General features: G+C 39.2%; 2 protein-coding genes across 10 annotated transcripts; both read right to left on the bottom strand.

The window, feature by feature from the left end:
• Positions 1 to 25,299: 25,299 nt before the first annotated feature.
• On the bottom strand, positions 25,300 to 94,431 carry SLC17A6 (solute carrier family 17 member 6). The gene is made up of 12 exons (XM_081938634.1): positions 93,708 to 94,431; positions 90,373 to 90,625; positions 88,008 to 88,126; positions 44,510 to 44,624; positions 41,938 to 42,025; positions 40,664 to 40,750; positions 38,730 to 38,872; positions 36,510 to 36,659; positions 31,762 to 31,894; positions 30,339 to 30,449; positions 28,176 to 28,303; positions 25,300 to 27,692 (listed from the first exon to the last, which is right to left on the bottom strand). The coding sequence occupies exons 1-12, from the start codon at positions 93,791 to 93,793 to the stop codon at positions 27,357 to 27,359; spliced, it is 1,749 nt and encodes a 582-aa protein (XP_081794760.1). The 5' UTR covers positions 93,794 to 94,431; the 3' UTR covers positions 25,300 to 27,356.
• Positions 94,432 to 107,126: 12,695 nt separating this feature from the next.
• Positions 107,127 to 183,494, bottom strand: ANO5 (anoctamin 5). Of its 9 annotated transcripts, none has more exons than XM_081938550.1 (22): positions 183,172 to 183,494; positions 159,545 to 159,615; positions 154,575 to 154,622; positions 150,927 to 150,971; positions 147,525 to 147,638; positions 138,433 to 138,501; positions 135,618 to 135,902; positions 134,207 to 134,320; positions 132,236 to 132,351; positions 131,197 to 131,331; positions 130,711 to 130,816; positions 130,562 to 130,622; positions 128,851 to 129,002; positions 127,402 to 127,479; positions 125,938 to 126,160; positions 124,936 to 125,105; positions 121,942 to 122,039; positions 121,388 to 121,518; positions 117,040 to 117,245; positions 115,362 to 115,543; positions 113,239 to 113,344; positions 107,127 to 110,482 (listed from the first exon to the last, which is right to left on the bottom strand). In XM_081938550.1, exons 1-22 carry the CDS (start codon positions 183,230 to 183,232, stop codon positions 110,258 to 110,260), a joined length of 2,796 nt encoding a protein of 931 aa, XP_081794676.1. In that variant the 5' UTR covers positions 183,233 to 183,494; the 3' UTR covers positions 107,127 to 110,257. The 9 variants fall into 9 exon arrangements, with proteins under 9 accessions (XP_081794676.1, XP_081794677.1, XP_081794678.1 ...); XM_081938551.1 differs by lacking the exon at positions 127,402 to 127,479 and adding an exon at positions 126,882 to 126,956 and having other exon boundaries at positions 183,172 to 183,490; XM_081938552.1 differs by lacking the exon at positions 183,172 to 183,494 and adding an exon at positions 173,448 to 173,697.
• Positions 183,495 to 268,872: the final 85,378 nt, after the last annotated feature.

Genomic DNA, 268,872 nt, shown 5'->3' with positions numbered 1-268,872 from the left:
CCGGATGGCGCCTTTGCGGCCTCTCCGGCGGCAACGATCCACCCTAGCCCCTTGGTTTACCGAGGAGCTGAGGGTGATGAAATGCCGCAAGAGACGTCTAGAGAGTCGTTGGAGATCCTCTCGCTCCGAATTTGATCGAACACAGGTACGAGCCCATTTAAGGACGTACCTTGTGGCATTGAGAGCGGCCAAACGTCAATATTGTGCCACTCTCATTGCGTCCGCGGAGAACCGCCCTGCCGCCCTGTTTCGGGTGTCCCGCTCCCTCTTGTTTCAGAGGCCGCGGGAGGCCCCTTTACAGGGCAGGGCAGAGGAATTTGGTAAATATCTGCAGGATAAAATCGCTCAAATCCGGAGAGACTGGGTTCCAGTCAGTGGTCCAGTGGAGACGCCCATGGCGAGTCTTGAGGTTTCGATCTGGGAGGAGTTTGACTTGGTTGCCATCGAGGATTTGGACAGATTGCGTGGACGACTGCGACCCACCACATGTTTATTGGACCCGTGTCCCTCCTGGCTTGTACTGGCATCCTGGGAGGTTACACGAGACTGGCTCCTGGGCCTAGTGAATGCTTCGTTGGGCGAGGGGTCTCTCCCGGCCGCCTTGAAAGAGGCGGTGGTGAGACCCTTGCTCAAGAAGCCTTCCCTGGACCCTTTGGAGCTGGCCAATTATCGTCCTGTCTCCAACCTTCCCTTTTTGGCGAAGGTTGTAGAGAGTGTGGTGGCCCACCAGTTCCCACGACATCTGGAGGAAAATGATTATCTAGACCCGCGCCAGTCCGGCTTCCGCCCCGGTCACAGCACGGAGACGGCCTTGGTCGCGTTGGTGGATGATCTCTGGAGGGCCAGAGATAGAGGTTGTTCCTCTATCCTGGTCCTATTAGACCTCTCGGCGGCTTTTGATACCATCGACCATGGTATCCTGCTGCGCCGGCTGGAGGGGTTGGGGGTCCGGGGCACCGTCCTGCGGTGGTTCGGCTCCTTCCTTTCTGACCGGACGCAGCGTGTGTTGACAGGAGAAGAGAGGTCGACCCTACGCCCCCTTACTTGTGGGGTGCCACAGGGGTCGGTCCTCTCGCCACTCCTGTTCAACACATATATGAAGCCGCTGGGTGAGATCATCCGTGGTTTCGGGGTGGGATACCATCTGTACGCTGATGATACTCAGCTGTACTTTTCCACCCCGAACCACCCCAACGAGGCCATCGAAGTGATGTCCCGGTGTGTGGAAGCCGTACGGATCTGGATGGATGACAACCGACTCAAGCTCAACCCTTCCAAGACGGAGTGGCTGTGGGTACCAGCCCCCCGGTTCAGCCAATTAATTCCATCATTGGCCATTGGGGGCATTCATCTTGCCCCCGTGGAGCGGGCGCGCAATTTGGGCGTCCTCCTGGATGCCCGGCTGTCCATGGATGACCATGTGACAGCCGTGGCAAGGGGGGCGTTCCACCAGGTTCGCCTGGTGCGCCAATTGCGCCCCCTACTGGACCGGGATGCCTTGCGCACAGTCACTCATGCGCTGGTGACGTCTCGCTTGGACTACTGTAACGCTCTCTACATGGGGCTTCCCTTGAAATGCACCCGGAGGCTGCAGTTGGTCCAGAACGCAGCCGCGCGGGTAATTATGGGGAGTACTAGGTACTCCCATGTGACACCGTTCCTGCGCGAGCTGCACTGGCTTCCTGTGGTCTATCGGGTGCGTTTCAAGGTTTTGATAACTATCTTTAAAGCGCTCCATGGCTTAGGACCTAGTTACTTGCGGGATCGTATTCTGCCCCATACATCCCTGCGACCAATTCGCTCGCACAGAGAGGGGCTCCTCCAGGTGCCGTCCGCTAGACAATGTCGTGGGGCGGCGCCTAGGAGTAGAGCCTTCTCTGTGGCGGGCCCAGCCCTGTGGAATGACCTCCCTCCGGATATTAGGAATACCTCTGACCTCCGCTCCTTCCGTATTAAGCTTAAGACCCACCTATTCCAAGCAGCTGGCCTGGCTCAACTTTGATCTAACCATATCGCTCCTGACGGGTTTTTAACTGGGTATTTTAATTATATTTAATTTCTAGGGGTTTTATATACTGTATTTTAATTGTTTTTATCAATCGACCTCCTCCTTGTGTATGTTTCAGTGTATGTCTTTGCTATATGTTTGTTTTGTTTACATATTTATTTCGTATGTTTCGTTGTACGCCGCCCCGAGTCCTTCGGGAGAGGGTGCGGCTAAGAAATAAATATATTATTATTATTATTATTATTATTCATTAGAACTTTTTTCCAGATAATATTCACATAATAGTTCTGAGGTAGACTCAATTCCAGCATGGCCATTTCTGCCTTGAGTGAGAAATCTGGGTTGGTTTCTTTAGTAATTTATGAGATTGTTTTCATGGCTGTCTAAGGCAAGTGATGTCGAACTTTTTTGGCACCGAGTGGCCAAACCGTAATGTGTGTGCATGTGATTGCATTTGTGTGCGCATGTGCTGTAGTGCGAGAAACCTGAAAATGACCCAAAAAACTGTTATTTTACTTTTTTCCTGGGCCATATTCCTTCAGCCTTTTGGCCTGAAAAATGACCCAAAAATGGCCTTTTTTCGGCCTGTTTTCAGGCACACCAGCACCCGTGAAGAGTAGCTGGGTGGAACATATGTGTGCACCAGAAATCAGAAAAGCAGCTGGCAACAGCATGCGTGCCCACAGAGAGGACTCTGCATGCCACCTCTGGTTCACCACCACAGGTATAAGGTATTCTCAGGAATCCCCTCCATCAAAGTTCAAAGAACGTAATCTTCTTTTTATCCTGCTTTTTTAAAGTTCAACTTTCATTTCCATAGAGTATCACAGGGAATAGCATGGTGTACACTACCCTCACCTTTGTAGGAAAAGATACGTCATCTGGTTTGAATACCTTTTCCAAGGCCTTCATTGCTGCTGTAGCTGGAAGTAAACCCACTGCCCCTGACTGAGGACTGCAAATACTGATCACCTGACAGTCCAGATCATTTCATGTAAATACATGAGATATGGACTACAAAAAGAGTTCTGCATAAATTATGCGAGAGAATTAAAACAAAACCATGGAAACATCCTTTGGACTAATTCTGTAGGGTATCTCACACATTTTTAACAATGGCATTAAATTGATCCTGGTCATTTCTTTCTCTGAATCTTTCCTTTAGTTTTGTTGTTGTTACATGTAATAAATGCCACATTGTACAATATTTGGGTTGTATCCATATGATTAACTATTACATCAATAGAATATTTACAGCAAGCCATGTTTCATATATAGACAAGGTTGTCATTAATTAATTAATGAGGCCTACCCAGAAAACCCAGTTTAGCAAATTCTGGGCCTTTGAGAAATTGGAGACCACAAGGTCATTGCCCATTCTTTAATTTCATGTGAAGTCTGACACCTTAGAAAAGTGTCTAGCCTGAAAAGTATGAGCTTATTTTTAAAATAATTTTTAACTGGGGAAAAAATTAAAGTAATTGAACCATTTTCTAAAATGCCCTTTCTGCACTGGAGACTTTGAACACCGATATGCACTTCTTTCCTCATTCTTATCATTTTTTCACAAAACTCAGGAAAACATTGAAAACTCTTTCAGGGGTATTCAGAAGAAGCTTGCGATGGTTTAAAGTATTTATCATCTCTAATATTTTTATCCCTTTTAGCCAAAGAATGCAGCACTATTATTCCATTTTCCCAATATAGCCCATAAATTACTTTCCCCCCCCCCCCTCTTGAACATTGAAGTGTCTGGAATCAATCTGATTTGCTTTCAGATAGCAAACACAAACATATCAAGTAATTTTCAATCAGGTAATTTTCAAATCTGAATCTCCAGTATCCAATCAGAATTGATTCTAATCTGCCAACAAGTCAATACCTGTCAGGATTCCAAATAACATCCAAAATTAAATCAGAGTCCAAGGCAGAGTATTGCTCAAAGTTTCAATTTATTAAGAGAGTCATGTTGGCACATCTGGGAAAACCCGAATCTGAGCTTCCTGGGTTTTCCCCACCCAGTTGAAAGTTCATGATCTTGCCCCCACACCTACAAGTCCATCACATGGCCCAATCTTCCACTGCTATGCTGGCAGTTCCACCCATCCAGTTCTGGTCAGGTGCAGAGGTGCAGAGACAAAGATGACCTTGGATTCTAGAAAGGAATTTTATTTTGACATCACATTCTTCTCCTTACTATTCCCCCTCCCAATTTCCCCACTAATGAAACAACATAGTAGAATAGAATATTAGTGTGGCAGCCAAAGATCCCAAAAGGAACTGGCTGCAATACCATTCTTTCAAGAACCTACTGTCCTAAGCTACTCATTGGTTCTCATCACTAATCCTGCCTAGAGGGAATAAATGTTTCCATAATAATTCTACAAATCATGAACAGCTGTGTGGTCAGAAAAAATATTCCTTGCTTTACTTGACCCTGAAAACATTAAACTAAAGCTATTAGTTTTATTGATCAGTAACTCCAGATTCCTTGGTCTGTTTTCTCACTCAAAAAACCAATGTAGCAGCAAGTTCAAGATGATAGGAGTTGTAGTCAAACATAGATAAAGAAAATTTAGGATAGTTGCATTAGATTGCAAAGTATTTGTGATGTGAAAACTGTTCATAGGATCAACATTCCTGTTAAAACAGGAATTTGCAAAGATAAATAGAGGTCTCAGGTTTTTATTTGCTATTGGACTTCATAGACAATTAAGGTTAGGTTAAATAAGAACAATGTTTATTACACAGTTTTTAAAAAAAGCTATGCCAGACTCCTATACAACTGGTTATAATAAAAAAGATAACATAAGGAAAGACAGATAAAATGCGAACACAACTTAATATCAGTTGACAATAATAGACAAAACTTATCTGGAAATGAATTCCAAATTTAACTTGGAATTTGTTCATTCCAAGTTAAACATTAAAATAACTTGGAAAAGATATACATACATACATACATACATACATACATACATACATACATACACACAGTGTATATGTGGAGAGAGAGAGAGAGAGAGAGAGAGAGAGAGAGAGAGAGACAGACAGACAGACAGACAGACAGACAGACAGACAGATTATGTTAAGTAACAAGAAATGAACCTGGAGAAAGTATTGTGTAGATTATAATGTTGTCTCTGAAGTAGAACTTTTCCAGTTGCCACTTAAAGCGATATAGGAAAGATGTGGAGACTATAGAAAGAGTGCAGAGAAGAGCAACAAAGATGATTAGGGGACTGGAGACTAAAACATATGAAGAACGGTTGCAGGAACTGGGTATGTCTAGTTTAATAGAAAGAAGGACTAGGGGAGACATGATAGCAGTGTTCCAATATCTCAGGGGTTGCCACAAAGAAGAAGGAGTTGAGCTATTCTCCAAGGCACCTGAGGGTAGAACAAGAAGCAATGGGTGGAAACTAATCAAGGAGAGAAGCAACTTAGAACTGAGGAGAAACTTCCTGACAGTGAGAACAATTAATCAGTGGAACAGCTTGCCTCCAGAAGTTGTGAATGCCCCAACACTGGAAGTCTTTAAGAAGATGTTGGATAGCCATTTGTCTGAAACGGTATAGGGTTTCCTGCATAGGCAGGGGGTTTGACTAGAAGACCTCCAATGTCCTTTCCAACTCTGCTATTGTATTGTATTGTAAAGCAATTCAGACAATAGTACAAACAGAAAAAAATTCAATAGACAAATTGAGACAACTAATTGATCTATGAAGAGCATGATTTAAATGTAGAATGAAAATAATATCATACCTTGAACGAGCCTAGAAATGAACGAAAAAGAACCAAAGGTATGCATCACAATTCTCCTTACTCACAAATCAAAAATGCATTTTTAAGATTTTACCTATTTACTTATAAAAGTCTCCAAAATATTTGTTTGCTCACCATCAAAAATAAAATAATTTGCTGCATAAGATGGTTACCTTAAGAAGGTTGTCCAGAAATATTGTTTTGTGGATTCCAAAGTTATGCAAGCATTAGTAGAAAATTGTGTGCAGTATTATCATAGCAATGCATAATTTCTGAATATTGATACAGAATTTCTTTAAAAGTTGCTTTAAAAAACACGTGAGAGTAATTCTGAATCCAAACTGGATTCATTAGATGCAGTATTAATCTGAACCAACACAGTCATATTTGCAATTGGGGGAAAATATGAGTAATTTGTGTAGACATCTTGTGAACATACCACTGCCACGCTTACCAAATGTCTAAATTCCATTTGAAGGATAAAGAAATCAAGCAGTACAGCTGATAATTATTTTAGTTCCTTGGGGAATGTGTATGTTGTAATTAAAGTTATTTCTATTTTTAATGGATATCCTTGGATAAGTGATATCATTAATAGGGTTACAAACCCTACAAACAGGGCTGCATATTCAACACACTCTAATGCAATCTGTTCATCTGAAACATGACAAATTTTCTGTTAATGATATTTTAAATTCTAATTTAAAACCCATGTTAAAAATAATGTATGAACAAAATACATGAAGGAAATTTATAATGTTTTTAGGTATATATATATATATATATATATATATATATATATATATATATATATATATATATATATATATATATATATATATATATATATATATATATATATATATATATATATATATATATATATATATATATATATATTTGTTTTCGTAGATTTTCACGGGTGTAGGTATGCTGGTTTTGTTGTATTCGGGTCTTTTCCCGTGTAAGGTTGAGATTGTCTTTGCAATGTTTCGGCAGGATCACACCTGCCATCTTCAAGCTGTGGGCTTAAAATCATTTTAAGCCCACAGCTTGAAGATGGCAGGTGTGATCCTGCCGAAACGTTGCAAAGACAATCTCCACCTTACACGGGAAAAGACCCGAATACAACAAAACCAGCATATATATATATATATATATATATATATATATATATGTATGTATGTATGTATGTATGTATGTATGTATGTATGTATGTATGTATATATATATATATATATATGGAAAAAACAGGTCACAATATGAATGTCAACTGATAAGTATTTTTCTGTGAAACCATCATGTTCTTAGAATTAATACCCATTAATGTCATGTATAAAAACAGCATGTGCAAATATTGTACACCTACTTTGAAAAATGAAATAATCACTTGTAGTCATGATTACTCCTAAAAAAAAAATGTTGACTGGAATGTACTTTTAGATATGCATGTGGGAACTTGCAGGTCAAGGTAGAAGGGGTTGTATGTAAAAAAGAAAATAATCCAGTGATTAATTATATCCAAAAATTATCTCCTGGAGTTTGCTCTCCGTAACCCAAATGACTTGTGGATGCACTGAATGATTTAAAAGTCAGAAAGATATTTTTATAGATGGGCTAATGGTAGGTGAAGTTTAAGTTACCCAGATGATGATAATGATGAGATGTCAACCACTGCTCTTGGTGACCACTGTAGGCAATCATTTACTCCCTTTAAGGAATCTGTAGTTCTTTAAGTATTGAACTGTGATTCCCATTGCATTAGTTACATGTTGTTATATTTGTAATATACCCCTCCCAAAGCTATTTAATGGTGTATAGAAGACAGTTCTTCAATAGTATCTTCATACTATACTGTGAGGTTGACTGGGTTGAAAGACAGGAACTGTTCAAAGTCATCCAGTGAGGTTGATAACTAAGTGGAGATTTGAACCTTGATCACAGCTTTAATCAAAGAATCTAGTCACTGTAGTTCATTAGTTTTATTCATCACCACTGAATCTATTAGTTATACCTTAGATCAGGGGTGTCAAACTCACATCATCACGTCAATGCCATGTGATGTATCAGGACTTTTCCCTCCTTTGCTTAACCACAGGCCAGGAGTTTGACACCACTCCCTTAGATAATTTAAATTCAGCAGCATTTAAAGGACCACTTGTGTTATTGTTAAGTAATAGCAATGTGGCCACTGCATACTATCAACAAAGAGATGCAAAGTCAGTCTCCATCACTGCATGGAGGAAGTACAAGACTTTGCATATTTTGGACAAGATACTTCATAGTCCAAGATATCAAGGCTGCTATCTAGGAAATTCTGGGAATTGAAGTCCATGTGTCTTATAGATGCTGAGCAAGTAAATAAATAATAATGCAACATGCATTTGGAAAGAGTGATATTTTTAATTAAATATAATGGAGAACTCTTAAGATTGTGGCAAAGCTCCTTTTTTTAAAAAAAAAAAAAACCCACCATTTAATCACTCAAATTGATAGTCTTGTATAGGAAACATATTGCATTGAGAAAACAGGCATAGCTGTTTTTCAAATTATAGTTAGCATTGGATATGCAAAATGTTATCACCACAGTAGTTGTCAACAGTTGAGGGAAAAATGAAAATTCATTGTGTTGATTCTAATGCATGGAAAATATACATAAAGCTAGTGAATTCTCAGAAGATAACCAAATGTCATTAGTTGTGTTACAAGGGGAAAATATTCAAAAGTTGGATGATCCTAATCATTGAGTAAATGATTTCCAGGCAAAGAGTCTGATTGTCACTCCCTTCACTCCCTTTCCTGATTTATCAAAAATTGGATTTAAAAAAAATCTTATTCCAATTAAATTAAATTATTTATTAAATTTATATGTATTGCTTGCGGTCCCTTAAAACATGGTTTTTCCAGCTGATCTGGGGATCCTGTTATAGAGTAGAGCTTACTAGTTGCTTATATCATGATTACTAATAGTCCTCAACTTACAACCATAGTGGACTGCCCATTATGGTCCTAAGTCATAAAGCAGGACATCAAGTGCTTGATCGAATGTTGCTGTCCTTTTGGCGGTGGTTGCTAAGCAAACATTGCTGTTGTTGAACAAACCCATCATTTGTTATGGGGTTGGAAACTGGAAAGTAAACTGCTAAGAAAACTGCAGGTAAACGGTAGTTTTCAGCAAAAATGTCATAAATCACAGTCACAGCACCTGAGGGTAGAACAAGAAGCAATGGGTGGAAACTAATCAAGGAGAGAAGCAAATTAGAACTGAGGAGAAACTTCCTGACAGTTAAAAAATTAATCAGTGGAACAGCTTGCCTCCAGAAGTTGTGAATGCCCCAACACTGGAAGTCTTTAAGAAGATGTTGGATAGCCATTCGTCTGAAACAGTATAGGGTTTCCTGCCTAGGCAGGGGGTTGGACTAGAAGACCTCCAAGGTCCCTTCCAACTCTGCTATTGTATTGTATTGTACTGTACTGTACTGTACTGTATTGTATTGTATTGTATTGTATTGTATGTAACTATGGGACTTTGCAAATGGCCATATAGGTGGGCATAAATGCGAGTGCCCAATATATGCTCAAATGCTCAAAATGTGGTCACATGACTGCAGGGGAGCAGTGGCAGCTGAAACTTTGAATGGTGACAGAGCGAAGTATCATAATTATAGAACTATCTGTAATTGGAATGTACTCTGTATTTTTTTCTCACCATCTTGGGTTTTTAAATTTTATTCTGGTTGCATTTGTAATGGCCTTAATGTATTTGGGTCATTTTATTATGTGCACCATCCAGAGTTACTATATGTTATGGGTAAATGCGATATATAAATATCACATTTGTGATATTTATGTGATATTATAAATATAAGCACAAATGTGATATATAAATATAGCCATATGGGTGACTATATCAATAAAATATGTCACCCAACCTTCTGGCTTAAAAATTGTTAAAAACATTCAAAAGCAAAGAACCATACAAAAAGACAAAAACAGTGCAGAACTAAAGAACAAAGATTGCTGCTTAATCTCTGTAATTCAAACTTTTCCAACCATTGTTTCCATGTGTCTTAAGGGACCATAAGAAATCATGAATACATTTGTTCTTCATAATTAGCATTGTTTACACTGCTGAAATGCATGTTATAATTAGGTACGTGCAGCAGAGTAAAAATCATTACAGAATGTTTTCTGTCACAGGTCAGACAGAATATGGTTATTATTCTGCTAGCTATACTGCAAATAACATTGAATGCACACACTGCTACGTATTGTCCATATGAAATTAGCCAATACTGAATTCACCCAGGTGACAGTGCCCAGTCGAGATTATTTGATGAAGAATTCAGAGATGATTGATCTTCAGAAACCAAAATGGAGAACTCGAGAAAAATTCATTTCAACATGAAACATCATCCTTCTTGGCATTAGATATTATCGCAAAGTAAGACATGCTGATGTCTGCCCTCTTGAATGCTTGCGATGGTGCCTTGAGTAAAAAGCAATATGTTTACTTGGCTGAAACAAAGCCCAAGGCCAAATGAGTCCCGTAATGTTCAGGCTGACCTGAACATGTTAGGACTCACCAAGGCTGCATCTGTCACATAATCATGAAGAATATAGTTAATTATTTATATGCCAGACAGGAAGATCAATATCTTGTCTATCTCTTAATTTTTAGAACTCTTCCTTGAATTATTATTTGGGGTCTGCTTTTCAGATGTTTTTTTTGAAATATATATAAAATGTCTCTTTTTTGTAGAACTTTTATGAAGTTTTCTTTTCAGTGGCAGTATTCAGTTCCAATTTTAATTATGGTAGCATTGGGATTAGAAAATGGTTTAAATTAACTATTCCATTGTTTTATTGTTAGTATTGATTTATATAATATTGTGAACTGGATTGTTTCTTTGCATTACAAAACAAGTAAAATACCTCTGTTAATACTGCTGCTTACATACATGTATTATAATTAAGCCAAATTTACACATAATCATCCACAATCATCCACAATGTACATTCATTATAGAAAGAGACATGTTTGAAATATTGTACAGTTGCTGGACCCTTAAAGCAGGGCATAAATAGATTAAATGAAGAGATGAGCACTGACTGTGTTTCTTGGGCAGTAGACCAAGGTTTAGTCCATAACCTACTACTAACAAGGAGCTGGAATGACCTAGCTTTAGATGGATGGATGGATGGATGGATGGATGGATGGATGGATGGATGGATGGATGGATAATTGGTGGGTGACTGAGTGGATGGCCAGAATGATGAATAATAGGTAGATAATCAACTTACCTGAGTCAATATCAGACTAAGACTTCTGACAGTGAATACCTGTATTATCAATTGACAAAGCCATAAGGCTATCTTGTTATCTTCATAAATATACTCTGGTAGAAATATAATAATAATTTATTATAAGACTATATATAATAGTCTTTAAATATATGAAGGGCAGGTATCTAGAAGAGTGAGTAGATTTATTCTCTATTGGGCCAGTAGTCTGAATAAGAATGGATGGGTTAAAACTATAAGACAGGAAATTCAGCCCAAGTATAATGAAGAATTTCTTGTTGGTATGACTTGTTATCTAATAAAACAGAGGGCCATGTGAAGTCGAGTGATGTGGTGGTTCAGTGGTTAAGATTCTGGGCTTGTTGGCTGGAAAGCTGTCAGCTTAGGTTCGAGACCCAAACACTACATGACGGGGTGAGCTCCCTTCCTTGCTCCAGCTCCTGCCAATCTAGCAGTTCAAAAGCATGCAAATGCAAGTAGAAAAATGGGTATCACTTCAGTGGGAAGGTAACAGTGCTTTGTGATGTCTTGGTGACCATATGATTGCAGAAATGTTTTCAGACAGCGCTGGCTCAATGGCCTTGAAATGGAAATGAGCATTGGGGCTGGATGATCTTTCGCATTGAGATGGGTTTTAGCCCAGATGACTGCTAAAATCTCTTCTAACTATATGGTTCCATGCTTCACTGATTAGTGACAATATTAACTTAGTGGAACATCAGTAATGCCTGTATGAATTTATTAATGAACTAATTCTATTAGTAAGGGTGCGCCCCTACTATGCATTTGGTGTCATGCAAATATTTATTCTGTAACATTACTCTTTCTTGCCTGGTACAAATCAATGAACTGAAAATGGAAACAAATATGCAAACATATACATATTTTCTTCTCTAGTACATTCGAAATAATAGCTAAATATATGAACATTTCAAACACTGAGTTAGGACCATAACTGACAATAAAGAATTCTGTGTAATTATTTGTCTTTTGCTGTATAATATATAATACTAATTGTGTTGGAAGGTCTATATGTTGATCACATCTATGTGTTGCCATGGAACCTCTGAGAACAGGAAAAAGAAGTTAATAAAGAACCAGTAAAATGTAGATAAACAGGGTGCAATAGAAAGAGGAGAATCTGCAAAGATATAACCCTTTTGAAATAGCCTAATATATTAACTTTTACCTTAAAAATGTATCTATATTTGAGAAGGAAAAGTTTTTCTCATTTCCAGCAGAGGGTGTATATACATTCATTGCCTATATGCCTATGCATACCTGTTAAGATTGTGAATATGAAATTGTTTTGTGATTTTCATCACAGCTTTCAAATGCTCAAAGTCTATTTTCTCAGTGTGTAAGAGTGAATGTACCTGGCCAATCTCATAATATTCCATTTTTTTCTCCCTCTTCCTCCTAAAATGAGTGTGTGTGCCTATTTGTTCCCATGCTTTCATTTTAGGTGCACTATCATAGTTGTTGATTATCCCTTGGACTCTTATCTGAAGACTTTAGTTTTACATGTAAACCAAAATAAAAAGATTATATTAGCCAGAGAATGACAATTCTATTTTTTTTCATCATGCTGGTCCTCAAAGATCTCTAAACCTTGTTGAGGTTCTTCTTTAGCACAGAAATATGAGATGAGGGAGATTTTGGTGCTATTTTTCCCTTTCCAATTACTTTTTAAAATAGAAATCATTACTTCTCTGTAGGACAGGTATACATTATCTCTCCTTCCCAGAAACAATTGTAGGAGAACAGTTAATCAAATCAAACGATCTAACCTCTTGGAGGGGGAAAAATAACATACGTATGGATAAAGAATCGGTGTTGTCTTTGATTTTTTATCATGCTCTTTTGTTCTCTGACATATCTTAACATTTCTATTCTCAATAAAGCTTAAAAATGCATAGCATTTTTAAAGAAAATATAAGCATTCAATTAATATTATAGTGTATTGATTGCCTATTGATTTTTTAAAAATCTTAAAACTGGTAGAATGTGACAGAATGAGAGAGTATTATGAGAGAATATTTGTAGAGGAGGCATGGGTAGCGAGATGTCTTGTTGCATGAGTTAATTTTAAAGGTCGCTGTTTGAAACTAATTTTCTCTCAAGCAACAAGATGAACAAAAAGGCACAGTCAACCTTCCTATAGGAGTAACTAACAATAGCAGAGATTTCAGCAGCCCACTGAGTATTGCAGCTATGCTTCTCTACTCCAGGGACCGTCATATCAACAGCTCAAGGGTGTGTGTGTGTGTATGTGCGTGCATGTACATGTGAGTGGATGTACTCTAATTACAATCAGCCTATTGAATTAAAAGAGTTGTAAGCTTTATGCTGTACATCCCCACAAGATGTTTCATCTCCATTATGCCGCATATGATGGCTTTTTCTGGAAAGATTATTTCCATTTCCTCCTCTCCTTTTTCTTTTTCACTGCTTGGTCTACCGTTCAGTGTCAGGAAACGGAGCTAGGGGCAGGGGAGAAATTAGAGATCTTGTAAACTCGTTTACAAATGCATTAATATATAAGCTATGCTGCTTTTTACAACCCCCCAAAAAACCTGGCAGATGCAAGAAAATATGAATGAGATTGTTCTTAATGAAACCTTTTCTGTGAAGTGATAATCACTGTGGATCGTGTAGCCTGACGGCAACAGAAACAACAGATCCTTGGGCTATGTTCCAAGCTCATGTTATTGCCTGGGAGTGGCTGTTGCTTTTCTTTTCTTTTTTAAGGGGAAGAAGACACAGGGTTGTGGTTGTTGTTTTAAAGATGAGCTGCAAATGTATTCCAATCAGTGTCCCAAGTGTAAATCAATAATTCATCCATCTGCATCTTCGCGCACTTTGCAGGCAATCCCTGCTAAATTAATGGTTGCACATGACAGAATGACTTCACCACATCTCTCCCAGGAGACTGGCTACATTGCTCTACAAATGACACATGGTCTCAGGGCTGCTGGTGGCAGAGAAGCATTGCAAACTAATATTCAGCAGTCAGTACTGCCAAGAGAATGGAATTTTAATATCTTCCAGATAAGAAGCTTCCTTCAGCTCTACTATGCCAACAGCTCAATGACATCCACCCTGATGGGCAGAAGTTGTCCTGGGCAACATTTCCAGCCTTATCTACAGATCCTTCAGCTACCTAAGAGGATTTCAGCTAAAATCAAGACTTGGGCTCTCCATTTTACCAGAATTCTAGAGTAGAGCTAGAAAGTGGCAACCTACCAACAGTACCTTCCCTCTGGAATGAGCTGCCCCTGGAGCTTCGCATAATCCCCGACCTCCGGTCCCTCCGACGCGTCCTAAAAAGTTGGCTTTTCCAGCAAGCCGGCATGGCCTGTTAATTTTATCCAATTTTTAAAATGTTAGTGTTATATTAATTTGGTTTGTTTCTTGGATTGTTTCTAATTTTCTTTTAAGCTTTGTAATATGTGTTTTTTAATGCTGAGTCCTTTGGGAGAAGGGCGGCATATAAATCCAATAAAACAAACAAACAAACAAACCTTTATGTTACCCAGTGCAAATTGAGTTCTGCCATTGTTCATTCCAACAATAAAGAGTGGTGTGTGTGTGTATCTGAAATTGGTGGCCTTACATATTTTGTTGACAACACAACTGTGCCTCCTGTGGCATTCTCTCTAAGTGAAAAATGGCTACCTATTTTTAAAGCAGGTAATCCTTGACTTACAACCATTCATTTAGTGACCATTTGAAGTTACAATGGCATTGAAAAAAGTGACTTATGACCAGTTTTCATACTTACAAAACATTGGGGCAACCCCATGGTCACGTGATCAAAATTCAGATGCTGGACAACTGATATTTTTAACAGTTGCATTGTCCCAGAGTCATCTGATCATCATTTGTCACCTTCCCATCTGGGGAAGGTGAACCCATCTGGCTTCTTACAAGCAAAATCATTGGACGTTCGCCAGATTTGCTTAACAACTGCATCATTTGCTTCACAATTGCAGCAATTCACTTAACAACGGCAAGTGAATAAATTGCCATTTATTGTGGCAATAAAAGGCCATAAAATGGAGTGCAACTCCTCTAACAATTGTCTTGCATAAGAATTGTTAAGTAATTAAGCTCCCCATTAGAAGAGCGAGTATGCAGAGAAGCATAATGAGACTGAGATGGAACAGCACGCACAAACCAGCATACAGAGACACTGAATTGTAAAAAAATATGGTAGTTTACTATGTAGAAATATAGAGGTATTCAGAGTCTCGTTATCAGTCCAGGTCATACGCTGTTCAGCAATTCAGTTATCAATATTCTCAGTTTAACACACAAACTATAGCTAAACAGTAGCAAACCACAATACCTCAAAAATACACTGACCAGCATCTAACAAAACAGAGAGCTAACAGCCATTCTGGCTCCCTCTTATGGCTGCTTGAGGTAACAAACCAATTACATCTCTTAAGCATTTAAAGTAACAGTAAAGTAATCATAGCTTATATACATTGCCAAGCCAAGCATAGGGTTACATCCCTAACATTAATGAAAAATTTGGGCTCCACTGTGGTTGTAAATCAAGGACTACCCAGAAGTGGGTTCCTCATGGTTTGGACTGGTTAAGCTGAGTAGGTAGTAACCCGGCTGGGCATGTGTCCGAACCGGTTCTATTGGTGGCACCTATGGTGGCGCCAACTTGTTCTTTGCTTCTGCACATGTGCAGAAGCAATTTTTTACTTCTGTTCATGCGTGCATAATGCGCATCAAGCACATGTGCAAAGCACATTCCCTGGCTGTAACAGAAGCTGGAACCCACCCCTGGGACTACCGGTACAGAAAAGGAATTATGAGTTTATTACATCGACCCCATTGAAATGCATACAGGAAAGCTTATGACTTTTAATAACATTTACTAGTTTAAAAACACCAGATTCCTGATTTTTAGGGGGAACCTGTGTTTCAGCATCTATAGTATTAGGCATATTCTCTTTTTTATTCAGTTCTGTCCTTGGTTTCTTTTTAAACAGCTGACATCTACAACAGCTTTACCTACTTTCTCTTCAACACTATTTGAAGAAAAAGCTTATTCATGTGAGGTTCAATAACCAGCATAATGAAATGAAGTGGAAGACACAAAATCCAACTAGAGAAGAAGCAAACTATTTTAACATTTATACAGATGAATTCATTGCTTAAATGTACAGGTTTTTAACCCATTTCTTTGCCTTCATCTTTAAAAAAAATCAGAAAACATATCAGTGAAAGAGAGAAAAGAGTTGCATTGTTACAAGTATTGATTGAAAAGAAACACCTCTTTATACATTTTAATTTTTAACTCTGTGGGTTATAATCAATCTCTGAAAATAATTACTGAATGTGACACCTAAAGTTATTGATTTAATAAAAAGGTTAGATTTACAGCTTATTAGTGTGTTTTGAAGTTATAAACAGGAAGAGTCTCCATTTTTTAAAAAGAAATCAGCTAAATTTTAAGGCCACCTTTATTTTCGTTTGAAAGAGAGGCAAAGTAAAAAAAAAAAGCCAACTGTTCCCCAATAGCCACAGTATTATCAATCACTTACCTGTCTCAAATATTAGCCTGGTTACTATTAACAATGTGAATTTTAGTTTAGTTGTGTCTATCTATAGTTAGATTTAATAATATATAATTTATGTAACTGCAGGTTTTTTGGAAAATGACTAGTCCACCATTGAACTACAACTTCTGAAATTTCAATATGATTCAAATTCTCCTGATTATAAAAGGAAAAAAAGTTGACTGAAGCTAACACCTCTCCAAAAAGAGGGGGGGTGAAACAGTGTAAGAAAAAGAATGAAAGAAATGAAAGAATTCAAAATAAACCAAATAAAATTAAAAGCAAACACAGTAGCAAGGTATCCAAGATATAATTAATATTTTACTACTTTTTTTTCAATACTGAAATCTTAAATATATGTGATGAATGTAGTGAGAAGGTCAGTTCTGAGAAAGGTTTATGCATTGTGGAGAAGTAAGAAAGCAACTCATCCCAGATATTAAGTGTGAGAGAAAGCGGGTGAAGACAGATCCTCCCCTATAGTTCACAGAATATATTGTTGAAGCAGATAGTAGAGTGTTCAGTCTGTCAACGTTTTGTCTGTAGGTGTAAAATAATAAAGAACTCAGTTTGGAAGAACTGCCATGTTTCATTCTTGGTTTTGGACCTGATAATATGCATTTATATGAATATATGTTTATACAACTCATTACAATTCAAATTGTAATTCTAAATTAAATTAGAGTTTGCAGAATCATCTTGCCTAATTTTACCTTTCCACACGAACAGAGTTAATTCAAGATAATTCTGACATTTGACAGATTAAACTGAATCAACAGTTTCCAATCTTTGGCATGACTTCATTGTAGATATAAATTTAGTCTACCAGGTGAACGTGTATGAAAAGGGGAAAAAAAGAGGAGTGAACAGAAGGCTGCAAATGTTTTTTTCACTCTTACCTGCTGATCTCAGAGTGGTTTAATTATAGGGGTGACTCAGTGGATAAGTCACTGGGCTTGTTGACTGGAAAGTTGGCAGCCCAGGTTCAAGACCTGAGCACATGACAGGTTCAGTTCCTGTCCTTTCATCAGCTCTGTCAACCCATCAGTTCAAAATCATGTAAATGCAAGTAGATAAATAGGTATCACTTTGGTGGGAAGGTAGCAGCACTTTACTTTAAATAATATTTCCTCTGAAAATAGCTTTCATATTTTCAATAATTTATGAATTATTAAATCTTTATAAAATGATAAAGGGTGGAGCTAAGTTTTTACATTCCACACATTTTTAAACGTACAGCATAACAGTCTGCTGAGGTTTTAGTACAATGAAAACAGCCTTAGTTGACCCCATGAACTTTGGTGTCCTTCTTTCAGAAGCTTAAGACAGTTGATCCCTGCAGGCTTACTTAAATAACCACACAGAATATATATGCATAAATAGACAGATCTAATGAGGTAACAATGGAACAAGCAGAAATGAAGATACTGTGATTAAGCTGAAAATTCCTTCCATACAAATAATGCAAGATTACCTAGGAAATGTGTATGCCAGCTTTTTTTATAATAATCAATAGTTGTGGCTGAGAGGGAAAATGAAACTCCAATTATCTATCATAAATGACATTAAAATTCTGTTTTAATCAGATTTTTAGTCTGAAATATTTTGGAGTGAATTAGCTACTTAGCTTCTAATGAAACACACAGTAATGCAATTTTGTTACGGAGTTTTAACATTTTGTTATATCTTGATATGAAATGTAATGAAGCTGCTATTAGGGTGTTAATTTGGTACTTGGATTGGAATGTGTGCTTGATTTTCACATTGCTTCAGAGCGAACACCCCCCCCTTCTCTAAAAAGAAAAAAAAAGGAACAAAACATTTTTTTTTATCTCTCTATGACAGGGCCTGAAATGATGATTTGATCTTTCAAATATAGAAGCTTTCCTCTATGGCATTTCTTCGGCTTCCAGTGTTTGTTTTCACTCCATGGGTAGTTTTCATTCCTTAGATCCCAGAAGAGAATTTCATTTTGATGTATAGATACTCTTCTGTCAGTGTTATTCAGCTGAATAGAGGTTGGGTTTTCTATTTTTTTAGTTTACCCATTGACATTTATTGTATTTTCACAATTCATGAGCCAGAAGGATAGATATTTATTTATTTATTTTTGAAATGGAAAAATCCACGCTGAAGGTACATTTGTATGCTGAAAGATACAATTTTGCATTGAAGATGAACAATGCCATGTGAAAAGAATATTGCCAGATTATTCATTGTATGAAATGCTTTTTAGATAGCACTGATGCTTCAAAACTATAAACAAATAGGCAGCACTTTGAATTCTGGTGCACACACACACACACACACACACACACACAAAACACACGCACACACACAAAACTTAGTCAATTAAGACCTTCCATTTGATCTAATTTGAAAAAAATAAGACTAATATAGGCCTATATATAAAAAAAGAAAATGGTGTGATACAGGGGGTGTCAAACTCGCATCATCACGGTGTTGTCATGTGACATATCACAACTTTTCCCCCCTTTGCTAAACCAGGAGTGGCCAGCACATCCAGCCCGCGGGCTGCAAGTTTGACAATCCTGGTGTGGTATATTCCATTCTTCCCCATCTGTGGCCAACAGACTAGTTCTAAGGCCCAGCAGTTCATGAGCCCAGAGGGCTGGGTCTATCCTGGGATATGCATTTTTAGTTTTCCCCGCCATAACAAAATAAATGAAACAAAACAAAATAAAATCACTTCGTGTTTTTTTTTTGGGGGGGGGAGATTAAATGATTTTAAATCTAGAGATGAAAATACATAAGGAAATATATGATGTCAGAATCAACGTTAGCACCTCCATGGGTAGACATGATCAGCCAGGACAAGCCACTCACCAGATAGTCTTCTGCTTCTTTCCCATCTCCTGGGTCATCATACCAACTTTCCAGTATGCAATTCACACAATATGAAGCAAGGGCAAGGGGATTAGTTTACCAGGAAAAGTCAGTTTCTTTCTAGTTAACTCTGGATTTGCCTGGGGCATAATCTCACTTACTCTGAGTTATGTAAATGCATCGTTTGGAGCAGTGTTTCTCAAAGTTGGTAATTTTCAGATATATAGATCAGAGGTGGGTGGCTGCCGGTTTTACTACTAGTTTTCAACCCCCACATGGGCGCATACACTCTTCAATATAAATTGTTCTGCGCACGTGCGCAAAACAATTTACAGTTCACTGTGCATGTGCAGTCACTGAAATCCAACATGGTGGTGATCCAGTGGTGGTGAGGAAACCGATTTGGGGGCGTGGCAGGCCTGGGTCGCTGCCGATTCTGCGACCCAGGCCTGACTTCCACTATCGGTTCGGCTGAACCAAGCCAAACTGGCAACAACCCACTTCTTGTGTGGACTTCGATTCCCAGAATTCCCCAGCCACACATCTTAAAGTTGCCAAGTTTGAGAAACACTGATTTAAATGTTTTTCCACATAAGTGGGTAATGGGAATAATCAGTTTGGATTAGGGTGGGATAATCAGCAAACAAGGTAGGCCAATATATCTAATTCTGCTGCCATCCAGTTTGGAATTGTCAAGGAAACACATACCTGGGAGCATTTGGCCTGGTAGATTATAATATGATGAACTGACTTAAGAACCAATGATGGAAGAAACGTTGGGAGCAATGTTCCCTCTAATTTTTTTTCAGTGTGGGCGGAAAAGTATAGTGTTTGAGCGGCACATTTTCATGCCTGAGCACCTGAATTTTTTTTCACAGATGTCACCCAAGACAACAACAAAATCAGTGGCTCTTAAGACTGGTGGACTTCAACTCCCAGAATTCTGAGAGTTGAAGTCCACCAAGGGCATCAATCATATTAGCCCAGGGATCTGCAAAATTGGCTCTTAAGACTGGTGGACTTCAACTCCCAGAATTCTGAGAATTGAAGTCCACCAGTCTTAAAACAGCCAACTTTGCAGACCCCTGTGTTAGCCCAAAGCCTGGCGCTGGGCCTTGCTCCCCCATTGGTGGAGCCCCAAGAAGCGAGGAGGGAGAAAAAGAGACGGAGGCCAAGGAGCTTCTTCCCCCCCCCACAAAAATCTTATCAGGGAGCCGGCGGGCTGTAGCAAATTAGCTGATCACGCGGCACGCGCGGAAAGCAAGGTTTGACCGGGTGGGGCAGTGAAACTCCAGGGTTCTCTGACCTAATTCCCCATGAGAACTGTTGCCTCTGAAGCGATATTTTGCTCCAATATTTTGAACCTTTAAGCGCCCCTTTCCCTTTTTTCTTTTCAACCCACAATGATTAGGGAGGATCCTGAAGTCGGGCGGGGCTGAGAAGCGAAGAGGCAGAAAAAGAGACGGAGGCCAAGGAGCTTCCCCCCCGTCCCCTCCCAGCAAAAATCTAACTGGGGAGCCGGGCGGGCAGTAGCAAATTAGCCGATCACGCCGCGTGATCGGTTAATTTGCTACTGCCCACGCGGCGTGATTGGCTAATTTGCTACTGCCCGCCCGGCTCCCCGGTTAGATTTTTGCTGGGAGGGGGCAGGGGGGAAGCTCCTTGGCCTCCGTCTCTTTTTCTGCCTTCTCGCTTCTCAGCCCCGCCCGACTTCAGGATCCTCCCTAATCATTGTGGGTCAAAAAGAAAAAAGGGAAAGGGACGCTTGTTTTGAAGTGCCCCTTTCCCTTTTTTATTTTTGACCTACACTGATTAAGGAGAATCCTGAAGTCACAAGTCAGGTGGCAATGTACTGCATTTAGCTGGAGCTGGCTGGAGAGTGTTTCAATTGTGATGTGATTCCCTATCCGCTCTGCTCTAGTCCGTGTGTCCACAGCAAATACGCGATGCCGCGCGGCAGTTAGAAATTACTGCACGGCGTATTCTAGGCACGTGCCCGGCCGCGCAGGTGCGCACCTTAGAGGGAACAGTGGTTGGGAGGTTTCATTTACAGAGTTCAACACCTTAATATTCCACTGGAACTTGACATACAATGAATAGTTTGTTAGTGCACAGAACCACTTGAGAGACACAAGTGTCTATTTTCCTTCCTAAAAATAAAACTTGAAAGAAATGGTCCTGTGGTATTACCCACCTTAATGACGGGTTTGTTAACCCCGAGAGGTGGAGGAAGCGGAGACTTAGGGGTTTTTTAGTTAAATGTTTTTTAAATTCTTTTAGGGGTTCAGGGGTTGGGGGGTGGGTGGGTCAGATCAGGAGCGATGACAGAGCCAGGTCACCAGGTGGGGTCTTGAGCAGAAGGAGCAGAGAGGAGGAGGGGGGAGAGGATATCATTCCTATACAGGGCTCCTTGATTCCAACAGTCATAGGGAGGGGCAGATACGAGGACAGATTAACAACTCGCAGTCGGTTGGGAGACCGTGGGTGCTGGTTACACCCGGTCGCTTGTACCAACCCCCGCGTTCTAGGTGGTCAGGATCTGCAGGCCCAGGGCCTGAGGCTGCTGTTATGCAATGCGAGGTCCGTTGTCAATAAGGCCCCCCTCATTCATGATCTAATTTTGGAGGGGGAGCCGGACCTCGTGGGAATAACGGAAACCTGGTTGGGCCACGAGGGAGGGTTACCCCTCGTGGAAATGTGCCCACCAGGTTACCAAGCATTTCACCAGCCCCGGGCCCGGGGAAGGGGCGGTGGGGTAGCAGTGATTATCCGGGAGGACTTAGAGCCGAGGGAGTCCACTGTGCCACAGACATCCGGATGTGAATCCCTTGTTGTGAAATGGGGCCCTGGGAGGCAGTTGGGCCTGCTGATAGTATACCTGGCTCCCCGCCATACATCAGCGACCCTCCCTGAGCTCCTCGAGCTGATCTCATCGGTGGCGGTTGAGACCCCCAAACTTTTAGTGATGGGTGATTTTAACCTGCCATCGGTGGGAGAAGCATCAGAGGGGGTTCGGGAGTTCATGGCTTCCATGATAGCCATGGACCTCACTCAAATGATTCAGGGCCCGACACACGAGGGAGGTCACACCTTGGACCTTGTTTTTGTCTCTCGCCAGTGGTTGAGTGATCTGGGAGGAGTGAATTTAACCATCACTCCTCTGTCATGGTCAGATCACTCACTCCTCCGACTTGACTTCCCTGGTGCTACCCCTTGCTGCGGGGAGGCGGAACCAGAAAACACTAGATGGTTCCGCCCCAGGCGCTTGATGGAACCAGTCAGGTTCCAGACGGAGCTTGGGCCACCTCCTGCAGCCCTGACCCGCCCTCGGGTAGAGGACCTGGTGGCCGCGTGGAATAATGCGACTAACGGGGCCTTGAACCGGGTGGCGCCTTTGCGGCCTCTCCAGCGGCAACGATCCACCCTGGCTCCTTGGTTCACCGAGGAGCTAAGGGTGATGAAGCGCCGCAAGAGATGCCTAGAGAGTCGTTGGAGATCCTCCCGATCCGAATTTGACCGAGCACAGGTACGAGCCCATTTAAGGACGTACCTAGTGGCATTGAGAACGGCCAAACGTCAATATTGTGCCGCTCTCATTGCATCCGCAGAGAACCGCCCTGCCGCCCTGTTTCGGGTGTCCCGCTCCCTTCTGTTTCAGAGGCCGCGGGAGGCCCCTCTACAGGGTAGGGCAGAGGAGTTTGGGAAATATCTGCAGGATAAAGTCGCTCAAATCCGGAAGGATTGGGTCCCCTTCAGTGGCCCAGTCGAGACACCAGTGGCGAGTCTTGAGAAACCTTTTTGGGAGGAGTTTGACTTGGTTGTCATCGAGGATTTGGACAGATTGCGTGGACGATTGCGACCTACCACATGTTTGCTGGACCCGTGTCCCTCCTGGCTTGTACTGGCTTCCTGGGAGGTTACACGCGACTGGCTCCTGGGCCTAGTGAACGCTTCGTTGGGTGAGGGGTCTCTCCCGGCCACCTTGAAAGAGGCGGTGGTGAGACCCTTGCTCAAGAAGCCTTCCCTGGACCCTACGGAGCTGGCCAATTATCGTCCTGTCTCCAACCTTCCCTTTTTGGCGAAGGTTGTAGAGAGTGTGGTGGCTTCTCAGTTTCCACGACATCTGGAGGAGAATGATTATCTAGACACACGCCAGTCCGGCTTTCGCCCTGGGCACAGCACAGAGACGGCCTTGGTCGCGTTGGTAGATGATCTCTGGAGGGCCAGAGATAGGGGTTGTTCCTCTATCCTGGTCCTATTAGACCTCTCGGCGGCTTTTGATACCATCGACCATGGTATCCTGTTGCACCGACTGGAGGGGTTGGGGGTCCGGGGCACCGTTTTGCGGTGGTTCGGCTCCTACCTCTCCGGCCGGACGCAACGTGTGTTGGCAGGGGAGCAGAGGTCGACCCTAAGCCCCCTTACTTGTGGGGTGCCACAGGGGTCGGTCCTCTCGCCACTCCTGTTCAACACATACATGAAGCCGCTGGGTGAGATCATCCGTGGTTTCGAGTTTGATATCATCTGTATGCTGATGATACTCAGCTGTACATCTCCATCCCAAACCACCCCAACGAGGCCGTCGAAGTGATGTCCCGTTGTGTGGAAGCCGTACGGGTCTGGATGGATGACAACCGACTCAGGCTCAACCCTTCCAAGACGGAGTGGCTGTGGGTTCCGGCTCCCCGGTTCAACCACATAATTCCATCTCTGGCCATTGGGGGCATTCAACTCGCCCCCGTGGAGCGGGCGCGCAATTTGGGCGTCCTCCTGGATGCCAGGCTGTCCATGGATGAACATGTGACAGCCGTGGCCAGGGGGGCGTTCCACCAGGTTCGCCTGGTGCGCCAATTGCGCCCCCTATTGGACCGGGACGCCTTACGCACAGTCATCCATGCGCTGGTGACGTCTCGCCTGGACTACTGTAACGCTCTCTACATGGGACTTCCCTTGAAATGCACTCGGAGACTGCAGTTGGTCCAGAATGCGGCCGCGCGGGTGATTATGGGGAGTACTAAGTACTCCCATGTGACACCTCTCCTGCGCGAGCTGCACTGGCTTCCTGTGGTCTATCGAGTGCATTTCAAGGTCTTGATTACGATCTTTAAAGCGCTCCATGGCTCAGGACCTAGTTACCTGCGGGATCGTATTCTGCCCCATACATCCCTACGACCCATCCGCTCGCACAGAGAGGGACTTCTCCAGGTGCCGTCCACCAGACAGTGCCATGGGGCGGCGCCTAGGAGCAGAGCCTTCTCTGTGGCGGGCCCAGCCCTGTGGAATGACCTCCCCCCGGATATTAGGACCACTACTGACCTCCGCTCCTTCCGTGTCAAGCTCAAGACCCACCTTTTCCAAATAGCTGGCCTGGCTCAACCATAACTTCGTAACGCTCCTGATGGGTTTTTTAATTTAGTAATTTTATTTAAGGGGATTTTAAATTGTATTTTTAATTGTCTTTCACTTATAAGTCAACTCTCCTCCATGCACATATGTATATGTCTCTGTTCTTTTTGTATATATGTTTGTCTTATGTGTATTTTTATCCGTTTTGATTGTACGCCGCCCCGAGTCCTTCGGGAGAGGGTTGCGGCTAATCAAATAAAATTATTATTATTATTATTATTATTATTATTATTATTATTATTATTATTATTATTATTATTATTATTATCCTGGATTGTTCATGTGTGACAATTCAGTTTTGCAAAATAGTGAAGAACCAAATCATAGAAATCATGCTGGGGGGAAAAACACACACAAATACTTTTTCTTTATATATAAAAGGATAAATAGAGCATTTATTAACACTTTTTTAGCAGCAACAAAAGTGACACAGTCCACATCTTTTCACAGCAAAAGCTATGGCCACATTTTACATCACTTTGAGGCACAAAGCAAAATATATAATTGACTTTTTTTTCCCTCCAGATAAAAGTAGGGGTAAGTTTAGTACAGAAGAAAAGGAGGGGAGAGGGTGGGAAGGAGGACAAAGGAGGAGGAGGAGATCCTTGAGTTGTATATTGCAGTAGCAGGGCCTTAAAATACTAGCACAATACAAGGAGCAGATCAAAAAACCTGAAATGGCTTTTTAACATACAACACTAATCATTTCATTGGAGCTGGGAAATGGATACCTTTTTAGAGCATTTAAGTGGTCTAGTAGCAGAATGAAATTTTATTGTTGATTAGTCTTGTCTGTTTTGCTTTTGTAAAATGTATTAACCCAAACTGTCTCAAGGATCTACTACAAGCTCAGTAACAAAGATTAAAAGATCATGCACTTAACAGTACATGGCACTTATTGCTTGGTACACTAACATTACAATTCTGATTGAAGAACTTTCTAAGAATTACAAGGCCTTGATTGGGAGCTCCACATCCATGGAGCTCATTTTCTCGGGCTTCCCTAGTAGCTTCAATGGGAATGGCAGGTCCACACGCACATAACAGATGCACATATTCTGACTTGCTCCTCAACTGTAGCAAATGCAAGCCTGCACATGCAAAAGCTTGGTGGGCCTCCTAGAGATCTTCCATGGTCTCTGGTTTCTGGACAAGACACAAAACTGCAATCCATACCCCACTGAAGCCAGTGCCCAACCTCCCGTGGATTTTGAGAAATTAGAATTGCACTGTAAAAGTTACCCTCTTCTTCAACCGAAGCCCCCGTGGTTTGCCACTTTGGGCTCACTATGGAAATGGCTGCTCCTACTCTGTGGTCCATTATAGTTCTATTGATTTGCAAGACAAATACATTTTATTTTAAAATTCAGAAATCTTTAAAATAGCACTATTTTCTATAATTATACAGCATCTTCAATAAACTATGACTTTATTTATAGAATTGTGGCACAGCCTCTGAAAATATGAAAAACTATCCAGAATTAAACAAATAATTATTTTCTTTTCCCTTTCTTGCATTTACTTTAAGAGGCTTTCAAAGAAATACTTGTTTGTTCTAGGGCTATATGTCTGCAGTATATTTTTCTTTGGATTTCTCTGGGTGAACATAAGACTTACGGCCAGTAATTTATACAAACAATAACTATAATAAATACTCTTTCATCTTGCTTATTTATTCTACATGGAAGGTCAGACTAAATATAATATATATTTTTTTAAACTGGGTGATAGCTATCAGGAAGAACCTGACACAAACATCTGATGTATTGGCCTGCAAATAACAAAAATGAAAAGTTTGTGCCTAAATGCTCAATAAAAGCAACCAATTAACAAAAATAAAATAGCCTGACGGTATATAATCATAATAAACAAATATTATATTTTAGACTGCTCTGTAAAGTCCCAATTTAACTCTCTTTAAGGGACTTGAACTGGGGCTAAAATAGAAGTCTTACTCAATAAGAAATCCTTGATTTTGACCAACCATACATTTCTTACATTGTACCAAGTAAACCTCCACACAATCAATGTTTTATTCTCTTTCAATACAATATGTAAGTGCATATTTAAAATGATCAAGAAGTTTTGGCTTTCTAAACTGAACATTTGATGTCCCAACTTGGATGGTAGTTGTGCTTTTCCTTAGCTTTGAGTTTTCCACTCATTTTGTACTGCGAATAACTAGTTTCCTGTGCTGTTTTGACCAGATAACCCTTAAAACTCTATAGAATGGAGACACCCAAATGGAAGTGATGAAATGTCACAAACTCATACAGATTGCACTTGAATGGTAGTATTTCTTGGTTTTTATAGTAAGACCTTCTTGTCTGATATGTGTTTACATGTTTATGTCACATTTGTGTCCGTGGGTGTGGTGCACGCGCGCGTAAACAATCACAATGAATAAATCACAAACACTACAAAATATACCCAACATAGGCCTGTTATGAATAATCCTCTCCTTCCTTGTAACGATATGAGTCTCGTGCTTCTTCTTGTACAAATTCTTCTCTCTTCTCCCAGCCATCTGGCCAGCCACCATTAATCTGGGTTGTAGCACCATAAGATTTAGTGGTACCATAATTTACATAATTCTGAGTAATGTCCCCTGTTTCTTCATCAAGTTCATCTTCGTGAATGAAGCCACATTTTTCTTCACTGGTCTGTTCAGGGTCTGCCCATGGTTGCTTTTCTCCCGAAGCAAATATTCCATAGAATATGACTCCACCATAATGGACCAAAGCAGCAATAAGAAAGACATACTGCCATTCTTCGCGTGTCTAGGACAAAAAAGATGGGGCCTTCAGAATAGTATAGAAAGTTCAGGTCACACTATCAAAATAGTTGTGAAGAATTATTTTGGCTTACAATGATTTTTATAGGAAGTATGGAACTACATTTAACTATTGTACAAAGGAAGAAGAAAATGTACTGTAAGGGGTAACAGGAAAAGCTAGCTTGAAAAACTTGAAAAGTCTTAAGAGAAAATAAGGTTAAAATTGTAGCTATATTTTAAAATAGAATGCCCAAGGGATGTTATCCTTATTTCTCATCTTATTTACCAGCATGGATTTTAATTAACATCATAAGGTGAAAAAGCTAGTAAGAATTCACTTTTATTGTGGAATATAACATGTGAACTTACACCATTTATTCTTGTTACATGTGATAATGAATTTGATCAGATTGCATATGAATACTATTTTTTCAAGGCTAATAATAACCAAAAGTAATTTTGGAAACTCTAATATAGCAAAACTTACTTTGTTTTTTGTCATTGCTCCAACAATTATAGGACATACCATCCCAGACAATGTTCCAACTCCATTTGAAATCCCCATCAAGATACTGGCATATCTCGGAGCAATATCTAAATGATTGACATTGAATCCTGTAATATAAAATCGTTCTTATTAACAGAGTGATAGAAAATATAATACATCACTAAATATTTGTTTTACTTATTATGGTTAGAACCAGCATGTAAAGTATTCATAGTAAACCTTGAGATAATATTAAATTCATTTAGATCCATATTCTTATGTTATATTCTTTCCAACTCAGTGAAATGTTGGAAATAAATTATATACATGAACTCAGGGTCTATCTATCTATCCATAAGATAACACTGCAAAAATTAAAAGAACGGGACCAAAGCTGGCATAGTGTGAGAAGCTGGAAAAAGAAAGATAGGGAATGCAGAAAACATCTCAGAGACTTTTAAATGAGAGATGTAGTCACATAGTGGCTAGAAATGCCATTATGTAAGATCCATTATAAAGCCATTTCTCCATAAGATCCTAGGTGGAATATACACGGCTCACTCTATGCTTCTTGATACGAAATATATCCAGATGCAACATGAGGGTAAAACAGAAATGCACACAACACAATGAGTTATTCATGAAGAAATGAAATAAAGAAATAAGACTACTTCCATGGTTACTATCCATAGTGTTCCATGAGTTTACCTTAATTTGCTCTTTCTTTCTTTCTTTTTTTCCAAACCTAACAGAATTCTAGAAAGTAATATGCAAAGGGATTCAGGATGTGTCAGCACAATTACTCTCTGCAGTTGAACTAATGGTTTCATATGATGGAAGAAGTTGGCCAATTGTCTGATAGATAGTCCAGAGCCTTCAGAGAGCCTGCAGCTTGAGAATTTGGTGACTGCTCTATTCTAAGCCCACCTTATTCCTTCCTGTCAGCCACATGAACTAATATGTGCAGCCCAGCACATGCCTTCCTGCAGATATAGGCAGAAAGAGACACAGTGATGCATACTCACACCCAGTTACAACATATTGCCTCATACAATTAGAACATGTTTTCCTAATGCAGAGGAAAAATACAGGTATCTTCTATGGCAGTGATGGCGAACCTATGGCACGTGTGCCACAAGTGGCACGTGGAGCCATTTGTCAGGGCACGCGAGGCGCTGCCCTGTCAGCTGGCCAGAGCGCATGCGTGTGCTGGCCAGCTAAGTTCACCTTTTTAAAAGCTATTTTTCGCCTTCCCCAGGCTCCAGAGGCTTTATAGGAGCCTGGGGAGGGCGAAAAGAGCCTCCCCCCCCCCCCCGAGGCTTCAGGGACCATCCGGAGGCCTCCCTGAAGCCTTCGGAGCACTTAAAACGACCCTCCGAGCAAACCGGAAGTGACTTCCGGGTTGCTCGGAGGGTCGTTTTAAGCGTTCTGAAGGCTTCAGGGACCGTCTGGAGGCCTCTCTGAAGCCTTTGGAGCACTTAAAACCACCCTCCGAGCAACCAGGAAGTCACTTCCGGTTTGCTCGGAGGATAGTTTTAAGCGTTCCGAAGGCTTCAGGGACTGTCCGGAGGCTTCCCTGACGGTCCCTGAAGCCTCCGGGGGCCTCCCTGAAGCCTTCGGAGCACTTAAAACGACCCTCCGCGCAAACCGGAAGTGACTTCTGGGTTGCTCGGAGGGTCGTTTTAAGCATTCCGAAGGCTTCAGGGACCGTCTGGGGGCCTCTCTGAAGCCTTCGGAGCGCTTAAAACCACCCTCCGAGCAACCAGGAAGTCACTTCCGGTTTGCTCGGAGGGTAGTTTTAAACGTTCTGAAGGCTTCAGGGACCGTCCGGAGGCTTCCCTGATGGTCCCTGAAGCCTCCGGAGGGTCCCTGAAGCCTCTGGAGGGCCTCCAGAGGGGGTGGGGGAGGCTCTTTTTGCCCTCCCCAGGCTCCTATAAAGCCTCTGGAGCCTGGGGAGGGCAAAAAAAGCATGTAAAAGTGGGGGGGGGTCGCGCGTTGTGCACGCATGCGCACTGGGGGGGGTCGCACGTTGCATCATGGGTGTGGCACACGACCCCCCTGCGCTCCCCCCCCTTGTGGCACACAAGCCAAAAAAGGTTCGCCATGTATATATTATCTTGTTCATTGTAATGGACTATATTACAGATAAAGAAATTAACTTACCAGATATAGCAAATCCACTGAATCCCACAGCAAGAACAAGGAAGGAAATGGCCACACCTTTACTATGGGAATATCCAACTACTAAGAGAAGGGTGGCTTCCATTCCAAAGCCTTAAGGGGAAAAATTGATAGTATTTATTGTTTTTTCAGAACATTTACTACAGCTAGGAAGCAGCACCTAGACAGACTTAGCTTATTTCAGAAAGTTAACAGAGTAAATTTGCTTAGCACTTAGAGGAGACACTTCAGTAAATAATAGAGTTGTAGAATAGATTGGAAAGTCAAAAGGTGTTGGAAGAAGATGGTGGTAAACTACTTCTATATTGTTCCCAGGAAAAGTATATATACAATATATACAACCACTAAAATGAACTTAAAAGATTAAAATAGGACAGAATAGAATAGAATTCTTTATTGGCCAAGTGTAATTGGACACATAAGGAATTTGTCTTTGGTGCATATGCTCTCAGTGTACATAAAGAAAAATAAAATAGAATACATTAATCAAGAATCATAAGATACTTAAAAAAATAAAATAAAATGCATAGCAGCCAAAATATCATAAAAACCCTACATTCTCATCAAAACTGCCAGGGCAAGCTATTGTATATAAATAGGCAGTAAACCCCACATTTGTTCACACTGATGATGTTATCTAGCTGGGTAATAAAATATCTGCAAGCAATCAGCCAAGCTTAGAAAACCCCAACGATTCCTACAGTTCAACCCTGAGCTATATATATATATTCTCTTCTGTTAATTGGTCAGATACATCCATCCATTAGATACCTTACTAAATACTACACTGAGCTGGGTTAGATTACATTATCTTTATGATGTCTTCTACTTCTATGATTCTGTGTCCATGAATTCACCACAAGTGGAATGTTATTTGCCTTACTCTAACCCTAACCCTAACTCTTTCTCCGGGATATTAATGAATAACAGTGATGACTGACTTCCATGGTCCAAGTATCAATCAAAGATTTTTGAAACTGTTTTTCTTGTTGAGTCGCTTGGTCATATTCATCTCTTTCCAACTCCATGGACCACAACATGCCAACTCCCCCCCCCCATCCTCCACTGTCTCTCAGAGTTTACCCAAATTCATATTCAGGGTTTGGTTGTTTTGGTTATGCTGGTACTTCTATTTTGCAACAGTTAGAAGCAAATCAATTTTGTGCTCTATCAGCTTATAGCATGGGTGTCAAACTCTACGCATCACATTGCCGTCATGTGTTGTATCACAATGTTTTTCCCCTTCACGGAGATGGAGTGGGTGTGGCCTGTGTGTGATGCATCTGGCCCGCGAGCTGTCAGTTGACACCCCTGGCTTATATGAACCTGTGGTGCATTTGATATTTTATACAGTGCAGTACTTATAGGACATTGCAACAAACCCTTTAATAACAAGTAAACTTACCTCCACAGTTCATCATCTTCCTGACAGTTGTGGTTGAAAGAATTTGCTTGCTTCGTAGAAAGTCTGCAATTTGTCCCCCAATAGGCACAATAATGGTCATCACTAAATGTGGCAGTGCAGACAGCATTCCCACCTAAAACCAGAAATTTTAATAAATGAGTTCTAATAGAATAAACTGATTGTTGGGGGTGGGGGATGAGCAGATGAATAAGTTCACAGCAGTTCATTTAGTGACCGTTCAAAGTTACAACAGCCCAGACAAATGTGACTTACGATTATTTTACACACATGTGACTGTGGCATTATGCCCATGGTCATGTGCTCAAAATTCAACTGCTTGGCAACTGACTCATATTTATGACAGTTGCAATGTCCTTGAGTCATGCAACCAACTTTTACAACCTTATGACAAACAAAATCAATGCAAAAGCCAGATTCATTTAACCACCGTGTTACCTACTTAACAACTGCAGTGATTCACTTAACAACTGTGTCAAGAAAGGTTGTAAAATGGGTCAAAAACTCACTTAACAGTTGTCTCACTTAGCAACAAAAATTATGGACTCGGTTGCGGTCGTAAGTTGAGGACTACCTATACTGCTAATGTTCAAATGCCTTGAACTATATCGATCATAATTGTATGGACCCTGGCACCAGTTTGAGGAAGGCTGGCTTTGTAAACTCAAGGAAACTTTTAAAGGTACATTATCTTGATCATTTCTAATAAAATAAATGCCACCAGTGTGGATATAAATTAGACTTTTTTGCTTCTAGTGAGTGTATCTTTGACAGTACAAAATAATATTTATAGCAACATTCCCAGCTGCACACATTTTCTTAATAAATAAGCAGCACATAATAGTGTCCTGGACCAAATATAAATTAGAACCCTTTCAGAATATCTGAACTTGGCATTTCAATGTTGATAAGATTGCAAATTGTTATTTAGGCCTTGTCTCCCTGAAGATCAATTTAGCAAAATATTTAATATCTACCTCTACCATTGCTATTCCCAGTATGTCCAAAAGATGAATTTGGTGTTGATGGAACTAAAAAAGGATTCACGATAGTAGGCAAGAAACTGAAGAAAAATATTTATGCTGAGGAATTGGAGAAACCTCTGTTCTGCCCCATAGCAGTCTTTAAGGCTGCAATTGCAGCATTCTAAGTAGTATTAGGCATCTGGATCTAGAGAGTTGACAGTTGAGAAATAATGAGGGAAATTAAATATTCTGCAGAGGTTGAAAATGGAGGTAGGAGGAACTTCCAATTGGAATCTTGCAACTGACAAAGGTGATTATTTAAGAATAGGGTTAAAAGAGCTAAGGTTCAGGAGGATAGCAATAGTACTTAAACTTATATACTCATCATAGTGCTTTACACTACCTCTATAAGTAGTTCACAGAGTCAGCATATTGCCCCCCAACAATCCGGGTCCTTATTTTACCGACCTCAGAAAGATGGAAAGTGGAGTCAACCTTGAGCTGGTCAGAATCAAACTGCTGGCAGTCAGAAGAATTAGCCTGCAATGCTGCATTCTACCAGGAAGCACTGCACCACCATGGCTCGGGGGATCAATTAGCGGTATCAGTAGAATCCAGTAACTTCATCAAAACAATTAAAACACCATAGGGCCATTCTTTATTGCAAGCTCTATCCTTTTCACAAGGTATAGAATAACAGAATAACTGTTGTGATCTGCCGGTGGCCTGTGGAGCTTGCACAGCGTAGGATAGTAAGGAGGTTGGGGAGGAATACGGGCCAGTCCTAAAGTCTTGGAAAGGCTTGGATGAGGGCTCTGCATTGGAAGCAGAGAGGGGGCCAAGGCCATCCAGTAGTAATGTGCTGTCTCCGGAGTCTGACATCAGTGAGGCAGAAGAACAGTGTGAGCCTGTTCCCAGTGTGTGCATGTGCAGAGCTGCCAGAAGCCAAGAACAGTTAAGACAAAAGGGGCGACTCAGGTGTAAGGCTTGGAGATGATTGGCCCCTTGCATAAAACATAAAAGAGGAGCAAACAGACCTCAGCCTTTGCAGGAAGCAATTAGTTCATTCTGGTTGGTTCAAACTCTGAGAAGCTCCATTTGACTCTGTGCTCTGTTTGGCCTTGCAAAACTAATTGGCAATTAGGTCTCTGACAGCGTTTCAAGGGAGATAAAGGTGGGTGCTTATCAGCATTACCCTGAAAGACTATGGCAGACATCTGCTGCACTCTTCACAGACTGTTTGTGAATCATTACAGGCTGATAATGGCCATAATTCACAGCCGTTAAAATAAAAGAGGGTTTCAGGAGACTAAGCGTGTGATTTATGCTTTATCAGGAAGCCTAGGTCAGAACAATAACAGAGTTGGAATGGACCTTGGAATCTTCTAGTCCCAGCCCTGCTCAAGCAGGAAACCCTTTACCATTTCAAACAGATGGTTGTCCAATCTCTTTAAAACCTGCAGTATTAGAGTATCCACAAGTTCTAAACCACCCAACCTCTATAGATTAAATGACATGTGATGAGAGATGGAGCTTGAGACAACATGACTTTTATTATCCAACATACCAAGATATGTTTTCCTGAGTGGGCCATAAATTAAAAGGGCAAAATACATAGCTTCGTATTGATGGGTGAATACATTGCAAGCTAATGCAAAAGATGGTGCAATGTGGTTTAATACTTGAAATGTATTCTAGACTGGAAACAGTCTTAGGTAAATTTCACCAGGTATAAGTATTATTTAAACATCTGCTGTAAATTGATCTAATCTTACACACTATTTCTGACCTAGTAGTGTATGTAAGAAATACCACTCTGCTTTCTACAGTATAAAGTGAGACCTGTCAGAGTAAGCTAGGCTAGAAGGCAGAATATGGATACCCTGCAATTAATAGGCTACAATTATGAACCAGCTCAGTCTAATACAATAGAAAAGCAGGAACTGGATTTTCTACATAATTCCCAAGGACTGTAACTTTAAACTTTTGAACATGACTATATACAACATTATAAAGAGTGTCACCTGGACAAAAGTTATGTCACCACTAATCCTTTGAACCATGAGTACCATCATTGCAAAAAACAAAACAAAACAACAACAAAAAAGGGGATGGAAATCCAATGCCCTTCATCTAGTTTAAAAGTAGTTTTTCAAGGATTAATCCCAAAGCTGTTACCTATGAACACAACATAACAGAAATCTAGTGTTCTATTTATCAATTAAATGCACATTTTTCCTTCCTTACAGATGATATTCTTCTACTTGAAGAATAATGCTTCCAAACATTATAGAATCATAAAAAGAGGACATATGGTCCATGAAATTTCTAATCAGCATGTAGTATCTCTCTCTCTCTCTCTCTCTCTCTCTCTCTCTCTCTCTCTCTCTCTCTCTCTCTCTCTGTCTCTCTCTCTCTCTCTCTGTCTCTCTCTCTCTCTGTCTCTCTATCTATCTATCTATCTATCTATCTATCTATCTATCTATCTATCTATCTATCTATCTACCTATCTATCATCGTATGTATGTATGTATGTATGTATGTATGTATGTATGTATGTATGTATGTATTTGTGTTACAACTGGTTTGCCTAAATATGGGAGGAAGGTCACTACTCCCTCTTTCTGTCCTTTGGCTCATCACAGAAGACAATGCAGGCAGAAAACCATATTTTTTATTTTTAATGTTGCCTTTTTATATTTGTGTTGTATTTGTACTGATAAATAAATAAAGGGAGACTAATATAGATCTATTTTGGGCTAATTAGCTCTCATCAGCTAGCCATACCCTTACTGGGATTTGAACCTGGGCTGTATTATAACTTAGGCAGGAGTCTTAGCCACTAAGCCACAGGCTCACCTCCTTATCAGTTGAGCCAGGGAAATAGGTATGTATTTGTGTTACAACCCCTGGTATGCCTAAATATGGGAGGAAGGTAACTACTCCCTCTTTCTGTCCTTCGGCTCATCACAGCTTAGTGGCTAAGATTTGTGGCTGGGATTTGAACCTGGGCTGTATTATATCTTAGGCAGGAGTCTTAGCCACTAAGCCACAGGCTCGCCTCCTTATCAGTTGAGCCAGGGAAATAGGTATGTATTTGTGTTACAACCCCTGGTATGCCCAAATATGGGACGGAGCTCACTACTCCCTCTTTCTGTCCTTCAGCTCATTACAGAAAACCATCCAGGCAGAAAATCATATTTTTATTTTTAATCTTGCCTTTTTATATTTGTGTTGTATTTGTGCTGATAAATAAATAAAGGGAGACTATATATAAATATAGTATGTGTATGTATATATATACACAGTCTCCCTTTATTTATTTATCAGTACAAATACAATATATATCATCAGCCACCTTGGTACATTCATCTCCATGAAGTTGCAAAGTTCTGAATTTCTATTTTTATCACTATGGTTGGATAATGCATGCTCATACTCACTCATTATGCTACTCTCTTTGAGGAAAGCAAAACACATACACAGCTCACTACACTACACTATATTATAGTTACCCACTTTTTTTTCTAGGATTTTCTCTGGTTTCTATGAGAATCAGAAACACTGTTAAAAATACAGATTATCTTTAAGGATAATACTTTGCTTCACAGAAAACTGGCTTCCTGCTTATTTATTTTTACTTATAAGCATCTTTTTTTAATGGTGGGATAGGAAACCTGATGAAGGTCCATATATTTTATGTTGAGACTCCAAAAACCTTTACAATAATCCAGTTCACGTTTCTTTTAAAACAACATAAATTACCTTACTTATTTCAAATCCAAACACCTCTTCAAAGTAAGCAGGTTGACTAATAAGAAGCAGATAAAAAGTCCAACTTCTACAGAAGTTTGCAACAATGATTGCATAGACAGGCATAGAAGTAAAAAATTTTCTCCATGGAGTCTTGAATTTCTGTAAATAAAAACAGCAGCTGATTATTTCTTGCCCATATTAGAGACTTCAAATAAGACGCTGTGCTTATTCTGCATTCTTATTCTGCACACTTCCGCATTTCTGCTTTCTCACTGGCATGTGTGAAAAACAAACAGAAACTGAAAATTTTGAGAGCCAAGGGATTACAGCACCATGAACTACAAGCAATATAATACATCTTGAAAAATTATGTTCCAATTACTTCCCATTCTTTACAACTAGATTTCATGGTTTATTGGCTATATTTTTTGTCATTGTTATTCTTCAGTGCAATCACATATGTATGTACACACCACAAACACTCTGTCGTGTTATTGTTAATATAATTTTTTTTTCATTTATGTATTAAATATATGAAGGGAAACACAATGAAAAACAAAAGAAAATCAGGGAAAGAAATAGAATACATATTCTACTGACTTATTTTGCTGGCCTTTGACCATAATAAAGATTATTAGTGGCAATTACATCAGCCTAATATGCAATAGAGCCCTGGTTAGATTCCCAGTAAGGGTATGGCTAGCTGATGAAAGCTAAATAGCTTGAAATAGATCTATACTAGTCTCCCTTTATTTATTTATCAGCACAAATACAACACAAATATAAAAAGGCAAGATTAAAAATAAAAATTCTGCCTGGATGGTCCTCTGTAATGAGCTGAAGGACAGAAAGGGGGAATAGTTAGCTCCTTTCCATATTTGGGCATACCAGGGGTTGTAACACAAATACATACCTATTTCCCTGGCCTAGCTGATAAGGAAGAGAGCCTGTGGCTTAGTGGCAATTACATCGGCCTAATATGCAATACAGCCCTGGTTCGATTCCCAGTAAGGGTATGGCTAGCTGATGAGAGCTAAATAGCTTGAAATAGATCTATACTAGTTTCCCTTTATTTATTTATCAGCACAAATGCAACATATATCTATGTATGTATGTATGTATATGTATATGTATATGTGTGTGTGTGTGTGTTGTGTTTGTGCTGATGAATAAATAATGATAAATTAATGATAAATTATATATATATATATGTATGTGTGTGTGTGTGTGTGTGTGTTGTAATTGTACTGATAAATAAATAAAGGGAGACTAGGATAGATCTATTTTGAGCTAATTAGCTCTCATCAGCTAGCCATACCCTTACTGGGATTAGAACCCGGGCTGTGTATATCTTAGGCAGGAGTCTTAACCACTAAGCCACGGGTTCTATATATATGCTGGTCTTGTTGTATTCGGGTCTTTTCCTGTGTAAGATTGAGAGGTCTCACTCGCCATCTTCAGGCTTTGTAGGTATGTATATGTGTGCATATGTATGTATGTATATGTGTATGTGTGTATGTATGTATGTATATTTGTGTGTGTGTGTATTTATTTGTGTTACAACCCCTGGTATGCCCAAATATGGGAGGGAGCTCACTACTCCCTCTTTCTGTCATTCGGCTCATCACAGAAAACCAACCAGACAGAAACCCATATTTTTATTTTTAATGTTGCCTTTTTTATATTTGTGTTGTAGCCTGTGGCTTAGTGGCAATTACATTGGCCTAATATGCAATACAGCCCTGGTTCGAATCCCAGTAAGGGTATGGCTAGCTGATGAGAGCTAAATAGCTTGAAATGGATCCATACTAGTCTCCCTTTATTTATTTATCAGCACAAATGCAACATACACACACACACACACACACACATATATATATATATATATACACACACAGATACATACGTACATACATACATACACACACACATATATACATATATAATTACATACATAGCAACATAATTCCTAACTTGTCTATGTTATTATTTAACTTTTAACATTATTCTTGGTGTTACATGATCTTTACCCTGAATTGAGGACTTGAGTGAGAATCCAAAAGATGAGATTTAATATAGCAATTGAATTTTTAAAAACCTATAACAAGATTAAGTGCTACATAGCTCAGAGGAAACCTTCTTCATTTTTAGTATAGTCCCTGATTTAGCTGGCAGCTTATTGTTTTTCTTGAGATCTGCACAAAACACCCACAGTAGTAAAATCCTTACTTCCATTGCTCCTAGAAGATTAGCACTCTCTCCAATACTTTCTTCTATGTATCTGCGCTCCTCATCTGTAATTGTAGGATGCGTTGCAGGGCTCTCATATGACACCAAAAACCAAAACATATACCAGACAATGCCAAAACTTCCTGTGGGACATAATAAGATGACAAATTGAAATGGGATTGAAATGGAAACCATCTACACAAGAAGCAAATATTGGGGTTTTAAAAAAAATCACCTGCTTGAAGTTACCTTTTTTATCTAAACAGACACTCTCCAAATTATATCTCTAAGTTTACAAATATGGTTTAATTCTTTTTCAAATGTATTTAAACCCCAAGGGACTAAGAAAGTATGCAATCCCCAGTGATCCTACTACTCTGCTAGAATCATGTATGGGGTATAGTTGCCAAATCTGATGTAACCCTATAAAAGCAGGGATGTAAATTCTTCCTGATCACAGCTTCACCCACCCCAAAAAAACCACCCTCTTCTGTTAAGTTAAGCAAATGAGTCATATGTTCATTTCTTCACCATCACTTCCCAACATAAGCTGAATAGTTTTAGGCCTTTTTAGAAGATTCCATGAAATGCAATTGGTTCAAGCCATAGCAGCCCAGCTGAACAATACCGCCTTAAAAAGCTGAATAAAAATTCCTATCCAGTTTGATGGATTCCTTGCACAAAATGAAAGAGAATGCATAAACTAAAGGACAATGGGATGAGCGCTATCTTTCAGGTCTTATCTCTTTTGGCCTGACACTTGAATCTTAGAGTGGAAATGGAGAAGAATGATAACTGTGGCAAAACCATGGGAGAAAAAGAAAAGAGCAGTTAAAAATCAATCTGATCCTTGGCATATCATCTACATATGGAGGGAATTAGTTGTGGAGAATTTTTTCATCTCTAGTTTCCGTCTTCAAATCCACATGTTTCATATAATTGCCCCTCTTAAAACAATGTTAATTTTAAAATGGTCAAAACTTTGCAAAATGCTAACATCTCTGAAAACACTTGGAAAATTACTGGAAATGTCTCTCAAGAGAACTTAGGAAATATTGCATGAATGAAATTTGAGACATTTGGGAGGGAATGTTCAGTTATCATATAACATTTTATGCCTTCCAAAGATGGATTATTCTTCATCCGGAGTTAACTCGAATTTGTTATAGTTACTGACTATAGAAGAAATGTCCTACCTACCTTTTTTTTTTCTATAAATGCAATTACTATCACAATTTTTCAGTTAAAAACCCACTTGACAGAAAACAGAAAAAGGACATTACGGAAAGGTCTTTTCTGCTCCCCTACAGTTTGTTACTGAGAATTTTCTATGCCTTTTACAATGATTAATTTCATTTCCATAAAAATTATTCTAACCGAAGATCAGGTTCGTGGATGGCAATTCAACCTGCCCTGCTTCACATTGAATTAAGCACAACATGATTGAGTCACTGTCCTCATTTAGGCCAAATTTGACATTCTGAATAATTCCACTGTTTGGGGAATTGTATTTCTAGGCAATCTAATTTGTTCATTTTGAATGTTCTTTCTGTCTAAATTCCCCCAGAGCTTTTCTCCTCTTGATTCTACTATATTTATATATAGTATTAGAACACAGCCATATTCTGAGTCATAATCTGGGATCCCAAAACTGGCTTTGAGCTGTCAAGCCCATGACCTCCACCCACACTCCCCAGTTTGTTCCAGGAAAAAATCAGAGCAGCATTGAGGATGATGGGACCCATAAGCAAGGGGTTACCAAAATCACCTTTCCATGTTTCCCTGAATTTCAGAACATTATTGGGTAGAGTGACATGGTTGGATACAATCCTGAATGGATGCTTTATCCTTCCTCTAAGACTGCTAGCTTATATTTGTGGTTCTAACTTTCCCCCATTTCTTTTCTAAAGCAAGATAAGAAGAGAAGATCATACCATACACGTAGAACACAGAAGACCATCCTGTATATTGCACTAAAATCCCAGCCAATGGCATTGCAATAACTGCACCTGCATAGGATCCTAGACAACAACAACAACAACAACAATAATAATAATAATAATAATAATAACAACAACAACAACAACCACCACAAGTAAATTATAAACATCTGTTGAAATGGCATCAAGTCTGAAATTTAATTCCCATTTGCATCTTGGGCATCTGTAAGGGGTAGTGGCATTTCATATTTTATGATATCATTATGCAAAGCCATGAATTATATGATGGGAACTTCTTTGTGACACCTATTGGGTGCCTTTGGAAGACATTTTTCTAATTTCTAAGAAAACTGTTCACTAATATCTTCTGATTAAAATTACCATATGAATTATTTAAGTCATTCTTTCCTAATCAGTTTTCTTTAAGAAGTTGTACAGGAAGTTGAAAATAGATGAAATAACCTCTACAAATAATCTCACAACCTTATTTTAATTTTACCAGATGATTAGATCATATAACCATCCTATAAATCCAGAAAAAAAACTGTACCCAATAAACAGTAGCCTGGCATACTTAACAATTTTTTTTGATCCACTTGTCTTTATTTATCGAGCTGGAAAGCTGATGTAGTATTTTAATTATTATTGTTGTTATCAGCCTGAATCCCATCCATTGCTGAATGAAGGTCTCTTGACTGAAGCTTATAGATCATAAACTAACATGGTTTCCCATGGTAAATTGATAAGTAAATATTTTTTTCCATTTCCCAATCTAGGGCTGGGAGCAATGACCTCAAAACACTCAGTTGTCTCTATGACTAAAGGAAGAATATAACCTGCATCTTTCTGCATCGTAGCGACATTCCACACTATCTTCAATGTATTAATATTGTGATTTATATGTTATGCTTAGATCCTTTAATTTAATCTCACAGCTACAATGGCTTAACTTAATGTCATCTCCAGACCTGTAAGTTAATACACAAAAATGGAGTAAACACCTTATTCTTGCACAATTCTTAATTCAGACTGATGAATCCAAATGTGCTTGCCTGAATAAGATGTCTAACATTCAAGAATAAATTTTCAAGTTCTTAACTTTTGTTCACACAAACAGAATGAGTCTACTCTAAATTGCTCTCTGTGAAAACAAAACGTACTCCAATTAGTGTGTCTGAATCTTGATGATGAGCTGCAGAAAGTTTATTTCAGTGTATGTTAGAAAAAGGAGAATACAAAACAAGTGAAATAATGGAGATTTCACTTACCACAGAAAGATGTGGTTACTAGTCTGCTTCTTTCTAAAGGAGGAGCCCACTTGCTCCATATTCCATGGCAAGCTGGATAGGTTACACCCTGTAAAGAAGGTTACTTGGTTCACAGTTGCTTCGACTGACATACAAATAAAAGGATAAAACAAAAGGGGGGAATGTGTTTATTTATTATTTCTTTATTTAACTTCTACGCCACCCATCTCGCCAAGGTGACTCTTAAGTGCCTTACAATCATTCAATAAAAAACATTCAATAAAACTTTAAAATAATAAAGAGCATAAACGTAAAATTCAGTTAATATTCAGTTGACCAAGATGGAGAAGGAAGCAAAGTGTGAATTTGCAAGCAGGTGAGGTCTGTCTAATCTATTAACCACCCTCAAAATACATCCCCTCCCTCATTGGGGTCCCAGGCTAGTTGACAGAGTCAGATCTTCAAGCTGTTTTTCAAGGACCAACGTGCAGAAACGATAAGGCATAACATCTGAGAATATTTGTAGGTAGATCATACACTGAAAAAGATGGAAGAATGAGGAACGTTGATTATGTGTGACATCCTGATAATGTATTAATCCTTTTTCAGTGATTTTCTGGAACTTGAGTCAATGCACTTTGGGAGTTTTTTCTCTTCTGATTCATTCATTTTATGCATTCCTCTGCCAACAGTTCAGTGGTGGGTTGCAGGCGGTACGCCCCGTTACGGGCATAGCGGATCCTGTCTGGAGCACCGAATACCATTCCAGTACGGTGCTCCGGAGGGCCCATCTGCCTGCCCATGCTCCTTACCGGTGCTTTATGCTGTTGGCGCTTCCACGCACGGGCATGTCACGTATGGCGCCTGCGCTACGTTCCACGGAGCAGCTAGAGCATCACAAAGGCTTGCGAAAGCGTCATTTGACGCTAGAATGCATGAATGTGTGCCCCATGTGTGCATGTGGCTAACTCCGGGGCCGTTCCAACTGTACCGGTTGGACAGAATCCGGAACCACCACTGCAACTGTTATAATAACATGTTTAACTTTGATCACTGTTTATTTTATCTTCTTCTTTAATTAGTCACGTGGATAAGGACAGTCAATCAAACACAATGTACAAAATTAGATTATGAATGCATAGTGATGTGGATGTCTTCACACTGGGAAGAAAGAAGAAGAAGAGCAAAAACAGGAAGAGAACAGTCGGCAATGTTAGCTGGCGGAACCAACAGAACCTCTGACACCTCCACTTCCAGTGCAGTGGGCTGCTGCATCTTTTTCGCAGAGAGGACAAGTGATCAGAAATAAAGAGTTCACCTTGCTTCTGTACTGCTCTTCCACTACAGCTCTTCTTGAGGCCTCGTGCCTTGGCTACCATATTTTGATGGCAAAATCCAGATGTCCTCTAGACATGGCAGCAGGGCTGAAATTCATCAGGTTCTGACAGGTTTTGGAGAACCGGTAGCAGAAATTTTGGGTAGTTCAGAAAATTGGCAAATACCACCTCTGTGGCCCCAGAGAGGGGTGGTAATGGAGATTTTGCAATAGCCTTCCCCCAGGAGAGGGGTGGGCATGGAGATTTTGCAGTAATCCTTCCCCTGCCACGCCCACAGAATTGGTAGTAAAAAAAAATGAATTTCATCATTGCATGGCAGCAAATTGCTACAGAAGATACCAACTCTTTGCTGCTATCTAGTGGTCGTAGAGGTTTTTGCAGCCCAAAATTCTATGTGACCATAGAATTAGAGAGTAGGCATAGCAATAGCATTTAGACTCATAGACCGCTTCACAGTGCTTTCACAGTGCTCTCTAAGCGGTTTACAGAGTCAGCATATTGCCCCAACAATCTGGGCCCTCATGGATCTTAAAAGACATATAATCTAGTCTGAATATTACATTGGCATCTTAACTGCTGGTTCCCAGTGTAGGAATGCCCTTTTGTTGCTTTTTGCTGTATTTTCTTGTAATCATTTACTATTTCCCCTTTTTCTCCTGTCTCCAGATTTTAAACAAACAAAAAGTCTTAAAAGAGATTCCGTATTTGCAGCATCCCATTTATGCATCAGATATCTCACCATTTATGCCAGTTAAATTCTTTCTATAACTTATGGGATATTTTTACTTTGGAAAAGCATGTTTGGGGTTATTTTCCAATGTGAGTAAGGCTACAACCTAAAGCAAGTGGGGCTGTGGCCAAAGTAAGTTGACTTGTGCTTGTTCAGGTAGGCCATCACATCCCACATAGAGAGGCATTGCACACTCCAAAATACCACTATTTTGGACACTTAATTTGAAACTGCCCCTTTAAGATACTTGAAGATGCCACGCTGAATAGGAAAGGCAAACAGAAGACAAGAGACGAAGATAGTGGCGAGTTGAAGGCATTCTGGAACCGGTTGCCCAGGGCAACTGGGCTTCCTTTTCCTCTGAAGTGACTATAGGCATGGGTTTCATTCATTCTTTTTATGCCACTAACCTCTCCCCACACTTTAATAGGCAAGATGTTGGAACAATGTATCACACTGGGGGGCATAATAAAGAGAACTGGAAAATCAAGCTGTCCATAGAACCATGTGCAGTTTAGTTCCATACCTCAACCAAACCTTGCAAGATTCTAACAAAGATGACACATCCAAAATGCACCCGAGCAGCAGATGGTATTAGCATGTTGAGGGTAGATGTCAGTAGTATCGCCGCACCAAAGACCCTGAAAGAAATTAATGGTGTTATTGAGAACTATGCCCCAATGCTAGTAATCATGTTTACGTTGTGTAAAGTTCTAATGCAGGTAGTCCTCGACTTATCACCACAATTGAGACTAACATTTCTGTTGCTAAGCAAGAGAGTTGTTAAGTGAATTTTGCTCCCATTTTATTATTTTCCTTGCCACGGTTGTTAAGTGAATTTCTGCAGTTGTTAAGTTAGTAACATAGCTGTTAAGTGAATCTGGCTTCCCCATTTGTCTGTCGGAAGGTCATAAAAGGTTATCGCTTGTCTCCAGGTCACTGCAACCATCGTAAATACGAGTCAATTGCCAAGCATCTGAATTTTGATCAAATGACTGTGGCGATGGTGCAATAGTCTTAAGTTTGAAAAATGTGTCATAAGTCACATTTTTCAGTGCTGTTATAAATTTGAATGGTCACTAAGCAAACTGTTGTAAGTCAAGGACTACCTGTAGTTGATTTATGTTTGTATTCTAAGTAAGACATAGATGTTGGAACTGATCCAGATTCAGTTCCAGACTTATCTCTGGAAACTAGGTGGGTTTCTCAGCCCAATTTACTTCACAACTTATTTGTGGATAGAATTAAAAATATGTTCTTCTGGAGAAAGAAGACAGAGTTTAAATTTTTTTAAAAAATGCAAGCTTCAAATTCGTGTTATTTACAGAATAATTTGATATTAAATATTTAATATTTTCTGATGATCCCAAATCCATCCGTATATGAAACAAGTATCTTCATGATTTAAAAACCCCATTGCAATAAGATTTAAGTGGTAAGATCAATTACAGTACTAATGATGAGTTTGATTTCCTCTCAGTGGGGACATATAGATTACTTACAATAGTTTTGTAATATTTTCTAGATTTACAATACAGTCATATACACAACTGCTACAAAAGCCCTATTATCAGTTGGATTTCCTGTACAGTCCAAAGCTATGCCTTCTGGACCCCTACAAACAAATCAGCACCCTCTTAACTCTTTCCAAAAATCATACACACCAAATATATCTTCAGAGCGACTAAAAGATTTTCAAAGCATTCCTTTTAGACATCAGCCTCTGCTGAAAGATTAGACTGTCTGTACTCTATAGAAAAAAATATTTACTAATCATTACCTTGATCAAATATCCTGAAGTATTTTAAAGTCATCAGTTATACAAAGGATGGCAATTCATAATAATATTTTGGAAGCATGCATTTAATCAGTCATCATATCATTGTTCACCTGAGATTTGTAGCTGAACATATCAAATTAAGATACATTGTATTTATGTCATCTGATAGAAAAGTGTTATCTATTGGTGCTTGATCTCTAATGCTGGCTTTGTATTAGGTGATGTCATCACCTAATCTTATTAGGCAATGAAAATCTGAATGTGAAAATACCCTTCAAAATGTGAATTAGAAAAAAAATAGACTTAAAGGGACCCTGTGGACATTTTGATTTGGAACAGGAAGCCATTTATTTCAATTTTGTTTTCCAGTTGAGAAATTTAAAAAGTTGTAATAAATAGTAGCAGCAAGATTAGCTGCTGTAATAAATAAAGGAAAATATTTTGCCCTCAGTAAAGGTAAAGGTTCCCTTTGCACTTATGTGCTAATAATTCCCGATTCTGGGGGGCGGTGCTCATTTCCGGTTCAAAACTGAAGAGCCAGTGTTGTCCGAAGATGTCTCTGTGGTCATGTGGCTGGCATGACTAAACGCCAAGGCACATGGAACACTGTTACCTTCCCACCAAAGGAAGTTCTTATTTTTCTACTTGCATTTTTACATGCTTTCAAACTGCAAGGTTGGCAGAAGCTGGGACAAGTAATGGGAGCTCCCTCCGTTACGTGGCACTAGGGATTCGAACTGCCAAACTGCCGACCTTTCTGCTCGACAAGCTCAGCATCTTAGCCACTGAGCCACCACATCCCTATTTGCCTTCAGTAGGAAACACTAATCAGAGGATGCTGGCCACCATTGCTGCTTTGAGACTAAAATGTGGGTTTGTTTTAAATGATTAAGATTAAGGCAGGAAATAAGGACACATCACTAAGCATAGGGCACACCTTCAGCACATGGTTTGCATGCATCCATTATATACGTGAGAGGAGAGAGAATTGTCTGATCTGAAAATAGAATTGATATTGTTTGAAAAAGACAGACAAATAATTCAAGGCAGCTGTGCAGGAAAAGGTCAGTTGGTCTATAGAGGATGCCCCACTCGGATGGAACTCCATTTTACTCTCTTATTATTAATACATCCCAGCAAGCCTCTTTCTATATAAACAATCTCTCTCCCTCCCTCTCTCTCCCTCTCTTTCTGCCTTTAGAGAAAGAAAAAGGAAAGGGGAAAAACATACACAATAGAGTGTGTGACAGATGCATATATCTATGTTTAACCTCCTCAAATGTTTCCTGCATTTCCTCCCTAGCCTGGCCTCAATACAATGTTTACTTTAATATATAGATCATATTTCCTGGACAATAAACTCTCCCCAAAATACATGAGTGGCTGGTTTCCAAGTATTCCATTTTTAATACATTTATTCCACATTCTTAAGAATCAAGGAAACTGTCTTTGCATAAAAAAAACTATCAATATCACAATAGGTCTGAGTGTTAAAACATACACAGGCATGCAGACAGGCAAACAAAGCACTTATTTTAATAAACAATTGTATAATTATAAAGAGAACATCAAATACAGTCAAGGATACTTAAAATATCCATTTTTATTTTACCTGTTCCAGTTACTTTGGGGGGGGGGAGACATTTGCATTTGCTTCATGCTTGCTTGTTGGTTTTGCTATCATGATTCAGTGTTTTTTTTTAAAAAAATAGCACTTTCATTTCATTTTCTTTCACTTTTCCATTTCACAGTTTTTCGCCTAAGAATCTGCCTAAACCTAAACCTGCTTTAGTTCAGATTTCAACTCAGTGATTTAGAAAAACATCCTGATCAAACTGGTTTTGGACCCCCACATTTCATTTTATTCAAGAGCCAAGACCAAAACTTCTGATATGTATATTGATTTCTGTAATTATTTAAAAGATTTACCGTATTTTTCATACTATGAGATGTACTCCCCCCCAAAAAAGTGGATGGAAATGTCTGTGCATCTTATAGAGCAAATGTTGCTGAAGCCCCGCCCACCCACCAGTCCCCACCCTTTGGCCTCTGCCTTCCAGCAATTTGCCTCCTTGCAACAAACAGCAAACAGCCTGGTCAGGTTCACAGCCTGATTTAGCACGAGCAACTGATTAGTGGTTGGATCCGCCTCCTGGAATACTGATGATCAGCTGTTCCAGGCTGTGGGGATTACCGCTGCCACCTATCACTGCCTCTGCGCACCCCATTATTGGGGTCCGCGTATCCTATTTTCAGCCCATTTCAGGTGGCGGGGATTGCCATTGATCACTGCCACGGCAGTGATAGGTGGTGGTGGTGGCAATCCCCAACCCCTGGAACAGCTGATTGTTGGTATTCTGGGAGGGCGATCCAACCACCAATCAGCTGCTCATGCTAAATCAGGCTGTGCTGAAGCTGTTTGCTGTTTGCTGCAAGGAGGCAAATTGCTGGGAGGCAGAGGTAGATTTTTTTTCTTGTTTTCCTCCCCAAGAGCTAGGTATATCTTATAGTCCGGAGTGTCTTATTGTCTGAAAAATACAATATATGCCCCTTCCCATTTAAAACAATCTCGAGCAGTTTACAACAGTGGTAAAATCCAAGAACTATAAAACTATATAAAAAATTAAAAAGCCATAAAATGATAAAACAGTGTCTTAAATTTCCCTCCAGGAAATTTCTAATCAAATCCAAAGAATGAAAATACAATCCCTATAAAACATCATAAAGGAAAACTCCCCACCACTGACCTCCATGTGCTGAAAATGGGTAACATAAAATTTAAATCAACTCCAAGAAGAAGAAGAAAGTTTTTAAATTATTTTAATAATTATTGTATTATTGCCTTTGATTTTCTTTTTTTTTTTTCATTGACTTTTCTTAGGTTTTTTTTTTTGTTTGTTTGGGGAGTTCTTCAACATATAACAAAGATTTTTCCTGCTACAACCATTTTCACCCAGAGGGGGGAGGGGAATTCACTCTGAATTATAACCTTTGCACCAACCACTTACAAGTCTCTCTGCAACCATTTTCATTTTTCTTAAAATGACACACAAGGATTTCAACAAGACAATCCTCACATTAAAGCAAGATTAAACCTCATTAGATTCAGTGTTGGCTTATTCTTATCAGTATGACTGCAATCAATGCAGTTGTGGGACAGAATACAAAAAAAGAACATCTGTGGCATTTAGAAAGCATCAGAAAAATTCGACATCTTGGGAAGATTTAAAGAGCCTTGCATAAATTATTGGTCAGCAGATGGAGCACTTGTTTAACTAAATTCAACTTTAGAATATTTCCCTGTCCTAGCTAACTAAAGGATTTACTTATCCTAAGCAAAGAACACTTTTAATTTAACTATTAAGTGGAATTTCCAATTTCCAACAGAAAATGTATTTTTCCTATTATAAAAGAATAACCAAGAATAATTAATATAAAATGATAATAATATTCATTGAATACAGGTAGTTCTTGATTTACAACCACAATAAAGCCCAAAAATTCTGTTGCTAAGTGAGACATTTATTGAGTTTTTCCCCATTTAACAGCCTTTCTTGCCACAGTTGTTAAGTGAAGTACTGAAGTTATTAAGTTAGTAAGTTAAGTGAATCTGGCTTCCCCATTGACTTTGCTTGTCAGAAGGTCGCAAAAGGGAATCACAGGACCCTGGAAGTCACAACCGTCGTTAATATAAGTCAGTTGTCAAACATCTGAATTTTGATCACATGACCATGGGAATGCCACAATGGTCGTAAGTATGAAAATTGGTCATAACTAGCTTTTTTCAGTGCAGTTGTAACTTTGAATGCTCAGTAAGTGAATTGTTGTAAGTCGATGACTACCTATACAGCAGGGGTGTCCAAACTTGGGAACTTTAAGACTTGTGAACTTCAACTCCCAGAATCCCCCAGCCAGCCATGCTGGCTGGGGAATTCTGGGAGTTGAAGTCCACAAGTCTTAAAGTTCCCAAGTTTGGACACCTATACAGGGAGGAACTGAAACCTCAGGATGGGAGGGCAACCTTTGAGTCAGCATTGATTCTTGGTGGCTGCCTGGAGAAGCTCCTGCAGTGTTGTTGGTCTGATTTCAGAAACAATTTGCCATTGCCTCCTTGCTAGGGCTGAGAGGGAGCGACTGGGCCAAGCTAGCTTTGTGCCTAAAGTGCAGGGGTGGGTTCCTGCCAGTTCTAACCTCTTCTATAGAAGAAGTTCCACAAATCTTCCGTGCCATTTAGAACCGGTTCCAGCACCCTCCCCCCCCATCTGCACCACACTTGCCCCGCCTGCCGCTCACTGATTGGCTGGCTCACCAATCAACCCGCCCGCCTCTAAGAGTTCTATCTAAACCTTAAAGTCTTAAAGCTGTCAAGTTTGAACATCCCTGGGGTTTTTTTCCTAAAGGGTTAGGGGTGCAAGGGTCTTGTAGCTTGACAGCTTTAAGACTTGCATGCTTCAATGCCAGAGTTCCTAAGCCAACATGACTGGAGGAGGAATTCTAGGAGTTGAAGTCCACAACTCTTAAAGCTGCCAAGTTTGAACACCCCTGGGGTATTTTTTTCTAAAGGGTTAGGGGTGCAAGGGTCTTGTAACTTGACAGCTTTAAGACTTGCGTGCTTCAAATGCCAGAGTTTCTGAGCCAACATTTTGTTTGCTAAGCAAGAGCGTTGTTAAGTGATTTTCACCACATTTTACAAGTTGGCCATGCCCACACAGTCACATGACTACCAAGCCACTCCCACTTGGTCACATGGCCGGCAAGCCACTTCCACAAAGCAGGCCACACCTACAGAAGAGGTTCTAAAAAATTTTTGAAACCCACCACTGCTAAAGTGAGATTATAACCCATTATCTCCTGGTTTCTAGCCTGATGTCTTATTACAGCAAAACTGAACTTAAAACCTCAGCAGCTCTAACAAAATGCAGAAGATGGGTGGAAGTGAGATATTAGATAAAGTCTAAACCAGTTCTAACCTTTTCTGGAGCAAGTACCCAAAGTACAAGTGCGTGCACATGAATACATGCACCCAAACCCCCAAAATGCAATACATGTATGCTCCCCCACATGTGCCCCTTCCCCCATGCATTCACATGTGCCCCCCTTCGCACGCCACCCATCACTCACGCATGCATGGCAGAGACCCGATCACCAGCTGGCCGGCGGGAGGCATGCGTGCATGCGTTGTGGAGATGAACTAGGGTGATGGCTCACATGAGAGAGGGTGCTGCATGCCACCTGTGGTACTTGTGACGTAGGTTCGCCATCATGGGTCTAAACCATGCTTATAGTATCCATCTCTCTCTGTTATGTCAACTCAACCTTTTTCATGTGCCAGAGTTACCCAACTAAGTCTTTTTGTTGAGATAACTTACTTGAAAGCAATAGCTTTAAAAGGTTTTATGAAATAAAAAGAGGCTTCCGTTCTGAATGCCATTGCTGTTTCCTTATTCTGGCATGTCAGATCTTCCTTGGAGAGAGAACCATCATGGAATGGAGTTCTGAAAATACTGGGTGTTGATCTCAGAGGCTTTACCTTTAAGTAAATATACAGGATATAACACCCAATATTTCATGTTAGCCTGCTCAAGCTTGAGAAAGTGCCCTGCCCAGCCTGACCTTCTGGTACCCCTGCTTATAGAAAGGGAGCAACAGATCAACAGAATAAAATCCAAACAGGGTACTTATTTTCATGTGTGATCAGCAAGTTCCAATTAATTTTTATCAAACTGGAAACAGTTGTGATCTATCTAACAAGATGTTAGGAGAATAAACAACAAAAAAGACTAAAGTCACTATATTATAGAATAATGGCTTCTGCATTATTACTATTCACAAAAATGTGAAATCCCAGCCAATTCTTCAGCTGATATTGGCCTTTATAAGCACTGTGTTCTTCCCCAAAACCTAGGGTATTATAATGTATTAGCAGAGTATAAGTACACATCCAAGCAGTGTGGCTTTTTGTAATTGACAGATGGAAAATTTAAAAATATTTATTTATTGGACTTTCTCATTATTACTAATCCTATTTATATTCCTTAAAGCACTATACACCCTTCCTTCCCTGATGTCAGACCTCCCATTTTTATCAGAATTCATATGCCTTGATTTAGATGGACTACAAGTCCATAATAAAGTGTCGGATGATGCTGTAACAATAAGAACAGCTACCGTTCTTATCAGGGGTCCCCAAAATAGGGAAGAAGCAGCCATGACTCTAAAATGGAATAGACATTGCCATAAATGGGTGTATCAGCATTATATCCAGTAGCATTTGTTACATCTCTGTTGCTTTCTGAGCTTGGTTGTTTGCTTGAAGATGTTTCAATACCTGACTGGTAATATTAGTAGTGCCATAAGTGTGATTAAGGAATTACCAAGAAGGAAAACAACCACCCCCACCAAAATTGGCAGGGCAAACTATTGTTTATAATCAGGGAGCAAACCCCACATTCACTCACACTGATGATGTTATGTCTACCCTAGTTGGGTTATGAAAAATTTGCAGTCAAACAATCTAGTTCAGAGATCAGCAAGGACTCCATAGGTTCAATCTTGAGCTACATTTATCCCCTAATATTTACTTAGGGTACAATGCACAATAACAAAATTCCCTCGGTACTTTACCTTGTAACTAAGATACCTATGCTGACCTAATAATTTTAGAACCTGCTCACAACTACCCATCATTTTTCTAAGTGCATTAAAGGAAAAAGGGCAGCCAAAAGGTTTTAGAAATGGATGTTTTGGGACTGACCATTAATTTCATATATGGATAAATTCACACACACACACACACACACACACACACACACACACACCCACACCCACACACAATTTTATAGGTATAAAATATATTGTCTGTCTGTCTATCTACCTTATCTACTCTATCTATCTATCTATCTATCTATCTATCTATCTATCTATCTATCTATCATCTATCTATCATCTAATTTATACTAGATATTCATTCTATTCTATTTATCTAGGGGGCTGTGGCTATAACTGAGAGATAAATCATTGCAGATGAATAGAGAATCTCTCCCCCTTTTTTTTCCATTGCACATTTTTATGAAGAAGAAAACCACTTTCTACATGCCACCGGGGAGGGATGGAGGCATCTGGGTACCCGTTCCTCTGATTAAAGCTTCTTTTAAACCATTTTTCAAAGGATTAATACGGATAAACTGATTCCCTGGCTCTTGCTTTTAATCTAATAAAGGCTTGAATACATTATTAATTTTTGCAACACATCTGAGGCCTGCTTTTGTCAAACAAATCCCCCTCCCTCCTAATCCCTTAGTGCATCATTAAGCTGCGCAAATGACTTCATCACCCATGACAGAAAATGAAGCCCCCCCTCCCCGGCCATATGGCAAGTGAGAGTTCAGTCCCCTCTGCCAGGAAACTGAGGCACTGCTGGACCCAGGAACATCCTTTGGGCTTCACTTCTACAGCTCTAGCCAAGGGCTGTGAAAAACCAAGCAACATATTTTGAAATCACCTCCCAAGCCATGTCTGCCAACACCAGCCAAGCAGGGGTCTCGCAAGCTAATTTCCATTCCTATGTACCACTAGCACCCTATCAGGTGATATGGGCATCTCAAATGTGAACTGATCTATTGGAGCCAAGGAAGTGATGGACAGGTTTTTCTAACTACATTGCCATTGGGTCTGTTCTAATTTCCAATTACAGCCAACACAAATAGCATTGATGTTTCTATCTCCATGGATTGAATGCCAGGGAAAGAGAGGGGGAGGATTTCTGTATAAGGCAGAAGAAGGCAATGCAATTCTCAGTCTAATCTCTCTAGCCTAATTTCAAAATCATCCAGACAATTCTGGAACAGAATTGAATCTAAGAATTTTAATTCTATTTATTTTTGACACATTTTCTTATTTAGGCAAGGTGGAACAGTGGTTAGAATGCAGTATTACACTCTGACTCTGTCTACTGCTAGACATTTAATCCTGACCAGCTCAAGGTTGACTCAGCCTTCCATCGTTCCAAGGTTGATAAAATGAGAACCCAGATTGTTGGGGGCAATATGCTGACTCTATAAACCACTTAGAGAGGTCTGTAAAGCATTGTGAAGCAGTATATAATTCTAAGTGCTATTGCTATGCTATTGCTAACCAAAAGTTTAACCTTCAAAACCTTATGCAGTCCAATGTTCTGGTAGGGACCATCTCAGCTAGAGGCTAATATTGCTGCATTGTTATGCTAGCACAGCAGTACAGAATCAATGTCATAAAAACCGTGGCAGATATAAAGGTTAATTTTGCAATCCAATGCAACCATCACTCTGTCCTTGCCCTTTTATGATACCTTGCCATTACCCACACAAAGGAGGCAGTAGTCAATACACTGTGACAACAAGAGGAACATATAATGTCACTCAGAACAAGGCACACATCACTCTATTTACAGCCAGACAATAACAAAGAGCCCAAATGCGTATACATGTTCATAAAGCAAAGAGTTCCAAGCCAGCAGAAAGGCTAACTACTGCTGTGACTTGAATATCCCAATCTTTGTGTATTATTTATCTAACTTGTTTCTGTACTAAATGGTCCCAAGAAGTTTATACAAAGCAATTTACAATACTAGTAACAATCAAATCATCATCATCATCATTATCATCATCATCAATATATCTTAGTAACACTATTCACTCATAATAAAGGATGCAAACAAGAATACAAAACAACATATAAAAGTATGGTATCAATACTGAAGGGTCAAAACAGCAGATTAGAACAGGACTTAATGGGGGAAAGCAAAAATACAGGGGAAAATATTTTTAAAACAATATTTATTGAGGAAGCTGATAGAACATCTGGGGAAGAAAAACTGTGTTGGATCAAGAGTTCTTTAATTTGGAGATGTTCTCACTCTTTGTGACTTGCAGTTAGCATATTAAAACTATTACATATTGTGCCCTGGGGATATGGCTACAATTCCCACTGTGACTCCACAAAGCCAACACCATCATCTTTGAATTCCTAAATATAGTATCATTGCTTTAGTAGGGGAAAAATGACCCAGAAAATGCCAGGGGTCCTGCTCTAGAAACAACATGAAAATTCCATAGCTACAAAGAAAAAAATACACTGTTGTCTAAATTAAGTGACATAAGCTCCTTTGCTTCCTTCCAGCCTCCTATTGACAATAGGACAATTCAGAACCACTTCCTAGCTGAACTTTGCAAATTCCTGTGCATAAATTGGTTTGTTTATAAGATATAAATGAATGCCATCTTCTCAAAGAACACCAATGTCTTCTGGATCAGAACTGTTTTCACTGTAAAGCTATAGTAACAAAATCTTGCAAGACTGAATATATCCTTTCCTACCTCCCACCCCCAACATGTGAAATAGGGCGGGGCTTTCTGAAATATTTACACTGTTTTCTTGGCCTTAGCTCAGACCCTTTAATCTGACCTACACCTTCATACTTGCCTCTTCACAGGCCTTGAATACTCTGTCCTTCAAGGCTGTCCTCTCTGTCTTTTATACTAAATCAGCATCGGTAGAATTAAATTCTCAAGGCAAAATCAAGCATTACATAAACAGTTAAAAGCTTTGTGGAAGAATGTCTTTACTAACTTGCTAAATAAATGGAAGAATAAGAAACAAGGGGTCAGGCCCAAGCTCAGAGATGAGACAGTGAGATTCAATTGAGTTCAATGCTTTATTAGCTTACACCTAATGGATAGAATCTTGCCAAACTAAAGGTATAACTTTCTAACCTACCTGATATATTCTGAGAGATTCTAGGGTATGGTTACCCTAAACTTAGTCTGCCCCTTCCCCCAGCTCCATCCAGCTCAGGACTGTGCAATCTCTTAATCTGGGCCTCTTTCTGGCCAAAGTCTCCTCCACTGCGCCTGTAGATGCACCCTCCATCAAACAAGGACAGTTCCCTAGGGGAGAACCTCTCACAGCCTGGAAGCCACCTAAGAGAATACTGTCTCTCATGTATTAGAAAGCTTAAACTCTTGTAGCACATAGATCCACAGATCGTCTTTCCTTGTTCTCCTGAGTAAACAGAAATATCCATAGATGGAAAGGCAATCCTGCAGATGAGCAGGCTCTAGGCCAGTGGTGAAATTCAATTTTTTTTACTATCGGTTCTATGGGCATGGCTTGGTGGGCATGGCAGGAAAAAAATACTGCAAAATCTAAGTAAAGATTTATACCTAGTATCTAATTACTAAGTATAGCCTACTCAGCAAGGGTCAACTTGCACACTGACATTCCTTGCCAAAGCCAGCTTTTGCAAATCTAATGACATAGGGGTTTTCAGGAATACTGCGAACCTGCTCCTCGAGACACATTAAAGGTTACTCACTTAGATGTTGAACTATAGTACACCTTATATTGGGTACCTTCTGATTGCAAGAACTTTGAGTGTCCTCAAAGACTAGTCCCATCAGATGGTCTAGAACAGGGGTGTCAAACCCATCGGCATCAGGCAGACACACACCCAGTTTAGCGAAGGGGGGAAAGTCACAATATGTCATGATGATAATGTGTTGCCGTGGGTTTGACACCCCTGGTCGAGAAGAACACCATGCAAGGATACTGAGAGGCACAGAAAGTTTCAAGATAATTAGCAGGGCCACACTGCCTATAACTAGCTTCCAGTTTAGACCAGGCAGCCTCAGTACCAGAGCTCTGGGAAAGCCCTGATCAAAATGGGTCCAGAAAAAATATGTTTCTTTCAGTCTGAGTCTTGACTTCAACTATTCACTTCTGTTACTTGATCCTATATAGAAGTAACAGTGCATACCTACATTCACATTCATTTCAAAACAAGCAGTCTAACCAATATATTATAACTTGTGATAAAGTTGGAAGATGTTGGGATTTGATTTTCTAAAAAGTTCTTCCAACATTTAAAAACACATACAAAGTAATTAAAATTTCAATGGAAAGGGGAACTTAAGAAGACAATGAGCAGCTGAAGCACCAAACCTCTATACAAAAGTGGTTTCCCACTTCATATAGTTTTTGAGACTCTGATTCAAAAGTATGATAAACTCCAACTTGATCCTAAAAGATACCAGAAATATCAGAAACTGTTAAGCAGAGACTTTCACTGAAAACATATTTCTCAGTATATTGTTTTAGAAATGTGTTATATTGATCCCAGAGTAATGAAAGGAGTAATGAGTGTACTTAAGTGTTGGCAAACACATTACAAGAACAATTACAATAACAAATAATAATACAGTAAAAGATTAATCCAACAAAAATGAAATGTCCAAGCTACTGTAAATCACAAATGTCAAATTTAAAAAACAAACCCAAAGTAGAACATCCTCTTCCTTAATGATTTTTAACCAGAGGTGGGTTTCATATAATATTACCCCCATTTTGCCGGGCACCAAAACTGTGAGCAGGCACGCATGCATGCTCACTTCATGATAGCGTGCGCCTTCTGCACATGTGCTTTGCTCCCACGCATGGCTTCCACACATGCACACAGCTTAGAAAACATGGCTAAATAGGAAGACATAGAGCCAGGGCGGGTGGATGGCCCACCCCCACCCGCAGGTCACCACTACCGCTTTGCCCAAACCAGTCTGAACCGGCTGAATACCACCACTGCTTTTAACTGAGCTTTATAAGCCCTTTAAATGACCTTTATCTATATTTCGTAAATGCATTAATAAAATATCTAACAATGCTTTGTGTATTCTGACTAGGAAAGGGTAATGGTCCTATTTTATAAGCCATTTTTGTCAGTTTCTTCCCAAAGAAATTGACCAGAAACATTAACTGAAGACATTGCTGCTTCAAGAAACAAAAACAGAATAAACAGAGACCTGAAACTTTATCAGTGCTTGTCCACATTCTTGCTTAAGCTAATTCATGCTGCCAGCCCAAGCTGCAAGTTTAATGCAAGTTGTAAATTGATCCAAATTTGTATCAGCTGTATTATTTTTTTCTTGAACTCTGCCAGACAGAAGAGAGAGCCACTGACAGTTGTTCAGAAGGAAAGCCAAATATCTCAATTAATTTCCTCTGATTCACATAAAACCACATCCCTTATTCAAATGATGTAATTTCTATTCTCCAAGTGAAAGATTTTTTTCCCCGGTTTGTTCATTCTTTTTCTGTTTAGCTACATTACTTTCCTTGACAGGCTCAGCGCAGTGCTGTATAAGCAACATGATTGGAGGAGAGATTGGAAATGCACAATATCTTCAAATTGCACCAATTCTTAACCTCCATTGTTATTTGGAGTCCCCTTCTTTCTCTGTTTTGGAAATATTCACATTTTCATCCTCTTACCCATCTCTTTTTAATGTATGTCTATGTGGACATACTTGTGCTTTCTCATTTGTCCTTTATTAGAATAGGTAGACTCTGACCATCTACACCAACATGTACTAACAATCTAGCAATAGCAAATAGTGCCTACAATCAGCCAACTCTTGATAGTCCAAGACTTGCCTGTGCAATCATTATCTGACTTTTCAAATCCAAATCAAAGTTTATTGAAACCCCAAGTTCTTCTGCTCATCAATCCATTCATGAAGTTTCAGATTAATCATCAACCTCCAACAATTTATTAAATGAACATAAATCAATGAATATTACTTTAACTAGTAATACTACAAAACCCTGACTCCTTGGTCAGTCCTATTGATACCAGGGGCTGGGTATTGACTATTTGGAGGAATAGATTTAAACATAATGTATGAGTCTCCATTTCTTCTATTGGTATACATTTGCTGCTCTGCACCATTCTTCTCATTAGCATTCTGTGTTTATTCTTATAAAAACTAAAGTAATTCCAGGTTAGAATTTGATTAATTTCTCAAAAATAAATGATGGATGGATGGATGGATGGATGGATGGATGGATGGATGGATGGAAGGAAGGAAGGAAGGAAGGAAGGAAGGAAGGAAGGAAGGAAGACAGCATCACCACCAGATGTAACTGGCTGACCAACCGCACTCAACGTGTAGTCCTCAATGGAACTGCATCTTCATGAAGGGAAGTATGAAGTGGAGTACCCCAAGGCTCTGTTTTGTGCCCAGTACACTTCAACATCTTCATCAATGATTTGGATGAGGGAATAATTGGGGAACTCATCAAATTTGTAGATGACACCAAGCTGGCAGGAATAGCCAACACTCCAGAAGATAGGCTAAAGATACAGAAGGATCTTGACAAACTTGAACATTGGGCACTATCTAATAAAATGAAATTCAATGGTGAAAAGAGTAAGGTTCTACATTTAGGCAACAAAAACAAAATGTACAGGTACAGTACAGGTGGTACCTTGCTCAACAGTAGTAACTGTGAAAGGGAACTTGGAGTCCTAGTGGACAACCATTTAGATATGTGCCAGCAGTGTGCAGCAGCTGCCAAAAAAGCCAACACAGTTCTGGGCTGCATAAACAGAGGGATAGAATCAAGATCATGTGAAATATTAATACCACTTTATGATGCCTTGGTAAGGCCACACCTGGAATACTGCATTCAGTTTTAGTCACCACGATGTAGAAAATATGTGGAGACTCTAGAAAGAGTGCAGAGAAGAGCAACAAAGATGATTAGGAGCCTGGAGACTAAAACGGTTGCAGGGACTGGGTATGTCTAGTTTAATAGAAAGGAGGACTAGGGGAGACATGATAGCAGTATTCCAATATCTCAAAGGTTGCCACAAAGAATAGGGAGTCAAACTATTATCCAAGGCAACTGAGGACAGAACAAGAAGCAATGGTTGGAAACTAATCAAGGAGAGAAGCAACTTAGAACTGGGGAGAAATTTCCTGACAGTTAGAACAATTAATCAGTGGAACAGCTTGCCTCCAGAAGTTGTGAATGCCCCAACACTGGAAGTCTTTAAGAAGATGTTGGATAGCCATTTGTCTGAAATGGTATAGGGTTTCCTGCCTAGGCAGGGGGCTGGACTAGAAGACCTCCAAGGTTCCTTCGAACTCTGCTATTGTATTGTATTGAAGGAAGGAAGGACTTATTCTCATATGTTTTACACAAATCAATAGATTCTATATGTTTGGGAAAAATATTGTATGAATGTTGAATGAGTTAATTCACCAAGAAAACTTGAAAAAACCTTTGGTAAATTGGTATCAGAGTAATTGACTACAGAACACATGTCCGAACTGCAGGATTTGTTCTCGTCTCCCTATTATTATTTGATTAAATGCAAAGTTTTATCCCTACGAGTTGTTATTGTGAGTGCACCCAATGTGCTATGAGTGCACACGCAGTAAGAAAAAGAGACATATTTTTTTTAATATGCTGACCCTCATAAGAAAAAAGGCACAGCTTAAAGTGACACCAAGATTTATTAAACAGCTAGTTATAGAATAATCAATAAACATAACAGAAAAATGTAATCATTTATATTTTTGTACCCTTCTGCTTTTAAAAGATTCACAACAATCAAGAATTGAATACTTCTTTAATAACTTACTTATTAACAATATGGTGCCTACTGGAACGATTATGGTAACAAATTAATAAAAGAGCAAGTAGTTCATTGTGTTTGGGGCATGCCTGATTCTGTAGATATCAACTGTGATCTGTATGGTCCTGGATAATGAGAATAATCTTTTCATGATGACTTTGAATGGCTACTTCAAAGTTGCAAGCTATGGCTACTGGTTGCATATGGAAAGACAGACAAACTGGTATATAAAGATTGCAACTGCAATAAATAGTTCATACCTCTGAGTGCTCATTAGGGATCTCTGAGAAAGTAAAATAAAGCTATTTCTGGTTATTCTTTCTTTCTAGTCTATTCCCTAGTCTATTTCTAGAGTTCTCATTCTTTCATTACTAGTCTATTTGGAGAGTCAATGCAATTCATTCAGCTGGGTGATCATTAGAGATCTCTGAAAAGATCTCTAGGAGAAGGAATGTAGTCAAACATAATACTCGTTTATACAGAGCTGCTGTGGAATTTTTCCTGGATCTTCCATTAGTTCAGTCACAAGTATATTACTCTTTATTTTGAAAGGTCATGATTTGTAAGCAACAATGACAATGAGTTAAGCCAAGATCCAGAAAACCACTCATTAAAATGATTACAGATTACAATTTAACAGAGTTGGAAGGGAGCTTGTAGGTCATCTAGCCCAACCCCCACCACCACCCAAACAGAAGACAAATTTCTGACAAATTGCAGTCCAAACTCTTCTTGAAAGTCTCAAAAGATGAAGCTCCCACAACTTCTGAAAGCAAGCTGTTCATTGGTTGGTTGTTCTCACTATCAGAAAGTTCCTCCTTATTTCTAGGTTGAATCTCTCATTGGTCAGTTTCCATCCATTATTCCTTGTCTGGCCTTCAGATGCTTTGGAAAATAGCTTGACCCCCTCCTCTCTGTGACAGTCCCTGAAATATTGGAACGCTGCTATCCTGCCTCCCCTGGTCCTTCTCTTCTCTAGACTAGCCATGCCCAGTTCCTGTAACTGTTCTTCATATATTTTAGTCTCCAGTCCCCTAATCAACCTGGTTGCTCTTCTCTACATTTTTTCTAGAGTCTCAACATCTTTTTTATAGTGTGGTGACCAAAACTGGATGCAGTACTCTACGTGTGGTCTCTTACTAGGCTTTATAGTAAGAGTTAGTACCTTACTTGATCTTGATTGTATCCCTCTGTTAATAAGGCCCTCACTGTATTTTCTGATGCAGCAACTACACTTCAAGTTTATGAGCCAACAAGGTCCTTTCTCTAGACCAGGGGTGTCAAACTTGTGATGACACGTTGTTGCTGTCATGTGATGTATCACAATGTTTCCCCCTTTCACTAAAACTGGAGTGGGCTTGGCCAGTGTGTGATGCATCTGACCCATGGATTGCGAGTTGATACCCCTGGTCTAGACTATCCACTTACTCCATTACCTTCAACTATGGACATTTTTCTGGCAATAAAACAGATGTTAAACAGTTATTTTTGATTCTAAGAACAAGGAATGAATTTGTGTGACTTTCTCAGTGTTGTCTGTTCAGCATCTCTACTTCTTTTGTTGAGCATGTGACAAAAGATGGAAGAGATGCAAGGGTTTTTGTTTGTTTGTTTTTGCTTTGCATAATGGTTTGCCGCCCTAATAAGGAACAACTCACCTGTGTAGAAGGCTTTGTTCTTGCAATTGTAGCCACGGAGTAATGTCTGGAGACCTAAAGGATTTCCACAAGAATTCTAAGAAGAGAAGTGCTAATCTGTACATCATTTTTCCTGCCTTATTGACTGCTATACACATACATGAGAAAATTAAATTGCCCATCACTGGTGCTTTTATCATCAAATCCCAGCTTGTCTTTTTCCACATAGCTTAACATAGGTGACCCATATACCTTGGCTAAGGATTATATACATCTACAAATCACCATCAATTACCTGAAAAGTCAGCTTGAATTCTATTCTCTACTGAAGTAGTAAAAATTCAGAAGAGACTGGAATTTCTCACAGGACTGCTTTAAATTTTACTATTTCTTTTTGAATTTTGGCATATTCTTTTTGGTAAGTAAAATATTGCCTCAGGAGACCATTTCCTTCCTCATATGTCCCCAATCCCATTCAATTCTCCCAACAGCACCAGGACTGGCTGCATAAGAAAATAATCATGTTAATAATTATCTGCACAAAAATACTATTGTATTTCATAGGTATTCCATTAGTACTTTTTGGTCTTTCTTAACTTTTTTTTAAAGAATAGAAACCTATACATTCAATAATTTTTATTTTTAATAGGGTTTATGCAGCCATTAAACTCACAGACTGTGACTCTAAGCAGCTAATGTAGGATTAAAATGAGGAACAAAGAGGGTTGAAACCAAATACTCATACGTATATTAAACTATATTAAAATACTGGAACCCAGTTGGTAAATGACCTTGGAAAAGATATGCAGAGAACTTCTGCAAAAGTCTGAGGAGTTTTGTGAGGGGGGGGGGAATTAAACTTGCTCTGCCTTAACTCTCTTTGGCATCTGAAGGAGGGAAGGGGAAATGGTCTCAGACTTTCAAAATTCATTTATGCCAATAAAGTAGAGTTCTAATAGTTCTAATTGTAAAATTATTTTATATGACTCCAGTAGAGAGAAGTTCCCTGAGGATGAGCTCCAGCATGAGTCTGAAACTTGGAAGACTAAATCTCTGGTCAACATGACCAGCCCAGATTGGATTTTGCAATATTATCCTAGGACATGCATATTTGCCTTTAATTGTGTAATCTCATTATGTCTGATTCCTGACCTAACCTACTTCCTGACCTAACCTACTTGAATGTGACAGTAAGGCACTGTAGGAGAAAGTTCCTAGCTGACCTTAGTTGATCTCAAAAAGTTAAACAGATCACCTAGTTGACACTCAGTTAAGAAAAGCTACTAGGGACTTCTAGGACTATAAGATGTAGGTAACCCACAACAAGAAAACAAGGTATCAATATCTTTTTCATAAAAACTATATGGCTATGTCCACCTATACCAGTAATCAAATTCAGTTTGAGAAGCCTTTTCCTTCAAGCTAGCTTCATCAAAATCTCATTTACATCTGAAAACCTACTTCTGAGATCCACACAAGAAAGAAATGTAATTTGTAAAACTAAATTATAGAGAAATTAGAGTCATATATAACCACAGCACAAAGATTTGAGATGTTTTTAAAGATATGCTTTATGTGCAAGCAATATTATTAGGAACTAATATTAAATTTTCCATTCCATTCCAACAGTATGAATGATTCATGGCCAATCATTCATACTGTTGTTCATAAAACACAACTGCATATTCTGTAGTGGTGCTGATAATACAAAAGGATAGGTATTTTACTTGGCAATAAGAGTTGTTTTTACCCCTTTAAATAGTTTACCTTTATACTCAAAGTATGTTTAGGTGATAGAAGTAGGTAATCTTTTCTAGGGGGCAGATCATCTTAAAAAAATGTATTTTAAAAATATATGAGTACATTTTATGGAGTCTCCCCTTTGTCCTTTGCCTTCTATATATCTAACTGAACCTGTAAATTGTACTATGATTTGCCATCACACTAGAGCCAAATTATCCATATCTTTAAATTTTGATGTTGAATATTCCCTGGCCTAGATAGTCTGCAAATATTTAGATATTTACTAAATAGTCCATATTTGTACTTAATAGCTACTATTACTAATTTTAAGATGGCATTCAAAAACTGGGATTATATAATTATCAAACATATATTTCTCATGTTATAGTATGTAATTTTTGGCATGGAATGGCATTTAATGTTTGAGTGCATGTGTAAATGATATGTTGCAACTGACATCCAATGGCTTACAATATAGTTTAGGTTTCAAACACATCATAAACTAAGAAAATCCAAAGCTCTTAAATATCATCTAAACTAAATAAAAAGACAAAATTTAAATTCCAAACTAATAAGATATAAGACATTTTTGAATAGACTTTTATATATGATTTAAGTTTTTCCAGCTCTAAACAGGGACATCTAATATTGCATTCCTTTCTCAAAAAACATTCTTTTTAAGGTTTGTAGTTCAAGTTTGCAGAACTTTTTTGCTGCCTTTTAACAATGAAGGAAAATTGTTTTGCTGGAATTTGTTACGCGTTACATTCCATCTTTCATCCAAGAATCCAAAGTGACATAAATATTTCTCCCCCCTCCTTTTATTTTGGCACCCTTCATTTGGCTGAAAGAGGCCCAATGAAAACAAGGAAGCTTTCATGAATGAGGGTATCTATTTGTTTTCAATGCATGTATGGTTCTACTGCACACTTACTGGATAAATATTTACTAGGTTCTAGATGTAGAGATCTCTTTAATTACAAATCTCAACACAGATATGGCAAAGGGGAATTAAGGTAATCTTGGTATTTGTTATACTACACAGATTGTTAAATTTGAGCTCAATGACCTTTCTTTGTATTACAAACATATTCTCTGAACATATTGAATAAGGTGCAAAGGGACATAGACTAGGTCCTTACATGGTTCACTTTATTTATTTATTTATTTTATCAGACTTATTAGTCGCCCCCTCTCCCCACAGGGACTCGGGGCGACGTACACAAGCAACGGTCTACGGACTACAAAGAAGGAGGTAAAAATAAATAAATACAATAATCAGAGAAGTTAAAACCCCAATAAAAATAAAAGTTTAAAAGCTAACATTGACAATTAAAATTAACCAAGGGGTGGAACAGTTGTCGAGATTATGCCAGGCCGGCTAGCCGAAACAGGTGGGTCTTCAGTTTACTGCGGAAGGAGCGGAGATCGGTTGTTGTCCTGATGTCTGGGGGGAGGTCGTTCCAAAGGGTGGGACCCGCCACAGAGAAGGACCTACTCCTGGGCACCGCCCTCTGACAGTCTCTAGAGGACAGCACCCGGAGAAGGCCCTCTCTGTGTGAGTGAATGGGCCGCAGGGATGTATGGGGCAGGACACGATCCCGCAGATAACTAGGCCCTATGCCATGGAGCGCTTTAAAGATGGTGACTAACACCTTGAAGCGCACCTGGTAGGCCACAGGAAGCCAGTGCAGCTCGCGCAGGAGAGGTGTTATATGGGAGAACCTCGATCTCCCCATGATTACCCGCGCGGCTGCATTCTGGACCAACTGCAGTCTCCGGGTGCACCTCAAGGGGAGCCCCATGTAGAGAGCATTACAGTAGTCCAGACGAGACGTCACCAGCGCGTGAGTGACTGTGCGCAGGGCCCCCCGGTCCAAAAGGGGACGCAATTGGCGCACCAGGCGAACCTGGTGGAACGTCCCCCTCGCCACGGCTGCCACATGGTCTTCTATAGTCAGCCGGGCATCAAGGAGGACACCCAAATTGCGTGCCCGTTCCACCGGGGCTAATTGTTCATCCCCGATGGCCAGCGATGGAATGTGCTGGTTGTATCGGGGAGCCGGGAGCCACAGCCACTCTGTCTTGGAGGGGTTGAGCCTGAGCCTGTTGTCACCCATCCAGACCCGCATGGCTTCCAAACAACGGGACATCCCTTCGACGGCCTCTTTGGGGTGGTTTGGGGTGGAAATGTACAGCTGGGTATCATCAGCGTACAGGTGGTATCCCACCCCAAAACCACGGATGATCTCGCCCAGCGGTTTCATATATGTGTTGAACAGGAGAGGTGAGAGGATCGACCCCTGAGGAACCCCACAAGTAGGGGGCCTTGGGGTCGACCTCTGCTCCCCTGCCAACACACATTGCGTCCGGCCAGAGAGGTAGGAGCGGAACCACCGCAATACGGTGCCTCAGATCCTCAACCACTCCAGATGGCGCAATAGGATACCATGGTCGATGGTATCGAAAGCCGCCGAGAGATCTAATAGGACAAGGATGGAGGAACAACCCCCATCCTTTGCCCTCCAGAGATCATCCACCAACGCGACCAAGGCCATCTCAGTACTGTGACCGGGCCGGAAGCCGAACTGGCGCGGGTGTAGATAATCATCTTCCTCCAGGTGACGCGGGAACTGTTGAGCCATCACACTCTCAACAACCTTCGCTAGAAAAGGAAGGTTGGAGACAGGACGATAATTTGCTAGCTCCTCTGGGTCCAGGGAAGGCTTCTTGAGCAGGGGTCTCACCACCGCCTCTTTCAAGGCGGTTGGTAAAAGGCCCTCACCCAACGAAGCGTTCACCAGCCCCAGTAGCCAGCCTCGTGTACCCTCCCAGGAAGCCAGTACCAACCAGGAGGGACACGGGTCCAATAAACATGTGGTGGCTCGCAGTCGCCCGCGCAACCTGTCCAAATCTTCGGTGACAACAGGGTCAAACTCCTCCCAGCGTGGAATCTCAAGACTAGCCTCAGACGCCCCCTCTGGAACACTGGGGTGGGTCCACTCCCTCCGGATCCGATCAATTTTATCCTGCAGGTATTCCCCAAACTCCTCTGCCCTGCCCTGCAACGGGGGATCCCGCTGTCCCTGCGACAGCATGGAGCGGGTCACCCGAAACAGGGCGGCAGGGCGGTTCTCTGCGGACGCTATAAGGGTGGCACAATACTGACGCTTGGCCACCCTTATTGCCACAAGGTAGGTCCTTAAGTAGGCTCTTACCTGTGTTCGATCGGATTCGGAGCGGGAGGATCTCCACTTGCTCTCTAGGCGTCTCCTATGGCATTTCATCGCCCTTAGCTCCCCATTAAACCAGGGGGCCCGGGTCGATCGTTGCCATCGGAGAGGCCGCAAAGGCGCAACCCGGTCCAAGGCTCCGGCGGCCGCACTATTCCACGGGGCCACCAGGTCCTCTGCCCGGGAGCGGGACAGGTCTGCAGGAAGTGGCCCAAGCTCCGCCTGGAACCTATCTGGTTCCATCAGACGCCTGGGGCGGAACCATCTGGGACAATCTGGTTCCGCCTCCCCGCGGCGGGGAGTAGCGCCAGGGAAGTCCAGTTGGAGAAGTGAGTGATCTGACCATGACAGGGGCGTGATGACTAAATTCCCTATACCCAGATCACTTGTCCACTGGTCGGAGACAAACACAAGATCCAGTATGTGGCCTCTTTCGTGTGTGGGGTCCCGAACTACTTGAGTCAGATCCATGGCTGTCATGGAAGCCATGAATTCCCGGGCTACTTCGGATGCCTCTCCCATCGACGGCAGGTTGAAGTCCCCCATCACTAGTAGCTTGGGGGTCTCAACCGCCATCTCTTATACTTGCAGAGATCTGTCTAAGGTTTTAGCTTGTGAATCCAATCTAAATCCAAGTGAGTGGCATCACTGACAAATTGCTATGAGCAAGAACTAGGAATGCACTTTTAGTTCCTTTTTCTAATAGAAACGATAACCTATTGAACCAATAAACAATTTAATTGTATTTAAGTACAATGACAATAAAGATTGTACTTATACTTGAAGACTCCTCCATGGTAATGCAAAGCAATGGAATAAATAGCACTTCAAAATGGGAATTCACATATGGCTTCACTCTGTCTTTTCAGATGAAGCTTTTCTCTATCTGCATGAAACTACTGGGAAAGATTATCAGAATACCTGAACAGTACAGTATTATCGTATGATATCCAAACCATGAATCTATAACATCTTCAGGTAATCATATGCTTCCCTGGATGTGGACTTGCAGTCAGCAAAGGATAATAATGTCTTATTAAGGGATGATAAGTAGAAAGTTAGTTCACATAAAATTGAGTTGCTTATCGTGAAGGTCGCATACAGAGAGATCTATTTGTTGTGAATGGGATCATGGTCATGAAGGAGCAGGTAATTGTCCAAATCTTCAGCTTTCCCAAATGGAACTTTGATTGATTGGCCAACATTAACCCATCTTGGAAGAAACCAGTCTTAAAACCATAATACATTCATTAGAAACCACTACAAAGAGCCTACATATGGAACTGACCTTGTGCTAAATTTGGAAATGTATTTAATGAAAAACTGAACTTCCCAGCGGGTTGTATCGGCTGACAACATCTTTTCAGATAGAAATAGAAATGCCTTCTTATTTTTAGAGCCTATTCCAGTACCTTTCCTACTCTCCATCCTGTTCGCTGAAATAATTTGAAAATGAAAGGTTGTGTCTACTTTCCATTCTTTTGAACTTTTTTCCCAGTTGAGTTGGGAAGCATAATTTCTTTATTAAGTGTCTAAGGCTGCTAAAACCATACTTTGCTTTTTTAAAGCTTTATAGAAGTAAGTTCAAACTTGAAACAGAGAATGTCCTGGCTGTGGGAACTATTAAGCAGTGGAAGAGCCTGTCTCCAGGATTTATGGATGATCAGTCACTGGAGTTTTTCCAGCAAACCTGAAAGGATTAAAAAGTAAATAGCAGGGGGGAGTTTAAAAACTTCATTAATTGGTTTTTACTCAGAATATGTCATAAAAGTGTAATGTTATTGGAGGACTTTTGAAATAGCTAACAAGTGCTATTATGTGGTTGCGTTTTTAAGTATGAATAAGTTCAGGCAGAAGCATGTTCAAATAATTGTAGTTAAATGAGAATTGTGATATATTGATGGTAAGATATTGATTTAAAGTGTATAATCTATGATGAACTACAAGTAATGACTATGGAAGAAATGCAAGAAAGTTATTTGTAACCAATCGACACGCTTTCTACAAGATGTATTGAAGGATGATTCTTTTTTGTATGTGTGCTTTTGTTCAATTAAAATAAAAAAAAAATCTTTATTAAAAAAAGTAAATAGCAAAAATAATATAACTCATCCCCCGGAAGCATATTTATCAGAAGGTTTCATCCCTAAAGGAACTAATTTTACAATATAGGAAATATTCAGAAAATGGATGAATCAGAGAAAAATCACCTTCTACAAACTGGCTTCCAAACATACAGTGGTAGGATTTATATGCATGACAATTGTAAATCAGCAACACGGGAGATGATTTTCATGTCAGTTAGGATATGACTATGAAATACAACTTTATGAAAAGTTAAAAGCACGGATACTTAATTTCCAAAATTGACTGCTTGCCAGTCAATAACATAGGAATAATACAGTCAAACTAAATGCTCTTCAAGCTATGGATTAGAGCAGTGTTTCTCAAACTTGGCGACTTTAAGTCCTGTGGACTTCAACTCCCAGAATCCCCCAGCCAGCATAGATGGCTGGGGAATTCTGGGAGTTGAAGTCCACAGGACTTAAATTCGCCAAGTTTGAGAAACACTGGATTAGAGTAAGGGAGGCCTTGATGAAAAGTGACCTTGCTGAGGTTATCTACTAGATCACGGGTGTCAAATTCGATTTCATTGAGGGCCGCATCAGGGTTGTGTTTGACCTCGGGGTGCTTGGGGGAGGGGCATGGCCATGGTGGGTGTTGTCAGCTTGACATCACTCATTGAAGCTCCATTTTTGGCTGCGATGGCCCACCCAGGGTCCATTTTGGGCCATGACTGCTTACTGCAGCCCTCTGGCAGTGAAAACAGAGCTCAGGGAGGCCGTGCACAGCCTGCCCGTGCTCCATTTTTGGCCATGATGGCCTTCTGTATGCAGCCTCCCTAGGCTCTGCTCCATTTTGCTGGCAGAGAGCTGCAGGAGGCTCTTGCAGTCGAAAACGGAGTCAGCATGCAGTCCTCCCTAGATCCTTTTTCACTGGTAGAGGCATGGCAGGCCGATCCTTTGCTGCTTACAGGGCGGGTCTGCTAACCAGATCTAAGCACTCCATGGGCTGTATCCAGCCCACCGGCCTTGAGTTTGGCAGCCCTGTACTAGATGAAATATATACTTCAATAAAATATACTAATATTTTTAAAAATCTATTTTGAACAATGCTTAGTTTCAAAGGAAAGGCATTCATTTCATTCTTGCAAACAAATGCAATCCTTGGTGAACAAACAGGAGTTCTTACATTTGCATAGATGTGAATACATTCCAACAAGCCATCCTTATTTTAATGAGATGTTAATTAAAGAATAGTACTTGATATAAGACAATATGAGGTCCCTAAAATATATACATTTCTAAAAATGTGTCATAATGTAATTAACTCTTCTTTTTGTAGCCCCAAAATATAATTATTGACAAGTCGCATGATAGTTCTCTTCTTTCAAGTGTACAATTATTCATGAGGGAAAGCTTTTGTAAATCTGGGGCTTTCATTACAGCAAGGGAGCTCTTCAGTTACCTGTCAATGAGGTGGATATTGTCAAGACTGCTACTTTGTCAAAAGCCCCAGAGAGAAATACCTTGGTATTTCTACTAAACAGAATTAAATGGATGCAGAATACAGAATAACCAAGTTTGAAGAGACCTTGTAGATCATCTAGTCCAACTTCCTGCTCAAGCAGGAGACCCTATATCATTTCTGACAAGTAGCTATCCAGTGTCTTCTTGAAAGCTTCCAGTGATGAAGCACCCACAACTTCTAAATGTGAGATGTTCCATTGGTTGATTATTCCCATAGTCAAAAAATTCTCCTTATTTTTAGGTTAAACCTCTCCTTGATCAGTTTCCATCCATGCTTCTTTGTCTGGCCTTTGGTGTTTTGGAAAATAGATTGTCCCCATCCTTTCTGTGACAACCCGTCAAATATTGGAACACTATTCATGTCACCACTAGTCATTCTCTTGACAAGACTATACATGCCCAGTTCTTGCAACTGTTCTTCATATGTTTTAGCCTCCAGGCCCCTGATCATCTTTGTTGCTCTTCTCTGCACTCTTTCTAGAGGGTCAATGTCTTTTTTATATGTGGTGACCAAAACTGGATGCAACATTCTAGGTGTGGTCTTACTAAGCTTTATAGAGTGGTATAACAAAGTATTCATAACCATAATGCTATATTAAAAATGTTTCTTATTCCTACTGAGTCAGTATGCCTCAAGTTGGTACAATTAACAATTTATATACATATGTTGCACCATCCACTGGTCATTGCCAGTGTCAGCTGACCATACGTCTGTGTTGTGAACATTAAAAAGAACAATGGGGCAGCAAGATAGACAGCGATTCTCAGAAAGCAGGAAGATAAAAAGAATGTTCTATCATGCAGGGTACCCCAAGCATTGGTAGCATGTGTCAAAATGAAAGCACAGTCTAGTGAAGCCTTCTATAAAATATACAAAATAATACAGAATCTGTTGCTAGCTTTGGAATTATAGAATTAGACTTTTCTAGAAATAGAAAGAAAAGTAATTCAAAGAATAGTACAATTTGATTTAGAATGACAGAATATTGATCAGTTCACAATGCTTTAAGCGGCTAGATTAGCTCTTCCACAAACAACAGACATTGGTAGATGGAAGGTATTAGGATTAATGGCAGCTCTTGTAGGAAAAAGAGGGAAATCGTTTTCACCAATTTCTTTTTCCTGCAGTTAACCAGACCCCCTTTCATATTCTAGAAAGTTCCCTAACTCACAGAAACAACAAAGTTACAGGGACACAAAAGAAGAAATAGAATAAGTTTTTGTTTCTTTTTCTCCCCATAACCCACTGAAAAATGATGATTTGCAAATTGCTCCTCTCAAAATTATTTATATCCTGTCCATCATGGCTTATACTTTATGTTGCAGGCACCAGCTTGATGTCATTTTCCCACTAGCAATTTATGTCATCTGCTAGAATCATCTTATCATTTTCATCCCAAAATATATCTTTAGGACAGACTTCAATTGTGTTGAAAACAGGGTTTATTCCATCTCAGTCTCAGCTGGATTATGCTATGAAGATTCTCTATCATTTATGGGGGGAGAAAAATAGTCTGAGACAAAGAGAGACACCTTTCTCTCTGTAAATATATTTACTGGTGATACTTCTGCAGAGTAGATACAATTGTACGGGGTCTGAAGGCTACAAAAGGGAGAAATCAGTACCGATAGAAGAAAATATTTGTAGCCTCAGGGCTGAACTGTGGAATCTTTGGTGCTCTCTGAACTTGGCTATTTTCTTGCAGTCGTTTCATTACTAAGCTAGATGATCAGGGGTGGGTTTCGGATTCTTTTACTGCTGGTTTGCTCAGGAATGCGCTTCAGGGGTGCTTTGTGTGTGCGTGTGCTTGGCGTGTGTGCATGCTTGATGTACACTACATGTGCATGTGCAGTAGTGAAAAATTGCTTTGGCGCCACTGATAGAACCGGTTTGGGGGCGTGGGAGGCTGAGTTACTACCTACTTGACCGAACCGGTCCGAACCACTAGGAACCCACCTCTGTAGATGATACTGAGTTGTCTGAATTAGTAGTTCCTATACCAGTAGTGGGTTTCAAAATTTTTTAGAATCTCTTCTGTAGGTGTGGCCTGCTTTGTGGGAGTGGCTTGCTGGCCATGTGACCAGGTGGGAGTGGCTTGCCAGCCATGTGACTGAGTGGGAGTGGCTTGGCAGTCATGTGACTGGGTGGGCATGGCCAACTTGTAAAATGTGGTGAAACTCACTTAACAAAGCTCTTGCTTAGCAACCAAAATGTTGGCTCAGAAACTCTGGCATTTGAAGCACGCAAGCCTTAAAGCTGTCAAGTTACAAGACCCTTGCACCCCCTAACCCTTTAGAAAAAAAAAACCTAGGGGTGTTCAAGCTTAACAGCTTTAAACTTGTGGACTTCAACTCCCAGAATTCCTCCTCTCGCTATTCACCCTGATGATGTTTAGATGGGCGGGGGGAGGGAGCTGGAACCGGTTCTAAACGGCACTGTAAATTTGTGGAACCTCTTCTATCGAAGAGGTTAGAACTGGCAGAAACCCACCCCTGTCCTATACTGATGTATTGTTAATCTTGGTGTGAATCTCTGATCATCTGGATATTGATTACTGCTAAGGAGACATGTTGGTCTTTTTGTTTCCTTTTTGGCTTTTGGACTGTCTCTTTTGAATGATATGCAGATGTTGTTTACCTCTATGGACCTGTTGATGACTGATTTATCTACATGGCAGGGTTCCAGAAATCCTCTAGTGCTTGGCTTGGCTTGGCTTGGTAGAGGTTGCTCACAGTTTTCCAGCTGAAACTATAGCTAAGTCTGTCCATGTGTTGTGAAATTAAGGAGTTTTCATCAGTATCCTGTGACTGCTAGTTGGTGTTCATGGACGTGCTCTGGTAGCCTTTTGCTCATTTGTCCAACCTATGGCTGTTTCAGTCCTTACTTTGTATGTTGCAGATGACCCTATTTCTCCTTCTGGGCTGCTGGATCTTTTATTTTACTTAGGATGTTTGGGGGGGGCTTTAGTTAATTTGTGTAATGGTGATGACATATGGTTGTAATTGTCTGTTGGTGGTTTTGAGATGTATGGTAGCATTATTCTTTTCACAGTTTGGGTGGTTGTATTGAAGTGGGCTGAGTGATCAAGCATTTTTTGATGAAATTGTATAAAATGGGTATCCATTTTATTAAAAGATGTTGTATGATCAGTTTCCTTTCCCTGGTGTCCAGGGTTCCTGCAATTCGTTTGTGCTCATCTAAATAGTTTGGTAATGAAATAGCTGCAAGAAAACAACTCAGCTCACCGAGCACCAAGCAGCCTTCAGAAAAATCAGTGAAAATCACAACCTATATCCTCCCTCCACAGAGAGGATCTCTATTCTCTCTAATGAAATAAGTTAATCCATCAATTGAGAGCCAGCTCTGGATCCAACCCACTGCATGATTCATAGTGTTATTTAATTATTACATTTCACACTCTTCTCAAGGATTCTCAAGACTTCTTACTGTCCTGTGCCCATTTTATGATCTGAGATGAACCAGTGAGGTTTATAATGAAAAAGAGATCTTAAACTGAGTAACAGAGCCTTCCTGTAACACTTTTGCTACTCATTGAGTTTGTTTTCATACTCCTGTTTTGTAAAATGTGTAGCTGCTCTGAATGTTATCTGTAAGTAAGATATAAATACAAACTCTGAGCATCTGTCATGATAATTTTTCAAAGTTACAGAGTGCTTTTTCTATTTTAGACTTTTAGAAGCCATCATTTTAAATTAAAGCAATGTACATTTAATATGGTAGCTATAATTACACAGAACCAATAGTAATAGCAGAACAGCCATTTTAAACTTAGGGGTTAGGCAAGAAACAAGTACACATCTTACTGTTATTAAATGTAAACTATATATCAGCCTAAAATAAGAGAACCTTGAAATAATGCATTGGAAGTAAACAATGAACTTTAAGAGGTTTAACAGATGTATACTTTAGCACAATTTCTGAAACTGGAGTTTTATTTCTGAGACTATTCTCACTTCTTGTTCAACACTCATTTTGGATCAGAATTTCTTCATCTAGCACCTGGCTTAAATGTTCATGCTTGTAGTGTGGGTGTAGTGTTCCATGTACCTTGGCATATAATCATGCTAGCCACCTGACCATGAAAATGTCTTCAGATAATGATGGCTCCTTTGGCTAAGAACAGGAGATGAGCGCCATCTCCTAGATTCAGAAATGACTGTACAGGAGAAACCTTTATCTAGTGTGATTAAATACACCCTGTAATTCCATGCTCTTGATTCTCCTATTTGCTTATCCAAGCAGAGTTTGTTCCAAGCAGAATAGGAGTTTGTTCTGACAGAGATATCCAAGTCTAATGATTTTGGCATGCAAACCAGGATCACTATCAAAACTTGTTTGTGGCTTTCTGTCTTGTTTGGATATGCTAGCTATTATAAGAACTTACAAACGGAATGTAAATGATGATAAAGCAAAAGTAGAAACCTGGCTACTAATAGTTGGGAACATATTTGCAAGAAGAAAATTCAGCCATTCAAAATGCACCTTATGATTTCATCTATCCACAATAATCTCATTTTAATTTCTAATTTAATTTCATTTTAAATGGCACAGTGAAGGTTTCTGATTGCTTTCTAATGCTGTTAAGTGTCTGCAACCCTTTGAATATTCCTCCCTATCTTGACTTTATTTATTACTTGCAATAAATATTGACAGGGTGGGTTGGCATTCCAATTTGTACAGCCAGGAAATGGTGATGGATGTATATAACAGCAATTACTATACAGAAGCCAAGTAGAGTAAAATGTTATGAGAAGGGGATTCAGGAGTTCTAAAATATGAAATGAACATTATCATTTCTGCAAGGCTTAAAGCATCAATTTTGCTTTTTAATGCCTTCTTAATCTCTAGAAAAAAGGCAAAAAATCCAGATTTAATACAATAGCAGAGTTGGAAGGGACCTTGGAGGTCTTCTAGTCCAACCCCATGCCTAGGCAGGAAACCCTATACCATTTAAGACAAATGACTATCCAACATCTTCTTAAAGACTTCCAGTGTTGGGGCATTCACAACTTCTGGAGGCAAGATGTTCCACTGATTACTTGTTCTAATTGTCAGGAAATTTCTCCTCAATTCTAAGTTGCTTCTCTCCTTGATTAGTTTCCAGCCACTGCTTCTTGTTCTGCCCACAGGTGCTTTGGAGAATAGTTTGACTCCCTCTTCTTTGTGGCAACTCCTGAAGTATTGGAACTGATAAGGATATAATTTAAACCTTTGTAATTAATGATGATGGATCGTGGCTTCTCATGGAAGTATACTTCTGAATAAGCAAAAATAAAACCAAAGCATGTTCTAATAAAAAACATTTTAATATAAAAGAAAGTAAAAATACAAACTTGCTAACTGAATTAATTACATCTCAGCAGAGCTATGTGCCTACCTCTCTTGGCAGGCGAACAGAAGAACAGAAGTGAAGGTTAAGAAAGAATGTGAAAGTGCATGCACAGTAAAACTTGTTGCAGATAAGAACTGTGACATGCGCAATAAATCTCAGCACAGCTAGCAAACCAATTAACGCAGTGACAGGAACACTGCTATAATGTCTCCCCTAGTTCTTCTTTCTATTAAACTAGACATACCCAGTTCCTGCAACCGTTCTTCATGTGTTTTAGCCTCCAGTCCCCTAATTAAATATATATTTTTAATCCTATCCACTCTGATGACCCAAATGGATGTTGTGTGTGGCTCCAACCTCTACTTTAGCCTGTCTCCAATAAAAGCACTAAGCTTAAGGAGAGAAGTAGTAATATTTGCTGTGGCATCCAAGCTTCACCTCTCCTGAGAAATGACATTTTTATTATTTGTTCAAACTCTCACTTTGAAGAAACAATCTTCCTTTCTCTCTAACCAGGTACCATAGAAAGTTTTCAAGCTACAATGTGTTCTTTTTCATCAAGACAGGTTCCCTATTGACTCCTTCTGTTCCATACTGTCATGTGTCATATGCAACCAAACGCTTCAGACAAGTGGCAAACTTGTGCATGCTTCCAGAAGTTTATCCTTTTAATGCTACATCCATGATGGGTGGAGGGAAAGATTCAAAAGAGGCATTGAGACAAATGAGCATGCAATTAGTTTTGAAGATGGGGGTGGGATAAATGGATTGAGCATTACCCTATCAGATTAATGTTATTGCTCTGCCTGGACAAATACCTATCTAGGCAGAATGGGAGCGTGTTCTGGCAAAGATCCTAGTTTGCACATGCAAACCCTCTTGCCCATCAAATTTGCTTGTGAATGCAGGAGTTGCAATCCAGTTTCAGAAACTTTACAACAGCCTTCTCTGACTTTTCCTACTTCTCTTGGAAGTAAAAAAAAATTATATCTAATCTAATCTAATCTAATTATCTATCTATCTTTGTCATCTCTGTCTAACTATCTAGCTAACTATCTAGCTATCTGGCTGTCTAGCTATCTATTCCTATTTCTTAACTGTCCATTTTACTCAGAGAGGGCTCTGGACAGTGTACAATATTTTGTTTGTTTGTTAAATGTGTTGGCTGCCCATAGTATCACAGGGTAAAAATATAGATGCACTATTCCAGCAATAGCACACATTAACTTTTCTATGTTGGATCTGAGATTTGCCTGTTCATGGGAATAAATATAAACATAAACAGGAATCAATGCAATTGAGCCTCCATTCTGCAGTGTAAGTGCATTACTGGAAAATAATTCAAAATAACAGAATTGGAATGGCCTTGAAAATCACCTAGCTCAGCTGTCTGGGCAGTATCCAGATCTCAATTGTCAAAATTCCCCAAACTATACAATCTGTGTTATGAGCTTTATCATGCAGCTGGAAATTGAATAAGGCTGATCTCCTCCAACACGGTGGTGAGGCTGGAACTAATCATAATACTGGATATATGCAATGTCCACAGTGCCAAATAATCTATCTGTTAAGAGGGGGGCTTTCAGGTATGACCTGGCAAGGCTCTTAAAACAACATATAATACAAAAGATTTTTTATTATTAGAAATTTTCACCTGGAATGCAGCCCTTCTTTCCATAAACTGTAAATTCTGGTAAATCGATTAATATGGGATTGTAATAGCGAGGACCAAAAAAATTAATACTTATTTTCTTTAAAAGTATTTTATGCTGTAATCTAAAACTTATATTAAAATGTGGATGCTTGGGGATTTTGCTAGGAAAATTTGGTGGACTTCCTCCTTTTCCTTGTTGTTACTCCATTTATCCACATCACATGGATAAATGTATCTTACATACTAAAATGCTTCCTATTTACCTAGTCTTCTTATATGACCCAATCAGAGAGGCTAGAAAGTCCGTCAAAAATTATTTTATATAAAATAAATTTTATATGACTGAAAAGAAAGAAACTTTATAGTATTCCCAGAAAATGTATGTTTGAAGGCATATAACATATGCTTTTAGGAGTCAAATAACTGCCAAGGAAAACTACAGAAATGAGGTATTAGGATTGGTGAGTATTTCATTAAGGGAAGGTTGATCTCCAGGTTGTCAGCTTTCAAGAATTTACTTGCTCAGAAAGAAGCAACTGAATTAAATTATATTCTTGTAATTGCACAATGAAAAACCTCTCATCTGGCCTTAATGCATTTATACAATGTCATAAATACGCTCCTCCAATAATATATCTTTCTTGCATCTTGTAATAAATGTCTGTAGAATATAAGGAAACCCTTTTTAGATGACATATGGGGAGACCCCTATTTTATTTCTGGCTCTAGGATTTGTAGCATAATAATAAAATGTGTAAATGTACAGGACAAAATAAAAACCTTTAAAGAATGACACTCTTGGAAGTTGAAACATGGATTGCAATAGAATTAGGACTGCATCCTAAAATATCTAAGAAGAGAATATTGTACCCTAAAGTTGTCCTTAAAATATGTGTCATGATGATCAATAAATCTACTTTCCAGGAATGATATTTAAGTCTGGCAACACTATGGCATTTTAGTACAGGAAATAGTTGTTACTTTCAGACTCTATTGGGCATTCAAAGAGCTTTGATATTTAGGCATCATTCCATTGTTCCATTCCATTCATGCCATTATTCCATTTTGCAGCACATATATTTGAAAACAAGCTCCATTAATGCAGAAGCAGGATCTATTTCTCAAAGGCCATAGAACACTCCCCCAGGGAAATCTTTCTTTTTGTTTATTTGAAGAGTGACAGGTAAATTTGAATCAGTATAGACTTAAAACCAGATCTGAGATTACATACAAAGTAATTGCTATAGAACACCAGTCATAGATAGATAGATAGATAGATAGATAGATAGATAGATGATAGATGATAGATGATAGATGATAGATGATAGATAGATAGATAGATAGATAGATAGATAGATAGATAGATAGATAGATAGATAGATAGATGGAGATAGAGAGATAGATATAATTATATAAATATAATTTCTGCCTGGCTATAGTGTAGCTTTGTTACTTTGGATCCAGAATTTAAACAATGTTATGGAAGCCTTCTTTCAAGGGTATTATGAAATATACATAATAATCTGGGAAATATAATTTTCTGTACAAAAGAACAATGTGATTATAAAATAAAGCAAATAAAATTGCATTAAATATGTAAATACATTATTTAAAATTCATGGATTCCTGAGGTTTTTTTTTTAAAAAGAATAAATAAATACATTAAATAATTAAAAATAAATTAAATAAAAGATATTGCAATGACCATCTTTAATCATGTGAATCACATTCTAGCTGTCAAATGCATTATTTAGCTGTATTATCTGTCATTTTCTGGTTATTTATGTAACAGCTGCTCCATGCTTTTCATTGATTCCCCCAATCCCTAGTATTTATACATTCACACCATGGATCAGCCCCTTCCTTTAGTAGTTCAAAAACAGACTGCATGATTGGCATGCAAATTGATCCCAATATCTTCACTAGAATTAAGCATCAACATGGTTGGAAATCTCTAGCAAGCAAGAATGTGGTCTGGCCAATGATCTGATTTTGCATATGCCAGCTATTAGCCTACGGTGAGCTCTCTGGGAGAGTACAGTGCAATTACAGAGATGGGTCAATCCATAACAGCAATGTTAATGCCTAAGTGCTGCTCCCAAATAACCATGTGATATGCAGTGAAAATTTATCCTTGGAACTGTTGCTTAAAGAACACAAGAAACAACAGTACTAGGCATCAGATCTACCTTTACAAGGCGGAGCAGATTTTGCATCTGTTCAACACAGGCTACAACTCAGCCATAATAGGACAGAAACATAACAGGATTGTGAGCTGTGTGTCTGTATGCACAAACTCCCCATAGAATCCCTTCCTCTTTACCTCCAAACTCTGATTTAATACCATCATACAGGAAATACAAAATATCTGATATGATTTTCGTATTCAGTTGCAAATATTAGCCAAACACAGAGTTGCTAGAGATGTAGCGCTGAGAAACATGCATTAGAATCAGCAAAACAGGAAGAGCTGAAGACTTTTCTAAAATAAACCTACATATCCAAAAATATTGCTATTTTCCCACTTGAAAGCTGTTCCATATGCTCAGAATCTCCTTGTTAAATGATCAAACAAGCATAAGGCGATTTCAGGTTTAAAAACTGCCCTGTTGCATCACAGCAATGCCTTATCAAGTCCACTATTCTATTCTCACCAAATTCCTCTTTGCAAGCCTAGAAGCAATACAAGACATTCTGTTCTTCTGCTTATATGTTCCTATAACTGACTTGAGAGCATCTTGCTTCAAGTGCTGGGTGTAATATATACTGTATATTTTGCAGTAGCCTTATTATCCTGCATTGATTTGTCTCTTTTAAAGCTATCCACATTAGGATGCCCAAGTCAATCATCATTTTTCCAGAGAGCCCAATCAGTGCAAGACACTTTGGGAGATTTAATTTTGCACTTTCCATCTTTGATCTTGGAACAAGAACAATAAATTTAAAAATTGCCATTGTGGGGTAGAAAGCAGTATTACCCACACACCAGAGATGGGTTGCACCTGATTCAACCTGGATTGGGCAAACCAGTAGTAGCGCTGCAGCAGGAGGCTCCGCCCATCTACCTGGAGGCTTCTGCACAAGCGCAAAAGTGTTGTGCAAGTGCATGAGCGCACACACGTGCACAAGTGAACCAGTAGTAAAAAACCCACCACTGCCACACACATTCCTTTAAACCTCCTTTTCACCTTACCCATGTATGAGGAGAGGTGGAATTTTATCTTTGCTGCAGATGTCAGTTTAAGTACTTAACTATCTGACTGGGAGATATTTGGAGCTAAATCTAACCCTCACAGGGTTTGTGGCTGGGCAATGTTATCACTTCTGTTGACATGAGATTCTTCCCCTGATCGGTGACTCTTGGCTCACACCCCTTAAGCATATATGATATGTGAAGTTATATTTGCTGTTGTTTTTCTAATACTTGAGAATGTTTCACGGGTCAAATACTTACTACATTGAACTACATTTTCTATTCAACCATCATTGCCTTAATTTGGAAGTAGCTATTTATATTTATAATGACTAAATATCATGGACTCTTTGGCTGATCTATTTATTACACTGCCCATCCATAAGTATCTATTATTGTGAAGAAGCATAATAAAAGCCCAGTCCAGATGATGATCCTGGACTGGGGTGGCTGGGGTGTTGTTGTTGAGGGGTTCTGTTGTTGACTGCCTTCCTTTGTAAGAATTTTGCTTTTATTATTCCTTTTTAAAAGCAAAAACAACAAACAAAGAACACTTGTTGAATCAGGGTTTGTGCATGCTGGCTGCAGTGAAGCTAATCTAGCAAAGATGAAAATTGCAGATGTGGGGCCCCATATTATGGCTACAAATTGTTCTTGTAATAACAATATTTACGTAAATATTGCATTTCCTTTGCATCTGAATACAAAACATGTACTGGAAGAATATACATCCAGTTTGAAACGCTTCTGTTTATGTCTCAATGAACAAATTTAAAACCTACATGTAATCATAGCTAAGTGTCACATTACTATGCAGTGATTTGCTCTCTATAGCTTTCAGATCTTTATTCACTCATCAGCGATCAGCACAGAACTCCACAGAAATGTATTTGGGCATGCCAACAACACATTTTCACATGCACATTAATATAAAATTATGAAGTTTTTATATTGACATGACTTATTTCTAATAATGTATTTAGGGAGGATAAGAATGGACTTATTATTAAAATTTAAAGATTACTACAACTGTCTGTAATTAAACGGATTGTTCACATTTAATACAATACATATTCTGCAATGATAGTTCTAGCATAAATACTCATCTATGTATAACTCATATATGAATAATATTTAATTCCCATCACGATCACTATATAACCCTTTTCACTAAAACTGAGTCACAAGGGCACGACAACAGCTCATTAATGGCATAATTGATTTCAAATGAAATAACTGATTTATTGATGCATCGTAATAAAATATTTGCATTTCTAATCAGGCTTAATTTGAAGCTGCCCATTGTGATAAAGTATTTATTATTTTAAGAGAAACTTGGCTTACATAACTTTCAGCTTTCTATAATGTAGTTCTTTTTTTAATTCAGTCAAACCTGTTACATAGTATTTTTTTTAAAAAAAAAAAGCTAGATGCTGTGACCTTTTTGGATATTGTCCATTTCATTCAATTTCTGTCAACTACTATATTGTTTAAAAGGTTTGAAATCTATGAATTATGGTGCTGAGCCTGAGATCTTGAGTGACACGAGATTTAAATATTTTGCAGTCCTTACAAATTAAAGGCTTATCCTCTTTTCCTGTTTAAGGAGAAAAAAGCACCATTCAAATTGTGTATGCTCTTTACTTGAGTGTGCACATTAAAAAACATACATGAGATGTAAAACTGCTCTGATTCTCCCCAAACCGATGTAAGAGCAGCACTGGCCAACAATGAGAGTCTGTAGGTAACTTAAATGACTGCTAGGATTTTATTGCCTCAAATAATTATCATTATTTTCCTATTAACCCGAGACTGAATGGGCTAATAAGAGAGAAGTCCTCAGACAGGTTCCGGAATGCATCATACCCCATTGTGTTACGTAAATAACATGGCATTATCCTAAAAGGCTGCAATTAGAGTTGAATTAAAAACCCTTTTGCTGTGCTTTTCTAGCAATGCAAACCAGCTCTTTTGAAAAAACATAGGAAGAAAATAGCTGCCCCAGTCTGGCTTCGTCTGAAGCAGCACTGCCAGCCGGCTCCCTCCCAAATGGATCGTTTCTCTACTTCACTCTCATTTGCCTTGCCCAGTGAAGGCCTCTGTCCTTTGACATTGCACACTGCACATTGTAGAACAAAGGTATCACTATGGTTCTTTATTCATTGCACATCTACCTGAAATGGTCCTTAGAAAAAATGCCCCGGTGACTTGAGTACTTTTGCTGTGTAGGTACCTTGTTTCCCTGAAAATAAGACCTCCCCGGATAATAAACCCAATCGGGCTTTTGAGCGCATGCGCTAAAATAAGTCTTCCCCTGAAAATAAGCCTTCCCTGAAAATATTGCAACACAGCAGCAGCCATGATGTGACCACACTTGCCACCTCCTACACCTCAAAAAGAATAAGACGTCCCCGAAAACACGGTATTCCTCAACTTGCGACCATAATGGAACCAAAATTTATGTTGCGACGTGGGACATTTGTTAAGTGAATTTTGCCTCCTTTTACAAACTTTCTTGCCAGAGTTGTTAAGTGAATCATTACAGTTGTGGAGTTAGTAATATTGTTGTTAAGCGAATCTGGTTTCTCCAATGGACTTTGCTTGTCAAAAGATCACAAAAGCTGATCACATGACCCTGGGACACTGCAACTGTCGTCAATATGTGTCAGTTGCCCAAATATCACATGACCAAGGGAATTCTGCAATGGTTGATCGTAAGTGTGAAAAATGGTCATAAGTCACTTTTTTCCAGTGTTGTATCTTTGGTCGTTAAATGAACTGTTGTAAGTCAAGGACTACCTGTGCAAAGTTCCTACTATTTAAAAGGACGGTCATCTCTACCAACTACATACTGGTAGTCTTTGATTTAAGTCAGTTTGCTTAGTGACCATTCAAAGTTACAACAGCACTGAAAAAGTAGACTGATGACCATTTTTCACACTTATGACCAAACCGTTGCAGAATTCCCTTGGTCACGTGATGTTTGGGCAACTGACACATATTGATGGCAGTTGCAGTGTCCCTGGAGTCATGTTAATCCCCTTTTGCGACCTTCTGACAAGCAAAGTCAATGGGGAAAACCAATTTAACAACTGCAGTCATTCACTTAACAAATTTGGTAAGAAAATGGGGCATAACTCAACACATTTCCCACTCGGCGCAATTGTGGTCGTTAGTTGAGGGCTGCCTATCTGCTCGCTCATCCCAACCCCATTGGTCTCTGGCTTACAGCTGCCTATTCAGCCGGCATACGCTGTTCTTACTACTGCTCTTCCGTCCCCGTCCCCCGTCCCCCCTCCGTTGAAGACTGAGGCGAAAGAAGAGAATTACAAATTTAAAAAGCCAGGCACCTGGGATCCCCCGCTTTAATCTTTCCTGAACCAGGCAAGAACGCGGTCGATTAAAAGCCCATCCTAGAAACAACACACATATATACTGCTGCCACCAGAAGGAACGTCGATACGATACGATTTTCAGCTACCCCCCAGCGTTTTAGTAGGACTGCTGGGCAGTTCCTTTCACCTCGCCTCGCTTCACCACTCCCGTACTGCGCTACCAAAAGGCAGCCGGGGCAGCGCTCCCTCACTGATCGCATGTCAATCACGCAGGCTTCGCCCCTAAAGTTTTTAGTTCCTCCTTAGAGAAGCGAGGGGACCATCCGACTGGACAACCCACCAGTAGGACAAGCGCTTTCCCCGCCCAACGGCCTGCGAGGGAAGGCGGCAGATAAGACGTTCTCCTTAGCAAACAGAAGATTGGAGGTGGTGACGGTGGGGCTCATTTCGACGGCGAAATAGACTGCAGCACCGATCAACCAAGAATGCTTTAGCCTTCAGCGACAGGCGATGCTATTATGTCTGAACTACAAATATATCCCGACGTGTTTTTTTTAATTATTGTTGTTGTTTACAGTGCGGTATAGGGAAATAGCTCAGATCTGGGGACCTAATTAAACTATAGATCATTTAACCAGATACACGCTTGTCTTTTGAATACAGTATATTTCTTAATGTGGAAGGACCAGGCTGTTGAATGACAACCCACCAGTAGGACAAGCGCTTTCGTTGGGGAAATTAATGGAGAAGAAGTCTATTCTCAAATCAAGGTTTCCTGTATAGAAGTTCGTCCGGCCACCGTGGTGTTTTCTCGCTGAAAAAAGGGGTTCGAGCTATAAACATAGTCACCCCCACGCTTAGAAAGACACCCATGAGTTATTTTAGATAATATGTCTGCCCACCATAAGAAATACAAGGTTTGAGTCCGTCTGTCTTGAAAATTCAGTCGGGCCATCACGTTAGCAAAACAACTTACATTGTGATTTCTGAATAGCTTGCAAGAATTTCTGCTATCAGCCTTTCAGGCAAGATATATTGTAACCTTGCACGTTAGCACTGAAAACCTGAAAGTTTGTTTCCTTGTCGTCGCTTGGAGATTCACACTTACATCAGACTTCAGACACAAAGGACAGATTGTTTGCTCTGGAAACGTTATCGCTGCTCGGCTGCGGAGATTCTCAATCATCCAGGTCATGGTTGTCCCCAGGGCGTCGTTTCCCCCCCTCAAAAGTCAATTGGACTTTCTTGATGTTTTCTTTGAAAACGTTTCGCTTCTCATCCAAGAACTGAAGAAGCTTCTTGGATAGGAAGCGAAACGTCTTCAAACAAAATACCAAGAAAGTCCAGTTGCCTTTTGGGGGAAAAATGTCTTTGAGTGATCACTGCACGCCGCAGTGCATCCGTTTCTACCTGGTTACATCGCCTCCTTCGCCATGCCAAATCAACACGTCGTGTTTTCCTTTTGAATTAAAAAATTTGCACCACTCGTAGGCTGTGTCCTCATAACACGCTTCCCTTCTAAGTTTGCTTGGTTAGGGTGTTTTCACCTGCCCAATTTTCTAGGCTGGCGCGATATACCAAACGACGGGATTCATCACGAGTTCAGTCTGTGAGTCAGGGCGTCGTGAAAACGCCCCGTATGAACCTCCCACCCTAATATGTGTGTGACCTTAGCAGACGTCCCCACGGAAAGGGGAAAAAAACAACAGCCAGCAGGGGAAAGCTTTTTCGGCGTGGGCGCCAAGGAAACCACGACAGGCTCAGCTGACAATCGTGGGTTTCTCTGAACAGTTGAAGTGGTTTCCTTGTTAATGAAGCTCTCGGGTCTCAAGAGAGACTCCTGCCTGCAGTCTTACGGGAGGACACTTTTTTTCTTTAGGAAAAGCCCGGTCCCCTGTGGCAGAGCCTTTTAGAAGCTTCCACTTGGCCTCTTCAAGAGCCGCCCTCCTCTGTCGGCTCCGAGGCTGGCGAAAGAGCGGCGCTAGGACCTCTGACTTTCCCCCTCCTTAATGAGCAGCGGGCAAGCGCGGCTCGGCAGAGGCTGAGCACGTTCTGAGCCCAGAATCCTCGCAGGATCTAATTAACAGGTAGCTTCGCTCCCTGGGTGCCTGAAACCTCTTGCCAGACACCATAGAAACGAAGCCTTAAGACCCCCGCGCCATCTGCGCACTTTCCTTTCTTTCTGCAAAAAAACAAAAAAACAAAAATCCTCGGAAGTCACTTTCTCTTCCCCCTGGCTCGTACAGAAGGCGGCTCATTCACTCTATTCGTTTAGCCACCAATAATACCGTAGCTGCTTTTTGATGGGGGAGAGAGGGGGGGGGAGAAAGAGCCTCTTTTGTTCTTGTTGTTTTGAAAGCGGAGTTAATTAAGAATAAAAACACTCGAGCCAGCTTCAGTGATAGCCAGGAAGATCTCCTAGGGTAATAAACCTTTGATAATAAAATAAAATAGAATAGAATCACCCCTCTCTAAGCAACTTCTCATCAAGAGAAAATCCAGGTAGAGAGAGAGAGAGACAGGTGAAATGGTCCAACAAGCAAAGATGCGTTAAACATAAAGCCCTATTCGATAATCAGCCGCAAAAGCAGCGATAATATGCCATGTAGAAGCAAACGGGGATGAATTGATTTTTATGTTTGGATTATACATCTCTATTCGAATAATAGTAACAGTAGCAACGTTTAAGAAGAGCAGCAACCCTGGTCGTTTGAAAACGAGGCTTCGTTAACTCAAACCAAGCCAGCCCATTCTGGGCCGGCCTCTAGAGACGGTCGAGGCGGTATTTTAAGCCCCGCCTTCTCCCTCTCTAAATAATAATAAAAAAACTTTCCCAACAATATAAGTCATTGTTCTGGAGCGGCTTAGAGAACGTGTCATAGAAAACCCATGGATTAAAATGCGGGAATACCTTAAGGGTGACCTTTCGAGAATGAAACTAAAGGTGACTTGAAGCAGGGCCAAACTAACGGGTTCAGGCAGTAGTGTATTAACCATTAAGCAGACTAAGCACGTGCTTAGGGCACCAGGCCCAAAGAGGGCACCGCAAAGTTGAGAAAGAAAAAAAAAACAGTGAAGATTTGTGCAGTATGTACAAAGGAGGAGGGGCCACCAAGATTTGTCAGTGCTTAGGGCACCAGTGAATCTTAATCCGCCCTGGGCTCAGGACTGGAGACGTACAGCGTATAGCTTACTTGGGAACCATCCCATCGAATAAAAATGGTACTTTTAGGCCACCCGCCATTAAAGACCAGAGAACAGGATTTCTGCGCTTTGAATTGTTCAACAGAAGCGGGAATTTCAAACAGAGGCCGATTAGCCTGAGCAATTTAAATACTATTATTTTCATTATATACTTTATTCATTAAACATGAAACTCAGCCAACTGATCATTCAAAAATGCACCACAAATACCAGTGACTGGTGCTAATGGTTGATACGGTTTGCTGCCAGCGTCCTAGGTATCAACCAAGTACCTTCTTAAAATATAAGATGTTCCGAGTATTATTACTGTTATTGTTATTGTTATTGTTATTGTTATTGTTATTGTTATTATTATTATTATTATTATTATTATTATTATTATTATTATTATTATTATTATTATTATTATTATTATTATTATTATTATTATTATTATTATTATTATTATTATTATTATTATTATTATTATTCAGAGGGGAGAAATCCCGTCCTCGTTTTGTACTGGTTTCCCGATTTCTCTTGACAGCGTACAGTCAGGGAGAAGCGAAGGTCCTTCAGGGAAAAAAACCCGGAGACTCAACTTGTTTGCTTCTTTCTTCTCGTAAGGAACGCTGTGATTCTAAAGGCAGACATTTTGCCCCGCCCCCTATGCGCAAAGCAGAACCGGCGAAGAAGCCCAAGTATGCACCCTGTGAGGTTGCGCACCAGTCGCGGGGAGGGGGGATTATTAGCTCCCTCCTCCCCTTCCCCTCCCCCCCCCAAAAAAACCACACAGTGTGATGCGAGCAAGGCTACCTTGACTTCCACTTCACAGCCGGAGAAGAGATAGATGTTGGCTGCTGCGCTTACCTGTTAGCTGCCAGCCTGGATGAAATATAGCCCCCGGGGATCTGCGTGACTATATATCCCCAGAAAAAAGAGCCGTGGATCATGCCAACTGTTTCTGGGTCCCAGTTGAACTTCGCTTTCTTCCAAAGCGATAAAGGACAGAGAGAGAGAGGGGGGGGGGGAAGAGAGAAAGAGAGAGAGGATTGGTGGTGGTAAAGACAAACCAACGGGCTAAATCAAAGCATTTCTAAAGAGAGGTTGGGGCGAGGCAGGAATCCACGGAATTACACTATCCGTGGCTGTCTGTCGTAACCCCATGGGAGTTGTTGCCCTTTTATTCTGCTATACTCAACAAGTATCCCAAGTAATTTGTCTCTTTTTAATGGTCGGGTTTCACCAGAAATAGAGTAGTTAGGATAGGGTACTAAGAGCCCCCCGTGATTTTAATTGTAATTGATTCCTGTCTGTTGATTTATTTATTTGGTAACCTGCCGGGGGCCAAGGTACGGGTCTTTGTGACACATCCAATTCTGACTAGGCTGACCGATAAATAAGACAAAAACAAAAAACAAAACAAAAAACCCCCAAAGCGGCTGTGATCCTCCGCTGGAAGGAAAGATCACACAAGGTTACTTACACCAGCTGAGCAATCGCTCAGGTCTGAGCCAAAACCTAACGACAGAGACTTGTCTTGCAATTTATTGACTCGGTTCTATTCTTGATGGCACGGGAGAGATCATTGACGAATTTCAGCTATTACTCAACGTAATTATTCCCTGGAGAAAATGTTCGCTTGTATCAAGATTACACCTTGATAATGCACACCTTCTCCTTCTACCACCCCAACGCTCTGAGGTTAAAGACCTCTTGCTATAGGTTATCTGGATTTCCCCATATCTTAATGGAGGTTCCCACCCCGCCCGCCCCCCGCCCCCATTCGATGTATGTATGTATGTATGTATGTATGTATGTATGTATGTATGTATGTGTATGTATGTTGAGAACTCCAAGGTTTCCCAACATTTTCCAGGCCTTTCGATGTTTCGTTTTTTAGGTGTAATGAGTTTTCGTAATCATTATTTATTATCGACCTGAAAGAGTAGATGGGCCGGGGTAATAGCTACATCCTTGCCCACATCGATTTTAGAGGGGCGAGTCCCTAAGAGATTCAGGTGTCAGGTTTAGCCCCTGGGATGGCTCTAATTCAAGTAAACGCGGGGGGAGGGGTGATTGCTAGCGGGGCCACCACTTTTACAAGGGTACGATTTGTCTTTCAATCCACAGGCGGTGCGATCCTGCGAAGTACAAAAAAAATAAAAAATAAAAACTGGATTGAAGTACCATTTTAACCACTGGAACTTCAATCAGCACTTCTAAATGGGGGAAGGAGCTGAAGTCTCATTTTACGGGAGCAGACCAAGGTCTCCTTTGGAGCGCGCTCGACCCCTGATGGCTTCATGGACCCGGTCATGCAGTTGAATGGCAATGGCCGAGTTGCGATTTGTCATTTCCTTCTTCCAGACGTTTCGGTTGCCTTTTGTAATCTAGCTTATAGTCCTAGGGTTTCCTCATCTTTCCCCTCCTCTCACTAAACACCCGCGGTTCCATTTTCCGATATCGTCCAAGCTTGGAAAGTGCATCGCTGTCCTTGAAGAAGAGAAAGGGCGAACCACCTTTAAACCGTTGCCAAAACACCGTGTCCACGAGGTCATCAGAAGCCGACCTGAGTTCGAGGGCGTTTTCCTTTTCCCTTTTTCTCCCCCCCCCCCCTTTTGGTCTTCTGCAGTAGAATTTGGAGGTTTAGTTGAGTGTCAGGGAACGAAGACGGGGATCTCAACAGTGACTTAAAAGATTGGGGTGCTGTGGGCTGAAGTCCAAATAGTCCCCTGGGAGGCTTTGTGGAAATAATAGCGAAAGGGGAGGGCTCCTACATTTGGTGCTTCTCGAGAGGAGAAAGAAGGGCGAGGTGATCGGAATGCGTTTATTTAATTCGGATCCGGGACTAGGCTGTCATTAACAGGACAATCAACAAAAAGAACCAATGTAAGGAAATGTCACTCACTGCTATAGGAAATGGCGGAGAGAGAAGGAGAGGGAGGGAGGGAGGGAGGGAGGAAGAGGCGAGGGGTGAGTGGGAAGTAAAAGCAGGAAGAAGGAAATATCCCTTTCCCTCGCCACTTGGAAGGCACCCTTGTTTGACCTCTACTTTGCAACGCTTTGCATCTTGTTCTAAAGACCCGCCTCTTTTCCTCCAACAGGGGAACAATTCAAACTACAACCTAAGTGGCGATAGGTAACAGCCTTGGCTTCCCAACATGGATGTCGAGAAAGGCATTCGGGAATCATCTGTGCGCAGAGGGGAGGATTGTTCCTGGAACTCGCTCACCTCTTTGATGATTTTCCCTCCTCGGTGGATGGTGCTGTTGTTGACCATGTCCACAATAGCTACTCCAAGGTTACAGCGGATTCCAAAGGAAATGCAGAAACCCAGTCCGCTCATGATGGCGATGATATATCGCCGAGGTAACCCGAAGCAGGTGCAGTCGCACAAAGGCGCTTTTTTCCCGGGCACCTCCAGGGGCTTCCCATCTTCCGTCAACTCGATGTTGTCCTCGGGCTTCTGCTTTTTCTCAAGGACTCTGTCAAATCAGAGGAGAGAGCTCAGTCAGGGGATCTATTGCTTACCGGGCGGAGGTGGGGACTTGTAAATACTCTTGAATTGTGTGCCGGTATGTTGAAAAGAGTGCTGTGGATTTACAGCTTGACGCAAAAAAATAATAATAGTCCTGATAACTATTGGTAATTCTAGGTTTTTAAAAAAAAAGTGGGGGACCCAGACATGTACAAAGAGTATTTTCCCACTTGATGGACAAGCAATCAGTCCCTACATCCTAGAAATGTAATGAAGTGGGATTAAAATAAATCCCATTTTCTGTACTACTTCTTGAAGGGCATGGGAGTGGGTGGGAGAAAATGCGAATCCTGGCTAAGATTTCCCAAATAATTGGTAGCATTTCCAAGGAAGAAATTAAGGGCCTTAGAGGAGCAGGACAGCCACGTTTTCCCTCCTCAAAAGCTAGGCTAACTGAATACTTTCCCCATCAGTTTAGAAAGTCCAGAATTGTACCTATCTAACTGTATATACTTCAAAGAAAACCAGTCAATGGCCTTTTAAACATTTAATTCTAATTTACTATTTCAAGTTGTAGGGGAGGCGCTAAGACGCACCTCCTTCTTCCATAGCTATAGAGATGGTCTTTGTTACCAAGCTCCAAGAAGACTTTAGTTTAAATTAGAGTTGGAAGGGACTTGGTCTTTCAGCTTCAATCGTTCTATAAATTGCATTGCAAACAGGAGAAGGAAGCATGCAAGCTTAGGTAAGGGTATTCCCGGGAGAAAAGCTTACTTGGGAGGGAGCTAATCTACACAATTGGCAGGTGTGTTGTTCTTTCAGATCTCAAAATGGCTGTCGGCCACTTTTCCATTGGAGAAAATCTTGCACCTGTGCATTTTCTACAAATTAGTCTGCCATTAGAATAAGATAGAAAGCTATCCTGCCTATTAATACTGAAAGCTTCATCCCTTGAGTAAGTCTATTTGGCAATAAGCCCCTTTGAGTTGAGTGAGACTTCCTTCAGGTGACGGTATATTTATAGGATTGCAGCCTTAAGCAGGCTGGATTTTGTTTCCCCTCCATATTAGTGCTAAAATAAAAATAAATGTATGCTTTTAAATTTTTCTGGCTTTGCTATGCAAAGTTATTTACACTGCATACATGGCAGTGACCCAAACACACAGTTGACACCCTTTCAAGTTGCGTGCCTTTTAAATTTTTGTTATCTTCCCAACAAAGGCAACCAATACACTTTCAAGAAGAGAGAAACCATGGCTCTTTGTTGGAAGTATTTCTCCCAACCCCTCTTTCGTTTTGTGCAATTGACAGTCTATGGCTGACATCAGTGTCTTTTAATAATTCAGAATAAGAAAGTAACAGCAATTCCTGGGAGAATTAGGACCCTGAAGATGGAGTTATCGTGGACAGAACAGAAGTTGTGAGCTTTTCTTAATAGCTTTTCTCTCAGCTAAGAGACACAGTCCAATAGTTAGCAGAAGAATTCCCCCACCCCATCCTGAATCTATGATGAGAATCAAATTTCACAAAGTGTTCTGCTCTGGATTACAATAGTAGAACGCAATAATCAAATTAACCATTCTAATTTAACCTGGCAAGCACAAACATCGGACAATGTTCTGGTTTTTGCATTGTCTCCCCCCAGCGACAAATAAAACCTCTCCCAGTTGAGTTCTTGTGGGAGAAAATAACACAAAAATCTGTTCAAATAAAGAGCCTTATTAAAATCTCCTTTTTCAAAGATGAATAATGTATATTCCAAATATGAAATTAAATATTCCAGGATAGTTTCATATGATTTACTGCTGGGTAATCAGAAAGACATTATATACATTGCCAAAAAGAATCATATTTGTATAGGTGTGCCATTTAAAAATGTATACAGAGTTCATCCATGTTAAAATGACAACAAAATACTAAAATTGAATAATAATAGTTAATATAAACACAACTTATTATCTTTTTTTATTTAAAGCAACTTAAATAATTGGTTACAGATGGGCTATATCTGTGATCTACACCTTCCTTCCTTGCTGGACTGATAGTAGATTCAACTCCCACAGAGAAATTGTTACGTGGATATTTATACCATTGAAACTCTGGATAGATAATAAGAATATTTTCAGTGCTGTAAAGGGTTAGAATTGCCGCAATGGAAGCTTTGCTGATTAAATGCTAACAGCTGATCTTTCTCTGCAGGTTTACCCCGCCATTTTGACATTGAGAAGTTTTTTTAAAAAAATATTGCTGTGGAAAGATTAAGATCATAATAAAGTATATTCACATACACTGTAACTATATGACATTATGTTGAAATTCCATTGATTTCTTTAATAGTCATAGATATCATCAATTGCTCTACAAAAGATTGGCCTCCTCTGCAGATAGATTTACATGTATGCATCACTTTTTTCCAGACATTTTTCCTAGTCTCTCCTTTGAGCATGTTTAAATTAGAGAAAAGGCATTCATTTATCAATTATTTATGATGATTTATGATGTTTTTTTCTCATATAAAAAGATCATTCATGGGGGACTGAGCAGTGCAGATCAAAACTCGTATTTATTCATTTTTTTATGGGGGAAGAGGAAGAGAAAAGATGGGGGAAGGTTTTTCCTATTAGTGCTCAGTTGTATAAATGAAACTATTCCATTTCAAAGCATAAATTATCCCACCCCCACGTACATTTGTCTGAATAACATTCTGGCATCTCAGAATTAAATTACCCATATTTTTAAGATTGGGGTTCTTAAGGACACATCTCTGACTGAAAACCAATTTTGTCCTCTTACAAACAAGTAACAAGGTGTCACATATCCAAAGCATCCCTTCCTTCCTTCCTTCCTTCCTTCCTTCCTTCCTTCCTTCCTTCCTTCCTTCCTTCCTTCCTTCCTTCCTTCTTCTGAATTTACAGTCCTCATTAACAATATTGAAGCATTACAATGAAAATAAACACATAGCTTTAGACATAGATCATGAATACAATAATTATCCTCTATGATAAGAAGTGGAAAAAAGAACCTCACTGTGGAAGCATCACATTATTTTCATTTTTTTTAAAAAAAGAAAACACACAAAATTTTCTTACCTATAGATCTGACCAAGCGATTTCCCAGCAAGATTTTTCAGTTTCTCCTTCCCAGGAGTTAGAATCCTTTGTTTTACCGACTCCATTCCTGTAAATATTTCAACTGTCTTTCACCAGGTTAACAAGGATGCCCTTACAAGCCTCGAAGATGAATCATATTGGTTCCATATTAAACTTTTTTCCATAAAAGAATGTTGCACATCCAGATAAAAGGACAAGTCAAAGTCTTCGTGCGGGTGTGTGTGTGAATGTGTGTAAGAGAAAGTGTGAGTGTGAGAGAGAGAGAGGAGAGAGACACTGTAGATGTATATCTGTGGGTGAGGCGGAAAGAAACAGAGCTAGGAAGGGGGGGGAAAGGACAAGATTGAGTGTCTACCTGAAGCCCATGGGTTTCTTAAAAGAACAGAAGTTGTGAGACTGAACTAAAAGGTCCTCTTAAAGATGAAGAATCCATTAGCAAAACGACAAGCAAAACCATTGGTATTTTGAAGGAGCTTTGATTGAAAGTCTAATGTAAATATAATCCTGAACTGGTGTGGATTATTTTGTTGTGGTTGTGTATATAGAGGTAGAGATCGTCAAAGATAATAAATCCCATATGCATAGAATCCTTACCAGAGCTCACCTCACACCAGTTTGGGTGAATCTCTGATAACTGTGCTACATGCTCTGGCACAAAGGCAGCACTAGCATTTCATTATTTGTGTGCAATATATCAGCTACTTCCTCCAGGGCTGGAAAGAGTAAATTAAAGTCAATGTGGGAGGATCACACGTAGCACAAATGGGTGACTCTTCTCTACTGTACGTCCTCTTCAATGTTCCCCCCTTGCCCTCAGAGATTTCAGCACCATCAACAGCGCCGTGTCAATACAGTGTCCTCTAGATTGTTTTCAGCACTACGGAGAGCGCAATCGGAAGCTTTCCTCCACCATCAATGTTCTAGGGGAATTGGGCGGACTCATTACAGTGAAGTCAATGAAGAGTGGGTGCCATGGAAACCAAAAGGAGCCAGTCAAGACTCGCCATCTCCAGGTTTTCCAAGAGCAACACACTTTGCAAAGAAAATAGGGTTTTACGAGACGCTGGCAATTAATTTTAGGATTTCCATGTCTGACTCCATTTTTTTTTGACGCATAGACTGATCCAGTTGCGCAGTGCAAACACCACCTAGCATTCCCATAGCTTTTGCTGCAGTAAAACAAAACTGTCAGAACACTTCTTTCCAAGAGAATATGCCTTTTTAAGTTATGAAACTGGACATCTAGGAATCAAATCAGCAAATTAACCAAAGCTTAGCAAATGGGGCTGCATCTTAATTTCTTTGGAAAGTGCCACAATATAGACATTATACTATACAAAATGATGTTAAATGATATGTGCTTATTGCTGGAGATACAGAGTTCACAGCTGTGCCAAATCTATTTCAGACAGTTAGAAGAGGAATATAATCTGGGGAAGGTGTGAAGAGCATGGTGATTTGTCAAGCAGGAACTAAAAACCTATGTATTATTAATGCGGCTTGGATATCAAACATATGGAATAAAGTCTAAAAATTATTAAATGTGAAGTTTTGGTGAACACCTGTTTATTTCTTCCCACAGCTTATCAGCTTGAATAACTGGCAGGTTTATATTAAACATTTTCCACTCTTATCTTCACATTTGTTTTCTGATATTCAAATGTACCCTGTTAAAATATTTTATAATTAATAAATATCTCATCATTCCTCTTAATTTGTTGAATTCAAAGATGGGTAAAATAAAAATCTACTCATTGTGACAGTTATACATCAGAATGCTCAGCTTTATTTCTCATTCATCCAACTATGGTTTTCTCTATAACAGTGATATAAGGGATTAGGCCTATCTGTTGGAAAAATTTGATATAGGACATAATAAAGAAAGGGGTGTAATAAATGTAATTGGCCTTGTTAATAAGGTCTAAAGAAACAGATTTTTTCTGTGACAGAAAGATTTTACTAAGGATGCCCTCTGGTGGAAGGACAATGGTGTTTGGCAACATTCTCTCTGATTAATTTACAAGGATACCTTTGATTCTGACAATTTTACCCTGCCTTTCTAAAATGGCATACACAATTATACTGAAACAGGAACTGTTTAATCAACAGCAGTAGGAAAAGGTTTAAAGTTGTATGCATTATAGTTTGAAAGCAAGTGATTTGTTTAATCTTATTTATTATTAGATGTTTGCGACTTCAGATATTTCCTTAATTTGTATTTCCATCTCCCTCACTTAATTTGTAGTTAAGTGCCTGAATTTGGGGCTCTTTTGCCAAACTTAAAAATAATAAATCTCTGGATGCTGGAGAACATAATGTAGATTTTTTGTTTAAATTTTTTTTGTAGTGCAGTTGCTCAGTCAAAAGAATATAAACTACTGCAATAGAACACAATGGTTGGGAAAACAGAGTACTTCATGTCACTTGGTACATGCCAGCAAAATTATTTTTAAATGCTTATATTAAAAAAAAAGATTGAAGCATTATCAGAATTGCCATATGATTAATTGAGTGGCTATTAAGATTTTCCAACAAATTAATAAATTGCTACACAACCACTGACCCAATGGGTCATCCTTTCAGAAATATTTCCTTACCTAAACAGAGAAAAAATGACCACAGGCGCATTGCTATTGTTTTGGTCTTAAGATTAGAAAAAAGGAAAGGCCATTTTATTCAAGAAAGAATATGCATAGCAAGACAAATATAGATGCTTTTCATTTAACAAAAACATTTTTGATGACATCATTGGTGGTTGATCTGCCATTCTTTAAAATACTCTAATGCATGGTTGTCAAACTCGCGGTGTCAAATTGTCATCATTTGCCATTTTGCAATGGTTTTTTTCTTTACAATACAATACAATACAATAGTAGAGTTGGAAGGCACCTTGGAGGTCTTCTAGTCCAACCCCCTGCCTAGGCAGGAAATCCTATACCGTTTCAGATAGATGGCTATCCAACATCTTCTTAAAGACTTCCAGTGTTGGGGCATTCACAGCTTCTGGAGGCAAGCTGTTCCACTGATTAATTGTTCTGTCAGGAAATTTCTCCTCAGTTCTAAGTTGCTTCTCTCCTTGATTAGTTTCCACCCATTGCTTCTTGTTCTACCCTCAGGTGCCTTGGAGAATAGTTTGACTCCCTCTTCTTTGTGGCAACCCCTGAGATATTGGAACACTGCTATCATGTCTCCCCTAGTCTTTGCGGAATTAGGGTGGGCGTGGCCTGAACATGGCGCATCCAGTCCGCGGGCCACCAGTGTGACACCCTTGCGCTAATATTTCATCTCTTTTTCCTCAGCTTAAAGTGACCATGCTGGAATTCCTGTTACTCCAGATAGCACATTTTCCATGGTTTGTTCTTGCACTTTATGTATAGTGAGAGCAAAGCATAACTGTCTGCTGAAGATGGACATCTTTGTCCTATGGTAAATTGAGTGTAAATCATGAAATCATGCCAATGTCATTTTTGAATGCAGTAATGTTTATCATCTGTGCACTGCTGGCACCTCTAGCCAGTCCTAGTTAGTCAGCAAGCATCCCAGGTGCTCCATCATTCTTCCTCTTTCCATATATTATATGCTTGCACCATTACCTCTTCCTCCTCCTTCTCCTTGGCTGACCTGTGGAACTGCCTGCACTTTGTTATGGGGAGGGGAAACTATGGACCACAAGGAAAACTGTACCTCCACTTCCCATTCTGCCATGCTCCCATTCTCTCTTCAGGGAGAAAAATAGCTCATATGTTGACTGAGGGCACGCTCCAACCCTCTGACACCAGCAGTAATTCAAGTTGCTCTTTTACTTGAAAAAATGAAATAGGATGGGCAAGGATTAAATTACAATGGCTAGTATATTTGATGGACATCAGAGAGATCCAATTAAATCTATAGCCACAGCAGCTTACTTGATGACATTCAGTTCAGCCTCGCTCACAGGGTTGTGAAGCAATATTTGAAGGTGGATTAGTATGTATGTGCCTTGAATTCTGAAACAAAGATGGAATATATGTAGATATATGTGCACGTTCGTGTGTCAGAGAAGGGCACATAAAGCAATAAAAATATCAAGGCTTTTCTTTGTACACCTTAAAGTTGTTGCTTCTTCCTTGTTGCTGGGTAAGGGCGGAGCACGAGATTGTGGGACTGACTGAGAAACTATCACAGAAGGTTGAAAATGAAGATCATATGAAGCAGCAGCAGCAGCGCAACAGTGTCAGTAGCATGGAAGCAACTACAATTCCCCAAATTTTATTCCCTTGGGAGTCATGGTTGCTGGACTTTGGACACTTTCTGTAAGGAGTCGCTTGAGATACCTTGGTTCAAAAATTGAGTCAATCTAGTTCAGGGGTGTCAAACTGGTGGCCTGTGGGCTGGATGCATCACACACAGGCCATGCCCATCCCAATTCCGCAAAGGGGAAAAACCTTGCAAAACATCACAAGACAACGAGACGCTGTGAATTTGACACCCGTGATCTATTTGATTACATATATACAGTACTCCTGTATAGTTTATATCTTGGAATATTCTCCCTCTACTCTCTTTTGTTATTTATTTAATATTGAAATATTTGGGACATGTTATTTTACAAGTTACTATAAATAAACAGATGCTCCAATTTAATTGGAAGAGGAGTAGACAACAGATATCACTGACGGGCATCATCTGAACATCTTTGATTCTAGTCATTCAAAATGTAATAATAAAAACCATTTGTTTCTAGATGGCTAGGGTTGCTTGTACTGCTAGGGTTCCTGCCCTTCTGTCAACAACACTCTAATTCCGACTGCAGAAGCAATGATGCAAAATCCCCATCCATGATAAGAATAACTATGAGGTCTCAGATAACATGATTCCAGATTCTGCTTAATCCATGGACTTTTTGGGGAAGCAATTAAGGTGGGGGAGAAGGGAGAAGGAGAGAGAGAGATTTCAGAAAATAAGAGCCATTGAATGTGATTGTTCCTATTTCTGAAATAGGATGGACAGAGAAGGAATTTTCCCATATGTTAATTAAGCAAGCTACTATTTTCTGCTGACTCATTGTTATTAATAGCCCTGTCCCTCTACTTCTAGCAAACGTCCAATTTTTGAAGTCTATGGTTGTTTGCTTATATATACATAATAATTCAAAATGTGTCACTTATTCCATGGAAAATAATAAGTATAATAGATAAGTACTCTGTTGCATAGAAAATGCAACACCAAGGCTCAATTTCTGGAAAGACAAGTCTTCACAAGGACAAACACTTCAATTAATTCAGCCAACGACAAACCTCATTTCCTACTTTAGGATTTTGTTTTAACGATCTGATTTTGTAATCCAGTAATTTCTCTGTGTGATGCTTAGTCATGGAAGAACTTTGAAGTTGCCTTTTCACTAACCTTTTCAAGAAGCCAAGTCATTTCTATTCAGAAATGCAACTTATCATCCATACCTGGTGAAGAGAATTCTTTGTCCCTTCACCACTAAAAAATAAAATAAAAATTATGCTAAATAGTTCTCATGCTGCAGGACTAATTTATTTTTCTAGCCTGCTCATCAGTCTTGTTTACTCATTCAACTTAAAAAATAAAATATGTAAATCTGCTACCCTGCACCCAGCAGTGAAGTTTCTGATTGTGCTTCAGAGAAGATGCAACAGTTTTCCTAGATTCCATCATGGTAATTTTCAGTGAATATGGTAGATGTCACTGAAGTCCTTTAAACAATTCAATTCAGAATAAAGCTGGAAGGGACCTTGGAGGTTTTCTAGTCCAATTCACCAGCTCAAGCAAGAGATGCTAAACCAGGCATGTCCAAAGTGCGGCCTGGGGGCCAAATGCGGCCCTTTTTCAAATTGCAAGCGACCCGCAGCCTCTTCTCCCCACCAGAGTTATTTGTTTAGTCTTTCATAAAATACCGTATTTCTCGAAGTATAAAGATGCATCTTTTCCCCTCAAAAAAGAGGCTAAAAATCTGGGTGCATCTTATACACTGAATACAGCGTTTTTTGCCTCCCAAAACTCTGCCCCCTTCACCAAAATGGCTGTGCATAGCCTTTAGGAGGTTTTCAGGGTGCTCCTGGGGGCTGTGGAGGGCATAAATGAGCAAAAAATGGGCCATTTTTTGCTCAACTTTGCCCCCCCTAGGCCCCAGAAGCACTCTAGAAGCCTCTTAAAGGCTATTCATGCCCTTTAAAAAATGGCCCATTTTCGTGAAAAATGGGCCATTTTTGGAAGAGTGCAAAAACTTTTTTTTTAATTTGCCTCTTCAAAATCTTGGTGCGTCTTATACTCCGAAAAATACGGTAGTTAATTCACATTTAATGTTAAGGGTTCAAAGAATGTCAGGCTGAATGATCGGCCCCACACATTTTCACCTCACCAAATCTGGCCCTCCTTGCAAAAAGTTTGGACGCCCCTGTGCTAAACTATTTCAGATAAGTGGCTGTCCAGTCTCTTGTTAAAAACCTCCAGTGATGAAGCATCCACATCTTCTGCAGACAAGCCATTCCATTGGTTAATTGTTCTTACTGTTAGGAAATTTCTCCTTAATTCCAAGTTGCTTCTCTCCTTGATTAATTTCCCTCCATTGTTTCTTGCCTTGCCTTCTGGTGCTTTAGATTCTCCTCTTCTTTGTGGCAGCCCCTCAAATACTGGAATACTGCTATCATGTCACCCCAGTCCTTCTTTTCTCTAGACTAGCTATGCCCAATTCTTGCAATCATTTTCCATATTTTAGTCTCCAGGCTATTAATCATCTTAGTTGCTCTTCTCTGAACTTTTGCAGTCTCAACATCTTTTTTGTAATGTGCTAACCAAAACTGGCTGCAGTATTCCAGGTGTGGTCTTACTAAGGTTTTATAAAGTGGTACTAATACTACACATTATTATGATTCAATGCCTCTGTTTATACAACCATGCTCTAATAAGAGTGGTCTTAACAGGAAAAATAACAGTGGATTTTGGATTTCATGTTATTATTTTTTTAAAATGAAAAAAGATCATTACCAGCCACTAGAAAAAACATTTGGTGCCTGTTTTATCTTATGGTTAGATGGAACTTAAAAATTTAGAATTCATGCCCACCATATAATTGGAGAATATGCCTTTTTCACATCTCCAACTTTTATTTCTTGGTGAGTCAGTGCTAAAATGGGTCAATGCTAAAGCATATTTCTAGAGAAAAGATTTCGTACATCCAAAGAAACAAAATGAGTCACACTATAAAGCAACAAAAATGATGTTTTAAATGACTTGGGTAGAGTTTGCATTTAATTGATTATGTATGCTGCTTTCTTGCATATGTAACTACCCAGTATTGTTTCCTCTTCTCTTCCCAATGACAGGGTTTAAACAATGCATTGTTAAATGTAGTTGGAAGAGTGTTCTTGGTTTTTGTAGGTCATCGTAATGAATGCAGCAAGGTTTTGTATAATAGTACAAAATACCAGGGTGCCAGAGATTTGCCAGTTTCTAGATATGTAGGGTAGAACAAATTGAATGACAAGAAGAGCTGAAGCACCAATTCAAGTGACCCAATCAATGATCAGATTACTATCTATTAGCTTGTTCTATCTGGAATGGGGGATTTTGAAGTGTGTGTCAGAGCTTAAGACAACGCACAAAGCAAATATATCAGCTGAATCATGAAATGATAATTATTCAGATTTTGTCAAGGGGCTTCATAGGAAGGAGAGTTGGGGAAGAAAGAAACAAGTGGATTCTTTTCTTTTCTTTTGAACTGTCTCCATATTGAGAATCTGGGTGTTTGAAAAAAGGAAACTGATCTTTTGCCTGATATCGTCAATCAGCACATCAATTTGTTCAGATTTCATAAGACATGGCATAGCAATATACCTACTTTATGCTCATTTGCTAATTTTGACTGCCGTTTCATTTGCACTTTTTTGATCGCATTAGGTCTACTAGAAGTAATAAATCATTATCGTCACATCAGCTCCTAGCAATTATATTCCAAGAATCAAATATTCCTCCTCATCACTTAGCTCCATGGTAACAGCAAATTTGTTGGCTAGAATAGAGGTAGAGATAGACTCGCAGCCAACCAGATATAGTGTAAAGGACGTTTCAAGGCCAAATGCAGTATGTGACAATATGTTTCACATCTATAAAGTCATTGCCATTCTGGCTTTTGAGGGTTGTTATTCCATTAGAGAATTCTTACAGGCTTGCTTGCTTTAAATAGGTTTTTGTGGATAAAATATATCATAATTTGGGTATCTGGGAGACACAACCAATGCATAGTCAGTTATGTAGGTATCTAATGACCTTGCTTGTGTAGTTGATTAATACTGATGATTACCTGCTGTTAAGTTGGTGTCTTCTCTTAGAAGCTATATAGACAGTTCTCAGGATGATCTTCCGCATCTGGTCCTTCCAGTCAGGCACTCATAATTGCTATACTTGCATCCATTCAACTTGTTATTGTCTGTTTTCTTTCCATCTTTTCAAGCATTATAGACTTTTCAAAGGCTTGCATAGTTAGAGTGGATGAATTTCAGTTTGTCGCACCCAAGCTGTGGACAGATTCCTTGAAACCTCTCCCTCTCCCTCTCCCTCTCTCTCACACCTTACATAAATACATGCAATCTTGTGGATTCTTACCCTATTTTACTTGTAGCCTCTGTCCAGGAGATTATTAGAGATACCTCAATTATAATCATTAATCTCACTTGAGAGAGGATACAAACAACTCCTTGCTTAAAGATGCCTTTATTGGATCTCTCAGTTATAGGCAATAGATTATAGGTCATTGTGCAATCTTCTGTAATTATTTTATATTCAGAAATCTTTAGCTAAAATATTTAACCAGAAGCATTTGTTGTCTATGAAGTATGGTGCCAAGCTTCCCTTGAGACATTCTTGGACACTTATGTGTAATTATCTTTAAATCTTTATCTAGGGCTAAAAGTATTTTTCATTCATGAATTTTTTTTCATTTCATTGTACAAAACAAAGAGTTATTACAGGTTAAAAGAGTCTAATATAGCAAAAAAAATATGCCATATCTTCTGCTATCCATCACCTTTGTGATGTTCCTACCTATCCTCTCACTTAACCCCTCTCTGCGCTTATAATCCACTTGCTCTTCTCAGGCCATGATGCAAATGTCCAGTCACATTCCCTCACCCCCAAACAATATCCCCCCCCCCCGCGCTCCACAAGTGATCCAACTCTGGCCATACCCATCCAAACACTTGGTGGCATCAAATCAAAGCCAGGTTCAAAAACAGAAAGAAAGCCACAAAATTCAATGAACCAACTTTTCACATTGAAATCTGTGAATCAAGGCAGACTAAGGATGAATTCTGCATGCAAAGCTTCCAACAATTGGACAGAATAGCACTGATCAGCCAAAATAATTAAACGACAATGCTCAACTTTAAAAAGGAATTTCTTTGATGAAGCCTCCACTTTCTTCATTGCAACACATTGTAATGTAACATTGATTGTTGCACTCTAGAACAAAGTTGTCACTTCTCTGTCTCTGTCATATTAAGTTACATATTCCAGGCTCCTAGTTAATCTTCCAGATCTGTAAATACTTTTGATAAAGCATTTCATTAAACACTTTCATTAAAAACATTTTGTTTTTTAAGTCTTTGGACTAGTTTACAATGTTAATGAGATGGTTTGCACTCAAACATTTTAAATAACGTGACCAGAATAAAAAAGGATTGAGGGGAAAAGGCAAAAAAATTAAATATAATTGTTAATGTTACACTAGCTTGAATTAGACTAGCAAAAAAGCATCTTATACTAAAGGAACTTTTTCTACATCTTGTCCCAGGTGGTTTTATTCATCACTTATTCAAAACATTGTTTTCCTTCATGAAGGCACTTCTACGAAGATGACACGTTGCAAAATAAGCAAACACATGTACATATTGAGATTATTTAACAATAAAAACCCAGCACACTATTTATGCATCTCTGAAAAAAAAAATAACATTGCTTTTATATTTTAGTTTGGGCACCAAAATTAGTATTTGTGAGAACTCTTTCAGGCATTGTTTGTCAGAGTTCCATTTGTCTTCTTCCCACAAACTGAAATGACGTTCATATGTGGAAAGCAGATTCACATTTTATGCAGCTGTTATGTCTACTGCAACTATGTACTGCAGATACATAACGCACAGAATTTCTAAACACCCAATGGATATGTGCAGTGTGTGTGGGGGAGTCTCTCTTAGCTTACTCAGAGCTGCTTGCAGTTAAAGAAGTCACATCACCTGAAAAAGACAAGTCCACAATAACACTGCAGAAAACCCCCACCTCTCTTTGGTTGACAATGCTAAAAACAGAGGTAGATGCCTCTTCCTTCTTTTTCAAACACTTCTGTTCCAGCAACCATTTTCATTATTGCCATCATTCGTTGTAGATGAAGCAGGATGAGAAACTAGATAGCAACAGGTAGTTTTGATAGACTCAATAGATGGGCCTGAAGATCAAAAACAACTTATGAGGGAATGGGTAAGAAATAAATAGGATTGCAATTCTGTGGCGTCACTTCTTCCATTGTGATAGATCCAGAATTTGGGGTTTAAGACAGAAAAGGAACCAAGAAATAACACAGCCTTAATCATATATTGTAAAAATTCTATTACAGTTAAAAGTAGACAATAAAAAACACAATCCAGAAATAGCTTCTTCCACAAAGTGAACAGAATTCACTTTTATACCATGCAAAATTTTACTGCTTTGCTGCAAGTTAGACTTGTAGTTCTCATTAACCACAATATATCTAATTTATTTCCCTAATTGGGGGATCATTAGGTTAATTTGTCTAATATTTATTCATTAACTCCTAAAGTGTATCAACTTCACCTACATGTCTTGCATATTTCTTTGGAGAATTTCATTAACATACATTACTGTGTAGTACTATAAAATCCCTCTTATGTATTTTGCATTTTCTTCTGGTATTTTTAGAATCATGGAATCTTAATATGTCTTTCTATGTTAAATCAGTATTTATAGGAATCTAATATTCTCCATGTAGTTATTTGTACATAAACAATTACTGTTACTTTACTGAAACAGATTAGCGCTGAGCAATCTTTCAAGAGATGCTTTGTTCATGCTATTTTATGTTGTAAACGTTTTTTAAGGATTTGCACAACTTTCATCCATATATAATCTAGCAGATTAAAATATTATTGGTGTTTCCTGAGGTATTCTTTAACTATGCCTAGCAACTGCCCTTTTTGTTAAAATTATGCTTTGTATTAGAAATACTATAAACAGAAAAGTGTTATCAGCCAAATAAATTAATGAAAGCAGTGTCTTTTTTCCCCCTACTCTGTAATTGGCACAGAAACAAAGGAAATCCTGTTTTAGCTATTTTCTCTTGGGCATGGATTGATTTTCTTTTGTTCTATAATGAAAGAACCAGGAGAACAGCATTCATACTAATGGAAGTGTAGATTAGTATTGCCTTGAATACTTATTGCCCTGACCAACAGCTATAAGACCAATAGTCTGGTGATATCACTAGTCAAGAAATTTTAGATCATTTTTCCTTTAATTCCAGTCATCATGAAGGCTCACTGCTTTTGCAAGAATGGGCAGAAAGGCCTCCAACTAGGAATAGAGAAAAGGACTATTGAATCATAGGCAGGAGTCCATCAAAAGTCAGGATGATAGCTGCAATCATGTGTATAACACATTGAGATGGGCAGGACTCAGTGGCAGCTGCCATTTTGATGTTTACCTGCCCTGCAAGGGCCCTTAGTTATCTCTAGTTCTTCATTACCTAGAAAGATAATCATAAGGATGCTTTTGCAAAGATTAGTATTTAAAATACACCTACCTATTTAGAATATGACTGCAGGGCACAACATTCAGCTCTGGGTACAGTGCTAAAGCCTGTTCTAAAGTTGTCCCAAAGCTATAATAGCAAAAAAAAAAAACCTGTAGATTTAATTTCTCCATGTCATAGAATAAGCTGAACTTATTTGCCATCGATAATGTCCTCCCTACCCCCAGAAAAACATAACTGAATTATAAGCATTTTGAATCCCATTGTTAGCAAGAAATCCCACTGGCTGTATTGCAGATCTTATCATGACAACAACCTATGCATATATATTAGAATTTTTATATGAAAGCAAGGACACAGATCTCTTCAGCTAAATAGCAAATAGAATTGGAATCTATACACCATGTCCTGTATACTATTTATTCAAGGAAAGGAACATGGTAGTATCTTTAACTTTGGATTTTACCTGAATTTTACCCACAACTAGGAATTGTGAAATGAGGCATTTTTCTCATTGAGAAATAGCCATTGTTTTAATAGAGATACATGAATTTATAAAATATGTATGTGTACTATGCATGACTGGGTCAAGATTAGATTCAACGTGCACTAAAGGATATCCATATGTATTCTGCTTAATTGTGTCATATAGTACAAGAAATCAATGCAATTTGGGTGGTTTGGATAGGATATCAAATCTGAGCCGCTAAAAACTGAGTGACCATTAGAGGACAGCAAAGCAGTACTTGACTTTGCAGAACAAAATAGACATATTTTCAACCTATCATAAGATGGTGTTTGGACAGTGTGGTGTATGAGTCATTGGACAGTATGCATTAACAACCAAGCATAAGATGGGAGGTAGAAATTTGTCTTCTGCAATCCATATTAAAATTGTGCAAGTAGATGAGAAAAAGTATTTAACTGGTAAAAAGACACTGACATAAGTGTACTATGTATACATGTTTAAGGCTACATAAATATGGATGACACTAGAACAGGGGTGTCAAACTCGTGGCCTTGGGCCAGAAGTATCACATGCTGGGCACGCTCAGCCCTGGTTTAGCAAAGGGGGGAAAAGTTGCCATGTCATGTTACAACAACGTGTCATCGCGAGTTTGATACTCTTGCATTAGAAGAAAGCAGAAAGATACAAGTTGAATTCTGGTGCTAAGAGAATCCAATCAACTGAATTTTTGCAACTCAGCTCAGGTAGCTGTAAAATTGGCACCTTGCTCTTTTCATTCTTTTACGAAGTACAGAATCCCACTTCCTCCTCCTTCCCATTTTTTTTTCTTGAAAACAGCTTTTTCTTTTCTTTTTGAAAATTCGTGCCAATCATTGAATCAGTATATAATCAACTTCTGTAGCTACAAATCCTGGAATTCTAGTTGCAATTCCATACGCACAAGAAAGTGATTGTCAGAGAACATAATGGGACTCATTATAGACAAAAACATAGGTTCAAAGAATAAAGTGGTAGCACTTATGTACAAATTAAAAACCAATTACTTTTTTTTCAAATGAGCCAAGGGAAATAATTGTTCGAAAATACGGTGCACTATTTAGATACTACTCTGGCTTTGGGATGCACTTATGACTCAAACAGCAACAGCAAACCATGCAGTAAATACTTTAAGAATAAATTTATTTTAAACATTGTTTACCCATTCCCCTGCTTTCAGTGACCCTGGACAGAGGATAAAGAAACAATAAGAATTTGTTTTTGTGAAAACAATCTGAACTTGTGAAATAACAACATATGGTGGAATATGACATAACCACATAGTATTTCATTCTTCCTCTTTGCATCTCATTCCTTTAAAAACCCTCAATGTAATACAATATATTTAGAATGGCACATTTAAAAGTCAAACAAATCCTACAAATGTTTCACATACATGGAATACAAAGAGAGTTTTTAATGATAATTCATGAAAGCAAGATAGTGTTAAATGTACTGTTTGCTCCATAAAGTATTATGACAAGGATTTAGATATGGCATTGATACGAATATTTCATATTGTCCATTTTGTTTTATAAGAACATTCATAAAGAAAGAAGCAGTGATGTTCAGTTATGAAGTAGGTGAGTCCATGGCTACATATGTAGACATTTGGTGATTGCAATGCATTCTTTGGCAAACTGAAATTCACATTACATATTTTTATCCTAGCCATGCATACCTTTTTTTGCATTAAAATGGTATTCTTTAGCACATTAGACTAATCATAAATAGTAACAAAAACAAGGCTGTTTAAGGATGATAAAAATTTTGATTCAAAATCTGTGAAACACAGTATAAAGTTAATTCTCAGTACAATTCAAAAGACAATAATTATTGTCATACTATTTTCCAAACATACATCCAACACCATAAATTATGCACTGATTCTATGACCTATGCATAAATAAGATACTGGATAAGAGCATGATGGTTACTGAAATCCAATTTTTATAATGATTAGACAGCTGGTTATCCTAATCAGTATTCTAAACAAACAAGTTATAGAATAGTCCAAAGATTTTCTGTATTTGCATATGAAAAAAGATGGAAGATTCTGTAATATATTTGATACCAATTTTGAAATCTGTTTTGAAATCCAAATACTACTTTGCTCTGAGGCTATGTTAATATTATTCAAAACCTATAAATGATTCAATTCAGGAAAACTTGAGCAAAGAAAATTAAATGACAGACAATATCATTGTACATAGTCATTTTTGGATTTTGTAGTGTTCAAGGAGCACTGTATGCATAAATCTGGGAATAATGCTGTTTTTATCAATCTAAAAGAAAATTTTTGATAGCATTTTGAGGGTATAATTTTACCTCTTTTACTGTAATAAACAGAAATTCTGAGTCACATGCTGACTGGCATTTCGAATCTTTAACAGTTGATTAGTACAAATACTTTATCTTAATGAAATATGATGTCTAACATGCTTCATTTTGATTGATAAATCCAGTAATGTTTATATTCTTTGATTAAAATTCCGTTTAATTAATTATAAAGAATTAACTCAATTGGAAATTTGCAAAACTTGCTCCTGTCTGGATAAGTTGCTGATAGACATGATTGAGTATAAAAGCTGCTAACCTCATGATACCTGTGAACTGATTTTTATATAACATCATGCTATATGATTAAAAGAACTAACATTTTCACACCCATTCTTTGTTTTTTAAATGAATATACAAAAGGCACTAAGCAATGGCAAAATAGATTTGGCTATAAAATTGTAGTGAATTTTCAAAAATAGTTGCATTTCTTTAAAGTTATATAACAAAACAAGGAAACCAAATGTAAAAGGCTTATAATTAGTTTCACATACACAAGACACACACAATTGATAAATAAGACAATAAATCTGCAAAATTGTTTTAACATACCCCCTTTAAGGATACATTCCTTGACAATATTTAAACAATCACAATTTCTTAGCATTGGGACTGACTACAATAATGTGCATAATATTTCATTCATTAATTACTAAGGATACATACTCTTTACAAAGAAATAGATCAACTTTTAAGGCAGAGTCACAAGAAATGGCTTTGCTGGTAGCCCTTCTTTAGATATTTGAAAATACGCTATTTTAATATTTAAGTATGTTAAAATAGCATATTAGTGGACAAAAATTCATATCAATTCAGTGGTTTGGGTTTTTATTAAATAATTTCTAACTAAATTTCACATTAATTTTGGTTTTGAGTTTTGCTTTAAAAGGTAATCAAATTCTAATTGTATCCTATTGAAAAATAATCTATAATTCAGTTATTTGAGCCTTTAAAAACCGGCAAATAGACTGTCCACCTCAAAAAGGCATTCAAAGGTGCATATTTGTGCAACAGAAATTATTCATGATACGTGTAAGATTGTCCAAGTATTAAATGCTTGAATACCTTATGAAGACCAAAGCTTAAAAAGAACACAATAGCGCCTATGGGCAAGCAGAGAATTACAGAATAGTACTTCTTTAATATTGAGCAAGGCATCTGCTTTTCTAACATTTACCTCTTGGAATAAACTTTCCAAAGAAGTTTGTCTAATATACATGTTCTTGCTTTGCTAATCCTCTCAATTGCACCAAAGCTAACAATTATTAATAGGCTGAGTAGGACTTTAAATTTGGAAACAGTCGTATTAAAATGAGTAAGGGCCACCATAATCTGTGGTGTTCTTTAAAATCCCAAGACAATGATAAAACACCACAATTTCCTTTCCATCTGTAGCACCATGAGTTGACCGTGCAATAAGTGAAGACCTCACATCAGACTCTTGGCCTTATCATTTGATTTATGCATGCATTCATAAAAAAATCTGGGTTGGGAGAATTTTGTATCTTTCTTGGCAACTCTCCAAACCTAACAAGGGGTAAGCCCTTTTCAGTATTGACAGTTTATGACTTTGAACTCCTGCTTACATCACAGAGATCTGGGAACTATTCATTACAAAAGCACTTAAGATAATAGTATTTCCAAGAAAGCATAGTCTTACAAAAACAAGGCAGTGGAAGAGAAAATGCGGTGACATAAATTGAAGCCTTCAAAGTTAAAGAGCCCAAACAAAGGTGGGGGGGGAGGTATGTGGACTGCCCAACAGTCAAACCATATTATCTCCTTCCTAAATATCTTTAGGAAGTAGATTGGTTAAAAATACCAGAAAGCTTTCAAGGCATACTATGGATAGAGCTCATTGGAGATTCTGGACAACAAACTTTCACAGGCTGAAATTCCAGGCAAAGAGTTCTCTTCGAGTTACATGGCTTGTGATAACTCCACTATTCCTTCACTAGCTATGACTTCCTTTTCCATGCTGGCACAGGTCCTACCTTCAACCAACTTCTGTTTCAATTTATTGAGTTCATACTCATGTAAGATTTTTTGTGTTAAGTACTTCTCACGTTTTATTTTAGCCTTCACCTCAGATGGGACATCTGGAATCATCCAGGCCACAAAGAATTTTACAATGAAGACAACATGCTGGAAGAGAACACAAAAGAGAAGAATGCATGAAAAGAGGTTACGGAAACATTGCGTCATTTTTCCTTCATTGTTTTAAATGTTTGCAATGTGCGCTTGAATAAGTGAAGTTTAGCACTTCTGCAACATTAAACAAATATGCTTTTGTCATTGCCAATTTTAGTGCTCCAATTTTAATGTTACCAGTGAATTGGTTGGATAAGTGATGAAAAAAAGAAAGTTTCTACTGCCATTGCAATTTACCTTGAATCATAAATCAGTAAATTTAAATGAGTACTCATTTAAAAGCACTCCTGACTGAGTTCTTCACTCACAAAAGTAGAAGATCCAAGTTCAATGTAACAATAAAGTGCCATGTTGCATATGCTAAGAGCAAATTCAGTAGTCTAAATACCAATCTTTATGTAGTAAAATGATTATATGCAAAAGGAAGATGATTGTGGAGAACCCTTCAGCTTGAAGAACAATGCATCCATAAGTTCATGCGTGGTAACTGATCACAGATTTGCCTAAGTTTTTATATTAATGGGGGACTCTAAAAGAATTCACATGTTCGGTGACTTTAACATTTTGACTGGCTGCTGAAAGAAGCCAAAACAAAGGAGGCATAGAATTGTGGATGCCAAAATGGCACACACAGAGATGTCATCATGCAAATTCTGCCTTTATGTATTTGCATTCAAACATAATCATGCATATTTTGTTTCCTTTGTCCTTTTCCCTTATTACCTCCACTAATGAAAAACAGCATGTCCAGAAATTGTATGGTTAGATAGTTAGCAGCCTGTGCAAAAATACTCCAAATGAAACTTTTTGTCACAAGTCTCATTTTAAATTAACTGAGTGTCTGAAATATTTTGTAGTTTGCATGTGTGTATACTACATATTAGTGTGTTTGTGTGCATACAACATTTTTTGGAAATGGTTTGCCATGCTGCTTCCTAAGGCTGAGATGTAATGACTGGCCCAAAGTCATCCAGCTGACTGACATGCTTAAGGCAGGATTAGAACTCTAGTGTCCTCATTATTAGTCCAGTAACCACTAAACCAATTTATTTATTTACCTACTTTCCTACTATTCATACATATACACATGCAGATTCTTGTTTGCTACATGCATCATTACTGTTGTACAAGTTGCACTAATTACAAGTTACTTTCTGGTTGTAATTCTGGGTGCTGGAAATCCCCTATAAAGCCCTTCATGGAATAATGCTGTGTAATTTGAGGGACCACCTAACTCCAGTTATTTCTTTCTGTATAATATATTTGGGCAGCATGAGTGCACTCCAGGCTTCCTCCATTAAACATGATCATCTTGTGGGACCAAGAAATGTGTCTTAGCTGTTTCACTCTGGAATAATATCCAAATCTCTCCCCCAATATGGGTCCCATGCTGCAAGCATTCTGGAAGTCTCAAAATGTAGCTCTTGTTCTCAAGCCTGGGATTAGAGGTTTTGGGAAAGATTGTAAACCACCCAGTGTGTTTTTGGAGTTGGGAGGCCGCAAAATCCAGTACAGAGCTAGCTTTTGTAGGTGCTTAGAAAATAACAGTATATAATTTACCAATATTTAGTAAGTGGTAAATAGTAATGAACAAGAAGTAAAAATGAGATCCTACTTTTGTAATTTATTGATTTATAATTTCCAGATTTTGCAATCACCCATTCATAACTCTGGGCAGACTTAAGTGACTAATTACAGCATAATTAAGGATCAAATTGTACCAGGATTTCAATTCCCATATTATCAAAATGCAGCCTTCTACTGATCTGGGCTTTATGGAAGAGTAACTAGATGAAAGCCTCTCCTCAATGCAAAATACATGAAAGCCTGTTTAGAGTTTGTTCCTCACAGTCCGACAGTCCTTCAGTTTTTTTACAAACTCCAAGTGGGCTTTCATCTGTTTGCACTGAGGAGAGGCTTCCAGTTAGCCACTCTTCCATATATTCCAGATTGGTGGATGGCTGCAGTAATGGTTGTCCTTCTGGAACTCTGTCCCATCTCCGCACAAGATCTCTGGACCTCAATCAGAGTGATCATGGGTTCTTGATAACTTCTCTTAGTAAGGCTCTTCTCCCACAATTGCTCAGTTTGACTGGGTGACCAGCTCTTAGAAGAGTCCTGATTGTACCAAACTTCTTCCATATGAGAATTATGGAGGCCACTGCTCTTAGGGACCTTTAGGGCAGCAGAAATTTTATTGTAGCCTTCCCCAGATCTGTGCCTTGCAATAATCCTGTCTCTGAGCTCTGAAGGCCATTTCTTTGGCCTCATGGCTTTTGCTCATGCATTGTCAGATGTGGCATATTCTATAGAGAGATGTGTGCCTTTCCAAATCATGTCCAATAAATTAAATTTACCACAGGTGGATTCCAATCAAGGTATAGAAACATGTCAAGAAAAATGTAAGGTACAGAACTAAATTTTAAGTGTTGTTGCAAAGGGTCTGAATACTTATGCCAATGTGATATTTCAGTTTTTTCTTTTTGATAAATTTACAGGCATTTCTAAAATTCTGTTTTTACTTTGTCATTATACAATACTGAGTGTAGATTAATGAGAAAAAATAATTTCAACCGTAGAATCAGGCTAAAGCATAACAAAATTGACAAAAGTGAAGGGGGGTATGAATACTTTCTGAATGCATTATATATAACATATATACCTTTCACTATAACTCAGCATTGACACTAGCATATTAAATTTAGGAGAAGAGCAGAAGAACTTAACAATAATTATAAAAACCATTTTACCTCCATAATAATTATAAAAGCCATTTTTGCAGCCAGGATGTGCCAGAATTGCATTGTGTGCATGTACTGCTTCTCATGGTCTGGTGGATATCGATAATCCCTGTACCTGTTGAATATAAACATCTAAAGGTGAGCGGCTACTCTGAAACACAGAATATTACAATTGCTGTGGCATTTACATTCACATAAAGCTGTCAGTTAGGAGGACTTTTGATCCCGATTTTATTGTTTTGTTTTTTCAGTACAAAATCTGACTCATGTTTCTCATTTGTTCAAGCATAGCAAAAGCCAAATGTGAGAATATATTTACAGGGGGAAAAAACTACACATATTAAAAGAGAGCATAAGGTGAACTGGGTAGCACAATATGAAACATGAGTTGGCATAAATGAACAATAGAATACAAGATGAGTAGTAGTAGGCTCTACAGTACAAACAGAAAAGAAAAAAAATGCTAAAAGACAATCAAATCAGTGGTGGGATTCAATTTTTTTTTACTACCAGTTTGTGGGCATGGCAGGGGAAGGATACTGTAAAATTTCCATTCCCACCCACTCCGGGGAAAGGTTACTGCAAAATCCCCATTTCCTCCTGATCAGCTGGGACTCGGGAGGCAGAGAATAGGTGGGGCGGAGTCAGTCAGAGGTGGTATTTACTGGTTCTCCAAACTACTCAAAATTTCTGCTACCAATTCCCTAGACCTGGTCAGAGCTGCTAAATACCACTTCTGAATCAAATGTATTGCATAAGACAAATGTATGACCAGCAAAGAAACAGAGATGGTGGATAGTAGAAAGCTACACCACAAATATGGCAACCCTTTCATGTTAAACTAAATTCCATGGGAAAAACCATGGAAAATTATATGATTACTGAAAGGCTATTCTATCGCACATAATGAGACATCTGTTGGACAAGAATGCTGGATAGAAAGAAACTGAGACCACAGGGGAATATCTAAGCTTAAAAATAGTACACATATAAATTATCTTTGCTTAGCTCTGGAAAATGCACTGTGCAACAATCATCCATCTCATGTGCATTTCTACTTAGAGCATCTTGAAATTATAGAATAATCAAAGATATTCCCACTAAAAAGTGCAAGTCCGTATCAAAATGCATAGGGAATCTAATTCCACAATGTAGTTCCTTACGTTTTCTGTATTTTAATACAAAAGTTTGTTTTGACTATATTTAATGGTATAAGCTAGAATAGTCTGGCAGTTCATTAAGCTTGTTTGCAGAGGGAGGGGGGAGGGAGGGAGGAGGGAGGGAGGGAGGAGGGAGGGAAGGAGGAGGAGAGGGAGGGACAGAGAGCAATAATAAAGAATTGATTTGTATGATTTGATTGATTTGTATAGTTGTGTGCTTTTTTTTTTTTTTTACTAATGGGTGGGGTGCCTGCAGAAGAGACCTGCAGTGAGCAATTTTGAGATTTGAGGAGGGGGATTGTTATTTCTTTGTGAGAGATTTTTAAAATATGGTGTAATTTTTAAAGGTAGGGTGTCTTTAAAATACAGTGTTTTTTTAAAAAAAATGAATAGAGGCCAATGCTATGTATTTTATTGTACTTTATGAGAGCAAATATGTTGTTTTGACTTCTGTAGAAAGAACAACAAACTGTAGAGTTTAGCTTGAGGACATGTAACCTTTTTAGCTATTATTTGTCCTCTGGCTGTGGAGACTGACAAAGGCTCACATGAGTTACAAATTCAAGCCAGGAATAAACCAGTTCTTGATTAACAAAAATCATGGTTTGTAAACTAAGTTTAAACTCTGTGGCCATCAAAGTAATGTCTATTATCTGAGATGAATTCAGATAATAAAGTGGAATAAGCCATAGCATTACAACATCTTAGCATTGGAACTGAATTACATTTATTAAAGAGTCAACTAATTATATTTCCCTATTTCCATAATTGATATTTCCCATATTAATTACCATAAATACATCTTGCCTGCAATCATCTCTTGTTATACAACTGATGGCTAGACAGTTCATAATGATGTCAACATCATACATGTATAAAGATCAGAAAATAACAACTGATATTTTACAACATGTATACTTATTATTATATTTATATCAATATAAAGCATAAAATGAAAGAATTGCAACTAACCTGCAACTGGTAAATTTGCCTGAATTCTGTTCAGGTTTTTGTTTTTCAGGAAAATCTGAGATTTGGAATACTGAAAGGCTATTATTAATGTATCCAGACATGGGTAAGTCAGGATCCGCAAAATAGGCATAATAGTATACTAATCGAGGAATCATATCAGATGTGAAGGCTACAATAAAAGCCTGCAGGAAACAATTGGTTATTTATGTTAATTAAGAGATATCTTTGCATGTTCTATGCATGTTAACTGATTAACTACTCAGTGAAAAAGTATACATTGATTTACAATTAAGTTATACTGCATGTCATATCTACCGTATTTTTCGGAGTATAAGACACACCAGAATATAAGACGCAGCAAGGTTTTCAAGAGGAAAATTTTAAAAAAAGTTTTGGCACTCTGCAAACCTCCCAAAAACGGCCTATTTTTCACAAAAATGGGCCCGTCTCCCCCCCCCCCAAAAAGGCATGAATAGCCTTTAGGGAGCTTGCAGAGTGCTCCCGGGGGGGGGGGGAACGAGCAAAAAACGTCCTTTTTTTGCGAAAATGGGCCCATTTTTTGTAAAGAAAAAGGGCATGGATAGCCTCTAGGAAGCTTATAGAGTGCTCCTGGGGGCTGGAGGGAGGCTAAAATTGAGCAAAAATGGGCTGTTTTTTGCTCATTTCTGCACTCCCTGCCCCCAGGAGCTCTCTAAAAGCTATGCACGGCCATTTTGGTGAAGGGGTGGGGTTTCAGGAGGCAAAAAATGCTGTATTCAGTGTATAAGACGCACTCAGATTTTCAGCCTCTTTTTTGAGGGAAAAAGGTCCGTCTTGTACTCCGAAAAATGTGGTATGTTAATCTCTCAAATCACCCAAAACTAGTGACTTTAAAGATTTAACAGGTTTTTGCCCACATGTACCCATGCTTAACATTAATGGTAAGTAATTACACCAGGAACAGAAGAAAAACAATAACTTCACAAACATTAAATAAATCCAATTTAATTTTAAAACCTAACAAAACACAAAAGTCTGTTTCCAGCTTCAAGGACCTTAGAGTAGGAGATTGTTGAGCTCCTTTCTCAAGTGATTTTTACCACATCCGTTGGAGAGATAACTCTTGTTTGCTAACAGTGTTGGTATTAATTTTAACTCTATGTCTCGGTATTTGGAAAGTTGTATTTTACTTCTGTTATTTCCCCGAGCATCTAGCTGAACATAAAAGTAGATACAAACTGAATTAATCAATCTGCAGTCATAGTTCTGAGCCATTAAAATCAGAAGCAAGGGCTTGGAATTCTGTTCTAAAAAATAATGAGATATGATTTATTCATGAATAAATAAAGTGTCGTTGAAATTAAATTTATCTAGATGGAAACCTCGTGATTTACATTTATTTCTGTAAGGAAACCTGATTTTGTTGGAATATGCTTATTAGTCAAAGAATTGCAGCCTACGACCTTCCAGATGTCACACACCAACTCCTATTTTGCCTTTTCTCAGGGAGGTACCTATACTGAACCAGTAGCATCAGAAGAACCACAGATTGATTATCTTAGGGTTAATCACCTTTTAAAACTATAACAAGGAATTAATAAAATAATAAATTAATAAGGAATCACACTATTTTTATGACCTAGTTGTTCAAAGTGCTCTTATTAATAGTTTTGGGTATTATTTGCCTTTGTTTACTTACGTTTGTGACAACGGACAAGATAGCCATCCCATTTAAGATTTCTTGCCAAATTCCTATGCTATGAGCTTTGGCTGCCACAGGCCTTCGAAACTGAGTGGTAAGTTTCCAAGAATCAACTCTAATCTCCAAGATGTTGTTCATCAGAGCAAGTAGAGGTGCCAAAGGAAAAGACGCCACAAACAGAGTAATAAATCCGAACTGAATAACTGTATGGATAGAAAATAGCAGATAAACAATTGAATGAAAGCTATGAAAAGTTATGTTTGAGATTCATATATTTAATGCTATTAGAAACATTCATGAAAAATCAATAAATTTAAGTGCAAGAAATATTCCTATGTGAAAAGCAATTATTGGAGATGTGCAAAATGTTTTGATCTCAAACCAGAACTCACTATTCTGACCTCTTCAAAGTATTTAAAGTTGAATCACTTCTCAAAGCTCCAAAAAAATATTAAAATAGATGAAGTTAGCAACAGTTATTTATGAATAAAATGTATATTGATTGGAACATAAAACTTATAGAAATATACACTGAAATTTTTATTTATTTATTTAACCCATTAGCATTCCAATATTTAAGTGGCTCCTATAAAGACAAGGGGGTCAAACTTTTTCCAAACACCAAAAGGCAAGACAAGAAACAATGGATGGAAACTAACCAAGGTGAGAAGCAACCTAGAAATAAAGAGAAAAATCCTAATGGTTACAGCAATCAACCAATGTAATAGCTTGTCTTCATAAGTTGTGGGTTCTATTTCCTGTTTAGGTGTTATCCAGCTCTCTATCTAAAGTGTTTTCAAATAGGTATACTATACTTGATCTCAATGCACAATTTAAAATTTGTTCTATAAAAAAAACCTTTTTGATGAAAAGCATCATTATTGCATAATTACCCAGGATATCTGCTTACCATTAAGCCAAACCCCACTACATGAGGAGAAATGTATTCAATTCCACCTGTCAGACATGCATATTCACACTTTAGTTTCCTGTGAGTATCCTCCAGCTGTCTAGACCTCATTCCCTAGCCAGCATGACTACTGCTGAGCTTTTCTTGTTGAAGTCCACACATTTGGAGAACCCCAGATTAAGGAAAGGTATTTTGTTTGCTGCACAAACAACCAGAAATGTTGAAGAGGCCCTGAGTTTATTCATTGTAGTTGCTCTTGGTGCATCCTCACTAAAAACATATATTATATAGACTTCTGTTTTCTTGTCTCTGAGTGCCTCTGTGTGGCCAATTCTGGCATTTTAGAAATAACATTCCATTATCAAGGACATTCTTGTTTGTCATGAAAGGTTTTTTTTTAAAGAACAATATTGTATCTTTTAATGGGCTAGTTTGAAAACATTTCAGATGCTTTGCTTTCAGCTTTCAACATCTAAATCACTTACAAATAAGGCACAATACAATAGCCATATGAACTTTTAACCTGTTCAGGCAAAAATACAATGTAAATTCTCTTTCCTTTTTAACACTACTCTTCCTTTTGAACAAACTGCATCCTTGAACTGCTATATTTCAAAGCATGAGGAATCATTTCATTTATACCTATAAAATTGCATTTGCCTCCCTGTGATTAGAATTCAAAGTCAACCTATTTATTTTCACAGTGGCAGCTTTAATGAAAGAGCCGTGAAATGTATGAGTCAGTGTCCCGATTGTTCATTGATCAATTTAAATAAGACCTAGCTTAGTTATTTTCCCACTCACTCTTGCAGTGCACAGGTCTTTATTAGATGTTATGATTTTATTAATCTGTGTTAATGTACCAACAGTTCACCACCCATGTTATACAGACCATGCTCCCAGAAACCAAATCTCTTCCATGAACAACACTCAATTAACTAGACATTCATTAGGAATATTAATTCTCTCAATGGATTGGATAAATCCCATTTCATCCCCTAAGTCAGAGGTCTGCAACCTTAATCACTCAAAGAGCCATTTGGACCCGTTTCCCACAGAAAAGAAAACACTGGGAGCCAATAATTTAACAACTAGTATGAATGGGTAGGCATGGCCAACTCGATGTCACTCACTCATTCCCAGTCACATGACACCCCCCCAGCCATGCCTACCCAGACGGTCATTAGGGCAGAGAACCAGTTGTTAAGTTATTGGCCCCGCCTGGCCCAGTCCCGCCTCATCTTTACCCTCCCAGCCACCTCTTGCCAACCTGGCCTCGGGTGTTGTTCATCTCTCTCTCTCTCCCTCTCTCTTCCTCCCTCTCCCCCACTCCCCAACCCACACACCTGGGGAATAAGCTGCCTAGGGAACTTCAGCCACATCCTCTCTGTCTCTGGAAAGATACCTTGTATTGCAAAAGGAGTGACTGTTCAGGCTGTTACATCACAGCATCATGAGGTTTCTGCCTTAGATCATAACATGCATTTCAGAGAAGCATCATCTCAAGCAGTAGCACACTCACACAGGAACACATACGCATCCTGCAACTCGGTCCAAAGTGGCCAGAAAATATAGTTCCTGGGTGTCCCTGAAGCTGCTTGGCTGGCAAAGTACAAGCCGACAACCCTGCCCCTCATCACCAAGGCAGCATCCACTAAATCCTTGCAAAACTGGGCAAAGGCGGAGAGAGGGGAGCAGACAGAGCTGAATCTGTCTCTCTCTGTGTGTGTCTCTCTCTCACTGTCTGACTGCAGCAAGAAATGGCAGACGGCTATTTCTGGCCTTTGTTTGTGCTGGATGCGCAACCTGCTCTCCGTCCCAAGACACTGGCCTGCCCCACGGCACAGCCAATGCTGCTGCTATTGCCAGGGACGAGTGGGGCATGGTCGCTATGTGTCATAATGGGCTCCAGGAGGAGGACAGGATCCCATCACCCCCATTGTGAAGCACACTAAATTTCACTGTGTTGCACAAGGCGCTGTGAAAATAGCGGGCAGGCCATGGAGGTGGCAACAGTAGCGACGTCGGCTGCTTCTCTCTGCAGGAGAGAGCCACAGCAGAAGGTTAAAAGAGCCACATGCGGCTCCAGAGCTGTGGGTTGCCAACCCCTGCCCTAAGTTCTTCAGCTTTCTTCCTAGAACTTCAGAGTCTTTTGTCCCCTTGCGAGTAAGTAGATGTACGTACCTTCTAGTTGGCTTTATGAGTCTTGAATCTGCCCATCTGTCTTTCGCTCTATCTATCTTATGTGAAACTTATATAGCCGCTCATCTTACAAGTGACTCTGGGTGGCATACAGCAAAGTAGTGATTTTCCAATGTTATTTCTTAATATATACGTTTCTTCACCATTTTCTCCTAAAATACTTAATTTTTGGGGGGAAACCTGGTGCTCTTTGAATTAATTTCCTTTAGAATCTTTGACTTTTTAAACATCAAGATGAGTGTGGCATTTTTCTCTCTCTCAATTTGAGAATCAAAATTGTTAAGTATAATTCTCCCACTCCTTAGGAGGAGGATTCGGTATGAAACTGCTATCCCAGTACTATAACAATACAGGAATTCTGAACATTTCCTGAAGGAAAAAGCAGACAGCATTACTAGAACCCCAAGAGGTCCATGGGATCTCACAAGCATTTCATGTACAAAGGAGGTAGACCTCATTTAGAGGCTGTTAGAACTGACAACTTGGTTATTAAGAAAAGTGGTCACTAAGTTAAACTATGACTGTGATTATGATCTCACTTGAGCTTTCCTTTAGTTTACAGACCTGTGAAGGTAATAAATGTGAGAATTGCTCACAATTTAGTTTTTTATCACTTTCCTAACTATAAACGATAAGTTGAAGGAGACAGTTGCTAAACAAAGATCACCTGTACATCTTGTCTATATACAAAGCCACACTGCATATATTTTGAATTGGGCAGCACCTGAATTTAAATAGATAATTGCTTAAATAAATACCTTATAAAGAATAGATTTATCCCCTCTTTACTCAAAGAATAAGTCAAAGCTGCCAAAGATGTATGTGAAATGCTCTTAATGCATGTCAACCAAGAGAAGTGAGCTCACATGTGATACTCATCCACTACACCAGAGTTCCCAAAACTTTTTGCGCTGGTGGCCTGGAGCCGGGAGAGGAGGAAAAGGTGGGGTGATTTTTGTGCGAGGGGCAAGTGCATTTGCAGGTACAAACATGAGCACCCATGATGTTTGTAGCAATGCTTGCCTGATTGGAGCTGCGAGGAGCCACAATGTGGCTCATGCAAGAGGGGCTATGAGTGACTGCAACACTTGCACGAGTGGGGCCATGTGCACACCAGCTGGCCACTCATGTGGCCCAGTAGTGGTTAGCTCATGGCCTGGTAGTGGACCATGGACAACAGATTGGGGACCGATGCAGTACACAATGCTACTTGTTATCGTCTTTTCTGCTTACCCATTTCTAGGTATTCATAGAAGAGACCCAATGGTCCAAAGCTCTGCAAATCATGATCCTGCTCCCATCGACTGTATAAATTCTCTGGGTTGCTTCTTGCCTTCCGACGACCCCACCAATTATAGATCCAGCTAAATAGTGGAAAAACAGAAATCACTGTTGCAATAGTTATTTTTTTAAAAGCAAAATCATATAATTCTATGACTTGACACCACATATATTTCATGTGGGTTAGAGAGAGTTACAGTCTAAATCCCATGATTACATCTAAGTAGAACTGAACAGGCGAGCTGTGTCAGTTGATCCATTCCCTGTCCTCAAGCGCTTGCCAGATTTATTCTTAATATCTGGGGTGGGGAGAGGGTACTGAACACCAGCAGTGTTGTTATCTGAACTCCTGATAATATAGTAGTGTCAAGATACCTGTAAAGATTACGTTGATATTGATTCATTAAACTGAAGCCAAAGGACGTGGCAGAATTCACAAAATATTCAATTAATGAACTGACCGTCTTTGAAACATACAAATAACTCAGTATTAAGATATTACTTACGGGACTATGGCTTCTTGAATATTACCCCAGATCTGTTTGCCAGCCATGATGATGGTGAGCTGGGTTGTCAGTTCTATCAAGCATCCTGCAGGATCACACTGGTAAAGAAATAAAACAAAATGCAATTTGTTATGCCTAAATAGCAATGGCAACATATCTAAGACAGAAGGTATTATATTTTTTGGAGTATAAGAAGCACCTTTACCCCCCCCCTTTCCAAAGAGAGTGAAAATTTTGCTGCACATTATACACCAAATGTAGCCCCACCCACCCTCCAGCCCCCACCCTTTGGCCTCTGCCTCCCAGCAATTTATCTCCTTGCAGCAAACAGGAAAAATGGGGCTTGCGGAGATGGCAATAGGCTATGGCAATCCCTGCAGCCTGAAGCAGCTGATCGTTGGGAGGCCCATGCTTAAACTGAAATTGAAATGGTGTCAAGCCTGTAGTTATGTTCCTTTTAGGATCTGCCACACTTTCTATTATTTTCCTATGCTGTTTCATTAGTGTAGTAATTGGGAGGGGGGGTAGAAAGGAGTAGAATTGTGGAATGTGTTGTTGTCATTCTTTCCTAGAAGCCAAGATAATCTTTTGTCTCCGCACCTCGACATCTGACCGGAAGCAGTTGGGTGGAGATGCCAGCGTGGAAGAAGATTGGACCATGTGATGGATTTATGGGAGCGGGCATAAGATTATGAACTTTCAACTGGGTGGAATTCCAGGAAGCAAATCAGAGTTGGAATTTACACAGTCCAACACATTTCTGTCTTATTACATTGGAACTTTAAGGATAGCTCTGCCTTGAACTCTGATTTAATTCTGCATGATATTTGGAACGCTGACAAATGGGGTGTTTGCTGTTTGTTGCAAGGAGGCAAATTGCTGGGATGCAGAGGTAGATTTTTTTTTTTGTAATCAGTCTAAACTGAAACAGGATGTTTGCTGTTTGCTGCAAGGAGCTAAGTCAATAACTATAAACGCCTATAGAATGCTCAAATTATTAGACTTATTTTTTAAAGACTGCTTTATTATTATTCTAGACAACTTAACAAAATGAAGTTTTTTAAAATAAATGATTGATCTGAAGAGGCCCAGTGCTACTGTATCTTCTTTTAAATAGCAGAGAATAACGTATACATCCAGAAAGCCACATCAATTTTAACAGCATCTGTACAAGTATAGTCTGCAATGTAACACCACAAACAGTGTATATCATCTGTCCTGTTTGCTGTTTGATGTAAGGAGGCAAATTGCTGGGAGATACATATTCCCCCCCCCCTGTTTTCCTCCCTATTTTTCGGAATATAAGACACACCGGAGTATAAGACGCACTAAGGTTTTGAAGAGGCAAATTTTAAAAATGATTTTTGACTCTGCAAACCTCCACAAAACAGCCTGTTTTTCGCAAAAACGGGCCCTTTTTTTCAAAAAAAAAAAAAAAGAGGGCATGAATAGCCCTTAGGCAGCTTGTAGAGTGTTCCTGGGAAAGGAAAAAATGAGCAAAAAATGGTCCATTTTTCACAAAAAAGGACATTAGGAAGCTTATAGAGTGCTCCTGGGGGCTGGGGAGAGGGCAAAACTGAGCAAAAAACAGCCCATTTTTGCTCATTTCTGCCCTCCCCATCCCCCAGGAGCTCTCTGAAAACCTCCTACAAGCTATGCACAGCCATTTTGGTGAAGGGGCAGAATTTCAAGAGGCAAAAAAATGTTTTATTCAGTGTATAAGACGCACCCAGATTTTCAGCCTCTTTTTTGAGGGAAAAAGGTGCATCTTATACTCTGAAAAATATGGAAGGTGCATCTTATACTTCGGAGTGTCTTATACTCCAAAAAGTACAGTATTTCAGAAAGCAATAGAGTGTGGCCAGCTTGCTTTCTTCTTTCAATGACATGAAGAAAAATATTCCCCATGGTTTAGTTATCAAATATTAGCTGTTAGCTTTCCATAAAGTTTTAAAGACTTGGCTATGCTCCCAAGCCTGGGATGCTACATCTAACAACGGTCCTGCCTCCCGCTACATTATTCACAGGCCAAATGTCTTGCTTTGTATGAACTCGAATTAGATGTTTTCATGTTTTTTAGTGTTTCAGTGGTTTTTACTGTTTTTATTCTTTTAAAATGTTTACAAGATTTTAACTGTAGTATATGTTTCTGGATTGTGAGCTGCCCAGAGTCATTTGCCGAGATGGGTGGCTATAGAACTCAAATCAATAAACCAATAAGAAAGACTTATCAGTGGAGAGATTTCACAACTCATGTCAAGGAGATGCTACTCGCTACTGCATTCAAAATGTGCCTTAACCACACCACTAGTTAACTGGATCCAGTCATCAAAAAATAAATATTTTGGCAGTTCTTATTTTAAAAAAGTTAGGACATATAAATATGATAGAGCCAGGTCAAAGGGTATGCATGCTACATCAATCACACATACGGGTTATATTCCCTTGCCTATTTAGTAGTATGTATAGATGATAATTCTCCATTTCTGCCTTCACTGTACTTTTCCTATTTCATCTTTTAATTTTCTTCTCCATGCAAATCTTCTGAGCTTCTATTCTTGTTCTGATTGTGCGGATTTCTAATTCAGGAAATAAACTGGTTCCCAAAACTTTTTGTCAACCTTCCAGATGTCCTTTAAAAATTTCTGGATCATGATGAATTCAAGTGTCACAGGCGCTTGGAGCCTCACTCATGTGAATGTCACAGGAACTTAGGCACTCTCACACGAGCGTTGTGGGCGCTCATGGCTCCACTCATGTGACCATCGCAGGAACTCTTGGCTCCACTTGTGCGAGCGTTGCAGGTGCTTTTGGCCCAACTTGTGTGACCAATGGGTGCTCACGGAAATGCCTGGCCCTCCTACAAAACCATATGCTCTTTTCCCCCTCTCTGGGTCACCAACCCAGAAAAGTTGGGAAAATCTGTTCTATACTTCAAAGCAAGGTATTTAGCAATTTTTTCTCTCAAAATTCATTTTGAAAGTTATTACATACCTCTTCATTTCTCCAGCGATTGAACATGTATGTATAAGAACCAGGGTATCCTACAAATTTCCCTTTGAAGAAAGCTACATAGAAGCATGAAGAGTAGTAGTTGACAAACTGAAAGAGGAACATCTTCATAGTAAGTCTGTTTTCGTACTCATAGTGGGTTCTTGGTATTTCTGCAAGATAAAATAAACAAGGATTTAATTCTCTTTAGGGAATCAAATGTTATGAAGCCTCAGGAATATGACAAAAGGCTTCTATATTACAAAGTTTGCTTCTCCAAGAGAGCATTGGTAGAGCTATGAATCTACTTAAGTCACCATGTATGAGTCGGTTGACCATATAACTTTTCTTAATGAATAAAATAAATTATCTTTTGCCCACAGTGTGTGTACAGAACAAGGAAACAAGATTGCTATCATTCCTAAGTGCTTTAACTAGCACAGAATTAATTCTTGGAAGTAAATACTTGTTATCATGTTTCTTTTATACAAAATATAAATAGAGATCTCATTTATTTAAGCAAAATAATATATGAGACACATCCCATTAAGAACTTCCTTGCCTTTTGTCAAGAGACAGTTATTGTAATCTTGAGAAAACAGAAGCAATTTTGCTCAACTAACTTCCTGAGAGTTCCACTTGCAGTCAGATACAATTATGATTAACACTGTTGACCCCACAGCTCTTAGGAAGGTACAAGTTAAGAATTAGCGATTGTACAGCTTGAAAAGCTAGTCAGATAATCTAAGAGCAAAGCCAAAAGGGGTAAAATATCCTTCCTCAAACTGCCATTCTCCAGATATGTCTGATTATAAATTCCATTATTCCCTGAAAGCAAGGCTAATAGGACCCAAGGCTGGGATACCTGACAAAAAGCAAGAACCCCAAAGAATTTTAGAAAATGTTATGCATGTTCTGTTTTCATGTGCTGATGATTTCAACCCATGTAGCAGAAGGGGCAGAAAACGTATTGGTGTAAGCTTAGCCAACATGTGACATACCTACCCATATCTGTGATCCAGATGGCTATCCTCTCGTATAGGAAATTCAATATCATAATGATGACAAAATTGAGGAAGGATGCTGTGACTGACGTTGCCAGTTGTGGTGTCAACAAACCTCGAATGGGTTGCAGGGTTTCTGTGTTCTCCATGATGCTGGCAAAAGCAGCATAGACTGCAAGGCGGTAAACTATGACAGCTATCATGCTGGCTATGATTAAAGAGATCTGAGATAATCACATAAATTAAGACTACTTAGGATTTGAAACCAGAGAAATTAGTGTGTCATGCAAACTGCACATTGTGAATAAATGTCTAGAAAGTTCTATCAAGATTGCACAAAATAAGTGGAAGAAAACACTATCTGAATACTTCTGCTTCCATAATGGAATTAGATTGCTTGTTTTTACTTTTATTTTTTTAAATAAAATAATAATTATTTCTGTTATCTTCTCCTTTCTGTTCAGAGAAGAGTTAAGCATGCAGTTCTTCATAGGAGCTACAGTCCCAATGGAGCTGTAACATTTATTGTTTTGTTCATTTTAAATGCGCCATGCAAGTTTAGGTAAAGCATACCAGTGCAATTCTATCACATAATCCACCAAGAAGAGTTGGAAAAACATTATGTAGATGTAGCAACAACTGCATATTGCAATTTGAACACATCTCAGGTAAATCCTGAAGGATGTGTCATCAATAATTACACAATAAGAAACTGCTATTTAAAAAGGGGTGGGAGGAGGTACTTAGGCCATATATTATGTATTCATTGTGTACTTTGCATGGCAGCAGGAAGATAAGACTGGAAAAAAGTTAGTCAGAAATCATCGAAGCAACAAGCATGAGTGAAAGAGATCCAAAGCAAAGAGGGCCATTCTTGCATGCTAAAAACCCAAGCTTAAAAAGTGATCAGTGGCATGTTAGAGTGATGAATCAAAAAGAGCTCACCCAGAACAATACTGTAGTTCCTGAGATGCAGAACCGTATAGCCTGGCTAGTTAGAGGTAAATAAGGCTCCAGCTCCTGAAACAATCAAGCAAGCACAGCACTTTTCACACCCGCAGTCACAGTTGTATGTAGACCACTGCAGAAAGCAACCTCAAACATTATGAGAAAGCAAATCCCGTATCCCCTCCCTCACAAACGCATAATATGGCACATTTCCTCTTTTGGGAGAAAAGCTGGAGTGGCAGACTGAATGAGAGGTTGCCCATTTACAAGGTCATCCTATTATTTATTTATTTATTTTAGGCTTTACCGTGACTTTATGAACAAATGTTGCTATTTGAAAGTTGAGAGCAGATTTCTTTTCAGTGGCCAATATTAATTGTTCAGAAAATTGTTCCGTAGGTACTCCCATTCATCACTCCATATTCTGATGCTTTCCTTTTAACCCACTTGAAGAAATGGCTTGTTTTATTAGTTTTGCCACTCTTAAGCTGCAGCAATTGGTGCAGCCTTCTCTTACCCAAAACAATATTCCAAAGTATAACAAGCTCAATTTTCCATATTCATGAATGCTGTTCCTCTTAAACAGTTCTAACTCCTAAAACATCAGTTGAAAAAGGAATAATTAAAGAATGAAAAGGCTTCTGCTGAACATCAATTGATTTTAATGGGATTTTGGACTGGTTCAAATAATCGTAGCTTGGTTTGCAAAAAAAATGCACAAAACTCTTGGCTGTATATACAATCCTTCACAAGTTTTATTTCTGGAAGAGAATGATTCCCAAGGATGGATGAAAAGGTCAGTTGTGTATGCCCTTGTCATGTTTGCTCATATAGATCCATTATGTACACATAGACAAATCAACGGAAGCATATATATTTCACTTCCCAAATAGGTCTTCATCATTGGCAAATTATAAACACTTTTTAATTAGCAGACTATAAATGCATACTGTAAAAATATCTTAACTGCCTTAGCAAGGAGATACAGTGCTATCTGTTCCTTCAGCCACTTGGGCTTTGAGAGACAATGACAATTCTATGAAGAGACAGAGAGACACAGAGAGAGAGAGAGAGAGAGAGAGAGAGACAGAGAGAGAGAGAGAGACAGACAGAGAGAGACAGAGAGACAGAGACAGAGACAAGACAGACAGACAGACAGACAGACAGACAGACAGACAGACGAGATAAGGTTCTGTTAGACTGCCTTGGAGATAGGCAGGTACTACCAATCAAGCAAACATTATGATATCGACAAGGACCAGAAGAAAGAGGTGGGATAGATTTATCAGGGCCTTGTGACAGCAATCTCAGGAAGAAAAAGTATGAGAAGCTGGAGAAGTACTAGGTCTTATGGAAGAATTAGAGAAGATATGGAAAGTAAAGACCAAAGCAGTAGTAGTCTTTAGATTTAGAAAGCTAGCAAGTCAGAGCAAACATAGAAACTTTCTCCATAATACTACATTTCCCCTAATTAAGGTTTTATTTTACTTTACTTTACAGCAGCAAAGTAGCACCAAAATAAGAAGGGAATCAGTATATTTCTTTCTGAGTAGTTGAACCCATTTCAAGATCACAGTAAATTATATAAACATATTAATGCATATTCCTATGCATTATTTATTCCTAGTAAAATGCTATATGATCACCTATAGGGAAAGCCTGATAAATCCTGGTGCTCCTATTATCAGAGTCTCAAATAATAACCTAAGTGCTGATGCTTAAAATGAATTTGCATTTAACCATCTATTGCATTTATACAATTGTATTATTGTAAAATCTGTTAAAACAATACACATCTATCATATTCTGGAACAAATATGTATTCTTAGGCGGCATGTTAAACTAGCATAGTAGGTCTTGAGAGCAAGCTCCACTTAAGGGTTCTCCAAAAAAAGCTACCTAAATCTTATTAATTCCACAACCTGCAAATGATTTTTATCTTGTAAATGAGGATTAACAAAATCACCTGAGTTACTGGATTTTTCCTCCTTTGTGTACATTTTGCTTCATACTCTGGTCTAAGTTGGAGTTGTTGCTGTTCTTCCTCAAAATCAACTAAATCCCATTCATATTCAAGTCGAGCTTGACGTCGCTTCCAAAATTCCAAGAAAAGTGTAACTAAATCAGAGAAGGTTAAGCAACATAGAATTCGCCTAAAAATATTTTGAGACACTTTTAACTTTAACTTTTATTTAATTTATAAACCGCACCCTCTCCCCGAAGGGACTCGGGGCGGTGTACAGTCATATTAAAACACAATATAAATACATATAGATAGAGGAGGCGGCATACAAACTGTACAATAATAATTAAAATTAAAAATTAGAAATACATTAAAATCTACCCCTAAAAAACTACCCCAGAATAAAATAATTGCCAGGAGGATAAAGATGGGACTATAAATGGGCTAGGCCAGCTAATTGGAACAGTTGGGTCTTGAGTTGCTTACGGAAGGAGCGGAGATCTGTAGTGGTTCTGATATCGGGGGAGAGGTCATTCCAGAGGGTTGGGCCCATCACAGAGAAGGCTCTACTCCTGGGTGCCGCCCATTGGCATTGCTTAGTGGACGGCACCCGGAGGAGTCCCTCCCTGTGGGAGCTAATTGGTCGCAGGGATGTATGAGGTAGGATGCGATCCCGCAGGTAACTAGGTCCTGTGCCTAGAGACAGCATAAGACCATAATCTTAAATAGTTTCTACTGTTTTACCATGTTTTCCCAGGGTCTTATTTTCTTTTGACCCTTGAAATAAGCACTTGGCCTTATTTTCAGTGAGGTCTTATTATTTTTGAGGTGCAGGAGGTGGCGAGCGTGGTCACCTCATGGCTTGCTGCTGTGTTGCAATATTTTCAGGGAGGGCTTATTTTGGGGAGATGGCTTATTTTAGCACATGCGCTCAAAAGCCTGATTGAGTTTATTATCTGGAGAGGTATTATTTTCAGGGAAACAGGGTAGTAACAGAATAACAGGGTTGGAAGGGACCTTGGAGGTCTTCTAATCCAACTCTCTGCTCGAGCAGGAGACCTTAAAACATCCCAGACAAATGGTTGTCCAGGTCTTCTTAATAAACCCCAGTCATAGAGCACCCATAACTCCGGGATGCAAGCTAGAAGTAATAGTTACTTATTCAAATATTTACAAAAAGTATGTTAATTATACTATAAAATGATTTATTTATTTTTAATAAAAGTGGATATAATTATATCAACAGGACCTCAGCTAGTCAGAATTAACTAGTTGCATTATAGCACAACTAAAATTACTTACTTTTCTAAGTCACTGAATTTCAATTAATAAACATATTTAGGTAAATATTGCAATAATATTGAAGAGGTTCAGCATGAAGGGGAGAATATCATGCCCGAAACTTTGTCCCTATCAATCAACTGAAGACAGGTTTAATTCAACTATCCAGTTTTCTTTCAGATCAATAATGTTTACAATTTGTCATAGTAGTTCAACAAAGCTTTGTATCCTGAACAGGTTTTCTATAAATGGAATGGAGTCTGATCGAGCACAGAATATTTATTTATGTCTTCTTTATTTTGTGCAATTTTTGTAACACCCATTTAAATGTGATAAGTATACAAATCAAAACAAAAAATCATGTCTGAATAAATAACTCCCAACTCCTTAAAATTAATTCTGAAAACATTAATAATGAAACAAGTATACTTACCCCAGATGCCCATAAATATTGCAAAAAAGAGAGTTGCCACATTGTCAAACAAATGGGAATACTAGAATTGAAAAACAGGCATTATCCATTGAGTAATACATGAAACAGTGTGTATTTTTGAAAATACAAATGCTATAATTGTTACAAACCTGTGAAGACTCACAAGTAGAATTCAGTCTCCAGTAATCACATTTTCGATCACATAATGGACACATGATAATTTCTCCACCAATACTTGGATTACATATTTCTTTGCTGAAGAGGATGGACAAAGATGTAGTATATTTAATTAAATGGATTAAAGGAATAATAGTGCTTGTTTACAATCAGAATTAACCTCTGCCTTTCAGTACATACTAAGAAACTATATCTGAGCCATTATTATGGCATAGGTTAGAGTTCTGCCTCTGGATCATAGATCTGTGCTGAAATATACGCAAATCAGCTCATCACGTTAGGCCAGAATCCTTATATAAAATAATACATCAAGAAAGAAAGAAAAGAAAAAAAAGAAAGAAGAGAGGGAGGGAGATTGGAAGAAAATAGAAAGAAAGAAGGAAAGATAAAGAGTGGGGAAGGGAGGGAGGGAGGGAAGGAAGGAAGAACTTCATCATTAACTAATCAATTATACTTACCTGCTCATATTTTCATTCATTGTGAACAAGCCATACAGAAAACAAATAAAACCAACAATAGCTGCAAAGAATAGCATCTCAGTATAAAAACCCAACCAGGCAAAATAAATTCCAATCTTCTCTCCGTAATACTTCCTGCAAGAAAATAATCCAAGAAAAACAAAGACAAAGCTCAAAATAAAAGGGAAAAATGTGGATATAATGTTCTAAGACATATCCCAAAGGAACTTACTGTAAAATCATTCTCAGCTTATTCACCCCTGAATGCTCTAATACTGAATATCTATCTACATAGCTCTAAAATATATTGTCAACCTTCTATCTACTTTATTATGCATTTTATTGGTTTTTTATATTAGCACTCTGCATGCTTCAGTGTTTTGAAAAAGTGACAACACAGAAATTCTTTGCTATCTATTAAAGCAGCTATTTTTCCAGAATCCTATATGAGAATGAAAACATATGGAATTGCTTCAAGTTGTTAACTCTGTATTTGTTTCTTGACCATGGCAAATTTAAGACATGTAGACTTCAAAATCCAGAATTCTCCAACCAGCAATAATACTGTTCTATGTTACTCTTAAAGCAAATGCAGGTTTTTTTTCCCCTCGACTTGTGTGGAAGGTAGGAAAGAGATGGACAGAAAAGTGCTGTGCTCATATATGGTGAAGCATGTCTTCCAAATTATTTTTCAAGCGTACACTGCTTCACTTTTATATTATATTCCATATAAAGATATTGTTTAGAAAAAGAAATACAGGCAGGTAATATAGCATATATTAGAGCCATAGTGACACAGTGATTAGAATGTGGTAGTGCAGGCTGACTCTATCCACAGCCAGGAGTTCGATCCTGACCAACTCAAGGTTGACTCAGCTTTCCACCTTCCCAGGGCAGGTAAAATCTTTCCCAATTAGGTAAAATATTTGGGGGAAATACTGTATGCTAAACTGCAAACTGCTGAGAGTGTGCTATAAAGCTATTGCTATATTTCTCAAAGGGCCCAATGGCCATTAATATATCAGGGACGATCATTTACCTGATAAGATCCAAGGGCTGTTCCTTGTAAAACCTAGGAAAACGGGCCCATTCCCTATGTAATGTATATCTTTCATTTTCACACTTCGGATCATTTGACTTCTTCCAGTACTGACACTGAATCAGCATGAAAGGAATAAAGAAGAAACAAAATACATCAATAAATAGCAGCACAAGTTCTCCAACAATACTATTGCAATATACAAAATAACCCTATGGGTGGTTCTATGTTTAATAGGAAGACATTTTCACACTCATAAAGAAACAAAATGCATTTATTTATTTATAGATGTATGTATGCATATATGTGGCTGCTCAACTTATACTACGTGATTCAGAAAGACAAACAAATGGAAATAAAAATAGATAAGAAAAGAGAGCATACAACAGAGAAAGCAAGTGACACACTTCTATTTGAACATAAAGTTGGGGTGAGAAGCAACATTCAGCTACTCACATAGCAAGAGAAATGTTTAGGTATTTTGTTATTTCTTAAGAAATATAAGGGATGTGGTGGCTCAGTGGCTAAGATGCTGAGCTTGTCAATCAGAAAGGTCCGCATTTCGGCGGTCAAATCCCTAGTGTCGCGTAACAGAGTGAGCTCCCATTACTTGTCCCAGCTTCTGCCAACCTGGCAGTTTGAAAGCATGTAAAAATGCAAGTTATCTTCCATTTGGTGGGAAGGTAACAGAGTTCCATGCGCCTTCGGTGTTTAGTCATACCGACCACATGACCGTAGAGACGTCTTCGGACAGCGCTGGCTCTTTGGCTTTGAAACGGAGATGAGCACTGCCCCCTAGAGCCAGAAATGACTAGCACATATGTGTGAGGGGAACCTTTACCTTTTACCTAAGAAATTTAGAGAGACTTTCTTCATCTTAAACAGTTATGTGATTCTGAATCAATCAAAAGAGAGCTGGAAGGGACCTTGGAAATCTATTAGTCCAACCTCTCTGCTTAAGCAGGAGACACTATACCATTTCAGATAGGTGACTGTCCAGTCTCTTCTTTTAAAACCCCAGTGATGAAGCACCCACAACTTCTGACAGCAAGCGCTTATAATTATTACCTTATAATACAATATAAGGTAATAATTCCTTTTCAACTTTTTTGGGAGAATATCAGAATAAGACTGCTCTCTAAGCTAATTATATGTATGGTGTGTGTGTGCGTGTGTGTGTGTGTGTGTGTGTGTGTGTGTGTGTGTGTGTGTGTTTAAAGGGAAAATACAAATTCCTCCAGCAAGTGTTCATTGCTTGCCACCAGAGGGCAATATAATACTAATCTCTAATCCTCTAATGCTCTTGTCATTATTTCATTCTACAACTATAAATGGATATTGTTCTTTCTCTCCTTCCAATTTCATTTTTTCTGATATATTTATATTGTTTTAGCATATGTGTGTGTGTCTGTGTGTGTGTGTATGTATATATGTATATGTATATGTGTGTGTGTGTGTATGTATGTATGTATGTATGTATGTATGTATGTATGTATGTTTATAATACAATACAATACAATAGTAGAGTTGGAAGGGACCTTGGAGGTCTTCTAGTCCAACCCCCTGCCTAGGCAGGAAACCCTATACCGTTCCAGACAAATGGCTATCCAACATCTTCTTAAAGACTTCCAGTATTGGGGCATTCACAACTTCTGGAGGCAAGCTGTTCCACTGATTAATTGTTCTAACTGTCAGGAAGTTTCTCCTCAGTTCTAAGTTGCTTCTCTCCTTGTATGTATGTATGTATGTATGTATGTATGTATGTATGTATGTATGTATGTATGTATGTATTTGTGTTACAACTCCTGGTATGCCCAAATATGGGAAGGAGCTCACTACTCCCTCTTTCTGTCATTCGGCTCATCACAGAAAACCATATTTATCAGCACAAATACAACACACACACACACACACACACACATAAATTTCTAGGCAAATACTAGAAAATAAATGAATGACTAAAATGCCTACATCATGAAGAGGGTAAGCAGCAGAGTAGGTGCCATTATTGAGAAGTCGTTTGATTCCAAACTTCTTCTTCCCTTCTTCTGTTCCATATGGGCACCTTGTTAAAATATAAAAAACCTGGAAAGGGAAAGAATTCCATATTTAAAATCATTGCAATTTTATTTAAATGAGAATATAAAACTTTTCTTCATCCTCTGGTGAACTTTCACATTAACTTTGATTAGTTACTCATACTAATGATCTCACTAAACTTTGAGGCCCTTTCTAAATACTTCTTGCCCTTTATAAGAGGAAGCACATTTTTCCTAAGATAAATGTTGGCTTGCAGGAATGTTATTGCTTTTGCTGTTTTAGTTTTCCAGTTAGGAATCTAAATAACTGAATAGCAGCCACGCCACCTTGTTTTTCCAATATCTTTGTGAAGAAGTAGAAAAACAGTATGACTCTCCTATTAGGGATATAGTCCTTGAGTTACGACCACAACTGAGCTCACAACTTCTGTTGCTAAACAAGACATCTGTTAAGTGAATTTTGCCCCATTTTACAATCTGTCTTGCCATGGTTGTTAAGTGAATCATTGCAGCTGTTAGCAACATGGTTATAAATACATAAATACAAGTCAGTTGCCAAGTGTATGGATTTTGATCGTGTGAACCATGGGGAAGTATGAAAAACAGTCATGTCACTTTTTTTCAGTAACTTGGAATGGTCACTAAATGAACTGTTGTAAGTCCAGGACTACCTGCATTCATTTGACCACATGCAATTTTGTGTGCCTGTTACAACTCTGCAAACTTTCAAAGAGCTGGCTTGTTTGATGATGCTTCCTCCTTTGAAGCTGCTTGGAACAGCAATGCTCCTCTACACTTCTGAAGGGCCTAGCGACTTGCAACCATTCCATTCCAATAATGAGAAAAGACAGGAAACCCATCAATGAAATAAACTGGCAAAGAGCACTATCCTTGAAAAAAACATTGCCTAAGGTTCTGGCTACACCAGCGAGTCTGGAGGCTATGGCAGTGTTTTGGCAACACAATAATAAAGGCCTTTAGCTGAGGAGCCTTTGTTTGACCCTGCTGAATTCTCCCATATTTGGATCTTCTGCAATTGCTGAGTCATCCCTTGTACTTTAGTTCAGGGTGAGTCATATCATTTAAATACAAAGGAAAGGCCCTTTCTGGCTAGAATAACCAAGGAAAGGAAAGCATATGCCATTTTAAGATCGGGGTGCTTTTTCTCAAATGGTTCTGTGTGACAAAACTAACCAACCACAAGCCAACAACTCTACGGCATTAGGGACAATTTGATAGCTGTTCCCACAGGCATATGTTGTGTTAGGCAGCATGTTGCCATCTAAGCCACAAGCTGACTTGTTGTATTACACGATCACTGAATTGGTAAATGAAGTACTCACTATTCTGTTTCTGACAGATGGCGAGAAAAACGTATTCTCATCCTCAATGAGGTACAATTCCTGTCTTTCTTTGCTAAATGGCGCTGTAAAGTAGTCGGGTTCAGGGTGCATCACAATCTCTGGTAGCCTAAATGGCCAGGATATGCATTCCAAGGGGTTCTCCACCAGGCAGGGAATATCATTCTCCTTGATGGGCATTTTGATGTTGAGCACTTCTGCATAGGTGATCAGAATTTCCCACGGGGCGTGAATCTTCACAAAATACGTTTTGCCATTTTCAGACTCCTGCAAATGAAACAGTAAAGGCTTGATTATAAACGAAGCAACTTGCCCTCCAAAGGTATGGTAACAGCTACAAAGTCTAAGAAGTTGGACAACTACCCTTTTCATCCCCATGTAAAATCGGGAAAGACAATCTCCTCTGAATGTTTACAGTGTTCGCGAGGCTCTATTTTTCTCCCAGCACACATTGATCTTGCTATTCTTCTAGGGTGATTCATCCATACTTGGATGAGGCTTCCGGCATTTCAGAAAGAGTCCAAAATGAACAATTCGTGGAACAGCCAGGAGGGGGAGGAGGAATCTAAAACATTCTGGGACTAAAAATGAAAATTTTCAGACATTTCCTGTATTGCACTTTAATCAGAGGTGGGTTACTGCCAGTTCGGTCCAGGTTGGCCAAACCGGTAGTGGAATTCAGGCCTGGGTTGCAGAACCAGCAGCCACCCAGGCCTGACACGCCCCTGAATTGGTTCCCTTGCTGCTGCTTGGGCGCTGCCATTTTGAATTTTAGTGACTGTGTGCGCGCAGTTCACTGTAAATTTGTCTGTGCATGCGCGGGCAACAATTTACATTAAACAGTGCATGCGCATAGCATGCATCTGGCACATGCACGTGCATGTTATGCGAGGGTTGCGAACCGGCAGTAACGCTGGCAGCAACACACCCCCTGACTTTAAAACTTTTCTAGTATCTTCTTTGGAATCTGAGGCAGAAAAAGTTAGTCACGCTTAAATCACTAGGACTTAAATTAGTTGTCACTAATTTTATTGGAATTATGGAAAATGGAAGAAAACAACAAAGACCAATTTTCAGCTACCCTGATAAGTGTTGACTAAGGAGATGATTGATAGATAGATGATAGATAGATAGATAGATAGATAGATAGATAGATAGATAGATAGATAGATAGATGATAGATAGATAAATAGATAGATGATAGATAGATGATAGATAGATAGATAGATAGATAGATAGATAGATAGATAGATGATAGGTAGGTAGGTAGGTAGGTAGGTAGGTAGGTAGGTAGGTAGGTAGATAGATGATAGATAGATGATAGATAGATGATAGATAGATAGATAGATAGATAGATGATAGATAGATAGATGATAGATAGATAGATAGATGATAGATAGATAGATAGATAGATAGATAGATAGATAGATAGATAGATGATAGATAGATAGATAGATGATAGATAGATAGATAGATGATAGATAGATAGATAGATAGATAGATAGATAGATAGATGATAGATAGATAGATGATAGATAGATAGATAGATGATAGATAGATAGATAGATAGATAGATAGATAGATAGATAGATAGATAGATAGATAGATGATAGATGATAGATAGATAGATAGATAGATAGATAGATAGATGATAGATAGATAGATAGATGATAGATAGATAGATAGATGATAGATAGATAGATAGATAGATAGATAGATAGATAGATAGATAGATAGATAGATAGATGATAGATGATGGATGGATTCATATGAATAAGATTTCAAATTATTTCCTTTTGATTGCACCCACAATCTGAACATAAATTCAGAGCCATTCAGACTGGAAGGAATTAATGATACATAGTATGGTAAATATTGTATTTATTTATTTTATTGTATTTATTTATTTTATTGTATTTATTTTATTGTATTTATTTTATTGTATTTATTGTATTGTATTTATTGTATTGCTTTTATTTTATTTTTTTATTTATTTACTCACTCACTTACTTACAGAATTTATATGGCTACCCACTCACTTTCAGCGACTTTGGGCAGTTTACCAAAAATAACATATTGAAAATTGAGAACATTAAATAAGAACAAGTTGGCTAATAGCTAAAATCGAGGCGGAAGGAGGGAGAAAAAGCAACAAAGATGTACAAAAAATGTTACATTTTTTTTCTCAATGATCAGCTTTCCATCCTTCAAAGCAAAAGCCAGAAAACATTGAAAAATGCCTGTTTTTGAAACATTGCAATGTTCAACATTCCATTTCTTTCATGAAACCTTCCATTTATGCCCAAATCTTTTTTGTCTCTGCAGTTCGTGGTTATGTTTTTAGTTATTCCTATTTCTTTGAGATTTTAGCAATATCATCTGATGGTAGAACAGGCAGAATTTCATCCAGTTTTAAAAAAAATACTTATAATAAGTTCCATCCTGCATGGAATTCTCTGTAATCCATGATAGACATAAAAGTATGATATAGAATTGTGCAATCTCCCATTAACAAGAAAAGAATATTAATGCAATATCTCACAAAACTGAAAAAGACATAGATCAATTGTGGAGTACCCTTACATACTATAGTTGCTTCAGGGAGAAACTTGTCAGTATTATTTTCTGATTACCATCTTCTATCTACAATGATAGCAGTATAAATAAACAAATCAAACATGCTGTTCAGGAAGCAAAGATCCCACTGCCAGCTATTTCTAGCGATTGTATTGCAAAAGTATTGCTCAATACTTTAAACCATTTATTTTAATCACTAACAACCCACAGTAATTCTTACCTTCTTATCTTCAGTTTCTAGTTCCAGACCATGTTTTACTAGATTGTTCTCAAACATTTGCCTTCGATCCTGAAAAACAAAACAGACAGTTGTTTATTTTTTATTCAACCAACATGAGGTTTTAATGTAATCAACTTCTAAACATAGTTTTTTTTAATATCATCTTTATGAATTATGTTACCTTTTTCCAGATCAAACTTGAAGGAAGCCCATACAAAATTTGCACCCAAAAGTATAAAAACAAGTAAAATATTAAACACATTGCTGGCATTTTTACTTTTGCTGACAATAAATTACTGCAATAGGAATGAAGAAATGGAAATTCGTATGAATGGATTTGCATCAGGAACAATATTTTTCTTTCTTTTCTGTTCCCTTAATAAGTGTCTGTGTGTGGCTGACCTTGAGCCAGTATATTGCAGTGGGTGCTGTTGGACTATAGATATTTCTTACAATGGTACATTATGTTTTCCAACTGAAGGCTGCTGGGTTTACATTGCATACATTGTTTGTGTGCATGCATGCATGCATGCCTTCAAGTCAGTTTTGACTCTTAGCAATTTCCTGGACTAGCCCCTGCAGGTTTTTTTGGCAAGATTTTTGGAAGTGGTTTCCTAGGGCTGAGAGAAAGTGACCAGGCTGGCTTTGTGCTGAAGGTGAATGGTTCCAGTCTCCTGGTGACTTAACTAATGGGTCCTCTGGTTTAAACTGAGTCAGATGTTTCAAATCATCTTCAATTTGTTTTGGCCTTATTTTCTTTGGTACTGCTCATTGGACCTTCCCTTGTGTGGATTTCTTTTTCCATAATGATTTGTAAGAAAGGTGATGTTCTGCCATTCTGTATACATTTTCAAACCAAAGCAAACAGTTCTAAAAATATTGTAACTGTCTTCTCTTCATTCTCCCAAGGAAGTTTCTGCAGACGTGCTAGGATTATGGGTGTCAAAATGGCACCCATAACCCTAACCCCAACCCTAACCCAAAATACATCACGTGCAGGCCATGACCATCTCAGCTCTGCAAATTGGGAAAAAAAACGTCAAAAAACCTCATGTGACGGCAACGTGACATGGCAAGTTTGACACCCCTGTGCTAGGTTATAACTCTTCATCCTTAACCATCCAACATGGCCAAGAAAACTGATAACGATGGAGAATTTTATTCCAGCAATTATGATGGATACCAGTTTGGGGACAGTTTCTCTACAATGTCTCTGTGTCCAGCAAGAATTTTAAATGTAGCATTTCTCTACAAATCTATTTGGGAAGCTATTCTGTGTATATCACAAAAAATTTCTGGTTTAAAACTCTGTAAGTTATACTCCCCTGATTTTTTCTTTCTTTCTATACATGCTTAAACATTTGTAAAGTAAATCTGATGAATTCGATTTTAAAATGCAAACATTGTGCCCTCAGAATTTATGTTTTAGATACAATCAACCATTCACTAGCAACATAAAGCTTATTTGTGTTCAGTGTTTTTTGATTATCACTGAGTTCACTAATTTTCTTTTTTTTTAATTTATTTGTTTATTACATTTGTTTGCCACCCATATCACCACAAGGCAACTCTGGAAGACCTACAACCTTAACATGAAGCCATAAATATATGAATAAATATACAAAGTCACAATAAAACTACAATAAATTACAAGATATAACTAAAGATGGGGAAGAAGGAAGGAGAATATATTGAGGGAAGTGGGAACTGCTATTATTTGAAAGACCATCTCCAGTATGAAATACCCCCATTGGGGCACCAAGTTTACTGGCTAAAGGCAGCTCTTCAGGCTCTTACAGAAGGTCAGGGGAGTAGGAACCAATCTCACCTCGGGGGGCAAGATGTTCCAAAGGGCTGGGCCATGGCAAAGAAGGCTCTTCTCCTGGACTTCAGCTGGAATTCCTTGACTGCTGGGATATGCAGTTTGCCTCCTCTGTTGGCATGGGTGGGGCAGGCCTGTCACTTAGATGTGATATAGTTCCTCAAGTAACCTGGAACCCATGTCATACAGGGTTTTATAGGTAATAACTAACATCTTGTATTGCACCCAGAAGCAAACCAATAACCACTGCATCTCTGGAGCAGTGGTGTAACATGGACCACTCTAAGACTACCCATGCTGCCATACTCAGCACCAATTGAAGCTTCCAAATCTTCCAGGATAACCCCATGTAGAGAGCATTGCAGAAGTTCTAGTATGAGATGGCCATGGTGTGTATGACTGAGTTTAGGGACTCCTGATCCAGGAGAAGCCACAACTGGTACATAACCTGAAGTTGTGTAAAGGATCTCCTAGCCATAACTGCCACCTGCTCTTCAAGCAGGAGCCGTGATTTCACCCCTATGTTGTGGACCAGTCTGTCTTGGGTAGTGCCACTCCATCTCTGAGTTATTATCATTCCCAACCATCCCTAAACTTCCAATCATTCTGGAGAGATGACTGTAAAGATGTACTTGACATCACAGTCTCATGAGTATTCTGTTTGTTACACACTGAATTGGGATTAGGGGAAGGGGACATTCACTTGCATTGCACTCAAGAGAATACAGCACAATCTTGTTTAGCCCCTCTTTGACATAGTCCCATTTTACATATATACATATATGTAACATATTACATATACATATTACAGCTGCATATATATTAGCAACATAAAAGCAACAAATCAGTGAATCCAAATCTCTAAGGAAGAAGTCAGTGCAATCATCTGCCAATTAGATCTACATCCCTCCAGGACGGTATCTAATAGGTGGGTCCAGGCCAGGGGTGTATTCACTTACTTTGTCTACCAGTTTGCAAATGTGAGCGCGCATGCATTCACTCATGCGCTGGACCTTCAGTGCATGTGCTTTGGCTTGAAAATATGCCTGCATAGGACAGCGTAGAGCTGGGGAGGGGAGGTGGGTGGCCACCCACAATTTCCACTACTGGTTCAGGCGAACCAGTCCAAACCAGCTAAATACCACCTCTCGTCCAGGCAGTGATAAACTTTTCATTGTGGGAGGGGATGTTACTGGGACTTTTTATAGAGCTTACAGCTGCAACCTAATAAGCAGAGAGAGTTCTAATGGAAATAGTTAAGACTTGTTTAAATAGATGTGCTCACACACTGCTTACAAACCAGCAGTGGCAACTGGACTATTTGGTTCTTTCTACTTCCTACAGTGCTAATAACAAAGCAAACTTCAGTTGCACTGATTCTCCATGGAGAAAGAACAAAGCACCTGCTCATTCCTAGTCCATAGACAAGGTGTGCTGAAATAGGCATCGTATTGTGATATATATTTCATTTATTCATCCTTCAAATAAGCTGACTGTTGTTACTTCAGTGTTGATTTATTTGCACTGCCTATCCAAAATACTATTCAGCACCAGAATCCAGTCATTTTCTTTCTTTAGCCTTTATGTGACCAGCTTTCACGGCCATATGTTATGGCTGAGAAGTTGATGACATGGACAATATTTGCCTTCATTGGCAACTGAAAGTCTCTTCACTTTAATAGTTAGTCCAGATTTGTCGGTTTTTTTTCTCAAGAAGCAGATTATTTAATGCTTACATATATTCCTGTGGGGTTTGGAGCTCAGAAAATAATTTTTCACCTATATTTACCAGATTTGTACTTGCACTTGTCAGATATTTAGAGTTCTTTTTTTAAAAAAATGATTGACTTTGGCACTTTCAACATTCAACTTTGACTTTCTTTAAGTCTTTCTTGTTTCCAGCTACTAAAGTAAGATAGATATCTATAAATACATCATTAGCAGACCTTAAGTACAATTTTAATTCCAACTTCCTTCTCCAGTCCAGTATTTTTGCAAATAAATTAAATAGGGTCAACAATATACTCCTTTCATAATTTGATTCTTTTATAATAAATTCATTACATATTTACAGCAATAAAAACTAATGCAAACTAAATAATAATAATAAAAAGAAATTGATAGAATAAATGGAAAAAATAAAAAACACACAATAAACTTTACTATTAGAATGTAATAAAGAAAAAGAAAAGAAACCTGTAAAGTGATTTTCCCCTTCATCACAAGTATAATTTCAACTATTTATCACTTTCTCTTAAAATGCAACAAAATATATCTTTCTCCCATTTCATATCTTTTATCTATAAACAAATCCATAAAGCATCAATCCTGATGTCAGCAAAAGTCCATTAAGCATTAGGTAAAGGTAAAAGTTCCCCTTGCACATATGTGCTAGTCATTCCCAACTCTAGGGGACAGTGCTCATCTCCATTTCAAAGCCAAAGAGCCGAAGACGTCTCCGTGGTCATGTGGCTGGCATGACTAAACACCAAAGGCACACATAATGCTGTTACCTTCCCACCAAAGGTGGTTCTATTTTTCTACTTGCATTTTTATATGCTTTCAAACTGCTAGGTTGGCAGAAGCTGGGACAAGTAACGGGAGCTCGTTTCATTATGTGGCACTAGGGATTCAAACTGCCGAACTGCCAACCTTTCTGATTGACAAGCTCAGTGTCTTAGCCACTGAGCCACCACCACGTGCCCCATAATATAGCTACTTTCACCTAATGAGATAAACCAATATTATATTCTTTTTACTTCTAACAATTCATTTTTTCTTCGTTCCTTCTCTCAAAATTCTTCCGAACTTTAACAATCCTATTTTGACAATCCAATACAGGAAAATTATCCAGGTCACTCTGTTAGTTTGTTATTACTTTATTAAGCCAGCTTCTATTATGTGTCTTGTATAATATCTTTTTCTATGTGACTCTTGTAGCCTATTATTTTTAAATCCACTTTGAAATCAGTCTCATTCATGATGTATTTGTTCCATAACCTCTTTTAAACAACTTTTATCTACAGATGCAAATTCTTAAAATTAACTTCTGGGCCCCTTGTTTAAAATGTCCAAAGTTAAAATATTTTGTTTCATTCTATATTAGTAAGTTGACTCTTAGGGTTATTCTCCTTTAACACTATATTTAGTTCCTTCTAGTATCCTCTAGTGCCCAGTTTTTAAAGGCTTGCCTTGTTTGTTTGTTTTTCAAAATGAAAGTATTTTCGACAGGAAAGTTTCTTATAATCAATCCCAAATAATATTTCAAATTTATGTGGCTCTTTAGTCTGTTTGTAACATTGTAAAATCAAAGTTTTAATAATCTTTTTGTCATTTATTCCTATAATGGTGTGTGGGAATGATCTTGGGTATTGGGTGGAAGAAAGAGATGCTGCCTAGGGAATGATCAGATAAGAGAGGGCAAAGCCCTCAGCTGCTTATCAGGCAGAGAAAGGAACCTCCCTAACTTATCAGGCTATAAAAAAAGAAGATTAATGCCAACCTTTCCATGGACAGATAAGAAACATGACCAGATTATTTAATTCTACTTTATTCTAAGGCTGTACTAACAGAATCTTGCAAGACTATAGTGCAAATCTCCCATTGTCTCTTTTACTGCCTGATAAGTTATAGAGGTCATAATTCAGAAAACATTAGAGGGGGTGGGGAAGATAAAACAAACTTAAGTTTGGGGAAACACGACTGAAGAGTTCAGATGCCACCTGCTTGTAGCAGCATCTGGAGCAACACGATGTGTTTATGCACTGCATATAAAGAGATCACAATCATAAGCCATGATAAGACAGCTTCTCTTCTATAAAAATAGTAACTAGCGAATCAACAGTTTAGCATGGGTCCTGCATGCTGTGGTTCTAATTCATCTCCAATTCCAACTCAACACATGTACACAGTGTTAAATAGATGACAATTTCTAATAAAATGTAGATTAGCCTTAGACCATTGGGTATAGATTCTTTTCTTTCCAGGGCAGATGTTAAGTTAAATTGCAAAGTCAGGAAGACCTGGTATAGCCATTAAACATATGCAAAATGGTCCCACTGTGTTTTAGGTGCATCTATCAAAGGTGAATCTTCTTTTGCACTTGAAACAAAGCAATCTGCCTTATGAAGCACTGAGACGGGATCAGTTCTCAATCCATATGCTACCCATATCTAGAATTTCACTGTGGAACTAAGACACTTCTACATTGAAATAGTACAGTTACACTAAATCAGTAATGAAAAGGTACCATTCTGTTTTTAGACCTCTTTTGATGGAATGATGCAGTCAAATCCCTTTCAAGCTGAATAATTTCCTAAAATTAGTGGCCACTTACTGCTGTAGTTATAGGTTGAACCTTAAATACATATGTGGATTCAGAGGTGCTACAAAAATTATACCATTGACCCCATTTAAATACATTGCCAATGGAAAATAGCACTTTATAGCTCTGAAGGGGTTCTATTTGTTGAAAGGTTGCAAAATTTATTTCTAGTGTTCAAAACTAGTTTTTCCATCCCATGTTTTTCTCCCATGGAGAGAAAAATGACTAAGCGTATTAAAATAAAAGGTTCATTCAGCATATTAAAGTAAAAAGGTGCACAATCTAGCAGTTGTTTTGAAATCTGGTCCTTGTTAAGAACGGTCATGTCACATTGCATACACACAGTTTTAAAAAACTTTTTAAAAAGTTTGCACAGAAATCCAAGCAGATACGTAAAAAATGGTCAGCAAGTTCTTAAGATATCAAATTATTAAAGTACATAATCTTGTTCTTAATCCAACAAAGCTCAGAAAAGCTTTTGGGGAAATACCAAAAATTTCCTCAAATTTGGTTACTCGGAGCAAAGCATTTTTCCAGAAACTTTTCAGGAGAATTTAAGTGTTCCATTAGCATAATATGAATGTAAAATAGCAATAGCACTTAGACTTATATACTGCTTCATAGTACTTTTACAGCCCTCTGTAAGCAGCTTATAGAGTCAACATATTGCCCCCAACACTCTGAATCCTTATTTTACCCACCTCAGAAGGATGGAAGGCTGAGTCAATCTTGAGCTGGTGAGATTTGAACTGCTGAACTGCAGCTAGCAGTCTGCTGAAATAGCCTGCAACACTGCACTTTAATGACTGTGCCATCTCCGTTCTTAATAAAGTACATAAACTTCTAAAACAAGCCCCCAGCATAGATTTCCCCAACAATTCGTCTATTGTTAATCAACATAACATTGCCAGTTCCTGTGCTACAGAAATATAGTACAGTACAGAACAAAAATATATTGAAATAGGTTTTATGGAAAAGAAATACACTATATAAATATTTTCTCACTAATTATGTAATTTTTTAGAATAGTCTAAAACTTATGGAACATTCCTTCTCCAGAATCCCAAAACCTCTCTCTTTTGGGATTCTGAAAAGCCCTTAAGATTTTACTATGGTGGAACTGGATAGGTACTTAGATGATTCCACAAATGTGTATCCCCTCGCTCTCAGAATTTGTAATTTTAGCTTTTATGATATTTTAATATTGATTGCATACATTTGTTTTTTTAATTTGATGTCTGCCACCCACACAATCTAACCATAAAATGTAGAAAAACCAGCAATTAAAGAAATAGAGCACTGAAAAGAAACAGCTTTGAGAAACTATGGATATTTGATTTAGGAGAAATTATTTTTAACTTTATTTTTTTTTAAAAAAACAAGTTTCCTCATGAACAATTAAGCCAGCATTTCTCAGTCTTGGGTATTTCTGGGAGTATGGATCTCAACAAACACTCAGAATTCTCATCATTAGTCAAATTGGCTATGGAATTCTGGAAGTTGAAGTCCAGATTCCTAGAAATTCGCAAGTTTGGGAAATCCTGACTAAGTCAAAGACCAAAAATTGTTGTATAAGGAATTTTCTTTGTTTAGTTATATCATCCTATCCTTTATCCTGGTTTGAATAAAGATAAAATATAAATATACACAGGGGGAAAAAAACTTTACATTGGGTATATTTACTCTTTCACATGATTGAATGTGCAAGATGCTTCCATAATGTAGAAGGTTTATAGGATACATCAGTTATGAAACTAAAAAAGATGCTATTTTTCTTAAAACAGCAGCATAAACTATAACAAGAAACTTAATATAATTAAATGTACTACTCTATACTACGTAATATACAAAATGTCACTATCCCCACAGGAAATAAAAGAAAAAGAAAAATTATGGGGGGAGGAGGAATAGTAAGGATTTAAAAAAAAAAACCTTTTCTTAAAATAAAAAAAATAGTCCTGTTAGATCAAACTGAAATCAAATAGATCTGTTTGACTTTCTATATTAGGAGCACACTCAGGTGCCTTTGAGAAGCACTTGGCCAGAAATCTGAAAAGCTTGTGAAAACATTAAGTAATTATGACTTATGTGTTTGGTATTTGAATGATTTTTTTCAATCATACAAATGGTATTCATACACATCCAGGGAATGTTTTTCCCCCTGTATGACTGGTGGTCACTTTTCTTTCCTATCCTGATGTTGCCCAGTGTTCTGGACTTCAATACTCCTTAGCCAGGGAAACTATGGACTTTGAAGGCCAACATATTTGGAGGATACCAAGGAAGAGAAAGCTATCAGAAACTGCAGAAGCTCTTTTAGCCACAGGAAATCTTCAAGGCACCACCATAAATTTGTATATGTCTACAAAAGCATGTTCCAGCCACAGGAAATCTTAAATTGTCACAAAATACAGTACATCAGGATGAAGTATTGTAACACGAAGCACCTTATCTAGATCAGGCCTGTGAAACTGGTGGCTGCGGGCCGGATGCATACAGGCAGGCTACCCACCCACCCCAGCTCAACAAAGGCAAAAAATGTCAAGATACATGATGCAAGCAAATTTGACACCTGTGATCTAGATGAAGGACTTTGCCTTGAATAGATATATAAGAGATTGATCAAGTCTGCAAGCAGTGACACAAACTTTGGCAGGAAAAAAAGAATCTATCTTTTTTTGCATGCAGCACAACTGGCATTATTAAACATAATTTATTTTAACATTACATCAACAATTACTTTAGAAAAAAACTGATTCTGGTTTGTAGAGATGAAAGAGAATGAATTTCATTGTGAAAAGCACCCATTAGAATGGTGTCATGACATGGAAGCAACAGAACTCAATAGCAAAATACAAGCAAAACTGCATAGACTTTATAACCAGGCTGTTGCTATACAAAAAGTAAAATTATGCCTTAAATTCAGAAGTCATAAAAGATGCTTACCACTTTTTTTTCTCCATCCACTTTTGGGTCATCCACGTAAGTAAGTACAAAGTCTACTCTCCGTATACCATCTCTGAAGAAAACAGAATCTTTGCTTTGGTGCCTCTTATCAATCTAGAGAGAACAGAAAGCATCACTATGTCAGCATCCCTTGTACATGTATTAAATGTCCACATGTATTTCAGTTTTTTTTCAAGCATTCAGTTATAGGAAAAGACTAAGGTCAAATAAGATTTAAACAAGATTTATTTTCAGACAGATATTTGCAACACAGTTACGAAATATATTTTTCTTATATTTGCACAGCCAAACATGGACATGACTGACTTTCTTCATAAATAAGCAAGCACAAATGCAGAGACATTTGCCACAATGAAGTTACCCTGTTATAAAAATATTTATTAAACAGTAACATCTGAAGCCTACACTATGATTCACACCTTCGCCATAGAATAAAGAAGCTAGCCAACATACATTTGAGCGAGGACGCAGGGTTTCTACTTTGAAATGCCCTTTTATGTTGCAGAAGTATTTTAGTCCCAGTGCGATTTTGTACGTTTCACTGTATAAAGTGATAACAAATAAAAGCAGAAAGCACAGAAGCAGCTCTGAAAATAAAGAGTAAGTGCTGTAATATTATAATTTAGGAAAACAAGATGTGCAGAAATGAAATCTACTTGACTGCAGATTTTATGGGAATGAAAAGTATTTACAATTGCACAGGTTTTGGGAATATTATTATTTAAATGTTTGTTTTTAAATATCTTACTTTCAAAAGGAGATTAGTAATCATCACTCTGTCATAAATTTTATAATTTATATATAGCATCTACCTAAAAATAAATAAATAAATAAAAATAAAATAAAAAAAGATGGAAACTTTAGGGGGGAAAGTCCAGAACAGTTCCTTGTCAGTCTTTCCTACCAATCTATACTTCAATATTCTCAGATGGCACTTCCTTCAGATACTGTTTCTGGGGATGGTGTTTAGAAAAAGGAAAAGGAGAGGGGAGGGAAAAGGCTTGAGTGTCATCAGGCTTTCTGGGAGCAAGTGCATCACCTACATTGAGGAACCTAGGCAGGTTTCTAAATTTGATTGGAAGAATAAATAGGGAAGAGGAATGATTGGGTCAAGACTTGTTGTTGAGGTTCTATTTAATGTAGTGGTCTCAAGGTACTGGCTAGAAACCAGCAGATTGGGAGTTTTAGTCCTACTTTAGGCATGAAATTAGCTGGGTTAGTCACTCTCTCTCAGTCCAGCGGCGCAATAAAGGTAGCAAACTTTGGAGGCTGCCATTTTGAATTCTTTGAGAATTAAATCTGCAGAATCCAACTGGTCCAGACAGTAATGATCCATTTATTCCAAAGGGTTGAATGTTCTGATGGAATATGCAGTTGGAGGGGACAGCACAGTGGTAGGTTCCGGATCCTGTTCCAACTGGTGCATATTAGCGCCTCCGCAAACCTCCATGACGCTCCAGATGCTCAGGGGAGCGTTACACAGGTGCTGTACATGCCATGCACATGTGCAGAAGTGCTGAAGACTTAAAAGACCGGTAAGGAACCTGGGCGGGTGGATGGGCCTCCGGAGCACCATACCGGAATGGTATCTGCGTACCACCTGCAACCCACCACTGGGACAGCACCATAGTGACACTGCACAGTTTCGCACTGGATGGAGGAGGGGAAAAGAGATGCAGGATACCCTTCCCTAGAATCTCCCAGAACATATCTATTAGGTTTGAAGGTTATATATTTCATCTGAAAAGATTCTATCAGGTGTAAGCAAATAAAAAACTTACTGGGTTATCCTTAGGCTTAGGCCTGACAAATATATTGTACCGTACTTCCCCGAAAATACGGCAGGATCTTATTTTCTTTTTACTTACAAAATATGGCCTTGGGCTTATTATAGGGAAGGGCTTATTGTTTTGGGGTTGCCGGGCGGCTGCTCCCTTGCAAACTGGCCCCCAAAGAGCTGGGCACTCTCTGTCTGGAAGACTCTCTTACAGAGAGTTCCAGCAGTCAGCCCACAGCCATAGAGTGCACTCCTAGGGCGGCCACTGCTGGAAGACTCGGAAGCCAAGTTTTGGAGTTTGGAACCGGAGAAGATGTTATGCTCGGAGTGTGGCGGTGGTGGCTGTTGCAGGGAGAACTGGGCCTGGACATGTTGAGGCTAGGAGGCATGTCCCCTTTCTCCATGCACTGACCTAGGGGGTATCCCTAATGTGCCAAGTCGCAGGAGCTGGGGAACAGGCAGAGCGCCATCTGGCTTGGCACCTTAGGGATACCCCCTAGGTCAGTGAATGGTGCTCTGCCCAGCTGGAGAGGGGGTTTGCCAGGTGGTTGCTCATGACAATGGTCACCTCATGGCTGCTTCACCCCTGAGGCTGTGCCCAGCTTTTTGGGAGCCAGTTTGCATGGGAGCAACCGCCCGGCAACTCCCCCCTCCAGCCAGGCAGAATGCCACTCCCCAACCTAGCGGTATCCTGAAGGCACCAAGCAATGTGAGTGCCTTTCTCTCCCCTGGCTCCTGCAGTTTGGCGCCTTCAGGATACCGCTATGTCGGTGAGCGGTGCTCTGCCTGGCCAGAGGGGGGTGGGTTGTCCAGGTTTTTTGGGGGGGGGTAGGCTTATATTTTTGCCTACACGAAAAATGTGGCAAGGCTTTAGTTTCAGGACAGGTCGTATTTTTGGGGAAACACGGTAATAAAATGCTGCCTCCTTATTTAACGCTGTATGTATTTGTGTGTGATTATGGCTGTGGTATCTCCCCAACTCTATATTACTTCTTTGGATGTTGATAAAAACAGTATGCTGATTTCACACTTAAGGCATCTGTATGGATATCAATGGCATGGTTTATCTAAAACCATCATGTTAGTGCTTTCTCATAGTAGGCTTGAGGTAAGATAAAATAATGTTTAAGTGTCCCTGAAGCCCTTCTATTCTTTGATCATGTTTGAGTAAATATAATACCCTACACATAAGGTAACTACTATGAGGCTGAGTATAGCTATAGATGAATTTTGGGTTTACAACCTCATATTTACTACCTAAATGGTTTATACCTATTTTTAAAATGCTAGACTTTTCAAAATAGCATTTTATGTCAAGAATCATTCTAAAGAATTTTTTTCAATTGTGTCAAAATATATTTAGCAATTAAGGAGTTATAAAATAAGGCCGTTTCATGTCATTCAATAAACCAGACACTATATAGGCAGCTTTAGGATCATATACTTTGTCAGAAATCTTTCAAAATGTGTATGATTTATATTTGTTTGTTTAAGTAAAATTCATTACTTCATCTTGTTCCCTATTAAAGAGAGACATCACATAATGAAGCTTGTTATCACTGCAGCCATCCAGGTGTTAGTGGTACAATTTGTCAATGGTTTACCCTGAGACGTTGTTTCAGGAACAGATTGAATCTCCTTCCAGACTTCTGGAATAACCAACAGGGTGTTAATATATGAGCAAACTCTCTCTAAAAAAAATCCCTAACACTACAACTTTGTATGACCAAGGGATTGAAGTAATTTTTCCAGACTATTGGATAAGTTCACAATTTGAAGGAAACAAATGGACAAGAAGTGCCTGTGTACTGTAGGTCTTCAAGAAAAAACCTTCCACCACCTGCTGTCCTCCAGGTATTTATTTATTTTAGGAAATTTATATTGCCGCCTATTCGCACATGGCGACTCAAGGTGACTGTGCTAGAAATGAAACTGCCAGAATCTGCAGACCTGCTATTTGGAATGCTTCAACACATCTGTAGGAAGCCAGATTGATGAAGGGTGTTGTAATATTCGGAATAGCCGCCCACAGCCTTCTTAGGAGATGTAGAGTCAATGTTTCCAAAACTCCTTCATATTTATTATTCATGGATGAAAGTTACCAGCTTGGATTCAACTGGTGGCATTACAACAAAAATGAGTGGTGTTCTGTCACAAGAATTGACATTGTCTTTTGAGGATCCATATTTGCATTTATAGACTTCCTGAATTATTTATTTTACCTTTATATAAAGTTAAAGGAAGAAGTTACATAAGAAGTTGGATTCTTAACAGATATAAAAGATCCATTTTCTTATCCTATCTGGATTAAATATTTGGTAATTAATCTATATAACAAAACAATATTCATTTAGAACAGGGGTGTCAAACTGGATTTCTTCAAGTGCCGGATCAGCATTATAGTTCTCCACCACAGACCAGGGGAGACACGGAACAAACGGCCTCCTGCAGCACTTTGCCGGCCAAAACAAGGTACAGGGGAATACGTGCGCCCCAGCCCGGCACCCCTTTTTTGGCCTGGACAGCTTCCTGCAGCACTTTGGCCAACGGAGTACTGCAGGTGGTCGTCTATACTGAAAATGGGGCGCAGGGGGCCACACACAGCCTCTCCGAGCCCCATTTTGGCTGCCAGAGGCACTGCTGGTCACTCTTTTGCTATTTCCAGGCCGGCCCTACAGGCCAGATTTAAGCACCCCATGGGTCTCATCTGGCCCGCGGGCCTTGAGTTTGACACCACTGATTTAGAGCTATACAATAATATTCATGTGACCAATATGGAGAACTTATATTCTTCAGAGCCAGTTTCCATGCTTTTAGAGTTATGCTATAATGCATTATTAGTGATGTATCTTGCCCTTTGTCTTGCAGGTTAGGAACAGCTATACTGTAAGTCTTATTTTATTCCTGACCTTAGTTTTCATCAAAATGTGATACTATGAACTTTTTTTTATCTATAAATCCAGAATAAGATGCAACATGTCTCTTGCTACATGTATCAATATTTAGTACAAAGTGGCTTTAGCTTCTGAGGCAGGAGAAAGAATTTTGATTTAGAAGGGGGAATCTGATCTTGGATAAATCTCCATTTATCTCTCAATTAAACTTCCACAGCTGTGGTTTTTTTTTCTCTCCCTAGAATGATGAAACTCTGAAAAATGTGGCTGTCTCAATGTGGAAGTCTGGAGAGACTGAAGAAACCACATGCTGCCAAATCTCTGCTATGAGGAGATATGATTCATTTATTTGTTTTGCAAGGGGGGAAAAGAGCAGGAAAAGAGAGCAAATGCTACTTGTTTCTCCAAGTGCATGTTGCCAATATATTGCTAGAAGGGTGGTAGGTTCATCAGTTTTTTTTTTTCAATTACAGTCTCATATATTATCTAAAAATAAATTCCACTATACTACCAAAAATATATATTCTTAGCAAACATGCACATTATTGCATTAATCCATGTAACAAAATATTGTATACTATGAAATTAGTATATAGTTATAATCAGAATTATGAAAATCCAGCATTTGGTACAATTGCAGAAGATGACATGGAGCGTCTTGAAGATTTTAGATTCACTTTTAAGTAAATCATCCTTAAGCAAAATCTGCATGGACAATACTCAATGAAACTGGACTTTTTATATTGTACTGTCCCATAGGAGAAAATGTCATTATATTATTTCTGCAACACAAGAGACTTCCCACTCTCATAACAAAACATGCCTTCCCAGATTAAGATCTTATATTAAAGAAAAGCTGTGAACACACATCACACATTAATATCCTTTTATATTACATATACAAAACAATGGAGCCTTTTTTTATGTTCTCAACGTTTTTCAAGATATTACAGCATAAACCAGAAGAATATGAATGTTCCCATTATTCTTTTTTAACTGCATAGTTTATTTATTTCGTTACATAAAAAGTTATACAAACCTTAATAAAAGTTTTTCACCAGCCTTTCAAATATAGATTCATAAAGAGAACACAAACCTGGAATAAGTTGCTTTCAGAATTGACTTTCATTTTCTTTCAATATTATTATACTTTTCGCCATACAGTATTTAAAGATAGTAATAAGAAAAACTCTGCTCCCACATCAAAACTATGAGTTATATAAATGCCCCAAAAGACCCATGGCAAAAAAAGCATATTAGTAATAGAAAACATATATTAGTAAGATACTACCCAATGTGAGGAGGGAGCTGAAGAGTTACTATGTCAGTATTAATTACATTTAAATTATTTGTACAATAAATGTACATTTTAGGTCTATTTTCAGAATAAATCGAGGTAATGAAGAGTTTTACCCTGATTTTTATTCAATAGAAATTGTTTACTTTATAAGAGTAAGCTACTTGCTTGGACTTCAGCTTTAAAACTATTCCACTCAGAATCCCCCTGCCCCAAAATATAAACTAAATCCTTTACTGCAACTTACAGGGAAGTGATGTACGTAGTTTACTTAGAGCAGGGGTGTCCAAACTTGGGAACTTTAAGACTTGTGGATTCAACTCCCAGAATTCCCCAGCCAGCATGCTGGGGAATTCTGGGAGTTGAAGTCCACAAGTCTTAAAGTTCCCAAGTTTGGACACCCCTGACTTAGAGAATGCATGCAATTTTTTGTTGCTGTAGAAATGAATGTCGTGTTAATAAACAAGCCAAAATTCTGTTAAAAAAGACCCAGACTCTTAATGTAAACTTATTCCAAAGCAAAACCAAACACTAAAAAGAAAAAAAGAGAGAAAAGAAAAAGAAAAATCTTTCCAGTTTTCAGTATTAGGTACACTTTTCAAAGATGTTTATTTTTCTGTATACAAGTATACATTTAGTGATTTTTCCCCCCAAAAAAACCTCTTGCAGTGGGAAATATTAGAGGATTATAGTTTTGGTAAGGCAATCAGTAGCATTTAAGCAATCACACCTGATGAAGGTATTATTTCAGAAATGTAGAAGCCTACAAAACTGGTTTACTTAACCTCTAATCTTTCATCCATGTCTGAACTGTCCCTTCTCATATAACTGGGAATTCTTGTAATTGAAGTTCAAATCTTTTTCAACCACACTGAAGAAATCAGCTATTTACAATCTGCTGGCTTTTGAAACCTAAATTTGGTTCTTTGAAAGATCTTGGGAAAACTGGAAAAATCTTTTTCTCCCTCTGTCTCTCTTTTCTTTTGCTGCATTTTGGCAAACAGTGCAACACAATACCATCCATGCAGGAATATATAACCACTTCCCCTGTAGCTGCTTACCCCTTGAAGGTCAGAGATGAGCAATGTGGTCTCAGTGGTACTTAGGCCCTGCCAGTGGCATCATGGAAAAATATAATGCTGTTAGTGTGGTGCAAAAGCAGCAGGATGCTTAAAAAATGCAGCAATCATAACATTCTGTGGCATTTTTTTTTTTTTTTTTGCTGTTTGCAATACTGGTGAATATCTATAGCTCAGGTATAGGATGAGGGTAAAGGTCTGTTCTTCATGCTTGTGGAATGGTTTCTGAACATTTCATTACCAGGCTAGCTAACATCTTCAGTGGAGTTTGGGGGATTTCAGTGTCAGTGTTCTTCTGTTTAGAAGTGCTTCCGGTTTGGGTGTGTCAAGTGAGGGTCTTGTGGTGGCTCAGGTGTGAGTCATTAGTGAGTCTTGGTGATGAATTTTGTGATAAGGAGGTAGGGTCATTGGGAGGTGAACTGTTGGTGGGGAGAGTTGTGTGGGTTGGTTGAGGATCGGTGCTGGTTGGCTGTGCAGTTAATTTGGATTCTGAGGGGTTCATAGGTTTGTAGGTCAATGTGTCAGTTGATGGAATTGCTTGTGGATGAACCCAGGAGCGTGGGGGTGGGTGGGTGGGGAGTGTGGTTGTTTGTTGGATGCTTTGATGAATGATTCCCAGTTTAATTCTTAAAACAAAAATGGATCACTTAGGCCATTTGTCATCTTTTACTTGTTTAGACAAGTAATTTACTTGTTTAGTCTAGTAATAACTTATGCTTTACATGGATTTTCTCTACTTTGTCAAACATTTAGGATTATAAAGTTTGTTACATAAAAGAATGGCTCAATAATATATTTTGGAATTGATAAAAATTTTTGACAAGGTATTTTTAAGTGCTTTAAATATTCTTACACAAATTTGTTTCACTCTGATATTCAATTTTCAAGCTAGCAGTCTTTGGAATACAATCCATACTACCATACAAAATGGAAACCTAATGAAATCGGTTTTAAGAAGATGTTGAATTCAATACAATAACGTTATTTACATAATTTAATGCCTGTGCTGCTATAGCAGCTAAACATAATGAAGTGAATTACATTGATATGCAATGGTGGCACATTAAAAAAGGGAACAAATGATTGAGGTATTAGTTTTAAATATAAATAGGGGAAATGAAACAATAGCCTAGATATAGTAATGAATATGTATTGGGAAATGTCTAAAATTTTATTAAACATGCATTTTGTTTTAGTGTTCTTTAGTAAAAAATTAAACTAGTCTTAGGTTATTAGTTTGTTATTAGTTTGAAAAACTTAAATAAATGATCATCTTTGTACAAACTTCCTTAAAATAAAAACATACAGAATTTGTTGTAAAAAGCAAAGTGTACATATTTGGTATACATATTTGGTGATCTATCAGAACTAATTTGAGCAACACCATTAAATATTATGAATAAAATGCATTCTTATAATGATATTTCCAGAATATAAATATTTTGTATAAATATACTGTAAGTATAATATATTTATATTATTTTCATAATATACTGTAAATATTTATATAATATAAATATTATATAAATTTATATTTATATAAATGTCATTCTTTTATATTTTGAATTATCTTGTAGGCAATATCTTGTAGGCAATATAGACTGCTGCCCATCAAGTTAAATTAAACTTGATGGGCAGCATCATTAAATTAAAGAGCTAGACATTCTCATCTTTTAACATTATTATAAATGTGTATCCAGACTTTATAGCCAAAAACTATCCAATCTTGCTGTCCAGTTCCCACTGCCTTATCCTGATGCTTAATTTGTCTACCTTAAACTAAAGCCATTCCTTATCTGCTTCCAACACCTCCTCCATTGTCTATTCCAAATTAAAACATTTCGAGCCCACTCCCTACTTTTTGCTATTTTCTCTTACTATCCATCAGCCCAATCTCCACCTAGCACAATCTTCACTGATTTGATTCCTTGCTTTTTTCTGCTTTGATCCTTCCCTTGCCTCCCATCTCTATTTTTCTTTCACTCCTTTTCCCCACATCTTACTATGAGCACTGATTTGCATCCCTTTGCTAACTTCTGTAAATTACCCTGACTGAAACTTCAGGATAAGGTTTTTTTGTGTTGTTTTTGGTATCTAGAATATAATATTTGAAAATTAATTCAAACCTTGCCTGTACTCTTAGGAAATTTCAAGACAGTAGTTTGAAGTCTGGTAAGATATTCTAAAACTCATTAGTTATAAATATTAACAAAAGTATTTATCCTTGATTGTGCAAAACTTTACCAAAACGATCTGTGACTTCTAAGTCTGAAAAATTCTGAATTAAGGAAACAAATTAGATATATAACTAGAATTCATGTTAATTACAAATACATGTAGAATTTGAGTTGTTTAAAGTTTCTCCCCTTCCCTTTTTTATCCACATTATATAAATGTCATTCTTTTACATTTTGTTTTATATTCAATTGTTTTAGAATTATTTAATTTATATTATATATTCTAGTCAATAAACCCTTCTATTCATATCATTTCTCACAGTCCTGAATGAAAAGAGGGTGCATAAGCAAGTGTACAAATCAAAGAAATTTCTATGTGGTTCCAAAATGAAACAGTAAATGTTAATCTCAGGGCATGTTGAGGAGTGTATATCATGGGAAAGGGATTCTCTGGCTAACATAGTGATTAATGTCAGAAAAAGTCGGGCCTCTTCAAAAGTTAACTCCCTTCCATATTTAAATTCTGCATCTACATATGGAATTAAACTTGTAAAAAGAATCAGATCAAGGCACACCACAGAATCATGCTGTTTGCAGAAGACAATATTGGCTAATACTGTTTTTCTCTTTGCCTTCAAGACCAATTCTAGTTTCTTCTCAAAGTGTATCCAAAGCAAGTTAGGAAATGCTTAGTTCCACTTCCATAATTAGAAATTTTAATAGATTTAGGTTGATTTGAAAGCTATCTTATTTTTGAAAGTTGGTGAAAGTTGACATAACCTAGAAGTTGGTTTTTGTTGAGGAAGAAGAATTGAGGCTGTTTCTAATGATATTTGCATGGGTAGAAGGCTGTTGTTGTTGTTGTTGTTGTTGTTGTTGTTGTTGTTATTATTATTATTATTATTATTATTATTATTATTATTATTATTATTATTATACGATTGTATCACAGCGGCCAGTTGATTCGCCGGATTTGGCATTGATTACTAGTCGGGCCCCACCCAGGGGCCTAGGACGTCGTAACGTATTTTCGTAATATACTTGCAGATCCAAGCAGTGCAGCTTTTTGCATTTGACTGATGGTGATTTTGTCAATTTTTAATTGTTTTAAATATTATTATTATTATTATTATTATTATTATTATTATTATTATTATTATTATTATTATTATTATTATTATTATTATTATTATTATTATGTGAACCTTTGGTGAGATTCACAGCCTTTGGGGCTGGTTGGTAGCCTAACAGCTCGAGTCCTAACCAAGGACCTAGGAATTATTATTATTATTATTATTATTATTATTATTATTATTATTATTATTATTATTATTACTACTACTACTACTACTACTACTACTATACTTTATTCATTAAACATGAAACTCAGTCAACTGAACATTTAAATATGCATCACAAATACCACTGACTGGTGTTAATAGTTGATATGGGTTGCTGCCAGCATCCTAGTACCTTCTTAAGATGTACAATATTCTGAATAATGTAGTTTTTTGCAGTTCCGCTGGTGTTATTGCAGGAAGCTGCAAATTCTTGATGTGTTTTATAAAATTATTGGACGTGGTTCCAATAATCCCTGATGACAATGGGTATCACTGTTATATTTTTATTTTTATTATCTTAGTAGCTCTTACAAGTGGAATTGTCTGAAATGGAAGGTTCCATAGACAGGTATGAACAGGAATTGAACACACAAGAACTAGTTTCTCCATTCTCTTAAAAGAGACCCAATCCAGGCTAAGTGGTTCCATTCCAAATCAGCCTGGAGCAGAAAAAAATATTTCCTATTAATGGGACATGAGGTTACCAATCTGTTTTTAATATATATAATGGGGAGAAGTTAAAATGCACCCACTGTCATTTTCTACTCAGGATAGCAAAAGCTGGCATAGCTTTGGTCCAGGTTTCTTAAATTCCCAGGGAACTAATCTAAGGATGGCCTAAAAGTAACAGGAACACATGAGAATTGATGTAACAGTATTATTTTAACTAGTTAAAATGTTGTTTAATGAACACTTATATGAATGACTTAATCTGCAAGGAAAATGTTAACTCAAATTAATGGAAAGAATGGAAAAATTAACATGAGATACACACATTCCCAAACTGAATTTTGTTTCTTAGCAATCAAATGTAGAAAATAAATACAATATTGCAAATGGTTAGCAATGAAAAAGCTGAACGGTGTTACAGGTCCTCTACTCTCATTAATGATTTTTTTAAAAATACAACTTAGTACTTCAGAACTCATTCTGGGATAAAATTTAGATCCTTTATGGACACTTACTGACAATTAACTTGATATTGTTTTCAATCAGTTATGCATGTATGATTTCATTCTGACAAACCATGGAGGTAATAATAATAATAATAAAATATATTTTAAAACAGCTCTGCTCAATAAGGTCTCCTCCAGATGTATTGGCTTGGAATTGAAAGAACTGAAATCTTTTTTGAAAAGCAGAATAGTATGAATGGCTGCTTATCAGTGTGGCTACTGGTAGATTGCAAACTGCTAATTATATTGTGCTGGAAAGTTAACAAACTTCTGCAGGGCTACAACCAACAAGAATGCACAATCTTATAATTATAAATATATGTTCAAATTGTATTTTTAAAATAAATACTAATTTAAAAAACACACAAATATGGTTTGAATGGATAAGGTTTGGCAATGTTTATAGTTATTATCAAGAAACTTCCATCAATATCCAATCTCATTTTATAAAACCATTCATATTCACAATAAAGGCCTACCTCAGAATTGCCAGGAAATTCTGAATCTGTATTTGATGTACTTTCAAACAAAGGTCCATTACTTTCTTCTCCTAAACAATATAGAAAAAAAGTATGTTTACTTATGTTTTCTATTTTAAACATTGTTTTCATTTGCTTATGTAAGATATATAGACACACACAAAACCCCTTTATTTCAAAGGTATTAAAATATCAAGCAAGCAAACATCAAGTTTCACAACATTATTCAAATAATGCAACAGTAAAAGGGATTAAATTTAAACTTTAACCATAATTTTCAAGTGCCTGTGAAAACGTCTATATGCTTGCCATCTTTTACTTATTTTATTATAATTTCTTTATTTGTTGTGAGCTACCCAGATCCCTGGAAGTTGGGCTGCATACAACTTTAATTAATTAAGAATTATTATTAATGTCAAAATGACTGTGACAAAAGTAGTAGGTTAATGTCCCTGGTAAAAGTATTCTATAACTGCAGAGTGCCAATACTGAGAAGCCATTCTTCTAAACAACCAATAACAACTTCACCTTTAGGATTGAAACAGAGATCATTTACACTTGCTCAATTATAAAAAAATATCACTGGAGGAATAACTCTGTTTTTATTTCTGACAATTAGTCCCCAGATTTTAGCAACTATACTGAGTCCTTTGTAATCCAGAAGCAGTAGCATAGAAGTGTCAATATAGAACAAAAGGTAAAATGAAATTCCTCACCTTGTCCATTGTTACATACTAAGGCAGAGTAATATACAAAGTAGTGTTTGCTCAAGAACCACTCATTCAATGACTCAACTCATGATACCATGGAAAGAATGGTACTTATGACTGGTCCACATATCTACATTGGTCTCAATGTAGTCATGTGAATGTGATCTGGGCAGTTGTATGCTGGCTCACAATTATGACATTGCAACATCCCTTAATCGTGGAATCACAATTTGTGACCTTCTTTGCCAGCTTCCTACAAAAAAAGTCAATGGGGAAGGCAGCAGGAGGTCACAAATGGTGACCATGTGATGTTCTCCCTTAACCATGACATGGGATTTGCTTAATGATGATAACCAGAAGTTCTAGAATCTCCATTGCAGAGTGACACAATCATGTGATGTCATGCTTTATAGCTCCAATTACATTGTTAAGTGAGGACTAGCTGTAAATGGTGGATCAGAATGATCAATACAGTTCATTGAGCTCAATATTGCACACATCGATATGTGTATAGTCATGTCAGCAATCCTCAACTTACAACAAAAACTGGGACCAGAATCTCCATGACTAAGGAATATGATCCCTGCAATCCCCATTGCCATTGTTAAAAGTGTATATCCCACAGCTATTAGTTGAGGCAACTTTCTCGCACCTCCCACAAGCAAAGTCAGTGGGAAAGATAGTACAAAGTTGTGAGTCTCAGGCCCATAGGTAGACAAGTGGATGTTGCCAGGTGAGGGAGATAGGGAGGGGATATAAGTGAGAATGCCTGAGAGATGCAGTTGGATCAAGGAGGATGCATAACAGTACAAGGATGGTTGGGGAGAGTGTGGGGTGTATGCAAGAGATGCCACACAAGTTTGGGAGGGTATGATGAGGGTCAGTGCACTGAGGGTCAGTGCAGTTCAGTGCAGTCTGGGAGATATCATTCAGGTTTCCGGCAGCTATGAGCTTCAGACCAGTGGGAAGCCTAGCGAGGGCCGTACGAGGGCCGCGAGAGGGTGGAGCGAGGCCCGAGGTGCCGGAGGCCGAGGGAAGACCAGCAGGAAGATCGTAGGCCGGCCGGAGCGGCACTCAGGACTGGAGCAGCGATCGTGGGTCGCCGAGCAGATGGAGAGCCACTCGTGGCGGAGGTGAGCCATGGGGACGAGACGCTGGAGGTCTGCGCCTGAGGTTTTTTGGCATCTTTACCCTGCCGTTTCACTGTTAATCTGCCTCCTCCGCCCACTCACCTATTCTAACTTTGGGCTTGCTGCCCCTTACCGCCCATTACGAACTGCTTCCCAGCCCCCATCTATAGACCAGCTGATCGGTTTACCATCCTTCCATCTAGGATGTGGATTATCGACATCTGCTTACCCTCCTTCGCATGGAACCCTGGCTTGCTAACCTAACACCTGACAGCACCCACTAACGAGCTTAGCCCTGTTGCAGTCATAAGATCATTACTTATTTGAGGTCAGACCTGCTACTACTGCGAGAGTCCCCTCTCTCGCAGGTATGGCCCTCTGCCCTCTCAAGGGCCCACCTTGATGACAGGTTCATTAACCCAGAGAGGTGGAGGAAGCGGAGAGTTAGGGGTTTTTTAATTAAATGTCTTTTAACTGTTTTAGGGGGTTCCAGGGTGGGGGGGGTCAAACAGGCCAGGAGTGTGATTAGTGCCAGGCGAACAGGTGTGGTCGAGAGGGGAGTGAGCGGAGCGGGAGAGGGGAAGGAGAATGATATTCCAGCAGAGGGCCTCTCTATACCAACGGTCGCGGGGAGGGGTGGGTGCGAGGACAGACGGAAATCTTGTAGTCAGTTGGGGGACCATGGCTGTTGGACACGCCCGGTCACTTGTACCAACCCCCGCATTCTAGGTGGTCAGGATCTACAGAGCCAGGGCCTGAGGCTGATGTTATGCAATGCGAGGTCCGTTGTCAATAAGGCCTCCCTCATTAATGATCTGATTTTGGAGGGGGAGCCGGACCTCGCAAGGATAACGGAAACCTGGTTGGGCCACGAGGGGGTTTTACCCCTCGTGGAAATGTGCCCACCGGGCTACCGAGCATTCCATCAGCTGCGGGCCCAGGGTAGGGGTGGTGGGGTAGCGGGAATTATTCGGGAGGGTCTGGAACCGAGAGAGTTCACTGTGCCACAGATATCCGGGTGCGAGTCTCTTGGTGTGAGATGGGGCTCAGGGAGACAGTTGGGCCTGCTGATTGTATACTTGGCTCCTCACTATGCATCAGCGGCCCTGCCTGAACTCCTCGAGCTGATCGCAGAGATAGCGGTTGAGACCCCCAAACTTTTGGTCATGGGGGATTTCAACCTGCCGTCGATGGGTGAAGCATCCGAGGTAGCTCGGGAGTTCATGGCTTCCATGACAGCCATGGACCTGACTCAAATAATTCAGGGCCCCACACACGAGGGAGGTCGCACGCTGGACCTTGTTTTCGTCTCTGGCCAGTGGACGAGTGATCTGGGAATAAGGGACTTAGTTATTACGCCCCTGTCATGGTCAGATCATTCATCTCTCCGGCTTGACTTCCCTGGCACTACCCCCCACCGTGGGGAGGCGGAACCAAAATGTCCTAGATGGTTCAGCCAGAGGCGCCTGATGGAACCAGATGGAGCTTGGGCCACTTCCTGTAGCCTTGACCCGCTCCCGGATGGAGGACCTGGTGGCCGCATGGAATAGTGAACCACCCTGGAGCTAAGGGTGATGAAACGCCACAAGAGACGCCTAGAGAGCAGATGGAGATCCTCACGCTCCGAATTTGACCGAACACAGGTAAGAGCCTATTTGCGGACCTACCTTGTGGCATTAAGAGTGGCCAAGCGTCGACATTGTGCCGCTCTTATTGCGTCCACAGACAACCACCCTGCCGCCCTGTTTCGGGTGTCCCGCTCCCTCTTGTCACAGAGGCCGCGGGAAACCCCCTTACAGGGCAGGGCAGAGGAATTTGGGGAATATCTGCAGGACAAAATCGCTCAAATCCGGAGTGAATGGGTCCCCCTCAGTGGGCTATGGGGGACGTCAGAGGCGAGTCTTGAGGGACCATTCTGGGAGGAGTTTGACTCTGTTGCCGCCGATGATATGGACAGGTTGCGTGGGTGACTGCGAGCCACTACATGTTTATTGGACCCGTGTCTCTCCTGGCTTGTACTGGCATCCTGGGAGGTCACACGAGGCTGGCTCCTGGGGCTAGTGAACGCTTCATTGAGTGAGGGGTCCTTACCGGCTGCATTGAAAGAGGCAGTTGTGAGGCCCTTACTCAAGAAGCCCTCTCTGGACCCAACTGAGCTAGCTAACTACCGTCCCGTCTCCAACCTTCCCTTTTTAGCGAAGGTTGTAGAGAGTGTGGTGGCGCAACAGTTCCCACGTCACCTGGAGGAAATCGATTATCTAGACCCGCGCCAGTCCGGCTTCCGGCCCGGTCACAGCACAGAGACGGCCTTGGTTGCGTTGGTGGATGATCTCTGGAGGGCCAGGGATAGGGATTGTTCCTCTATCCTGGTCCTATTAGACCTCTCAGCGGCTTTTGATACCATCGACCATGGTATCCTATTGCGCCGGCTAGAGGGGCTAGGGGTGAGGGGCACTGTTTTGTGGTGGTTCTGCTCCTATCTCTCCGACCGGACGCAATGCGTGTTGGCAGGGGAGCAGAGGTCGACCCTGAGGCCGCTCACTTGTGGGGTGCCGCAGGGGTCGGTCCTCTCGCCTCTCCTGTTCAACACATATATGAAGCCGCTGGGTGAGATCATTCATGGTTTTGGGGTTGGATACCATCTGTATGCTGACGATACGCAGCTGTACATTTCCACCCCGAACCACCCCAACGAAGCCATCGAAATGATGTCCCGGTGTTTGGAAGCCGTACAGGTCTAGATGGGAGGCAACAGACTCAAGCTCAACCCCTCCAAGACAGAGTGGCTGTGGCTACCAGCGCCCCAGTTCAACCAGTGGACTCCATCGCTGGCCATTGGGGGCGAGCAACTGGCCCCCGTGGAGCGGGCGCGCAATTTGGGCGTCCTCCTAGATGCCCGGCTGTCGATGGATGACCATGTAGCAGCCGTGGCGAGGGGGGCGTTCCACCAGGTTCGCCTGGTGCGCCAATTGCGCCCCCTATTGGACCGGGACGCCCTTCGCACAGTCACTCATGCACTGGTGACGTCCCGTCTGGACTACTGCAATGCTCTCTACATGGGGCTCCCCTTGAGATGCACCCGAAGACTACAGCTGGTCCAGAATGCGGCCGCACGGGCAATTATGGGGAGTACTAGATACTCCCATGTAACACCTCTCCTGCGCGAGCTGCACTGGCTCCCTGTGGTCTACCGGATGTATTTCAAGGTGTTGATTACCATCTTTAAAGCGCTCCATGGCATAGGACCTAGTTACCTGCGGGATCGCATCCTTCCCCATACATCCCTGCAACCAATCCGCTCTCACAGAGAGGGACTCCTCCGGGTGCCGTCCACTAAGCAATGCCAGCGGGCGGCACCCAGGAGTAGGGCCTTCTCTGTGAGGGGCCCAGCCCTCTGGAATGACCTCCCCCCCGATATTAGGACCACCACCGATCTCCGCTCCTTCCGCAAGAAACTCAAGACCCACCTGTTCCAACTAGCCGGCCTGGCCCAATTATAGTTTTATCCTCTAATCCTCCTGGCAGTTATTTTAAATTTTAGGGTAGTTTTTAATGTTACTTTTAATTCCATTATTACTGTGTAGATTTTATGAAATTGGTTTTGTGAGTTTTTTATGCCTCCTCCATGTAACATGTAATATGTCTATGTAAATGTATATGTCCATGACGTTTTGACCTTGATTGTACACCGCCCCGAGTCCCTTTGGGGAGAGGGAGCGGTTTATAAATCTAATAAAATCAAAATCAAATCAAAGGTTAGGGTACATGAGGGTGTGCAAGAAGCACTGTGTGAATTAGAGAGGGTGTGAGGGTATGCATGAGAGATGCAGCACAGGTGAGTACAGCATAGATCAGGCTGTGAAGCTGTGAAATGGGCCACAGAAGGCATGTGGGGGGCAGACAAGAGGTGCAGTTTACATCAGGAAGAATGTGCAAGGGTGTGGCATGGTTAGAGGGGGCAGGTATGACAAGGATATGAGAGAGGCCTGGTGCGGGTGAGGAAGGATGCGTGGAGATATTGTGCAGTACAGGGATGATAGAATGTATGAGGCTGCAGTGTGGCTGAGGGAGGAGGATATGTAGGAGAGGAAGCTACGTTCTTCCCTGACTTCCCCACTGACTTATTAGGGAAGGCACAGGGAAAGTTGCAAATGGCAATCATGAAATTGTGAGGTGCTTGGCAACTGGTTGTAAGTATGAATGCATTAACAATGGGCTGCCATATCATTATCATATCACTATAGGGGTACTGGCACAGCCAGAACTCATATTACCTAAGCAACAAGTATTTTAAGAGTCTGCAAATATATGTGGCTAACCAAAAAGATACTTGCTAACACAGTTTTATTTACACAAACAAATATCAATGGATTTACATTTACATTATTCGTTATATTTAACATGTTGCAGGAGTATCCTTAACAAACCTAATAAGGAGCTCTAATTTACAACTGAGAGTTTTTATTATTGTGGGTTGGCACCAAGCTAAAAACCAGCAAACTGTGAACGTTAGTCCTGCCTTAGGCATAAATCATCTGGGTAACTATGGGTCTATGACTTTCTGTTCGCTCAAGGAAGTGGGCAATGACAAACCACTTCTAAAAACAGTAACAAGAAGACCATAGAGATTAGGTGTTAAAACTGAATCAAAACATACACAAAAAGAAAGAACCAGAATTGTAATATACTGTATACATTACAAAATTAATTCAAACCAATTTGCCTCAGGGATTATTATTGCTTCATTAGATATGGACAATACATTGTCCTTGAACTATTCCTGTATCTTGAAATGTATCAAAGAAGGAGCTGGTTTGGTATAAAACTACGTAACTCTGAAAACAGAGTCCAGCATAACTTCTGTAGTGAATGCTTCCCTTCTCACCGCTATGGCTTTATGAAAGAATTGAATAGAATTTATTTTCATTTTAGATTAATCTCAGTTTGCTCTGTCAGCCAGACTCAAATGATAATTAATTTTAACAGAATTGATAAATACAAATTACTATGTCAAAGTCTAGTTATTGTAGTTTGTTATTTCATATTGTTGAACTAACAATAGTTTTAAGTATCTATACCTTAATTTATATTCAAACCATGCCAGGTTTTACTTCCAAATGTTAATGGCACAATTTCAGGACCATTTTAAAGGGTAGAAAGAGTTGGGTATATAAATAATTTGCTTCCGACTTCCATTACACCATAAAATTCCAAAACCGCCTTCATAAATGCACATCAGTCTTTCCTATGATGTAATCACATCACCAGATAGTCTCCTGATGCTATCCAGATGGTTGAGAGGCCAAGTTCCAGGTCCCAATATTGCCTACCTCTGTGAATATTTCATAAAAAATAGTCACAAAAACTAAATTTTAAGCTTTAAAAAAGCACTTTTTTATCATGACTATTTTTTACATTAAGAAACAAGTAGTATAAAAACAAATATGCAAAGCCCAATATGTACAGAGGATAAAAATGGACACCTCAATAATGGAGCCATCTAAGCAAAACTCCATTTCCCTGGGAATGTCAGGTCTGTTAACATAACCAGGTTTTGAGGGTCTCCCAAAAGGACAGTAGGGATGATAACAGCTATAAGGTATTCAGAATCCTGTCTGATTTTGACAACCAAATGGCAGGGGTTTAAATTATATATACAGTAAAGAGGAAATTCAGTAAAAGCAAAGGTGATAATTGCATTTATTATTTCTACAGTGAAGTATGATTTACACCACGGGTGTCAAACTCACAGCCCATGGGTTGGATGCATCACACACTGGCCACACCCACCCCTGGTTTAGCGAAGGGGAAACAGTCACAATATATCACATAACAATGGGACATCGCAGGTTTAACACCTGTGGTTTTCACTGTTTACACTCCTCCTCTAGGAACTGCAATCAGTTCAACAATAGCTTTTCAAGTTTCACTGTTCTGGTAGAAACAGTAGCTTTTGGATGTGGTTTAGATGGGTTGTAGCTTTGCGGTATTGCTCAACTTTTGGCTAAATGTTCCTCTGCTTAAATCTTTCTTCCTATTACTTGTTTGGTTCTCAGTTCCCTTATTCACAATAAATCTCTCAACTGACTTGCCTAGCCTCAGTGTAGTTGTGGTGACACATGCTCTTAAATACTGGTTTACTGCAATTTGTGCTTAAAATTATACCAATGTTTGATGTTAAGCTATTTATATGGCTTGTTTAAAAATGCATGAGTAAAACCAGCCATAATCTCCTACCTAATGGATATGAACCATTAGACAGACTTGTTTACCATGAAAAGTTCTAATTCCAGAGACATCATAAATTGACTTATTCTGAATGAAAATCCCTTCTATCAGGAGAGATGTAGCTGAGGTTGCTTCTGAACCCAAATCTCATGATTGTTCTCCAACTGAGGCAAGTCCAGGAACATGTTTTATCAATTCATGTGATAGGCCAAAGGAATCTCTTTCAGGAACATGCCACAAAGGGGCTGCCTTTGTGTCTGCTCTAGAAAGTTCAGTTGTATAAAGTTGTTGTGATCCACCAGCTATCAGATCATAGGGAAGTTGGGGAGGAACGTGGGCCAGTGCTGGAGTCTGGGGAAGCCTCTGATTGATGGATGCTCTGCATTAGATGCAGAGATAGAACCAGGGCCCTCCGACATTTCCCAGCCACCGGAGAGGCAGCAGCCTCTAGAGGCTGATATGAGGAGGAGGAAGAACAGCTGGGGCCTGTTCCAGATGCACGTATGCGCAGAGCAGTTAGAAGAGGTGAGCAATGGAGGACAAGGAGTTGACTCAGGAAGCAAAGCACACCTGGATGCTGAATGGCTCTTCCCTGGTTGGGGAATAAATAGAAGGAAAGGGGAGTGGTTGTCGTAGGAAACAACAATTCATATTTCTGAAGATTTTGCTCATTGTGTTTCGTGCCACAAAGACTGCTTGCCAAAACTTAATTTGCAGTCTTTCAGCTGGGAACTCACAGCCTTGCAACTATCACAAGGAACTGATAAGGTCTGTACTGCAATTAACTCATTGAAGGACTATTGCCTGGACTTTTTGGTGTGTTAATGGAATTAACTCACAAGAGGTAAATAAAGAGGGGTTTTCGTGACAAGGAGTCTGCTTCTTGTTTCTGCTTAAGGCTGGGTCAGAACAAAAGCTTGATTGGTTGATTTGTGAAAAAAAAAGAAAACAAATCACACTGGTGATTAAAGCCGCTCGCCAATTCACATCTGGAGCAATACAAAGTGCTGGTCATTAGACCAGTGTTTTGGAAACTTTCGGATGTGTGGATTTTAATTTCCTGAATTGCCAAACCAGAATTCTTAGAGTTGAAGTCTACTCATAGGAAAGTTTGAAAAATTTTGGATTGTGCAATTCTATTTGAGAAAACATGCTTCTTTCTTTATGTTGTATCTTCACATTTACTGAAATCATCTGAGGAGACTAGCCTACAGTAGACCCAAGTTATAAAGCAGGGATTTGGAATTAGGACTTCTCTGCCACTGAACTAATTTTTTGGAATGCATTCCCTCTTAGCTTTTTAAAAGACCCTTGAAATACTTTTTCTGAATAGGTTTTTTAGCTTATTAATAAGAGCACGTGTCCGGTTTTGGTTTCAATTGCTGTTTTAAGTGTTTAATTTTAGATTTATTTTCTTTATAAATTACCAAATGATTTTTAACAATTAATATTATACAGGCAAAATAACACATAACACTAATATGGAAATCACCTTTGTATTTCCAATTTTTTAAAAAATTCTCAAGATACTTTAAAACAAGCAAAACTAGCTTTTAATATTTATTCTAGATAATCTCAGGGGGAAAAAGCAAGCAAGCAACTCCTCCAAAATTAAGTGCTTCAGATTAATTTGATTACAATTTCTACTTTCGTTAGCCAGCATAATCTATTGGATGTGTTTGAATCCAACATATTTTATTTCTGAGATTAGTTTTAAATTTAGAAATACAATCTTTCTCTCCTTGAAATAATTGTGAAATCCCCTTTAACATTTCGCTTTGGAATACACTCATGACAAATTAAGAAATGGCTGTTAGCTTTATCATAGCTTTGGTTTGTTTTTTTTAAGTATCCATTTTCTGTATTTAGATGTCAGGCTTGCTCAACATTTGCTAACTATAGCTTCTTGGATCTCCTAACTTGTAGTTTAGAAAACCTCTTTGAATAACAAACCAGAGATCACAGTATAATTTTCAAAATCAAACTAAGAAAAAAGAAATTAAAGAGCAATGTTAAATTTATGGGCAGTCGCTACATAGGCAGTTCTAACATCTTGCCATATTCTTAATACTTCTGAAATGTTCCTGATATTAAAACAGTTCCGCTGGTGGCAGGGGGGATGTATCACAACTTAAAATGCCAAATTATAAAATAGCACCCTATCTGTAAATATTAGGGCTCCTGAAAAGTCCCCCCCAAAAAATTGAATGAAAAAATAAAACACTGACAAAATTAAGAAATTCTGGATGAATGTGATAAGTTGTGTAACAGATTTCAGTATTTAACTTCAAGGTATCTGATAAATATTTTATTTTCAATTGTTGCCTTGTGAAATTAGTCCCTAAAATCATTAAATTCAACATGAGCTTAGGAAAAGAGTCTTCAACAATATACTGTATATTTTGAGCCAGGAATGCAGAATCCTATGGTACTTGGGGAAAATATTTTTCCTAAGTTCCAAAGTTAACATTTCAAAAGAAAATTATTTATTTGATCTTTCAACGGCAGTTAGTCTTTAAAGTTTTAAGGAATGTTTTATCTTATTTCCTAGTATTTTTATACATGCATGCATAGATTAATTATGTACTATCCAGTCAATATCAAGGCTTAATGACTGTATCGATTTTCTCCCTGATGATTTGTCAGGTTTTTTAATGGTGCATTTATTGCCACTGTAACTGAGTTGTATACTTACATGTATGTATGACAGTGACGTACAGTCAGGTGAGGCAAGTGAGGCACAGCCTAACCTCTCATCATCAGGGCAGCGAGTCATTTGATGGGAAACTTGCCTTTTGGGAGGAATGACCCAGCTTGGCTCCCGCTTTCGATCTGCCGCCCAACGACCGAACGGAGAAGCGAAGAGGCAGGAGAGACAAAGCAGGAGCCAAGCCGAGTCATTCCTTCCAAGAGGCAAGTTTCCTATCGAATGACTCGCTGCTCTAGACTCGAGGCTCCAGTCCAGCCTAGCCAGCTATGCTTGCAGCCCCCGCCAGCTCCTCCAGGGACTCCCAAGCTCGGCACCAGAGAGCCGCCACGAGAGAGGCCGGCCAGGTTGCCCGAGCGGTGGCAGAGGTTCCCTTTGTTCTTTTGGGCATGGGAAGTGGGGGGGAGAGGCTTTCTCCGCTCCATCCGCTCCCCACCTGCGCTGCCCTCGCCCGACAAGCACACCCCGGATTCCACGCAGCTCTGGCAGGCAGTGCCGTGGCCAAATCCCAGGGCGGAGGGAGGCAGGTCACAACTGAGCATGCCTGACTGTGGAATTCTGGGAGTTGAAGTCCACAAGTCTAAAAAAATTGCTGCCTCACCAGCTATAAACCTCACCGCACGTCACTGATGTATGATCATTATATTTCTCTTTAGACTAGTTGATACAATTCCAATTTGAAATAATCATACAACTTTACATGCCAAGACCAGCAGTATAATACTATAATCTAGCACCAATATACCATGTTTCCTCGAAAATAAAACAGGGTCTTATTTTCTTTTAACCCCTGAAATAAGCGCTTAGCCTTATTTTTGGGGAGGTCTTATTAGTTTTTAGTTGCAGGAGACGCCAAGTGTGGTCGCCTCATGGCTGCTGCCATGTTGCAATATTTTCAGGAAGAGCTTACTTTTAGGGGAGGGCTTATTTTAGTGCATGAACTCAAAAGCTCAATTGGGCTTATTATTCGCAGAGGTCTTATTTTCAGGGAAACGGGTTATCCTGCAGAGTATACTCATATAGGAAAATTAGGAAATCTCCTGCACAAACCATGAAATTCTGAGTAACAGTAGCAAAGAGATAACTAGTGTTTAGCTGTCACAGGAGTCAAGAATTGATGGATCTAGCTCATCATCAAGAAATGAAAATGAAATTGGAATCATTTGGAGCAGCAGAATAACAATCTGCTGGATTCAAAATTGCCTTATCCCATCCACTCTTCCCTGAGTGCCCTTTTCAGAAGTTTCTGCTCATTAATATCACCAAGAGAGTGAATAGAAATTATCTGCTTGATAATGCATGCTGCAAAATTAATTTTTTAAAAAAACCCAAGTCCTTTAAGTTCCCTATCTGAGTGACCCTTTAACAAATTCTATACAAATAATATTCAACATTTTAATGTTGATATATTTTATGTTTGTAAATCATGTGAGAAAACAACTTTATGCCTTGTGAATCTTTCTGTAACTGTAGTGATAGGACATTACTCTATTCCCTTCATGTAACAGCATGGAGTAACTAAGGCAGGGGTGTCCAAACTTGGGAACTTTAAGACTTGTGGACTTCAACTCCCAGAATTCCCCATGGCTGGCTGGGGAATTCTGGGAGTTGAAGTCCACAAGTCTTAAAGTTCCCAAGTTTGGACACCCCTGAACTAAGGGGAAATGAACAATTTCTAATCAAATTACTGGCGAGCATGTATTGTACGTCATTGTATCACTTCAGTCACTTGGTAAAAATAAATAATAATGTATTTCTTATTTTTGTATTTTCAATAGGAATACACAGAGACTGCTACTATTGATCTGGGTACATGATAAACATGCAAACATAATGTAGGCATCATCCCAAGGGTAGGTTAATTATTCTGTAAGAGATGTTCAACAAACCAAAAATACATTTGGTTAAGTACTACCTTGAGAATAGTCATTAGAGCTGTTCCTGCTTCAAAACATAATTCCGGGGGGGGGGGGGGAATATCATTTTGAACCAGGCACAAGTGCAAGACCTGTCAAGACCCATGAAATTAAAAGTGCCATAGATTTAAAAACCATGTTAGCTAATGAGAAGACTCCTCAAAACCTCATTTCCAGACTCTAAAGAAGCCTAGAAAATAAGCCTGAAGTTCTTATGGAGATTGTGTACTTTTGAGAAGCACTTCTGAATAATTTCTGACATACACAAGGCCCAAATACCTAATTTATCTCATGTTTACTGGGAGAGTGTGGAAGAAATGAATTACATGTTAAATGGCAACACATGTAACACTGTTAACACATTGAATTGCCAGCTTTAAATAGGTTAATTAGACCAGTTTCATTAGCATAGGCAAAATAATTGGCATCATGGCAGTCTTCATGATTTTCTGGTAATATTGTGGAAGTGGTTATGCATGCAGATCGAAACCCCTTGTTGACTTTTTTTTTATGAAACAGAAAAAAATGAACTTGTGATCTATGGTTTTGATGATTAGGCAAGATATAGAAAAAGGAGTTATGTTGTTACCATAGATTCAGATGTAAACTTAAAATTGCACTTGCAACTGCTGTAAAGATTAGAAGCTACCCCTTTGTATCTTTTTTTCATTCTTTTCTATTTCTTTTACCTTTTTCTTTGAAATTTTAGCTTTCTCTTCATTTTTTTCTTTTATTTCTCTAATTTAATATTGCTTGAATTAGTTTTTATCCTTTTAAAAAGTATTTAATAACAATTACAGAATAAAAAAGTGGGAATATGCCTCAATGTATAAAATAACTACAAAATTACTTTTAAAGTAAAAGTGAAGACATTAATTACAACTAGAAACCATTCTTACCTTATAAAGAAAACATACCACATCCACAATTTGGGTTTTAGAGTTTATGTTTTAATTCTATGTAAAGAACTCTATGTATAATATATAAAGTATATTAGTTTATGGTACAATGTATCATGACACCCCCCTCCCAAACTGAGCTAAATAAACCATGATTAAATTAATCATGACAACAAATGCAAATACAACCATAATCTATGTAAAATTATTTATTGCTAGTATGCACCAATATCTTACCTCATTCTAATACTTCAAAGACAAGAAGTACAAACTTGAGGTACCTAAATTTCAAAATTTCTATTCTTTTGCTCACCTGAGGAAAGAAGAAATTCCATCTTTGTGCAGAGCTGAAGGAAATAGTTTAGAGGAAGAATTGTGTGGTGCAATAACACAATTGCCTACAATACTTTTACTAGTCCCTTAAGAGACTACTATGCCACTCTAAAAAGCAAAAGAACTATCATAGATCTTTAAATTAGCTTATCTTGATTCTTCAATGGTATCTGACCTAGGATATGACTTATGGTGCATAAACGCAGCTTCATTTTTCACTCAAAGAGCAGAAAAGACCACTTACTGTAAGTGAGTGGCTGTTTCCTGGCTTTATAGAGATCTACACTGAGTCACCTTTCTTAAACTTAAAGAAATATGCAAAGTAGATGTAATACCATTCCAAAGTTTCTTTTAGAGACAGGCAGTCATTCATTCATAAAATAAGGCAGAGTCTGTATTTTTAACCAACAAACAGAAAAATAGAACTTTTGAATGCTTATCTGAATAGCTTCCCAAAAGCTTTACTATTTTTTAAAAATTGTTTTCAGTAGCATGTTCATTGATATTGTCATTAAAAGTGGGCACTTTAAAAGCATGACAGCTGCAGACTGGATTGCAAAGATTATCAGAAAATAACATTTTTCCAGTTTTCAGACAGACATAGAGAGAATTTTTTCCTCTAGACATTCTACTGCTCCCAAGCTGAGGGAGTCTTTATTTGCATCCATTATATGACTGGGAGATTATAGTTCCATGTATTTACATATACAAATACTATGGATATGTGTGGGGATAGCAATGAGACAAAAAAATGACAAATTATAAAGTATGTGTTGTGCTGTGAACTCTACCTTTTTTTTTTGTACTGCCATGTTTTGATTAATAAGGGTCAGAGCTTAAGTCATAATACTTGTTTTGCATTTTAACAAAAGCTTGACTTTCAATGAATGCCCTTGGTATTTACTGGCATGATAGAAAGAAAAGTTTTGTTTTATATTACCTGGATGCAACATCATCATAATAGCTTAATACATCTTCAAGATATAAAATAAAAATTACAAACCAGAAGGCTAAAGTTTCTAGGGGGTGGGGGGGAGAGACAAATATGTGCTTCATCTTTTGAATAAAGAGCTTGAAGACAAAACATGACCTCTTTGCTATTGATGGGAAAATGTCAAGAAAACTACCATTATAGTTTTCTTCAAGGAAGAGCAGTCAGAAAATGCAGTGCAAAATTAAATGTAATGACTTTTCTCCTCTTACAGAACATGCTCAGTAAAAGCTTTTAGAATACCATCAGCTACGTACTTTGTAAATATTAACCTTTCCCTTAGTCATAGAGAAATAATTCCATTACAGTCTGCTTCAGCAAAATGACTTAGAGATGCTATAAATAATTTAGACAATGTTTTCGAAAAGAGAAATGTTTCTCAAATCATCCTATAATTAGCACGGAAAACATATTTTCCAGTGCAATGATAGTAACATACTTTTACTTTCAACTTAGGCTGGTACATCTCATCTCATAATTATAAGCATACTAACAACTTTTAATTCTTTTAACCTCCTCCATATTTATATTTATTCACTTATTCATCTGTTTATCTATTTAATGAATTTTACTGTGGATGATGTATTTGCTGTGTGGACTGTACACCACCCCGAGTCCCTTTTGGGAGAGGGGGCGGTCTAGAAGTGCGAAGAAATAAATAAATAATAAATAAATAAATAATAAATAACTTCTCAAAAGTCCATCCTAGGACTCAGCCACATTACACAAATTTTGTTCCGTCTCCAACCTTCCATTTTTGCAGGAGTTTATTAAGGAGTGGTTGGCATGCAGCTTCATAGGACCCTGGGTGAAGTGGGTTATCTGGACTCTTTTCAGCCTGCTTCAGTATTGAATTGAAATGGTCACCCCTGACCATGCTATCGTTCTGGGCTGACTTTGGGGACTTGGAGTGAGATTTTGTCTGTGGTTGTCCTTTCTCTGTGGCCAGTTAGTTTTGGTGGGTGAGGAGAGGTTGAGTCCTAGGCACTTGTAGTGTTCTACATGCAACTGCTGAGTGAGGTCATCTGGTAATCAAGGCACAGTATCATCAGCATGAAGATATCCAGCTATACATTTCTACTCTTGGCTGGGTGGATGATGTTCTTGCTGACCAAGTGTCTGGAGATTGTAGGGTCTGGATGGTGTTGAATGGCTTTGGGGTTTTGGCACCCCAGGGGCTGGTGACTTGTTATCTTTACTTTGAGATGAGAGTACACTGCTTATGAGAAACCACAAGTTTCCTTTATCACTTAATTTTTTTTTCATTACATTATATAGGTAGAATCTGAAGAAAAGAGAAGCGTAACCTTTTTCAGCACTATTATACAGATAGTCCTTGACTTACAGCAGTTCATTTAGTGACCGTTCAAAGTTACAACGGCACTGAAAAAAAGTGACTTATGACCATTTTCCACACTTTTGACCACTGAAGTATCCCCATGGCCACGTGATTTACATTCATATGCTTGGCAACTTGTTATGACACTTGCAGTGTCCCGGGGTCACGTGACCATATTTTGCAATCTTCTGACAAACAAAGTCAACGGGGAAGCCAGATTCATTTAACAACCATGTTATTAATTTAACAACTGCAGATATTTACTTAACAAATGCAGCAAGCAAAGTCGTGAAATGGGGAAAACTCACTTAACAAATCTCTCACTGAGTAACAGAAATTTTGGGCTCAATTGTGATCAAATTGTAAGTCAAGGATTACCTGTATGTTTCAAACTATCCCATAGTTGTATATTTCAACATTTTGTAGACTGTTGAATATGGCTCATCAGAAGGAAAGGGTGAAACTCAAAGGTAGAAAAAGGAAGTAACAGTACCAGAATTATCTTGTTCACTGCATAGGCAAACTGCTTATGCTGGAAGGCTAACAGAAAGAAAACACAATGTAATTTTGCCTATTATTTCTAATTGCCTTCTATTCATATCATACTTTTCCTCATGTAGTCCAAGACAACCTAGAAAGCTAAGATGAAGTTAAAAAAAACAGTAATATAAATTAACATAACAATATATTTTCAAAATATTAATAAAACAGAATGAAATAAAAAGTCAGGAAAAATAGGAGGGGGGAGTAAATGCAAGGAAGATTGCAAATAATTGTGGGAGGAAATGAACAAAGTTGGCTTTTAAAAAACAAAGAATTAAACAGGAATGTTTTACTACTGAAGTAGGAGGCACAAGGAAATACTAGGCAAATGTCCCTAAGTAAGAAGTTCCAATATCCAGTCAACGTGACAAAGAATATTCTGTCTCTTGTCCAAGCAAATGTGACTTTGGAAGTGACAAAAAAACTACAAACAAATGAACCTAATAGTGAGCGGGCTGATTGAGGATGAACTACGATATCCTGTTTATAAATAATATACAGCTAAAAAGTCAACATGCTGAGTTGATATAAACTTGCTATAAATCTACAGTAGTACTGAAGTCAGGATCAGAAGAAATCTCGCAAAAATGTGCCTTTCTTTTTAAGGAGCCCAATCTATTCTAGTATGAGTAAAAGCAATATTTTTCTACTAGTATTCAGATGCATAGCTATTTTGCATACCTTATATCTTCACATATTAACCATCATCCTGCTCGCCAGTAATACCATGTGATGATGTTGGAATTTCCAAAGCTTCTCTGGAAACTGACAGTACAGAGACTCTTTACTAGATAGGAGTCTTCAACAAATTAACTTCATTAATTTCACATTTCCATATAGTTTTCCCAGTGGTGGTCACTTTTTTCTACATACCTAAATAACTACACCCTTGTATGTGCAATAAAATAGCTGGATCAGGCTATTATTGTTGTGAAGTGAGTTGTTAACGATTACCGAAGTAGCAATTTCCACAATTGTTGCAGTCTTTTCTATGCACAGATGATCCTTGCTTAACAACTATTCAATGACCATTCAAATTAAGAAGATGCTTAATGAATAGTATTTATATCCAGCTTGCATTTACAAGCTTGTAGCATTCTGGCAACATGTGATCAACTTTTGTAATCTTGTTTGCATCCTACAAGCAAAATCAATGAGGAAGCTGACAGGAATCTGCAAATGGTGATCACATGACCCCAGAAATTGTAATGTCATAAATGCCAGCTGGGCAAAAGGACCACTCATTCAGCACCAACATAACTTGGTGACCATGCGACTTCATACTTAACAAAGTTGCAGGATTTATTAAAAACAGCAATTGTTAAGTGCTAGAATTTTCATTGCTAAACTGCATGAACGTGTCAAACTAGTGGCCTGCGGACTGGATGTGTCATGCACAGGCCATGCCCACCCCAGCTCTGCAAAGGGAAAAAAACATCACGAAACATCACATGACGGCAATGTGACACTGCGAGTTTGACACCTGTGTGTTATATCATGCTTTACAACTGCACCATTTACCACTAGAAATTCTGGTTCTAATTCCCGTGAAGAGTAGTGTAATAAATATATAACAAATACATTAACAGCAATAGCCAGTATTGCACTCACATTATTATAATGTAGTAGATATTTGATAACAGGTTGGTGATGCCTAAATTCAGTGGAATATGACTACATAGCATGCCTCTGGATCCAAAGATCATGTTATACTAATCCAAAACACATTTTGGTACGATAGCAGCATAAAATGAACTCTTGATCTTTGAAGAAGAAGCAGGAAAGAAAGACTGCTAATGCTTTTGAACTTTGGTGCTGGGGAAGATGCCAGAGATTATCATGGACAGCCCAGAAAGCAAACAAATCAATTAGCAAACAAATCAATTCAAGGCACAAATGATCATCATACTTGTCACGTTTATGAGACGTTCTATTTTTCTTGAGAAGTCCATAATGCTAGCAAAGGTGAAAGGTAAAAGAAAAGAATGCCCAGATGCAAAGTGGATGGGCTTGGTCATAGCAGGGTGGGCCACCGGAAATGGGTGGACCATAAAGAAAGCATCAGGGAGAAAATCCACCTATATAGTCACTAAAAGCCAAGACAAATTTGATGGCACTTAATTCTTATATAGATAAAAGTTGAAGTTCTACTGATTATCTTGGAAAATAAACCTATGAGCCGTGGTGTGCAGTGGTTAGAATGCAGTGCTGCAGGCTACTTCTACTGACTGGAGGCTTCCAGCAATTCAGCAGTTTGAAACTCACCAGGCTCAAGGTTGACTCAGCCTTCCATCCTTCTGAGGTGACTAAAATAAGGAACCTAATTGTTGGGCGAAATATGCTGACTCTGTAAATCGCTTAGAAAGGGCTATACAGCACTGTGAAGTGGTATATAAGTCTAAATGCTATTGCTAATACCTTAAAGTAGTATCTACACACTATGTAGTATTCAAACTACTTCTATTTCACATAAAGCCCACTGGTTTGCAACTACAGCGTTATTGCGATTTACTTTGCTGTTTCATCTTAAATATAAAACATGAAATTTCACAATGACATTACATGTAAATTGTGTAGATCATGAGATTAAATTTTAAATCATTTTTTTACCTCAGAAACACCACTAAGGAACCACTGAAATCCAAATGATTAAAATAAGATGCTGGAGGTAAAGTCTCCTTTCAGTCAAACTCAAAACCTGGAGACCATTTTTTTATTTTATTATTCAATTTATATCCTGCCTTTCCTTTAGGACCATGATGACAAACCTATGGCATGCATGCCCAAAGTGACCCACAAAGCCAGCACATGCGGCCTTGCCAGTTTGTCTTCCTGGTTTCTGGCGCGCATGCACGCCTGATGATCAACTGTCTTTCTGATCATCTGCCACACACGAGTGTGGCAGTGTCAAAAACCGGTGTGCACATGCGTAGCAGCCAGCTTTGTCAAGTGTGCATGAATGCCAGAATCCAGAAATTTGGTCCAGAGCGCAATCCCTTCACAGGCACAACAGTGCCAAAAACTGGCCTGTACATGCCTGCCAGCCACCTGATAATCATACACACATGTGCGCTACGATCCAGAAGTTCGACTTTTGGAGAGTGTGGTCCTGATGAGCGTGCGTGCACACACCCATACAATGTTTGCACACAAAAAGATTCACCATCACTGCTTTAGGAGCTCAAGCTAGCAATGTGTAGCTCTTCCTTCTCCAACTTTCTCCCTGCCACATCTCTGTGAGGTAGGTTGCATCAAAAGCGGTAGACCTAAATCACTCACTTCATGGTCATGTCCATTGGCAACAGAATGAAAGTGATTTTGCAGTGCTTTGTTCCAGAATATTTTTATAACTTTGCACTTAGTCTACAGCTCCAGCATCGTTCGCTTCCAATCTGTGTGCTCAACTTCAGAGCTCACGTACAGCTAAGTATCTGCTATATGTGAAAACAGGTTAAGGTTTTTAAGCAGTACAGCCATTCTAGGAGGTGGTTGTGGAACTCACTAATCAAAGCTAGCCATTTCTGGTATGTTATGTTTATGTCATTTGTACAGTGTTACTTTTTGGTTTTCCTCTCTACCAGAGTTAGGAAACCTTTCCTTTCCAAATTCTTTTACTTTGTTTTTACTTTACTCCATCATCTTCACCTGTACCAGCAATCTTATGCTGGTTCAACTTCTTTCTCAAAGGCTGGCCCCAATTGGTGTTAAAAGGGAGTGAGAAATCTAGCCCTTGGCTCCTGTTTTGTGCTGTGACACTGGGCTCAATACTCCCTCCACTCTTTAACATCTACATGAAGCCACTGAGTGAAATCATGTATCACTATGGGTTGCGGTATCATCAGTATGCTGATGATACTCAGCTCTATATCGTCACCCCTGTCAACCCAAGTGATGCTGCAACTGCACTCTGGTGGTACCTATAGGCTGTGGGGACCTGGATGTGGGGCAATAGGCTTCATCTGAACCCTGGCAAGACTGCAAGGCTTTGGGTGCATGGAGCTTCAAGATCCAGGACTTACGAAAGTTTTGAATGGAGTGAAACTTCCCAAGACAGATCCTTTCCACAATTCAAAGAGCAGGTGGCAGTCACAGCTAGGTGACACTTTGCACAACTTCATTTTATCTGCCAGTTGGAGCCTTTCTTGGATCAGGAGTCCCTGCACTCAGGAGTCCCTTTCTTGGATCAGGAGTCCCTGCACTCAAAGAGGCCCCACTGTTTCTAACCTCCAGCTTGCTGAAGAAATCAGGTAATCTGTGTATTTAATTGGCTGCTGCTGCTACTACTACTAACACTTTTAAAGGAAGAAGGCAAATTAGAGGAGTTTAAGACTCTAGAAAGAGTATAGAGAAGAGCAACTCAAATCCTAATCATCTCATGTTTGGACTATTGCATTCACTCTATATTCACCCAGACCTACCCTTGAAAGCACTGACACAGAGTACAATGGTGCAGGCAGTTCTTAGAGCCCCTAGAGTGGTCCATGTCATACTGCTGCTTCAAGAGCCACGTGTGTTTGCTTTCAGGTACAATTCAAGGTCCTGATTATCACTTTTAAAGCCCTGCATGGCAAGGGACCAGGCTACTTGAGGAATCATCTCACCCTGGTGTAACTGGCCCATCCAATCTGTGCTGGCAGAGGGAGCATACTGTGGATCCTGTCAGTCAAGGAATTTTGGCTGGTGGACTCCAAGAGAAGAGCCTTCTCTGCCATGGGTCTTGCCCTCCTGAACATGAGATGACTTGAGATTAGCTCAATGATGTTTTGAAAGAGCTTTAGGATCTGACTCTGCAAGATGATTTTGGGACCCAATGGGGAGGCTTCATATTGAAGGTGGATGACTAATTAAACTTCAACCCCCACCTCCCCCACCTAAAATGGTTGGCAAATAAACATTCTAAATAAATAAACAAACTTCTGTAGTACTTGAAAATACAAATCTATCTTAACATCCACTTCATTGCCTGTAAAATGTACAACGTAACTGCTGAACTACTGCAAAAAGATACTAAAGTATGTGGATTAAATTCTGAGAAGGTTTAGAATTCTGAGAACAGTCCAACTGTAATTCTTGGACTTATGATTGAAACACTTAGTGTGCTTCTTTGACACTTTCAAAAAGTTCAGTAATCTGCATATCTGCAATTAACATTTTCTAGGAAAAGAAGTACCATATAGCTGACCCTGTAATCCTAGCCTAACCAAATAATAACTCCATCTTGCTTTATCTTTCTCCAATGAGAACATCGTAGAAGACAAATAGGAGAAAATGAGGAGAAAGATCACAACAAAAATAAAATGTCAACATCGAAAGAGGAACATAGGGCCATCAAGTTGAAGGTCTAAAGCAGTGTTTCCCAACCTTTTTTTTGGCCATGACCTTTAAAATTCTGATGCCACCCCCTCCCCGTGACATATAATTCTTATTTTACTCAAAACGTGAACTCTATTCAGGCAGAGGAAGGCTAAAAGGTTATTGACTTAGTTTAAACAAGAGTCAAATTGCCCCTATTAAAAATCAAATTGCCCCCCTCCCCTGTGGGGCCTGGGCCGTACTTTGGGAACCACTGGTCTAAAGTAACTTCTGATGCCATCAGGTGAAATGGCACTTTAAGGAGCCTTGGGAAGAAAGACAAAGCTTGCTTCCCAATTCTATTAAGAGGTGTGCCCCCACCCCTTAATTTTATTAGTTCCTCTCTTCCAATAGCATATCTGTCATGCATTTTAATGATTTTCATTTAAAAAGGACTGCACTAACCCCAGGCCCAAATAAAGTCTATACAGGAGGTATATCTTTCCGTCTCAACAACAATTTAAAAACACCACAAACTTATTTTTTTTTCTTAAAGTTTGTAGAGATTCTCAGTCATACGGGTCATGGTTGTCCCAAAGGAGCTTTTTTCAGGAGGCAACTGGACTTCTTGACTTTTCTTTGAAGACCTTCCACTTCTCAACCAAGAATCTTCTTCATCCAATCAGAGCTGAAGAAGCTCTTTGGATGAGAAGCAAAATGTCTTCAAAGAAAAAAACAACAAGGAAGTCCAGTTGCCTCCTGAAAAAGCACCTTTGGTACTATTATTTTTTCTTGGAAAATTTATTCCCCCCCCCCCCTTTCTTGAAGAATTGTGCTTAAATACGCTTATTCCCCTGAGTGCCCATCGTATATTCTCTCTCTAGTCTAGACCTACTTCCCTACCGTTACTTCTAAACAGAAGGCAAGTATGTAGCGCTGCCTGTCCTTCAACGCTCTGTTTGCACGTGTATTAGTGTGCAATCTTGTGGAACAATGAATGCAGGAGTGACTATCGGAAGGGCTTTTTTGGGGGGTGGGGTGGAATAAAATGCCAACATTTTTAGGAGGGTGCCGCCCTCCTGCTATGGCCGCCTGGCAATCCACGCTTTTCTTCTTATTGACTCCAGAACCTCAACTTTTTTCTCACCACGGCGGACAACTGGAAAAAAAATCACGCCTAAAGCAAAGCATTTATTTTAATTTTATTTTTTTAAAAAAAAAATAAACATCGGACCTTCACGGCTACCACTCGAACCGGACGACCAGGCCGGGACCGGGCTACGCCATCGCCCTACCCAACCCGGATCCGGCCAGTTGATTAGCACCGTTATATCCGAAAGCAGAAGGCCCCCCAAACCTTCAGCATCGCAATAGGGGAAGCAGTGGAAACGGCGGGGGTTGAAGCAGCCCGAAGATTTCCGAGATCTGCCCGAACCGCCGCCTCGGCGAGATGAAAGGACGAGAGTTTCTTCCTGGGCAATCCTCATGCAAATAGGGGAATAACGAAATCTCCCGCCTTGCTCTTGGCCTACTACTCACCGTCTTGGGTCTGCCCCATCTCGATGAGAGTCTCCTCGTTTTTCTTCCCCGCGCGGTTCATGGCTGCGGGGAAAGCAGGCTGTGGTGGGAAGGGTTAGCAAAAACCAGCCCGGAATCCAGCGGGTGAAGTCAGACTGGAAAGAAATGGAGGGCGGGCCAGGCTTCGGCGAGGCAAGTCCTCCGCCTCCCGCTTATCTGTCTTCCCGGGAAAGTCGGGAAAGCGGCTTAATGAGTTTCTGTCATACCAACTCAAGGGACTGGGAAGGAGATGCCGAAGGTGGGCGGGTGGGCGGGCGGGGGAGGGGAAGATGGCTCAGAGTTATGAAAAAGGGAGGGCTTAAAGACTGAAAGCGGGGCAGGGGAGCAAGAAGTGGGGGAAGGAGCAAAGATTTGGGTGAGTCAGGGTCTGCGCGCGCGCACGCGCCCTGTCAATCTGCAGTTTCGGGTTACTCGACAGCTTGCGTCACGGCGCGAAAGAGGGGAGGGCGAGAAGAAAGGGGCACCGAGGCTTCACGCTGTTTTTCTCGCCTCTTTCTCTTCCTTCCCCACCTCCTTTGTCTCTCTCTGTCTCTGTCTGTGTATGTGTGCCTCCCTCCCTCCCTCCCTCCCTCCCTCTCTCTCTCTCTCTCTCTCTCTCTCTCTCTCTCTCTCTCTCTCTCCGTGTGTGTGTGTGTCTTTCCTCTACCCTCTTCCAATTAAGTCTTTGGGTGCTGATGCTGCTTTGTGGGTGGAACTCTCTCTCTCTTTTTTTATTAAGCCGGTTCATTCCCACATTTGCATTGACCAAGTGAAGTAATCGAAAGAGTTGAGCTGGTTTTCCAGTTCTTCTTTCCTTCAATTCTTTCTGCTTCTCAAAGTGGAGAGGGAATTTGCTTTTTGTCACGTGACTCTTTCGAAATGTTATTGCGATGAGTTCATTCTTAATAATGCACAAGAACAACTCAAAGGCTTTGACTTTTCAAGGCAGGAGAAGATGACATAAAAAAAATTACCTTAGGCTGCTCACGGCTTTTCTTGATTTCCTTGCAGGAGAAAGAGTACCAATAAAGGAGAATATTTGTAGATCAAGGGTTGAAATGAGGTGTCCTTGTTTTCTGACAGACATTTCATTACCCTAATTAGGTATTATCATCAGTGCTAGTGCTAGCACTGATGATGTTACCTACTGTAGTTAGGGTAATGAAACCTCTGCTAGAAAACGAGCAAGCTCAGAGGAGACAGAGTGGCAACTAGAAGTAGATTGGGTAAGAGATCTCTTCAATTACAGATGTAAAGCTAAAAATGTTGTTTGTGTTAAAGCAGGGGTGTCCAAACTTGGCAACTTTAAGACTTGTGGACTTCAACTCCCAGAATGCTGGCTGTGTTAAAGCCTTCTAAGATAACCAGAACCATTTTTGCAATATGTGGGTCTAGCAGACTTGCACTTGACAAAGCTGCTGTGTTTTTCTTATTCTAAAACACCAACCTTGAAATCTGTATTGAGAGTCCTGGGAAGCTAGAATGCTATTCTATTATTTTTACTTTGTTATGACTCATGAACTTAGCAAACTTGATTTAAGATAAAAGTAATTACCCGTACCATACTTTAGTAGGTATCATTGGATTAATTGCTTTCCCCTCTTCAAAGTTGGAATGAGAAGTTGGCCAATGAATAGGAAGAAAGGTCCCCGTAGCTTTTCTGTCATGCTCTTATCTAATAAAACATATTTTGATTTTTTTAAAACTGCTATTTTGTTCTGTATGCTATGATATGTATCTGTGATGAAAATACTTGGTATTTTTGTCACCATAGAAACAAGAATATGCAGATGTAACATTGTATTTCATATCGATTGCTACACATGTGACCTTTAAATAACTAATGAGGTTAGAATAACATAAAGGACAGGAAGAAAGCATTAGAAAGAAACTTACACATAGCTTTAAAGCTCTGGTCATAAAAAGGAAGGGGGAAAATTCAGGCTTCCAAGTGTTTGGTTTTTGTTTTTGTATCTATCTATCTATCTATCTATCTATCTATCTATCCTGTTTATCTTATTTATTTTTATTGTATTTATTGTATTACTGTGAGATATGTTGGGATTGACTGTCACAAAGTTGCTCAGTTGGCTTTCATGGCGAAGTAGAAAGGGGGTTACTATATAGGTGGCAGTCTCCTGGTTTCTAGCTGGTGCCCTGACCACTAGACTTACAGTCTATATTAATAGTATTCCACTTATTCTTGAGAACTCCATTTCCTGGCTTATTACCTTGAAGAGCTGGCAGTTGTTTTAACAGTATAAAATGTTATAAATAACATAAAATACAGTATAAAATTCTGCTACTGTGCAACTACATTCAGTACCAGGTGGTTCATACGACTAATTGTGAAAGATACAACATGAAACTTAGCATGGTGGATCTTCAATGAGCAAATAGATTAGATGTTCAGATTGACCCTATTTATATTTCCCAAATCAATATCATTTGTAATTATTATTTGAAGAGAGGGAGAAAAGGGATATGAAAAAGGTAAACAAATTCATTTGACAACTTCAGTTCACAGCATGATGAAATATGGCTGGTATTATAAAATGTTAATTATTAAATGAAGTGATAAAACAGAATGAGGCTTTATAAATATATACAAGCCAAACAGATAATTTAAAGCACCATTAATTTTCTGATTGTTTTAAAAGAATTGTGTAACATTTACTTAAGATGCAATTCCAAAAGAATGCATAATTTGAATTGTCAAAACATATCACAAGTTACAAACAACAGAGAAAGATAAAGTTCTAGTTATTTTGATGATCTTCAAAAGGGAAAAAAATGCCTATATTGTGACTGTTTATTTCACAGAAGATTATGTGGAGTAATTGGCTCAAATCTCTTAAAAGTATATCTAGCCCCAGTGTTCATGAACTTTGGTCATAATCCTCAATGGAACTGCATCTACATGGAGGGAGGTATGCAGTGGAGTACCCCAAGGCTCTGTTTTGGGCCCAATACTCTTCAACATCTTCATCAATGATTTGGATGAGGGAATAAATGGGGAACTCATCAAATTTGCAGATGACACCAAGCTGGCAGAAATAGCCAACACTCCAGAAGACAGGCTAAAGATACAGAAGGATCTTGACAAACTTGAACATTGGGTACTATCTAATAAAATGAAATTCAATGGTGAAAAGAGTAAGGTTCTACATTTAGGCAACAAAAACAAAATGCACAGGTACACTATAGGTGGTACCTTGCTCAGTAGTAGTAACTGTGAAAGGGATCTTGGAGTCCTAGTGGACAACCATTAAATATGAGCCAACAGTGTGCAGCAGCTGCCAAAAGAGCCAACACAGTTCTAGGCTGCATCAACAGAGGGATAGAATCAAGATCACGTGAAGTGTTAATACCACTTTATAATGCCTTGGTAAGGCCACACTTGGAATACTGCATTCAGTTTTGGTCACCACGATGTGGAAAAGATGTGGAGACTCTAGAAAGAGTGCAGAGAAGAGCAACAAAGATGATTAGGGGACTGGAGACTAAAACATATGAAGAACGGTTGCAGAAACTGGGTATGTCTAGTTTAATGAAAAGAAGGACTAGGGGAGACATGATAGCAGTGTTCCAATATCTCAGGGGTTGCCACAAAGAAGAGAGAGTCTAACTAATCCCCAAGGAACCTGAGGGTAGAACAAGAAGCAATGGATGGAAACTAATCAAGGAGAGAAGCAACTTAGAACTGAGGAGAAACTTCCTGACAGTTAGAACAATTAATCAGTGGAACAGCTTCCCTCCAGAAGTTGTGAATGCCCCAACACTGGAAGTCTTTAAGAAGATGTGGGATAGCTATTTGTCTGAAACGGTATAGGGTTTCCTGCCTAGGCAGGGGGTTGGACTAGAAGACCCCCAAGGTCCTTCCAACTCTGCTATTGTATTGTATTGTAGGTTATGGTAAATATATGTAAGAATGTGGTAAGTCAGTGATGGCGAACCTTTTCAGCAACGAGTGCCCAAACTGGAACGTCCATGCCTGTGTGCATGTTTACTTTACTTTACTTTCTTTTATTCATATTTATAGACCGCCCCCTCTCCCAAAAGGGACTCGGGGCAGTGTACAGTCAATACATAAAAAGAATACATAGATAAATCAATACTTAGATATTAAATACATAATAATTAAATGCTTAGATGGAGGAGGTTAAAAGAACTGTACATTCAAGTAAAGTATATAAAATACAATCTTTAAAAGACCCCTAAAAATACCCCACAGAATTAAATTTAAAATGGTTCCCCAGAAATTTCAATTAAAATATATCTGCCAGGAGGTAAAAACTATGAGTGTGCCAGGCCAGCTAATCGAAACAGGTGAGTCTTTAGTTTTTGTCGGAAGGAGCGGAAGTCGGTGGTGGTTCTAATGTTGGGGGGGAGGTCATTCCAGAGGGTTGGGCCCATCACAGAGAAGGCTCTACTCCTAGGCGCCGCCCGTTGGCATTGCCTGGTGGACAGCACCAGGAGAAGTCCCTCCCTGTGAGAGCGAATTGGTTGCAGGGATGTGTGTGGCAGGATGCGATCCCGCAGATAGCTAGGTCCTGTGCCATGGAGCACTTTAAAGATGGTAATCAACACCTTGAAACGCACCCGAAAAACCACAGGCAGCCAGTGCAGCTCGCGCAGGAGAGGTGTTACGTGGGAGTACCTAGTACTCCCCATGATGGCCCGCGCGGCTGCGTTCTGGACTAGCTGTAGTCTTCGGGCGCATCCCAAGGGAAGCCCCATGTAGAGAGCATTGCAGTAGTCCAGGCGAGACGTCACCAGCGCATGAGTAATCGTGCGTAGGGCATCCCAGTCCAGTAGGAGGCGCAATTGGCGCACCAGGCGAACCTGGTGGAACCCCCCCCTTGCCACGGCTGCCACATGGTCGTCCATCGACAGCCGGGCATCTAGGAGGACGCCCAAATTGCGCGCCCGTAGCACAGGAGGCAATTGCTCGCCCCCTATGGCCAGTGATGGAGTCAACTGGCTGAACCGAGGTGCCGGCAACCACAGCCACTCAGTCTTGGAGGGGTTGAGCTTGAGTCTGTTGTCCCCCATCCAGACCCCGACGGCTTCCAAACACCGGGACATCATTTCGACAGCCTCGTTGGGGTGGTTTGGGGTGGAAATGTACAGCTGAGTATCATCAGCGTACAGATGATACTCAACCCCAAAACCACGGATGATCTCCCCCAGTGGCTTCACATATGCATTGAACAGAAGGGGCGAGAGGACCGACCCCTGTGGCACCCCACAAGTGAGTGGCCTCAGGGTCGACCTCTGCCCCCCTGCCAACACACATTGCATCCGGTCGGAGAGGTAGGAACCGAACCACCCCAAAACGGTGCCTCCAACTCCCATCCCCTCCAGCCGGCGCAATAAGATACCATGGTCGATGGTATCAAAAGCCGCTGACAGATCTAATAGGACCAGGATAGAGGAACAACCCCTATCTCTGGCCTTCCAGAGATCATCAACCAACGCGACCAAGGCCGTCTCCGTGCTGTGCCCAGGTCAGAAGCCGGACTGGCGTGGGTCTAGATATTCGGATTCGTCAAGGTGTCGCGGAAATTGCTGTGCCACCACATTCTCTACAACCTTCGCTAAAAAGGGAAGGTTGGAGACTGGATGGTAATTAGCTAGCTCCATCGGGTCAAGTGAAGGCCTCTTGAGTAAGGGCCTCACCACCGCTTCTTTCAAGGCGGTCGGTAAGGACCCCTCGCCCAACGAGGCGTTCACCAAGCCCAGGAGCCAGCCTCGTGTCACTTCCCAGGATGCCAGTACCAGCCAGGAGGGACACGGATCCTTTAAACATGTGGTGGGTCGCAGCTGTCCACGCAACCTGTCCAAATCCTTGGGGGCAACAGAATCAAACTCCTCCCAGAATGGTCTCACAAGACTCACTGTTGACGGCTCCCCTGGTCCACTGAAGGGGGCCCATCCGCTCCGGATCTGAGCGACTTTGTCCTGCAGATATTCCCCAAACTCCTCTGCTCTGCCCTGCAAGGGGGCTTCCCGCGTCCTCTGCGATAAGAGGGAGCGGGTTACCCGAAACAGGGTGGCAGGGCGGTTATCGGCGGACGCAATAAGAGCAGCGCAATGTCTACGTTTGGCCGCTCTTAATGCCACAAGATAGGTCCGTAAATAGGCTCTTACCTGTGTTCGGTCAGATTCGGAGCGTGAGGACCTCCACCTGCTCTCTAGGCGTCTCCTATGGCGCTTCATCAACCTCAGGTCCTCAGTGAACCAAGGAGCCCGGGTGGGTCGCTGCCGTAGGAGAGGCCGCAAAGGCGCAACCCGGTCCAAGGCCCCAGCCACCGCCCTATTCCAGGCGGCCACTAGGTCCTCCGACCGAGAGCGGGTCAGGGCTACAGGTAGTGGCCCAAGCTCCGTCTGGAACCTATCCGGATCCATCAGGTGCCTGGGGCGGTACCAACTTGGACAGTCTGGTTCCACCTCCTCGCAGTGGGGGGTAGCGCCAGGGAAGTCCAGCCGGAGAGATGAGTGATCTGACCATGACAGGGGAGTAATAACTAAATCCCCTATTCCCAGATCACTCGTCCACTGCTCAGATAAAAAGACAAGGTCCAGTGTGTGGCCACCTTCGTGTGTGGGGCCCTGAATTAATTGGGTCAGGTCCATGGCCATCATGGAAGCCATGAACTCCCGAGCTACCTCGGATGCTTCCCCCGTCGACGGCAGGTTGAAATCCCCCATAACCAGAAGTTTGGGGATCTCAACTGCCGTTTCTGAGATTAGCTCGAGGAGCTCGGGCAGGGCTGCTGATGCATAGCGAGGAGCCAAGTATACAATCAGCAGACCCCACTGCCTTCCTGGGCCCCATTTCACACCAAGGGACTCACACCCGGGTATCTGAGGGACAGTGAACTCCCTCAGCCCCAAACATTCCCGTATAACTACCGCCACCCCACCACCCTTACCCAGGGCCCAGGGCTGATGGAATGCACGGAAACCCGGTGGGCACACTTCCACGAGGGGTAAACCACCCTCGTGGCCCAGCCAGGTCTCCGTTATCCCTGCAAGGTCCAGCTCCCCCTCTGAGATCAAAAAAGATACAAAACATTTTGTTAAAAATCCCCTTAGCTTCTGCTTCCTCCACCTCTCGGGGTTCACAAACCCGTCATCAAGGTGGGCCCTTGAGAGAGCCAAGGGCCATGCCTGTGAGAGAGGGGCCTCCCGCAGGCGGAGCAGGTCTGACCTCAGGTAAATTGTTAAAAAACCCGGTGGAGTCAAGGTGCTGCTGATGGTCAGTGGGTCAGGGTCTCAGCAGGAGGTGGGAGGACAGTGTACTGTTTGTACTTGGATGAGGGGGAGGGCAGAAAGTGGTTGAATGTCCAAATGTCCAAATGGTAAAAAGATGGCAAAGATGACAAAAGGTGGGTGGCAGTCCCAGGTGGTCCCAGATGGGTGTGAGCTCATGGATAGAAATCTAGGGTCCTCAGTGGATGGGGGGAGGCGTTCTTGGCCCAGGCGTTCTTGGCCCAGGCACCGCTCTGGCCTATCCATGGCCTAAGGGCAGGGCTTCCGGCGGCCTCCGGTGTTCTGGACCACCCCCAGCCACTGTCCTGCATCTTCATACTCTCTCCTGGCTCCCACCCAGAAAACCCAGTGTTCCTGGTTCTCACCCAGTGCTCCGATGTTCCTGGCGTTAAGCTTTCGGCATCTTCTTCTGGCGCCGGCAGGCCTGAGGGCACGGGAGCCGCCGGGAGATAACAAAACCTCAGTGGAGCCCCTGGCAGCGGCGTCCCCATCTGCTCTCCCGTCTGCTTCGGTATTGTCAGCCTCTCTCTCATTATCACCAGTCTCTCTCTCTCTCTCTCCGTTGGAGCATCAGAAACCCAAAGACCAGCTGGAAGATGCCTGTTTTTTGGCCATTCTCAGGCTGTTTTGGGGGCTGTTTTTTGGGCTAAAAAACTCCCCCATAATGCCCCCCAAATGGTCTGAAAATAGCTCAAAAATGGCCTGGGTTTTTCTGGGGGGCAGCCCTTTTTCCATCCATTTTGAGGCTGTTTTTCTGGCCATTTTTCTGGCAGTTTTCCAGTGCTCCAGCACCCACAAAGACCAGCTGGCCAGTGTGCCAGAATCCAGAAGAGCAGATGACAATGGCGAGTGAACCCACAGAGAAGGCTCTGCGTGCCACCTCTGGCACACGTGCCATAGGTTCGCCATCACAGTGGTAAGGGGTTCCTTGGATCAAATCAGGATTCTTCTCTAGGCTATCATTATGTGGTCAACAACAGCATATCAGCTGCATCTTGGAAGCTCATAAGAGGAATGTGGTGCAATATATAGCTCCTCTGTCTCTGGTGTAGATTACTTCTAAATTTAAAGTTTTCTACAGCTGTTTGTAAATCTGTGGGTAATGTACAGTGGTGGGTTTCAAAATTTTTTAGAACCTCTTCTGTAGGTGTGGCCTGCTTTGTGGGAGTGGCTTGCCAGCCATATGACTGAGTGGGAGTGGCTTGGAAGTCATGTGACTGGGTGGGCGTGGCCAACTTGTAAAATGTGGTGAAACTCACTTAACAATGCTGTTGCTTAGCAACCAAAATGTTGGCTCAGAAACTCTGGCATTTGAAGCACGCAAGTCTTAAAGCTGTCAAGTTATAAGACACTTGCACCCCCAACCCTTTAGAAAAAAAACCTCAGGGGTGTTCAAACTTAACAGCTTTAAGACTTGTGGACTTCAACTCCCAGAATTCCTCCTCTCGCTCTTCACCGTGATGATGTGCGGACGGGCGGGGGGGAGGGAGCTGGAACCGGTTCTAAACGGCACTGTAGATTTGTGGAACCTCTTCTATAGAAGAGGTTAGAACTGGCAGAAACTCACCCCTGGTAATGTCTACCAAATCCTCAAACGAGTATATAATCTTTTAACAATACAGCTCTCAATTTGCTCTAAATGATAGCTGAAATGAAGACAACATGTTGTTTTTTAATGAAAGTTTTATGAACTCCATATTGGATAGTGTAAACAATTTCCTTAATTTAATTGCACAGCATTAGTTCAATAAAGTGATGTATTTGATGCTTTATATACAGTAGACCTATGATTTTTAATAATGAATTTAAATCTAGTGAAAATGGACAGTGCATCTAGCTTCTGTTAACAACAATAACAAAAGAGAGTAGATTCTACAAAATTGAAGTCTGCTCATTTGTGGCCTGGGTGATTCATGCAACAATCATATGCTGCTTGAGGATGCTACAAAATGTATATTTTTATATACATTTGATGCCCAATTATTTCTCAATGGCCCTTTATATATTTCTCCCCATATACCTCAACTGCAATTCACTTATAATCTGTTGCTTCCATGTATATATCCTTCTATTTAACTATTCTATAAAGCTGAAGATGGATTCATGTCTTGATATATTTCAGTTAATTTGTAATAGACCAACACAATTTCTGATACCAGCAACTTTAACAATAGAAGATCATATGCATAAAAAGAATTTTGGGGTATTTTTTCCAAATCTCTTTCAGTTTCTTACTGACAAATAAATGTTTGTATTCAAAGTGTAGCTATGGTGGCCAGTTGTGAGTTAAAACTGATAATAATGACTCAGTTATGATTAAATTATGGTGATCATCCATTATTTAGTTTACTGAATTAAAAAAAAAGATAAGCTATACTTTAACTACTATTTTATTTTTGTCTTTGCCCCAGACCATAATTTTCAACATCTTGGTGAAGATGAAAGACAATTTATACTTAAGTTTATTAAAAACTGTTGCCTTGTTCATATCTAAAGGCCAGCACTATTTCTACAGTAATTATAGGATAACTTCAATACAATACAATAGCAGAGTTGGAAGGGACTTTGGAGGTCTTCTAGTCCAACCCCCTGCCTAGGCAGGAAACCCTATACCATTTCAGACAAATGACTATCTCTTAAAGCAAAGCTAAGGACCAAAACATTAAATCTTACATTTAATAGCAAAAGTTAGACACAGGAAAAAGACTACCCTTGTTTGCAATTCTCTGAAGTTAGAGCTGTCAAACTCACATTGCCATGGCATCATCATATTTTTTCCCCTTTGCTAAACCAGGTGTGGGCATGGCCAGCACATAGGTTTAGGTTTAGGTTTTATTCAATTTATAGACCGCCCCCACATGATGCATCTGGCCTGCAGTTGTATTTTATAAGCTATTAAATCTATTCATGCCTTAAATGTATTGAACCTTTTGTTGATACAGCAAAAAAGAATGACAAGACCCCTCTCCAAATGTGGGCCAAGAATGCCCTTAGATGCATTGTCCTGCTGGCTTATTAATTATAGGTTACCTACTCATTCCTTTACCCAGTAAATTCTGAAGGAACCTTCACAGTTACTCTGTGTATAATTTATCTAACATTTTAAAATTGCTTTGTATATTTATGCAAAAATGTAGGCTGTTTCTTGAGGTTTGGCCAGTTATATTATCAGATTGTAAGTGGTTTGGGTTGGCTTTCTGCCCCCACTTGTCTACACAGCTATAAAATGATATATTCAAACTATTCAGTGTGCTAAGGTAATGAATTAGTGTGTGTGCAATTTCTTACACTATGTCCTTTAGCCACACCCACTTAAGTCATCTTAATGTGATGTGAATATTGCAAATGTATTTTCACAGATCCAGCCAAATTATATAGGCAGTGAAGAATGGAAGATGATTATTATTTTGAAGTGAATTGATGGACTATGAAGCTAAGTAATTTCTATTTTTCAGTACTTCTCTTTCTTCAAACATTTTTGCTTTTTCATAGCATATTTTGCACACAGGAACTAGGACATGAACAAGCAAAAATATATTAAATGTTATTATAAAATAGAATAAACATTGGTGTTTTTTATCAGCTTCATTTTGCATACATCCCACCTCTATTGATTTAGCATAAACAAGTTATATTTTGATCACCCATCACTTTTCAGATTCATATAGCTTGAGTGCAATCAAACAATGCTCGAGATAAGGCAAGCTTAAAATCAGCAATATTTGGTTGTTAAAAGACAATGGGAGAGAGCTATGATTTTTACATGTTGGTTTGAAGAAAATGTCCAGAGTTTTAAAATAGTTTGCACTACTTCAACAATGGTCAAAACCTTCATCAAAAGGTCTCAATATTAAGTAACACAATAAGGAATGTTTAAAAAATAACACACAAGTACTTTGGCAAACAGGTCCTTTTAAAATGATTTATTGCTATACAGTATTAAGCATGAGAGAGAGAGAGAGTTTGGTGTACTTTGGCTAAAGTACCAGACTAGAAACCAAGAGACTGTGAGTTCTAGACCTGCCTGAAAGACCAAGACAGCTGGGTGACCTTCTCTCAAGGATGGAGTCCACAGGGAACCCAAGAATGGAGGCAACAGGGATGGAGGTGAAGGGGAACCATTTCTGGGACTTGTTCAAGCAATCTCACTGACTGGAAACCACCATCCCAAAGAGTGTCCTGTAAGATGTTTGTTTCAATCCCATGTCCTGCTAGTTAGGGAAAACCAATGCCCATCAGCGATAACTGACTTTGATAGCAGTAATAAAATATATTAGAAGTCCCAAGGCAATTAAGACAATAGATATAACTAATGATTTTTTTAAAAAAAAACACCCTATGCAATTAAAAGTTAAGGAAACATAAATAATTTTAAAAAGCACCTAATAAAAATATAATGGAATTAAAAATGCATGGTATAATGATGTGCAGCAGGGAAAAATGAATCAGGACCACTGGGACAATTTTTTTAATTAAAAAGTTTTTAATTTGCTGCTAAGTGGCTTTTATGAGAGAGGAAATTAGTATAAGGTTCCTCTGAGTGAGGAAGTGCAACCCCCCCCCCATTTTTATAACCCCAGAACACTTATAAATCACACAGATGACATTTAGTGGCAAAATCCGATTTTGAACTGCACAGCTTATTTTTACTTTTCTTATTATTTGTCTTAAATGTGTGCATTTTGCTTTTCAAAATGAACCAAATCCTCCCAAACTCATTTAATCTTATGGTATCATTATATCATGGATTATTCCTCTTTAATACATGGAGCTGGGGATAAAAATAAAAGTGCATTCAGAATCCCAAATATTTTGTCATGTTCTATTGTTACTAATAGGAATATATTTTTTATAATAAATCATAATATATATTATGCAAAACAAATTAGAAGTTTGTTCTTCCAAATAAAGGTAAGTACAGTCAAGCATATTCCACTATCGCAATAGGACTAGACTTATATACCACTTCTGCCCTTTCTAAGTGGTTTACAGAGTCAGCCTATTGTCCCCAACAATCTGAATCCTCATTTTACCAACCTCGGAAGAAAGGAAGGCTGGGTCAAACTTGAGTCTGGTAAGATTCGATCTGCCAAACTGCCTGCACTGGTGATCAGTAGAAGTATTCTGCAGTACTGCACTCTAACCACTGTGCCACTGCAGCTCTTTTCTATGGTTTCATAAATGCCAGGAAAGAGTTGTCATGTATGCATACCATCAATATAACATAACAGTGAGATATTTTTAACACTATGCAAAAGGACTTCCTTTTCTTTTGTTCTTCTGCTTTTGGCAAACAACCACATTAGTATTCATACTTTTCAATATGTTCAGAGTTAGCAGTGCATAATTTATTATTTGTAATATTACTATTTTGTTGTTAATTTTTAAAATCTATGCGTTCAAAAGAAATTTCCTGGCATCTCTCTGACTAAATAGTTTCAGTAAGTCTTTAGACCAATGAAATATACGATGTATATTTTATGTGTAACATAATAACTAATATGCTCAGTTACTGATTTTTAACTGTATTCAAGCAAATATATTGTACTACAGAAGGTATTGTTACATGCAGCCAAGATACAATTCCTAACAGAATTTGCTACTCAACAACAAGGGCAGTAACTAAGTAGCTATTTTAGTAACCAGAATAACAAATACAAAAATGCTACATTTTTACTGGGTGTTCCTCTGGGAGTTTTTGTGTTGTGTTTTGCAGCATAGAACTGCAATTCTATGCTAGAAATTGCAGGAGAAATGCATGAAATGCATGAAAAATACTGCACTAACAGATCACATAAATAAACAAAGGGTCCGTGATCATTTTTACTGAAAACATTTCAACATTAAGTATTTTCTAAGAATAGAATTTGCTTTAAAATGCATAGTGCCCTCTTCTGGCTAGAGTGCAATTATATTTTGTTATTGTTCACTATTCTCATTTAGTATATATAACATATGGAGTGGCACATCAGAATTCATTAGTAACATGTGCATTTCCCAATCTGTGTAACTCATGGTGCACAATTATATGGGTAAGGATTCTGGTTTTCATATAAATGATTGGAATTAAATAGCAATTGCCTTAAAGCAAAAAGAAAGGAAAGAAAGGAAAAATGACTAAGCTAGTATACAGCTAGGAATGGGATTTAGTTTCATAGTTTTTAGCTAGGTTCTGCTATACTCAAAAAATTGTATTCCTCTCCCTGTCATATTTGTTCTTTTTAGGTCAACTGACTTATCTTTGGCTAGCCAAAGGTACTAATTTGTCCCCCCCCCCCCGCCTACCAAAGATTCCAGATTAGGATTCTGACAACTTCTATGTTGGCTATAGGTAGTCCTTCATTGAAAGAGATATTTTAAATATACACATATTATCTTTAACTACAAAGCATAAGCTATTGATTTTATAATCAGCTGCACCATATAGAGAAGCAAAAGTCCTTTTAATTAACACTTGTTTCAACAAGATAAAGTGATTTTAAGAGGGGAGCCTAAGGGCTGCTTGTAATCATTTACTTCAAAGGAAGTTATGTTGAGTTTAATTATTCTGTTGAGTTCGGTATTGTATAATTGATTGCAGTCTACATTCATTATTCAACAAAGTTACAGTGGGCAAAAATTTGACGTAAAGAGCAGTGGTGGGATTCAAATTTTTTTACTACTGGTTCTGTGGGCGTGGCTTGGTGAGTGTGGCTTGGTGGGAGTGGCAAGGGAAGGATACTGTAAAATCTCGATTCCCTCCCCACTCCAGGGGAAGGTTACTGCAAAATCCCCATTTTCTCCCTATCAGCTGGAACTCGGGAGGCAGAGAATAGATGGGCACAGGGCCAGTCAGAGGTGTTGTTTACCAGTTCTCTGAACTACTCAAAATTTCCACAACTGGTTCTCCAGAACTGGACAGAACCTGCTGAATACTATCCCTGGTAAAGAGTCAGATTTGAAAAATCTTCAGATTTGAAGAATCCCATAACTAGCCAACTGGACATTTGATATTTATTATTATTATTATTTGTTACATTTATTAGCCTCCCATCTCACCACAAGGTGACTCTTTTTACTGTTTTAGTTCTTGCTTTTAAAAACAATACTACAATCCAGACCTCCTGGACTCTCAACTCCTAACTGAAGTGCAGGTAACAGCCATAGTTAGGAGGGCTTTTGCTCAGTTTCATGTTGTATGGCAGCTGTGTCCTTTCTGGACTTGGGGAGCCCTTCTCTTGGTCACTCATGGGCTGATCATCTCCAGTATTGACTATTGCAGTGCGCTTTACATGGAACTGCTATGAAAAGTATCTGGAAGCTACAGTTGATACAGAATACAATGACACAAGCAGTTCTGGACACCCTTAAAGCTGTGCATGTAACATCTCTGCTGTGTGAGCTGCATCCAGGTACAGAGTGCTTTGGGCCCTTATTCAACGTGTTGGTTATGACTTGTAAAGGCCTTCATGGCATGGGCCCAGGTTACCCGAAGAACTGTGGGATTGAATTGGTTGTGCTCTTGGTCACGTACTCATGTCTGACAGGATATGTGGATTGTCTGTAAGGAACCTTGATTCTTTGAATGGTGATAATTAACTCCTTATGTGTACTTTTACGTGTAACTAATTACCTTTTGGTGCTTTAGACTTTCATGTGTATTGAATAAATAGGGTGTGCCGGGCTTTGCTCGGGGCTACCTATCCCAAGGACAATCCTTGTGCCCAGTCTCTTTCATGGGTAGCCGGGAAAATCACCACAAGTGGTGACCCCCGACGTGATTGGAAAGGGAAAATCCAACGGGATTCCCCCCAATGCGTCCGCCTTCCACTCTACTTTCGCCAGGACTTGGACCAGAGCTCCATCAGGTTGTCGCTGGTCGACTCTGATTCTACGTGAGTATGAGTGGTGATCTCTCAACAGTTCTGTTAGAACACGTCAAGGAGATAAAAGAGATAACTAGGCGAAATTACTTTTATTTTCAGCTTAATGGGAAAGCAGGTCAGTTGAAAGAGAAAGAAATAAAACTGATTAAGGAGAGAAATGGCTTGGAGCTGGGAAGAGATTTCCTGGCAGTTAAAAAAGTTTCATCCTTGCCTTTATTGTGTGTCTAAATGATTTTACCTGTTCATTTCTTTCCTGAAGCATGTGAATCCAGACTCCATTTCTCATCTGTGATATTCCCATAATGTTTATCTGTTTAGTAACTGAGGTTTTATTTTTCAAACTCTGTCTGCAAGCTATCTCTCCCCCCCCCCCCCACGCTCCTTTACCTCTAATCCTCCAACAATGCCTTTTCTGTGGGGGAGGGAACCTTGTTCTCATGTCTTTCAGCCCTAGAAGATTGTACTCTTCAGGTGAGTATAGATTTTTTTTCCTTTTGGGGGGAGGAGGAGAGTGTTGCCTTGTGTGTGCATGTATGAAATGAAGGAAATTCCTACTAAAGGTTTGCCTTCAACCTGAGTAAAAAAGAACCTCTGCACATTTATCTGGCCAACCTACTCGATTGGTCCTAAATTAGAAACTTGGCTTCCAGAAGACAGTTTTGATTTAGATTTTGTCAACAAATTTGCTGATTTTCTGGCCATGTGTGTGTGTGTGTGATCATTTCCAGACCTGGAGGGAAGTTGAGATCCTTTATTTATAGAAAATGGAGCTCATTGGCTTATGTACAGCTCCCTGAAGTAATTGTAATAACTGCCTTGCATGAAGAAAGAATGAAATTGGATTTTTGTAGGTGAAATTAATGATTGCAGTGCAAATGTGAGTATGTTGATGGTAAATGTTGGTATGAATGTAGTTTGATTCCTTTTCATATACAGGAACAGTAAGTTACAAAGTTGTTTAATGGAATGTGTGTGTATGCATGTGTGTTATCATTTCCAAACCTGAAGGGAGGGTGAGATCCTCTAATAAAAGAAAATGAAGCTTGGTGGCTTGTGAAAAAAGCTTTCTGAAATACCTATGATTGTTTGGCATGAGCAAGCATGAAGGTCTGATTGCAGTATGAATGTATGTGTCCCCCATGCCCCAGGGAGTGATAAGTGAATGGATCCAGAGATCCACGTGATTGCCTGTGTGAATTCCCCCCCCCCCCCAATCTTCCTTCTGGGTCATTCTTTGGAGGGAAGTAGGAAAGGTGGGGAGAATGAGTGTCTGCTCATTTTTACCATGAGTGTGTGTATGAAACGCCCCAGTGATACCTGTGAATGCCTCTAAGAGCAGTTGGTCAATGGAACGGCTTGCCTCCAGGGGTTGTGAATGCACCAACACTGGAGGTCTTTGAGAGGATGTTGAATGGTTATTTGTCTGAAATGGTATAGGGTTTCCTGCCTAGGCAGGGGGTTGGACTAGAGGACCTCCAGGGTCCCTTCCAGCTCTACTATTGTATTGTATTGTATTGTATTGTATTGTATTGCAGATTGTTCCAGAAAAAAAGCATAACTGCATGAAATGTTACAATCTTTTTTTTGCTCCAAATTTCTTTGTTTAAATGCACACGGAGGTATTTTGCTAATTAATTTATGGCAGCTATTGGGGAACCTTTGTTTGGGTTCGTCCGTCTGTGTCTGCCACTACTTAAAGTTTTTTATTTGATTTATTTTGTTCCTCTTTTTCGTGCCCTTGTCACAGTTGAAAAGATTGATGAGATTTTGAGCATTCCATTTGTGGTTTGCGTAACTTGTCAGCTTATTCTTTTAATATTTTTAAGATAAAAAGACTCCGTTTTAAAATGTCTTGCCATCATTATTTTTTAGGCAGTTGTTGAATTAATAACCTTGGATTTGTTGTAGAAATTGGACTGATTTAATTAATATTATTTTTCCTATTCCAAAATCTGATTTTTAATTTTGTTTTCAGAACAGCTTCTTTCTTCAGTGTGCTTTAACTGACTATGTAGTCTGTATTTCATATCATTTGCCTGAAATTCTTTGGCTTGCGTGTTTACAGACTTCTTTTCCTACCTCGCAATACCGTTGTTCTTGCAACACTAAAAATTGTCTGTTGCTATTTTAACTTTTCACATCTTTTTTAACAAACTTTTTAACTATATTTCTGACTTTTATTATGTGTGTCAACTTAGTTTTAATTTTCTAGGTAATTTTTTTAACTATGTTTTTTCTTCAGATTTTTTTTGATAATTTTTTCATCAAAATGCCTGGGGATTGGCACAATTTTGCCATATGCCACTCCACCAGGTCAAGCAAATTGTTTCATCTTGCCCCCAGTGTTTTGGGGCATCCCTCTCTGGGGAAACGGAACTTAATCCCCATGATTTGGCCTCTAATCACTATGGCAAATGGATGTCACCTATGTTTCTTTTTTGGCTCCTTAGAAGTAAATTCATTTATCTATTTTTTTTTGGCCACATTTTATTGAGAAGAAACAGCTAATCATGTTTTTTTCTCACCTTTTTTCAGCCTTTACTGCCTTGGGCAAACTTTTCTTTTTAAAGACTGATAATGGCCTGGTCTATTTTTCATTGGCCTTTTTGTAAACATTATTTTAATTTTGGTTTTTTTTTTCCTTAATTGGTCCTTAGGGACTGTCTTCTCAAACAAATAAAAAAGGAGGGATTTTGGGTACCTAACAATTTGGTGTACCCCAATTTGGCTAATTTGGCATAGGTAACATAATAGATTTAAAAAGTTTGTTTGCCTCCCCCGCAAGGGGGACGAGGACATGCTGTGCTTGCTTCTACAGATCTTTGTGGATTCTAGCATGTGATGCTTGTCCAGCCAAAAATATTGTTGTACCAGTTCCCAAATCCAGTTCCAGAGATGACCAAGATGACTTTACAGACAGCACAGTGGCCAATACGATCTTGCCAAAACAGCTGTCCAGTGATGTGAAAAACCAAAAACCACCAAAGCAGTGCTGAAACAATGACACGTGGAACTAATGCACTGCCATTTTTGCCAATTCCTTAGTCATCATTAGTCATCATTTGTTTATGTTTACTTGTTCTGTCATCTCACCCAAAAACTCATTTGAACAGTGACTGTAATAAAAATCTATGGGTGCAACTAACATCAAGCACACTGACTTGAACTGTACATGAAACATTTGCTTTCTACATGCTTGGATCCTGTTTGAATCTTGCCTGCAGTAATTCAACACTTCATTGGTTCGAATTATAAGACTATCTTTCATTGAGGATTAATTGCTTATGATCCTCCACCTGATGTGATTACTTTGTATACTCCCATAGTAGCAGTTCCTGAAAATGTAACATGTGCTAAAGTAGTTAACTGTATATCTTTAAGTAAAAAGCCTCACTGTTTCCATATTAGTTCACCTGCTTTAAATTGTACAGCTTTGAGGAGATTTCCTTTCACTTTGCTTATGTTTGGCTTCTGCAAGGATGGTTTTTTACATATGGTTACGAAACTTTTAATTACATTTCTGTTAATATTAGTGAAGCACAATCTTGCTTTAGCTAGTTAATTCTTGTGTTGCTTTCCAAACAGCAACTTCAGACATCACTTGTGACTCTGAGAACTAATGTGGTTGTATGTAATTTGGTCTATGTTAGTAATTAATGTGTTGTTTTAATCTTTCAGATGAATCCAGAACTATCCAGTATCAATTCAATATTTTACACAATTCAGTCGAGCAATTTTACCTCCATTAGGAGTTGCTATGAATTATAGAGATTTGCATATTTTGAATAATTGGACTGTTGCCATGTTTAATGAAACCATATTAAGTGTTAAACTTATTAATCAGGAGTTGAAAGAGATAAGAGAAGTTACTTTGCAAAATCGATATGCTCTTGATATTATTTTGGCTGCTAAGGGAGGTGTGTGTGCTTTGATTCATTCTCATTGTTGGATGTATATACATGATAATTCACCTAATATCACTAAAACTGTGCAAGTTATGGAAGATATGATCAAGAATAATCCGCTCCAAGGGACCGGTTCAGGTGCCGTAGACATATGGGGAGCCATGTGGTCCTGGTTGCCTGATGGGTCCTGGATTCGGAGCATAATTTCCACTGGAATCAAGGGCTGTTTTGCTGTTGTATTCAATGTATTCCATCTTTTATGTCTGTATGTAGGAATATGGTATCTGGAAAAAGGACAATTATGTACTCAAGCAGCCAAGATGAGCTTATGGCAAGTGAAGGAAAAAAAAAAGGGGGAGTTGTGGGATTGAATTGGCTGTGCTCTTGGTCACATACTCATGTCTGACAGGATATGTGGATTGTCTGTAAGGAACCTTGATTCTTTGAATGGTGATAATTAACTCCTTATGTGTACTTTTACGTGTAACTAATTACCTTTTAGTGCTTTAGACTTTCATGTGTATTGAATAAATAGGGTGTGCCGGGCTTTGCTCGGGGCTACCTATCCCAAGGACAATCCTTGTGCCCAGTCTCTTTCATGGGTAGCCGGGAAAATCACCACAAAGAACCTTCTTGTCTCAATTACATCAATTCATTTCATCTAGTCAGGCAAGAAGGACATGTTGTGAATGCTGTTCACTAAAGAATTTCAACTGGTTGATTTTGGAGGAGAGCCTTTTCTATTATGGGCCCTGCTCTATGGAGCACCTTGTTCTTTGAGATGTGGTTGTTTTCAGTCATATTGATTGATTGATTGATTATTATCAAATTGGTGTCAGTTCCTAGTGAACAAGTAGAGTTTCCATCACAATCTTGCTAATTATACATATTAAATATTTAAATTAATAGTTTGCTATTCTATGTTTGCTAGTTATGTTCCTGAATTCCGAGTTTTAAAATTTCAAATTCATATGGAAGAAACATATGAACAACATAAAGTTTGTTACATCGTGATGTGGTACCATCAGCCACTAATTTACAATGGTTTAAAAGAGGATTAGGTAGGTAAAGTTGCATTCCTTTCCTTTCCTTCCACTCCCTCCCTCCCTCCCTCCCTCTTTCTTTCTTTCTTTCTTTCTTTCTTTCTTTCTTTCTTTTTTCTTCTTCTTTCTTTCTTTCTTTCTTTCTTTCTTTCTTTCTTTCTTTCTTTCTTTCTTTCTTTCTTTCTTTCTTTCTTTCTTTCTTCTCATCTGGGAATTGGTGTTTTAGCTCCATAGACCTTCAATCATCTTCTACAGGATTTATCACAAGGTTTTTTGTTATGCAAAAGATTAAATAAAAAAAAGAGCAAACAGAAAAGATAAGGCCTATGGTTGTTGTGTGTGTGTGTGTTTTTTAAAAAACCTTACCTTTTAAGGCATAGTAGCTTTATAAAAGATTTTTTCAGTGGTGAATTTGCAGTATCTTCTACCAAATTTCACCAGGGAGCATGTAAAAGTCTAGCAGGGATGATAAAAATGAAAAGCAATTCTTGTCATAGGTCCCCTGATGGGCCTTGCAGCAATGATTCACTGAATCTGAATTCACTGAAATAAATCAAACCATGAAACTCAAGGTTCTTTCTTAGTGATTTCTTGGTGTTACTCTAGAAAATGCTGGGAGCAGTACAGTGATCAATACATTTATGGTGATATTAGCAAAATAATCTGTCTTCTTTTTTGTAAGAGAAAAAACTCTTCTGAGAGTTTTCAGTGACATGACATCATTTTTTCATAGAGATTCATATGGATATGCTGTATTTCTATGGATGAGTTTAGACACATACTTTCTTTGGCATAGGATAAAAAATAAATGTGGTAGATCATTTATTTTACATGGCTTGAATTATGTCACACTATGTTCACATTCTCAGGTTGATATTGTTGAATCGGCAACAAGCAAATTGGGAACTACCAGTATCATTTCTTTTCAGTATATAAGATAATGCTTTGGGCAATACAAGAGACAGGTAGCCTTGAAATGTATCTGATGAACAACCAAGAGAGAAGTCCACTTTTTCTATACTGTATATATCAAATCATGTGTTTATGTGTGTTCATAAACCTTTCTTCAGCAACCTGTGCCTTTTCAATTGGGCAGATGTACTGAAGACGTTTTTTACTCATTTATATACCGGTAGGTATCACACAACTCTCTAAAATCAAGGAGTAGCACTTGAATTCAAGTTTATTGAAAAATGATTTATTGCAACCAGAGCAACAAGAAATTACACTACAACTCTTTCTGCAAACAACTTGTTTCCTTGTGCTTTTATTGCCCTGCTAAAGGATTGTGTGCAATGCTAGTCAAAGGAAATAAATAAATAAAAATCACCCCCTTACTTATATAAACTTCCTATATTTTGTCTTAGGGCAATGCAGAATTTTCTAAAGAACATTGATCTGTTGACGTGGCTAATTAAGGTTGACCTCTGATATATATATTATTATTACTTTTATAAATTACTGGTATGTATAATTTAGTAGATTCATGCAATTTGAGTTTCAGTAAAAAGACAAAATCTTAGTATGTTAATCTTTACCATTGATAAGAGCTATGGTGGCACAGTGGTTGGAATGCAGTATTGCAGGCTAATTGTACCAACTGCCAGCAGTTGGATTCTGACTGGCTCAAGGTTGACTCTGCCTTTCATCCTTCTGAGGTCAGTAAAATGAGGATCCAGATTGTTGGGGGCAATATGCTGACTCTGTAAACTTCTTAATGAGGCCTCTATAGCACTATGAAGTGGTATATAAGTCTAAGTGCTATTGCTCTAAGAATGAGCTCTGAGAGAACTGGAATATAAGATCCATGTTCAGGTGAAAATAGTTCCAGAGAAAGATTTATGGCATATATTTACAATGGTTGCAGCATCACAGGGTCACATGATTACCATTTACAATTTTCCCAGTGGAGCAAAGTCAAAGGGAGATTCACTTAACAACTGCATGATTCACCTAATAATTGTAGTGATTTGCTTGATATCTGTGGCAAAAACAGGTTGTAAAATTGGGTGTGACTCTGCTAAGTGTCTTGCTTAGCAATGACAATTTTGGTTCCAAATGTTGTCATATATTGATGATTACTGTAATAAGAGCTTCAAATGTCCCGATCACAATAATTTTATAAAGCATGCTGTTTGTACCATGATTGTTCAGATGCCAAATGCTACTTGTTAATTTCATTGTAACAGGTATGCAAATATGATTTACATTATTCTATTCTATACCTGGAGTATTTAGAAAATATAGTCATCTATTTATTTCCTATCTTTATTATTTTTACAAATAACTCAAGGCAATGAATATATCCAACATGCATTCCTCCTCCTATTTTCTCCACAATGGCATCCCTGTGATGTGAATTGGGCTGATAGTGACTGGTCCAAGGTCACCCAGCTGGCTTTCATGGTTTAGATGGAACTAGAACTCACTGCCTCCCAGTTTCTTGTGCGTTAACCACTAGACTAAACTGGCTCCCAAATTGTTTCCTCTTTAGAACTTTTTGAAAATAGTTTCCCCATTTTTCCCCGCAATCTAAAGAATGTGAAGTCACCATAAAATGATACTTACTTGCTGCTTGCCACTAAGCTATTTACATAGCTAAATATGCTTATATCATAAATGGGATTAGCAAGAATTTGAATTTAACATATTCCACATTCTGGATTAATATACTTTCCCCCATGGATTATGACTTCATTAGTTCCTGATGTTACATTTTCTTCATTTATTCTGCTTTTAATGACACGATCATTTTATAGCATGCTTCCACTATTTTCCATGTCTAAATTGATTCTTTTTAATGCAGTCTTAATTAAATGGATACTCTCCATTAATGATATTTGGTTTAATTTGCTTGGGTTTATACTTTGGTTTTTGACTTTGCTGTACTTCACTCACTCTGTTAATATTACAGTCAGCTGTAAGAAATCAGTTTGCTAGAACTGTCTAAGATCAAGGGGTACACAAATGCACCTTTTACACTTGGATTGGTAAACATTGATTTACTATTTAACTTGCCATCTTTTTGGTTCATTTTCTAGTTTGTTATAGTCCTGTCTTTGGACCTGTCTCCCAGTTCAACCTCTACTATTGTCTGCAGATCCTGTTCCTTAATTTCTAGTTCCTTTCAGAAGACAGCCAGTAGTGCAGCAATCCAATGACCACTCTGCCCAGCCAGTCTTAGAAGACTGGTATCAGTGGTGAAATTCAATTTCTTTTACTACTGGTCCTGTGTGAGTGGTTTGGTGGGTGTGGCAAGGAAAGAATATTGCTAAATCTCCATTCCAACCCCACTCTGGGGCCAGCCAGAAGTGGTATTTGCCAGTTCTCTGAACTACTCAAAATTTCCACTACCGGTTCTCCATAACCTGTCAGAACCTGCTGAATTTCATCCCTGACTGGTACTAAATGCTGTCAAGAAATCTAGCTTCAGTATAAATGGCTAAATTGAGGTAAACTAAATAAGCCAACCTTGCTTGGTGCCCTTAAGATGTTTCAACATATCAACACTTGAGAATTTTCCTCTAAGTTGAAGTTTTAAAATGAACTGAAATTGTCTATCTTAGGAAGGATTTTGTATTTTCCCATGGTTAAGATACCAGTAGTTCACTTTCATAATATGTTGTCTTCTACAAATCTTTTAAGCTGAAAAGTAGCATTCCAAATTCAGATGTATTAATAGTAATAATAGGTGTGCAACTGATGTTCAGTTCCTAGTGGGGAAATAAAAGACATAAGAAATTTTCCTACTGATGGTGAATATGAGTGACAGAAATGATGTGGCTTTTGTGACAGAGTGCTCTGGGGTTACAAAATGGGTATGAGTGTACCATATGTCACCTCAGTGATGTCTAAATGGTATAAAGTTTTGGAAGCAATGAGGAAAGAAAGAGTCTGAAAAAGTGTTACAGGTTAATGAATCTAATCTGCTGTGAAAGAGGTCTTCCTTCAATTTGTCGCCATTCACTGAGCTTGCAGTAGTACCCTGAATCATATCCCTCAAGGACAATCATTTTCAATGTAAGAACTCAATGTACTCATCCTGTGTTCTGACATTTATAGAAACCCATAGTACTTCACTTTTCTGGAAGAAAGATATGCTAAGTGTGCAAAATTAACAAAAAAACAAATGGCATAGTTATAAAAGAAATTAACCAAACTGGATTTAAAAAATAAATAAAATGGGAATATACACTAAAAATAAATTGGAAGTGAACATGGACAATATATTCCATTTATAGACAGCTAGGCAAACTATTAGGCAAAACATGTCTTGTATCAGCAACCACAAATATTATTCTTTAAAAGATTTATATTCTGTCTTTATTTTGTAGAACATAATGCACATACCGTATATATTTGTCCCCAAACAACAACCCTAATGAGGTGAGTTGGTCTAAGAGAGAATGATTGTCACAAATTATGCAACTCTTGTATGACTCCAACAACCTTATCCACTATGCCTAAGTGGGTCTTTTATATTAGCATGGAAACCAACAATGTGATACCCTTTTAATTTCGAAGAAACAACTTTGTTCCTAGCAAATAAAATACATTGTTTTATGTCAAAATTTGAGTTTTATTTTGTTTTTTTTTCTGGATCATCATGCAACAGTGTGTGATAATATTTGTGGTCCAGGAAAGATGATTAAGTCCACACTAACACTGAGTGTGGTTAACAGACTTTGTTCTTAGATTGCATGATAAGTAAAGTATATCTCAGATTCTGAGAAATTTAAATTATGAAAGGAAGAGAAAGCTGAAGCCTCCCCTGTGTAAGAAGCCAAGCCTGTGTAAGGATCAGGTGTAGTGGTGGACACAAAGCATGGAATTATTTCATTGGTGCTGGCTCTTGAAATCTCTTTGCACCTAAAAGAACTTCAGAAAGACTCCCCTCTACTTTATCACTCAACTACAAGAACCAGCAATTTCCTCCTAATAACCTACAAGCTAGCCAGGATTATTTTCATCTGTAGTAACAATCATATTTTTATTGTTGGGCTTTTAGGACAGAGACTCCACTCATTGCTGGATTCTTCCCTTTGCTATTGCAGTATCCTTCTATAATGGTTCAGTTTAGGAAAGAACAATAGATAAAATAACCAAGGGAATGTGGAAGAGGAGGAGGAGAAGGAGGAGGAAGCATGCTAATGTTTTCCCAGAATAAAATGTTTAACTTTTCTGGCTATTGCTGGATAGCTTTTGGGACAAAATCGGAACAGAAAAGAGAGAGGGGGGAGGGAGGGAGGAAGGGAGGGATATATATATATATATATATATATATATATATATATATATATATATATATATATATATATATATATATATATATATATATATATATATATATATATATATATATATATATATATATATATATATGAAATAGATCTATACTAGTCTCCCTTTATTTATTTATCAGCACAAATACAACACAAATATAAAAAGGCAACATTAAAAATAAAAAAAATATGGTTTTCTGCCTGGATGGTTTTCTGTAATGAGCCGAAGGACAGAAAGGGGGAGTACTGAGCTCCCTCCCATATTTGGGCATACCAGGGGTTGTAACACAAATACATACATACATACATACATACATACATACATACATACATACATGCTAGTCTATTAAATACGTTTTTTTAAGTATATAAGATGCATTCCCCCCATAAGAGACTGAAAATTTGGGTGCATCTTATACTCTTTTTAAAAGCTTTTTTCCAGATCCAATGAGGCACTAATGAGTGAAGCGACCTTCTGTGCTTTGCCTTCTTTTCTTATTGCTGCTCCCTCCAAAGACCAGCTGTGCTTTAGAAGCTGTTTTTCAGCCCCAATGAAACACAAGTGCGATTGAAGCGATCTTCTTGCCTTCCCCTGCTTTTCTCATTGCTTCTCTCCCACAATCAGCTGTGCTTTAGAAGCTGCCTTTTTAATCCCCAACCAGGGGATAAAAAGTGCATGCACGCACACTCAAAACCAGCAAGCTTATGTGCTGAAGCTGACCAGACTAAGAAAGCTAGCCAGATGAATACCTGGTAGGCAGATTTTTTTCCCTATTTTCTCTCCAAAAACTAAGGTTCTTCTTATACTCCAGTGCATCTTATACTCTGAAAAATACAGTATGCCTACAGCAATAGCTTGTAATGCATAACCTTTAATTTTTTTTATCAGTCTTGGCTTTTCAAGAATGATATAATAATCACCATCCTGTAATGCAGTACCATATTAAAGACGAAGCAATATTATTCCGCTGCCCTTGTACCTACTCATATGAATGAACAGAATGCATTTACATAAACAGCTACAGTTCAATCATTCATACAAGTTATTCTGATCCACAACAGCATTAGGAAGAATCACTGTGCTGATGTGCATGTGTGCCCACAAAGGATGGGTTTAGAATAAATCATCTGCTTTTATGTACTTTTTTTGTTATGCCTATTCAAATTGCTTGGGTTTTTTTTTTTTTTTTTTTGGTCATTTATGTCTTGGCTAATACATGCGTGTAGAATACCAAAACATTATACACAAAAGAACACTAGTGCCTTTTTGTCCTTTTATTTTTCTAGGTAAAAATAACCCGAGAAGGTCCAGAGTCCTGAATTTTATTAAGATATCCTAGTACTGATAGCTGACTTCTTTAGAAGAAAATATGATGGAAATCGTTTAGACCAGTGTTTCTCAACCTTGGAGACTTTAAGTCCTGTGGACTTCAAACTCCCAGAATTCCCCAGCTAGCTGCAGCTCGTGGGATTCTGGGAGTTGAAGTCCACAGGACTTAAAGTCGCCAAAGTTGAGAGACACTGTTTTAGACAATCTTCAAATTCTGAGAGGTGTTGTACTCATAATATATTTTATGGCTGATGTACTTTTATTACCATAGGAAAGTAAAGGGCTGTGGCAGGCAATATATACAGTAAATTTTTATAGGTGGTCTTCAACTTACAACCACAATTGAGCCCCAAATTTAGATTGCTAAATGACACATTTGTCTCAGGTTGCTAAGAGAAACATTTTGTCCCATTTTACAACTTTTCTTGCCACAGTTGTTAAGTGAATCATTGCAGTTGTTAAGAGAGTAGTGTGGTTATTAAGTGAATCTGGCTTCCCCATTGACTTTGCTTGTCAGAAGGTCACAAAAGTTGCTCATATGACGCTGGGATACCACAACTGTCATAAATATGAACCAGTTGCCAAGCATCTAATTTTTGACCATGCAGATGCGGCAATGGTCATAAGTGTGAAAAAGGTCACAAGTTACTTTTTTTTAGTGATGATATAACTTTGAACAGTCACTAAACCTCTTGTAAGTCGAGGACTATCTGTTCTTATTTTCTAAGTGAGATATGAAGCAATATACAAATCTGAGGATTTAACATTAATTCATTATGCCAAAGAAAACAAATCCATTTTGTTTTTTCCTTTAAACCATGATTAGTCAGGCTTTCTGCTGGTGTTCTTTGATTGAATTTTCTGCACAATCCCTTCTTTCATTTTTGCTGCCAATGAACTTCTCAAGAGGCTATTCAAATCAAGACAAAAGCTTGTTTTATAAGTGCTTAAGAAAAGATTGGATGAACCCAACACTCAGCATGGTTGCGTCAACCTTCTAATGTCAAGAGTCAATAAGACTACAGATTGAAATATAGGCAACATTCTGTATAAAATACAGAATATTATGTCTATAGTCTATGGATGGCCCTAACACTGTTGTCCTCCAGGAAAGCAATTAAAAGATGAAATCAAGATGTCAAGATGTTGGTAGAGTTGGCATGGGGTGATTGGTGGATGAATATAAGCTTTTATCAGGACAGCATCATAGTTTATTGCTTTAAGTTGTTATTTATTGTATTGTGTTTTTAATGTATATTGTGCAATATACATTAGCTTAATAAATAAACTAATATAAAGTATGATCACCACAAACAACATTACAAATGGTCTATCAACATCTAGTAATCTTCCCAAAGCTAAGGAGTTCTTGATAGTTGCCATCCAATGGTTAGCCATACTCAAATCTACTTAACTTCAGAACCACCTGCTAAATCAAATTATGTGGATAATATGAAGCCTATACTAAAATATCTATACTAACTAAAGGGTGCCTACTTGTCACAGTTAAAGTCATACATGTCTTTGGGCCTGATTATCATGAGATGATCTCTACCACCACAAACCTGGTCAGTTACTTCAGTTAAATGGAGGAGAAGAACATAGGTAAAGATAAAGGTTCCCCTTGCACATATGTTCTAGTTGTTCTCGACTCTAGGGGTGGTGCTCATCTCAATTTCAAAGCAGAAGAGCCAGCGCTATTCAAAGAAATCTCCGTGGTCATGTGGCCGGCATGACTAAATGCCGAAGGCGCACGGAATGCTGTTCCACAAGAAGAACATATTTGGTGCCAAAAACTGGTGATTGGATATATGGGGAAAGACTTTCAACTGCATCTCTGCATCTCCCTTCTCCCTAAGGAAATCCATAAACTTCTACCTGTTAGCTATTTAGGGAGAAGGAAAAATCCCTTTTCTTTTCCAGGACTTTTGATTATTAATTGTTGTAATAACTTCAGTATTTCTTTTCAGTTGGGTTAATATTATTTTATATTTTGTAATTTGTTAAAAAAAATGGTTGTCAGACAGTTTGAGTATTAGAATAATCAGAAAGGATCTAAATTCAAATAATAAATAATCACAAAAAGTAGCACCCTGCCTAACTGGGGTGAATTTCTATTAACGGAGGAGAATATTGGAAGCACTACTGCTGAAACAGCCTCTCTGTCAATTATTGGGAGAAGGATCTATCACAGAGCTCAACGCTCAACAAAATTAAAAGGCTCAAAGTTCTGGTAATTTTATTCTGAGCCATTTTGGGTTTTCAAGTTCAGACTCATGAACTGAACATGTAGTAAAGTTCATGTTCACTCCAAAGGTGGTATTCAGCCAGTTCTCTCTGGTTGGCTGCGGGAGGTTCCGCCCACCTGCTTTGACATAATGCATGAGCACTGCGCATGCACAGAAGGAAGTGCACATGTGCAAACAAGGCATGTCCACTCACATTTGCGAACTGGTAAGGAAGGTAAGTGAATCCCACTCCTGGTACACTCACTATTAACATTGTGCGACCTGTGCGCTGATATCAGCTGTAGAATCACATTTATTCCAATGTAATCATGTAAAGATTTTACTACAATGAACTCATATTCATTTGGTAGTGTTTAATATTTCTTAAAATCGACAAGTTTAAAAGCAAAGTCTGACTACTTCCTTAGATAACACACTTGTTTGGGAAAATATTATAGCAAGGCCAGCAGGGGGCACTCACAGATTGTTTTGAATGCTTGGTAAAAGCACAGGGGATAAATTCATTTGTCTCCCATATAGACAAATTGTGGAGTGCATTGTGTGAATCTTTAAAATAATCCAGCTGATACACCCCCCCCCCAAAAAAATGTTTTCACTCCTATCTGTTCTCATTACTTTTTGTGCTATGATATTAAACATAAATTTTATTCAATAATAGATTGTGAATAATATATTTGACAATAATTGTATAGTTGCAAAAATGTGGTTTAGATGTAGGTGTCTCCTTAAACTATTACTCCTGCTATACCCCTTCATCTGCTCTTGATTATGGCAAATAATTGTTCATTCTTTCCTAAAACAGAGGGGATGTTTTTGCCTCTATAGGGATTGTATCCTTTTTTGACAGAATTTAAGTCATTGTGGGGAGTATTTTGCAGGTTCTCCCAGTGTATAGCAGCAAATGGTTGTTGGCTTCTTTCTAAAAATCTCCACATTTAGAATTTAAAATGTTTAATCCTTATTTCAGGAATGGACAATTTTTTTTAATACAAAACATGCTGTTTTAGCTGTATTGGTACACTAAAATACTAAGTACTGTATAACTCTGTACCCAAACGTGCATAGTCAGAACAATATTTATATTATTTAACCATTTAATATTATAGAAATGTACAAATATGGGTCAATTCAGTTTAAACATATTTAATCATCATAAAAACTGGCATTGGAAAAGCAGAAAATACAATGACAGTATGAAATCACAGACTTCTGCAGGATTTTGGCTTTACAGTCACTTAAAGATTTTAAAGTTAAGTACCAAAACTTCAAGCTGGACTCAGAAACAAATAGTCAGCTCCTGTGTGGCTTCTCCAAGAATGAATGTATCATGATTATGTTTTTCTATACTGCCCTTTGGTTTCCTTTAAGAATGACCTGATATACAACAGATACAATGCATTATATTATTTCATGGTTATGAAATAATCATGCCCTCTGGAAAAAGATTCCTCTCCCAGATCCAGATGTTCCATTCTGCTATTATTTAGAAGAGCTATGAAGACCTGGCTCTTCACCAAGCCCTTTGGCAAAAGAGAATCCTTGTGTTATTAAACATCATCTTTTTTTGATTTTATTGTACTTTATTGTTGGGAGTTGTCCTGAGTCATTGAGAGTCATACACCATATATGTTTAAATCTTCATCATCATGATCATCATCATGATCATCATGATCATCATGATCATCATCATCTACATGAAGCCACCAGGTAAAATTGTTTCACCAGCATGAAAGCAAGTATGAATATATGCAGATGATACTTAGATTTACATCTTGATCCCAAGCCAACAAATGGTGATGTACTGTAGAGGGCTTGCCCAAGTGGATGGAGATTATAATGATCTGGATTAGGAAGAAGATGGTTAATTTAACTTTGGCAAGAGGTATTGGCTGTAGTTTCAAGGACCTGTACTCACAGTGATTAACCTACTTTATATTTTCAGTGGGATAGCACTGCTCCAGGTAGAACCAGTACATAATTCATGGGCTCTCTTGGACTTTTAGCTGCTGCTCAAGAAGCAGAAGGCAATCATAGCCAGGAGGGTCTTGGCTCACCATCTATCTTGTGCACCAATTATATGTTTTCTGAGTCAAACTTTCACAGGCATCTGTGCTCTAGTTGTTTATCTCCCCTTTAGTTGCTTGTATTATATTGAAGGCCAGTCAGAAGGTCCAATAGGTCCAATATGTAGCTACACAATAGTTATGGTTCCCTTGTATCTCATCTATGTAATGCCATTGCACTGTATGCTGTATTGGCTACTGATGAACTTTTGGAGCTGTTGGTTGCTACCCAAACTGCCTTCATAGCTCAGGTCCTGGTAACTTATCAGACATACTGTTGTTTTGGCCTGACCCATAAGATATGAAAGAATGACAAAACTCCTGGTAAAACACTGTCATCTTAAGGGATTTAGATGTGTTTTCTTGATATCTGCTCCAGACCTGTGAACAGTGTGTCCCCTGACAGTTGGTTTCCAACTCTCCTGAGCTTTCATAAAGTCATAAAAGCCTGGCAATTTTGTCAGATCCTGTGGTATGTTTAAAGTATTTTAGGGAGGAATTTGTGTTATTTTCCTTCTTGATGTGTGCCATGCATTCCTCTGATTTAAATTTTTTTTTAAAAAAAATTATCTGATGTTTTAATATTATGGTATAGCTAGTGAGAGTTTCCAAGTAATGGATAACAAGTAAGATACACCAAGATACGAATTGACATACTGTATAAATGTAATGTAATGCAATTCAATACAATGTAGCACTGCATTCTGTCTCTCTCTCTCTCTATCTCTCATGTTTCTTGTTAGAAACAGAAAAAAAAGAACAATGTGTTTCATCTGCTAAATCAGTGTATCAATACTGCAATGTCTGTGGAGGCATTCTTGATGAATTACATACCCATAATAGAAATAAAGGAAGTCATATATTTCCATTAGAGGTCAGCTTTGAGTAAAAAAGCTCAATCAACATATGCTGAATGTTTTAATAAGCAATTAGGTTCCTTCAGAATACAATAACTAAATGCCTATGTTTTGAGGTTTATTTATTATTTATTTATTTTCAAAATTTATAGACCACCCCCTCTCCCCGAAGGGACTCGGGGCGGTGTACAGGCATCACATTAAAACAAATACAAAAAATAAACACCCTTACATACCCTTAAAAGCGAATTAAACCTAAATTCAGCTGTACAAAATAATAAAAGTTAAAATCAGCTAAAAAGCGCACCCCTACAAATTTAAAAATGCAGACTTGAGGGACTAAAATTTGGGATTAGGCCAGGCCGGCTAAATTGAACAGGTGGGTTTTAAGTTTCTTACGGAAGGAGCGGAGGTCGGTGGTAGTTCTGATGTCCGGGGGGAGGTCATTCCAGAGGGTCGGGCCCATCACAGAAAAGGCCCTACTCCTGGGCGTCGCCCGCTGGCATTGCCTAGTGGACGGCACCCGGAGGAGTCCCTCTCTGTGAAAGTGAATCAGCCGAAGGGATGTATGGGGCAGGTTGAGGAGGGGGCATGTAACTACTTGTTCCAAACAAAGTTCTTCCTCCTTTCTGCATCCTTTTTAAAATCTATTCACCTGCCAAAGTGGAAGACCATTGTTATTTCAAGGAGTTTGATAACACATTTTGGTTTGTCTATTGTATTAAGAAAAGTCTAGAAGTTTAGAGCTCATTCTGAGCTAATCTGCTTGATTTTATTTCTGTTTATTGAATAAAAAAGAAGGAGGGATGAATCTTCACATCGGTGTAAATCTGTGAAAGTCTCAGGCTTTGAGTTCCCATCCCAGAATCATGGCCTACTTTAACAAGGTCAGTTCTTACAGTTTCCTGATTATAGCAGTACCATGAAGTCATGACGCCAGGTTTGGAAGGAAAAAAAAACCTGGGAATTATTGTTCTAATAAAGGAGAATATTTGTAGCTCAGAGTTGAAATGAGGAGTTCTTGGTGGTTTTCTTGCAGATGTGTCATTACTCAACTAGGTAATGGTGGCACTGGTATTACCTAGTTGGGTAATGAAACATCTGCAACAGAGGTGGTATTCAGCAGGTTCTGACCAGTTCTGGAGAACAGGTAGTGGAAATTTTGAGTAATTCGGAGAACCAGTAAATACCACCTGTGACTGGCCCTGCCCCCATCTATTCTCTGCCTCCCAAGTCCCAGCTGATTGGGGGGGAATGGGGATTTTGCAGTGACCTTCCCCCGGAGTGGGGTGGGAATGGAGATTTTACAGTTTCCTTCCCCTGCCATGCCCACCAAGCCACGCCATGCCCACCAAGCCACGCCATGCACACCAAGCCACGCCATGCACACCAAGCCACACCACACCCACCAAGCCACACCATGCCCACCAAGCCACACCACACCCACCAAGCCACACGACGCCCATCAAGTCATGCCCACAGAACCAGTAGTTAAAAAAATGAAAATCCCACCACTGATCTGCAAGAAACAACCAAACCCAGAGAGCACCAAGAACCCCTCAGTACTGATATTTTGTTGACAGCTTCTGTATAGAAATTAGCACTGGATATAGTTGGCTGTCCTTGGGGTATCTGTGCTATCATTTTTATGGAGCTCCTGACAAGAGAAGTGGATATCATCTTGCTTGGCATGTATGCTTTTTCTATTATGCTTTTAAATCTGTTGACTTGATAATAAAGTTTATCATCTCTTTATTCACTGACGTGCCCATTGTGTCCAGATCCAAAAGAACAAATTGCCTGGCACCTGACCAGTGCCCTGACACTTGGCAAAACACTTGTGCAAATAGTTCACAATAGGTTAATAGTCTAGAGGATTTCTGGTCTCTGCCTATGCTGCTGGCTATGAAACACATGAAGAGTTATTAATGGCAACAGATTACTCTATAAAGTTTATGGTCATAGTCCTGCTGATACAAGCAAATACTTTCCATTATATTAATGCCTCATTTAAATAACACAATACCAAGAGCTAACTTGAGGTAGAATTTTATCATAAAGGGGAGAAGAAGAGAAGATGAGATTTCTACAACAACCACTGACACACTGCTAATAAAAGGTTATCTGACATTTAAGATTCGACGGAATTCAAGCCTCTTTTATAAGCAATGATTAAGTTTATCAATTTCCCCCCCCCATGCAGTAATAAAGTCAGAAATTACATGGGTTGAGGTTGAATGCTCTTCCAAATCAAATAGAAGAAAAGATTAAAGTGAATTAAAGTTAGGAAATGTTCCAAGTCATCTAAGCAAAAGCTGCATGCCAGCGTGACATTTCTTCCTAGGTGGCCTGCAAAAATTTATCTGCTGAGCTGATTAGCTGTTTCTCTCAGAAATCACAGATGCAGAACTAGTCAAATTCCCTTCCAAGTCAGTCACCTTATCACAAGCTGTTTGACAAAATACCTAATCAAGGCCACTGATTTCCTGTGATCCCAGAAAAATGGAAATTACTATACCGAGCAATCTATGCATGCTGCATAAAATGCAGTGCAGAAATTACTTACATTGTAGTCTTTGTTCTATGGTTCTTATCTAAGGAGCACAATATTTTCCCTCCATTCTGGATTTAATAGAAGAAATGAGTGAAATTTTGTCTTAGTTATAAAATGAAAAAAAGGAAGCGGGATACGAGACAAGGGTTTTCTCACGAACAGCAATCCTGATACTTTAAAAAAGAGCTGTAAACGTTTTAATTGGAAAGTGTAGCCTGGAGAATATTACTTTGTTCCATTAGTGAACCTTAAATATCAAGACCCCAAGCGAAGTTTTGCAACTCCTACTAACTGCATCGAAAAGTTTATTAAAAGTGATTGGTCAACCCTTTCTTCCCAGAAGTACTTTTGATTTTCCATTGTAGCCTCCTGCTCTGGAACTCCCACTCTGAAGCACCTGTTTTGAACATTAATGCAATTTTAGAAATTTAAATAAATTACATATAAGATGAATAGATAGAGATGTTGTATGCTAAAATTTATCACATTTCTGTTATCTTTCTCTTTCTCTCTCTCTCTCTCTATGTCTCCCAACCATCTATCTATCTATCTATCTATCTATCTATCTATCTATCTATCTATCTATCTATCTATCTATCTATCTATCTATCTATCTATCTATCTATCTATCTATCTATCTATCTATCTATCTATCTATCTAGCTAGCTAGCTATCTCAGTGTTTCTCAGCCTCAGTAACCAAGCTATATGGACTTCAACTCCCAGAATTCTAGAAATTGAAATCCACAGATCTTAAAATTGCCAAAAATTTTGTTGGTTGGTCTGTATGTCTGTCTAGACACATATAATACAATCTGAAGTATTGGGTATCTTAATAATTGATGCTGTCTTTATATTGGTGGTGTTGAGAGAATTAATGTAAGCAATCAAGTTTCACCAAAGCAAAATTGTGGTCATTCAGTAATGGGATGGAATTGATTAGTTAAACAATCTTAGAACTGGCCATTACCTTGTTTGTGAGTCCTTGTTTTAGATGTTGCATTGTTCCAGTGGTGGGTTTCCAATTTTGTTACTACTGGTTTGGGTGCGCTCCCACGTATGCTCCCACGCATGGTGCTTCTGTGCATGCACAGAAGTGTGCTGGTGGGTGGGTGGAGCCTCCCACCACTGCTACTACCAGTTTGGACAATCTGGGCCGAATCGGCAGCAACCCACCTCTGCATTGTTCACATTAGCTAGACATTTGTATGAGGTTGTATGTGTGATTAATTTATAATAAACCAAACATTATGATCTTTATGAGGTCATATCCCCATATGATCTCTTATATGTAAATACAGTAAATGTCTATTTTGAAATAAATCCTATTGAGTTTAATGGAGTTTGCACTCTTTAATGGGGTATAGCACTCTTAGTAATATTCAAATAACGAATTCAGGAGCAAGTTAATCCAGAAATAATTTTGATATACAAGAAGCTGAGGTTTTGATTGTTTAACCTTTTTCAAGTTAGAGGAAATGAATGAACAGAAGGTTCTGTAAATGGCAGATGAAACTATTAAAAGCACAGGCTTCACAAAATAGCAAATTATAATGATTGATTTTGAAGACAATAGAAGCATCTGGAAGACTAGATTAAGGGTTTTCTATTTTGATGATGTAAAATATTGCACTCAGAGGAAAGGATCAGCAATATAAATGACATTTTAAAAAGAAGTGCATATTGAGTGCACAAGGCAAGACTGAATCCTACAGTATATAGAGAGATCTGATATGTGGCCTTGATTGCTGGTCATATGATTATTATTCAGTTGTATGCCAGTTTAATATTACTGATTACATCATATGAGCAACATGGCAAATATACCTAATTATTGTTCATAGGATTGCTTTTGCATTTCTCCAACCTTCTAGCTAACATATATTTTTTAAATAATAACTATAGCTTTCTGACACATCTTTATATATATAGGATTCCTGGAAGACTGCTATCCTAATCAGTTCATGAACCTAGAGTAATAAGATCCAGAGATTTGAAGAAACATGCCAACTATATACAAATATGAATGCTATAATTTTTTAGGTTTTGGCAGTAGTATAAATGGATGTTCTCCTTTATTGTATTTTTGGAGTATAAGATGCACCCTTTTGCCTCAAAAAACAGGCTGAAAATCTGGATGCATCTTATACATTGAATTCAGCATTTTTAGCCTCCTGAAACCCTGCCCCCCCCCCCGTGCATAGCCTTTAGGAGGCTTCAGGAGTGCTCCTGGGGGCTAAGGGGGGGGGAAATGAGCAAAAAATAGGCTTTTTATGCCCCCTATCCCCGGTGAGATCATCCGTGGTTTCGGGGTGGGATACCATCTGTACGCTGATGATACTCAGCTGTACTTTTCCACCCCGAACCACCCCAACGAGGCCATCGAAGTGATGTCCCGGTGTGTGGAAGCCGTACGGATCTGGATGGATGACAACCGACTCAAACTCAACCCCTCCAAGACGGAGTGGCTGTGGGTACCGGCTCCCCGGTTCAGCCAATTAATTCCATCATTGGCCATCGGGGGCATTCAACTTGCCCCCGTGGAGCGGGCGCGCAATTTGGGCGTCCTCCTGGATGCCCGGCTGTCCATGGATGACCATGTGACAGCCGTGGCAAGGGGGGCGTTCCACCAGGTTCACCTGGTGCGCCAATTGCGCCCCCTACTGGACCGGGACGCCTTACGCACAGTCACTCATGCGCTGGTGACGTCTCGCTTGGACTACTGTAACGCTCTCTACATGGGGCTTCCCTTGAAATGCACCCGGAGGCTACAGTTGGTCCAGAACGCAGCCGTGCGGGTAATTATTGGGAGTACTAGGTACTCCCATGTGACACCATTCCTGCGCGAGCTGCACTGGCTTCCTGTGGTCTATCGGGTGCGTTTCAAGGTTTTGATAACAATCTTTAAAGCGCTCCATGGCTTAGGACCTAGTTACTTGCGGGATCGTATTCTGCCCCATACATCCCTGCGACCAATCCGCTCGCACAGAGAGGGCCTCCTCCAGGTGCCGTCCACCAGACAGTGTCGAGGGGTGGCGCCTAGGAGTAGAGCCTTCTCTGTGGCGGGCCCAGCCCTGTGGAATGACCTCCCCCCGGATATTAGGAATACCTCTGACCTCCGCTCCTTTCGTGTAAAGCTCAAGACCCACCTTTTTCAAGTTGCTGGCCTGGCTCAACTTTGATCCAACTATATCGCTCCTGACGGGTTTTTTATTTGGGGTATTTTAATTGCATTCAATTTATTTAGGGGTTTTTAAACATTGTGTTTTTACTTGTTTTTATCTATCAGTTCACCTCCTCCTTGTATATGTCGTATATATGTCTTGGTATATGTTTTGTTATATGTATGTCGATATATTTATTTCCTATGTTTTGTTGTACACCGCCCCGAGTCCTTCGGGAGAGGGTGCGGCTAAGAAATAAATATTTATTATTATTATTATTATTATTATTATTATTATTATTATTATTATTATTATTATAATCTATAAGCATCCTAAAGACTATGTATGCCCTTTTTTTGACAAAAAACGGGCCATTTTTTGTGAAAAATGACCCATTTTTGCTCGTTTTCACCCCCCCCAGCCCCCAGGAGCACTCTACAAGCCTCCTAAAGGCTATGCATGCTCTTTTTGACAAAAAATGAGCCTGTTTTCATGAAAAATGGGCCATTTTTGGGAGGTTTGCAGAATGCAAAAACTTTTTTTAAAAAAATTTGCCTCTTCAAAATCTTGATGCGTCTTATACTCCGAAAAATACCTTTCTGGGAAAACTGACTGAACCAAATAATCATATTGGATTAAAAATGTTACTTCAAAGGAAAATGTTGATGTTGCTCAGTCATCCATCTCTTTCTCCCTCTCCCTCTCCCTCCCCCTCTCCCCCCTCTCTCCTTTTTCAGGTTTTACAACATGTAACCTTGGTGCAATGCTTTAGAAAGATGGAATAAATTATGTTATATTAGAACAATTATATTTCAATGTTTTGTATTTGGTCATTTATTAGCAATTAAAGAGCACATCCTGCAACTTTGTAAACTAATAACTCACAACAAAATAATATTATAGCTATTATGTGTTCAACATGGGACTTTTCTAAAATCACCGAGAAGCTTTAGCTTTTCCAGAATGGGTGGTGATGGGCATTTATTTAGTAACTAATTGTTTATTGGTTTGTGAAATAGAAGATAACAGGTATATGTATGAACATGGACATGAACAAAGGAAATGAATACAAATAAAGGAGACAGTAGTCACCCTGTTGCACTTATGCACACCCCCTTTACAGACTTCTTAGGAATGGGGTGAGCTCCACCATAGACAGTTTAAGGTTGAAGTTTTGAGGATGTAACAACGGAGTCAGGTATGTCTTAGTATGCCCACGTAATGCCTCTGATTCAGAAGCTGTACTGATTTCCAATTTGCTTCCAGATCTGATTTAAAGTGCTGCTCAACAACCCATAAAGCTCTACACGGCACAGGGCCAGGTTATTGAGTGACTGCTTATGTCCCACAGTATTTACCTGGCCAGTTCAACCTGGCAGGGTTGGTTGCTCTAGGTTGGTTCCTTCAGTTAAACAATGTCCCTTATCAGGACCTCAGAAGCATGCCTGTACAGTGCCTCTTTCTGTAACAGCATCTCCCCACATGAATGAGGTTCCTCCAGAGATTCAAATGTCCCCCGCCCTACTGGTATTTCAAAGGGTCCTGAAGACACAGCTCTTCATCCATCCCTTTGGTGATGATCATTGACACTTCTTTTCTTCCTTTTCTTTGTTCAAGTCTGGGTTTGTTTTCTCTGCTATCTCTGTCACTTTTTTGGGGGGGGGGGTGTACAACTATTTTCTTTGGGGGGGATTGTTATGTTGGATGAAATGTCCATTGGGATTCATTTCTAAGTGGGGAAAAAGACACTGGAAACATGGAGGCTGTTTGGAAGGATGGTTTAATGAGGGACAGGATCACATGCCTTGGACCTCCTTGGTGAAAAAGGGAAGAGATGCTGAGAGTCCCTGGGTTTTATGCCCTCTCTGAGCTTTGAACTTCCTGGGGCACAGGAAGAGTATTAAATACTCTGCTTAGTAAGATCAAACTAAAGCAATCTATTCAGGAACAGCAACTTTATTAGTTAATACAACTCACTAGTCAGAGCAGAACAGAGAACTCTAGTTTGATAGCTATTTATAGTGTAGCTGTCAAACCGGCAACCAATTAGAACAACACCAGCTCCTGCTGATGACACCTGCGTGTTCTAGCCAATCCTGGCACCCACCGGTGATGATTGACACCTCACGGTTGCCATGGTTTGGACACAACACCTATTTCCCCCAAGATTGTGCAGGCATAATCAGATAGGTAAGCCGTCCATCTCTGGATTTGTTGTGTTGGTGCCTGCAGAGGAGAAGCTTGTATTTCTTGGCCTTCCGGAACATGATGTTCATCAGGTAGCTGTGATGTCTCCGCCCTGGAAGATGATTGTGGTACCACAGGTAAGTTGACCAGCGGTGGATTGGCGGTTGTAGGTGCGCTGGGAACAAGTGTTGTATCGATCTCCAGCTAAAATCCCCAGAAGAGGTTTGTGATCAGTCACCAAGAGGAAGTGGCGGCCATACAGGTAGTCATGAAACGATTTAACCCCTGCTACGGCCTCCAGTGCCTCCTTATCAACCTGACTGTAATTACGTTCAGTCGGTGATAAGGTTCATGAAAAATAAGCAATAGGAGCTTCCTGACCAGAGGGCAGTATATGAGCCAGAACATCCCCAATCCTATAGAGGGAGGCATCACAGGTCAGGGTTAATGGAAGATTTGCATGGTATTGAATTAGGACAGCTGAGGAAGTGAGGAGATGCTTAACATCCTCAAAAGCTTTAGCCTCCCTTGGTCCCCACTGCCATGTAGCTGAGTTATCCAGGAGCCTATGCAAGGGCTCCGCGACAGACGTCTTATGCGGTAAAAACATTGCATAAAAGTTAAGCAGACCCAAGAAAGCCTGCAATTCAGATTTTCACTGTGGGGTTGGAACTTTATGGATAGCCTCAAGCTTGCTAGGCGTGGGATGCATGCCTGCACCATCAATTAAGAATCCTAAAAATTCTACGGAGGGAACTCCAAGATGGCATTTACTTCTTTTAAATTTAAGACCAGCTGCCCTAAATCTCAATAGAACATTCCGTACCTTGATGATGAGGTCCGCCCTGCTAGTGGAGGCAATCAACACATCGTCAAAGTATGGAATTACGTTGTCCAGTCCATGGAGCAGTCACTCCATGAGACTTTGAAATAACCCAGGAGCTACAGAAACCCAAATTGGAGCCGTGTACATCAAAAAGCACCCTTGTGAGTAACAATAGTCTGGGCATCAGCAGAGCGCTGATCCACAGGCAATTGTTGGTAAGCCTGAGCCATATCTAATTTCGCAAAAATACACCCATGCCCCAATGAGTGCAACAGGTGTTGCACAACCGGGACAGGATATGGGTGAGAATTCAGCGCTTTATTAATGGTCGATTTATAGTCCCCACAAATTATTATAGACCTGTCGGCCTTCACAGGGGTAACGATAGAGGTTTCCCACTGTGAATGGTCAATGGTTTCAAGGATTCCTTGTGCTACCAATTTGTTGAGCTCGGCCTGCACCTTAGCTTTCAGAGCAAAAGGAATCCTCCTGGGTTTTAACCTTATTGGGGAAACATTGGGGTCAAGATTCAAAGAAATAGGGGTGGCCCTGTAGTTACCCAAGGCATTGTCAAATACATCAGCAAATTCAAATGTTAAGTCCTCAAAGTCATCGGTGAAGGAAGCGGAATGAATGCCTTCGATGGTCAGTCCCAGAGGTTGGAACCAGTCGACACGGCCAATTTGCTCATAGTTGTCTGAGACCTCATTCTCCTGGCCTATTTGTTGGGTGACTGAGGGAGAAGCGAATTGAGGACTAGCACCATTAATTCTAGTCTGAATCTGGGCGGTAGACTTTGCAGCCATTTCTGCGGCTGTAGCCTCATCAACAGCGGCTTGTAGTGTCAACTCTGGCTTAGTCAAGAGCCGGCGCTGTAAACTAACATCTCTAACCACACACACAAATTGTTCTAAAAGGGCTTCTTCTAATTCTTTGAAGTTGCAATGAATTGCCTCCTGACGAAGCGCAACCATATATTGGCAGACAGACTCATCTTCGCGTTGCGTACATTGCCTGAAAGCATGTCTGCGAGTTATTTTAGATGGTGTGGAGGAGTAATGTTTTTTTAAATTTAGTCATTAGGACATCCCAAGGGACGGTATTCACAGGCATTGGAGCCGATAGTGCCCTGGCCATACTGAACATTTCAGGTCCACAGGCACTGAGGAAAAATCCTCTCTTTCTATCTTCTGTCACCTCAGCGAAATTGTGGGCGAGCAAAAAATATTTGAACTGCTCTAAAAAGGCTTCCCATGACTCCTTGTGAGCTGAGAAAGGAGCAAAACTGGGAATAGCAGACATTTTGTATCAGGAGGCTAATCTTTAGATTGAATAACAGTGCATGGAGACTTCCTCTACTCCTCGTTGCCAGTATTAAATACTAAGCTTAGTAAAATCAAACTGAGGGGATCTATTCAGGAACAGCAACTTTATTAGTTAACAACAACTCTCTAGTCAGAACAGAACAGAGAACTCTGATTTGACAGCTATTTATAGTGTAGCTGTCAAACCAACAACCAATTAGAATGATGCCAGCTCCTGCTGACGACACCTGTGCGTTCTAGCCAATCCTGGCACCCGCCGGTGATGATTACACCTCGCGGTTGCCATGGTTTGGACACAACAAAGAGTATCCTGATTGGTTACTGTCAGAGGTCATAGCTAGCCTTGTGGGTTGTCTGTGTGCTAGGTTTGGTTGAAACTTGGTGGGTGGTGCATTAAGGGCAATGAAATGGCTCTGCCTGAAGGGGGTAGATCTTCGTTATGTAGAACAGGCTGGCCCAGGCCTTAATGGCCCATTAACAAAGGTGGAGGAGCTGAGTTTCTGGCTCTCTGAGTTTCTACTTCTCTGTTTAGGGAAAATATTCTGCCTTTTTAATATTTCCTAAAATATTTCATTTTCTAGGAGAGGGGTGGATTTTAACTTCCTACAGTTACTTGTTTTAAAATGTTCAATTTGTAAACCACCCAACATCACTAGGAATCTGGCAGCATATAAATTTAATAAATTAAATTAATTAAAAATAGAAGACACTGAGAAAATAAAGATTAACTTTCCTTTGCCAGCAGAACCGCCTTTATACTATAAAAACCATATTTTTCTCAATTTTAAGATTAACAGATTTATTTAATGGAGGTTGAATAAACTGATGTGATGGCATTGAATGGAATCATAAAAACTTCAGTCCCGGAAACTATACTTTTTAACAGTTTTATTAATGTATGGGTGAAGAAGTGGAGGACTCTTAAGTGGATAGAGAATTGTGGGGAATAGCTAATACCCTAATAAGAAATCTTAAAATTGATCATTATAAATTGGAGAAGTAGGCTGAAGACAACATTTTCACAACAGTTCTAACATAAATGATTAAACCTTCACAGTTCTTGTTTGGAGTACATGTATGGGCTGGTTCAGTAGCCTTACTGTTTTGAAAGGTTTCTTAGCAGCTAAACCAACAAATCAACACTTTTTTAAAAAAGAAAAAGGGAAATTTGATGCAATATTAAAGAGGGAAATGTGAGGATTTGTTTACTTATAACTTCTGTAAAGTAGATAAGACTGGGATACCATAAAAGAGTTTGGAAAGCAAGGAGATTCTAAAGAATACCTTTGGTTAGGTGCTTGGATTTTGCTTGCTGAGGATGAGTTATTTAGTGGTGAATGTTTCCTATTTGGTGACCCATGGAAAAAAATGCATGGATAAAAGGGTGATATTCCTTGGTGAAGGCTGTGAAGCAGAAGTGGGTTGCTGCCGCTTTGGCCAGGATCAGCCGAACCTGTAGTAGCTGCAGCAGGAGGCTCCGCCCACCCACCTGGATTCTTCTGCGCATGCGCAGAAGCGTTGCACATGCGTGTGAGCACACATGGGATTGCGCCCGAACCAGTAGTAAAAAAATTGGCAACCCCCCTCTGTTGTGAAGGGTTTTATATGTTTCAACCTGAGGAATGTAGATGGAATTTGGTAGATTGAATTGATTTGAAGGTCCAATCAATTTGATTGGTAAGTTAATTGGACCATTTGAATGGACCAATTCAAAGGTCCAGTTCAGTTGGGGAAAAAGATATTTGAAAGCATCAAATCTGTTTTATTGTCCTGTTTAATTCAGTTCAATGCATTAATATAAATCATGTTTGTTGGTTGGTTGGTTTGTTTGTTTACTTGCTTGCTTGCTTACTTACTTACTGTTTGCATCATACTTCTTAATGGTCCAACTCCCTCAGAAAGGGGGTCTATTATTAAGTTTTTCTAATTTGACTCAGTGCTATAAAGATTTGCACTGCTATGCAAAATATTTTAGGAGAAACCTGAGAGTATATTTCCCATTAAATTTCTCCTAGTTTTGTAAATTGTTTCAATATCTATATCCGTGATGCCGAACCTAGGTCTGGAGGTCCATTTTTCACCCTCCAGAGCCTTCAGGGAAGCTCCTGATGCCTCTAGAGGGTGTCTGGGTGGGGTGGGGAGGCTGTTTTTGCCCTCCCCAGGCTCCTAGAAAGCCTCTGGAGCCTGGGGAAGGCAAAAAAACCCATGGCAAAAGTGGGGGAGGGAGTCACTGATCACGCGCATGCACTGGGGGGGGTGTTGTCGCATGCATAGCATTATGGGTGTGGCACGCCCTCCCCTGTGCTCCCCCCTCTTTTGGCACAGCAGCCAAAAAGATTTGCCATCAGTGATCTATATGGTTCTGTTTTCTAATGCCTTCTAAGCATTAGATAAAGTCCATCATCTAAATGAAAAGAAGGATTTTTAAAAAATTCGTTTCTGACAGTATTTTTAAACTTAATAAGTTACAAATACATTTTATGTTGAAATTTAATTGACCTTTACAGATGCCATGGATTATTGTATATCAGTGTATTCTGCAAATAAATGATTAAATGAAAGCCAGTTTGCTAGTGGGTAAGGTGCTGGCCTAGGAACCGGGAGACTATGAGTTTTAATCCTAGTTTAGAAGCCATGGTAGCCTAGTGGTTAAAAAGCAGCATTGCATGCTAATTCTGCTGACTGCCAGGGATTTGATCCTCATTGGCTCAAGGTAGACTGAGCCTTCCATCCTTCCCAAGTGGTTGAAATGAGCACTCAGAATGTTGGGGGCAATATGCTGACTCTGTAAACTGCTTAGAGTAGGCTGTAAAGCACTGTTATGCGGTATATAAGTCCTAGTGTTATTGCTATTAGTCACAAAAGCCAGTTGGGTGGCACTCACTCTTTCTGTCAGCTCTATTCACCGTAAAGGGTTATTGTTAGGCTGGGAAAATGGGAGGATGAAGCAGTGTAATATACACCCCTTGCTTTAAGTTACTTATAAAGTAGGATAAACAAACAAACACACAAATAAAGCTACATCTTGCATTCTAAATATGCATGTAATTGATTCATATATGTGTAGAGCCAACCATTTCATCACTTCTTTTGAAAAATCACACTTTTTCCAGGTACCCGAGAGTGGCTTCTCACAGATAATTTTATATGATCAACATGTGATCTTGATGTTTGACATCCATCGCTCCCTTCCCAGTAGACTCAACACAAGAGCATATGTTTATATTCCCTTTCCAGGTGTTAGAGACCTTGACACTTTACTTTAGAACAGAGAGAAATGTTCCAGTGCTGGATGTTCTTAAAATAGCTTCCTTTCTATGGGGAGATTGTTATGCTACTTTCTTCCCTAATATATGATAAGTAATAATAATGCTAATACTGGCTGCCATCAATTGGACAGCTACCAAGACAGTCTGCTGTTTTATTCTATTAGATTTATCAGTGACTGAATTGCCTGAGTTCTCTGCAATGCGGAAGTCTGTGTTAACAAAAGCTGTGATTTTAAAGCTGCAGAAAGCTGTATATGTTTCAGACTCCCATTTAATAATGGCCATTTTGTTTTGAATTACAGGGCTCTGCCTATTGTTTTACTATTCTCAAATGAGAAAAAAAATCATAGAAAATCATAAGGATAATGGGAAACTTTGTATTCACAAATTATTCACAATTTATGGTTCTGTGTATTATGCACACATTCATACAAGTGTTTATATACATGTGCATGCACACACTTGCTATAATATAAAGCAGCAGGAAGCTATTTTTAAGGCCATTACATGCCTCCCTTTGCTTTAGAGATTGAAAATATGAAATTTGGAATATTGCCATTGGATAGTTATAGTAATCAATACAACTTTCATTTCTAATAAAATTTGCTTAAAATATTCTTCTTCTCATTGAGAAGATGACTGATATTTATTGCCCTCTGCAGAATTAAAGCAAGAATTTGTGTTTAATATAGTCCAGTAAGAGAGGAATGGACAAAACAGCTGCTTTTCTGGCCTGGAATACATTTATTTAATGAGATACTTGTAGAGTTCAATTGGGATTAATCAAATAATATCCAATTAATTGGATGTGTGTGTGTGAGAGAGAGAGGGGGGGGAGGAGAGGGGAACCATAGTCCAAACACAATGTTTTTATTAATATTTTTTCAGAATGTTACAGTACCTATTAATGTTCAAAGGTATTTAAAAGACAATGGCAATCAAATCAAATCAAACATGTAATGCGATTTATATAATTAATTGTCTATGGGAGCCTGACACCGACTCTGTAAATCTATGGGTATATGAGTACATGGGTATATATTACATTCAATGAAAATTATTTGGAGGGAGGGCTAGTTTATACAATAGAATTTCTGAGCTTTTCCTTATGCTGCATTATTCATGACTGATATTTCAAGGAAACCAACTCCAGCAGTTAAAAGTTCACTTTTCAGCAAACATTGATAGAAAATAATCTGCATAACATCTATTGGTCAGCTGCAATGTTTTTTTTTCACATTTCCATTTGCTATCTCCACTTGTTGCAATCATTTCCTTTGATTTTAGCTCATTATTGTCTGTCCATAGTTAAAGACACTAGAAACCTATGCAAGTTCTCTGTATAATATTAGAGAAATCCATTATCCTTTTGTGCTTTTAGCTACATAACAACCTCCTGCCTACTTAGCTAGTCTTCATTAGCTATTTCTCAGAGGAAATAGAAATCACGCATAGTTGGTGTGAACCACATGCTGCCCCACAGGCAGTCTCTAGAATAGATTTCCACAGCCTGCTTCCCATCTGGCAGAAGGTACAGAATACACTGTGATCATAGTTCATCAGTACCATGACCAGATGGGATAACAAGTCAGAGTAAGCCCCTAGAGGCCAGAACAAGTCATTGTTATTTCCATTTTTCAAAAGGGTAGCCATTTTAATCTGCTGCAATAAAAGCAGTCAAGAGTCTTATGACCCAATAAACCCAGAAATAGCTTATTAGAGTGTATGATACTGTGCTGAATATGCCCACTTTATTTAGATATTTCCATCTGATGAAATAGACAATAATCAGCTGTCCTTGAACCTCCAGGAGGGTGAAAACAGCCTCTCCCGGGCTACAGAGGCCCTCCAGAGGCTGGAAACAGACCCGTTTCTGTACTTCCAGAACTTCCAGAAGTCCCATTTCTTGCCCTCCCCAGGCTCTGGAGGCTTTCCTTGAGCCTCCTGGAGGGCGAAAATGTTTTCCCCCAGCTCTGGAGGTCTCCCAGAAGCCTCATGGTACCAAAAATGGAGCATGGGGGAGTGCAGCACACCCCCGTGCTCCCCCCTGCTCCCTGTGCTTGCCTTGAGTGTGACCTCTGTGCATGCGCGCACGTCTCCCGCATGCACGGCAGACCCAAAAATCAGCTGGACGGTGGGAGGCATGTGGTCATGCATGGTGGAGCTGACCTGGGCGATGGCTCACATTCCCACAAGGAGGGATCTTCGTGCCACCTCTGGCACACGTGCCATAGGTTCGCCATCACAGCCTTAGCCTATAGACGGCATATTTTGGAGACTGTTTTGATGATTCACTTGTAAAAAGGGTCTATGGAGATTCTTAGTCATCTAGGTCATGGTTGTGCCAAAAGTGCTATTTCAAGAGGCAATTGGGTTTTCTAGTGATACCAGGTGACACCAGAAAGTCCAGTTGCCTCTTGAAAAAGCACCTTTGGGAAACTGTAAAAAAAGAGCCTTGGGCTGGAGGCAGACTGTCCTCCCTAACTTGGTTCTTTGCTTTTAGGAATTATTGTGTTGTATAATCTCAATAACCTTTATAGTATCTATTGAATATGTGATATAATATAGCATTTAAACTGGAGGAGACAATTGTATAATTAAGGTAACTCAGTTTTAGCTAAGGAGAAATATAAAAAAGAGGACTATTCTTTTTTCCCAGCCGACAATTTTACTTTCATACTACTACATTCTTATTGTATGCTAATTAGCAGAGAGCAAATCCCTCTGTTATGTGTATGTATGAGATTTCACCAGTATGCTACATCACATTAATAAGAGTATTAATTAAAAGTAGGGGACTGGAAGCTAAAAGATATGAAGAACAGTTGCAGAAACTGGGTTTGTCTAGTCTAGTGAAAAGGATAGCAGGTGATGTGATAGCAGGAATCCAATGCCTAAAGGGCTGTCATGAAGAAGAGCAGGTCAACTTATTTTCCAAAGCACCTAAAAGCAGAACAAGAAGCAATGGATGAAAGTAATCAAGGAGAGAAGCAACCTAGAACTAAGGAGAAATTTCCTGATAGTTGGAACAATTAATGCAAGGGTGTCAAACTCAATCCCATTGCAGGCCACATCAGGAGTCTGTTTGCCCTTGGGGAGCCGAGGTGGGCATGGCCTGGTTGTCACACCTGACTGGGTGGGCATGGCCAGGCTTGGGGTGGCAGGGGCCAGGCACTCACCATCTCTGGGAAAGCCCAGTGGGTCAACTCCAGGGCCTATTGTGAGCCAGATCTGTGTTTGATATATCTGAATTATATCTGTCGAACCACTTGCCTTCAGAAGTTGTGGGTGGTCCAACACTGGAGGTTTTTAAGAAGAATTTCAGTAACTATTTGTCTGAATTGGTATAGGACAGTGATAGCTAACCTTTTCCAGAGGGATTGCCCAAAGCATAAGCATGTGTGTGTGTGAATGTGTATGTGTGTGTGCTTGGACCCCCAAAATGCAATGCGTGCATGGAAGCCCCCCCATGTGGCCCACCCTTGTGCATGCATCATGCCCCCTGCACATGCCTCAACCCTCCGCACATGCGCACCAGAAACCTGATGACCAGCTGGCCCGCGGGAGGCCTATGCATATGCACGGTGGAGCTGAACTAGGACAATGGCGCACATGCCCACAGAGAGGGCGCTGCATGCCACCTGTGGCACATGCGCCATAGGTTCACTATCACAGGTATAGGATTTCCAGCTTGACCAGAAGGTTGGATTAGAAGATCTCCAGGGTCCCTTCCAACTCTGTTACTCTGCTATTGGTATTCTGTTATTTTGTTATATATTGTATTGTCAGCACTAGAACAGCAGGATAAGATGGACAATTGCCAATATAAGATTATTTAGTGAACTTTTAGGAAAAAAATGAACTTTCATTGCATTTGTTTTATTATGTTTACTTAATTTAAACCATAACATTATATTCAGAAATATTTATTGAAGTTTTAATGTTATTCTGTGGCAACAATGATAATAAAATTTATACGGCATAAGCTTTTGAAGACTGGATCTCATCTCACATTTTTTGAATTATATCTATATACATATCCACTTTATTTTTTCTCTCTTTATATCCCCCCCTTTTTAGTTTTCCTTTAATATGCACGAACAAAAAGAAGATACAGTACTTACAAAAAGAAATAAACAAAATAATAAAAATATGTTTTTACATGGTAAAAATGGGTAGTTATACATTAAATAAAATGTGAAATATGTATGCTTAATATTTACTTCATTAATATCGAGTCCATTCTCAAAACACTGATGATGTACCTAGTTTGATAATGAGCTACAAATATTCTGTTCTATTAAAACCTTTCTATGTATGTCCTTTTGTCAGGCCTGTAGTTATGTTTCTTTTAGGATCTTTGCCCTGCCACACTTTCTTATAATTTCCTATGTGTTTCATTAGTGTAGTAGTTGGGAGGGGGAATAGAAAGGAGTTGAATTGTGGAATGTTTTGTTGTCATTTTTTCTAGAAGTTCAAGGTCATCTTTTGTCTCCGCACCTTGACACTTGACCGGAAGCAGAGGGGTGAAGATGCCAGCGTGGAAGATGATGATTGGAACGTGTGATGGATTTATGGGAGTGGGCATAAGTTTATGGACTTTCAACTGGGTGGAATTCCAGGAAGAGAATCAGAGTTGGAATTCCACAGACGTGCCAACATGCCTGTATGATTAAATTGGAACTTTAAGGATGATTCTGCCTTGGTCTCTGATTGATTTCATGCATGGTATTTGGAACACTGACACTTTTGTTCAAAAATGCTATTAGACCTCTCAGCGGCTTTTGATACCATCGACCATGGTATCCTATTGCGCCGGCTGGAGGGGATGGGAGTCGGAGGCACCGTTTTACGGTGGTTCGGCTCCTACCTCTCCGACCGGTCGCAATGTGTGTTGACAGGGGGGCAGAGATCGACCCTGAGGTCACTCACTTGTGGGGTGCCACAGGGGTCGGTCCTCTCGCCCCACATATGTGAAGCCGCTGGGGGAGATCATCCGTGGTTTTGGGGTTGAATACCATCTGTACGCTGATGATACTCAGCTGTACGTTTCAACCCCAAATCACCCCAGCGAGGCTGTTGAAGTGATGTCCCGGTGTTTGGAAGCCGTCGGGGTCTGGATGGGGGACAACAGACTCAAACTCAACCCCTCCAAGACTGAGTGGCTGTGGCTACCGGCACCTCGGTTCAGTCAGCTGACTCCAACGCTGGCCATAGGGGGCGAACAACTGCCCCCTGTGGAATGGGCGCGCAATTTGGGCGTCCTCCTAGATGCCCGGCTGTCAATGGACGACCATGTGGTAGCCGTGGCTAGGGGGGCGTTCCACCAGGTTCGCCTGGTGCACCAATTGCGCCCCCTTCTGGACCGGGATGCCCTACGCACGGTCACTCATGCACTGGTGACGTCTCGCCTGGACTACTATAATGCTCTCTACATGGGGCTTCCCTTGGGACGCACACGAAGACTGCAGCTAGTCCAGAACGCAGCCGGGCGGGCAGTCATGGGGAGTACTAGGTACTCCCACGTAACACCGCTCCTGTGCGAGCTGCACTGGCTACCTGTGGTCTTTCGGGTGCGTTTCAAGGTTTTGACCACCATCTTTAAAGCGCTCCATGGCATAGGGCCTAGTTACCTGCGGGATCGCATCCTCCCACACACATCCCTGCGGCCAATTCGCTCTCACAGGGAGGGGCTTCTCCTGGTGCCGTCCACTAGGCAATGCCAATGGGCGACACCAAGGAGTAGGGCCTTCTCTGTGATGGCCCCAACCTTCTGGAATGACCTCCCCCCCGACATTAGAACCACCACTGACTTCCGCTCCTTCCGGCAGAAACTGAAGACACACCTGTTCTGACTGGCTGGCCTGGCATAATTCTTAACGTCACCTCCTGGCATATATATTTTCTACTGGTTTTTTAGGGGACTTAATTTTATAGGACACTGGGGTTTTAAATTTTGTATATCTTAAATTATTTATTTAGCAATTACAGTTCTGTCTATTTTATCCTCCTCTTATTTATGTATTTATCCATCTAATAATTTTAATTGTTTTTATGTATGATGTTTTTGATATGGACTGTACACCGCCCCGAGTCCCTTTTGGGAGAGGGGGCGGTCTAGAAGTGCTAATTAAATTAAATTAAATTAAATTAAATTAGTAGGAGAGAATTCTGAAAAGCTGAAATATTCTCCATTAATTTTTTATATCAGATTACTTCTTTTGGGTAGGGACTGATCTATTTGTCCAATGCAAGACATTATTGGCAGAAGTTACAATAATGTATATTGTATTTCATTCAAAAACAAGCAGTTACTGGAGCTCTCTATGTTGTGAATGATATTTTTAGCTTTAGTATGGCTATATCAATAAAGCAGCTGTTTTCAAGCTGGAATAATTGTCTATTATTAAATCTGGGTGTACATCTCAAGATTCAAGAAATGGAAGAGTTATTTTCCAAATTATATCATTTCTTCCAATATTTCTGAATGGCATTTGATGCAGCCTCAACTGAAACAGGGTGAAAGGCCCCACTCTAATAGTAAATGAAATGAAATAAGTTGTAAATAGTAGTTAAACTAGCTATTTATTGATTCCATCAACTCTGTGCGATTGTAGAATGGTCCCTGTAAAACAATCACTAGGAGTTATGATGAACTGTGGGGGATAAATACATAATCCTTTTAAAAAGAAAGGTAATGAGATGCTTGTTGTTATGACCCCAGTTATAGTGATAAGGTAGCAATTATACATTAGTGCATGAGCTCCTGTCATGAATCAACTGATATTTGAGTCTTGTGGGAGCACACAATAAATAAAACATGTCTCTGGCTCTGAATATAATGCAAATCCTCCAACTACCTTTTCTTAAAGGATGATTAATCACACATTGGGATGTGTTTTTGTGTGTATATTATGTTTTATGTTGATGCCACTGCTATCTTCAAATGATTAGGCACTAACCATGAAAAGAGCATCTGTCTTTTTGGACTCATGGCTCCTGCTGAAACAGCACCTGGAGCCTTGGCTTGAGGTGACTTTGCTCAACTTTGGTTGCTGTGCCTCATCAGGTGCAGGAGGACCTACTTACAATCACTCATGCCCTGATAAACCATCTTATTGGACCACTGTAATGCCATTTATCTGGCATCTTATTGGACCACTGTAATGCCCTGTATCTGGCATCTTATTGGACCACTGTAATGTATTTTAGCTGGCAATGCCAACAGCAATGCAAGGGCCCACATGAGGGGTGAAATTCAGCAGGTTCTGACAGGTTCTGGAGAACTGGTAGCGGAAATTTTGAGTAGTTCAGAGAACTGGCAAATACCACCTCTGTCTGGCCCCAGAGTGGGGAGGAAATGGAGATTTTGCAATATCCTTCCCCCTGGAGTAGTGTGGGAATGGGGATTTTGAAGTATTCTTCCCCTGCCCTGCCCACCAAGCCACGGCCACAGAACCAGTAGTAAAAAAAAAATGAATTTCACCACTGCTTACCAGCTTCTGGCACTGAGATCATGCACTCGTTCTGCAGGCTCTGGATTACTTGCTGATTGGTTCCTTGGTTTCATTTAAGGTGCATGCTTTGACCTATCAATCCGTTCATGGCTTATTACCTAGATTCCATCTGCTCCAATTAGAAGTGGCCCCAACCTTATATATCATGTAGGTTGCATCCTATTATATTTGGAGAAGGTGGGAACTGATAAAGGACAAAACTAGAAAAAGCTGCTTTTCTATGCTTTGCTGTAGAGATCTTACTTGCATTTTTTTTTTTTGCTGGTCTTCAGGAAACTATAGAAAATGAGGAATGTTCTTTTAACTTAAGCCTTGCTATAGCTTTTTTTATTTGTTTGTTTTAATTGTTCTTCTGTGTTGTTCTTAGGCCCTCCTTGGAGGTTTTATGATGTTACTATTATTTGTTTTTTGTTGTACCGTGATGTTTAAACTCTCATTATACTGTGTAGTTTGTAAGCCACTAACAGTAATCAGTTTGCAGTGGGGTATAAGTTTAATACGCTAATAAATAATCATTAGCTAAAGTGAGCGATAGCATGGTAAAATACAAAATGGCTTTAATCTATCATTTCTAGCTTCTTTGGATTACTTAAACTGATTTGAACTTCTCTCATTCCCAGGTTGTCTGCTGCAGTGTTAAATATCGACTGCTTAATGAACTCCTATATTTACTTCTCACCATATCTGAAAGCAGCCTTTAACATTCACCTCTCGTTTGTGTGAAAGAAACCTGTATTTGCAGCTGAAGAACTGAAGCAAAAACACTAAGAACTAGATGGGGGATTTGCCCTTTAAAAGCCTATGCCTAGTTTGACAAGGGAAACTCAAGAGGAGGATGGAACAGAATTTCAATCACTTGGACTCTAAGTCACAATGCTTTTATGCTCATTTTTTAAAACCTGAAAGAAAGGAAAGAAAGAAAGGGAATTTAAAGCCTATACAAAATTTACTGGATCAAGTTATTATTATATAATTTGCAAGGGACGCAGTGGCTCAGTGGCTAAGATGCTGAGCTTGTCGATCAGAAAAGTCGGCAGTTTGGTGGTTCAAATCCCTAGTGCCACGTAACAGAATGAGCTCCCGCTACTTGTCCCAGCTTTGGCCAACCTAGCAGTTCGAAAACATGTAAACATACAAGTAGAAAAATAGGAACCACCTTTGGTAGGAAGTGTAGGTCTCAGAAATCCATCACAGCAGTGGTGTCCAAAATGTCTGTCTGCCTTACGCAGAGTTTATTTGGCTTTTATACAGTTTTAACAAGCAAAGCAAAAGCAGGGGTAGCAACAGCTTCTTATTGGTACATTTTACTTGTCAATCTCTAAAACCATCCCAGCCAGAATAGAAGCTTCACATATCTAAAGGTTCCTGGTACTTCCTTGGTCTAATAAACAGTTGAGGTCATAGATGCTGAGTAATCGGTTACTGAGATATGGCAGTTTGCTGTGCATGTCTGTACATAACCTTTCCTCTCATTCCTACAAGAAAGGTACCATATTTTTTGGAGTATAAGACGCACCCTTTTCCCTAAAAAAAAAGAGGCTGAAAATCTGGGTGCATCTTCTACACTGAATACAGCATTTTTTGCCTCCTGAAACCCCACCCCTTCACCAAAATGGTCGTGCATTGCCTTCCAGAGTGCTCCTGGAGGCTGGAGAAGGCAGAAATGAGCGAAAAACAGCCTGTTTTTTGCTCACTTTTGCCCCCCCCAGCCCCCAGGAGCACGCTATAAGCCTCCTAAAGGCTATGCATGCCTCTTTTGACAAAAAATGGGCCTTTTCACAAAAAATGGGCTGTTTTTTGCCCATTTTTGCCCCCCCTTGAGGAACACTCCACAAGCCCCCTAAAGGCTATTCTTGCCTTTGTTTCGAAAAAAAATGGCCCCCTTTTTGGGAGGTCTGAAGAATGCAAAAACTTTTTTTAAAAAATTTGTCTCTTCAAAATCTTGGTGCGTCTTATACTCCGAAAAATATAGTAGCAACGTTTCGTGCACGTTCAGCATTTAGTCATGCCAGCCACATGACCACGGAGATGTCTTCGGACAGCACTGGCTCTTCAGCTTTGAAACAGAGATGAGCACCGCCCCCTAGTGTTGGGAACGACTAGCACATATATGCAAGGGGAACCTTTACTTTATATAACTTGCACCTCTTATCTTGCTTCTCAACCCATGCCTTTCATGTTTCATCAGTCTGATTTCTGCTTTCCTATCAATCACCAGGTGCTGTCTTCATAAAAAAAATGGGATATTTTTTTGCTTTGCTTTTATATCTTATGAAAGAAATTCTTCAGGATGCCAAGTTCTGATGCTTTTTATTTGCTTATTTCAAACCATGGATACTTTCAGAGAGATAGGCACCTGCCAATTTAGTTCTGTTATGATGTAATGTGACCTTCAGGTAAATAAAGCAGTTGCCCAATGACAGAACAGTTTGCCTGCTTCCTGTCCTGAAATACAGTCTTTTGACTAAAAACCCTGAGGATCTGGACCAAGCATTCAGAAGCTTATCAGGACATATTGTCTTCAGTATCTCTGTCTCTCTCATTGTATCTTCTATTCATTACTATCTCTATGTTCCCTTTTGTTTTCCTCTGAAGGAAATTTGATGGAAGTGGATTAGAAAAAATCCATGAATTAACCAAAAAGAAAGTTCCCCTTTACTCCACACAACTCCTGAATGAATTCTGTAACTAAGACATGTTCCCTGATCCCAAGAATACTTCCCCCTATTTGTTTCCAGTACAAAATAGAGACCTGTATTATAGTTCAATTCTTCCTGTCAACAGTAATAGATGTGCTACACTCAGAAGTGGAATAGTTTCCTAACACAGATGCACTTTTCAGAAAACATAACATATAATCCTTTTTTTGTGGTCAGAAATTTGATCTATAAAGATGTCTCATTTTGAAGAAAATAGGGACATGTCCACCAGAACTATTGGTTATTGGGTATTGGAATTACTCTTATTAGATTTTTTTTTCAGATTGGTCTTGTGTTCTGATGGTCAGTCAGTCTCAAGGAATATTAGTTACTTCGTCTTGGTTTAGTTAGTTAGGTTCTTAAACTTTGAGGAATAATAATGAGGAATAATATCTTAATAATTAGGCTGTTCCTTGTTATTATTTTATTTTTGTCAGGCTCTCTTCTGTCCCAGAGTTGGCTCTTTGGGCTCAAGAAATATCTTTGGGCTTCTTGACTAAAAGCAAGAGACCTTCTGTTTGGGTGAATTAAAAAAACCTTAAATCTATCTCTTCAACTGTGATGAAGAAAATCACGAAAATGAAGATGTGGATTCCTTTGTAAATATAGCAGCCTTTCAGTCATCTTGTTCTCCCTTTCCACAATTCCCTGCATGATTTATAACATCAACAAATGAGCTATGTCACAGTAAGATGGAGAGAAAGAGGGAAGCTAGGCAGCTCAGGGAAGATGAAACGAAGATTAGAAAAAAAAATATGAAATAAATGCAACTTATGAAGCTTTTGGAAGAAGCATTAGCCAAAAGTTGCCTAGGAAGAGAAAAAAGTCAGCAGTCTGATAAAATAGCATTATAAAGAAAAACAGATCAGCTCATGGGCCAAATTGAAGGCTAGAGGAAATAAGACTGGAATATATTAAAATAACCCTCCTCTGCATTTTTCTTGGTCCACATTGTTTTACAAATTTCTGTAAAATAGAATAAGTAGTCAGTGTACACCAAATGTACAAATAATTTTAACTCTTGATAATTTCTATTATTTCTGTATTATAGCAAACAGTCCTTTGGTTTCACTTGAAATCTATTCAATGCCATCCTGGATTTACCCTGATGCATCAGATTCTGGTCTAACTTCATTTATCACCAGTTGGTTTCCAGCAGTGGTGGGATTCATTTTTTTTTATTACCGGTTCTGTGGGCGTGGCTTGGTGGACATGGCTTGGTGGGCATAACAGGGGAAGCATACTGTAAAATCTCCATTCCCACCCCACTCCAGGGGAAGTTTACTGCAAAATCCCCAGTCTCTCCCAATCAGCTGGGACTCGGGAGGCAGAGAATATATGGGGATGGGGCCAGTCAGAGGTGGTAGTTACCGGTTCTCCTAACTACTCAAAATTTCTGCTACCAGTTCTCCAGAATTGGTCAGAACCTGCTGAATACCATCTCTGCTTTCTAGATCCTTTCTTAACTTAGTGTGGATCATATTTATGAAACCAATTTTTGCTATGTCTAGAACAGGTTGAAGATTAATTGAACAACAATAAAGAGGCTAAAAGCATTAGTTAGCTATTTTGTAGGTAGCTATTTTGGGAGATTTCTTTTTGATTAATATTTTCATAATTAGTCAGGCCACTTCAGTAGCAATGACATACCTTAAATATTTGTAGCAAGTTAGAATAGTATCTCAGTTCATTTACTACAGATTTATGGAAATGATTCATCCAAAATATTCATTAATTAAGCTGATAACATCAATGCCATTGACCTGAGTTTGTTATTCATGGTGGTTATCCATTTATTTATTTAATCTATCAAATTTACATAAGGCTGCCTGACTCCATAGCAACAGACTCCACAAGAAACTATGCTTTATTGATAGTAACAGAATCTTAAAAGCTAGACTGTATTTCCCCCTTCTTTTCTCTTAGACGCCAAGGAGTTAGGATGGAGCCAGTTTGAGTTTCTTTTTAGCACTTTCCTTTTTCTTCTTCTTAGGCTTAAATTGTGTTTTTCTATAAATGCTACTGCACAGTTTCTCCAAAGTTTTCTCAGGACGGCACCCTCAAAACAAATATTCAAAAAACATTGCAAAAAGGGCAGAAGTATTCTTAAAATCTTGAGAAAGTAGACAACATTTAGAAGAGACTCAGATTGACTCTCTCCTAAATCCCTGGATGTATGAAACAGTGGAGGAGAGAGACAGTCCTATTTGAAAGATTGAGGCAGGTCAGATCAGGAAATACATTCTAAAGGAAGACCAAAACCATAATTTATTTAGATAGACCAGGGGTATCAAACTCAAGGCCCGGGGGCTGGATCCAGCCCATGGGGTACTTAGATCTGTCCTGCGGGCCCACCGTAAAACAGCAAAGGACCGAGCTGTGGTGCTTCTGCCAGTGAAAATGGATTCCTGAGCTCCGTTTTCGGCTGCCAGGGCCTCCTGCAATCCTCTGCCAGTGAAAATGGAGCTCTGTTTTCACTGGCAGGGGGTTGCAGAAAGCCCTGGCAGCTGAAAACGGAGCTCAGGAGCCTGTTTTTGCTGGCAGAGTGCTCGGGCCACCACAGATGCCCATGACAGGATTGGTGTTGAGCTACCCATGCCCTCCCTGGCCACGCCCACCCTGACCCCCTGAGGTGAAACACAACATAGATGTGGCCCTCAATGAAACCGAGTTTGATATCCATGAGACTATAATAGCAGAATCTTGCATGTCTAATTCTTCTCCTCCTCACAATTGGCCTACATGATGAAGAAGCTCTCTTTCCATTTTTTCTTTCATCAGAGCTGAAAGTCCAGGAAAACCAAAGTGCACACCAGTTCCTAATGGGGAAGTGCTACTCCATCCAGGACAAGATGGAAAATCGCTGTGATCAGGTAGCCCAGCTACTCAGTCTTGCCAGGATAAAATCTGAGTTTGTTTCTCCACATCCAGACCCTCACAACCTCCACACATGGGGACAAGACTTTGAAAGTCTCATTTAATTATCCAGGGCTTGAAATGTAGAGCTAGGTATCATCATACAGCATATTAATAATGCCTCTTCCGTGCCATTAGATGACCTCTACCATACAGATGTTAAGCAGGAAAGATGAGGGTCTGGTGCAGCTTCATCCCTTATATTGGTAGCAGATCTCACTGCTATCATTTACTTTCTAACTCTTATCATTTATTTTTCACCTAATGGTTTAAAAAATGTAAATTACAAATAACTTATGAACATATAGAGAAGAGAGCGAGCAACCTTGCTGTGTGTCTGCTTCTTTGATGCAAAGAAGAGTGGACTCCATTTTAGTGTGGAATTAACTGGCCTATTTCCTTCTCATATTTATGAGCAGATAGCAAAATCAGTATGACTGAAAGTAGTTCGCAAGCTGGTTATCCGTTCAAAAAGTAGAGAAGAAGAAACTGTAATTTAAAGAGCCCTACAGAGGATAGGTAAGAAATGCATCATGAAATAACAAAGATCTTTTATCAGGCTTTTTTAAAACAATGTTTCTAATATCCTTTAAAAGTTGGGAAAGTTTTATGCTAATAAATCTTAAAATTTAACTATGTGCCATGTGAAAAGGTTCTTCCATTATTGTGTCCTGAATCTTCCAATATTCTCTGTAGTGAAGCCTGTGAGTGGTGGAATTACTAGAATGTGACAAAAATTTGTTTCCATCTATTTTATCAAGCCATGTGCAATTTTTATGCAGATGTGGGTAGTAACCTGAATGGTTTTAAAAAAGGAAAAACTAATTAAGGATATATAATAGCTTTGAATGGTCCATATAAAACAGAAGAGTTGGATACAAATATTTATGTAAAGCTAAAATTATATGTATTGCTTGATGTATGTTTATCAATTAGAGTGGTTTGGAAATATCACTGGGAAGGCATTGTTGCCATCAGATTTCTCCTATGGGCTTTCCATAAGCATTTTCCTGGTCACTATAGGAACAAAATACTTTGGTCTTCAGCATTTCTCTTACATTCTTGTGACGGCAGCTGTTGCTTCAGCAACTAGAGATTACATGCTCTAATGGAGCTGTCAGTGTGCTGTCAAGGCCTCCATGATCCCTATCTGACCAGGCTTTCTTCAACGAGGAGACAGATCTCCTTTGGCACTGGAATGCATTTGTCAGTCAGATGCAACAATCAACAATTCTTCTTGGACTCTTCTCCGGGAACAAATCTCTTTTTTGAGGTGGGGGTTTATACAGAGTTCCCAAAGTTCATACCTGAACTTGCTGAAGAACTCTGGGTCTCTAACAGCCCCACTGCAGGCAGAAAAAGTGAAGAAATATTGATTTTGACTAGGTCGAATTTCAAGCCTTTAAACTAAATAATTCATAGTGAGTCCTATGATCAATGCAGGATCATGTTAAGTGTCCTTCTCCTAGTAGTATCTGTGGGATTGTAAATGTATAAGTATGCAAAAGTCTTATGGTATTTCTTTTTTTTTAAAGGAGTCTCCACTTTTCCCTTCCATTTTCTGTACTTAAGAAGATTCTGGCAAAGAGATAGGAACATCAAGAAAAATCAAAGACTTTTCTTTGTTATGACTTCTCAAGATCTAGCCAGAAAGCAGTACTATGAACAATGTACTGACTTGTAGCCCATCATTAATCCAGTCATATTATCTTTCTATAAACATTGTTTATACTTTAACTCTTTTCTTGCTTGGTAAAATCCCAAGCAAAAGTCAAATGCTATTTCTTATTAAAGGGCAAAGGGGAAGTTTGTATGTGTATACAGTATTTACTTATATGTACCCATACGTACACACACTCATTTGAAGGATTTTCAGTCATGCCTATTTTCTGTTTCACTCTCTGATTACCATGTATTATAGGAGAATCGAGTCTATTTACCTTTGATTTTCAGCATAACATTTTGTGTTGGCTACAGCTTCTTTCTTTAATTTGATAACAGAGAGTTTAAAAAAGCACAGGCAAAATGATTTGGCTGTACTTCAGTGGTTGGGATATAGAATGATTGTCTGAATGCCAAAGGTAATTGCAATACAATCCTGAAATTAGTGGATAGCTTTTATTGACTCTGCTAAGATTTGATCCAACAAGTCATAATATTTCTTCCAAGATTTACAAGTGGCAAATCTTCCGCTGTGAAGTACTTTGGAGGGTAGCTATCAATGCAAGTCTAAAGCTGATCATTTAAAATTTTCCCAGTATCATCAAACATACTTTTATCAATTTGGTTAGAGGTATCAGCTTTGCTTATTTATTAATATGTCATTAAAATGCATACATATAGAAATGATAACAATTGCATTGTGTGTCTAAGGGGTCTCAAACTGATGATCCTCTGACAGGATACATCTCAAGCAGGCCACGGCCACCTCGGCTCAGCAAAGGCAAAACAGTTGTGATACATCATGTGATGTCACATGACATGATTGAGTTGGACACCCATGGTGAATCTTAGTAATTTTTTTGGGGTATCAAAAATTAAAAAAAAACATTGTTTATACTGGTCCCAATACTATATATGATAATCCAGTTTTACAAGCATTTCCACAAAACCTAATATTTCTTTCTTTCATCTTTATGACAGTTTCATAATAAAAAAAAATTCCATGGATGGTGGTGTGGTAGGAAAAAAACAAGCAATGTTTACTATAAAATATAATCAAATGGAAGGGAATTTTCAAAAGAAATTATGCAAGCTAGATCAAAACCTAATTAAATTACAGATTCCAAGCAGCAAACAAGAAACCTGGCATATGAAATGCTTTTTTAAATAGAAGTTTTTGTTGCTTGCCAGCAGTCCATCAACAAATAAACCTGATAAATCTCTCTCAGCAGGAAATCCAAAGGAAGCTGCTGAAAAGGTCTTATTAAGTTCCCATGAAATGTTCATCAAGTTATAAGATTAATCCCTATCATGCTTGTCCAGAAGTTTATAAATAATCCTTGCATAGTTTGGCTTCAGATCTACAGTAGTCCAAAGGGAGAAAACCTAACAGTAGCCTCAAAGTATTAATTGATCAGTTAGCCAACTACCTTTTAAAAAAATAGGGCCATCCATGCTGAGCCATCTAAGTTGGGCCAAATGTAATATAAACTATCTCCTATACTTAAAATAAAAACTTAAAGTAATCACTTAAAATAATTTGAATTAAATCATGACTCAAAATAATTCAAGTCAAGTCACAAGGCACATACAAATCCACTTGGAAATCTGGAGACATTAATTCCAGATGTTGAGATTAGTTGCTAGATTAGTGAATGTTTGCATGGGTGTAAAAGAAAAAACACAAATGGCAAAATATATAATTTGTAGAGTGGTTTTAAGTCTTGAAGAAAGCATCTACATCAGGGATGTCAAACTTGCATTGTCACGGCAGCATCATGTGACGTAGCAGGACTCTCTCCCTTTGCAAAACCGGGCAGGGGCGGGGCCAGCATGTGATGCATCTGCCCCACGGGCCGCGAGTTTGACACCTCTGATCTACATGTATCTGTTCTGAAAACTGAAGTAAAATGCAACTGTTTAACTGCTTTGCCTGTTTCATATTGTTCTAGCTCCCTTCTCTGGCACATTCAGTAACTGGAAGTGATAATCTCTAGCGTTACTTTCATTGCCCAAAATACACTATGCAATTCAGAAATTCTGTTAGAAAATAAAAATGATGGTAATTTCTGGGGGTTGAAGTCCACAAGTCATAAAGGTTTCTTCACATCTGATGTAGCCAGTAAAAGAACAAAGGTAAGCAGAAGTAGGAAGGAGACTCCTGTGGGCTGAATGGTTTAGATCAGATGTGTCAAACCCATGTTGTCACAGCAGCATCATGTGACATATCAGGACCTTCCCCCCTTTCGTTAAACTGGATGGGGGCGTGGCCAGCACATGACACATCCAGCCCATGGGTCACGAGTTTGACAACCCTGGTGTGGATGTTATGGCTGATTCATTCTGATGACAAGGTACTTCATCAATGGTTATGTTCCATGAAGCTGCCATTTTGTGAATGGGCAAGCCGCCCCAGAAGAGCACCTCCAGCATATGCTGAAAATTTCAAACATGTCCATCAAACAAAAAGCAGATTGGGGCTCTCTGGTGTATGAGATATAAATTAAAAGGCATTTTAACACTGCAGAATCAATCTAATGAAACTGTCTTATGAGACCAAGTGATTGCAGCAGAGGTCAGCCCAAAAGAACATTTTATTTGGATTGTCGGCCTTTGCTTATGTTTCTTAATTGTTGCCTTTAAATTATTCAGGCTCTGGTGTATAAATCATTGACCTGAATTTGTAGTTATTTTTAGAAAGATGTAGAGTCTTCAGTTGTTATTCTTGTATTTTATATAATCATTATCTAGACCTTTGTAGTAAGCTATGTATGTCTCTGGAATCTTAAGAAAAAATGTGATGAAAATTAAATCTTCCTGCAAGTAATGAGGACTGTTCTTTGCTATTTCTTCAAAAGATATACATAGTAAAAATATCACTGCTGTACATTGAATCTCTATTGAAGCCATTTAGAGGGTGGGGGGAATAAATGTATAAATAACTTTTATGAAAATGTTTATATGTCAAAATCTTAAACCAATTGAATTTATACTCCCAAAGGTGATTTCCAAAATACAACTGGACTTTGTTTTTCCCTTGAAGACGTTTCGCTTCTCATCCAAGAAGCTTTTTCAGTTCTTGGATGAGACATGAAACATCTTCAAGGAAGTCCAGTTGCTTTTTGGAAAGCACCTTTGGGGCAATCATGACCTGGACGACTGAGAATTTTCATAGACATTTGAATTTATACTCTTATTTCAATAAATTTATTGACCCAATTTAGTCAACATAATCCATGTATGTATTGAAATGCATTGAGTGTATGTTTACTATCAGGTCTTTTCTGTATATGGTAATTCCTGTATGTGGGAGAATTAAGCAGGAATGTACGTATCTTTCCCCCTTCCCTATTTAATGTGTACGTAAATTCATTGGATAAGGAACTTTCAGAACCAAATCAATGATTTGGCATTGCCAATGTGAATTTTCTGCTATCTGTTGCCAGTTGCGGTGGTGGGATTCAAAATTTGTACTTGGTGGGCATGGCAGGGAAGAAAACTGTAAATCTCCATTCCCTTCCCACTCCAGGAAAAGGTTACTGAAAAATCACCATTTCTTCCTGATCAGCTGGGACTCGAGAGGCAGAGAATAGATGGGGGCAGGGCCAGTCAGAGGTGGTATTTACCGATTCCCCAAACTACTCAAAATTTCCACTACTGGTTCTCCAGAACTGGTCAGAACCTGCTGAATATCACCTCTGCCCAGTTGGTCTAAAGTGTGCTCTTAATACCTTAGTTTGCTACTGTGGGGAACATCAGCTTATGATAAACTACCAGAAGATCAAAATAATGGTCTTCACTATCAGATTCTAGGTGCATCAGTAGGTAATAGCCAGAGAGTTGAGGGCTTTTAATTATTTAGGTGAGATCATTTAAGATGTAGGGTTATTGTGTGCAAATGTTGTCTCTATGGTCTGCAGCCATTTGAAGTGTTTTCAGACAACAATGTGTTGCTATGACTTTAAAACTATTCACAGATAATTCTTGGCTTAGCTGCTTTATAGTTCCCAGTTAAATTTCCCAAATTATAAGTAAGTTTATAAAAGCATTGCCACATGCCTTAAAATGTATTTCCAACATAATCTAAAGCCTTGGGACTAGCTAAAAGAGGGTCAGGCTAAGAGTTTGACTATTAATTATTAACAACTAGCTTAAGTGCCACCATTTCCCATCTGGACTGATTCTATCCATCCTGTTTGATAAATTTCAGTCTTCATGGTAACAAGTAGTTCTACAAAATTCCTTCTTGTGGCCTTTCTTTTGATTCTTGAATTTGTTGAATTCGTTCATGTTGATTATCAGAGAGAGACAAGTCTTATTCCCAACTCTATTTCACCATGGTTAAAATCCCAGATGGAAATCAGATAATTATATCAAACCATTACTCTCTCCATCATCATTATGGTTCTTTTTTGGGGGAGATTCAGCATTCCCATTTCCTAAGTTTCATATCAAATTTCCTATGTCAAATTTACTGTTATAATGGTGTTCACCAACATCCATCCTTCATATATTGTTATGTTATCTTATAAATTAATAGCATAGTATAGTATAACAATATCCAAAGAAGCCTAATTTTGCTCTGTTGTCATGTATTCCAGATAAACCTGAGATATTTGTTGATGTTTTTCTATTAGATTTTCTATCATATGCAGTATAATGTACCCAACTATACTATAACAGTGGTGACTGTGCATAAACAATTGGTCTCAGGGTTATGTTAATAAGTATTCTATTTGTATAAAATATTTTATAGAAGTATTTCAGCCAGTTGCCTTATATGGAATCTGTTTTGACTCAGCCTTAGCAGAAGCAAGAAGCAGACTTCTTGTCACGAAAAAATCCTCTTTATTTACCTCTTGTGAATTAATTCAAGGAGTTAACCGCAGTACAGACCTTATCAGTTCCTTGTGATAACTGCAAGGCCATGAGCTCCCAGTTGAAAGGCTGCAAATTAAGTTCTGGCAAGCAGGCTTTGTGGCAGATCTTCAGAAATACAAATTGTTGTCTCCCCTTTCCTTCTATTCATTCCCCAGCCAGGGAGGGGCCATTCAGTATCCACATGTGCTTTGCTTCCCGAGTCAACTCCTTGTCCTTTGTTGCTCACCTCTTCTAAATGCCTATGTGCATCTGAAACAGGTCCCAGATGTTCTTCCTCCTCACTCATATCAGGCTCCAAAGGCTGCTGCCTCTCCAGTGGCTGGGAAATGTTGGACGGCCTGGCTTTATCACTGCATCTGATGTAGAGTATCCATCAGAGCCTTCCCCAGACTCCAGCACTGGCCCATGTTCCTCCCCAACCTCTGCATCGTCTGAATCTGCCACCAGTTCTGCTGGCAGCTGACGACCACAACAAAACAAAAAGACCACAACAGAACCATGTTCATCTAAGAGAGAGGGAGAAAGGGAGAGGGGGAGAGGGGAAGAGGGAAGGAGCGAGAAAGGAAGAGAGAAACAGAAAGACAGAGAGGAATGAAAAATGGATGGAAAGAGATAAGATATTTGCAATTCTAGAAATGAAGTCATATGTAGCTATGCAAAGAGTCCCCTCCCCCAAGAAATAATTAACTCTGTGGTTTGAAATCATTAAATTGTCCCAACTATAGTTGTGCCATTGCTGATTTTCATTATAACAATTCTTTTTTTATTATAAATTAATACCTCAGAGTTTTATATTTTGTAGGATTTTTATGTTTATATTGTCAAATTATATTATAAATAGAATATTTATTCTCCCTTATTAGCTAGAAATTTTAAATTGTGAGAATCCCAGGTTTCTTCTTATGTAATTTAGAGTTGATTTTCCAACTGGGTTTATTCGTCTCATTCCTGATTCTTTAACTTTTAAAATACTGGTATTGTTTTTATAGATGTAACAAGTTAAAAATGTTATAATCAACCTTCATTTTTATTTGCCAAAATGCCTCTGGACCCAATACAGTAAAACAGTGGATGGAACTGCAAGTATTTTACCTGTTTTCCCTTTTCCCTCTCTCCATCTGGGTACTTTGCCTGTCAATTTGCCTGAGTTAGCGTAATGATCTCAAAAGAGAGAAAGCTTTCAAGTTATACATATATCAGCTCCATAGAAATTAATTAAAAGTAAAATAAAGAACCCGATCTGACATTCTATTATACATAATATCTTAGATGTGCAGACAAATACAACAAAGGAAGAATAAGGCATCTGGAATTCATATAGCAAGAACACATGAAAGGTCAAAGTAGATTCTTAGCTTTAAAAATTACCTATTTCTGCAGAAACAAGCAGAAACAAATGTCTTGAAAGACGCATGTCAAGGAAGAGTCTCAATCATCCAGGTAGAGCTGTCCGGAAAATTGTATCATGGCAACTGGATTTATTTTCTTGTTGGTTTTGACATGTTTTGCTGTTTATCCAAGCAGCTTCCTCAGTCAGAACAAGTTGGTTAGGTAGAGAGTCATTGAAATGTATCAGTTCCTCTTGCACCAACCTCAGGATTTGAACATAGCAATATGTCACTGAAGATTCTCAATTCTCCTGGTAGAGTTGCCTGAAAAATTGAATCATGTCAACTAGACTTGCTTTCTTTTTGGTTTAAGACATTTCGCTGCTCATCCAAGCAGCTTCCTCAGTTAGAACAACTTGGTTAGGTAGAGTTGTTGGAATGTACTGGAAACGTCATGGTTTGTACGTGACAAGATGTTAGTGAAGATTCTCAGTAATCTTGGTAGAGTTGTCTGGAAAATTGAACCAACACAACTGGACTTATTTTCTTGTTGGTTTGAGACATTTCACTACTCATCAAAGCATTCCATTTCTGGAAACACCTGTTCTCTTTTTTACCCCCTTTCCCAAATATCAGTTTTTTTCTGGAAATTTTGGTCCGTTAATGCTAAGGCTGTGGGAAGATGTTAAATCCCACTTATTTCTCACTTATTTCAGCAGTTTTTGCTTCTAGTTTTAAAACAATCTTTTTCTTTCCAAGAGAAGGAAGAATTGGGGGAATGTCTATAAGCTTTGATGCCAAAATCCAGGTCTTACCACATAGATATAGTGTTAAGACTCAGTTTGCCTATCTAGAAATGTGATTTGCTTGGGAGTGCATGAATGTAAATGTAAAATATAACCCCTGACTGAGGATCGGTATACTTCTTCTATCTGGGATGGTCACCCTCTTCCACCAAGTACGCAGCTTTGGGAGAGACACACATGGAGTGGTGAGCGAGGAAGTACACAGATAGTGGACAATCTCATCTCAGGTAATGGTATATAGGACTTTAAAATTGATAATGTGCCTTGAATTACATCTGGGAGTAAATCAGTAACCAGTGCAGCTCCTACAAAAGAGGTTACACGCACAAGTCTCAATTTCCACAGAATTATGTCAGCCACTGAATTTTGAACCAACTGAAGTTTCCAGATACTGTTCAAGGCCAGACCCATATAGAGTGCATTGCAATAATCTAAATCGAAGGTGATTAGGGCATGGGTGACTGGTAGCCCAATGTTTTTGGAATGGGTGTAACTGGGTTAAAATTGTAAATTGTACAAAGGACCTCTTAGCCAAAACTGTCATTTGGTCCTCAAGCAGGACTTGAGTTCATAAAAACCATGAGATTATTCATTTAGTGTGAGGCAGTGCAACTGAGGCAGTATCCATGAACAGAAATGATAATTCTGTAAGAATCATTCTTATCTTCCCTTCTCTATGCCATTGTCTTGCTTTTTTTTTTTACATGGTAAGAAGTGGGGTTTCTGCAAGGCGTGGAAATTAATCATGTAGTAATATATTAATCAGTATTCAACTAGAGAATATAATATGTATATCATGTGTTTTATGCATTTTTAAATACTTTGATTGTCTTGTATTTTTTCCTTTTATTGTCTTCTTGTTTTTTGAGTTTTCTGTTTTGTATTTTAACTTTGTTTTGAATAAAATAAAAACATATTTTAAAAAAAGAAGTGGGCTTGGTAAGTGGTATAATTTCATTTTATTCTAATTTATAAAATAAAATGGTATGGATGCCTCAATCTGCACTGCTTGCAGTGTAATCTGTCTTGTCGGTGGATAAGAATTGCCCTCCTTTGTGGGGCATGTATCTTCCCCTCTGAATTCACAATTCCTAACAGCTGTTAAAAGGCCTCAAAAGGTTGCCATAACAGATTGGTAGCAGTGACTCACAAAAGATATTCCCCCAGAAGGTACAATGTGGGCATTGTAATACCAGCTGTCAGTTCATCTCCATTTTTCTGTCCTGAAGGCAAGAATCAAAGAGACTTCCATAAAAGCAGTTTGCCATTTGAGCACATGGATATTTGCCAAGGAAGAATGTTCATGCATTAGGTGCAAGCTATGAGATCATGATTCCTGGCCAAGAACAAGGAGAAGGCACCGAAGGGTTTTTTTTTTTTTACTTAGCAAGCTTCCCCTCAAATGGTACTTCATTCTTAATTAAGGCTGAGCTAGTTCTTCTTTTATGGGGAAGCCTTTTAATGTTTTATGGGGCAGCCTTTGTAACAAGTACAGAACACTTAAGATTCCTCAAAGTGGTTCAGATGTCTTCCTGGTCCTCTTTCCAGTAAGAATTTGAATTATTTCCTTGGGAATATGTTTTATGTCTTATTGCTGTAACAATCTTAAAATAGGGCAGGGCAAGCAAATTATTATACTGTAGGTTTGGGGCCATAATTTTTCATCCCCTCCCATCCTATTGCCAAATGGTGAATTTTTTATGGAGTTGGTGGTTTGAGAGTTTTAAGAGCTCCCCCCCCCTATACGCCTTGAATTTGTATACTGATCCCTAAAAAGCCCTATTGCACATCACCTTTTGGTAGCAGGGTCTAGAGATGCATCAAGGACCATAAATTAAAGGTTGGGTAAAAAGATAAAGGTAAAGGTTCCCCTCGCACATATGTGCTAGCCGTTCCCAACTCTAGGGGGTGGTTCTCATCTCCACTTTTAAGCCAAGGTGCCAGTGCTGTCCAAAGACATCTCCATGGTCATGTGGCCGGCATGACTAAATGCCAAAAGCATATGGAATGCTGTTACCTTTCTACCAATTGGTCCCTATTTTTCTATTTGCATTTTTTACATGCTTTCGAACTGCTAGGTTGGCAGAAACTGTAACAAGTAATGGGAGCTCACTCCATTATTTGGTGCTAGGGATTCGAACCGCGGAATTGCCGACCTTCTGATCGACAAGCTCAGCATCTTAACCCCTGAGCCACCGAGTCCTATTTTGGGCAATGTTGGGTAGCCATATTAATTTGGAAGTTTATGAAGTGACCTCTATTATGGAAGTGATACTATTAGCAATAGCAGTAGCACTTAGACTTATACCTATATTGCTTCACCGTGTTTTACAGTCTTTTCTAAGTCAGCATATTGACCCAAACAATCTGGGCTCTCATTTTATTGACTTTGGAAGGATGGAAGGCTTAGTCAAACTTGAGCCGATGAGAATTGAACTGCTAACAGTCAGCCAAATTGGCCTGCAATACTGCATTCTAACCACTATGACATCAGAGCTCTTAACTTCACCAATGTGTTATATTCAATCTAATTGCCTCCTCTTCTCCTCATTCTTTCACTATGCCCAGTATCCAGAAAAGTCACTTTGTTTTTAATGTTAGCTTCTGATATTTTTTACAATAGCAGCTTGACAAAATGTCTGACTGATAGGACAGAGCAGTGGTTAGAATGCAGCTTGAAAGATATACTTCAGATTGCACAGGAAAATTAGGGAAATATCTGTCTGTGACTTGTTAAAACAACTATACCATTTGTTAGGCTCGCATAGTTGCTGAATGAAGACTTCTGCTTCATCTGCCCCAGTTTCCCTGATTTTTGGTAAAATGATAAGCACTCAGCCATGACACTTATACACTTTTCAGTCCTAGAAGTTTTATTTGGAAGAATGAACATTTGAGTGTTATCTAATGATTAGATGAAGTTTTAAAACAGAAATAGAGAAAAGTACAATGGATCCCAAGAGTTGACATCTAAATCAATTTATGAAACAACTCGGCATTTGCTTTTTCCTCAATTCTAGATGTTCTGCTGGATGAATGGCATCAGATACTAACCTGGAGATTGTAACTACAGTTAGAAAACCTCTTTCCAATATTGGAGATGTATCTATACTCCCAGGTTGTCCTGTCGTGACTGTGGATACCAACCGACACGGGAGAGTAGAAATGGACAATTGCATTGGTAGGAAGAAATATCCACCGGGTTCAGTTCCAAATTGGGAGAAAGACACCTGAAACATAGAGGCTGATTGGAAAGATGGTCTATTAATGAAGCAGAACCACAAGATCTGGGCAGCTGACAAAATGGAGTTGGGAGTGGGGTGTTTTTATACCTTCTCTTGAGTTTTGCATTTGAGCTTCCTGTTCCTGTGCAAGAACATGTATTCTATTGGCTGTTGTCAGACTTTCATGGGACCATATAGAGGTTATGTAAGGGGTCAGAGCTGGCTCTATAAGCAAAGGACAAATCCTAGGTCTTTATCTGAGCTACGTTTGGCTGAAGTTTGGGCTGGTCTGAGGGTGATGCAATGAAGAGGCTTGTGTTCCGAAAGGGTGTTGGGTAATTCCTATTGTAGCTTAATGGCTTTAGTCCTGTGTGGGCTCTTGGGTGAGGGTATTTGCTTATGAATAGAGATATCTAGATACTTGTCATCTTTTAATAAGTTCTTTATCTCTTCAATGCTGACATCTGTTGTGGGCTATTAAGGAAGTGGGAATTTCTTTCTGCCTCTAAAAACCTGTCTCTCCATTTCTCCCTTTGGGAAATATAATAATCTGCCCTTTTTAATATTTCTCAAAATATTTCATTCTTCTAGGAGAAGGGTGACTTCCCACTCTACTTTGAATGTGACCTCTCTTTGTGTTTCCTATTTGCCATTAAAAATAGTACTTTCCAGTTTCTACCAACTCAAGTATTATTGTCCATTTTGCCTGCTTTTTTGTAGGAAATTCCCTGGATTTTAATTCACAACAGGAAAATACTTCTGAATGACTGATTCAGCTCTCTACTATCTGCTGCAGCAGAGGTGGTATTCTACCAGTTCGTACCAGTTTGCCCAAACCAGTAGTGGAAATCGCGGGTGGCTCTGCCCACCTGCCCTGGCTCTATGGCATCCCATTTTCGTCAAAAGCACATGCACAGAGGGCTGTGTGCCTGTGCAGAGGTGGTGTGCGCGAGTGAAGCAAGCGAAACAAGCGTGCACATGCACGAACTCACATTTGTGAACCGGTAGAGAAGGTAAGTGTATACCACCCCCGTGCTGCAGCTACTGTTTAGGTTATTCTAGTAGCTATATCATTTGCCTAAAATGCAAAATGACACTGCTTTGAAATTAACAAAAAAAAACTACATTTCTTTGCTTTTGTTACTACTTTTCTATTGCAGATCATGACTAGGCTTTTAATAAGTGCACTGCTAAATGTTAGAATTTCTTTTTTCTTTTTTACTTGACTCCCAAATAGCTTATCTATTTGGGAAGTTTGGGACTGAAATACGACTAACTTAAAGGACAGAAATAAATATGAAATATGTTCTATTGAATCTATAAAAGAGAGAGACAAAGTGAGAGACAGAAGAGGAAAAAAGGAAGAGGGGGAGGAGGAGCAGGAGGAGGAGGAGGAAGAGGAGGAGAAGAATAGTTTGTGGAAAGAGAAGTAATGATAAAAGAAGTTTTAGGAGGTTTGACCAAGTGATATTCTGCATATCAGGCAACTCTTTTAATGATTAAACTACTGAAAATTTTCCATAACAACAGGGGCAGTAGAGAGCATTGATCCACGTTTGAAAAAAAATGCAAATAGTTTTTTTAAAAATAATTTTAAAGCTGATTGGGCCTGTAGGCATTTTGATATTTAAGTTTTGCATATAAATATAATTTTGCAACAATCATTCAAGACTCAAGGTAAGACCCAGAGACAGACAGGAAATCATTTATCATAAAAAAATTGAGAGGGCACAACAGCAAGGAGGTTGTCCAGTGAGGGCCGCAAAAGCTGGCAACCCACACAGCATACCAGGAAAGCACTGCCAAAATGTGCCAATTTACAGATAGAATTGCCTTATGATGGATTATGATATCCAACTGGTATCAGCACAGGAGAGAAGCACTTAAGGATACAATGCAGATATCTCTAGTTCCCAGTTGTGAATGTCCAACAGAAAGAATGCTTGAACTCATATTCAATCTTTTTCATATCACATAAGCAGCTACTCCTCCTTATCAACCCACACGAGAAGCAAAGATAATGGTTTCTGAGCTGTGATTTAGCTTACATCCACTGTCCAGTACAGGAGTCCCCAACCTCTGGTCCATGGACCAGCACTTGGTCTGCGGCATGCCAGCAACGTGGCTGCACCAGCAAGCGAAGCCCCAGCCATGGGATGTAAGCAGCACAGGAAACCATGCCCCCTCCAGTCCACGGATAAACCTCTCTCTGTGGAACCGGTCCCTAGTGCGCAAAAGGGCCCGTTGGTCTAGTATACAAAATGTAATATATGAATATTTGGGATATCTTTATATCATATCATTACACGTTGTACAGTAATTGCAGTTATACAGAATGTTCTTAAAGGTATCTAGTGTATGCAAGCTGATCCACTAGAGGTCCACTCTACCCATTAAGCAATTTCAACTTGGTTCTTTTTAGTTCCAAGGGCATCACAGTTCATTTCTATTCAGAAAATGATATTGTACTTGAAGTGTATGAAATACCGAAGCATCAATTTTCTATCTAATCTTTTCTTTCTCAAAACTTCCTGATATTGCAAAGAATAAATAATAATCACAAACACTATTTAGATGCCTTTGGATTTCATGGGCTTAAAAAAATAAGAAATGTGTCTTAATTCATGTGTGTCTATGAATTACATCAAAGCAATTGTTACAGCTGAAGAGTTGAACTTCAAGAAGTCTGCCAGCTACTTAATTGCCTGTTATTCTCTTGAGATAGTGTACTCCTCTATCCAGCTACTCTAAGTGCAGCAAGACCTTGGGAAAAGGGGAGATACTTGTAATGGATAATATACTAATAATTTTGCATGGCCTCACTTAAGTCGCATTGAAGTAGTTTTCAAAACTGCGGATCTTTCCAAGGCAAATTGAGAGCAGCAAAAGTCAAAAACAGAATGTCTTTGTGCTTCTGACTCTTTGTGATTGTCACATAGGGGCAATATCTTACTAATGTAAGCTTGCTCAAGTCTGCATGCAAGCATTTGTCAGGGGCAAGGAAATATGCAGTACAGCCAAAGAGAGGAATAACTGAGACTTGAACTGATTCTAATACAATCAGACTTGAATTAGAAAACACATAAAGCTGAAATACTTTGGCCACCTAATGAGAAGGAAGGAGTCACAGGAGAAGAGCCTAATGGTGGGAAAGACTGAGGGCAAAAGAAGAAGGGGACGACAGAGAATGAGATGGCTGGATGGAGTCACTAAAGCAGTAGGCGTGAGCTTAAATGGACTCCAGAGGATGGTAGAGGACAGAAAGGCCTGGAGGAACGTTGTCCATGGGGTCACTATGGGTTGGACATGACTTCACAACAAACCCCACCTCTCTATACTTTCACAAATAAATATGCTAATTCCAAAAATTAAAATCCCTTGAAAATTCTTAACAGTGATACAAAAGTATCTCATGCTTTCGGCAAAGCTGTAGCATGTTTGTCCTGCAAATAACACTTACTGTGATTACATGGCAAATAACTTTTTTGAGGGGGGGGGATCTGGATTCTTGTATTATTTTAACTTTTTACTCTAAATCAGGAATAGGCATCATTTTGGTGGCTTGCAGCAGCTTTTAACTTATTTGAAATGTGTAAAGGCTACAATGGAAACTGGGTGGGACCGTCCAGTCTCCTCAAATTACAGCACACATTTTTATTTGTTTTACAAATTGCACCATTTTTTTTTTTAAAAAAGCACAGACTACTGTAAAATTATATCAGGTTTGGACTACATTTTTTTTTACAAAAGCAGGAAGTTGTCATGACACTTATTAATAATCATAGTTGGAAGAGGTTCTGTCCCCCTCAAAGATTAGGTTGATTATGTTACCACTGCTATTTTAACTTTTAACTCTTTCTAAAATGACAGCAAATCTCCTGAACCAGTGCTGAGAGGTCCACGTTAAAGACCCAAAACACAAGAAAAGCTGATGTCTGCAATAAATCCTGACTTTTAAATGGAAGCAAATTATTAATAAAATATGAAAGAAGTAAAAATCAACTAGGATCCATTGAAATTCAAATCTACGGCCACGTTTCTAGAAAACATCTTACTTAGAGAATTTCTCTTACTCATTTTTTTTAAATAAATGAACTAAAAAAATAAGATTTGTGCATTTTGCCTTTTGAATACCATATTCAGCTTTCTTTAAATTATATGTCCTCCATTTCCCGTCCCCACCCTTGGGTATTTAATGAAAATTAGTTTCATACCATTGATAATATATAACAACTGATCGCCATCTCATTTGTACCCAAGCACTTTGTTTAGTGAAAAAGAGGCTTTACTGCAGAGGTTCCCTTTTAATATTCAGAGGTTGATAAAGTAGTGGCAGTAGGGCAGAATATTATATTCGTCCTCATTATTCTTCACACCCCTTCCTCCATTACTATTTCCCTAAAGCAGACTAGGAAACTAGCTCATCCAAATCTACATTCGTATGTTCTAAGTGGGGAATATGCCTATCAGACAACGTATGTGCTTTTATTCCAACTAATAGCTCCTTAAAGGTCATTCAGAGGACTACGTTAAAGCAGGAGATAAATGAGTTTGAGTAAAATGGAATATAGCAAAATGATAGGGATGTAACCACCAAATATCTATGAATTTAGAAAGTTGGAGAAAGGAACTTGGAGTGTAAATTCTAGAAGAGATAATTATGCATGTATCTTAGATAGTTTTTTCTTAATTAAGTAATCAATTGTTATAGTAGTCTGGCTACATTATTGTTTTACTAAAGTTTCTAATTTAATCTGAAGGTGAGATAGGTGGAAGCTAAATTTGACATATAAGCCAAATCTTATCTAGTCACATATAGGAATTTTTCACTGAACCTATCAGACAGTGAGTTAAGATCAGTGATTGACTGTTGAATGCTGATGCGAAGCACGAGAACGTAATTGCTTATTCCTACTGTGATTATATCATTATAGAAGGTAAACCATCATCGGGGAACCAAGGATTAGCATAATGGCTATAGATTCACTAGCAACTCCAGTAATCATTGAGCAAATGCCTTGCTCCAGTATCAAAAACGAATGGCTACTGAGAGACATTGTTTAAACCAGATGATGAATCACCTAGACCAGTAAACAAGACATAACTTATTACAGTCTGCCTGACCCAAGACCCTGAAGCTGTTTCTAGAGCAACTGTGGTTTTTGCAGATTTCCAACATTATCTTGCCTGGTTAATATGGTGGGAATCTAAACAAATTTACTGAGTTCCTCAGTGTAATATACATTAAATTATACCTCCACCAACCCAATTCATATAGGATTTATAATGAAATTGATAGTTTTCTCTCTGATTTGGAATGACCCACATTTAGATAACTATATGAATTTTGTGGAGTTCCTTAAAGTGTACATCGGGGGTCATGTCAAACAAGAGACTGCCAACCAGAAAATATACAGCTTATGATGAGATAAGTGCTGGAATTTGCTTTGTGCAGGAATACGCTTCTGGTTTTCAAATGCTAACTCTGTATACAGACTGAAATTTAACACAGTGAGTTCAGAGAGGGATTATCCAGTGAAACATGAGACACATGTTTCCTGTCTCATGTGTCCTTGGTTATCAATGGAAGACTCAAGGAAGTATTGGCAGAGCATAACAATGGAAGATGCCAGTATTCTTTTCATTTCCCTTCTTTTTCCCCCTACTTCCAGAAATTTTAAAAAAAACATTAGAAGATAGTGGATCTCCATTATATGCTTGACAGAAGATCTCCTGATGCACACATCGCCTGTATTTATATTGTGGACAATGTGGCTACTTGGCATGTGAGTGTTTTGCAAAGTTCTTCTCTTTGGAAACAATCAACAAACGGCAGTATTTGTTGGATATTTTGCAAGGGGATGACCTGTACATTTCAGATCTGACATGTAGCAAAATAACAGAAGTTCAGAAGTTATGACAAAAAGAAATTAAGGGCAGTCTACACATCAATATTCAATCACTCCTACTATCCCATAGGCCCTAGACTATCCCTGAAATGGAACCCAGAGTCATGAAGGGCAGACCAAGAATCAAAAGAGAGGGGTGAGTGGGTTTTGTAGGTAGATTGGAAATCAGAGATTACAGTTGCATGTTGATTCTACTTCCTGTTTCTGTGGATGACGGACATGCTGTCTGCCGCTCGCCATCCCGGTGGGGCCCCCCCGATCAAAGGGGGAGCACAAGATGCCTTGTAGGGGCATCTTGCTGAGGGTGCGGCTTGCTGGAGCCCCCTGGAGCAGCAGCGGCTGCAGGGGCACTGCCAGCTTTGCCCTAGGCATTGGGAGGCTTTTGGGGGGGGGTGCTTGCTAAGCGCGCTTTCGTCCGGAGGAGATCGGAAGAAAATGCTACACTTGAAGGCAACAGCAGAAATGCGGTGAGGAGGGAATCCCCCCCCCCGGGGTCTTTTTTTTACTCTCTTTGATCAACTAAGTAAATGAGGATTAGCAGTATCCTTAAGACTCTTTGATCTCTATGAAGTGTTAAAATTGGAGAGGGGGGCTTTTCTCCCCCCCTTCTCAGAAAAGCGGCTTTACACGATCTCTCTTACAGAGAGAGAATTGGGAAAAAAAAACCTTTGATATTCACTTATTTCAAGCAATGGGCTAACAACCTTCTTTAACAATTGTGGAAGAAAGAAAGTGAGCTGACCTTAAATGCTACGAATGGAAACTTTCTAAATGACTGTTCTCCGTTCCCTGGGGAAGACTGAGCCAAAATGGCATTTCATCCCATGTTTATGTTGTTGTTACAAATGAACTGCTGTCTCTGAAAAACTTTTTGGGCTGGAATTATAAAACCTGGGTGAACCCTAGAGGAATCTCTTTATATAACCCCTTGGATTGGGGAAAATTGAATATAACCAGAGGGGAGCTGTATTGAAGATTGATATCCCATACTGGACTTTGCCTGTCTCCTGGTCCCACCCGGTGGCGCATCCCTACATATGCCATTTTTTTCTTGCTTTGAACTATAACTTTTCCTAAACTTTGAAATGCCGCTAAAAAAGCCTCCACCCAAACCAACTTCGGCTCCATCTTCTGCTGTTTCAAGCCCGGTTCTCCCGCAAACGCAATTAACTTCCTTTTTGCAACCAAAAGCTTCTGAGGGGGAACAGCCGTCTCAAGACACGTTCCACCAAATGTTTCAGACACTCTTAAAGGGACAGGATGAAATAAAAAAGCAGCTGGCGGACTTAAAGGAAGAACTCAGACAGAATCAACAACAGACTGTACAAAATAGTCAAAAAATAAATGCTTTGGAGGAGAATGCTGCGGGGGTGGGAGAAGAGATGAAAACTTTATAAAAAAAATATTGGGTTTGAGAGCTTCATGGAAAAAGTGGAATTTGAAAGGATGTCTTTTTTTCTTAGGTTTCAAAATATACCTGAAACAGAGGGTGAAGACTTAAGAGAGACTATGATAACAATGTTAGCAGATTATATTAAAAGAGATAGGCAACAGCTAGGGTGGGATATTGACCTGATATATAGAATTAATTCAGCATATGCCAGAATACACAATGTCCCAAGGGAGGTTCATGTTAAATTCTTCAGAAAAACCACAAGAGATGAGATTCTAGGAGTTCAAAGGGGGGGAACCTTTAAGATATAAGGACAAAGAAATAACCATTTTGAAACAGATACCAAAAAGAATAAGAGATAAGAGGAAGAAATTCTTCTTTATAACTAAAAAGTTATATAAAAAAAAATATCTGGTTCCGGTGGTTAATTCCGGAAGGCCTGTTGATTTTTTGGGAGGGGGGCAGAGTGAGAATTAATACAGTGGTGGAGGCAGAAGCCTTCATAGAAAAACATAAGGACCTCCTAGGTGAAACAAGAGAGGGCGCACAAGACACGAAGGGGGGAGGAGCCTTGGCTCAGCCAACAGACAGGGGAGAGGAGACAGTAATGAAACTTAGGTCACAGAAATGAATTAAAAACATATTGCAATTGCTAATATAATGAAATGTAGAAGTGATATAAAATATGGTTGAAGATGCTAAAGAATTGAGTAAAATAACTGCTAATATAAATGTAACAATGATATTTTGATATATATAAAACATGAAAGAGATGTAAGATTCCGGGGAAGTACCACCTTCCATATGATGTAGCTGTCGAAAAATTTTTTCCCACATTTATGTACCCTTTTCCCCAAATACTTGAAAAAAAAAAACCAATAAAACTTTTGTTTAAAAAAAAAAGAGATTACAGTTGCATGTTGACAAAACATCCTGTTTTGAATGATAAAGATTCAGGTAGCTTTTTCTGCAGGCTAAGAATAAAAGAAGTAATGAAATTCATCATTGTAGAATGCACCCCAAACCTTCTGACTTCAGTTTAAAATGCACTGCTCAATATTTACATTGTTTTTTTTTAAAAAAATAATTTTGAGATTTGGACATTGGGTTATTGTTGCTGTCAGGGTTCCAAGTAACACCCCTAGCGAAAGAAGATTCCAAAGCTAGGCATTCCTCAAAAACTTCCATTTTATTAGAGATGTCATATTTGCACATCTGGAAAAACCCAATTCTGAAAGTTTCCAGGTTTTCCCCACCCAAAAGAACGTTCAGGTCCCTTCCCAGGACCCATATATCCATCACATGATCCAATCAGGCACCATCCAAAACTGGAGATGCCTCCCAATCACCTCATCACAGCTGCAGGGTCAGATGACCTTGACTTTCTGAGAAAGAATGTTATTTTGACTATATATCACCCACACTCTATATAATCCCCTCTTCCATTTTCCCACAGTAGAAAATGTGGCAGGTCTGAAGGCCCAAAGGTAAAAAAATGGCTTCCAGGTCTGACAGTTGCTCTGTATTTCTGAGTTTAGTCTTGCATTCTCAACTGGGATGCTTTTTAAAGACAATATGACAACAGTTCTGCATTTGGTTTCCTTCTGCCAACATAATGCTTTGGAGGTTTCTAGCTGCTAGAATAAGACAAGAATTTCCAAGTGTAGGGCAGCAATACTTTTTAAAAATTATTTTTGAACTGCTTTTGCAGCCTTGAAGTGACATCCTTGTACTGCATGTACATACGTAGGAAGGTACAGGCAGTTCTCAACTTATGACCACAATTGAACCCAACATTTCTATTCCTAAGTTAGACACCTATTGCCCCTTTTTACAACTTTGCTTGCCACAGTTGGTAAGTGAATCACAACAGTTGTTACATTAGTAACATGAATCTGGCTTCCCCTTGACTTCATGTGTTAGAAGGTTGCAAAAGGTGATCACATGAACCCAGCACACTGAAGCCATCATAAATATGACTCAGTGGCAAAGCATCTAAATTTTGACTCCATGACAATGGAGATGTTGCAACTGTCTTAAGTGTGAAAATAGCACTTAGACTTATATACTCCGTTACAGTGCTTTACAGCCCTCTGTAAGCAGCTTACAGAGTCAGCATGTTGCCCTCAACACTCTGGGTCTTCATTTTACTGATCTCGGAAGAATGGAAGGCTGAGTCAACCGTGAGCTGTTCAGGATCAAATACCTGGTAGTAGGTAGAGTCACCTTGCAATATTGCATTCTAATCACTGCCGCCACCATGGCTCAAAACAGTCATAAATCACTTTTTTTCTGTGCTGTTGTAACTTAGTCACTAAACAAATGGTTGTACATCAAAAACTATCTCTATACTTGCACAGACATGGACACACGCACAGACACACAATCACACTTACTATTGCTGTATTAAATCATTTTATTATTTATTCATTTATTGGAATGCATTAGCAGTCCAACTGCAATGGACAATCACAGTATTGTTTGATCAACAGAGAACTCATTTCCTCTCATTCCTTCACTAAGATGTCATCTCTCTCTGGAAGATCCCCATGACAGCGACTGATAATGGAGAAACAGCATCTTATGAAATATGGCTTTAGCAGTAAATTACTGTTGTTTGCATTTCCAAAGATAAACATTAAAAAGTGAAGGTCACGTGTTATTTCAAAGTGTATTTAAAAGAAAAGGTTATAATTTGGTGGTTATATCACCAGATAAAAGAAGAAAGAAAAGAATCTCAAATTCTGAAGATCTGTTTTCCAGCCAGTATGATGAACAGATATTTTGACTCTATTTAAGGAAATACTGTATGATGGCATAAGTTTCAAAAACTCACATTTTCATTCTATTTAACATTACACAATATGCCAATTTTCCAGCCCTGTTTTGAATAGTTGTTATTTTTTTCCTGAGACTAAACATAACCTGTATCTAAACTATCAAAGTCTATTCATGTGTAAAAAAAAACCAACAACATAATGCCAAATTTGTGCTTTGCACAGTTTGTACTATTTATTCCCTTCCCACTCATTATCACTTCAGCTTTTAATGCATAATGTTGAATAAATCAAGGTCCCCGGATCCTGATTTCTCAAAGTTGATACACACAACAAAGCTTGAGTATAACAGAAAGGTGTAATGATGGAGAGAAGAAGAAGAAGAAGAAGAAGAAGAAGAAGAAGAAGAAAAGTTAGCTGTCTTTCAACATGTAAACTCATGGACAACTTAGTTCTTTTCAGAGACTTTCTCAAAGGGATTATTTTATTTTATTGTTCACTTTCCTTGAAACATGTCAAGAGAAGTGCCTTATAGTCAGTGACAAGTAGAAAGTCTATTATTTGAAGCCCACCATCTAAGTGCATTTCATGGCAACATTTTGCCATCACGGGATGCTTTCTAAACATCAACTTATGACAGAAAAGAAAAACAAGTTGGTGGGACAGTATCTTAGCTTTTCTTCGTTTGAGATTTGCTTCTTTCATAAAGTTGTGGAAGTTGAAATTCAAAGGGTCATATGGGCAAAGAAAAATGCCATTCTTCCAACATCACACAGACTGTGCACCACATAATTATTGTCATGGTCATTCTGAAAAAAAGAGAAGAGAGTGAGAAGTGCCCTTTCTCTTTAAAAAGAGTATGTTGGTATAGAAACTGAGTTTGAACATTTTGAGTTTGCAGATTTTGGCAGGTTCTACTGCAACCCAGAGAGTTGCAGTAAAGTTGGATAAATCAATAAATATAATATAGATTATGAAAAGCTAGAGAATGTTGTTGTTGTTAGTTGCGAAGTTGAGTCTGACCCATCGCGGCCCAATGGACAATGTTCCTCCAGGCCTCTCTGTCCTTTACCATCCTCTGGAGTCCATTTAAGCTCATGCCTACTGTTTCAGTGATTCCATCCAGCCACCTCATTCTCTGTTGTCCCCTGATCTGATTTTTCTGCAATGAAAATTATAGTCATGTGAGAGCTACAATCTAATGAAACTATAAAGATTCCAAGTTGGAAGATAAATGGCTTTTTATTAATCAAGAAGTGGAAAGAAAGACACAAAGCTAAGTAGTGTTATAGTTGGATAGCAGTGTACTTCTACTAGAAAAATGTCTGTGGGTTCAAAGAGTCCAAAGTTAAACTCAATCAGTTTCTATTTCTAAGGAACATAGGAATGAAGGCAATCTAGTTTACAGAGTAAATTTTCAAAATTAAATCTCCAAAACTGCAATTTTGTTGTTAGTTGTGAAGTCATATCATACACATCGCAACCCCATGGACGACATTCCTACTTGCCTTCCAGTCCTCTACCATCCTCTGGAGTCCATTTAAGCTCATGCCTGCTGCTTCGGTGATTCCATCCAGCCACCTCATTCTCCGTTGTCCCCTTCTTTTGCCCTCAATCTTTCCTAGCCTTAGGCTCTTCTCCAGTGAGTCCTTCCTTCTCATTAGGTGGCCAAAGTATCTGAGCTTCATCTTCAGGATCCGGCCTTCTAAAGAGCAGTCAGGGTTGATCTCCTGTAGGACTTGATCACCTTCCATTCCAAGGAGTGAAGGAGTCTTCTCCAGCACCATAGTTCAAAGGCCTCAAGTCTTTAGCACTCAGTGTTTCTTATGGTCCAACTTTCACAGCCATATATTGCAACTGGGAAAACCATAGCCTTGACTATACACACTTTTGTTGGCAGGGTCATGTCTCTGCTTTTAGTATGCTGTCCAGATTTGCCATACTTTTCCTCCCCAGGAGCAAGCATCTTTTAATTTCTTGGCTGCATCTGTGGTGATCTTGGAGCCCAGGAAAATAAAATCGGTCACTATCTTCATTTCTCCCATCTATATGCCAGGAATTGAGAGGGCTGGATGCCATGTTCTTAGTTTTCTTAACGTTGAGTTTAAAGTTAACTTTTGCACTCTCCTTCTTTACCTGCATCAAGTGGCTGATTAGTTCCTCTTCACTTTCTGCCATTAGAGTGGTATCATCTGCATATCTGAGGTTGTTGATATTTCTCCCAGCCATCTTAAATCCTGGGGAATTAGTGGGAAGCTAGGGAATAGGTGTTAAGAATCTGAGTGAACAGAACAATATTTGGAAGGAGTCCAAAGTAAAAGAAAGAGAATCTTCTTGGATTCTAAGGAAGAAGCAAAGGTAAATAGATTACACAAAAGATGCAACCAATTTCTTAGCAAACTGGATCCTTCAAGGAGTCCAGAATTGGCAACCTTACAAAGGGAAGGGATCACCCACAAAAAATTACAGAAATTAAAGTTGAGAATATGTGAAAGAATATATGTAAAAAGATTTGGCTGCCAGGGCCAGGAGGGGATGTAAAAAAGAGCCCAGGGGACAAAACAAGAGAAACAAAAGTTATGTTGGAAGGAAAAAGAGAAAGGAAGAGAAATGATAAATCCACAGTAAAAAGGCAACTTACATTACAATACAATAGCAGAGTTGGAAGGAACCTTGGAGGTCTTCTAGTCCATCCCCCTGCCTAGGCAAGAAACCCTATACCGTTTCAGACAAATAGCTATCCAACATCTTCTTAAAGACTTCCAGTGTTGGGGCATTCACAACTTCTGGAGGCAAGCTGTTCCACTGATTAATTGTTCTAACTGTCAGGAAGTTTCTCCTCAGTTCTAAGTTGCTTCTCTCCTTGATTAGTTTCCACCCATTGCTGCCTGTTCTACCCTCAGGTGCCTTGGAAAATAGTTTGACTCCCTCTTCTTTGTGGAAACCCTTGAGATGTTGGAACACTGTTATCATGTCTCCCCTAGTCCTTCTTTCTATTAAACTAGACATACCCAGATCCTGCAACCATTCTTCATATGTTTTAGTCTCCAGTCCCCTAATCATCTTTGTTGCTCTTCTCTGCACTCTTTCTAGAGTCTCCACATCTTTTCTACATTGTGGCAACCAAAACTGAATACAGTATTCCAAGTGTGGCCTTATCAAGGCATTATAATGTGGTATTAACACTTCACGTCATCTTGATTCTATCCCTCTGTTGATGCAGCCTATAACTGTGCTGGCTTTTTTGGCAGCTGCTGCACACTGCTGGCTCATATTTAAATGGTTGTTCACTAGGACTCCAAGATCCCTTTCACAGTTACTACTGTTGAACAAGGTACCATCTATTCTGTACCTGTGCATTTCGTTTTTCTTGCCTAAATGTAGAACCTTACTCTTTTCACCATTGAATTTCATTTTATTAGATAGTGCCCAATGTTCAAGTTTGTCAAGATCCTTCTGTATCTTTAGCTTATCTTCTGGAGTATTGGCTATTCCTGCCAGCTTGGTGTCATCTGTAAATTTGATGAGTTCCCCATTTATTCCCTCATCCAAATTATTGATGAAGATGTTGAAGAGTACTGGGCCTAAAACAGAGCCTTGGGGTACTCCACTGCATACTTCCCCCCATGAAGATGCAGTTCCATTGAGGACTACACATTGAGTGTGGTTGGTCAGCCAGTTGTGAATCCATCTGGTGGTGATGCTATCTAACCCACATTCTTTTATCTAGTAGTAGGTTATGGTCTACCTTATCAAATTCCTTACTTAGTCCAAGTAAACTATATTGACGGCATTCCTCTGGTCCACTAATTTTGTCACATTATCAAAGAATGCAATAAGATTAGTCTGGCATAATCTGTTTTTGACAAGCCCATATTGGCTATTGGCTATTACTTTGTTTGCTTCTAGGTGTTCACTAATTCATTGCTTGATTATGTTTTCCAGAATCTTTCCTGGTATTGAGGTCAGGCTGATAGGTCTGTAGTTTCCTGGATCTGTTTTTTCCCCTTTTTTGAAGATGGGAACCACATCAGCTCTTTTCCAATCCTCTGGCAGTTCCCCGGTGCTCCAGGATCTCTGAAAGATACAGTTCAGTGGTTCTGAAATCTCGTTTGCCAGTTTCTTCAGAACCCTGGGGTGTAATCCATCCGGTCCTGGTGATTTGAACCCGTCTAGGGTAGACAGGTGTTCACTTACCATTTTCTTCCCTATTTCAACTTGTGTTCCTAATCTGATTTTTGTGGTGCTGTTTTTGATAGGTTGGACTGTTTTATCCCTTTGTGTAAAGACAGATGCAAACCATGAGTTAAATAGTTCTGCTTTCTCCCTGTTGCTTGTCACCTTCTTGCCACTTTCTTCCAGCAATGGACCAATTGTTTCCTTAACCTTTTTCTTGTTTTTAACATGTTGGAAGAAGCTTTTTTTTTTGTTAATGAGATAAAGGAGAGACCGAACTTTCAAGAGACTAAGAAAGGTTGCTCAAGAGAGAAAAGAGGCAGTGGTTTCAACAAAAAGGATTCACAGAAAAAGCACTTATGAAAAAGAAATAAAGGGGAAAAGGCATAAGAACTTTGATAGCCAATGTGGAGCACGAGGGCTGTATTGGCTACATGAGAATTAGGCCAAGAAGAGGCCCCAGAATATTTTGGGTGGGTGAGAATGGTGGATGACAGAGCCAAAAAGAAAAGGGGCAAATGTTGGAGGAGGGATTGAATTTAAGAAGTTTAACTCTTATCTAGTGTGGCGCTCTCAAAGTTCTCTGAGCTGGGTTGTTTTCTTGCAGACATTTCATTATCAAGCTAGGCAATGTCATCAGTGATAAAGCATGATTCCTGCAAAAAAACAACCAAGCTCAAAGAGCATCACTGGCTCCATAGTCCAACCCTGAGCTACAAATATTCTCTTCTATCCAGTCTAGCGGTTAAGGCACCAGGCTAGAAAGCAGGAGATACAATACAATACAATAGTAGAGTTGGAAGGGACCTTGGGGGTCTTCTAGTCCAACCCCCTGCCTAAGCAGGAAACCCTACACCACTTCAGACAAATGGTTGTTCGTTATCTTCTTAAAGACTTCCAGTGTTGGGGCATTCACAACTTCTGGAGGCAAGCTGTTCCACTGATTAATTGTTCTAACTGTCAGGAAGTTTCTCCTCAGTTCTAAGATGCTTCTCTCCTTGATTAGTTTCCACCCATTGCTTCTTGTTCTACCCTCAGGTGCCTTGGAAAATAGTTTGACTCCCTCTTCTTTGTGGCAACCCCTGAGATATTGTAACACTGCTATCATGTCTCCCCTAGTCCTTCTTTCTCTTAAGCTAAACATACCCAGTTCCTGCAACCGTTCTTCATATGTTTTAGTCTCCAGCCCCCTAATCATC

Source organism: Natrix helvetica, assembly GCF_964273705.1.
Source record: "Natrix helvetica genome assembly, chromosome: 1".
NCBI lineage: Eukaryota > Metazoa > Chordata > Lepidosauria > Squamata > Natricidae > Natrix > Natrix helvetica.
The sequence above is the reverse complement of the archived record's forward strand: the minus strand, read 5'-3'. Positions and strand labels throughout refer to the sequence as shown.

Excerpts from the sequence above, each read along its gene's own strand:
- ANO5 (XM_081938550.1), bottom strand. The coding sequence starts at position 183,232 with ATGAACCGCGCGGGGAAGAAAAACGAGGAGACTCTCATCGAGATGGGG. Across the intron at positions 130,817-131,196 it reads ATGAATGAAAATATGAGCAG|CAAAGAAATATGTAATCCAA; the intron begins GTAAGTATAATT and ends CATCCTCTTCAG. Across the intron at positions 125,106-125,937 it reads CATCTGGATCACAGATATGG|AAATACCAAGAACCCACTAT; the intron begins GTAGGTATGTCA and ends TTTATCTTGCAG.
- SLC17A6 (XM_081938634.1), bottom strand. The coding sequence starts at position 93,793 with ATGGAGTCGGTAAAACAAAGGATTCTAACTCCTGGGAAGGAGAAACTG. Across the intron at positions 88,127-90,372 it reads GAGGGAAAATCATCAAAGAG|AAAGCGAAGTTCAACTGGGA; the intron begins GTGAGCGAGTTC and ends TCGCTTTGGAAG. Across the intron at positions 36,660-38,729 it reads ATCTTCTAGGAGCAATGGAA|AAATTCAAGACTCCATGGAG; the intron begins GTAAGGATTTTA and ends TTTTATTTACAG.